We start from the raw sequence: 254,551 nt of genomic DNA on the forward strand, positions 1-254,551 counted from the left end.
ATGTTTTTGGGGGATTCAGCTCATTTGCATGGCAAAGAGGGACTTTCCAATTAATTGAAATTCATCTGATCTCTCTTCATAACATTCTGGAGTATATGCAAATTGACATCATACAAACTGAGGCAGCAGACTTTGTGAAAATTAATATTTGTGTCATTCTCAAAACTTTTGGCCACGACTGTACACATGGCATTTCACGTGTCACCCCATATCACCCAACTATATTTCGGCCTACTGTTGAGTTTGGCTGTGCAGTCAATTCCCTGGAGGTAGCCTACCTAAGCATGCCAAAGAAATGCCAATAGCTGCTCTATCCACTTGAAATGAGACACTGAACAGTACGGCAGCTTCTGCATTTGGACTGATGAGTTCACATCTCCCTGTCAGTGGCCCAAATGGCACCCTGTTCCCTGTATGGTGCACTACTCTTGACCAGGGCGCATAAGTAGTGCACTATGTAGGGAATAGGGTGCCATTTGGAATGCAAACCTATCTAACTTGTCCTCTCTCCACTCTGCAGGCAGATTGTGCAGACACAACATTCAAATCACAATGACCTAATTTGACATCATTATGTCATCCACTGTAATTGATTTGATCATTTGATCAGTATTAACTGTCTGTGGACTAATACCTGCTCAGAGTACAGCCATGTGTAATCCAGCTATACAGTTTATCTTACCTGCACATATTGTCCCTCCCTGCTTGTATCTTGCTAGACTCTTCACATCAGTGTCCGTTTGAGTCTAATACCATTTTCACACTACTGAGTCGACTGAGGAGAAGACATTTGAGCCAAAACAGTATTGTATGGTTAGGTTCGGCACGATAGTGTGAACATGATTTTGTGGGCCATGGTATAACCTCTCTCCTAATTGATGCTGCGACTGTGAGGCACGGTGAATCACGGTGATGTCGGTGAGAGAGAGTGCATGTGACGGCATCTTACCGGAACACAGCTGTGACTCACCCAGATGATGGCTGACAGAAACATGGCACCCTGGAGGATTACACAGCCAGCCATCTCCACAACCCTGTCTGTCTGTCTGTCTGTCTGTCTGTCTGTCTGTCTGTCTGTCTGTCTGTCTGTCTGTCTGTCTGTCTGTCTGTCTGTCTGTCTGTCTGTCTGTCTGTCTGTCTGTCTGTCTGTCTGTCTGTCTGTCTGTCTCTGTCTCTGTCTCTGTCTCTGCCTGCCTGCTTGCTCTGTCTTCCTGCCTGCTCGCTCTGTCTTCCTGCCTGTCTGCATGTCTGTGTGCCATCCACCCTGCAATATACTACAGCAGCCCGCCTGTCTGCCTTTCTGTCTACCGGCTGTAACAAGTATTTCCATCCTAGACCTGCTCTGCTCCTTCCAATTTTCTTAGGTACTTTCTCACCTTCCTTTCTCTCTGCCATATGAATATGTTGGATGTTGTAGATGTAATGTAAGTGTTTCAAGCCAATACAGGTACAAGTATCTTTAAAATGCAAATACCTTCTTCCTCTCTGTTACTTTCTGTCCAACACTCTTTATCTAGTTCCTCAACTCACTTCCCTGCATGCAGTTTTATCATTTGCTGCAGATTGCGTTCCATCTGGCCTTGTATCTCTTTATCCTTTCCTTTCCAACATCTCTTTACACTCTTTATTATAAGAGTCTGAGTCTATAAGGCAGCTGCATTTTAATGTCCACAGTGGATGGCAGAAGTATCTCAACGTCACTACAGCTGTATGCTACTGGTGAAAGGGAGAAAGAACACTGCAACTATATACAGTAACTTCTCTCTCTCTCTCTCTCTCTCCTCCCACTCTCGTTCTCCCATTTCTCTCTTTTTATCTCACAGCCCCTCTCTCTCTCAGCCCCTTTTCGCTAGTCGTGATTGATCCCCTTGTGTTTATCAACTCTAATTAAACATTTAGAGCCATGGGCTCCCTGTTGTTCAATGTAATTTCCTCTAAATTCAAAAGTGGAGCAGCCCGAGAAATCTTTATTATTGGCAATGAAGGCTTAGCGATAATGAGCGAATGGGATGAAACGCCCAGTTTACCGAGACTCCAGCCGGCACTGTCTGAGAGAGCACTGATGAGAGAGGGAGGAGAAGGAGGAGGGAGGTGGGGAAGGGAGGAGATGGGATGGGGAGGTGTGGAGGGGTAGTGAAGGAAGACGGAGAGACGAGACACAGATATGACTCCCTTATCACTCAGAGAGAAGATCAGAGAGAGGTAGAAGCCAGGCAAAGGCACCCTAAAGACCAGGGGACATTTACATTCATGCAAAAATTACTACTCCATATGCCTATATCAAGCCATTCACATATAGAATAGCATTGTTTCAGGCTAATAGTGTTACCCTTGTATGATGTGGCTATCAAGCAAACAACTAAAAACCTATGTCCAGATTAGGGTTAGAATATCCTGTAATCTGATTAAAGGGAGATGTTGTATGTAATATAAAACCTCAGAGTATCGCTCAGCTTTTGGGACCTTGTTGCAATAACCTCCTGGGCCAGACAACACAGACACAGACCTATAAACTACAAAAAAAAATGGAAATTTGGAAATGTGATAAATAACAATCAAAGTGTTATTCAATTCGTTGTAGATAATCTAGACAGCCACTTTCAACGTCTGGTGGGTCTCCCCAGTCTCCAGACATAGCCGGCTGAAACTAACCTTACAAACTAGAGTAACAGAATGGAACAGAATACATTTTAAAGAGATATCCAATTTGTTAAGCAAACTTTAACAAACAATGTTATGGCCATTTTACTGGAACAGATCTGATTAATCTTTCTAGGAAAAGACAGACTGTGACCCATCTCTAAGGCATGTTGGTCTGAGCTATTAACCGTATTAGACTGAAAACAATGGACACAATAATGAATCAAATATGTATCACAATAATAGACACACACACACACACATATATATGCTATATATACACAAAAGTATGTGGATACTCAAATCAAATTAATGGATTCGGCTATTTCAGTAAGTGCTGTTAATGTGAATTGGAAACGTCTAGGGGGAACAACGGCTCAGACTGCGACGTGGTAGGCCACACAAGCTCACAGAACTGGACCGCTGAGGGCTGAAGTGGGTAGTGCGTAAAAATCGTCTTTCCTTGGTCGCAACCTGGCTCTGGAAGCAAAGTCCGCACAATAATTGTTTGTCGTGAGCTTCATGAAATGGGTTGCCATTGCCGAGCAGCCTGCACAATGCCAGCATACACATCAGCATGCACAATGCCAAGCGTCGGCTGGAGTGGTGTAAAGCTTGCCGCCATAGGACTCTGGAGCAGAGGAAACACGTTCTCTGGAGTGATGAATCATGCTTTACCATCTGGCAGTACGAAGGATGAATCTGGGTTTGGCGGGTGCCCGGAGGACTCTACCTGCCCGAATGCATAGTGCCAACTGTAAAGTGGTGGAGGAAAATACGGTATGAGGCTGTTTTTCATGGTTTTCATTAGTTCCAGTGAAAGGAAGTCTTAACGCTACAGGATACAATTACATTTTAGACCATTCTGTACTTCAACTTTGTAGCAACAGTTTGGGGAAGGCCCTTTCCTGTTTCAGCATGACATTCCCCCCGTACACAAAGTGAGGTCCACACAGAAATGGTTTGTCGAGATGGGTGTGGAAGAACTTGACTGGCCTGCACAGAGCCCTGACCTCAACCCCATCGAACACCTTTAGGATGAATTGGAACGCAGACTTCGAGCCAGGCCTAATCGCCCAACATCAGTGCGCAACCTCACTAATGCTCATCGCTGAATAGAAGTCCCTGCAGCAATGTTGCAACATCTAGTGGAAAGCCTTCCCAGAAGAGTAGAGGCTGTTATAGCAGCAAAGGGGGAACCAACCTCATATTAATTTACATGACTTTGGAATGAGATGTTCGGTGGGCAGGCGTCGACATACTTTTGATCATGTAGTGTATATACAATATATAGTGTACCAGTCAAGTTTGGACACACCTACTCATTCAAGGATTTTTCTTTATTTTACTATTTTCTACATTGTATAATAATAATGGTGAAGACATCAAAACCATGAAATAACACATATGGAATCATGTAGTAACCAAAAAGTGTTAAACAAATCAAAATATATTTTATATTTCAGATTCCTCAAAGTAGCCACCCTTTGCCTTGATGACAGCTTTGCAAACTCTTGGCATTCTCTCAACCAGCTTCATGAGGTAGTCAACTGGAATGCATGTAAATTAACAGATGTGCCTTGATACAAGTTAATTTGTGTAATTTCTTTCCTTCTTAATGCATTTGAGCCAATCAGTTGTGTTGTGACAAGATATGGGTAGTATGCAGAAGATAGCCCAATTTGGAAAAACACCAAGTCCATATTATGGCAAGAACAGCTCAAATAAGCAAAGAGAAAGGACAGTCCATCATTACATTAGGTCAGTCAATCCGGAAAATGTCAAGAACTTTTAAAGTTTAGTTTCAAAAACCATCAAGCGCTATGATGAAACTGGCTCTCATGAGGACAGGAAAGGAAGACCCAGAGTTAACTTTGCTGCAGAGGATCCTGTCACACCCTGACCTTAGAGAGCTGTTTTATTTCTCTATTTGGTTAGGTCAGGGTGTGATGTGGGGTGGGCATTCAATGTTTTGTTTTCTATGTTTCTTTATTTCTATGTTTTGGGTATGGTTCTCAATCAGGGACAGCTGTCTATCATCGTTGTATCTGATTGGGAATCATACTTAGGTAGCCCTTTTTTTCCTCCTTTCAGTGTGGGTAGTAATCTTTGTTCGTGGCACTTAGCCCTGTATGCTTCACGGTTGTTTTGCATTTCTTGTTTTGTTGGCGACATTTTAAATAAGAAGAGAAATGTACGCTCACCACGCTGCACTTTGGTCCACTTCTTACGACGTCCGTGACGGATAAGTTCATTAGAGTTACTAGCCTCAGATTGCAGAGTAAGTAAATGCTTCACAGAGTTCAAGTGACAAACATATCTCAACATCAACTGTTCAGAGGAGACTGCGTGAATCAGGGTTTGATAGTCAAATTGCTGCAAAGAAACCATTACTTGTGTCATGGTGAGGTTGGACCCAGGTGCAGAGAAGAGACCAGATGAGGAATCAGCAGTTAAGGATAACCATAATACTTTACTGAGAAACGGTAGCAGAAGGATCACAGTAACACTAGGAAAACAACAAACACTAAGTCTCAAACTCACTCATGAGACAAAGGCACTTGGCACATAAGGCACACGACAACATAAAACACACCTCTCTTAAAGGGGAAATCATAATGAGTACATAGGACACACCTGAATGTTGTTATTGTTTCTATGACTGTCTCTGGTAACAAGTGGAAACGTGACCGTACCCCCGCTTCTAGGAGCGGCTCCAGCCGTGGAGCCAGGGCAACCACCACATAGTTGGTTGAAGTCCCGAACAAGTTCTGGATCCAGGATGTCCTGGGCAGGTACGCACGCCCGCTCCTCGGGGCCATAGCCGTCCCAGTCCACCAGGTACCCGATGAGCCTCCAACAGATGCCGGAAAGTGTAGGACGATCGACCATCGACAAGTCAAGGGGGCGGAGGGGCAGGTGTGGGGGGAGAGAAGGGACTGGTCCCTACCAGCTTGAGACGGGAGACATGGAAGGCTGGACAGACCCTCATAGACCTGGGAAGCTGGAGACAATAGGTGACAGGGTTGATGCGACTCAGGATCTTGAATGGTCATAGGTAGCGTGGAGCAAGCTTACGCAGGTGGGAAGATCACGGGTGGACATCCACACTCATTGACCCAGTCGGAGGAGCCGAAGAGGCCTTCAGTGTCGGTTTGCCTGGTGTTGGTGACAGGCAGATGAGCAGAGCAAGGAGGTTTGCGCTCTGATCCTGGTGCAGCGCCATTGTCGAATGAACGCCTTAGCTGATGGCACCCCTGCTTCATTCTCTTGCTCAGGAAACAGGGGGGGAGGGTGAAGCCAAATTGACACTCGAACTGCGAGTGTAGCAGTGTGTTATGAGCATACTCCGCCCAGACGAGACAATGTCCTGGGGAAGTCCATGTAGTCGAAAGACATGGGTAATCATGAGATCAGCGGTCTCCTTCGCTGGGGGCAACTTGGGTAAGATAATGAAATGGACTGCCTAAGAGAACAGAACAAAAACCACCAGGATAATGGTAAGCCCTAGGATGGAGGTAACTCTGTGATAAAGTCTACGAACAGTTGGGATCCAGTGCCAGCTGGAGATGTGCAGAGGTTGGAGAAACCCAGACGGTCACTGTTGTGAGGACTTGTTTTGGGCACAGGTGGAACAGGCCACAACAAAGGACATTACATCCTCAATCATGTTGGGCCACCAGAAATTCAGCCTCAGGAACTCCAGATGTCCGATTAACCCCTGTCCGATTATGACAATTTAATTTAGAGGAGTGTCCCCATTGTAGCACTCGGGAATGGGCTGATCACGGAACATAAAGCCAGTTAGTGGGACCCCCGCCGGGGTCAGGTTCTCTGGTCTCTATACTCAATAACATGGGAGCCACAATGCGGGAGCTGGGGATTATGAGACATCATGTTGGTGGGACAGGGCATCTGCTTTCTGATTCTTGGATCCCGGGCGATAGGCTAGAGTGAAGTTGAACCTGTTAAAAAACAGACCCCACCCAGCATTCCAAGCGTTCATCTTCCTGGCTTCTTGAATGGAGACCAAGTTCTTATGGACCATCCAGATCACGAAAGGATGAGGTTCCCCGTCTAACCAGTGTCTCCACCCCTCAAGGGCCCACTTGACTGCCAAGAGCATCCGGTTGACTACATTGTAGTTATGTTCTGCTGGCGAGAACTGCTTGGAAAGAAAGGCACATAGGTGCATTCTGTTGTCCCCCTTGTTCCGCTGTGAAAGGACCGGCCCTGCTGCAGTGTCCGAGGCATCCACCTCTACTGCTGGATGTGTTTGAGGGAGGCGGAATGGGGCCAGTCAGTGACCGTGCTAACCTTAACAGGGTCCATTTGGATATCGGCGGTAGAGATAATGTGGCCTAGGAAAGAGACTTGGGATACGTAGAATTTACACTTCTCAATCTTGATGTATAGCTGACTCTTCAGGAGGCGGCTCAGGACTTGGTGGACATGCAGGATGTGTTCTGGAAGGGTCTTGGAGAAGATCAGGATGTTGTCGAGGTAAACAAAGATGAACCGATTCAACATATCCCTAAGAGTGTCATTGACCAATGCTTGGAAGACTGCCAGTGAGTTCGATAATCCGAATGGCATGACTAAATACTCAGTGGCCACTAGGAGTGTTAAAGGCAGTTTTCCATTCATCTCCCTCCCTAATTCCTCCCAGATTACCAGCATTGTTGAAGTCCAGTTTGGTAAAGAATTGGGCCCCCTGGGCCAGCTCCAAGGTGGCAGACATCAGCGGTAGGGGTTAACGATTCTTAATCGTGATCCTGTTCAGCCCTCGGTAGTCACTGCAGGGACGCAGACCTCCATCCTTCTTTCCCACAAAAAAGAAACTTGCACCAGCTGGGGATGTTGAGGGAGTAAAGATGGCCCGGGGAGGGGTGGAGCCTGGTAAGAGTTCTATGGTGCAGTCGTATGGACGATGAGGAGGGATGGTGGCTGCTTGCCTCGTACTGAAGGTCTCCCAGAGGTCGAAGTATTCGGGGGGGGGGGCAGAAAATTCTTGGCCTTCAATGGATGCTGGGGGACGTGGTGAGGCTCTATGTGGTGGTCTTAGACATTTGGTCTGGCAGTTCTTACCCCAGTCCAGTAGGTGTCCCGTGGACCAGGGGAACATTGGGTTATGTAGCACTAGCCAGAGGTACCATAGGATAGGAGGGTTCTCGTGAGCCATGATCAAAAGAAAACTAAGAGTCTGAGTGATTCACCCCAACATGCAGTAGAATGGGCTTGGTCTGATATTCCACCTGGCCAGAACCAATGAGGCATCCATCGTGGGCTTGAATCTGCAGAGGGATTTCACGCAGCGGATGTGTAATTCTCTGGTGAAGTGTTGATCAATGAAATTATCTGTGGCCCCTGGAGTCCAAAAAGGCTTGAATCTGGTGCTGACGGTTGTCCCAGTGGAGGGTTGCAGGTAGTGACAGACGGTGACTGGGTTGCCGGGAGGTAACTTCACAGCACGTCAGGGTCTTCCCTTGTCCTGGCTAGCCCTGGCATTTCCCATTAGCTCTGGGCATGTAGCACGGAGATGGCCGAGACCTCTGCCTCCCCAGGAGCTTGCACCGGTCACGCTCCTGGGGCTCATACGTGTGCGTCCCAGCTGTATGGGCTCCTCAATGCTGGGTTCGGGGGGCTTGGGCTGCTCAGGATACCGGGAACTTGGGGTGGTGTCAAAAAAGCTCTGTCTCAAGCTCTCTGAGGCGGTAGTCATCAAATCAAATCAAATCAAATTTATTTATATAGCCCTTCGTACATCAGCTGATATCTCAAAGTGCTGTACAGAAACCCAGCCTAAAACCCCAAACAGCAAGCAATGCAGGTGTAGAAGCACGGTGGCTAGGAAAAACTCCCTAGAAAGGCCAAAACCTAGGAAGAAACCTAGAGAGGAACCAGGCTATGTGGGGTGGCCAGTCCTCTTCTGGCTGTGCCGGGTGGAGATTATAACAGAACATGGCCAAGATGTTCAAATGTTCATAAATGACCAGCATGGTCGAATATTAATAAGGCAGAACAGTTGAAACTGGAGCAGCAGCACGGCCAGGTGGACTGGGGACAGCAAGGAGTCATCATGTCAGGTATTCCTGGGGCATGGTCCTAGGGCTCAGGTCCTCCGAGAGAGAGAAAGAAAGAGAGAATTAGAGAGAGCATATGTGGGATGGCCAGTTCTCTTCTGGCTGTGCCGGGTGGAGATTATAACAGAACATGGCCAAGATGTTCAAATGTTCATAAATGACCAGCATGGTCGAATATTAATAAGGCAGAACAGTTGAAACTGGAGCAGCAGCACGGCCAGGTGGACTGGGGACAGCAAGGAGTCATCATGTCAGGTAGTCCTGGGGCATGGTCCTAGGGCTCAGGTCCTCCGAGAGAGAGAAAGAGAGAAGGAGAGAATTAGAGAACGCACACTTAGATTCACACAGGACACCGAATAGGACAGGAGAAGTACTCCAGATATAACAAACTGACCCTAGCCCCCCGACACATAAACTACTGCAGCATAAATACTGTAGGCTGAGACAGGATGGGTCAGGAGACACTGTGGCCCCATCCGAGGACACCCCCGGACAGGGCCAAACAGGAAGGATATAACCCCACCCACTTTGCCAAAGCACAGCCCCCACACCACTAGAGGGATATCTTCAACCACCAACTTACCATCCTGAGACAAGGCTGAGTATAGCTCACAAAGACCTCCGCCACGGCACAACCCAAGGGAGGGGGGGGGGGGGGCGCCAACCCAGACAGGATGACCACATCAGTGAATCAACCCACTCAGGTGATGCACCCCCTCCAGGGACGGCATGAGAGAACCCCAGTAAGCCAGTGACTCAGCCCCTGTAATAGGGTTAGAGGCAGAGAATCCCAGTGGAAAGAGGGGAACCGGCCAGGCAGAGACAGCAAGGGTGGTTCGTTGCTCCAGAGCCTTTCCGTTCACCTTCCCACTCCTGGGCCAGACTACACTCAATCATATGACCCACTGAAGAGATGAGTCTTCAGTAGAGACTTGAAGGTTGAGACCGAGTTTGCGTCTCTGACATGGGTAGGCAGACCGTTCCATAAAAATGGAGCTCTATAGGAGAAAGCCCTGCCTCCAGCTGTTTGCTTAGAAATTCTAGGGACAATTAGGAGGCCTGCGTCTTGTGACCGTAGCGTACGTGTAGGTATGTACGGCAGGACCAAATCAGAGAGATAGGTAGGAGCAAGCCCATGTAATGCTTTGTAGGTTAGCAGTAAAACCTTGAAATCAGCCCTTGCTTTGACAGGAAGCCAGTGTAGAGAGGCTAGCACTGGAGTAATATGATCAAATGTTTTGGTTCTAGTCAGGATTCTAGCAGCCGTATTTAGCACTAACTGAAGCTTATTTAGTGCTTTATAGCCGGAAAGTAGAGCATTGCAGTAGTCTAACCTAGAAGTGACAAAAGCATGGATTAATTTTTCTGCATCATTTTTGGATAGAAAGTTTCTGATTTTTGCAATGTTACGTAGATGGAAAAAAGCTGTCCTTGAAATGGTCTTGATATGTTCTTCAAAAGAGAGATCAGGGTCCAGAGTAACGACGAGGTCCTTCACAGTTTTATTTGAGACGACTGTACAACCATTAAGATTAATTGTCAGATTCAACAGAAGATCTCTTTGTTTCTTGGGACCTAGAACAAGCATCTCTGTTTTGTCTGAGTTTAAAAGTAGAAATCCCTGATTTCCAGCGTTATCAGGGACTCAAGGTCCTCTCCCAGTTCCCGAGAGGTCAATTCATCCTTGATGAGGCCAGTTCATCCTCCACTCTCCGCAGCGAGGGTTCAGAACTCAATGGCGAAGTCAGCCACTGGTCTGGCCCCTTGGCTGGCCGCTTCTCATCCGCAGACTGTGTGGTCGAAGACTCGTCGCAGCTCGGCAGTGAAGGCTAATATGGAGCTGCAGGATGGTGGCTGCTCTTCCCACACCACCGTTGCCCACACCAGGGCCTTGCCCGAGAGTAGAGAGATTATGTAGATGTTCATGGCCCGGTCGGTGTGAACGAGGAGCACTGTACCTCCAACACCAGGGAGCACTGGGTGAGAAACACATTGCATCCTCCTGGGTGGCCATCATACCGCTCGGGGGCTGGAATCTTAGGTTCCCGGTGCAGGGTCCCTGGAGGAACTACGGTGACGCCTGTAGCACTGGATGATGAGACGTGGGCATTGGCTCCTCCTGGGTTGGGGTTGGACTGTGATTGGGGGGAGTTGGGAAGTGCCCGGAGGGACTCTGATATATGGAAGAGTTCTTGCTGCTGCCTGAGCAGTGCTCCTTGGTGTGTTTCAACATTCTTGATCTGGGTGATCTCTGCTGGGTCCATGTTGTTGGCTGAAGCTTGCTGTGACATGGTGAGGTTGGACCCAAGTGCAGAGAAGAGACCAGACAAGGAATCAGCGGTTAAGGATAAACATGATACTATACTGAGAAACGGTAGCAGAAGGATCACAGTAACACTGGCAAAACAACAAACACTAAGTCTCGAAAACTCACTCAGGAGACAAACGCACATGGCACATAATTCAAGCTTCAGAAAAGGACAACAGAAAACACACATCTTTTAACAGGGAAATCATAATGAGTAAATAGGACACACCTGAGTGTCGTTAATGTCTCTAGGACAGTCTCTGCCGCTCTCTGGTGACAGGTGTAACCATGACACTACTAAAGGACACCAATAATAATAGTATACTTGCTTGGGCCAAGAAACACGAGCAATGGACATTACACCAGTTAAAATCTGTCCTTTGGTCTGACGAGTCCAAATTTGAGATTTTTGGTTCCTACCGTCGTGTCTTTGTGAGATGCAGAGTAGGTGAACGGATGATCGCCGCATGTGTGGTCCTCACCATGAAACACGGAGGAGGAGGTGTGATGATGTGGGGGTGCTTGCTGGTGACACTGTCTGTAATTTATTTAGAATTCAAGGCACACTTAATCAGCATGGCTACCACAGCATTCTGCAGCGATACACCATCCCATCTGGTTTATGCTTAGTGGAACTATCATTTGTGACCCGATTCAGGAAACTTGGCGTATGTCGCAAGTCACGACTTCACAGAAGAGCCGTTTGAATGTGAAAAATATTTTGGGGAAGAAATGCCTTCTCGAACACATGAACTTTCATATGCCTTAATAACAAACTTGTATGCCATCTGTAAATACGAATAAAATTTTAAATTACGAGCCTTGTTGTTTATTAAGCCACAGAAAAAGTTAGCAACCTTCCCACTAGCCATGATTGGCTGAGATAATGAGTGAGCGGGACATGCCGAGAGAGGAGTTCGGATTTGTCTGCCATAATGAAGGCGTCTGTCTATTTGAGCTCGTCAGTCTGTGTTGGTAATCCTGTCAAACGTGGCTTTTAAATATTTTTTTGTGTAGTGGAGCTGCATAAGTGTTGCTCTCCATTTTCTGGAGGATCAAGTTTTGAAATCAGTGGAATTAGAGTATGATAGCTGAAGAGATGGAGAAAACACCTGTCTCCGGATTACATCTTCAAACTAACGGCAACTGTGGTATGGCATTCCTGACAGAGAGACATGTCCATGATGCAAATTGATGTATACAGGCAAGAGTGTCTAGCGTTAGCTAGCTACAATTTCAGATATTACACAATTCTAATTTTGACAGAAAGTCTTATCATTTCAAAATAAAGTGTACTGTTAGCTAGTTAGCTAACATTAGCTGGCTGGCTCCCTAGTTATTATTTGTTTCCCAGAGCCATTTGCTTTTCTAGTTAGAGCCTAATGTTAGCTAGCTAACATTGGACCTGGTTGGTTAGCTACCAGCACTGTGGCATTGTTGCCACTTTATTCATTGTTGTTTAACTAGCTAAAGTTAGCTGGCTGGCTCGTTAGCTAACGTTACGTGACGTCTGTGATCTTAAACATTGTTTACCTAGCAAGGTTCATTGTTTACCTAACTAGCTAGCTTTATGTCTTAAGCTAAAATGTACTGTTAGCTAGCTAACATTAGCTGGCTCCCTTGTGGACGTTATTAGTCGTTTTTCCCAGAGCTGTTGGCTTTTCTAGTTAGAGTCTAACGTTGGGCAGTGTTGGCACTTTGTTAATTGTTTTTTAACTAGCTAGAATTAGCTGGCTGGCTCGTTAGCTAACGTTACGTGACGTGTGTACAACACCCACTGAATATGGCCGGTGTCAGTAAACGTCTGCAAAAAAGCAATGAAATTGTTGCCAGCAGAGCTGGTTAGGCTGTTTTCATGCTATCCAGAGGTAAACAAATCATCGGCCAGAGCATCAAGTGTACACTCCGAGAGCGAAACGAGATGGGTGTGAATGATGTTGAATCTGTGTAGACAAAGAAGAGCTCTTCACTAGATACCAAAACATTCAAAGGCGATTTTCTCAAAAGTGAATTTTCAACTTTCAAAGCAGAATTACTTATCCAATGTTTCCTCAAATGCAGTGTATGATATACAATTTTGTAGCTCTGAGTCTCTACTTTTATCCAATGTAAAAATAAAAAAAAATCACATTTTTTACATAAGACCGAATCCAGGTGGTGCGTCACATTTGTTTTTCAACAAGACAATGACCCAAAACACACCTCTTTTGAAAGGGCTATTTTACCAAGAAGGAGAGTGATGGATTGCTGCATCAGATGACCTGGCCTCTACAATCACTGACCTCAACCCAATTGAGATTGTTTGGGATGAGTTGGACCCAAAGGAAAAGCTGCCAACAAGTGCTCAGCATATGTGGAAACTCCTTCAAGACTGTTGGAAAAGCATTCCAGGTGACTACCTCATGAAGCTGGTTGAGACAATGCCAAGAGTTTACAAATCTGTCGTCAAGGCAAAGGGTGGCTACTTTGAAGAATCTGAAATATAAAATATATTTGGATTTGTTTGACACTTTTTTGGTTATTACATGATTCCGTATGATTTATTTCATAGTTTTGATGTCTTCACTATTATTCTACAATGTGTACAGTAGTAAAAATAAAGAAAAACTCTTGAATGAGTAGGTGTGTCCAAACTTCTGACTGGTACTGTATATATTGTCAAACAATTTGCAAAACACTATAAGACTTGCCACTTCTATTCCTTCTGAGTAACGTTGAGATAGAAACACCATCACCCCTACTGTATTCTGCTGTTATTACCATGGGGGCATTTTATCAAATGTATATGTGTATCTGCAGCCAATTTAACAAATCCAAAACCCGAGTAGCCTCCTCCAGCCATCTTCCCCTAGTATTCCCATTAATATTATTAAAGTCAATCTGTTGGTTGGAGGGGTTAGCAGAAGGATGAGCACGGGACTATCTGTCTTTATCTCTCCCAGTGTGGGGCCTAATGGCTCTGATTGGCCTCCAAATTTAATTTAGACAGGATATTACTGTTACATGAGCTCTTTTCAACAATGCCATTTCCTTTTGCTTACACAGTACATTACCCAGCTCTCTCGACGCTTCTCCCTGCTCTTCGGTGTCCTCTCACTCGCTCTCTCTCTCTCTCTCTCTCTCTCTCTCACTCCTTCTCTCTCTGCTAAAACAAAAACAGGTCCAGAGCAATCTTACAGCCTCATGAACAATGGTGCAATGATTGGTGATATGAAACCGTATGTCGCAAAGCATGCTGAATTGATTTGAGTTTGACGCATTTTCATCGTTCAAACATGAAAATAATTAAATCAGGAGGGGTGGAAATATGAGAGGAGAAAGAGGATGTCCTAGAATATACCAAATTTATTAAAATACACACTTGTTAATGAACGTGAGAGAGAATGAGAGAATGACAGTGATGATGAATGAAACACACTTCATAGCTGCCAGGGTCCATTGTGATTGGTCCTGGTGCTGCACAGACAGAACACGAGTTGCCTAGGCGAACCAGCCATTCGCCAGGCACCAGGTACTGACTGCATTAACAAATAGCATTCCTATTCAAGTCAACAGAAAGTTTTTCAATGACAGCACGTGGGACAAAAGGTCATGGGAAGGCTTTGCGCCGTTAATTAAGTAAAATTGGTGAATGTCAGATCCACAAAGGTCACCACTAATCTCCTCATATTGTCATTCCTTCCTAGCTCATACGATGTGGGTTGCCAGATAATGTAATTCCTTCCTAGAGCATACCATGTGGGTTGCCAGATATTTCTCAATCCTTACTGCATCATACGATGTAGTTGCCATGCAGGCTGGTCGATATCTACGTCCATGACTATTTAAAGATGAATGAAGCTAGAACAACTAAACCACCTGCAAGGCAAGGAAAGAAAGTCCTCTGCCGAGGCACCATCGTCTGTTAACAGTAATACATTCAGACATCATGGATACAGATTAGCACAGTACATTTGTTAAAGGGTATATCCTTTCTCATTATATCAAACCAACAAATGAAGTTCCTCCGTGAATTATACAGTCGTACGGTATCTATCTTTATCCAGAACTGAAGATAGATCATCTCTATATTATTATTGATAACAAAAATAATACTGTCCAATTTAGGAGTCATATTTGTGAGAGTGAGAGACAGTCCTGGGACTACAGGGATAGGTGGTGATTGGTTAGTGATGGTGATGGTGATGTACGTTGGCATCCTGTTTGATTATTGAGCCCCTCAGGGGACGAGGTGACATCGTGAGCCACATGTAGTTTATAATGAGACACAGAGTAGCTCTCTACTGGGATCTGTTATTGATCATTATCCTTCTGGGCAACACTGGTTGCGTCCCAAATTGCACACTATTCAATAAATAGAGCATTACTTTTGATTACTGCACTACATAGGGATTAAGTTGCCATTTGGGACACAGCCACTGTAATTTCTTATAGGATAAGATTGCTTGCTTTCTCTCTCTTCAGAATGGTAACTATCTCCATGTCGGTCAAGTTAGCATCACGATTGGGTACAGTGGGTTACTTTTTAAATGTAATCTGTTACAGTTGATAGTTGCCTGTCCAAACTTGTAATCAGCAACGTAACTTTTGGATTACCCAAACTCAGTAACGTAATCTGATTACATTAAACTACTTTTAGAATACTTTCCCCCTTAACAAGTATTAGAAGGCAAAAATGGATGTTACCAACTGACCAACGTCTATTGCAGGATAATTCAATGTTAAAGTTTACATAGCTGGTCATATATGGATGTTCAACTTTACTTCATGGGTCGGTTATGTAGGCTTCTTCTAACCCATCGCTTTCTACTACTGTAAACATAATAATATGATAAAAATGTTATCTTTACATTAAAAGCCTAAGTTTATCAGAATTCCAGTCATTCAAATAATTGATATTCTTGATTTTCAAGAGTAGGACTTGGAAATATGAAAGTACAGATTAGCCAAATTGTTTTACCTGAGCATAACCCCCAAAATTAAGGACTCATTAGCCAGCCCTACTCTGTGGTTTATGATTTTTTTGTCATTATTTTTGCTCATTGATTTGAGTTGAAAAATAAATATTGACCTTATGGAATGGCATGCTTTGAGTACTACTGAAAATGTATATTTACATGTGAAAAATGAATGCCATCTTCTATAAGCCTATTGTTTACCTTTATTTAACTAGGCAAGTCAGTTAAGAACAAATTCTTATTTTCATTTGCTCATTGATTTGAGTTGAAAAATATATATTGACCTTATGGAATGGCAAGTACTACTGAAAATGTATATTTACATGTGAAATGAATGCCATCTGCCTATTGTTTACCTTTATTTAACTAGAACAAATTCTTATTTTCAATGATGGCCTAGGAACAGTGGGTTAACTTCCTGTTCAGGGGCAGAACACGCTTGTACCTTGTCAGCTCGAGGATTTGAACTTGCAACCTTCCGGTTACTAGTCCAACGCTCTAACCACTAGGCTACCCTGCCACCTCACTAGTTTGATAGTAATAGTTTGATATCTTGACAAAAGCCAGTTGAAAATCGTGCAGCGCCGTGTGTCCCGATCGCAGATTTTAGAGAAACAACAAATATCGGTACATATAAGTGTCTCTTATCGGCTGAAAGATTCAATTATTGTTAATATAACTGTACTGTCCAATTTGCAGTAGCTATTACTCCGAAAATGCCACGCTATTGTTTGAGGAGAGCTCCTAACAACAAAACACTTTTTTCACCGCGATAGGTTTGATAAATTCACCTCTTATGGTGAAATGTGTACTTACATTCTGAAATCTTGCTCTGATTTATCATCCAAAGGATCCCAGAAATAACACAAAGTGTTGTTTTGTTAGATAAAATCCTTTTTCATATCCTAAAAAGGTCCATATAACATGCAAGATCGATTTTTGTATTTCCACTCGTTCAATTTGCAACGAAAGGAATCTGTGAAAATCTAACCTTAAACGTTGTTTCAACCAGTCAAATCATGTTCATATTTGTTCCTCAGAGATCCTGAATGTAACCAGACTTCACTATATCATTAGAAGTGTAGTATATCCTATAGGACACCAAATTTGGTCAGAGAGCGACACCTTCATGGCGTGCCTATGACACAGGCAGTCTTCACTTGATTGACTGTAACTTTGCCAAATAAGCACCAATTGGGGTTAAACAAAGCTAGATAGATAGCCAATGAGCTGGGCTGTATGGAAGTATGAACACCCTGTATCTGTCGCTAACCTTGTGTGACAACAAGCCTTTTCCTTTTGGACAAAAATTACAAGAATATGGAGAGTTATGAAGCTATGATAACTGGGTGTTTTGCAAATGTTGAACTTATGGCTACTAATACTGGAAAAGCTACATCAAAGTCCAAGTATACAGATTTGACGATATTCTTGCAGAAAAATTTAATGTAAATGTCTCCTTCACGTTTTGCCAAAATGTACCTGGGTGACTTCACATTAAATGTCATGTAGTTTGCTCATACTTCAAGTTATCTCTCTGAAACTTTGCACATACACTGCTGCCATCTTGTGAACACCATCATAATTACAACCAGAGTGATTTGGTACCTTTCTGTTGTATTTCAAAGATGGTGGTAGAAAAAAAAAACTGTTGTTTTTTTCTTTGTATTTTCTTCTACCAGATCTATTGTGTCATATTCTCCTACATTCAATTCAAATTTCCACAAACTTCAAAGTGTTTCCTTTCAAATGGTACCAAGAATATGTATATCCTTGCTTCAGGGCCTGAGCTACAGGCAGTTAGATTTGGGTATGGCCTTTTAGGCGAAAATTTGAAAAAAAGGGGGCAATCCCTAAGAAGTTATAAAGGGCACATCCACAGATGAAACAATAACAAACCGTTCGCCTCACCTCTGTTTTGGTAAAAAAGCTGAGGGATGGGCCTGGAGAAATGTAACAACTCTCAGATTCATAGAAAGACCTACGGGTGCAAGGGCTGACCATCCATGATATCAACATTATGGTTTTAAACATGTTATGAGAATATACAGTGTGTGTTTACATTCACAATGTTTACAAACATTAGAGAAAAACAAGCTTATATGTTGGGTTCTCATGGAGTGTGACAGTTGAACTAAGCTCGTGAGGCATTTATAAATTATATTCATCAAGAATTAGGGAATATACAGTACCAGTCAAAAGTTGGACACACCTACTCATTCAAGTTTTTTTTTTTACAATTTTCTATATTGTAGAATAATAGTGAAGACATCAAAACTATGAAATAACACATATGGACTCTGTTATAATAATATGTTATATTTTAGAGCCTTCATAGTAGCCAACCTTTGCCTTGATGACAGCTTTGCAAACTCTTGGCATTCTCTCAAACAGCTTCACCTGGAACAGTCTTGAAGGAGTTCCCACATATGCTAAGCACATGTAGGCTGCTTTTCCTTCAATCTGCAGCCCAACTCATCCCAAACAATCTCAACTGGGTTGAGGTCGGGTGATTGTGGAGGCCAGGTCATCTGATGCAGCACTCCATCACTCTCCTTCTTGGTCAAATAGCCCTTACACAACCTAGATGTGTTTTGGGTCATTGTCCTGTTGAAAATCAAATTATAGTCCCACTAAGCGCAAACCAGATGGGATTTTGTATCGTTGCAGAATGATGTGGTAGCCATGCTGGTTAAGTGTGCCTTGAATTAAAAATAAATCACAGACAGAGACAGCAGCAAAGCACCCTGACACCATCACACCTCCTCCTCTATGTTTCACGGTGGAAACCACACATGCGGAGATCATCCGTTCACCTACTCTGCTACTCACAAAGACACAGCGGTTGGAACCAAACATCTCAAATTTTGACTCATCAGACCAAAGGACAGATTTCCACCAGTCTAATGTCCATTGTTCGTGTTTCTTGGTCTAATCAAGTATTTTCTTCTTATTGGTATCCTTTGGTTTCTTTGCAGCAATTCGACCATAAATAATTGATTCACGCAGTTCCCTTCTGAATAGTTGATGTTGAGATGTGTCTGTCACTTGAACTCTGTGAAGCATTTATTTGGGCTCCAATTTCTGAGGCTGGTAACTCTAATGAACTTATCCTCTGCAACAGAGAGGTAACTCTGGGTCTTCCTTTCCTGTGGCGGTCGTCATGAGAGTAAGTTTCATCATAGCGCTTGATGGTTTTTGCGACTGCACTTGAAAGAAACTTTCAAAATTTACCAGATTGGCTGACCTTCATGTCTTAAAGTAATGAACAACTGTCTTTGCTTATTTGAGCTGTTCTTGCCATAATATGGACTTGGTTTTTACCAAATAGGGCTATCTTCTCTATACCACCCCTACCTTGTCACAGCACAACTGATTGGCTCAAACGCATTAAGAAGTTAAGAAATTCCACAAATTAACTTTTAACAAGGCACATCTGTGAATTTAAATGCATTCCAGGTGACTACCTCATGAAGCTGGTTGAGAGAATGCCAAGAGTGTGCAAAGCTGTCATCAAGGCAAAGGGTGGCTGCTTTGAAGAATCTCAAATCTCAAATCTATTTTAGTTTTGATGTCTTCACTATTATTATACAATGTAGAAAATAGTAAAAAATAATAATAATAATTTTAAAAGAAAATTGAATGAGTAGGTGCGTCCAAACTTTTGAAAGGTACTGTATATATAGAGAATGTATACAGTGCATTCGGAAAGTATTCAGACCCCTTGACTTTTTCCACATTTTGTTACGTTATAGCCTTATTCTAAAATGGATTACATTTAAAAATATATATATATCTACAGACAATACCTCATAATGTCAAAGTGAAAACAGGTTTGTAGATATGTTTGCACATTTATTAAATAAAAAACAAACAGAAATAGATGCGTTAAATGCGTTTTCAGCCCTTTCGCGATGAGACTTTGAAATTGAGCTCAGGTGCATCCTGTTTCCATTGATAATCCTTGAGATGTTTCTACAACTTGATTGGAGTCCACCTGTGGCAAATTTAATTGGATGGACATGATTTGGAATGGCAAATAAGGTCCCAGAGTTGACAGTGCATGTCAGAGCAAAAACCAAGCAATGAGGTCGAAGGATTTGTTCGTAGAGCTCCGAGACAGGATTGTGTCAAGGCACAGATCTGGGGAAGGGTACCAAAACATTTCTGCGGCATTGAAGGTCCCCAAGAACACGGTGGCCTCCATCATTCTTAAATGGAAGAAGTTTGGAACCACCAAGACTCTTCCTAGAGCTGGGTGCCCAGCCACACTGAGCAATCGGGGGAGAAGGGCTTTGGTCAGGGAGGTGGTCAGGGAGAACTTTGGTCAGGGAGAACCCAATGGTCACTCTGGCAGAGCTCCAGAGTTCCTCTGTGGAGATGGGAGACCCTTCCACCAATCAGACCTTTATGGTAGAGTGGCCAGACGGAAGCCACTTCTCAGTAAAAGGCACATGACAGCCCGTTTGAAGTTTGCCAAAAGGCACCTAAAGGACTCAGACCATGAGAAACAAGATTCTCTGGTCTGATGAAACCAAGATTGAAATCCTCTTTTGCAGCCTACAAAAGCCTATTCCTGCTCTTTTCCTGTGATCCATCAAACACATAGTGGTCTCTGACTTGTGGTCAGACTCGCTCAAGTGGAACAAACTTAAACTTGCACCTTTTTTCAATGCCTGAGAAAACAGAGAAGTGTCAAATATTTTTTTTCCACAAACATCCTTTTTGAATTTAAAAGTAATCCTCGAAGTAATCATCTACTTTTTCAAAAGTATCTGTAATATGATTACAATAGTTTTGCTGGTAACGTAACGGATTACAGTTACCGTTTTTTTGTAATCCCTTACATGTAATGGATTGCATGTAATCTGTTACTCCCCAGCCCTGGTTAGCAGAAACCAGTGTTTGAGCAATTCATCTAGGTGTAAATTCACGAGTAACAGGAAGGAGCAGGTGACCTTTCAACTTCTCATTTGTTGTCTGGTGGCGGTATTATGATTCGAAAGTTCAAATCCAAATCGAGGAATTGCTTTTTGTTTGTAGGTGTTATAATTTGAGGATTCATACTGCCTTTCTCTTCTTCCTTGTTACAGTTTTAATGAGGGTCAGACAGACAGACAGACAAACAGACAGATATAGAGAGAATCTGTCCAAGGTATAGAATTTTGTCAAAGACTTTCAATGTGTTCTCAGTCATATATTACCCCTGTATTAGTTGTGAGTGGAGTTGCATTGTATTGGTGGTGAGTGGGCTTGTATCGTATTGGTGGTGAGTGGGGATGTATTAGGTCTGAGAAGGTATTGTTGTGCTCGACAGCTGGGGGGCTGTGTAGCACTGTGCTGCCTAGGTTTCCTCTGTGCAGAGCGGAGTGTGCATTAACTCATCAGGAGATCTGACAATCACACAATGGCTGACTACCAGCCGCTGGCCACAACCTAACTGCTAGCTCGACACTTGAACAAACATACTTTACATTACAATCAAAACAAATGGGTTCAGGAGTGTGTTTGCACTGCAGGGGTCTAATGTTGCATCCCTCCTGGTCTCATATTGTGGTTATCTAGGTGGCCACGTCCTTGTCCACCACCCACACATCCTCCTCCACATGTATCTGTCATCCCTGAGATTGTAGGTTTTCAGCATTGTCTGAATTCATTGAAATGCTCTTGCAGCATTGGAGCGCGAAGCTACGCTATGCATTCATATAGATGAACATGTTACTAGGTGTGGGCTCTCGTTAACAGCGCTTTTTGGTCGCCGAACAGCAAGGACAACGTAAGCTTTACAACACTTCGATTTCTCTCAAAGCCACACTACCAATGTCCACTGATCAGTCAAACACAGCTGGAGAACACCAGCCAGCCTCCAACCAGTCTGTTCTCAACCCAAACCATTCTGGCGCAGAATAGCAACACACAGAGCAGACCTCATATAGTTGGATGGGCTGATGCTCAACAACAGCTTGGCCCTTCACTGTGTGTGGACGCCTTCCCAGATCTGCATTCTCTTAAGCTACAGTACAGTGAGAGAGAGAACGAGAGAGAGAGAGGTTATTTACATTTATGCCCGTCTACAACCCCGGGGACAAGTCAATGTGAACGAACTAACATCAAATCAAATCAAATTTATTTATATAGCCCTTCGTACATCAGCTGATATCTCAAAGTGCTGTACAGAAACCCAGCCTAAAACCCCAAACAGCAAGCAATGCAGGTGTTGAAGCACGTTGGCTAGGAAAAACTCCCTAGAAAGGCCAAAACCTAGGAAGAAACCTAGAGAGGAACCAGGCTATGAGGGGTGGCCAGTCCTCTTCTCGCTGTGCCGGGTGGAGATTATAACAGAACATGGCCAAGATGTTCAAATGTTCATAAATGACCAGCATGGTCAAATAATAGGTCTGGGACAGGTAGCACGTCCGGTGAACAGGTCAGGCAGGCAGAACAGTTGAAACTGGAGCAGCAGCACAGCCAGGTGGACTGGGGACAGCAAGGAGTCATCATGCCAGGTAGTCCTGAGGCATGGTCCTACGGCTCAGGTCCTCCGAGAGAGAGAAAGAAAGAGATAAAGAGAGAATTAGAGAGAGCATACTTAAATTCACACAGGACACCGGATAAGACAGGAGAAGTACTCCAGACATAACAAACTGACCCTAGCCCCCCGACACATAAACTACTGCAGCCTAAATACTGGAGGCTGAGAGGAGGGGTCAGGAGACACTGTGGCCCCATCCGATGATACCCCCGGACAGGGCCAAATAGGAAGGATATAACCCCACCCACTTTGGCAAAGCACAGCCCCCACACCACTAGAGGGATATCTTCAACCACCAACATACCATCCTGAGACAAGGCCGAGTATAGCCCACAAAGATCTCCGCCATGGCACAACCCAAGGGGGTGGCGCCAACCCAGACAGGAAGATCACATCAGTGACTCAACCCACTCAAGTGACACACCCCTCCTAGGGACGGCATGAAAGAGCACCAGTAAGACATTGGGTTAGAGGCAGAGAATCCCAGTGGAGAGTGGGGAACCGGCCTGGCAGAGACAGCAAGGGCGGTTCGTTGCTCCAGAGCCTTTCCATTCACCTTCACACTCCTGGGCCAGACTACACTCAATCATATGACCCACTGAAGAGATGAGTCTTCAGTAAAGACTTAAAGGTTGAGACCGAGTTTGCGTCTCTCACATGGGTAGGCAGACCATTCCATAAAAATGGAGCTCTATAGGAGAAAGTCCTGCCTCCAGCTGTTTGCTTAGAAATTCTAGGGACAATTAGGAGGCCTGCGTCTTGTGACCGTAGCGTACGTGTAGGTATGTACGGCAGGACCAAATCAGAGAGATAGGTAGGAGCAAGCCCCTGTAATGCTGTAATGCATTGCAGAAGTATTTTTCTGCATCATTTTTGGACAGAAAGTTTCTGATTTTTGCAATGTTACGTAGATGGATAAAAGCTGTCCTTGAAACAGTCTTGATATGTTCGTCAAAAGAGAGATCAGAGTCCAGAGTAACGCCGAAGTTCTTCACAGTTTTATTTGAGACGACTGTACAACCATTAAGAGTAATTGTCAGATTCAACAGAAGATCTCTTTGTTTCTTGGGACCTAGAACAAGCATCTCTGTTTTGTCCGAGTTTAAAAGTAGAAAGTTTGCAGCCATCCACTTCCTTATGTCTGAAACACAGGCTTCTAGCGAGGGCAATTTTGGGGCTTCACCATATTTCATTGAAATGTACAGCTGTGTGTCATCCACATAGCAGTGAAAGTTAACATTATGTTTTCGAATGACATCCCCAAGAGGTAAAATATACAGTGAAAACAATAGTGGTGCTAAAACGGAACCTTGAGGAACACCGAAATTGACAGTTGATTTGTCAGAGGACAAACCATTCACAGAGATAAACTGATATCTTTCCGACAGATAATATCTAAACCAGCCCAGAACTTGTCCGTGTAGACCAATTTGGGTTTCCAATCTCTCCAAAAGAATGTGGTGAATGTGGTGACCGATGGTCTCAACAGCAGCACTAAGGTCTAGGAGCATCCTTTATGATCCTGGCCCACGTGTGTTGGTTGCAGTCATTTCAAAAAACCTGTTTTTCTCTCACTCAGCATTTAAACATGCATTATTTAAGCAGGTGCCCCAATGTATTTTTAATCATTAGACACATTTAACATTGAACAGGGCTCATTTCATTAATAACTGTCAGCAGGGAGAATAGTTCCTTTACTCCTGTGTACATTTGAGTCCAAGCTGTAATTGCTCATTATTGCAGCCAATGATTAGAGGCCCTTGCTCCCAGTACACTACAGAAACAGGAGGAATGTGGAGAAAAGAAAATTATTCGTACTGCATTGCAAATCTAATTTGGGGAGCAACACAGAGAGAGTTCTCAAAACCAGGGAAGGAACAGAACACTGCAGATGTTTCTGTTTCTGTTGATTAAGTCAGGTTTTTCAGGTCTTTAACATTCCATGAACTGACTCTGGTTTGCAGCGTACCAAGAGCTCATACATGGCAAGAGAAGCTGACCACATCACCTCAGCCCTTAAATTGGAAACAGACAGAACCCTAATGGTAAAACTAGATAAATGTGATATTGTTCTATGCCTTTAAATCAGAGGAAAATAGGGAGAAAATCCTGTCAGTTTTTTTACGATAACAACATGTACACAAAGGCAAGCATTATTCTACTGGGAGTTAGAAACAGCTGTGATGTGTCTGTTGATGGAAATGCTAGTTTTGGACAGTGTGTTTGGACGGTGTGTGTGTGTGTTAGTTTTGGATGAGGTGTGTGTGAGCAAGATATTTATTCTCAGATGGGCTGCCAAACACTTTTCTGCCCTCCCTCTCCCACCTCCCACCTTCCTCTCCCTCTATCCGTTCATAAATAATGCACCGGGTGCTCTGCTCATCTCCATCCAAGACAGCACCAATGTTATGAAGTGCAAGTTAATGGATGAACTCATTTCAATAAACAGGAGTGGTGTTTAATGCGCACGGGCACTCTAATAGTGAAAACAACACTAATTAGGCAGTATTAGTGGTGTGACAGGGGGTGAGGGTGAGAGGGGGATGAGGGGTACTCCAATCATCAGAGGAAGGGGGTGTCAGTGGAGAGAGGGGAGACATGGTACCCTCTCTGATAATCTTCTTCACCAACAGACAGAACTGGGTACATCTCTCAAAGGGCTCTCATTTTCTCTTTCCCATTGATCGGCTCGTAGCGTACCCAACACCCGACAGGGACAAGACAGATAGGTACAGCCCGCCATTGTCATAAAAGTGCTTTGACCTCTCCGTCACTCCCGCAACACACACAGAAGCACTCATACGATACACACACACACACACACACACACACACACACACACACACACACACACACACACACACACACACACACACACGCCAGTGCAAGTACTAATGATATTGACCTCTCCATAAACTCTCATTGCTTTTTGATGAGGGGTTTGTTCAGAAAGCTAGCTTCTGTGATGTGGTCTCACTACGATGGTCCTTATTTGCATTAGGGCCATCCAGGTACTGTAGCCTGAGTAATGGCTTTGTGGTTCAGGAGCAACACACGTCTTTGATGTAGGAGATTCAATGAGCCTCTTCACAACATCATACCCTCACAGAGAAGACTTCAGGGCCCATTTAGGCCAGGGCCATGAAACACACATAAAAGTAAGAGAGAACCAAATAAGGCAGGGAAGAATACAGCCTTGGGTCTTGTATTTTCTTCTAGCCCGAGGTCGACTACAACACAGTCTCTTTCTCATTGGGATTCAATATTGTGCATGTGGGATGCAATAACAGTTGTCATCAGTGTGTTTTAGGTCGATTTTAGAGAGGAACTATAATGGTAAATAAGACCTTAACAACTGATCCATAAACGACACAATCTCAATTGCACTCCACACTGCCCTCACCAACCTAGATAAAAGGAATACCTATGTGAGAATGCTGTTAATTGACTACAGCTCATCGTTCAACACTACTGTCCCCTCCAAGCTCGTTACCAAGCTTAGGACCCTGAGACTGAACACCTCCCTCTGCAAATGGATCCTGAACTTGCTGACGGGCCGACCCCAGTTGGTGAGGGTAGGCACGTTGACCCTCAACATGTGGGCTCCACAGGGATGTGAACTTAGACCCCTCCTGTACTCCCGGTGTGGCCATGCATGACTCCAACAACATCATCAAGTATGCTGACGACGGTGGTAGTCCTGATCACCAGCGACGATGAGACAGCTAATAGGGAGGAGGTCAGTGACACAGCAGTGTGATGCCAGGAAAACAACCTCTCCCTCAACGTTAGTTATACCAAGCTTTTCAGAGGTTGTTCATGTTCAACTGTGGCTAAAGGGACAATTTGTATAAAAGCACTGAGCCCCCCAGCACATCCCCAGCCGCCCAGGACTAGCCCTAACCTCATCACCCCGTGCTTCTACACCTGCATTGCTTGCTGTTTGGGGTTTTAGGCTGGGTTTCTGTACAGCACTTTGTGACATCAGCTGATGTAAGAAGGGCTTTATAAATACATTTGATTTATGGATTGATCACTAGGTCCAGCCCAGACTCAGACGAAGAGCCAGTCTTGTCTGTATCCTAATGCTATAGTGTCTTGACGTTGTGATCAGTTCATTGCAAGCCCCGAATGAATGTCTTTAGATTAAGAGGTTAGGTTTTGTAGCATTTCAAAGCTGGGAGAGAGTTAAGGCAGGTTATGTAGCATTTCAAAGCTGGGAGAGAGTTAAGGCAGGCCCCAGTGGATGTGTTGGTGTCAGAGCACCCTGCACTAGATTAACATAACTGGGATGACACGCCGACACCAAGCCAACCTCAGGCCCTGTTCCTAGGGAGGCTAATTACACATCCACACACACTCACGCACACACACAGTTTAGATCAATACCTCTGAGAGAACTCTGCTGCGCCACTACAAAAATCCACCCAAATTACACAAGGCTCTTTTCTCTTCCAAAAGCCTCATTAGGGAGAGTGAGGAATTGTTATCATTGTTGCCGTCGGTGCCTCTCTCACTCTCTCTATCTCTCCTTATTCTCTCTTTCCGCTGTTTCTAATCCCACCCAATTCACCCGTTGTCTTAGCCGTGGCCCTCCTCTCCTTCCTAATACGCTGCTTTAAATTTTAATGCTTTGGAGTTGACACTGGAGGGTTGGGGAGTTGGGACGGGCCCCATAAAGGCAGAGAGCAGGAGCCAGATGCCCATCATCAGTGCCCCCAGAAGGATGTGGAAGTATTACATTAGATGGTAAATCAACACCGGCCTTGTTAATTATTTAGGGAAACAAAGTGCTGCAGTCCTAGACACTCTGCTGTGAGCCTGGCAATGTTTAATCCACATAATGTATCTGGAGGAAGAAGAAAAAGAAGGTACTGTAGGGAAGGAGGGATAGCAGGAAAGAGGGAGAGAGAAGAGGGAGGGAAGAGCCAGAGGGATATAGGGGCAAAAGAGTGGTAAGAGAGAGGAGTAAACATGGGGTAAAAGGATGAAGTGAAAGAGGGAGATGATCAATGAAATGGTAAAGAGGGAGAATAGAATAGCGTGAGCGAGATGACAGGGAGGTACATGTAGGAGCTAAAGACAGGGAAAGGAGAGAGTTGAGAGATGGGCAAAAGATGGTAGAAAAACAGTGGCAAGAGAAAGGATGGAAGGGATAGATACATGGAGGAGATGCATAAGAGAGCTTTGAAGGAGGGAAGAGAGAGACAAGATACGGTTGTTTTATGAGGGAGAGGGCGCATGCAAAGTGCAGTTAAACCTCTTCATAAAGCCACAAACCACAGAAGCCTTTCTTGTCTTTAATCCTACTATTGTGTTAAAAGCCCTCTATGTCTTGCTTCACTGAACACAGAAATGTAATTGGTAATATGTTTAACAGTCACTTTCATAACAGAGAAAACAAAGAAAACTATCATAATCAGACATTTTTGGATTTGCCATTCTTTACTGCTTTCTGTAGCGAAGCTACTTTATGTCTTAAAACAAGTTGGTTCGAGTTAGGTCAATTCTCTCAATCAGTTCTATGTCTCTGTGTGCTGTAAGAGGAATGCATAACTTACAAATACAGATAATGCTTCTCATTTCTGCAATATATTGAAGGAATCATATTTTGTGAAACCACACTACCGCATAGACATTACACCCAGAATGAAAATACTGGTACTGTGGAATAGATGACCACCATCATGACTATCCCAATATGCAGAATCTCGTGTGTGTTAAATTAGAGCGAGAGAGAGAGAGAGGTGGAAAGACAATTTGGCTCATGGTCTAGAACATGACTAAATATAGGAAAGGACAAAGAGAGGTGTGTGGCGTAGAAGCCATATGCCTAATTATTGAAATCATTGCTCTCACTTTCTCTTTCTCATTCACTCCCTTTCTCTCTCACTCTCTGTCTTTCTCTCTCCCTATCACTCTCTCTCTCCCTCTATCTCTCTAGCCCTGTGTGTCTGGTTACATGTAGCTACTATCAGCCTTCTGTTGCCTGCATTCGTCTCGTCAACTCACTGTGACCCCTCCGTCTGTCTGCCACATCAAATACGCCACACGCTAAAGTTTGGAGAAGAAGAATAAAACCATAGGGAAAAATGGTCTGTTGGGATAACTATTTACCATGTTGCATATCTATTGTGCCAGTCTATGGTTTTTCTTTGTCTTTCAGAACTAGTTCACTGGTTTTGTTGTGATTTTGAATGGTGAGCTGCAATTTCAGTTATGGTTCATTTCTTTTTCTGTTATTTTCTTTTCGACATGCTTTTTCCAACCTGAACAATTCATTCTATAACCAATTTGACTGTCTACCTGATGCACTTCACGTGTAGGATAATTCTAAATAATTCCACATGGTGAGTGCTGCACTCTGGTGCATGTTATGCTTTCTGTTATCTATCCAGTTCAGCCCTCAATCATTGCATTTGCTATTTTAATTTATCTTATTTCTGCCTGACTGATTAGTAATGCTGTTTTTGTTTGTTTCTTCGGGAGCCTTAATTAGATTTCACAGGTTAAAGGTCTAAGTACTGAAAGTTCAAGATAATTATTTTTATTTTAATTGGGGGGGCTGTCGTTGTTTTTATTTCATTTTCAAAACTGAACAGATCAGAGCCTTTCATTGGTGTGTGTCCCTGCTATCTGTGTGTGTGATGGAGGGAGCCGAGGTGGTAGGTGTATGTGCGTGTGTGTTTTAGTCCCGCACTATGAATGGCCAAAACAATGTTTGAAAAGTTCCATGAAAGGCAGACACCATTTTATTCACCTTTGACACAGGTCACGAGGGAAAGAACAGAAGAATAGGAAGCCTTAATTAGACTATTGGAATGCAGCCACAGTCAGAATCCTAGTGAAACTAGTGGAATGAGAGTAGTGCACTGTGACTGATAATTTACATGACATAAGTATAAGCTAGACATGTTCATAATGACAATGATAATCGTGACACACTTACTGCATTGGACATCTGGCAGGAATATAGGAATTTAGATGTCTTCCCATTTAAAACAGATTTAGATCCTCAATCGCCTTAATGGTCCTCACCTGAATTCTGTGCACCATACAATAATGTAACCAGGTAAACAAATGGGTGGAAAATGTGATAATCAGAATAAACAGAAACACAGATATAAAACAATGCTTTGAACAACAGTGTGCCCTCAGAAACAGAGCAGTCCCAATGGCTCCAATGAGGCTTCAATTGGAAAGCAAAGCTTTTTTAGCCGGAAATAGATTTGTTATTGTTCACTTCCCGCATTCGTCCATTTCTTATATATCTCTCTTCTTCTCCCCCTCTCTCTCTCTCTCTCTGTATTGTTTTCTCTTTATCTTCCCCCTCTATTTAATGCAACATGTTTGTAGCTGAGACAGAAGCAGAGTAATATATTTAACATTGGCAGGAGGTTAGGGGAAAAGAAAGAAGAGGAAGCAGAAAAATAAGAGTTTGGGCCTAATTGTCTGTAATGCTTTTTGCGTTACCCATTTTAGGACAACACAGAGAAAACAGCCGAGCAGATTTTTTTCTAAAGACACTGGTCGGACACACTAATGGCCCTGACAGGGCGTAAATGCAATTTAAAAAAGCTGATCTATGTAAACCATTGTTGAGGAGGAGGAGGAGGAGTTGTGCGTGCGTGTTTGTGCCAGTGTGTGTGTGTGTGCCAAGGTTATTATAGTAAATGAAAACTGAAACGAAAATGGAAACTAAAACTAAAAAAAACTATTTAGAAAACTGAAATAAAAATTAAAAACAAAAAAAAAACATTTAAAAAACAAAAAAAACATTTAAGAAACTACTATCGTTGACTGCAATTTTTTTTTTGTTAAAATAAAATAAAAAACATCATAATTATTTTAAGTTTTAGTTATTTTTCAAGATATTTTTAAATGGGGTTTTTGAGCTTATAAATCTGGCTGATTAAATGCTGCCAGTAGATGCCGATGTTTCAAATAGGCCTATGGAGCCGTTTGCAATTCACACACCGACCAACTTGCTGACCAGTGACTGGGCCAAGCTTTAGCAGCTTGTGAAGTTGCCACACCGACGAACTTCAAACTGACAGCTAGTCGCTGTCTGATGTTGTGCTGTGCCTTCTCAACCTTGATTCACACTTGAAGCCAACTACTGTTGCAAAACAATTGCATGCATATTGAATCCTCTGGCAGCAAACTTCAATCCAACCCCTGCAGCAGCTTGCCTGACGGAACCAAGTTACATGCACACAATAATGCTATTATTGTGGATACTCATATTCATATAATAGTTTGATTAAAACATTTACATGCTTTACAAGAACAACGATTTCCTTAATAATCCTGTTTACATGTACACATCTGAAATCGGGCTACCTGATGGCCCTTTGATAAATGAAAATAATCAGCAATCAAAATAAACATGCAACCACAGCGACCATATTCTTTTGGGAAGTTTGTATGTGAAAACTAAATTTTAAATAGAATACATATATATATATATATATATATATATATATATATATATATATATATAGTCAATATATGTATATATTTATATACAGTGTATTTCCGAAAGTATTGAGAGCCCTTCACTTTTTCCACATTTTGTTATGTTACAGCCTTCTTCTATAAAGAAATCCTCGTCAATCTACACACAATACCCCATAAACACAAAGTAAAAACAGTTTTTTTGAAAATAGAAATACTTTATTTACAGTGCCTTGCGAAAGTATTCGGCCCCCTTGAACTTTGCGACCTTTTGCCACATTTCAGGCTTCAAACATAAAGATATAAAACTGTATTTTTTTGTGAAGAATCAACAACAAGTGGGACACAATCATGAAGTGGAACGACATTTATTGGATATTTCAAACTTTTTTAACAAATCAAAAACTGAAAAATTGGGCGTGCAAAATTATTCAGCCCCCTTAAGTTAATACTTTGTAGCGCCACCTTTTGCTGCGATTACAGCTGTAAGTCGCTTGGGGGTATGTCTCTATCAGTTTTGCACATCGAGAGACTGATTTTTTTTCCCATTCCTCCTTGCAAAACAGCTCAAGCTCAGTGAGGTTGGATGGAGAGCATTTGTGATTCTAACACCTGGATATGCCATTCTAACACCTGGATATGTTTATTTTTGAACCATTCCATTGTACCATTCCATTGATTTTGCTTTATGTTTTGGATCATTGTCTTGTTGGAAGACAAATCTCCGTCCCAGTCTCAGGTCTTTTGCAGACTCCATCAGGTTTTCTTCCAGAATGGTCCTGTATTTGGCTCCATCCATCTTCCCATCAATTTGAACCATCTTCCCTGTCCCTGCTGAAGAAAAGCAGGCCCAAACCATGATGCTGCCACCACCATGTTTGACAGTGGGGATGGTGTGTTCAGCTGTGTTGCTTTTACGCCAAACATAACGTTTTGCATTGTTGCCAAAAAGTTCAATTTTGGTTTCATCTGACCAGAGCACCTTCTTCCACATGTTTGGTGTGTCTCCCAGGTGGCTTGTGGCAAACTTTAAACAATACTTTTTATGGATATCTTTACGAAATGGCTTTCTTCTTGCCACTCCACCTGGAAGGCCAGATTTGTGCAATATACGACTGATTGTTGTCCTATGGACAGAGTCTCCCACCTCAGCTGTAGATCTCTGCAGTTCATCCAGAGTGATCATGGGCCTCTTGGCTGCATCTCTGATCAGTCTTCTCCTTGTATGAGCTGAAAGTTTAGAGGGACGGCCAGGTCTTGGTAGATTTGCAGTGGTCTGATACTCCTTCCATTTCAATATTATCGCTTGCACAGTGCTCCTTGGGATGTTTAAAGCTTGGGAAATCTTTTTGTATCCAAATCCGGCTTTAAACTTCTTCACAACAGTATCTCGGACCTGCCTGGTGTGTTCCTTGTTCTTCATGATGCTCTCTGCGCTTTTAACGGACCTCTGAGACTATCACAGTGCAGGTGCATTTATACGGAGACTTGATTACACACAGGTGGATTGTATTTATCATCATTAGTCATTTAGGTCAACATTGGATCATTCAGAGATCCTCACTGAACTTCTGGAGAGAGTTTGCTGCACTGAAAGTAAAGGGGCTGAATAATTTTGCACGCCCAATTTTTCAGTTTTTGATTTGTTAAAAAAGTTTGAAATATCCAATAAATGTCGTTCCACTTCATGATTGTGTCCCACTTGTTGTTGATTCTTCACAAAAAAATACAGTTTTATATCTTTATGTTTAAAGCCTGAAATGTGGCAAAATGTCGCAAAGTTCAAGGGGGCCGAATACTTTCGCAAGGCACTGTACCTACTGTGAAGCATGGGGGTGGAAACATCATGCTTTGGGGCTGTTTTTCTGCAAAGGGACCAGGACGACTGATCAGTGTAAAGGAAAGAATGAATGGGGCCAAGTATCGTGAGATTTTGAGTGAAAACCTCCTTCCATCAGCAAGGGCATTGAAGATGAAACGTGGCTGGGTCTTTCAGCATGACAATGATCCCAAACACACCGCCCGGGCAACGAAGGAGTGGCTTCGTAAGAAGCAAATAAATTCATAAAAAATTCTACAATGCGATTTTCTGGATTTTTTTTCTCATTTTATCTGTCATAGTTGAAGTGTACCTATGATGAAAATTACAGGCCTCTCTCATCTTTTTAAGTGGGAGAACTTGCACAATTGGTGGCTGACTAAATACTTTTTTGCCCTTCACTCTGTGGCCCAACTCATCTCAATTGGGTTGAGGTCGGGTGATTGTGGAGGCCAGGTCATCTGATGCAGCACTCCATCAAATCAAATCAAATTGTATTTGTCACAAGTGCCAAATACAACAGGTGTAGGAGACCTTACAGTGAAATGCTTACTTACAAACCCAACTTCTTATGGCTGCAGGGGCAGTATTGAGTAGCTTGAATGAATAAGGTGCCCAGAGTAAACGGGATGCTCCTCAGTCCCAGTTGCTAATATGTGCATATTATTAGTACATTTGGATAGAAAACACTCTGAAGTTTCTAAAACTGTTTGAATGATGTCTGTGAGTATAACAGAACTCATATGGCAGGCAAAAACCTGAGAGAAAATCCAAACAGGAAGTGGGAAATCTGAGGTTTGTAGTTTTTGAACTCAGCCCTATCGAATACACAGTGGGATATTGGTTATGTTGCACTTCCGAGGGCTTCCACTATATGTCAACCGTCTTTAGAAACTTGAATGAGGCTTCTACTGTGATGTGGGGCCGGATGAGAGCTCTTTGAGTCAGTGGTCTGGCAGAGAGCCAGGTCCTGGTCACGCGCATTTCACATGAGAGCGAACTGCATTCCATGGCTTTTCTACAGACATTGAATTCTCCTAAAGATTGATTCTATTGATTCTATACTTAGTTTGAAATGTTTCTACGACCTGTAATATAACTTTTTGAACTTTTCGTCCGACGTTCGGCTGGACCAGCACGAGCGTTTGGATTTGTGTACTAAACGCCCTAACCAAATTAGCTACTTGGACATAAATAATGGATATTATCGAACAAATCAAACACTTATTGTGGAACTAGGATTCATGGGAGTGCATTCTGATGAAGATCATCAAAGGTAAGGGAATATTTATAATGTTATTTCTGATTTCTGTTGACTCCAACATGGCAGATAATGTTTTTTTTCTTTGTGAGCGCCGTTCTCAGATTATTGCATGGTTTGCTATTTCCGTAAAGTTTTTTTGAAATCTGACCCAGCGGTTCCATTAAGAAGAGGTATATCTATAATTCCATGTGTAACACTTGTATTTTCATCAACATTTATGATGAGTATTTCTGTAAAATTGATATGGCTATGCAAAATCACTGGATGTTTTTGGAACTAGTGAAAGTAACGCGCCAATGTAAACTCAGATGTTTTGATATAAATATGAACTTTATCAAACAAAACAAACATGTATTGTGTAACATGAAGTCCTATGAGTGTCATCTGATGAAGATCATCAAAGGTTAGTGATTAATTCTATCTCTATTTGTGCTTTTTGTGACTCCTATCTTTGGCTGGAAAAATGGCTGTTTTTCTGTGGCCTGGTGGTGAACTAACATAATCATGTGTGGTGCTTTCACTGTAAAGCCTATTTGAAATCGGACACTGTGGTGGGATTAACAACAAGATTACCTTTAAAACGGTATAAGATACATGTATGTTTGAGGAATTTTAATTATGAGATTTCTGTTGTTTTGATTTTGGCACCCTGCACTTTCACTGAGCTGTTGTCATATCGATCCCGTTAACAGGATTGCAGCACTAATAAGTTTTAACCAACAATGCCTAAAGAAGTTAAGAAAAACAAGTGTTAAGTAAAAGTATGAATAAATATTTTTAAAAATAAGTATCCTTGGTCAAATAGCCCTTACACACCCTGGAGGTGTATTTTGGGTCATTGTCCTGTTGAAAAACAAATGATAGTCCCACTAAGCGCAAACCAGATGGAATGTGTATCGTCACAGAATGTTATGGTAGCCAGGCTGGTTAAGTGTGCCTTGAATTCTAAATAAATCACCAAGTGTCACCATTGAAGCACCCCCACACCATCACACACACCTCCTCCTCCATGTTTCACAGTGGGAACCACATATGCGGAGATCATCTGTTCGTCAATACTGTGTCTAGCAAAGACATGGCAGTTGTAAGCAAAAATCTCAAATTTGGACTCATCAGACCAGGCTAGCTTTTTCAATCAGAAATGTGCATCCTGTAGCACAAACTCAAAAAAGTTCTGGGACACTGTAAAGTCCATGGAGAATAAGAGCACCTCTTCCCAGCTGCCCACTGCACTGAGGATAGGAAACATTGTTACCACCGATAAATCCACCATAATTGATAATTTCAATAAACATTTTTCTACGGCTGGCCATGCTTTCCACCTGGCTACCCCTACCCCGGTCAACAGCCCTGCGCTCCCCACAGCAACTCGCCCAAACCTCCCCCACTTCTCCTTCACCCAAATCAAGATAGCTGAGGTTCTGAAAGAGCTGCAAAATCTGGACCAAATCAGCCGGGCTAGACAATCTGGACCCTCTCTTTCTAAAATGATCTGCCGAAATGGTTGCAACCCCTATTACTAGCCTGTTCAACCTCTCTTTAGTATTGTCTGAGATCCCCAAAGATTGGAAAGCTGCCGCGGCCATCCCCCTCTTCAAAAGGGGAGACACTCTAGACCCAAACTGCTACAGACCTATATCTATCCTACCCTGCCCTTCTAAGGTCTTCGACGACCAAGTTAACAAACAGATTACCGACCATTTCGAATCCTACCGTACCTTCTCCGCTTTGCTATCTAGTTTCAGAGCTGGTCATGGGTGCACCTCAGCCACGCTCAAGGTCCTAAACGATATCATAACCACCATCGATAAGAGACATTACTGTGCAGCCATATTCTTTGACCTGGCTAAGGCTTTCGACTCTGTCAATCACAACATTCTTATTTGCATACTCAACAGCCTTGGTTTCTCAAATGATTGCCTCGTCTGGTTCACCAACTACTTCTCTGATAGAATTCAGTGTGTCAAATCGGAGGGACTGTTGTCCGGACCTCTGGCAGTCTCTATGGGGGTGACACAGGGTTTAATTCTCGGGCCGACTCTCTTCTCTGTATACATCAATGATGTCGCTCTTGCTGCAGGTGATTCTTTGATACACCTCTATGCAGACGACACCATTCTGTATACTTCTGGCCCTTCTTTGGACACTGTGTTAACTAACCTCCAGATGAGCTTCAATGCCATACAACTCTCTTTACGTGGCCTCCAACTGCTCTTAAATGCAAATAAAACTAAATGCATGCTCTTCAATCGATCGCTGCCCGCACTTGCCCACCCATCCTGCATCACTACTCTGGACGGTTCTGACTTAGAATATGTGGACAACTACAAATACCTAGGTGTCTGGTTAGACTGTAAACTCTCCTTCCAGACTCACATTAAACATCTCCAATCCAAAATTAAATCTAGAATCGGCTTCCTATTCTGCAACAAATCATCCTTCACTCATGCTGCCAAACATACCCTCGTAAAACGGACTATCCTACCGATCCTTGACTTTGGCGATGTCATTAACAAAATAGCCTTCAACACTCTACTCAACAAATTGGATGCAGTCTATCACAGTGCCATCCGTTATGTCACCAAAGCCCCATACACTACCCACCACTGCGACTTGTACGCTCTCGTTGGCTGGCCCTCGCTTCATACTCGTCGCCAAACCCACTGGCTCCAGGTCATCTACAAGTCTCTGCTAGGCCTTATCTCAGCTCACTGGTCACCATAGCAGCACCCACCCTTTGCACGCACTCCAGCAGGTATATCTCACTGGTCATCCCCAAAGCCAATTCTTCCTGTTATCTGCTGCCAATGACTGGAACAAACTGCAAAAATCACTAAAGCTGGAGACTCTTACCTCCCTCACTAGCTTTAAGCACCAGCTGTCAGAGCAGCTCACAGATCACTGCACCTGTACATAGCTCATCTGTAAATAGCCAATCCAATCTACCTCATCCCCATACTGTATTTATTTATTTATCTTGCTCCTTTGCATTCCAGTATCTCTACTTGCATAATCATCTTCTGCACATTCTACCATTCCAGTGTTTAATTGCTATATTGTAATTACTTTGCCACCACGGCCTATTTATTGCCTTACCTCTCTTATCCTACCTCACTTGTACATGCTGTATATAGATTTTTCTACTGTATTATTGATTGTATGTTTGTTTATTCCATGTGTAACTCTGCGTTGTCTGTTTCGAACTGCTTTGCTTTATCTTTTCCAGTGTCACTCCCTGACCTTAGAGATCCTTTAATTTCTCTATTTGGTTAGGTCATGGTGTGATTAGGGTGGGCATTCTAGTTTTTCGTTTTCTATGTTGGCCTGGTATGGTTCCCAATCAGAGGCAGCTGTCTATCGTTGTCTTTGATTGGGGATCATATTTAGGCAGCCTTTTCCCACCTGTTGTTTGTGGGATCTTGTTTTTGTGTAGTGCCTGTGAGCACTCCATTACGTTTCATTTGTGGCTGTATTGAGTTTAATTTATTAAAACATGTGAAACTCTACACACACTGCGCCTTGGTCCATTTATTCCAATGATCGTGACAGCCAGGTGGCAGTTGCAAATGAGAATTTGTTCTCAACTAACCTACCTGGTTAAATAAAGGTCACATAAAAAAAAGACCAAAGGACAGATTTCCACTGGTCTAATGTGCATTGCTTGTGTATCTTGGCCTAAGCAAGTCTCTTCTTATTATTGGTGTCTTTTAGCAGTGGTTTCTTTGCAGCAATTCGACCATGAAGGCCTATTTACGCAGTCTCTGAACAATTGACGTTGAGATGTGTCTGTTACTTGAACTCTGTAAAGCATTTATTTGGGCTGCAAATTATGAGGCTGGTAACTCTAATGAACTTATCCTTTGCATCAGAGGTAACTCTGGGTCTTCCCTTCCTTTGGCAGTCCTCATGAGAGCCAGTTTCATCATAGTGCTTGATGGTTTTTGTGACTGCACTTGAAGAAACTTTAAAAGTTGTTGACATTTTCCAGATTGGCTGACCTTCATGTCTTAAATGAATTATGAAATGTATTTTCTTTTTACTTATTTGAGTTGTTCTTGTATGGACTTATAGGGCTATCTTCTGTAGACCACCTCTACCTTGTCACAACACAACTGATTGGCTCAAACGCATTAAGAAGGAACGAAATTCCACAAATTAACATTTAACAAGGCACACCTGTTAATTGAAATGCATTCCAGTTGACTACCTCATGAAGCTGGTTGAGAGAATGCAAAGACTGTGCAAAACTGTCATCAAGGAAAAGGGTGGCTACTTTGAAGAATCTCAAATATAACATATATTTTAATTTGTTTAACACTGGTTTGGTTACTACAAAATTCTGCGTGTGTTATTTCATCGTTTTGATGTCTTCACTATTATTCTACATTATTATATAGTAAAAATAAAGATAAACCCTTGAGTGTCCAAACTTTTGACTGGTACTGTTTATATACAGTGGGGCAAAAACGTATTTAGTCAGCCACCAATTGTGCAAGTTCTCCCACTTAAAAAGATGAGAGAGGCCTGTCATTTTCATCATAGGTACACTTCAACTATGACAGACAAAATTAGAAAAAAAATCCAGAAAATCACATTTTAGGATTTTTAATGAATTTATTTGCAAATTATGGTGACTATTGTAGCTGGAAACAACAGATTTTTTAATGGAATATCTACAGAGGCCAATTATCAGCAAACTATCTCTAACCAGAATAGAAAGAGGAGTGGGAGGCCCCGGTGCACAACTGAGCAAGAGGACAAATACATTAGAGTCTAGTGTCTATATATATATATATATATATATAGTTGAAGTCGGAAGTTGACATACACCGTAGCCAAATACATTAAAACTCAGTTTTTCACAATTCCTGACATTTAAATATTCCATTTAAAAACATTTAAAAATTCCCTGTTTTAGGTCAGTTAGGATCACAACTTTATTTTAAGAATGTGAAATGTCAGAATAATAGTAGAGAGTGATTTATTTCAGCTTGTATTTCTTTCATCACATTCCCAGTGGGTCAGAAGTTTACATACACTCAATTAGTATTTGGTAGCATTGCCTTTAAATTGTTTAACTTGGGTCAAACGTTCCGGGTAGCCTTCCACAAGCTTCCCACAATCAGTTGGGTGAATTTTGGCCCATTCCTCATGACAGAGCTAGTGTAACTGAGTCAGGTTTGTAGGCCTCCTTGCTCGCACACACTTTTTCAGTTCTGCCCACAAATTTTCTATAGGATTGAGGTCAGGGCTTTGTGATGGCCACTCCAATACATTGACTTTGTTGTCCTTAAGCCATTTTTCCACAAATTTGGAAGTATGCTTGGGGTCATCGTCCATTTAGAAAACGCATTTGCGACCAAGCTTTAACTTCCTGACTGATGTCTTGAGATGTTGCTTCAATATATCCACATAATTTTCCTGCCTCATGATGCCATCTATTTTGTGAAGTGCACCAATCTCTCCTGTAGCAAAGCACCCCCACAACATGATGCTGCCACCCCCTTGCTTCACGGTTGGGATGGTGTTCTTCAGCTTGCAAGCCTCCCCCTTTTTCCTCAAACATAACGATGGTCATTATGGCTAAACAGTTCTATTTTTGTTTCGCCAGACCAGAGGACATTTGTGGTGCAGCCAGAATGTATTTGTTTGACCGTCTCGTACTGTACAGTCACAGTGCCATGGAATGCTACTGGCATGATGGCATCTCTAGTCTTAAGCACTCTGTTAAATGTTGATGGATGAAAATGGTGCACTTTCACCGTGTAATTTTATTAAGGTGCTTTTTATTCTGTATCTGCATTAGATAAGAGCCCAAGCATTCAATGTTATATTTTACTAAAATGTCACCATATTTTGCAAAGATATTGAATCAACACAGCATTATATTCATCCATTTCGGGAAACTTTACTCTGGAAAAATAGTAACATACTATAACGCAGCCTATTTCAAAAGCTCCTACACTTTTTGTCATCACGCCTCAAAAATACACATTCTTCACATGCATCTGGAAATCAATCAGCGATAAACAGACAAATGATATGAAATATAAAATGGCAGCCGCCAGTCAGATAATATGAATGTGCTGCCTGTATGTGCTCTAGATTCCACCCAACAAAACCCTGACCTTTGTAGAATCATTATAATACTTTCTAATCTGAATAGTTGCTGTGGATATGGCCTTCCTTTTCCTGCTTGGTGGAAAGGGTATGCAGGATGATAATGGAACCATTTCAAGGGCTTCCTGCCTCTCTCTCTGCCTGCATGTGGGAATTTATGCCCGTCGGGAATGAAATTGACACAATATTTGAGTGTCACCCAGCATCATTATCATGTACATTTCAAAATGTACAGATAAGAGAGAGCATTTGAACATGCCTTTTTTTCTCACTAGACCAATAGTAGTGTGTTGGTGTCATCATGCGTTCAGCATGCAAACATTATGTTTTAAAGCTAAAGAGGCTGAAGTGATTACAGTCATGGCTATAGTCCAGGCAGTCGTTGTAAATAAGAATTTGTTCTTAATTAACCTGCCTAGTAAAATAAAGGTAAAATAAATAAAATAAAATAAATAGTGTGTTGTTAAGCAAAAGGTGGAGAAGCTGTGATATCTTTTGCTGCATAAACCTACTATGAATTATTAACTTTCAAATTATCCATTAATTTGTATTGATCGACCCAAGTATTTGGGGATAGGAACATAGCCTACACCTTGTGGCCATTGAAAACGATCACTGACACATTCCTTAAACTGTTTTATCCCTGTGAAACAGACAACATTTCAGGAGCCAGATCCAATTTCGTAATTATAATAACGTCCTGACACCTTGGAATCAGATAGCCAATGCCCCTCTCTCTCTGTGTTGCTTTCAGTTTTGACACATAGCCTACCCCAGAGAAAAATAAAGAATATCCTTTGTGCAACAGTGACATCTTTTGGTAAAAAATATCCCTGCTTGGAGTTATAGAGGATGTGTGAGGTCCAGGTCAACAAATCATCAATAACAATCTGTATTAGGCTACTACTGTATGCTTTTATTTAAAAACAAATCTCTGATTTAAAGATAAATAACTTACCTTAAAGAAACAATAAACACCAACGCATCCAGTAGCCTAAGACGTTAAAATAAATTGCTGCCTGTGTAATAATTGCAATGTACTTTCTATAGTAGCAATATTGTAATATATATTCCAGCCTCATCTCGGGTAACGCAGGACTCAAATGTCGCGTGATTGTTCAACTGCTTTTCATGTTTAAGTATTCGGCCCACGGTTTCCACTAGCTACCACAGCCACAAAGTCAAATATATCGTAAAAATGTATGAAAACAAAAATGAGTTTTATGGTTATAATTTTAAGTTAGGGTTAGGTATAAGGTATAAGGTTAGGGTTTAAGTCACATTTTAAGAAAATATATTATAGAAATAGGCGGGGTTCATTACTTTGTGGCTGTGGTAACTAGTCTCTGCCCACGAAAAAATCTGCCATAAAAGACTATAGAAGTACATCCATGGCTATTCAAATGAAGGCTAGTCCTTCATCCTTCACACGGGTCACAGTCATCACATGTAGTCCTACTCTCCTACCATGGATATCAAAGGCTACATTTTGTTGCTTCTTCTATTCATAACAGTGACACGTAGCTATGTCCTTTCGCATATAACATTGATGTCACACACTTTTACAGATATAATCTGACATGTCAGATATCGATATCCTGACCTGTCCAATTCAACTCATCCGTGGCCAACCCTCTCCTTTTCCAGTGGTACTTCCGTTTCTGCGCAGTAAATTGAATTCACTCAAATTCTGAAATTATACTGAGTTTCAGCAGCAGCGACTGCTGATGATGTCCCCGTAGCCTACATTGTCGGTGTAAATCTGGGCAGCTATGAGTAGAACTATCGACGCTGTTGTGTCCCCCACCCAAACAAATACAATACCTGCCGACATCTCCGGACAGATGTTAGATCTAGACGAGGACGACGATTTAGAAGTTTTCAGCAAGGTAAAAATAACACTAGCCTACTAATGTGGAATGTGCAGGGAAGTTTAGAAACGGAGTTGGCGCAGGGGGTTGAATGCGATATTTTTGTGCTACGTGGATAGCCTGCATTTGACACTCAGTGGTGAGTTAATCGTTCAGGGAAGTTTGCATTGCTTTTGTAAATCCAATGAAGTTCAGGCAGGAAAGTGCATTGTTATGGTGCTTTCCTCTTGGATAGTCTAAAATGTAAATCTTACCAGTTTAAATCACTGTATTTTACGTAGTCTACATCAATGTACCCCGACTGCATCTTAAAAGTATATTTTATATCAGACATTGGTTCGAAACAGTCTGTGTATTACCCTTTTGAATTATCTGCTGATGTTATGTTTTTGTCAGTTTCAAAGGTCACTCGATCAGACGATGTCATGCAAATATCATTAGGACTAATGCCGCGTTCAAAAAACTAAGAACTCGGAATAATAAGAGGTCAAATCATGACGTGTGATCTTTAACTCCGAAAGTCGGAGCTGTGGAAAGAGGCCCGAGTTCCCGAGTTGGATCACCGTTAAAAAAAAATCCCAAGCGGAACTTTTTTTCCCAGTTCCCAGTTGTTTTCAACGCAATGAAGTCGGAAGTCAGAGATTTCCGAGTTCCAAGCTCCCAGTTGTTGTGAACACTGCATACTTTATCTTGTTGCCATCCACAGAGGCGTCATGCACATAGGGGGAACGTGCCCCCATAGAGTAGTCTGCATGTTTTTATTTGGTTGTTTCTCTGATACTACTGGCCACTTAGCAATTTTATAAAGTTTATAAAGTTAGCTAGCCCAGTTAGGTTCACAATCTCCCAAAGTTGTAACTAGCTACCATTTCAGGCAATCATTGAAGTTAAAGTAGCTAGCTTTTCTTTCTTAGATGGCATGCCAATTACTAAATGTTAGTGCTGAACCATTAACTGAAATGTTGGTTATTTTATTTATTTTCAAACAACTAATTGACCAAAGTTAAATTATTTGGAATTTCATTAACTTTCGTTAACTTGCCTAGTTAAATAAAGGTAAAAAAAATAAAATAATTGCTGAGCACTACTAAGATTACCCAGATTTTAGCCAAAATGCAGAGAAGCATATTTTGTTTCTTAAAAAAAGAACCACCAGTCAGGAGGATACAGAGAGCTCAAGAGATATGCAGAAAAGTTTATTTTATTTTTAATCGAATTAAGCATAATAATTATGACTCTATATTGCAGGAAAAGGGTGTTTGAAAAAAGCCAAATTCTCCAATTTACAGATGAGGTCAGAGGTCGACCGATATGATTTTTTGATACCGATTGTTGGAGGACCAAAAAAAGCTGATACCGATTAATCGGCCAAATATTTGTTTATACATATGAGTAGTGTAACGACCCTGGGTTTATAAGGGCGACGCACAATTGGCCTAGCGTCGTCCGGGTTAGGGAGGGTTTGGCCGGTAGGAAAATCCTTGTCTCATCGCGCACCAGCGACTCCTGTGGTGGGGCGGGCACAGTGCGCGCTAACCAAGCTTGCCAGGTGCACAGTGTTTCCTCCAACACATTGTTGTGGCTGGCTTCCGGGTTGGATGGCGCTGTGTTAAGAAGCAGTGCGGCTTGATTGGGTTGTGTATCGGAGGACGCATGACTTTCAACCTTCGTCTCTCCCGAGCCCGTACGGGAGTTGTAGCGATGAGACAAGATAGTAGCTACTAAAATGATTGGATACCACGAAATTGGGGAGAAAAAGGGGTAAAATTCAAACAAACAAAAAAATAAATTCATGTTAGCAGGCAATATTAACTAAATATGCAGGTGTAAAAATGTATACTTGTGTATTGATTTTATGAAAGGCGTTGATGTTTATGGTTAGGTACACATTGGTGCAACGACAGTGCTTTTTTTCGCGAATGTGTTTGTTAAATCACCCGTTTGGCGACGTAGGCTGTGATTCAATGACAAATTAACAGGCACCGCATTGATTATATTTAACGCAGGACAAGCTAGATAAACTAGTAATATCATCAACCATGTGCAGTTAACTAGTGATTATGTTAAGATTGATTGTTTTTTTATAAGATAAGTTTAATGCTAGCTAGCACCTTACTGTGGCTCCTTGCTGCACTCGCAAAGCAGGTAGTCAGCCTGCCACGCAGTCTCCTCGTGGAGCGCAATGTAATCGGACATAATCAGTGTCCAAAAATGCTGATTACAGATTGTTATGAAAACTTGAAATCGGCCCTAATTAATTGGCCATTCCGATTGATCGGTCGACCTCTATCCTAGACCCCCTGTGGCTCACCCCCCTAGCTATCCTCACTTTTGTGCCCCCTCAGATTGTTGGGGTGCATGATGCCCCTGTTGCCTAATGTAGCAATATTTTTGATACTCTTGTCACATTTTGTTGCCAAATCTGATTGTTGCATGATCATTGCTGGATGAAAGTTGTGGCCGCCAAGATCACACAACTAAGTTAACAGGGTTTTTGAAGTTCATCTGTCAGACTAGCAGAAGAATCAGACAGCAAGAAAGCCACTCATGGTACCAACTAAGAAATTCCATGAGGCGACAGGGAATCAAATCAAGTGCATATTTGATCTAAATCTAATGTTTATTTGTAGCTTATTCTTTTTGCAACATCACAGAGAAATCAGTTAAGAATTACATCGTTGTTATTTCAGCTTGTGCTGTCCCCATTGTTTTGCAGTGCGCATCGCAGCCAGGGGAGTAGCCTAGGCAGCAGGCTATGCATTCTGCTGACTACATTAGCCTCTCAGTTCAGTGTTATTACAGGAAGCTTCATGAAAGGACAATGACAAAAGCGTGTCGTGCTGCTGCCTGTGAACAATGGCACATCAGTTCAAGTCCGCTGAAACGTTTGCATGTTGTACATGGCCTGGCCATGATTTGAATATGACAGTGACATTACCACTGGTTGTTGACCTCGGATTGTGGAACGTCAAATCATTTGCAAATGGTGCCATATTTCTTGACAAAGTTTAGGGACCATTAAATAAAACTGACAGTTGAAAGTTCCTTATCAGACATCACAAACAAACTCGGTAGGATAGTCTACAGGTAGGTAGGACTGTTAGCCATTTTATAGGATCTGAGGACATCAGATGATAAATGCATTAAACTTACCTGACCCATGAAATGTGATGAATGCACAAATTCTCACAAATTATGTGCTACTTTGTCCTGGACCTGCTATTGTGACCCTCCCTCTCTCTCTTCCGCTCTCTGACCTGCTGTCTCGACCTGTGAATTGTCGGCTATGAAAAGCCAACTAACGTTTACTCCTGAGGTGCTGACCTGTTGCACCCTGTATAAACACCATGACTATTATTTGACCCTGCTGGTCATCTATGAACGTTTGAACATCTTGAGGAACGATCTGGCCTAAATGGCCATGTACTCTAATCTCTACCCGCCAATGCCAGAAGAGGACTGGCCACCCCTCAGAGACTAGCTCCTGTCTAGGTTTCTCGTTAGGTTCCTGCCTTTCTAGGAAGTTTTTCCCAGCCACTGTGCTTCTACATCTGCATTGCTTACTCTTTGGTGTTTTAGGCTGGGTATCTGAATAAGAACTTTGTGACAACTGTTGACGTGAAAAGGGCTTTTATAAAATACTTTGAGAATGGTTGACCAAGCAGGCGATGAGAGAACTGAGTAGGGTGATATGGGTTTTATTTTCTACTGAGTAAGGGAAAAAAAAAAAAAGGGTATTTAAAGGTCTATAAATGAATTAAACTAAAACTGTTCGAACACCTCAAATCAAAGTTTATTTGTCACGTGCGCCGAATACAACAGGTGTAGGTAGACCTTACAGTGAAATGCTTACTTACAGGCTCTAACCAATAGTGCAAAAAAGGTATTAGGTGAACAATAAGTAAAGAAGTAAAAATAGTGAAAAATAACAGTATCGAGGCTATATACAGTATCGAGGCTATATACAGTATCGAGGCTATATACAGTATCGAGGCTATATACAGTATCGAGGCTATATACAGTGTCGAGGCTATATACAGTGTCGAGGCTATATACAGTGTCGAGGCTATATACAGTGTCGAGGCTATATACAGTGTCGAGGCTATATACAGTGTCGAGGCTATATGCAGTGTCGAGGCTATATGCAGTGTCGAGGCTATATACAGTGTCGAGGCTATATACAGTAGCGAGGCTATATACAGACACCGGTTAGTCAGGCTGATTGAGGTAGTATGTACATGTAGATATGGTTAAAGTGACTATGCATATATGATGAACAGAGAGTAGCAGTAGCATAAAAGAGGGGTTGGTGGGTGGTGGGACACAATGCAGATAGCCCGGTTAGCCAATGTGTGGGAGCACTGGTTGGTCGGGCCAATGGAGGTAGTCTGTACATATGTACATGTTTGTATAGTTAGTGACTATGCATATATGATATACAGAGTAGCAGCTGCATAAAAGAGGGGTTGGGAGGGGGACACACACACAATGCAAATAGTCCGGGTAGCCATTTGATTACCTGTTTAGGAGTCTTATGGCTTGGGGGTAAAAACTGTTGAGAAGCCTTTGTCCTAGACTTGGCACTCCGGTACTGCTTGCCGTGCGGTAGCAGAGAGAACAGTCTGACTGGGCTGGCTGGGGTCTTTGACACATTTTACGGCCTTCCTCTGACACTGCCTGGTGTAGAGGTCCTGGATGGCAGGCAGCTTAGCCCCAGTGATGTACTGGGCCGTGCGCACTACCCTCTGTAGTGCCTTGCGGTCGGAGGCCGAGCAATTTTCGTACCAGGCAGTGATGCAAACAGTCAGGATGCTCTCAATGTTGCATCTGTAGAACCTTTTGAGGATCTCAGGACCCATGCCAAATCTTTTTAGTTTCATGAGAGGGAATAGGCTTTGTCGTTCCCTCTTTGGACCATTCTAGTTTGGTGATGTGGACACCAAGGAACTTGACGCTCTCAACCTGCTCCACTACAGCCCCGTCGACGAGAATGGGGGCGTGCTCGGTCCTCCTTTTCCTGTAGTCCACAATCATCTCCTTAGTCTTGGTTACGTTGAGGGATAGTTTGTTATTCTGGCACCACCCGGCCAGATCTCTGACCTCCTCCCTATAGGCTGTCTCTTCGTTGTCGGTGATTAGGCCTACCACTGTTGTCGTCTGCAAACTAAATTATGGTGTTGGAGTCGTGCCTGGTCATGCATTTGTGGGTGAACAGGGAGTACAGGAGGGGACTGAGCACGCACCAGGCTCCAGTGTTGAGGATCAACGCAGCGGATGTGTTGCTCACCACCTGGGGGCGGCCTGTCAGGGAGTCCAGGATCCAGTTGCAGAGAGAGGTGTTTTAGTCCCAGGATCTTTAGCTTAGTGATGAGCTTTGAGGGTACTATGGTGTTGAACGCTGAGCTGTAGTCAATGAACAGCATTCTCACATAAGTGTTCCTTTTGTCCAGGTGGGAAAGGGCAGTGTGGAGTGCAATAGAGATTGCATCATCTGTGGATCTGTTTGGGCGTTATGCAAATTGGAATGGTTCTAGGGTTTCTGGGATTATGGTGTTGATGTGAGCCATTACCAGCCTTTCAAAGCACTTCATGGCTACTGACGTGAGTGCTACGGGTCTGTAGTCATTTAGGCAGGTTGCCTTGTTGGTATTACAGTTGGCATTACAGACTCAATCAGGGACATGTTGAAAATGTCAGTGAAGACACCTGCCAGTTGGTCAGCACATGCCCGGAGCACACGTCCTGGTAATCCGTCTGGCCCCGCAGCCTTGTGTATGTTGACCTGTTAAAAGGTCTTACTTACGTCGGCTATGGAGAGCGTGATCACACAGTCGTCTGAACAACTGATGCTGTCATGCATGCCTCAGTGGTGCTTTCCTCGACGCGAGCATAGAAGTGATTTAGCTCGTCTGGTAGGCTCGTGTCACTGGGCAGCTCACGGCTGTGCGCCCCCTTGGAGTCTGTAATAGTTTGCAAGCCCTGCCACAAGATGAGCGTCGGAGCCGTTGTAGTATGATTCAATCTTAGCCCTGTATTGATGCTTTGCCTGTTTGATGGTTCGTCACAGGGTATAGCAGGATTTCTTGTTAACTTCCGGGTTAGAGTCCCGCACCTTGAATGCGGCAGCTCTAACCTTCAGCTCTAACCTTTGCCTGTAATCCATGGCTTCTGGCTGGGGTATGTACGCACAGTCACTGTGGGGATGATGTCCTTGATGCTCTTATTGATAAAGCCAGTGACTGATGTCACTGGGGCGGCAGGGTAGCCTAGTGGTTAGAGCGTTGGACTGGTAACGAGGTACAAATCTGTCGTTCTGCCCCTGAACAGGCAGTTAACCCACTGTTCCTAGGCCGTCATTGAAAATAATAATTTGTTCTTAACTGACTTGCCTAGTTAAAAAGGTAAATATATATATATATATATTTATTCATTTATTTATTTTTTAAACGTGGTGTACTCCTCAATTCCATTGGAAAAATCCCGGGACATGTTCCAGTCTGTGATAGCAAAATATCCTATAGTTTAGCATCTGCTTCAACTGACCACTTTTTTTATAGACCGAGTCACTGGTGCTTCCTGCTTTAATTGTTGCTTGTAAGCAGGAATCAGGAGGATAGAGTTGTGGTCGGATTAACCAAATGGAGGGCGAGGTTAGAGCTCTGTACGCATCTCTGTGTGTGGAGTATAGGTGATCTAGAAGTCTTTTCCCTCTAGTTGCACATTTAACATGTTGATAGAAATTTGGTAGAACAGATTTAAGTTTCCCTGCATTAAAGTCCCCGGCCACTAGGAGCGCTGCCTCTGGGTGAGTGGTTTCCTGTTTGCTTATTTCCTTATACAGCTGACTGAGTGCGGTCTTAGTGCCAGCATCTGTCTGTGGTGGTAAATAAACAGCCACGAAAAGTATAGCTGAAAACTCTCTAGGCAAGTAGTGTGGCCTGCAATTTATCACAATATACTCTACTACAGGCGAGCAGAATCTAGAGACTTCCTTAGATTTCGTGCACCAGCTGTTGTTTACAAATATGCACAGACCGCCCCCCTCGTCTTACCGGAGTGTGCTGTTCTATCTTGCTGGTGCAGCGTATATCCCGCTAGCTGAATATCCATGTCGTCATTCAGCCATGATTCCGTGAAACATAGGACATTACAGTTGATGTCCCCGTTGGTAGGATATTTGTGATCGTACCTCGTCTAATTTATTGTCCAATGATTGCATGCTGGCGAGTAATATTGACGTAACAGCAGCTTTCCCACTCGCCTTCTGCGGGTCCTCACGAGGCATGTCCTCTGTACCTGTTTCTTCCTCTTGCAAATAACGGGGATGTTGGCCCTGTCGGGTGTTTGGAGAATGTCCTGTGCATCTTGCTTGTTGAAGAAAGAAATCTTTGTCTAATCCAAGGTGAGTGATCTCTGTTCTGATACCCAGAAGCTCTTTTTTTGCGTAAGATACGGTTGCAGAAACATTATGTGCAAAATAAGTTACAAAGAACACACACAAAAAAAACACATAATGGCACAATTGGTTGGGCGCCCGTAAAACTGCTGCCATTTCTTCCGGCGCCACTTTATCTGAAACATAGATACATGTGTAAGGGAGGTCTGCGTGGCAGAATAGGCGCAACTCACAGGGTTAACTCGAGCCATAACGTTAGAGCACAGAATATAAAGAGATGGCCAGTTCCAAATATCTGAGGCAGGTCGGCTACAAAGATGCAAATAAATGATCACGGATCTGTTCTTAAATGTTTTAGCATAAACATGATTTTAAGCATACTTATTATTATTTATTATTATGATGTGTTTTAAATGTATTAATTTTGAATAGAAAATTCTAGCATAATGTTTTAAACTGGGGAACTCCATTTCCCCTATGCTGGACGGAGGTGGTATCACCGAACACACCCCTCCATTTCAGGATAATAGGACGTGCCAATTAGCTGCATGCTCTCTAACAAGTGCACCTGGCCTCTGTGCTGCAGACAAGGCACCAGAGAAGAGCTGCAAAAACTGAAACGGTAAAACTTAGAAATAATTGTTAGAATTAATATTTGCAGCAGTTCAATAAAGGTGTGTCTTTGATATTTGAAATGGAAACCACATGTTGGGTCATTATTTGATTGGACACTAAATGTTTGGTGCAAATTAATGTTAAAGTGCAAAGGAAAGGGCTGTTTAGCTGAGAAGCTACATGTGGTCGTCGCATCACAAGATGGTGTTGTGTAACACTCTTACACGATGTACTGTATGGTATTTACTGTTGTGACAAAGTAACTGGCCAGCGCACGTGCATTTTGGTTCTGGGTTTCTCTTCCAGATGATTTAAATCAGTTCTGCCTTTCATGATTTGTTTTTCTAGGATTCGACTCTTGCAGACGGGAATATGTTCAACGCCTCAATGCCGACATCCCCAGGCTCCATGGTCAACCAGTGTAAGTTTGAGGAGGACGAGGAGAGTGACTCTAAAGACATCTTCATTACAGTGGACAACCCAGAGAGTCATGTGACTGCCATTGAGACCTTCATCACCTACAGAGTTCTGACCAAGGTGAGGAGGGGGGGGGGGGGGGTGTAATGTACTGTATGTCCTCTAGAAATGGAATTGCATCGATTGTACAGTATATACTAGACTGTGTATTTGCCAATAGAATTGAGGTAATCTGGTCTTTACTGTGTTTCTCTCTCTGCCTGCCTCAGACCACACGGAGTGAGTTTGACAACTCTGAGTACGAAGTCCGCAGGCGCTACCAAGACTTCCTCTGGCTCAAAGGGAAACTGGAGGATACCCACTCAACTCTCATTGTTCATGTATGTGGTGTCTGACCTGTAAAGGAATTGAGAATTTGGCTCCATACTATCGATCCACTACATATTTCTGAGCTCCGTTTTAATCCTCCTTCCTGTCCTCAGCCTCTGCCAGAGAAGTTTGTGGTGAAGGGGATGGTGGAGAGGTTCAATGGTGATTTCATCGAGACACGGAGGAAAGCTCTCCACAAGTTCCTTAATCGCGTTGCTGATCACCCCATTCTGTCCTGCAGCGAAGACTTCAAAGTCTTCCTTAGTGCTCAGGCCTGGGTAAGCAAGCATATACCGAATGCATACATAAACGCGCACCAAACACATAATCCATAAAAGCTTTGAGAGCACACAAAAGACTGATGTTACGCAGTCAGACTACACACACACGCCTGCTACGTCAAGCTAGTCTAATTGCACATGGTATAGTCCCGCTGTCCTACCACTAAACCTGATTAGCCTAGTAGTTTAATGCCTAGACTTTAACTCTGTGAATGAATGCCTCCCTTGTGCCTCCCTTGTGTCTTTAGCATGTTATCAGTTTACGGTTTAGTTGATCCATTTTGTTGTACCATTTAAAAAAACAACAAGCACACAACTTGAAAAAGACACGCGCACATGAGTAAAATCATGAAGGATAACAGACAATAAAGTCTGGGACTTATTCCCATTGTTAAATCATGGTGGAGAACACATAATAAAGTCTGGGACTTATTCCCATTGTTAAATCATGGTGGAGAACACATAATAAAGTCTGGGACTTATTCCCATTGTTAAATCATGGTGGAGAACACATAATAAAGTCTGGGACTTATTCCCATTGTTAAATCATGGTGGATAACACATAATAAAGTCTGGGACTTATTCCCATTGTTAAATCATGGTGGAGAACACATAATAAAGTCTGGGACTTATTCCCATTGTTAAATCATGGTGGAGAACACATAATAAAGTCTGGGACTTATTCCCATTGTTAAATCATGGTGGAGAACGCATAATAAAGTCTGGGACTTATTCCCATTGTTAAATCATGGTGGATAACACATAATAAAGTCTGGGACTTATTCCCATTGTTACATCATGGTGGATAACACATAATAAAGTCTGGGACTTATTCCCATTGTTACATCATGGTGGAGAACACATAATAAAGTCTGGGACTTATTCCCATTGTTACATCATGGTGGATAACACATAATAAAGTCTGGGACTTATTCCCATTGTTACATCATGGTGGAGAACACATAATAAAGTCTGGGACTTATTCCCATTGTTACATCATGGTGGAGAACACATAATAAAGTCTGGGACTTATTCCCATTGTTACATCATGGTGGATAACACATAATAAAGTCTGGGACTTATTCCCATTGTTACATCATGGTGGAGAACACATAATAAAGTCTGGGACTTATTCCCATTGTTACATCATGGTGGATAACACATAATAAAGTCTGGACCTTATTCCCATTGTTACATCATGGTGGATAACACATAATAAAGTCTGGGACTTATTCCCATTGTTACATCATGGTGGAGAACACATAATAAAGTCTGGACCTTATTCCCATTGTTACATCATGGTGGAGAACACATAATAAAGTCTGGGACTCCCATTGTTACATCATGGTGGATAACACATAATAAAAGTCTGGACCTTATTCCCATTGTTACATCATGGTGGAGAACACATAATAAAGTCTGGGACTCCCATTGTTACATCATGGTGGATAACACATAATAAAAGTCTGGACCTTATTCCCATTGTTACATCATGGTGGATAACACATAATAAAGTCTGGGACTTATTCCCATTGTTACATCATGGTGGATAACACATAATAAAGTCTGGGACTTATTCCCATTGTTACATCATGGTGGAGAACACATAATAAAGTCTGGGACTCCCATTGTGGTCTTGTAACAAGACTGCTAGGCAAGATCCAACACGGTTGAACACATTGACCACGAGATAATAAAACAAATATCTATCTCATTGCAGTAACATCATAGGGGTCATTCATATGGGCACAGAAGACATCAAACAGTTTTTTAACAACTTAATTTTCAAAGATGCCCAGAGAGGATGTTTTTTTTTTTTTTTATGGGCAGAGGCAACTCATTCCACTCTTAAGGCTCCAGTATACAAGAAAGTAGCTTTCTAAGCACACCTGATCTGATGCTGTGATTGTGTGTATCCCTGACACGGGGAAAGTAATCAGTTAGAAGTCTGGGCGCTGTTCTTAAGACGATCAAGTTTAGCCAACGCATCTTATACTCTTGTGTCAGGACATAACGTTAGGCCTTGGCCTCAATGAGAACAGGGAGACCACCACTGGATTGTGTTTTAGGTTGAAGGGGATTTTTCTCATCTGATCAGGCGCTTGGTGTGCTCTTTGAGTTTGTGGAACAACATTTAATTCAAGGTCAATGTGACATGAAAGCCATTTCTGTAACTTGGTGACAGTGGAATGTTCTAGTCTAGAGCACATGTTATTGTTACAATGGAAAGGATAGGATACAGTATCTGTCTCTGACATAATCTATCTCTGTCAATATTATGTCAATCTCACTCCTTCCAATGTAAAGTAAAAGTAAGCTCAGAGAATATAATTAGCTGCAATCTGCCATACTACAGGATGGGGCTTTGTCATTGAACATGGTTTGTTCTAAAGCATTTAATTTGACCCCAGTTTGTGTTGGTGTGTGTATGCGTGCGCGTCTCTCCATCCCGTCTGTCCCTGTAGGAGCTGACAACCTATAAGAAGCAAGGCCCGGGGTTCCTGAGCAGGATGGGGGAAACGGTGCGAGCGGTGGCTAACTCAGTCAGAGGGGTGAAGAACCGGCCAGAGGAGTTCACCGCCATCCAGGAGTACGTGGAGGATTTCAGCAACAAGATCGGCTCTCTGGACAAAGTCACCCAGAGGATCGTCAAAGAACAGAAAGGTAAGACCACAGAGTTAAATATTACTCTCTAAACATACCAACTAACTAGTTAATACTATTATGGGTACGCACACAGAGTTACATGAATGTAGTGTTTTCAATCAGACTTGTAAATCGCTCCGTTTCAAAAATAGAGAATGATAGAGGGTTCTTGTTCTTTGTATCCGTCCCATTATGGTGTCTGTGACTGCACGTGCAGTGATATTGAGGCAATCTCTATTTTGAAGTTGTACATTTTCTTCTACTTCTGTGAGTTGGTAAAAAACTGAAATGGTGCATACTGCCACCTGGAGTGTGTATGAACAGGTATAAAGTCAAGCTTGGCTATTTACAGCCACCTCCAGTTATGAAATATTTGCTCATACTGATGACCCCGATCAAACCCATAGGAAGTTCCACCCAGTTGACTACTTCAAAATGGTGAAAGTCCTCAATGCCACTACCTATGCTAAAACAGAGTCCTCTATCTCTATGGTCTCAAAGGACCTGGAGGAGCTGAAGGGTAGTGCATTGTGGGTAGGGTAGTTGACAGTACATATCCCTGTTTGTGTCTCAGAGTACCTGGAGGAGCTAAAGGAGTACGGGCCCACCTACACCCTGTGGTCTGGCTCGGAGGAGGAGCTGGCAGAGCAGTTGAAAGGTGTAGCCGGCTGCATAGAGAGGTGCTGTAAAGAGACAGAGGAACAGGTCGGCCATCTCTCAGACACCCTGGTGCCTGTTTTACACGAGTATGTCCTGTGTGCTGAGACACTCAAGGTAAGTCAACTCCTCTGGCGTAAGACAGTAATGGAAGTCGTTTAACCGGCTGTTAAGTGGCGTTTAGGTGTCGTTAGTAGACCAAATGACAGCCCAGCACTGTGCAGTACTTGCTAAACCTGTAATGTTGATGAAACATGAAAGGCTTTGACTTAACTTGCCCCCAACACCCACACATATTTACATAGTCTACGTACACAAACATACCTACTGTGTACATAATATCAAGCCTAATGCATCTTTTTGTTGGATTTTCAGGACTAAGCAATGATCACCCCTAGATCATTTTATGTTCCTTTTTTCTAGGCAGTATTGAGACGGAGGGATAACATTCAGGCGGAATTTGAGGCCAAGAATGAAGCTCTGGCCACCAAGAAAGTTGACCGCGATGCAGTAAGTGCAAAATTGGCTTTTTATAAATGTAAGTAGTTTAGCAGACGCTCTTATCCAGAGCAACTTTGTTAGTTCATCTTAAGATGTATACACTAAGTGGGACAACCACATCTCAGTCATAGTAAGTCTGTTTTTTTTCCTCACAGTAGCTATTAGCAAAATCAGTGCTGGGGGGGGGGGGGGATTCGAGTGTTAGTTTAGGAAAGGTATGTTTTTATTCTATAATATCTTATATGTACCTTCTATAAGCCATCAGTCGGCCTACCTGATGCTTCAGTGCAATTTCCCAGAGATTAGGAGCAATAAAGCTGTGCTGCATGAACTGCCTCCTCGTCACCTCTCATTTTAAATCAAGCTGTCTTAAGCCAGAGGAGGCGCTTTGGCGATATTGGAAAAGGCCTCCTCTGAGGATTATCTAAATATCTCCGGATAGTTCAGGATGTCCCTCTTGAGCTCCTGGCACACTTCAGGAAACTGGGTGGTAAATATTGTCTAATAAGGCCTTGATAATCGTTGCGTAATGAAAACGCCCACATCTATCGATGTCTTACATCGAAATGCCACTGACTGGTGGTAAGATCTGAGATGGCTGGAGAATAAAGAAGAGAAAGGGGTAGAGTGGACAGAACTGTTAAGGATTATTGCTGTTCCAATCCTGTGGGTGTCCCTGGTTCCCTCCTAGCTTAGCAGTGACCTTTTTACCCTGAGATTTTAATTAGAGAGCTGGCTAAGAAAGTCACCTATGGATTTCCAACAAAGCACTGTAATAGTGTGTGTGAAACAATGGGATCTAGAGTTCTAGAACAATGTGAGGATAAGGTTTACAGTACTTTGTGAATGAGTCAGAATGTCAAACTTACTGTATGCTTTTGTTGCAGGTCCCAGTGTTTCACCTAATAAACACAATAACTGAGTAAGCGCTCTATCATGTAGTTTCAACCGGAAAAGGCTATATGCAAAAATAAGATTAGGCTACATTCATGAGTCTGACGTAGTATGCCACCCATAGTATGTCATAAACAACTAGGCATATACAACATATGTTGACAACTTGAACATTTTCTGTCATTGTGTAAAAGATAGTCTTAAGTTCTCTGTCAAAATGAGACGGGGTCTATTTGTGCGGTCATCACCTTGTACTTTACTGTTCTTATGCCACTGCTTACTAGCTGGTCTGGGATCAGCTTCCCCAATCCTAACCTTAACATTTTAGCTGAGAAAATGACAAAACTGATCCAAGATCAGCATCTAAGGGCAACTTCTCCATGCGGACATGAGCGTTCATTCCTGTTCCTGTTGTTGTGGCTTTTGCCCTCTGACCTCTGACATCCTGACCTTCCTGTGATGGGACTGGAGGAGTCTAGTGATCTAGGTTTTGTGTGGGGGAGCCTGCTGGGTAAAAACCCTGAAGAAGCCAGACATCAGAGGCAGGAGAGACTTGATGGGGAGATTGAAGAGGTACAGCGGACTGTAGGGCATGCCAACATGCCCTACAGGCTTAACTTGGCTTTATGTGGAGCTTTAAGCTTTCCCTTTGCTGAATGGATATGGTTGAGATGTTCGCTATTTCAAAATGAGCAAAAATATGACACTAGAAAGTCAAATAAGCTAATTATTAACACAATTTAATGATTAACACACCTTAAAATGCTATCAACTATCGACTTGTCCATTCAAGCAAGCAGTGGTTGAGCAAGTCACCTTTTTCTAACAGCTTGTTTGTGCTGTACATAGTTCCCTGGACAGTAGTTCTAGGTTATCCTGACCCTAACCTCTAACACTTTGGCTGGGTTTGTTGGATGCTGTTTTTGGCCTAACTCATAGATAGTGCATTTAACACTGACTGGCTGTGGTTTGAAGCAGGATGCCATATTTCCATTTCCCAGCACAACAGGTCTGGAGAGAGGATGTATCGTGCTCTTCTCAAAGCCTTGCCAAGGTGCATGAAACGGGGAAACGGCTGGACATAGATTACAATTTTATTTGACCCAGTAGATGGCAGTGATGCTTCAGTCAATTGTTCACTTTCCACCCAACTTTTAATGATTTGAGAAGGGGAATCTGTTGGGTTGTAAATATGGAAAAGGTTAACGTGACCGTGTGTGTGACCGTGTGTGTGTGTGTGACCGTGTGTGTGTGTGTGTGACCGTGTGTGTGTGTGACCGTGTGTGTGTGCGACCGACCATGTGCGCGCGAGCGACCCTTTTTTGTGTGTCCCTGTTCCTAATGATGTGTCCACATTGCCACCTGGGAGATGAATGCTGGTCCAGACAGACTGAGACCGGGGTTAAAGGCTTAGCCGCTATCTCCCCAACCTCTCTCGTTACACCTGACAAGCTCTCCTAATCAACACACACACACCCTGTCAAGTCTTGCATCGATCCCCTCTTAACAGGACCAGAGCAGGAGTGCCAACGCCGCACAACCCTTATCAGCTCCACCTGTCAATATCCACCTAGTCTCAAATGGAGCCATGCATATCTGAGCACTGCTAATTTGACACTGAGGTCTCCCTCAGGACCCTGTGTCTTCTCCCTGTGTATCTGATTGAATAATTAATCATTTCCTCTGTGTGTGTTTTCTGATAGACAGTCGTATGTTTCAGGGCTACGGACTGAGACTGTTGTACTCTAGAGGAAGTGCTTGTTTAGAGGAGAGACTGAGGCATTGGGCTTGTTAGGTAGGGCCATGAGATGGCTGATGAATCAATAACACTGCAGTAAACAGGACCATTGAGAGAAATGGCTCTCCAGAGGGGTGTATGTATCACCATGTAGCAGGAGCAGCAAAGTTGGCCATCTAACTTTGATAAACACAGCATTATCAGCTAACGTGGATAAACATTGATGTATAGTCTACCTTTTGATATGTTTTAATTGTCAACTGTCCAAACTGGATTAGCTAACTTTGATAAACATTCACAAGTTTTGATCATTAGGCTATATCACACGTGTGTGCACACAACCATAGGATATGCCAAATAATAAACCACTAGCTTAAAGGTTTTTGTTTTTTATGTCAATGAAATGACAAATGTATAATTGGAAAGCCTGATTTGGGAGCTATCCAAGGAGGAAATAATCTCAATTAGCCTTGCCTATGAATCAGATTATAACGATGTTACATTTACTACTGCTGCCTCTGCGTGGTGAGACTATTTAATGCTTCCATCAGACCAGAAGCTATTCATCAGCAGTATTCAGGGGCAAGGTGGCTGTGTCTGAATACCCATGCTAGCGTACTACGTACTTAAACTGCATACTACACTGAAAAATATAAACGCAACATGGATCAATTTCAAAGACTTTACTGAGTAACAGTTCATGTAAGGAAATCAGTTAATTGAAGTAAATTCATTAGGCCCTAATCTATGGATTTCACATGACTGGGAATACAGATATGAATCCCTTGGTCACAGATACCTTAAAGGTAGGGCCGTGGATCAGAAAACCAGTCAGTATCTGGTGTGACCCACCATTTGCCTCATGCAGCGCGACACATCTCCTTCGCATAGAGTTGATCAGGTGTTTTAGTTTTTTTCCTCTGGCCTGTGGCGTGTTGTCCCACTCCTCTTCAGTGGCTGTGCAAAGTTGCTGGATATTGGTGGGAACTGGAACATGCTGTAATACACGTCGATCCAGAGCATCCCAAACGTGCACCTGTGTAATGATCAAGCTGTTTATTCAGCTCCTTGATATTCCACACCTATCACACCTATCAGGATTATCTGGCAAAGGAGAAAGGTTCATTAACGGGGATGTAAAGAAATTTGTGCACAACATTTGAGAACAATAACCTTTTTGTTATTTTAAACTATACTGTTCAAAAATATAAACATAACATTTAAAGTGATGGTCCCATGTTTCATGAGCTGAAATAAAAACTCATACATTTTCCATACGCACAAAAGGCTTATTTCTCTCATTTGTTGCACAAATTTGTAGTGATCATTTCTCCTTTGCCAAGATAATCCATCCACCTGACAGGTGTGGCATATCAAGAAGTGGGATTGTCTCAATGGGGGTGTTGAGTACTTCTGTCGGTAATAAAGCCATTTTGTGGGGGGAAACTTATTCTGATTGGCCTGGCTTCCTCGAGGGTGGGCCTATACCCTCCAAGGCCCACCCATGGCTGCACCCCTGCCCATTCATGTGAAATCCAAAGTTTGGTGCCTAATGAATTTATTTCAATTGACTGATGTCCTTATGAACTGTTACTCAGTAAAAATCTTTGACATTGTTGCGTTTTTTATTTTTGTTCAGTATATTTTGGACGCAAGTATGGGTATATGGACATGGCCACTGTCTTAAATAAAACTGTCCCTGTCACGTGAGGTCTTTGGGTGAAGGTCTTGCTTTAAGTGTTCTGTATGTCCAGGTTGTTGATGTGAAGGGATATTGCACTGTAATATGTAATGTTGGGAGGAGGAGGATGATGATGATGATGATGATGATTTTGTGTGTGTGTGTTAGCTGAAGGAGGAGATTGATAAACTGGAGGACCGTGTGGAATGGGCCAACAATGCTCTGAAGGGGGACTGGGGCCGATGGCAGAGGAGCATGAGAGGAGACCTTAAATCAGCCTTCCTCTCCACCGCAGAGAAGAACGTAGACTACTACGAGAAGGTGAGATACAAGATACTCTGACTGGTTAGCTGGAGGGAGGGAAAGTTGGATTGAGACACTTGATATGGGAGAAAGAGTTGGATAGATGAGTCGAATAAGAAAGAGAGGCAGGGTTGGCGGTGTGACTGGTATAAGCAGAGTGGGAGGTGGAGGCGATGGAAGAGAATAAGAAAAAGGTAAATTAGAGAAATAGAAAAGCACTTGGAGAGAATGTGAGAAAGACTAAATCAATTGTGTGTCAGGGAGAGAACTCCGCTGACTGATTCATTTTGGGGAAGTGAGAGACAAATCTACACAACTAAAGTTGTTAGTGGTAATTTACAATGTATCTTTTATAGATATTTTTGGGATGGATTTTAACTGTAAATCATTCAATGCAATTTCAGCAGAAATATGGTTCTCTGTGCTGTGCAGTCACTGTCTGGACAACTGCCAGTAGAGGGCGGTAGTACTTCATTTTTATTCACACACAAATTACTGTCAGTTTATAGAGGTTGTCAATGCAGATAATTCCAGAATAAATTGATGCTTCATTTTATGGATATTGTAAATAGTACGTGGACATCAGTTGCGGTCAGTGACGTTTAAAATGAGGGAGGACGATCATTTTATTTAATGAGCATGGCCTTATTTCTATTAAAGCATATTGGATGACTGATATTCATATTTCATTCATCCAGCTCTGTAACATTGATAGGTTTAAGCTACTACGTGATACTCAGATTTTTCTTATACCCATCATGAGGTTGCTCCAACCTACCCTATGAGTGAAAGTTTACGATGTAGGTGCACAGGTCGAGAGAAATTTGAGTAATCAAGGTGACGTATTCAATACCACCTTGCACAATCTTGCCTACATCTGGCTGATCTAAGGTGTAATCATACAGTTGCAAACAAGGACAAATTCAGTTATGTTTATCCCTGTTTCGTTCCATTTGCTTCCGTTTAAAAAAAAAAATGTTTTTCAACAGAATCGACAGAATGGATACACCCCTGATCACACACCAAAAAAACAGGTCACTTTCATAGCAGCCACATACAAACAGCATGATCCCTTTGATCGTTGGATAATTCCTTCTCGCATCTATGCGCTCTCCTCTCACCGTTTCCCTTCTGTTGTGGACTTCAGTGCACATTACAACCGCTGTCTGTGACAAGGCGAAAAAACCTTTCCAAACATATCATCACCGCTAACCACTACACACAGCATACATCGTTTTCACCATATTAGCTAACATCAAGTCAACAGTTGTAGTAGCTAACGCGTTAGTAAACCCGCTACAATCATGCAGTACAGTTGACAAGCAGTTTAACAGTTACGCAATGGCAGGCCCCGGTGGCAATACATTTATAAAACCAGAAGCTTACCTTGGCATGGAAGAGCTCTAGTGTTGGATAGCCATTACCAGCTGGCTAACATAACATCCCTCTCTGTTTGAGCCAGGTGTTTGAGTAGGGTAAACTAGCTAGCTCTCTTGCATCTCCTTAATTTTTCGGGAATGAACTTATTCAACTATTGTCTTTCTCTTTGAGTCAACTACTCACCACATGTTATACACTGCAGTGCTAACTAGCTGTAGCGTATCCTTTCAGTACTAGATTAATTCACTGATCCTTTGATTGGGTGGACAACATGTCAGTTCATGCTGCAAGAGCTTCCTCCGGAAGTTGTCATAATTACTGTGTAAGTCTATGGAAACGGGTGAGAACCACGAGCCCACTAGGTTTTGTATTGAAGTCTATGTACCCAGAGGAGGATGGAAATTAGCTGTCATCCAGCTACACCATGGTGCTACCGTACAGAGTGCTGTTGTCATTGCAACAGTGTGGTTTAATCAATTGTTTGTTGATGTGAATATATTTAGTGTCGTTTTATTTGAAAAGTATCACTTTTCTTTTAATGTTCCACTATAAAAAATGTTTTATGAAATTCACTGGGGAGGATGGTCCTCCTCTGAGGAGCCTCCACTGGTGGACTTCGGGTAGTTCAAATCTTGGGTTGCCGACTATCTGAAACAAAGCTGAATGTCAATGATGGTAAGGTTTAGGAATGTTTATTTGATCTAGCTAAAATCTGAATTGCTGTAAAAAGTCCAAATAAAATATTTATTTTGAGGAAAATAAAGAGTGATTGATGAAGAGTTGATTGAAGCAGTTCGGGAGTGGAGGGAGGGACGTCAATATTATCAGTGGAGGGAGCGTCACGGTAGCAGGCAGGGGATTCAGATCAGTCAGACACGGACAAGTCCAGGAGCCTCAGCTACTAATCTCGCAGTCACCGACGTAATGCCTTTCCATGCATAGCCACTTGGCTCAGCTGATATGTAGCTTATCCTCCAATACCGCCGATGGGTATTCAGTACGGAGTAGCTGCCGTTTCACCACGACGAGACATCCTCTCATCTCCTCAACCTGGAGCCGTTTTCATGGCAATGTCCCAAACAGTACCATTAACAAACTGGTTTCACTATCAAGATGATCGGATTGTAATCTAAATGTGGCGTTAAACGGTGGATGAGGGGGGGGGGGGGGGAAGTACAATCCTAAAAAAAACTAAATGTTCAACATTTACACGAATGATCAGCTTCTGGCTGTCGTTACGGCACCATTGTGATTTTTTTTAAAAGAGGCGTGACGCAAGTAAAATGTAACTATCCTTTTTTTAAATCCCATTTTATATATGCATTTAATAAAGCAGAATGTACACATGGTACATATGCAACAGAATGGAAGCAAAAAATAATGTTCTGTCATTTGAAGGGTAATTTTAAATATATCATTGTTACATGCATACAATGTGACATAGCTAGTTAGACCACAGTTGGAGCCTATTCAACCACCACTCCACTCCCCTGGTCCTGATGACCAGTGGACAAACTCCACATAGCCCTGGCCTCTTTAAAGAAATCAAATGGAAACAAAAACAGCTTAAACCTCTCATGGATAACCAATTCAACTCCATAAGATAGGAGCTTACAGTAGCTATTATAATTACTGTGTGAATACTTTCTCACAGAGTTATTTTGACTACATTGACTAACTATCTCTTTCATGGGTCTGATGCTGCCTGTGAGATCTCAACACACTTGTCATTCATGTTATTTTTGTTCCCCTTCCATCCAATTTGCAGTTCTAAATGGTGTGTTGTCAACCCACCCAGGTTCCCTTGTTTTAATGATACAAATCCAGACCTTCTTAATTCCGTCGTGGATGAATATCCGTCTTCTCCGCTGTTTATGATTACGAAGTTAGCACCCATTGCTATGTATTCCGCTTGACCAACCCCACCTGTGTTCTTCTTGGAGGACACATAACAGCTGGTGCTAATCTTCCACCATCTGTCCAGACAGGGATTCTCGCAGAACCTAAGCCTGATCTGTAGCTGGTCCCTCTCCGTAGTCGTGGCATTTAGACTATTCCTGGACTGATCTTTCTCGGTGGTTGTCATTTTAAAACTATTCTGTAGCTGGTCTTTGTCTTTAGTCAGGTTGTTGTAACTGGTCTGTAGCTGGTCTCTCTGTAGAGTAATGACCAATGATGCCATAGTAGACACAGGCCTGTGATCCCAACCAGCAGAAGAACACACAGCAGCATCTCCAAAGGGTCTCTTCCACCACTGAAATTGTTCTGAATGTTGAGCAATAACTCATTTTCTTGGAATGGGCATGAAGGCTCATACATTGTCATACATTTGTCCATCAATGTCTGTATTCTTTATTGCAGTAGGTTCATAGTCTTTTCAATGATTCCCTCTGACATCTTTACAAACTTGTGCTCAACTACAGAAACTTGTACTGTTACTTCAGCTCTACTGTAGGTCTGTACATGCATGTCATCGCCCTGCCATGCTTCTGTGACTTTTTGAAAGTGACACTGTTTTAACTGTCAACCACAGGACTGCAAATGGGCTGCAAATGAACCTTTTTTTATTGAATAAATAAATACAGTATATATTTTGAATCACAACAAAGATGATGAAACAACTCATTTCTTCAATACCATCTCAGCATAATGCCCGATAAATCCCAAAAGAATGGTATATTTCTTTATTTACTCATCAGCAGAGCAGGGAAAAATACTCGTCACCACCCCTAGCGCTCTGAATTTGAGTGGTTACATTTCTCCAGACCATCCCTCCAGCTTTTTACTGAAAAAGCAGCAGGGAAAACACTTGTGTTTGTTTAAACTTCTGATTGCAGCTTTAAGCATTGATGTGATATTTTAGCAGATAGAACCAAATGGAACCCTGTGAATTTGTACATGCTTCATATTGAAGTTTAGAAGCTAAGGTTACTGGGAGTTGTGTGGTGGCTAGAGTCCTAATGGTTCGACACCCTCAGTCTTCAAACAGGAGTCGCATTTCAACCTCCCCTTTCTGACATGCTGCTGATGGCCATATAGGGGTATAACTCTTCGAAAAGTTATGTACAAGTGTGTGGTAATGTACAATACCAGTCAAAAGTTTGGACAACCTACACATTTAAGGGTTTTTATTTTATTTTTTACATTGTAGAATAATAGTGAAGACATCAACACTATGAAATAACTAATGGATTCATGTAGTAATCGAAAAATATTTTAGATTTTTCAAAGTAGCCTTGCCTTGATGACAGCTTGGCACACTCTTGAATTAGGTGTCCAAATGTTTGACTGGTACTGTATGTCTGCATTTTTCTCAGGGGTTCTTCACACCATGTGAAACCATCTGACAACTTTGATTAAAGGGGAACTTAAGGGGATTTTTTTGTTGTAAATGCTGGCAGGACATGCTTTAGATGGATACAGACACTTTTTAGGTGAAATGGTTTGGTATCGAAAGAAGTACCGCAGCAGCCCATGTTACAATGTTTGATGCTCATATTATGTTAACTATGTAGCACTATGTAGCCTACAATTTAACCTTAAATACATTACAATTATGCACTGTTGTCTGACACCAGCTATAAACGGAGAACTTTACTCCAATTGAACAAGCCGACAACTCCCCTTAGTGTATTGGAGATGACATTCTTAGGCCGGTTCCTCTACGATCATCTAAAGGCCGTGTTTTTTTTTTATTTTGGGGTAAAATGGCTATACATAACAGGCAAAAAAACAAACATTTTGCTGCACGTTTTGTACCATGACTGAGCTATCCATTTTAATAAAAGAAAAGGAAGGTTTTGTGGAAGACCTTGTGTTTAAGTATGTCTGGTTATTTTCAATGTTTTTTTTGGGGGGTGGGGTTCTTCACCTCCCTGGGGGCTTCTGAAAATCAGAACGTGACACACTCCTCATACTGTTTGAGTCGCCCCAAGGCTGGCCTCAACAAACACAACCCACTTAAACAGAGAGAGAGGGAAGCAGGGGAGAGGGCAGAGCGATTCGGAGAAAGTGAGCAAGGGACAGGTGGAGGACATAATTGTGTTCTGTCTTAATCAGGCCTGTGAGGTCAGCCCTCAGTGTACAGTCAGACGATCCGTTCCAGGTAATTCTGATCGGTAGAGAACACATGTTCTAATACACCTCAATCCCATGAAAGAGGAAATTATGGGGGAGGAGTGTACTGTATCATGTGATTCACAATGTAGCATCATTTATGAAGGACAATTCTACAAGTGTTTTTTTTGTTGTTGACACCACAATTTGGTGAAACGAATACAGCCATTACCTTGCTCTCTAACCAAGGTGCATATATTGAGGCGAAACTGAATTGAAGAGGAGACGACCGTCATATAAATTATCTACAGATGACATGTATTTACCGTCTACTGAACATCTACACACCATCTACTTGGGACTATTCCGATGGTCTTTGAGATGACGATTTGAAAGTAGTTTTTTATTGGCGGCGCATCAGTTTGCTGGAGGCTGGTGTTGTATTTCGTTTTGTGTACTTATAGGAATATAAGGCAGCATGCTAATTGATCTAGATCCTCTAGACTGAATATGAACATGGCTTCAAGTAACTCCTCCATTAACACCAGGGGCTAAACTTTTGTTTTAGGAGTGGGGTTATTAAAAAAAAATATCTAATAATTATCCAGTTGGATAAACACTCCAAACAGCCTACCCGGCCGCTCGGAGATGTCCGTTGCCTTGTTTTGTATCACATTCCAATTATAAAACTGGGGGGGGGGGGACAAAAATGCAATTTCAAAATGTGTAGGGTACATGTCCCCAGTGAAAGTTGCACCCCTGATTATTACCCTGCAAAATAGGAGTCTTGTCTAGGCAAGATCCATATCCGATAAGCCCATCGCTCATGTTTTCTTGTATGGCCTGAGGGTAGCAGCATTTGTTTAATGCAATATAGTGTGGGAAAAACCTCTTCCGTTGTGGAATACTTTGAGATAGTCCTCAGCTGCAGTGGGTTTGTTGTGTAGCAGAAACAGAGGTAATTTGTCTTGATTGGTTCTTGCTGGCGAATTGGTGCACTAAGTAAAGAGACTCTGCATCCCAAATTGCCCTCTATTATACTTATCGTACACTACTTTTGACGAGGATCAATAGGACTCTGATTAAAAGTAATGCCAGTTGGGACACGTCCTTTGTCAGGGATTGAAGTGGTGGGACTTTGAATAAATTGGAAACGGCATATCCCGAGGCTGCATTCGTTGTAGCTGGGGATTTTAACAAAGGAAATGTAAGGAGAATTCTCCCGAAATTCCACCAACACATCTCTTGCCCAACTCATGGGAGAAATACCTTGGGCCGTTGTTATTCTCCATTCTGAGACCGATACAAAGTGGACTGGTTGATTGAAGTAGGGTAATGAGTTCCAAAAACGAGTTGCAGTTTTTGAATGGTGGTGTCCATCTATTTGTTTTTCTGAATGTATGAATTACATGTTATTTCCGTGTCAAAGTGCCAATTAACAAACATTACAGTAATTCTGTGATAATTTAGTGATTTATTATTCCGGTGTTCTGTGCATTGCACACTGCATAAATCAATGCATAATAGTAAATGAGGTTATCCAAGCAATAATTATAACCCTAGAGCAGTAAAAATACATAGATAAATACAACAACAAGTCTGACACAAAGAGATGGTTCAGGTGTGAGACAAGCCTACACACAATCTATAAACTGCATATGTGCTATTTGCATATTTTTATAATTTAATTAGCCTCCCATTTTCTTTTATTCTAGGCTTTATCGTAAAATTCCGCAAATGGAAATACACAATGGATAAATGATTTCAGTTTCTCCTCATGGCTCAGCCACATAATGCCAGGGTATATCTGTTGAGCTTTCTGGAATAAGAGCTAGCGTATATCGTGGTAGAAAAGGCAATGGAGGATAACATTTATTTCATTTTCTATTTCTTCGAGGTCACAATAGTTACATAGTCTTTACCATTATACCAACCTGTTTTGGAGTCGGGCCTAAACTCCCAACATCCGTGCCTGACCTCAGGAATGCTCTTGTAGCTGAATGGAAACAAGTCCCCGCAGCAATGTTCCAACTAGAGGTCGACCGATTTAATCGGCATGGCCGATTTTAATTAGGGCCGATTTTTGAAGTTTTCATAGCAATTAGTAATCAGCCTTTTTGGACTATGATTATGGCGGATTACATTGCAATCCATGAGGAAACTGCATGGCAGGCTGTGACCACCTGTTACGTGAGTGCAGTGTCAAAAGGACCTTGTGGCTGCAATGAGTCATGGTAAGTTGCTAGCTAGCATTAAACTTATCTTGTAAAAAACGCAATCAATCTTCACATAATCACTAGTTAACTACACACATGGTTGATGATATTACTACGTTAACTAGCTTGTCCTGCGTAGCATATAATCAATGCAGTGCCTGTTGATCTATCGAATCACAGCCTACTTCAACCATGCCAAACGGGTGACGAGTTAACAAAAGCGCTTTCGCGAAAAAAGCGCATTCGTTGCACAAATGTACCTAACCATAAACGTCAATGTCTTTCTTAAAATCAATACACAAGTATATATTTTTTAAACCTGCATATTTTGTTAAATAAAGGCATGTTAGCAGGCAATGTTAACTAGGGAAATTGTCACTTCCTTTGCGTTCAGTGCAAGTAGAGTCAGGGTATATGCAGCAGTTTGGGCCGCCTGGCTCGTTGCAAACTGTTTCTTCCTAACAAAGACCGTAATTCATTTGCCAGAATTTTACACAATTAGGACTTGACATTGAAGGTTGTGCAATGTAACACAGCAATATTTAGACTTGGGTTGCCACCCGTTCGACAGAATACGGAATGGTTCCGTATTTAACTGAAAGAATGAACGTTTTGTTTTTCAGAAATTATAGTTTCCGGATTTGACCATATTAATGACCGAAGGCTTGTTTTTCTGTGTGTTTATCATAATTAAGTCTGATTTGACAGAGCAGTCTGACTGAGCGGTGGTAGGCAGCTGCAGGCTCGTAAGCATTCATTCAAACAGCACTTTACTGCGTTTGCAAACAGCTCTTAGCAAAGCTTGAAGCAGAGCACTGTTTAAGCCTATCAACTCCCGAGATTAGGCTGGCAATACTAAAGTGCCTATAAGAACATCCAATAGTCAAAGGTATATGAAATACAAATGGTATAGAGAGAAATAGTCTACATGGCATAATTCCTATAATAACTAGAATCTAAAACTTAACTGGGAATATTGAAGAACTGGGAATATTGAAGAACTGGGAATATTGAACCACCAGCTTTCATATGTTCTCATGTTCTGAGCATGGCACTCCAACACTGTTTTTGGCATTATGTTTCATTATTTGAGGCTAAATGTATTTTATTGATGTATTATATTGTTAAAATAAGTGTTCATTCAGTATTGTTGTAATTTACATTATTACAAATATATATAAAAATTGGACTTTATTTTTTAAATATTTTTATCAGATTTTTTTTGGACCACCAATAATCAGTATCGGTGTTGGAAAATCCTAATCGGTCGACCTCTAGTTCTAACATCTAGTGGAACACCTTCCCAGGTGAGCATTTGCCCACTGAAGTCTGTTACGATTCCGAACTTCAGTCAGGTCAAGACCCTGGTGAGGATAACAAGCACGCATCCCGCAGATGAAGAAGCAGGATGTGTGAGGCCAGTGGCTGTACTGCCAAAAACTCTAAAATGACATTGGACGCGGTTTATGGTAGAGAAGTTAACTGTCAATTATCTGGCAACAGCTCTGGTGGACATTCCTGCAGTCGGCATACCAATTTAGAGTGGCCTTTTATTGTTCCAAGCACAAGGTGCACCTGTTTAATGATCAAGCTGTTTAATGAGCTTCTTGATATGCCACACCTTTCAGGTGGCTAGATTATCTTGGGAAAGAAGAACTGCTCTCTAATGGGTATAAACAAATGAGAGAAATAAGCTTTTTGTGTATGGATTTTATATTTGGGGTCTCTGTGTGTGTGCAGTTGAAGTCGGAAGTTTACATACACCTTAGCCAAATGCATTTAAACTTTTTTTCTCTCTATGGTCTTGGCTGATTTGTTGATTATAATTTTTTTCCCCATGATGTCAAACAAAAAGGCACTGGGTTTGAAGGTAGGCCTTGAAATACATCCACAAGTAAACCTCCAATTGACTCAAATGATGTCAATTAGCCTATCAGAAGCTTCTAAAGCCATGCCATAATTTTCTGGATTTTTTTCCAATCTGTTTAAAGGCACCTTCAATTTAGTGTATGTAAACTTCTGACCCACTGGAATTGTGATACAGTGAAACAATCTGTCTGTAAACAATTGTTGGAAAAATGACTGGTGTCATGCACAAAGTAGATGTCCTAACAGATTTTCAAAAACTATAGTAAGAAATTTGTGGAGTGGTTGAAAAACACATTTTAATAACTCTGACCTTTTTAGTGTAAACTTCCGAGTTCAACTGTGTGTGTGTATATGTGTGTAATATATATATATATATATGCGCACACACACTACATGGCCAAAAGAATGTGGAGACATGCTCGTCGACCATCTCATTCCAAAATCATGGGCATTAATATCGAGTTGGTCCCCCCTTTCCTGCTATGACAGCCTCCACTCCCCTGGGAAGGCTTTCCACTAGATGTTGGAGAGTTGCTTCGGGGACTTGCTTCCATTCAGCCACACAAGCATTAACTTGTCACTAAGCTCAGGGTCTTGGGTCAGAACCCCAGGTGGTGAGGGTAGGCAACAACACCTCTGCCAAGCTGATCCTCAAAACGGTGTTCCCCCTCCTGTACTCCCTGTTCATTCATGACTGCGCGGCTGCTAATTGTGCCTCTTCAACCTCAGGCAGCTGAAGAAATTCGGTAAGACCCTCAAACTTCTACACATACACCAGAACATTGTCAGACTGCATCACTGGCTGGTATGGAAACTGCACCTCCCTCAACCGCATGGCTCTCCAGAGAGTGGTGCGGTCAGCCCAACGTATCATCTGGGGCCCGCTGCTTGCCCTCCAGGACATTTACAGTGCTCTGTGTCAAAAGAAGGCCAAAAAGACCATTAAGGACCCCTCAGTCAGCCGAGCTATGGACTGTTTACTTAGCTACCGTCTAGCAGACTGAGTCCGTACAGGTGCATCAGTGCCAAGACCGAGACTAAGAAACCGCTTCTATTACCAGGCCATCAGACTGTTGAACAGCAATCACTAGCAGTCTACCAGGTGACGCACACTCACACAAAACACACGTACACACCCACATCGTTGCTATGGCACCGATAGACAGTAACATCAGCTAAATATATGTATGTGACCAATGCAATTAAATGTAATTTAACAGTCACATACACACACTCACAAATACTGTATTCCTGATGTGGCTCATTGTAATATTTCTACTACTGTACTTTGTATTTAGTTACACTGTTTCTACACACCACATTTATCTACTTGATTCTTGACATAGCTCACTAATATATCTACTGCTGTACGGATCATTCTTAGTATGTCTTGTGGAAATAATTTAACTTTCAGAAAGTATTCCCACCCCTTGACTTTTTCTTACTGCCTGAATTGCAAATGGATTAAGTTGAGTTTTTTGTCAATGGCTTGCATTCAATAGCCCATAATGTCAAAATGTCCAAATGTGCTTAATGAGTCGCATCAGTTGCATGGACTCACTCTGTGTGCAATAACTGTGTTTAACAGGGATTTTCAAAGCAGTATCCGCATCCCATCGGATGTAGTGATCACAATATAGTAGCCATATCTAGGAAAACCAAAGTTCCAAAGGCTGGGCATAAGAGGTCATACAATAAGTTTTGTAGTGATTCCTATGTTATTGATGTAAAAAATATCTGTTGGTCCGTGGTGTGCAAATGAGGAGCAAACAGACACTGCACTTGACACTTTTTATGAAATTGCTTTTTCCAGTTGCTAATAAGCATGCAGCCATTAAGAAAATTATTATAACTGTTAAATCCCAGTGATGATGATTGATGAGGAATTGAAAAAGTGTGTGGTTGAGAGGGATGAGACAAAAAGAATGGCAAATAAGTCTGGCTGCACAGCTGATTGGCAAACTTATTGCAAATTGAGAAATCATGTGACTAAACTGAATAAAAATAAGCAGAAACTACACTATGAAACTAAGATAAATATAGAATGATAGTAAAAAGCTTTGGAGCACCTTAAATTAAATTCTGGGAAATAAGGTAAACTCGGCTACATCATTCATTGAAACAGATGGCTCATTCATCACAAAACCAACTGATATTGCCACCTACTTTAATTATTTTTTTCATTGGCAAGATTAGCAAATTTAGGCATAACATGCCAGCAACAAATGCTGACACTACACATCCAAGTATATCTGACCAAATGATGAAAGACGAGCGTTGTCATTTTAAATTCCGAAAACTTAGTGTGGAAGAGGTGAACAAAAATATTGTCTATCAACAATGACAAGCCACCAGGGTCTGACAACTTGGATGGAAAATTACTGAGGATAATAGCGGAAGATATTGCCACTCCTATTTGCCACCTCTTCAATTTAAGCCTACTAGAAAGTGTGTGCACTCAGGCTTGGAGGGAAGCAAGTCATTCCACTACCTAAGAATAGTAAAGCCCCCTATACTGGCTCAAATAGCTGACCAATCAGCCTGTTACCAACCCTTAGTAAACTTTTGGAAAAAATTGTTTGACCAGATACAATGCTTTTTACAGTAAACAAATTGACGACAAACTTTCAGCATGCTTGTAGAGAAGGACATTCAACAAGCACAGCACTTACACAAATGACTGATTGGCTGAGAAATTGATGATATAAAGATTGGGGGGGGGGGCTGTTTTGTTAGACTTCAGTGCGGCCTTTGACTTTATTGATCATTGTCTGCTGCTGGCAAAACCTATGTGTTATGGCTTTACAGCCCCTGCCATATTGTGCATAAAGAGTTACCTGTCTAACAGAACACAGAGGGTGTTCTTTAATGGAAGCCTCTCCAACGTAATCCAGGTAGAAATAGGAATTCCACAAGACAGCTGTCTAGGCCCATTACCTTTTCCATCTTTACTGACGCCATGGGCTTTGAGGAAAACCAGAGTGTCTATGTGTGCGGATGACTCCACACATGTCAACTACTACAGTGACTGAAATGACTGCAAAAGTTAACAGTTGCAGTTTTAGATTGGGTGGCAAGGAATAAGGTAGTCCTAAATATTTCTAAAAGTACTGTATTTGGGACAAATCATTCACTAAACCCGAAATCTGAACTAAATCTTATAATAAATAATGTGGAAATTGTGCAAGTTCAGGTGACTAAACTGCTTGAGGTTATGCTGTATTGTAAACTGTCATGGTCAAAACTTATTCATACAACAGTAGCTAAGATGGGGAGAAGTATGTCCATGATAAGGTGCTGCTCTACCTTCTTCACAGCACTGTCAACAAGGCAGGTCCTACAGGCCCTAGTTTGGTTTCACCAAGACTATTGTTCAGTCATGTGGTCAAATGCCACAAAAAAGGCTTTAGGAAAATGTTTAATTGGGGAGCACAGGTATCCCTTGGATGTACACAGAGAGCTAATAATATGCATGTCAATCTCTCCTGGCTCAAAGTGGAGGAGAGATTGACTTCATCTTTGCTTGTATTTGTGAGAGGTATTGACATGTTGAATGCACCGAGCTGTCTGAACTACTGGCACACAGCTTGGACACCCATGCATACCCCACAAGAGGTCTCTTCACAGTCCAGAACAGATTATGGAAGGCACACAATACTAAATAGAGCCATGACTTAATGGAACTCTATTCCACAGCAAGTAACTCATGCAAACAGTAAAATTAGATATTAAAAAACAGAAAAAAAACAAAATGGAACAGTGGGGACTGTGAAGCAACACAAACATAGGCACAGACAAATGCATACACACATATGATAGCATACACACGTATACATGGATTTTGTACTGTGAATATGTGGTAGTTTTGGAGTAGGGGCCTGAAGGCACACAGTCTGAATGTATTGTAATGTTTTTAAAATTGTAGAAACTGCCTTAATTTTGCTGGACCCAGGAAGAGTATGGGGATCCATAAGAAATACAAACAAGGCACTAAAGTAAAACTGCAAAACATGTAACAAAGAAATGAACTTGGATGTCCTGAATACAAAGTGATATGTTTGAGGGCAAATCTAACACAACACATTACTGTGTACCACTCTTCATATTTTCAAGCATGGTGGTGGCTGCCTTATGTTATGGGTATGCTTGTCATCGGCTAGGACTAGGGAGTTGTTTGGGGATAAAAAGAAACAGAATAGAGCTAAGTACAGGCAATATCCGAGAGGAAAACCTGGTTGTTTGCTTTCTAACAGACACTGGGAGATATACACCTTTTCAGCAGGTCAATAACCTAAAACACAAGGCCAAATATACATGATGCTTACCAAGAGGACATTGAATGTTCCTGAGTGGCCTAGTTAGTTGACTTAAATCTGCTTGAGAATCTATGGCAAGACTTGAAATTGTCCGTCCAGTAATAACCAACAACCAAATTGACAGAGCTTGAATAGTTTTTAGAAGAATAATGTGCATATATTGTACAATCTAGGTGTGCAAAGCTCTTAAAGACTTACCCAGAAAGATTCACAGTTGTAATCACTGCCGAAGGTGATTCTAAAATATATTGACTCAAGGGTGTGAATACTTATGTAAATTAGGCTTCTGTATTTAATTTTCAATACATTTGTAGACACATTTTCTCTGTCATTATGGGGTGTTGTGTGTAGATCAATTACATTTTGAGTTTAGGCAAAAACATAAAATGTGGAAATTCAAGGGGTATGAATACTTTCCAAAGGCACTATGTATAAGTTGCATTTTGATTACTGTTAGTGCCATTTGGGATGAGTCCAATTTAACTACCCAACTTTCTTCATTTCAAATGTTTTTTGTACTTGTTTTTACTTGTTAATTATTTGTGTACTTGTTTGACTTTTTACTGCATACTTAGGAGCTAGGAACATAAGCATTTTGCTGCACCCGCTGTAACATCTGCTAAACTGTGTGCGCGACCAATAAACTTTTGAGTTGATTTTATTCAGGTGTTGAAGGAGGCTGGATGATGAGTGTGCCGTGGGCTTTGTGAATGATTCATGTAAGACCTTTAATAAGAGAAGAGTCTAGGAGGTCCGCACTCGACACTGAGAATCCAGGATGAGAGGTATGGGGGGTGGCTGCAGTAAGCCTGGGAGGGAATGCTCTGTGCCCCTCATCTACCTCGCACCACCACCCTACTGCATTCTTCACCCTGTGGTACCGCCAATGCAATAACCGGGCCTTAAAGGAGAAGAGGAGAGCAGGGATGGATGTGTGACACAGAGAGGGGTAGATAATGGGAGGAGTTAGATGAAGGAGGGGATGTAAGGTGAATGGAAGTTGTGGAGGGGGGGAGAGACTGGGGAAAGGGCTGTACTCGGAGGACTCAGTGAGGTGTTTGCTCTTCCTGAGATGGAATATTAACATCAATTATGGGCTTGGATAAATCTCAGGGTGCATGCTTGTCTGAATCATCAGTTTGCCTGGGGGTTATAGACCCATTTTCCATACTTTATTCCATACCTGTCACATTCAATCTTCTCATGACTGTAACCATACTGAGATACCCAGGGCTAGGTCACACAGAGGTCATAGTTCAGTTCTCTAACAATTACTGTACTGTAATATAGACCTATTATTACTAGAATGTGAAAAGCCCCTCAGACCAGAGATTATATTTCTGTGACTGTAACCACTGTGTACCTTTTTTAAATTTCCAAACCAATGCCCTCTCAAATTGTTTGTAAACAGGATTTATTATTTCCTGCAGATATCGTGTCTGCATAAACGCTGACGGAGAGGAATATAGGGATATTTTAGATATCTATCTATTCTAATCTTAATGGTCCTTTGTTGGTGTACTATGAATTCTATTTGCATTAGATTTAGAATCTGCCTGTTCATCACTGTACCCACTCTGCATACAGCACAGCAACTGTGCGTCGTTCTGTCAGGTTGCAACATCAAAGGAACGCCATGGTTACCCCATAGCAACTACGGTTTCTTCAATGATATTGTTTCTTCAACTGGACATGGTTTTACTTACAAGGTGTTCTAGATTTGGAACAATTATCTACCTTGTTCTTATCACCTCTACCATGGCATTGACAGTCAGTTCAACTCTTCTGAGTATCTGAATATTGATGTGAAGGAAGTCTGTGCTGAGCTCAAGTCCATAACTTTCTTCTGGACTAGTGCAGCCGCTCTTGTGCATAAAGATGTGTGTGTGTGACTACGATGTGTGTGTGTGTGTGCATGTTTGCTTGTGCATGCATTCTTGCATCCACTGGTGTTCATATGTAATGCTGCCTGATTTTATTTCCGTTTACCTGTCTTCCGGCTAAACCACTGGAGCCTAGAGGGAGAAAAGGAGGATAGCTAATGATGTTAACGAGGCTAGCGGTCTCTTCCCCCCCCTTAACAATCTCCTTAATTAGCGCGCTAGTCACACTGCTACACAGGACCCATTACCTCAGCTGGAGCTGTCACAGGCTGTGTCAGGACCAGCACTCATGGAGCTCCTCTACCAGATAAACACACACACACAGGCACTCCCCTCTCGGCGGCAGAGTGTGTATTGACATTTGCCTCCTTGGTAATGCACAGATAGCCACCCCTGATTGGATGGCGACTTATCACCCCTGTGGAGCTCTGCGTCAGTGCACACGTCAGTCCAGACATGCTGAGACCAAGGACAGATTATACCCTTCAATTTTGGGTCCAATTATTCACTTGGTTATAGTTTGGGTACCTGTACATGTTGGTCATGTCATACTGACGATGCACCGGGCATTATGTGTGAAGGCAGAAGTTATTGAACGAGACACCATAATGAACATCAGTCGTGCACCGGAGGATCACCTGGCGATTCAACATGATGGCCGATGTTCTGTGGTCAGAGGCGATGGGATGACCAACCGCTCATTATGGTGTCTTGTCCTTTACAGTGCTCAGGAGTGAGGTTCCTCTCTCTGCCTCCCATTGTGCTGCCATAGGCTTTTTAGTGTTGCTTCAATCAGACCGTCATCCTCACAGCTCCACTGCAAGGTATGAACTTAAAGGGCTTTGGATCTCCGGGAAGAATGCTGCGTTGGCGGCAGGGTTGTACTTCTCTCCCAGTCGGGTCTTTAAATGGATTTAGCTGTCGCCTGATTTCCCCTGAATGTTTTATTCAACAGTCTGTTGTCTTATCTGTATTTGAGGGCTTAAACACTCCGTCTGGAAGAAAGGATAAGTTGCACTAACTATGTATCGCTTTCCTCAACCACAATAATCCTTAAACACAGTCCTATCTTGATAAGTACTAGTCAAACCTGTTTATTTATCCCACAACATATGGTATCATTAAGTATAAACGTTCAAGTTTGAATAAACTTAACTCCAAGGAGTTAGCTGTGGAAGTAAACATTTTTTTTACTTTTCTGTCAGCCAATGTTTCACCTCTTTCCTCTGTGTCTTGGGCTTTCCTGTGATCAGCTCTGTGCATCTGCTCCCATTTAGTATTCTAGCCAGCTGCTGAGTCACAGAGAAATCTGCTATTCACCATTTTTCCCCCTCTGCTCGTGTGCTCTGTGTAGCTCACAGCAGCTCTGTCCCTGTGCTCTGTGAAGCTTGTGGCCCTTGGTCTAGTCTATGGTAACTCTTTCCGCCCCCTCGCTATTCGCCCCTCTGTACTTAACACAGCTCTGCTCTCTGTCCCTATCCTTGTATAACCCATGGTCCCTAGGGTACAGCAACTCTGTCCCGGTTCTCTAGTTAGCGCTGTCCCTGTATAACCTATTGTGTAAACCAGTTTTGTCCATACTCTGTTTAGCCCTATGCTCTGTCCCTGTTGTGTAAAGCAGCTATGTCCAAACTCTGGTTAGCTCTGCCTTCTCTGGGCCCCGTCAGTGAGGCTGATGGGTAAAGGTCAGACTGAGTCTGTGTCCCGTGGTGAAGGTGTCATCATGATTAAGCAGTAGTGACATGGCAGTCAGCTGGCTACCCACGAGAGCCTCCTGCCACTGTCATGTTGGTTAAGTTTGGAAGAGGAGAGAAGGATGTGGAGTGGAGTGAAGGGTTGGGTGGGTGTGGAAGATTGGGGTGAGAGGAGGCAGGGTGAGAGGAGAACGGGATGTTTAAATGGGGGGAGGATGGAGACGGAGGAAATAGGGCTGTTTGGGTGGGTGCTTGGCTCTGTTTGGGTCAGAACATTAATCACAAGCTTGTCAAGTGACAAATAGATGAGACAGAAGTCCAGGGAGCAGCCGGAGCCTGTGAACGAAATTGGCTGCTGAATTGAGGCATGCCATGTGTGTCTGACTTACGGTGGCCATTAAACAGACAGCTATTACTTTGGAAGTTTAGATGACAGAGTGGAAGGTTTTATTGATGTGTGGAAACATACTGACTGGCTCGAAAGTTCACAGACCTGCCGTTTCAACTGAGTGATTGTGTGTGTGTGAGACTTACCGGTCTGTCATAACCTGATGATGTGGGTGTTCTCTCCTCCAGTGTCTGGCAGTGTGGGAGACCTTCCTTCTCTCCCAGAGAACAGAACCCAGCGAGGAGACTGACAGAGACAACACCCCCTAACCTCCACGATACACTTCTTCTCTATTACGCAACCCTCTGCCTACTACCCCCTACCCAGGGGGCACAGCCAAAGACATCTTCCAGCACAACCCGGAGGATTCCTGGAATTTAACCCTGATCATTCCAATGAAGCTTCACTTTAAAGTCACTTTAGCACAGACTGTGATAAATCTGAGAGATCTTTAAATATGCATGATCAGCCAGCCGCTGCCTTAGGGCTTCTGTATGTACAGCCCTGGATCTGAGGGTAGATATACTGAGTACACTGATGGATCCCCCATGATTTTCACAGCAATACAATGACGTACTTTACTTGTTTACCTGTTTTACAATGACTCACTATGGTATTTTGATAACAGAAAATAAACTAAAGAGTGCCACTTTTTTTTATTTTATACTATACACATTTTTCTATTTGTAAAGCTTTAAATTGGGTTTTTAAGATGTTGGCATAATAAATGGATTGCTAAATTGCATTTTCTCAGTACATGGTGTTTTATGGAGCCTAAGCTATTGACTTGTAGTTAGTCTTAGCAGCGAGCAGCAGCAGCCTCTAGAACTTCTCTTTGGATGGCAATGTTCTTTTCATGTAGGTGCTTTTCAAGATATTACGATCTGCGAAGCTTATGACGAACACTACCGTCTGAAAAGGAAACCATCCTAAACTCTTCAGAAAAATGCAATCTTTTCCATTGATCATGAAATATAATCCATTTTCACACCAGTGTCTCGTTACATCAAACCAGAATCACTCTACTATAAATGGCATGGTGCAACTTGTAATTGAAAATAGTTATATTTGTGGCATACATTTTGTTTTGCTTTGTCAGCTGATGGGGATTTTCACGTGTGTGAGAGAACGGACAGTTGAGTAGAGATGCATGTTCCCTGCTTAACTAGGTTACCCACTCTAAAGGCCTAATCACATTCAACATTAAAGAACCCTCAAAATAACAGTCCCCGGAAATTAGGCCCTTTATCTGCACTTTATTGAATATAGAACGAGCAACGAGAGGAAAGGAAAGCACATGCTTGTTAAACCAAGAGCTAAAACCAGAGGTACTTCCCAAATGGCACCCTATTCCCTATATCGTGCACTACTTCTGACAGTGCTCTGGTCAAAAGTCATGAACTATAAAGGGAATATGGTGCCGTTTGGGACACATCAGAACTGGCATCAATACAGTGTTCCAAAGCATCCCATTAGAATCTAATATTAGATTGTGTGTGTTAATCAAGTTTAAACTATGGACCATGTTTGGTGGTTTCTCATGGACTCCTTTACCTCCACAGTTCCAACTGATTCCTTTTGATCCAGCTGTTCTGAATAACTAATAGTATACCCCTGAGGTGAGGACACATCATTTACCACCTCAACGGACAACCTGCACCTGAACTGGCTATTCTGTATTTCATGCAAAACTTTTCACCAGGACCCATAGGGCTCTGATCAAAAGCATTGTGCTCCATAGGGGATCGGGTGCTATTTAGGACACACATAACCAGATTTCTTTCTCTGGCTATGCTGTAGTGAACGCTGGCCCTGCCATGTGGGTATGAATACTGCATGGCAGAATGGCAGGGCTTTCCAAGATGCCCGCCTGCCTGCCCCACTCACTGCCGGGTCAAAGAGGAGGGGTGCAGGGGGAGTCTTCCTCCATTCGCTATCTGATTCAACATGAATCAAGATGGAGACACAGGAAGCTGATGAATGAATGGAGAGGTTTAGCTCTTTTAGTATGCATCTGTAATGGTAACCTATTCCTTTCATAGTGCCCTACTTTTTACCAGGGCCTGTAGGGATCTGGTTTAATGTAGGGAACTAGAAAGAGAATCCGCTGCCATTTGGGACACAAATGTAGACTGCTAATGACTATCTGAGGGATGGATGTGTTCAAGTTTCTTTGCCAAGTTTAATGGACGCATTGAAAATCTTATTCAATGCTCACATAACAACCGTATGAAATATAGGCTATAAATATACCAGTGCAACAACCAGCAATGAAATCCGTAATAAAACCAACTAGCAAAAGAATACATCTGATATAAATCAAACAATGCATTGACTGGAGGGCTTTCTCACAGAGACGGTGTTCAATAAACAATACTTTATCTTTTTGACATATACGCCTCTCAGAAGACATCTTCTGTGTTTACGCAATACAAACATTGACATTTTTGCTTTGGGGAGAGCAGAGATGGGCACACGAACACACTGTTTTAGACAGTTGGTGCCCAAAACAGTCACGTAGTTACTCCTAGTGAAAACATTTGCATTTGATTTATACAAGAGGGCTCTAATGGCAACGGGAGTGCCTATCATCACCAGTATCAGGTGTGCTACCGTGTAGGCTGCTGAGGGGAGGATGGCTCATACAGTAATAATGCCTGCAATGGAGAGAATGGAATCGCATCAAATCATGTGTTTGATGCATTTGATACCATTCCACCTATTCCGCTCCAGCCATTACCACAAGCCCGTCCTCCCAAATGAAGGTGCCACCTACCTGTGGTGTGCACAGTTCCAGAGATGGATAGTTAACACATATAGAGTGATACAGCCCAGTTGGCGCAGTGTCACTCACACAGTCATTAGAATGTGCAGGAGGGATGCTCTACATCTAGCACTTCAAACAGCTTAGAGCGTTCACTGGTGGTAAGGTGAAAAGAGAGAGGGAGGTATAGCTTTACCATACACTACTGAATGGATTTTGAAGCTCTCTATTGCGGTGTTCGTGAAAAAAGAGTCTTAGGGGAGTGGGGAAGGCGGTGGGAGGAAAAGAGTGTTTTCTCTCTCTCTCTCTCAGAGGGAAAAAATAGACAGAAGGAACTTGTATTGGTCCATTTCATTTTGTTGTCTTATTAAAATACCTGCACCAGTTCCTCTCCTCTCTCTCTCTCTCTGATCCCTCTGGCTCGGAGCGTCGAGCCAACTGTAACTGTGGCTTACTTCCTGGTTTCTGTTGTGTGTTGCGGTAATTAGAGTGGTGGGTGTGAAATTGATGCGTGGCGGTGGCAGGCGCTGGCAGGCATCGTGGTCATGTCAAATCCCTGGAACGCTCCAATGTGCAGACAGCAGGAGAATGTTATGACAGAGAGACAGAGATGGGCTCTGGCAAAGGACAGCCTAAAGGGGGGGAAAGGTAGAAGCTTCTATTTTCTTATTTATTTGTCTATTTTGGTCTCTGGGTGTGATTTTTTCAATATGTCAAAATATGCCTGTATACAACATGATGAAGCAATGGAACATTTCCCTTCGAGGAACTAAACAGTCAGTAATTTATCTAATCTAGTCATGCTATCGAAATAAATCATAAAATACATTTTGTGTGCTTTTCATTCAGTGCTGACGTGGAAAAGTATAGCAGAAGTTCCAATGTGATCCAAATATGAAATCTTGGTCAGTGTACAGAGTTTGTCCTAAAGGCAGAAGACCAGACTCCGACTGACGTAATGGGACATAATCAACTGGACCCGCTAGGCACATGATGAAGTCCTGCTGTATTTCCACTGTGATTGGTGTCGCTCTGATCTTCTTCAATGAGCTTCTATTAGACAGCGCTGCGTCCCAAATGGAGCCCTATTCTCTATAGTGCCATTTGGGACAAGCCCACTGAGTCTGGGTAACCCTGCCTTCTAGAATCTGATATCATCGCAGATTGCCGGTCTTCTCTAACCATTTAGTACAAATAACAACCCCAGGAGAAAATATTGGTAGGCTGTTTAGCTTTATAAACAGCTTTTTGCTGTTTGTAACTAACTTCCTTAGAATGGCAGTCAGCCAGTTAGACAAGGTTTAGACCAGAGAAGCTGTTACCAACACAACAATACAACCCTACACCTGTGGCCATTGTGAGGACAATGGAGAAAGTTTGACATACCTGCTATACATGTACTGTTCACATGCAAGTTTAAATTCATACAGCCTGTTGAGGAACTGTATACAATGAATGAGCAAGGACTTACAAGGGATAAAGAGAGTATTTTCTCACATTCTGAAAATAAGCGTCTGAGTGTTCTATTCTGGAGGTGTTTCCTGATAGGCATTAGAATGTTTTCATAGCACTATTTACAACAGCATCATCTTGTGTAAAACCCTATATTGTTCACATGACATACTTAAAGACTTAACTGCTGGGATGTTTTGAAGCCTAATTGACAGGGATTTTCAGAATGCATTTTGATTGTGGCTCCTGCTTATCTTTCTCCATATCCCTCTTCTCAGAAAAGATGAAAAGAGAGAAGGAGAATCCTCTGTGCAGCGCTTGGGAGGGTTCCGAACCAGATAATGGACCCAGCGGCAAGTAATCAGACCTTTTCACTCAGTCACCATCAATCAGTCTCAGATCATAACAAACCTCAAAATCCTGATTCCAGCCTTTGCCTTTCCTGGAAGCGAAGCTGAACATTGGGTAATGGCAAAGCTCCATAAAACCAGAATAAAAGGAGAACACATCATCGTGTTCAGTAAATGTAACATGAATGGCTCATAAAGGTAGTCAACAGATGCTGACAGATGTCCCCATGTTTTTTTTTGTATCTTGTTTGTGTGTGTGCCCGCGGATGTATGCGCATGCTCGTGCGTGTTTGCGTGCATGTTTTTTGACTGACTGACGTCCCTATGGCACTCTTATTTAATGGCTCTGTAGTGGCTCTGTGTATGAACAGCGGGAGAGAGTGCAATAGCCAGTACTGTGTGTGTGTGTGTGTGTGTGTGTGTGTGTGCGAGCGTGTGTGTGTATGTGCGCGCGTGCGGGTGGGGGTGGGGGGGGCGCTAGGCCCATCTACAGAGTGACACTGTAACTACAATGTGGGTTGGTTCACCTGCTGGGATAAATGATACTGTGGAACCAGGAAGCAGCTATTATGAACAGAAACACCCATGTTGCTGTGCCTGTACATGTAGCAACATTCAGAAATACCAATATTAGAGATGCTGCTTCAGCCACCCTACAAAACTCATCTTGACCTTCCAGAATACAACAAACAAGTTTTCTACTGCCAAGGAGGTTCAAGACTTGTTCTATAAGCACATCAAGCCCAACAGACAAAGGGATGAGCCGACAGATCTAGGCTAACCCCAATTTGGCTGGCTCAATATGTAGGTATGCCATTCAAGCACAATCACGCAGCCTAGCTTGTGTCTGTGATGCAGCCCTCAGCATCAGACAATGATGAGGACACCCCCTCAATGCGGTTAAAGGAACACTATTATTATTGTTGTTGCTGAAGATTGGACTTAGTTATTATTATATTGCCTATGTTCCAGGGCATTTAGACAATGATGACTCCACGCTAAATTAATGAACAATGGTCAACATATTGAAATGCCATACAGGCTGGGGTTGCTTCCTTGTGGGGCTACAGCACATTGCATCCTTATGGGCTAAACTGTTTAGGATAGATCGTTAGTCCCCTATGGGCTTCCGCACAATTCCTTTATTACATTTTTATGTTTAACTTAATTTAGACCACATTGCTAATAACAATGAGGATATTTGTGACCCACCACATGGATTCAGTCCTATGAAGCAACATTTGAAATTGTGTTTTTTACATTGGATAAAAGTAGAGACACAGAGCTAGAAAATGGTATATCATACACTGTAGTTGAGGAACAACGGGAAAGTTATTCTGCTTTGAAAGTTGATAAAACTTGTAACCCCACTTTTGAGAAAATGGCCCATGAATGTTCTGGTACACCTACTGGAGAGCTCTTTGCCTACACGCATTCAGCATCGATCACACCTTCTTAATAACATGTTGGGTCAAGGCGTTCCCCTCAGGGAACTCCACCCCCCCCCCCCCCCCCCCCCCCGTTCAGCTGAAAAGGTGGCGCAAGTAATTCAAAAATATTCTTTAGAAATATTTAACTTTCACACATTAACAAGTCCAATACCTCAAATGATAGATAAACACCTTGTTCATCTACCCTTCATGTCAGATTTTTTAAATGTTTTACAGCGAAAACACAACATATATTTATGTTAGACCACCACCAAACCAAAGAAAAAACGCAGCCATTTTTTCCAGACAAAGATAAAATCACAAAAGCAGGATTAGAAATAAAATGAATCACTAACCTCTTGAAAATATTCATCAGATGACAGTCATATGATATGTTACACAGTACATTTATGTTTTGTTCGATAATATGCATTTTTATATCCACAAATCTCGGTTTACATTGACGCCATGTTCAGAAATTCCTCCAAAATATCCGGAGGAATTATAGAAAGCTACGCCAGATAACAGAAATACTCATCATAAACTTTGACTAAAGATACAGTTTCTACATATAATTAAAGATACACTGGTTCTTAATGCAACCGCTGTGTCAGATGTTTTTTAAACGTTACGGAAAAAGCCTAACATTGCAATAATCTGAGACGGCGCTCAGACGTAACCGCCATGTTGGAGTCAACAAAAACACGAAATTACAACATAAATATTCCCTTACCTTTGATGATCTTTCATCAGAATGTAGTGCAAGGAGTCCTAGTTCCACAATAAATCATTGTTTTGTTCCATAATGTCCAATACTAGTGTCCAAGTAGCTGCATTTGCTATCACTTTCAGCTCACGTGCCCAAAAACTGACTGCTGGTCCAAGATAACTCGCACGAAAACTTCCAAAATATATATTCCAGATCGAATAAACTGACAAACTAACTGTCAAACTAAGTAGAGAATCAATCTTCAGGATGTTATTATCATATATATCCAATAACGTTCCAACCGGATCATACGTTTTCATCTGGGGCCGATTGGAACAGCCGTAGCACCCACAGAGAAATGCGCCACAGCAAAATGGCATTCTGTTGCGACACTGACTATTTTCCCTCCCATTAGGTCAAAGTTCACAGTAAATGCTCCATTACACTTTCTACTGAATGAGGACATCTGGAAGTGCTTCCAGATCCATATCTTGTTGGGAAAGGAGGGGGCGATGACTTCAAAGTTTCCCCAACTTTCAGAATTTCAAAACTTGTTTGGAAGATTGCCTGCCCTAATAGTTATGTTATACTCACAGACATAATTCAAACAGTTTTAGAAACTTCAGAGTGTTTTCTATCCAATAGTAATAATAATATGCATATATTAGCAATCTAGGACAGAGTTTGATGCAGTTCACTATGGGCACGCAATTCATCCAAAGTGAAAATACTGCCCCCTATCCCTATCCCTTACCTTTGATGATCTTCATATGGTGGCACTCAGAAGACTCAGAAGCACTCAAAATGTATTCAATAAATGTTCCTTTTGTTCGATAAAGTCTCTCCTTATATCCGCGCATTTATATATGTTCGCGCATTTTCTTCAGTAATCCACAGGCTCAAACGCAGTCACAGCAGGCAGACAAAAAATCTAAATTGTATCCGTAAAGTTCATAGAAACATGTCAAACGATGTTTATATTCAATCCTCAGGTTGTTTTTTGCCTAAATAATCTATAATATTTCAATATAAAAGGTAAACAAGAAAGGCACTCTCTCTGGTCGCGCGCATGAAAAAGCTCTGTGGCATGGCAGGGTCCACTCATTCAGACTGCTCTTACTTCCTAATTTTTCAGAATACAAGCCTGAAACAATTTCTAAAGACTGATGACATCTAGTGAGAGGCATAGGAACTGCAAATTGAGTCCTAAGTCAATGGATACTGTAATGGCATTGAATAGAAAACTACAAACAAACAAAAAAAATCCTACTTCCTGAATGGTTATGTTATACTCACAGACATTATTTTTAACAGTTTTGGAAACTTTAGAGTGTTTTCTATCCACATCTATTAATTATATGCATGTCCTATCTTCTGGGCCTGAGTAGAACGCTGTTTAATTTGGGCATGCTTTTCATCCAAAATTCCAAATGCTGCCCCCTACCCTAGAGAAGTTAAAGGAATTATGTACAGATCCTTGCATGCAGAAACATGAGGTGATGGCGATGATGAATGGCACGACAATGTGCCTCAGGATCTCGTCATGGTATCGCTGTGCATTAAAATTGCAATCGATAAAATGCAATTTTGTTTGTTGTCGGTAGCTTATGCCTGCCCATACCAAAACCCCAGTTCCACCATGGGGCACTATGTTAACAAAATGACATCAGCATCATTCTGCCATCTGCCCGCTACAGTTGAATCCGGGATTAATCCGTGAAGAGCACACTTCTCCAGTGTGCCAGTGCCCACTGAAATCAGTTACGATGCCAAACTGCAGTCAGGTCAAGACCATGGTGAGGATGACAAGCACACAGATGAGCTTCCCTGAGACGGTTTCTGACAGTTTTGCAGAAATTCTTTGCTTGTGCAAACCCACAGTTTCATCAGCTGTCTGAGTGGTTGGTGTCAGACGATTCCACAGGTGAAGAAGCCGGATGTGGAGGTCCTGGGTTGGCGTGGTTATACATTGTCTGCGGTTGTGAGGACAGTTGGACGTAAACCAATTTATGATGGAGCGAAATGCTAGTGCCTGGGAATACAATTTAAAGTTTGGTACAGATAGTCCTCCTACATCTTTCCCAGAAGGGGGAAACATTGGACTATATGAAATTCAGCCATGGCAATATATTAATTTTGACAATAGATATTCTGCCGGTAAAAGCAACTGGGATATTATTCCATCTACTGAGGAAGGATTGAATTGATTTGAGTGTTCTGTTAAAGTTGCTGGCAATGGTTTTATCTCAAAAGGGAATTATATCTACTTACAAATATTTAAAATGGGAAACAATTGGGATTCCATAAGTAGAGATGGAGTCCTCCATCGAGGTATTGAGAGGCAGTAGGGCTGATTTGATTAGATTCATTTTATAACTTGAGATGAAGCTAAATATATCTCTGAGCTTCAATGTGTTTGGGAGCGATTGAGATACATTGTCTAGATATATAAAAAATATCGCTCTGCTTATAATGAGATGAAGTCATCAGTATATTTTTGAGAAATTGGTGTTATTTTCATCAATTGACGAATTGCATGAGCCAGGGGTTCCATGGATAATAAGAATAGCAGAGGCAAAATTGGATCGCCTTGTCTACTGCTAATGATTCTGAACGGAGCAGAGCAGATATTGACTGTTGGCTTATTATATTAATATAAAAATGATATATTACATATATTATATTAATATTAAAATTATATTAATGAAATTGGAGCAATTACCATATGTTCCAAGAAAGACCAGACATATGACCAATTTAGGTTTATCAAAAGCTTCTTCTGCATCGAGAGAGCTGATGTTTCTAATTAACCATCTAATGGAGGTTATCCGAGGATAAATGCTTTTTAACAAATCTACTTTGGCCAGTGTGAATCAATTTGGGTAATTATGTCTCGAGACAGGACTACAACATTTTGGAAAACAGTTGAATATCGGTGTTTATCAAAGATAGGGGGCGATTGTGAGAACACTAGGTGGCATACTTACCTATTTTTAATAAAAGCATAATTTGTGCTGTAATCACATCTCTCCCAAATGAACCTTTGTGGACGGCTGTATTATTCATTTCGAGCAATAGTGGACCTAATTGATTCAAACATTTTAAATAGATAGGAGGAATACCGTCCAATCGAGGTGATTTGCCTTTATTCATTCATTCATTCACTGTAACTCAGTAAAATTTTTAAAAATTATTGCATGTTGCATTCATATTTTTGTTCAGTATATGTAACTGATGATCAAAAGGACATGCCCATACTCCAATATGTCACAATCATGCCTTGTTATCTGAAGGCTGTCCATTTGCATCCCCCCCAATAGTCCAAATGTGGAGTCTGTACCTTTGCCGATATCATATACAGTAATGGTTTTAGAACATTCCAAGATGTGATAGATACATACACATTAGCAGGCAACAATTTTTTTTCTCTATATTTACCATTTAGGCCAGCTATGCTGGGAGTCCCTTGGGAAACCCAACTACCGAAACATCCAATGATGGGATTTATCAATAAATTATCTGGGCTCCCGAAAGGAGCTCTATAATATATAAACAACTTTTGGAAAGTTCATATTCAGAGCTAGCCATGCAAAAAGTATGGTCCACAGATCTAATTGATTCTGAACCACCCTTTAACTGGAACAGAATATGAACCACAAATGTATACATTTTACGTTTGTTCACAGACTGTATTTAACACCAAGGCCCCAACTCCCAACTGTTCACTGTGTCCCCTAATTAGGTAGGCACATTCCTTCATATGATGTGGATAAATGCATGTCATATGCAGTTAAACGCTTCAGAGGCAAAGTTACAAAATTTATTTAGAATTGGAACAGACAGTGTTTTAACTACTTTGCAGATTTGAAACAAACAGACAATCATAATATCAGTCAAAAAAAATATGCAACAAAAAACAACTTTATAAGAGGTTTTATAAATAGGTTCTATTCTGCACAAAATTCCATGAAGTCAGATTTGTTGGCAGAATATATGTACGCAGTTAAATGCATGATTAATATAATTCACTAATAGATTTATTGGTACATTAGTTCAAAAAATATTCCTATCAGAACGTAAATCACAGTTGGCCTGGTACATTGTTTGCTGCCTCCACCCATTTGGAATGCACTGTTTCAGTGTCAATGACTCAATATTTTGGACATACAGTGCCTTGCGAAAGTATTCGGCCCCCTTGAACTTTGCGACCTTTTGCCACATTTCAGGCTTCAAACATAAAGATATAAAACTTTATTTTTTTGTGAAGAATCAACAACAAGTGGGACACAATCATGAAGTGGAACGACATTTATTGGATATTTCAAACTTTTTTAACAAATCAAAAACTGAAAAATTGGGCGTGCAAAATTATTCAGCCCCTTTACTTTCAGTGCAACAAACTCTCTCCAGAAGTTCAGTGAGGATCTCTGAATGATCCAATGTTGACCTAAATGACTAATGATGATAAATACAATCCAAAAATACAAACCTGTGTGTAATCAAGTCTCCGTATAAATGCACCTGCACTGTGATAGTCTCAGAGGCCGTTAAAAGCGCAGAGAGCATCATGAAGAACAAGGAACACACCAGGCAGGTCCGAGATACTGTTGTGAAGAAGTTTAAAGCCGGATTTGGATACAAAAAGATTTCCCAAACTTTAAACATCCCAAGGAGCACTGTGCAAGCGATAATATTGAAATGGAAGGAGTATCAGACCACTGCAAATCTACCAAGACCTGGCCGTCCCTCTAAACTTTCAGCTCATACAAGGAGAAGACTGATCAGAGATGCAGCCAAGAGGCCCATGATCACTCTGGATGAACTGCAGAGATCTACAGCTGAGGTGGGAGACTCTGTCCATAGGACAACAATCAGTCGTATATTGCACAAATCTGGCCTTTATGGAAGAGTGGCAAGAAGAAAGCCATTTCTTAAAGATATCCATAAAAATTGTCGGTTAAAGTTTGCCACAAGCCACCTGGGAGACACACCAAACATGTGGAAGAAGGTGCTCTGGTCAGATGAAACCAAAATTGAACTTTTTGGCAACAATGCAAAACGTTATGTTTGGCGTAAAAGCAACACAGCTGAACACACCATCCCCACTGTCAAACATGGTGGTGGCAGCATCATGGTTTGGGCCTGCTTTTCTTCAGCAGGGACAGGGAAGATGGTTAAAATTGATGGGAAGATGGATGGAGCCAAATACAGGACCATTCTGGAAGAAAACCTGATGGAGTCTGCAAAAGACCTGAGACTGGGACGGAGATTTGTCTTCCAACAAGACAATGATCCAAAACATAAAGCAAAATCTACAATGGAATGGTTCAAAAATAAACATATCCAGGTGTTAGAATGGCCAAGTCAAAGTCCAGACCTGAATCCAATCGAGAATCTGTGGAAAGAACTGAAAACTGCTGTTCACAAATGCTCTCCATCCAACCTCACTGAGCTCGAGCTGTTTTGCAAGGAGGAATGGGAAAAAATGTCAGTCTCTCGATGTGCAAAACTGATAGAGACATACCCCAAGCGACTTACAGCTGTAATCGCAGCAAAAGGTGGCGCTACAAAGTATTAACTTAAGGGGGCTGAATAATTTTGCACTCCCAATTTTTCAGTTTTTGATTTGTTAAAAAAGTTTGAAATATCCAATAAATGTCGTTCCACTTCATGATTGTGTCCAACTTGTTGTTGATTCTTCACAAAAAAAATACAGTTTTATATCTTTATGTTTGAAGGCTGAAATGTGGCAAAAGGTCGCAAAGTTCAAGGGGGCCGAATACTTTCGCAAGGCACTGTGAATGGACAAATGTAACTAATGCTGGGAATGACAATAAAATCACACTAACAAGGGCAATGATCCTAAGTCAATCATAATGTGGCTAATAGGCTAGCGTATATATTTATGTAGCTATTTAGTTAGCAAGCTAACATCACGGAGCCTGACGTTAGCTAGCTAGCCAGCTAGACATCTAGTTAGCCAGCCAGACATCTGACAATTCTCTGAATTAGTAATGACCTACTGCGCACTCTGACACACTTGAACAACTTAGTTGTCAAACAAATGTATTTGGCATCGATCAAATGAGTCGGCAGGCAGGCAGGCAAGTTCTCATTCAGTTGTCAAAATGTGGTTGTAAAGTTTTCCAAATCTAAGAGGACTGTAGTATTTACATATTTGCAGAAATACATTCCGGTGTATTTTGTGGCTTTTGGTGAATGTGTTCTGATGATCTAAAGTTATGCTGTTGTTGCTGCCTGTAAACACACAGTCCAGTTCAAAGTGAACGATGGCTGGTCCTACTGCCTGTAAACACCTAGTCCAGTTCAAAGTGAATGATGGCAGGTCCTACTGCCTGTAAACACCTAGTCCAGTTCAAAGTGAACGATGGCTGGTCCTACTGCCTGTAAACACACAGTCCAGTTCAAAGTGAATGATGGCAGGTCCTACTGCCTGTAAACACACAGTCCAGTTCAAAGTGAATGATGGCAGGTCCTACTGCCTGTAAACACACAATCCAGTTCAAAGTGAACGATGGCTGGTCCTATTGCCTGTAAACACACAGTCCAGTTCAAAGTGAATGATGGCAGGTCCTACTGCCTGTAAACACACAGTCCAGTTCAAAGTGAATGATGGAAGGCCCGTGTGGCAAATGGTTTATTTGCATAAAGACCTACTGTAGCTCTGATTGGCTATGGCGAACCGGTCTGCATAAACTCTGGTCCTGGACAAGACAGATGTTTTTATTAGGTTTTATTTAGTACAGTGTCTATCAATTTTCTGATCGCACGGCCGCTTAACCACTCTATATTGCTATAGAATTTTCACAAATGCCTTACTCTACGTGATTCCCAAACATTCTATGAATTTATGAGTGCCAGAAAATGGCCATATCTAAGTGCTCACTCGTATAAAAAAAAGATGTCATATTCTTCCTGGGGATGTATATGAACAGATTTTAATAAGATTTCACGTTGCTGACACACTGTCAGTTCCACTTTAAATATTCAATGCTTTCCATCTATTTTGTTACTTAATGATGATAGCCCCATGAATCTCTTAATCAATCAGAGAAGATTACTGCTGGCAGGCAGCACTGCTGCGATAAAAAGCATGGTTTCCGGGTGGGGAGGGAGGATGCTGGGTGGGTGGATGGGGACTGAGGGGGGGAATGGGTTTGGATTAACTTTGAATGTATTTATTTGATTGGTTCTGTACATGTAACCCCCCTCTAAAAACGAAAAATGACAAAACTGAATAAAAAGTTGGCCACAACAAAAAAAATATACACCAATATCACTGGGGCTGGGCCTCCCGGGTGGCACAGTGGTCTAAGGCCTTAGATTTGCGCCGGGTGGCACAGTGGTCTTAGACCACTGCATCGTAGTGCTAGCTGTGACACCAGAGATTCCGGGTTCGAGCCCAGGCTCTGTCGCAGCCGGCCGCGAAAATATTACTGTACATGTTCAGAAACACTGTACCTTAAATTACTGCCCCAATATTACACCTTTGTACCTAAAGGTACTGTCCCAATATTACACCTTTGTACCTAAAAGTACTGTCCCATATTACACCTTTGTACCTAAAAGTACTGTCCCCATATTACACTGTTGTACCAAAAAGTACTGTCCCTATAGTATCCTAACAGTAACAGTGCACTGCAGCAGGTGAGGGGTTAAATAGAGTGTGCCCTTGTCTATAAAACACTCCTAATTTATTATCCTGTGGTGGGATGGGAGCTTTAAGAGATGTCTTGTCCAGAGCCTTCTGTGGTGGACCAACCAGGGTACTGTTCCGGAAGACAGCCTTTGGCTTGAGTAAGTCATCGATCAGTGTTTGGGCCTGTGTGGACAGAGCACTGCAATTATAGTCAGGCTCAGTGATTCATCATGACTGAAACAGGACCAGGTTGTGTCAGCCATTCAAATATGGCTCTCTCAATCTGTAACTGGATCCAGTCGGGGGGGGGGGGGGGGGGGGGTATGGTAATGGGAAAAGACCCACTGCTCTCTACTGATGAGGATTATAATGGAATATAATAATAAAAAAATGAAGAGAGCAATAATTAGGGGAAATTATTTAGATCAAAGTTGCAAGCCCTTATGGAAAATGTTATGAGATTTTCTTGTGATCAAATAACCTTTAACATGTGAAATCATGTGAAACCATGTGGTTTTGGAACACTTCACATGCGATGATATTTCACATGAAGTTTCACATGTGGATTCTTTCACATGAGATTTCACAGGTGATGCCCGGCAAACAGACATTTGTCGTTAAGATGTCCCCAGAGCATCAAGCATACACTATACAGTGCCGTTGGAAAGTATTCAAACCCCTTGACTTTTTCCACATTTTGTTACGTTACAGCCTTCTTCTAAAATGGATTAAATAAAAACAATCCTCAGCAATCTAAACACAATACCCCATAATGACAAAGTGAAAAATGTTTTTTAGAAATTTTAGCAAATGTATGAAATGTTTCCATTGATCTTCCTTGAGATGTTTCTACAACTTGATTGGAGTCCACCTGTGGTCAATTCAATTGATTGGACATGATTTGGAAAGGCACACACCTATCTATATAAAGTCCCACAGTTGACAGTGCATGTCAGAGCAAAAACAAAGCCCTGAGGTCAAAGGAATTGTCCGTAGAGCTCTGAGACAGGATTGTGCCAAGGCACAGATCTGGGGAAGGTACCAAAACATTTCTGAAGTTCCCTCAAGAACACAGTGGCCTCCATCATTCTTAAATGGAAGAAGTTTGGGACCACCAAGCCTCTTCCTAGAGCTGGCTGCCCGGCCAACCTGAGCAATCGGGGGAGAAGGGCCTTTGGTCAGGGAAGTGACCAAGAACCCGATGGTCACTCTGACAGAGCTCTAGAGTTCCTCTGTGGAGACGGGAGAAACTTCCAGAAGGAAAACCATCTCTACAGCACTCCACCAATCAGGCCTTTATAGTAGAGTGGCCAGACGGAAGCCACTCCTCAGTAAAAGGCACATGACAGCCCACTTGGAGTTTGCCAAAAGGCACTTAAAGACTCTCAGACCGTGAGAAACAAGATTATCTTTGGCCTGAATGCCAAGCATCACGTCTGGAGGAAACCTGGCACCATCCCTACGGTGAAGCATGGTGGTGGCAGCATCATGCTGTGGGGATGTATTTCAGTGGCAGGGACTGGGAGACTAGTCAGGATGAAGGCAAATACTGTATGAATGGAGCAAAGTACAGAGATCCTTGATGAAAACCTGCTTAGGACCTCAGACTGTGGCGAAGGTTTACCTTCCAACAGGACAACGACACTGAGCACACAGCCAAGACAAACCACGAGAGGCTTCGGGATAAGTCTCTGAATGTCCTTGAGTGGCCCAGCCAGAGCCCAGACTTGAACCCGATCGAACATCTCAGGAGAGACCTGAAAATAGCTGTGCAGCAACGCTCCCCATCCAAACTGACAGAGCTTGAGAGGATCTGCAGAGAAGAATGGGAGAAACTCCCCAAATACAGGTGTGCCAAGCTTGTAGCGTCATACCCAAGAAGACTCAATGCTGTTTTTTATTATAGTGATAGACAACTATACAGAAAACGCTCAAATTGCTGAAATAAGTACATGGAATCAATGATGAGAGAATAGTGAGATTAACTGATTAGTAAAATAGCAGTGGAGATGGCACTCTTTTGCTTAGAGATGTAGTATAGGTAATGAATCTGTAGATGACTCCTGAGAATGCTACGTAGTTTGTGGTGCAGGAAAAAGATCAGCATACTCAGAATCCAGAGATTGTGAGTCCCAGGTCGGGTCATATTGAAAAGTTAGCACTAAGTGATCATGTCAAGTGTAATCATATTGATTAAAGATGTTTACGCTATTTTAGCTGAACAGCGTACCACTTACCTTGAAACACCCATACCATTTTATTATATTTTCATGTTTTCACCTCACCTGTAAATCTCACATGTGAATTGCAGATTTACATGTGACATTGCAGTTTCACATTTGAAAATCTTTCATCTGCGAAAATGTTCAAATGTTGGGGAAATTTTGCATCCATCCCCATGTCACATTTATTTCACGAGATCTTGTTTTCTCATGTAGCTTAATGTTATCACATTAACTTCACATGAGATCACGTGAAATTTATGTGGTTTTTCCGTAAGGGTGGTAACACTCTTGGCTTTTGGGTCTGTTTGCTTGAGGGAATTTTTTTCCTATGCTATTTTTATGTTATTTCTTTTCTAAAGAATGTGTGTGATGAAAAAGCTGAGGGTAAACATCACTGACATTAGTGTCAAGGCTTTGTAGTATGGCTGAGAACAAACATACCTATCCTGTTTCATCATTAAATCTGTAACGATGGCATTTTCTCCATGTAAATGATTCACTTTGTCTTCTATCACTTTTGCATTTGTAATGAGCTGATTTCAATGCGTTGGTTCGAGGGCTCGTGCTGTAGCCTAACACACTCCCACAGCTGAGTAGTGTGACAAGATTAGAGCTGTAAACATGAACATTCTCCCGTAATGTTTTTCTCCCCCAGATGAGAATGAATTTCACGGACGCCAGAGGGTTAGAAGAGAGTTAAACCTGAACTGCAGATGTTTGGATGTGAGGAATATCGTAGTGTCGTCCCATTTGATAACTGGGCCACGGTCCTATGCAGTAGAAGAAGTGGGGGATGGGATGGAGATAGAGGAGAAGCTCACTTCCAATCGCGTTCCTCTCCCAGTGAAATCTCCTAGACAGCTCCAGAATAACCCCTGCTGGGAGAGATTTAACACGTCCAATTCCAACTGTGCTCAGACGCATTCCCAAACGGGCGTCGACGATCCTCCACCTCAGAAGAATAGAAAAGTTGCTCAAAGCAAAAAATATTTCTCACCACAATCTGAACAAACAAACATCAAACAACAGAGACTGAAGCAGCGACTTCTGCCACTGACCAGGTCCCATTGGGGCCCAGCCTCTTCATGTGTTTTGTGTGTAGAGCAGTCTGCAGAGGAACTAGCAGTGCCATGGCGGTGTAGGGCGATGGTGGCACAGAACCCTGAACCATCTCGGCTCCCTTCCAGAATCCTGCCAAACCTCCAAAACACAATTAGAGCATCTGGCTGTGAGATACTGGAGCTGTGCCGACGTATGTCCTCTAGGATGAACTATGTGAACCATGTGAGCCCGACCACATCTGGAACTGGAACTAGACCGGTGGGTTGGAGGTTGCTTGGGAAGCCCGTAGGGGACAGTGGAGCACAGGTGCGGGTCAGTCAACCAGAACACCCCTCCTGGAATGTGAGAAAGTTCTCTGGGGCATCAGTTGACAGCCACAGTCTCACCAGCCTTCTGCATAATAGTGATTGTGGTTCTGGTGTATCCAGGGGCAGCCAGACCCAGACACATCTTCCAGATACTGGGCTCTCTGGCTGTGCTAAAGACAGCAAAGGAGACAGCCAACAGCATGGATGGAAGGTCAGCAGATCCAGGAGGGACCAGAGAGGTGGAGGTGGGGTTGGAAAAGGGAGACAGATGCCCAGAGAAGAATCCTTGCGGTGGGGTGAAGGATCAACATGGCCTTGGGTGAGTATTTCCACAGCTCCATGGTGACCCTCTGTCACTCCACTCAGAGTGTACACATCCTGACAGACTGGCAGGTCAGCTCAGTACTGCCAGTTAAGTGCTGCCACCATCATTTACTAGTTGCATGTGCATAACAGAAGCTGCCCATCTGTCAACCACTCCTGTATTCTTCACCTCCAAATAAAATTGGAACGTAATTATCGTTGGAAAATCTAAATTCTAAATTAAGACCACATTGGTACCTTTTTAATTTCTCTCGTCTATGTAAATGACTGTGAATGGAAACATAATGACATCCTGCTTTACTGTAATAATACTACTATTCTTCCGGCTTTCTCGTCAAACATTAAGTATTATCAGCAGCACCCTTTACAAAACGTTTCAGTCTCTATTGAAACAGGTGCTTTCAGCTCGCAACAAAGACCACAAGGACATTGTTATATTTAGAATTGCTTCAAGTGAACACGATTCAAGACCAGAATATGAATGTCTTTCTTTATGTAGTACATTCTAATAGGTTTGTAATAACTCTATAGATTCTTTAGAAACCCCAGGATCCATTTGGTCCAATACATAATTAATTTCCATGGCAACACAAAGTGGATCAAGTGGATCAAACTTGGAAAGTCTTTGAAGATGTTAAGTTCACATATGGATGAATGTTCGCATAGAGATTGAATGGGTGCGATTTTGTCAATTGAAGACATTGTATTCAGGACGACAGAGACACTTCAAAGTCATGCAGATAAGTCCTTCAAACTCATCATTCCTCATTCAGAGTGGATATTGTATGGTGACAGTAATAGTAAGTCTGAGAGACTGTTTTCTCTTCTCTATGAAATGGACTGTATTTGTCACATCATCCATCACATATCATTTTTTTTTCTGGTATGTTCCTTCGAATAAGCGCTACTATAGCACTTTAAGTATTTCCGACAGAACTAAGTTAACAAACCAATTCCTTTCCCATGTGTTTTTTTTAACCAGAGGTGGGAATGCTGTTGTAAATCACAGAGAGAAACCCCCTCAGAAGTGGCCTCTGTGCACCTGTAGATGTCTGTATGTATCAAATGTCTCAGAGTAGGACTGCTGATCTAGGATCAGATCTCTACGTCTATGTAGTGTTATTAAAAGATGATTTAACAGGCTAAACTGATCATAAATCATCACTCCTCCGAGACACTTGATACATCCCACATGGGACAGATAAGACAGATCAGTGTGCCAGGAGATTCTATAGAATGAAGGAAAGCTATGTCACAAATGGCACCCTATATCCTATATAGTGCACTACTTTTGACCAGATCCCCTAAGGGTTTTGGTGTCGTTTGGGAGGCAGACAACAGCTTCAGAAATGCTCTGTTCTACAGCATGTATCTCTACTCTGGTGACTGACTGTAATAAATGGCTCTCTGCCGCTTGTTCCCACTTGTGATGGATGGTTATTTGTTTGTTTTCTTGTCTGTCTTCCGTAGGACTCCGAGAGTCAGTCAAGGAACCAGCGGCAGAACGAGTCCCCAACAGACTGTGATGTCACCCTACTGCACATTGTGCATCTTTTACAGTGTAGGTCAGTCAATCTGTCTCATGTCAGGGAAGAAGGACAATTTGGAGATGATTTTCAACATATCCTTCACAACAGACAAACTTGACTCAAGCAAATAGCAAGATATTTAGTATTCAGAGTAGGTTAGTGAATGGACAGGAGGAGCGAGCAATCTTGATATAATTATTTTTTATTCCAAGACTGTAAATTGAATTTTGTCTACAGTGTAAAAGGTCATGATAAAAAGACAAAGGAATGAAATAGAAGTTTGGTAAAACAACTGGGTGACCAGAATATCAACAACATCCATACAAACTGATTCACTATGCTAAATAATGACAATGTAACAGTCTGACTTCAAACCAGGGAAGAACAAGAAGAAAAACCTGTCATTTAAAAAAAAGATCAGTAGCTAGGTTGCATGAAACTCTTGTCTATGGACCAAAAGTTTAACAAAAAGGTATGAATGTGTAGTTTAACAAAAAGGTATGAATGTGTAGTTTAACAAAAAGGTATGAATGTGTAGTTTAACAAAAAGGTATGAATGTGTAGTTTAACCAAATGTATGAGTATGTAGTTTAATCAAATGTATGATTATGTAGTGTAACCAAATGTATGAGTATCTAGTGTAACCAAATGTATGAGTATCTAGTGTAACCAAATGTATGAGTATCTAGTGTAACCAAGCGTATGAGTCTAGTGTAACCAAATGTATGAGTATCTAGTGTAACCAAATGTATGAGTATCTAGTGTAACCAAATGTATGAGTATCTAGTGTAACCAAGCGTATGAGTCTAGTTTAACCAAATTTATGAGTATGTAGTGTAACCAAATGTATGAGTATGTAGTGTAACCAAATGTATGAGTATGTAGTGTAACCAAGTGTATGAGTATGTAGTTTAACTAAATGTATGAGTATGTAGTGTGACAAAAAGTTCTGAGTATGCAGTAGAGGTTGTAATACAACATAAATAGAGAAAATATTAAAGTCAGAGTATAAAAAAATCAAAACATAGTCATGTGCACTTGTATAACATGGTATAGCTATGTTAAAGTAATACTAGTCCATTAACACATGTACTGTACTTTTTGTGAACAAACACACACATACATACAGTGCACAACCATAAGAAAATAGACAGCCATAATGTCTGACAGAAGGATACAGTATGTATACATTTTATACAATTCACTTTTTCCATCATTTGAATATAATAACACTAACCGTTAGGTCTTGCAATGCACATGTTAGCAGATTTTACAAATCCTGAATGTTCTAGACATAATTACGTATATTTTCCAAGCAGCAGCGGTATGGGCGGCCATCTTGCCTGCGTTTCTGAGTCAAGCTTGATTTTAAAGTGCTGCTGTTATCATGTTCCTGTGTTGTTGTGTCCTTTATGATAGTTCAGTGCTTTAGTGATCATTACAAAAATATAGATTTCAGGGGCAACATAATGGGGACATCAATATTATGCTCTGCTCTTCTCTACTCATGGGCAAAACAGTCAGAAAATGAATGTTATTGCTCCTCTTAAAACTATTTTCGCATTGACTGGGGTTGGTCGATCGAATCGCAGCTTGCATCCCAAAGTACAGTTTTATTTCTGCACACTCTGAGGTGTCTTAGGACGAAAGACCCGTTTTAAATTTCACCAGTGACAGATGTGGTATTGTTGAACCTCAGTTACATACATTAATATCTGAGAGAATCATAGTAAGACAATGACGTTTCACCATAACACAACAAATCTCAATATTGGCCTGTGAGACAGTGACACAGTTCCCTGTCACATGCGTTCATATGTATCAACAATAGACTTAAAGTAATTACTAAACGATTAGCGACATTGTGCTCCATTCACTATATCCCTTCCACACCAGAGAGAGCTGAATAAAGAGAGAGTGAGAGAGAGAGCGAGAGAGAGAGAGGGAGAGAGAGAGAGAGAGAGAGAGAGAGAGAGAGAGAGAGAGGAGACACGCACGCTGACACACAGATGACAACCAACCCCTCTTCGAGCTCCAAGTGATGGCGTATCAGCTTTAGGAACTGCCACATGAAGCAACATGAATAAAAGTGAAGCAACATGAATAAAAATGAAGCAACATGAATCAAAGTCTAACCAACATCATTGGTTTGCATTTCTCATAATCTGGGGTTGAAATATATGTCCCTGTATGTGGCAACAGGGACATTTTTGAATCTACAAATTCAACACAACATACAGTAGGCTACATTTGAGAAAAATAATGCTCCCTAGCTTCCCATTATTTAGGATACTGATAATGTAACAATGCTTATTGTACACAAAATAGAGTCCAATGATGAAATATAATTTACATGAAGCGATGGCAGAATGAATAAGAACATATCTGACCAACATTGTGGAAAAAATGGATCAGTCACTTCCATGATGAAGTCCTCTCTTCTACAGTATAAAGTGGCATCTGGATCACAGCGTGTCAGCATTTCTGCTTATAATGACAAGTCGAGTTAATTCAAGTTGAATCAGGTCAATTTTCCTCATTTAGGGATTAAGTCCAAAAATAGATTCAATAAATGCAGTAAACACATGGAGAAACACAGCAAAGAGCTTCCCATCAAGCTATTGAGGAGTTTTTTTACATGACTGCGGCATAGGATATGATACAGGGACTGACAAGACAACAACACAGACAGACCTTATACAGTAGCCGTACATAATGAGTTAGCGTTGCACCCCGACTATTACATTTTTGATTGGACGGTGAAGAGCGTTGATGTCCAATGGGTTTGCAAAACGGACGATTCAACGTCATGTGACTTCAGCGAAGGTGATGTGATTCTAAAAGGAGGAAAGAAAGAAAACAATTACATGAGACAAGTTACACAAAAAGTATTTGTTTTTTTATCTCAAGAAATGAAAGCTTTTGAAATGAGGCAGGGTTAAGTAAGTCGTTGAGAAGCTGAACGCTCTAAATTCTAGTTGCTATATTCTAGTTGCTCTAGATTCTAGTTGCTCTATTCTATTTGCTCTATTCTAGTTGCTCTAGATTCTAGTTGCTCTAGATTCTAGTTTCTCTATTCTAGTTGCTCTTTTCTAGTTGCTCTAGATTCTAGTTGCTCTATTCTAGTTGCTCTATTCTAGTTGCTCTAGATTCTAGTTGCTCTATTCTAGTTGCTCTAGATTCTAGTTGCTCTAGATTCTAGTTTCTCTATTCTAGTTGCTCTTTTCTAGTTGCTCTAGATTCTAGTTGCTCTATTCTAGTTGCTCTATTCTAGTTGCTCTAGATTCTAGTTGCTCTATTCTAGTTGCTCTAGATTCTAGTTGCTCAAGATTCTAGTTGATCTATCCTAGTTGCTCTAGATTCTAGTTTCTCTATTCTATTTGCTCGATTCTAGTTGCTCTTTCCTAGTTGCTCTAGATTCTAGTTGCTCTATTCTAGTTGCTCTAGATTCTAGTTCCTCTATTCTAGTTGCTCTTTTCTAGTTGCTCTAGATTCTAGTTGCTCTAGATTCTAGTTGCTCTATTCTAGTTGCTCTATTCTAGTTGCTCTAGATTCTAGTTGCTCTAGATTCTAGTTTCTCTATTCTAGTTGCTCTAGATTCTAGTTTCTCTATTCTAGTTGCCCTAGATTCTAGTTCCTCTATTCTAGTTCCTCTATTCTAGTTGCTCTAGATTCTAGTTGCTCTAGATTCTAGTTGCTCTAGATTCTAGTTTCTCTATTCTAGTTGCTCTAGATTCTAGTTTCTCTATTCTAGTTGCTCTAGATTCTAGTTGCTCTAGATTATAGTACTATCAAGCCCATGTTTTCCCCATGCGGATATGGGAAACAACATGTCAGTTTATTTCCTGGTTCTTTCATAAAACTTTAATGCATTATGCTAGATACTGCGTCTGCTGCCTTCATCAATGAAGACTAGGGATGCTGTACTGTATGCCTATGAGCAGGGAGGGAGTCATCTTCAGGCAGCCTTTCTCAAAAAAGCTCTGTCAGTAAAGCAAGGGAGAGGGGGAATCAGAGTGTATTTTAGTGGTCATAGAGTATGCTTTCAAAAGTAGCCAAAAGTGGCACTTCAAGATTAATGTGAAAGCGTTAGAACGACCCATACTAACGCAAGAGGGTGGGATGGCGGGGAGTGGGCATGCAGAAACAGGGGGGACAGCTGTGGGTGAATAGGGGGGTGCAGGGATGTACTGTAGCTATGTGCTACCTTGATAATGTGGTTCAACTGCCATATAACCCCTGTCCGCTCCTGCCCAGATCTGAAACCAACCAAACGAGCCCGTGTCAGATGCAGTGGTCTCATTTTAAGCAAACTACAACTGGTAAAGGCTTCATATGGCATTCATAAAGTCTTCATAAGCACCTTATAGAGGTTTTATGAAGGCTTCATTGAGCCGTAAAAGTTGTGGTTTGTTTAAAATGGGACTGATGCAGTTATTTGTCAGTGTTGCTGGGTAAAGAGATGGTGGAATAGTTACCCCACCAGTCTGACTGCTGTAGTTGAACAGGCTGCTAATACGTCACATCACATTATCCATAGCGCTACTCACTAGCTAGTCACTAGAATTTGCAGATGTTATTTTCTTTAGCATACATTTGTGCATGCTGAGCTTAATGTCAGATGTCTTGGGGCTATGTTTAGAACAGGTTATTTTCCTGCTGAGGGTGTCATTGGCAATGATGAAACATTGCTAGCCTTTTTTTTATGGCATTGAATATGTGGATTCAATCAACACCCATAAACAGTGTTAATGTTGACTTCTGTGTGTTAATTCTTCAAGTGCAATAACCTGTCATAGCAGCTGATTGAATATACACTACATGGCCAAAGGTATGTAGACAAAACTTCAAATGAGTGGATTCAACTATTTCAGCCACACCCGTTACTAACAGGTGTTTAAAATTCAGCACACAGCCATGCAATCTCCATAGACAAACATTGGCAGTAGAATGGCCCATACATAAGATGCCACCTTTCCAACAAGTCAGTTTGTCAAATTTCTGCCCTGCTAGAGCTGCATTGGTCAACTGTAAGTGCTGTTATTATGAAGTGGAAACATCTATGAGAACAACGGCTCCGATGGACGAATTTGGGTTTGGCGGAAGCCAAGAGAACGCAACTTGGCCGAATGAATAGTGCCAACTGTAAAGTTTCGTGGAGGAGAAATCTGGGTCTGTGTTTCATGGTTCCGCCTAGGATCCTTAGTTCCAGTGCAGGGAAATCGTAACAGCATACAATAACAAAGCTACAGCAATGACATTCTAGACTATTCTGTGCTTCCAACTTTGTGGCAACAGATTGGGGAAGGCACAAAGCAAGGTCCATACAGAAATTATTTGTCGAGATCGGTGTAGGAGAACTTGACTGGCCTATACAGAGCCCTGACCTCAACCCCATCGAACAACTTTGAGATGAATTGGAAAGCCGACTGCGAGCCAGGCCTGATCACCCATCAATAGTGCCCGACCTCACTAATGCTCTTGTGGCTGAATGGAAGCAAGTCCCCGCAGCAATGTTCCAACATCTAGTGGAAAGCCTTCCCAGAAGAATGGAAGATGATGTAGCAGCATTATTTTGGAATGAGATATTAAATGAGCAGGTGTCCACATACTTTTGGCCATGTAGTTTATATCAACAGAAACTCATCAGAAAGGAAAAGAGAAAGAAGGAAAAGAAAGCACTTCAACCAGGAGTTGCCAAATACTATGGACACTGAATAGTCAAATTCATCTTGGCCTGATTGGAATCTCCTTTGGCCCATTGGCTGCCTGTCTAACAGGCCCAGTTGGTCAGATGGTCAGCCAGTCTGTCTGTGTAGTGTCTACGTCCCAAATGACCCCTATTTTCTACATAGAGCACTACTTTTGAACAGACCAAGTAGTGCACTAGAAAGAGAATAGGGTGCCGTTTGGGATGCAGCCAGTGTGTTCCAGAGAGTTGGCAGGCAGGCTCGGAGCCCTCACACAAACGGGTGCATACGTTTATTGCCTTGTGTTCTGCAGGTGCTCGAAGTGCCCAAAGCGGCCTCTGATCCAGCGAAAGAACCCCAGAATGCGCTCTTTGAACGATTGAGGAGGCTCATCCTCATCGTCTGTCTCCTACAGGAGTTTAGTGGTATGGATATGCATAGAATGTTTAAGTTACACTGAGTGCACAAAACATTAAGAACACCGCTTTTTTCCATGACAGATTGATCACGTGAAAGCTATGATTCCTTATTAAATCCACTTCAATCAGTGTAGATGAAGGGGAGGAGACAGGTTAAAGAAGGATTTGTAAGCCTTGAGACAATTGAGACATGGATTGTGCATGTGTGCCATGGACAAGACAAAATATTGAAGTGCCTTTGAACGGGGTATGGTCGTAGGGTATTCTTAAAATCCACTCCACACAGCTTAGTTGTCAGTAGCCTAATCAATGACATGTTCACATAAACCAGTCCGTTAATAATTCAAATGGACAGCTAGTATGACCCATATCACTGATTTCAAAATGGTATCTAGTAATAACCTTGTTAAGAGTTTAATAATGTAGCAATCCTAGAATATATTCATAGAGTACATAGGATGAAGGGTAGGGGTACTCAACTCTTACCCTACAAGCCTGCTGGTTGTCTGTTCTACCTGATAACGCCCACCTATTGCCCCAGGTCTAAATCAGTCCCTGATTAGAGAGTGAACAAACGTAGTGGAACTGGCTTCAAGGTCCAAAGTTGAGTTTGAGGGGTGTAGGGGATAGGGTATGCCCACAGAGTGTAGGACAGGGATGGGCAACTCCAGTCCTTGGTGGCCTGATTGGTGTCACACTTTTTGCCCCAGCCCCAGCTAACAAACCTTACTCCAATAATCAACACATTTTCAGTTTAGAATACAATTAGTTTAATCAGCTGTGTTTGCTAAGGATAGGGAGAAGTGTGACACCAATCAGCCCCCCCCGAGGACTGGAGTTGCCCACCCCTGGTGTAGGGTGTAGTGTATAGGCCATGGGGTTGAGTACCTGCGAGGCGATGTACTTCTCCAGTGGGCTCTCCACTCTGGACATGTTCATCATGGGAGCACTAGGCATGTTGTCCTGCGGGGGGTCTTCACTGAGCAACAGCTTGCCTTTGAAGTTATGCACCACACACACCACCTAGAACACACACAGCAGGGGGAGACAGGAGGCACACACACACACACACACACACACACACACACACACACACACACACACACACACACACACACACACACACACACACACACACACAGAGGGTGGAAGGGAGACACAATAGTCTCTATCAACATAACCATTCTCACACAGACAGGGGAGGAGACCTACATATAGAATCATATAGGATTCTGCCCTCCATGATTCCTTAATGAGACGTTTCAATCTGCAATGGCTTGAAGCCAGAAGAAATTGCTGTAAAAATGTGTGTGCGAACATGCACGTGCACTCATGCCCAATATGTGTGTATGTGTGTCTGATGTGTGAGAGTTGGCCTCTTTAAGCTTGATATGCATGCCTATCCTGAAGCGAGTTAGCTCTCACAATGGATGGTGTATGACACACTCCAGTAAAGGCCAAAACCAGGCTTTAAGCTTCAAAATGAGGTGATCAATCTTACAGTTGGCGTTAACAAAACTCTCTCTGTGTGTGTGTGTGTGTGTGTGTGTGTGTGTGTGTGTGTGTGTGTGTGTGTGTGTGTGTGTGTGTGTGTGTGTGTGTGTGTGTGTGTGTGTGTGTGTGTGTGTGTGTGTGTGTGTGTGTGTGTGTGTGTGTGTGTGTGTGTGTGTGTGTGTGTGTGTGCCATTCCCTCCCGTTCTCATTCTTCTATACTGGATGCGTTTCGCCCTGCGGTGATAGGGGGAGAATAGAATACATATCTGAGCCCTTTGTTGCTCTAAATTAGTTGCTTTCAATCCTTTCTCCTTTTTCGTTTCCCCAAGCCAATCCATTCCTTTATGCAACACAGCATTCCAAAGCCTTTCAAAAGCCTAAAGCTTATTGCTCCCAATAAATGATCTAGCTCCTACTGAGCAGGAAGGTGTTGATAATTGGTACAATAAAAAGCACAAAGCAAAGAGTCGGGTAATGTATACCATTTTTTTTTTTTTGGACCATTTACTCATCAACAACAATAACAATTGTTTTTCAGCATTTTTTTTGTTGGATGGTGTTGACTAGTGGTATTAGAGTGAGAGGAGAGGAAGACGGAGAGGTTAGTTCTTCCCAACGGTGGGTGTAGCTATGAGCACTGGTCGTATTGGAACCCCAGTCACCTTACCATCGAGCAAGGAGAAGGATATCTACAGTCCCAAATGAGCTAACTCAAGCACTCCCTAATGCTAGGGGTTGTTACAGTATGGTCCTCAGCTATTACAACATAAGGGACCGGGGGCTATGACACAGCGATGCCATAGTGTTGTAGTGGAAAAAATGTATCTGTATTACTATATTCGTATATTCATATCTCTTCTTGCACTTCTTGTTTAAGGAAGACTTTAATGATTCGTTAATGAGGTGACTAACATTATTTAACCTGCAAGTCAGTTAAGAACAAATTCTTATTTACAATGACGGCCTACACCTGCCAAACCCGGGCGATGCTGGGCCAATTGTGCGCCACCCTATGGGACTCCCAATCACAGCTGGTTGTGATATAGCCTGGATTCGAACCAGGGTGTCTGTAGTGATGCCACTAGCACAGAGATGCTGCACCACTCGGGAGCCCCCTAAGTAAAACACTTCTAATATAAGCCTGTCTGCCCTCGATTCTCAATTTGATCCGTCGTGATATGAACCGACTTCCCACAGATTAATGACTTTACTCAATCAGATCATCAATCAATGTGAATTTGAGACACCTCATTAAAGTAGCATCTGATGATCAATCATATGCTTGAGCACCAACCTTGGAATGGTAAACAATAGCATCATGCCACAATAAGAGTTAAATCGATTTACACTTCATTTCAATGCAATCCTGAGAGGCAGCAAGGATGCTCTGTCTATATGGATGATTTTAAGAATAGAAAACATTCAATATTATTCAAATCACATGAGGTTAACTCTCCTTAGACGATAACCAATGGAAACCTTAGAAGTAGATGGATAAGATATAAATGGAGGGATCTAATGTGTTTGGCTCGCACCAAGTTTGATCGATTAGAATAATTTAGGAAAGGTGGTACTTTATAGCATTGAACAGTGAGCACTAATATCGCTCAACAGTCTGGTAGGTTCAGCTTTAATGAAGAGGTCTTTCTTCAGAGTAAACAGCATATTCTCCTAGCCTAGCCCAGCCCACTTCCCTATTCATCTCGCTTCCTAGTGCTAGAGAGAGAGAGATAGAAAGAGAGGGAGCGAGAGAGGCGGAGAGAAGAGGAGGAGAGGCGGTTTGATCTTATTTCTCTGGGTCCCCTATCTCTTTCATCCGCTGACATGCCTTATCTGAGCGGAGCGCTGATTACTGGAACTCTCAAACGCGTGTCTCACAGTCTAACATGCATGCAGCACAGACCGTGCACAGAGAGTGTTAGAAACAACACACCTGCACATAGTGCCTTCGGAAAGTATTACGACCCCTGGACTTTTTCCTCATTTTCTTACGTTACAGCCTTATTCTAAACATATAATACCCCGCAATGACAAAGCGAAAATAGAAATAGCTTTTTTATATAAGTATTCAGACCATTTGCTATGAGATTCGAAATTGAGCTCAGGTGCATTCTGTTTCCATTAATCATCCTTGAGATGTTTCTACAACAGTCCACCTGTGGTAAATTAAACTGATTGGACATGATTTGGAAAGGCACATACTTGTCTATATAAGGTCCCACAGTTGACAGTGCATGTCAGAGCAAAAACCAAGCTATGAGGTCGAAGGAATTGTCTGTAGAGCTCTGAGACAGCATTGTGTTGAGGCACAGATCTGGGAAAGGGTACCAAAAAAAGTCTGCAGCATTGAAGGTCTCCAAAAACACAGTGGCCTCGATCATTCTTAAATGGAAGAAGTTTGGAACCACCAAGACTCTTCCTAGAGCTGGCCGCCCGGCCAAACTGAGCAATTAGGGGAGAAGGACCTTGGTCTGGGAGGTGACCAAGAACCCGATGGTCACTCTGAAAGAGCTCAGAGTTCCTCTGTGGAGATAGGATAACCTTCCAGAAGGACAACCATCTCTGAAGCACTCCACCAAATCAGGCTTTTATTGTAGAGTGGCCATACGGAAGCCACTCCTCAGTAAAAGGCACATGACAGCCCGCTTGGAGTTTGCCAAAATGCATCTAAAGACTCTCAGACCATGAGGAACAAGATTCTCTGGTGTGATGAAACCAAGATTGAATTCTTTGGCCTGAATTCCATGCATCACGTCTGGAGGAAACCTGGCACCATCCCTACGGTGAAGCATGGTGGTGGCAGCATCATGCTGTGGCAATGTTTTTCAGTGGCAGGGACTGGGAGGCTAGTCAGGGTCGAGGCAAAGATGAACAGAGCAAAGCACAGAGAGATCCTTGAATAAAACCTGTTCCATAGCACTATTTTATTTTAATTTCACCTTTATTTAACCAGGTAGGCTAATTGAGAACAAGTTCTCATTTGCAACTGCGACCTGGCCAAGATAAAGCTTAGCAATTCGACACAACAACACAGAGTTACACGTGGAATAAACAAAACATACAGTCAATAATACAGTAGAACAAAAGAAAACAAAACGTCTATATACAGTGAGTGCAAATGAGGTAAGTTAAGGCAATAAATAGGTCATGGTGGCAAAGTAATTACAATATAGCAATTAAACACTGGAATGGTAGATCGGCAGAAGATGAATGTGCAGGTAGAGATACTGGGGTGCAAAGGAGCAAAATAAATAAATAAATAAATACCAGTATGGGGATGAGGTTGGTAGATACATGTAGATGGGCTGTTTACAGATGGGCTATGTACAGGTGCAGTGATCTGTAAGCTGCTCTGACAGCTGGTGCTTAAAGCTAGTGAGGGAGATGTGAGTCTCCAGCTTCAGAGATTTTTGCAATTCGTTCCAGTCATGGGCAGCAGAGAACTGGAAGAAAGACGACCAAAGGAGGAATTGGCTTTGGGGGTGACCAGTGAGATATATCTGCTGGAGCGTGTGCTACGAGTGGGTGCTGCTATGGTGACCAGTGAGCTGAGATAAGGCGGGGCTTTACCTAGCAGAGACTTGTAGATAACCTGTTGCCAGTGGATTTGGCGACGAGTATGAAACGAGGGCCAACCAACGAGAGCGTACAGGTCGCAATGGTGGGTAGTGTATGGGGCTTTGGTGAAAAAACAGATGGCACTGTGATAGACTGCATCCAGTTTGTTGAGTAGAGTGTTGGAGGATATTTTATAGACGACATCACCGAAGTCGAGGATCGGTAGGATGGTCAGTTTTACGAGGGTATGTTTGGCAGCATGAGTGAAGGATGCTTTGTTGCGATATAGGAAGCCGATTCTAGATTTAATTTTGGATTGGAGATGCTTAATGTGAGTCTGGAAGGAGAGTTTACAGTCTAACCAGGCACCCAGGTATTTGTAGTTGTCCACGTATTCTAAGTCAGAGCCGTCCAGAGTAGTGATGCTGGATGGGCGGGCAGGTGCGGGCAGTGATCGATTGAATAGCATGCATTTAGTTTTATTTGCGTTTAAGAGCAGTTGGAGGCCACGGAAGGAGAGTTGTATGGCATTGAAGCTTGTCTGGAAGTTAGTTAACACAGTGTCCAAGGAGGGGCCAGAAGTATACAGAATGGTGTCGTCTGCGTAGAGGTGGATCAGAGAATCACCAGCAGCAAGAGCAACATCATTGATGTATACAGAAAAGAGAGTCGGCCCGAGAATTGAACCCTGTGGCACACCCATAGAGACTGTCAGAGGACCGGACAACAGTCCCTCCGATTTGACACACTGAACTCTATCAGAGAAGTAGTTGGTAAACCAGGTGAGGCAATCATTTGAGAAACCAAGGCTGTCGAGTCTGCCAATAAGAATGTTGTGATTGACGGAGTCGAAAGCCTTGGCCAGGTCGATGAATACGGCTGCACAGTAATGTCTCTTATCGACTGCGGTTATGATGCCGTTTAGAACCTTGAGCGTGGCTGAGGTGCACCCATGACCAGCTCTGAAACCAGATTGCATTGCGGAGAAGGTATGGTGGGATTCGAAATGGTCAGTAATCTGTTTGTTAACTTGGCTTTCGAAGACCTTAGAAAGACAGGGTAGGATAGATATAGGTCTGTAGCAGTTTGGGTCTAGAGGGGGATGACCGCGGCAGCTTTCCAATCTTTTGGAATCTCAGACGATACGAAAGAGAGGTTGAACAGGCTAGTAATAGGGGTTGCAACAATTTCGGCAGATATTTTTAGAAAGAGAGGGTCCAGATTGTCTAGCCCGGCTGATTTGTAAGGGTCCAGATTTTGCAGCTCTTTCAGAACATCAGCTATCTGGATTTGGGTAAAGGAGAAATGGTGGGGTCTTTGGCGGGTTGCTGTGGAGGGTGCCGGGCAGTGGGTTAGCCAAGTGGAAAGCATGGCCAGCCGTAGAGAAATGCTTATTGAAATTCTCAATTATAGTGGATTTATCGGTGGTGACAGTGTTTCCTAGCCTCAGAGCAGTGGGCAGCTGCTCTTATTCTCCATGGACTTTACAGTGTCCCAGAACTTTTTTGAGTTAGTACTACAGGATGCAAATTTCTGTTTGAAAATGCTTGCCTTAGCTTTTCTAACTGCCTGTGTATATTTGTTCCTAACTTCCCTGAAAAGTTGCATATCACGGGGGCTATTCGATGCTAAACACAGGATGCTTTTGTGCTGGTCAAGGGCAGACAGGTCTGGAGTGAACTATTCCTAGTTCTACATTTTTTGAGAGGGGCATGCTTATTTAAGATGGTGAGGAAGGCACTTTAAAAAAATAGCTAGGCATCATCTACTGACGGGATGAGGTCAATGTCATTCCAGGATACCCCGACCAGGTCGATTAGAAAGGCCTGCTCATAGAAATGTTTCAGGGAGCGTTTGACAGTGATGAGGGGTGGTCGTTTGGTTGCAGACCCATTACGGATGCAGGCAATGAGGCAGTGATCGCTGAGATCTTGATTGAAAACAGCAGAGGTGTATTTGGAGGGCGAGTTAGTTAGGATGACATCTATGAGGGTGCCCGTGTTTACTGATCTGGGGTTGAACCTGGTAGGTTCATTGATAATTTGTGTTGAGATTGAGGGCATCAAGCTTAGTTTGTAGGATGGCCGGGGTGTTAAGCATGTCCCAGTTTAGGTCACCTAGTAGCACGAGCTCAGAAGATAGATGGGGGGCAATCAATTCACATATGGTATCGAGGGCACAGCTGGGGGCAGAGGGAGGTCTATAGGTTAATTTTTAGAAGTAGAAGCTCAAATTGTTTGGGCACAGACTTGGATAGTAATACAGAACTCTGCAGGCTATCTCTGCAGTAGATTGCAACACCGCCCCCTTTGGCAGTTCTATCTTGGCGGAAAACGTTATAGTTAGGAATGGAAATTTCAAGGTTTTTGGTGGTTTTCCTAAGCCAGGATTCAGACACGGCTAAGACGTCTGGGTTGGCAGAGTGTGCTAAAGCAGTGAGTAAAACAAACTTAGGGAGTAGGCTTCTAATGTTAACATGCATGAAACCTTTGTAAACATGCATGAAAGGCTTTTACGTTTACAGAAGTCAACAAATGAGAGCACCTGGGGGGTGGGAGTGGAGCTAGGCACTGCAGGACCTGGATTAACCTCCACATCACCAGAGGAACAGAGGAGAAGTAGGATAAGGGTACGGCTAAAGACTATACGAACTGGCCGTCTAGCACGTTCAGAACAGAGCGTAAAAGGAACAGGTTTCAGGGCACGATAGCATAGATTCAAGGCATAGTGTACAGACAAAGGTAAGGTAGGATGTGAGTACATTGGAGGTAAACCTAGGCATTGAGTAATGAAGAGAGAGATATAGTCTCTAGAAATGTTTAAACCAGGTGATGTCATCGCATATGTAGGAGGTGGAACAACATGGTTGGTTAAGGTATATTGAGCAGGGCTAGAGGCTCTACAGTGAAATAAGACAGTAATCACTAACCAGGACAGTAATGGACAAGGCATATTGATATTAGAGAGAGGCATGCGTAACCAAGTGAACATATGGGTCCAGTGAGTGGTTGGGCTGGCTGGGGACACAGCGATTCAGACAGTTAGCAGGCCGATGCTAACAAGCTAACAGTTAGTAGGCCGGGGCTAAACAAGCTAGCAGCTAGTAGACCGGGGCAAGCTAGCAGTTAGCAGGCCGGGTTAGCAAGCAGTTAGCAGGGGCTAGCAGTTAGCAGACCGGGTTAGCAAGCAAGCAGTTAGCAAGGGCTAGCAGTTAGCAGACCGGGCAGGCAAGCTAGCAGTTAGCAGACCGGGTTAGCAAGCAAGCAGATAGCAGGGGCTAGAAAGTTAGCCTTTGGGGGACGTCGCAATGGGGGTAAGTCTGTTTTTGCCTCTTTGTGCGGTGACGTCGATAGACCAGTCGTGGAATTAGTAGGGTTCCAAGTAGCTCTAGGTAGCTAGCAGGCCTAGCTGGTTAGCATAATGGGCCTTCAGCGGGCGTCGCGCCTGAGGGGCCTGTTGGGAGTCCTCGGGCAGATTATTTCGGTATTCCAGTCGTAGGGGATCTGCGGGGTTCCATGCCCCGTACCGGCTGTAGAAGGGGTCCGGATATTGTAGCCAGGAGTATACTTCGGTAGTAGCCCAGGAGTATACTTCGGTGGTAGCACAGGAGCTCTGGCCGGGCTAGCTTCAAGCTAATTTGTGCTTGGTCTGGGATGGAAACGCTAGCCAGGAGTAGTCATCCGGGATTGTGGTTAGCTAGTGCTGAAGATCCAGATGAAAATGTTCAGTTTGCGGTAGGAATCCGGGGATAAAAATAACAGGTCCGTTATGCTCTGGTTAGAGTCACGTTGTTCGAACTGACGAGAGCTTTCCGAGCTGAAGGTTAGCTGATGACCGCTGTCAATGGTTTGCTGACTGATAGCTGGTAGTTAGCTGGCTAGCTTCAGTTGAGGGATTCCAGATCCGAAGTAAATATAAATACTTTAGGAAAAAAAGAAAAATCCACGCCACATTGGGTGAGGCGGGTTGCAGGAGAGTATTTAGATGTTGAGGTTTAGCAAAATGTTTTAAAGGATATGCGACGAAAAAGATGTAAAACGATATATACAAGGGACACGACAGGACAAAGACGTCTGACTGCTACGCCATCTTGGATTACCACGACTAAGGTCTTCAGACTGGGGCAAAGGTTCACTTCCCAACAGGACAAGCATAAAAGCAAATATAAAACATCATGTACATATAAAAGCATCCAACGAAGATCTGAACTGAAGCAGAATAACAGAGGAAAGTTATGAACATGGCAGGATCTTATAGAGTTTAACTTAAAGGAATGGGAGCGATATGGGAATGGTGTGGCTGCTAATATCCACATTATGTTTCTCCTGTTCTGGGTAAGGTACAGATATAGATAGTAAGGCCAATGACTGGTCCAGACATCTGGGACCCCTAGGGAGATGTGTTCACACTCCAACCCCAGCCTCATGGGCCTCCACTGGACTACCGAGCCAGAAACAGACCCATGGCCCAGTCACCTCCAGAGTCGACCAGAAGAACTAGGTGAAGGGAAGATTGCGACAAATGTTCAGCGACAGTAGAAGTACAAAGACACAACCACTGTCATTACTGTTCACTGTAAAATCCTTTGTGAGTGTTTGTGCATAAGCTTTCACATGCATGCACGCATGTCTATATCTCAATTGTGCCTCTGCAATCCATTATCATCCTCGCCACATTTCAATCTGCGTTAAGCCAACTCCTATCATTGCTCCACTTCACTCCATGCTTGGCTTCCCTCTCTGGCCATGATGGATCGCCAGTGCCCAATGGGAGAACGTTACTGTGTGAAAGGGAAAGTCCATTTCTATGTGGAGCAGCAGTACAGAGGAACTGCAGAGCAGCACAATGGGCTTTGCAGGCGTTCCGGCTCCAGTGGATCAGGGGAAAGGCTCTTAGACTCCATAGGAGGGCCCTTGGCGAGGAGGGACAGGTGGGAGAGGACCAGAGGAATTAAGTGGGGCAACTGCCAGTTTGCAGGGTTGTGTAACAATACACAACAATACACACATATCTAAAAGTTTAAAAAATTATGAAATATAGAAGTATTAGGATGAGCAATGTTGGAGTATGGAGTATATATATATATATATATATATATATATATATATATATATATATATATACATACAGTACCAGTGGGAAGCACACATGCGGAGATCATCCGTTCACCTACTCTGTGTCTCACAAAAATCTCAAATTTTGACTCATCAGACCAAAGGACAGATTTCCACCAGTCTAATGTCCATTGCTCATGTTTCTTGGCCCAAGCAAGTATTTTCTTCTTATTGGTGTCTTTTAATATCTTCTCTATACCACCCCTCCCTTGTCACAAGACAACTGATTGGCTCAAACGCATCAAGAAGGAAAGAAATTCCACAAATGAACTTTTAACTGTTTAACTGTTAATTGAAATTGATTCCAGGTGACTACCTCATGAAGCTGGTTGAGAGAATGCCAATAGTGGGCAAAGCTGTCATCAAGGCAAAGGGTGGATACTTTGAAGAATCTCAAAAATGAAATATATTTTAATTTATTTCACACTTTTTTGGTTACTACATGATTCCATATGTGGTATTGCATAGTGTTGATGTCTTCACTATTATTCTACAATGTAGAAAATAGTAAAAATAAAGAAAAACCCTTGAATGAGTAGGTGTGTCCAAACTTTTGACTGGTAGTGTAAGTGAGTGCTGTGACAGGTAGGGTATGGGTTAACAACCCTATTCCCGTTATAGTGCACTACTTCTGATCAGAGCCCACCATGGTATAAAGTAGTGCACTAGATATGGAATAGGGTACCATGTGGGACACAACCATACTGATGCTGATCCAGGTTCTACAACCCAGTAGTATGGTGTCGAATTTAGGACAGCCTCACAGTCCCAAGAAGTTGGTGTTGATGCTGTCCTAATACGCACACCAGACATTGTGACAATTTTGATGCTACTGCAGGACAGGTTCTTACCAGGAAGGTAGCGATGGCCACTCCTATGATGAAGCCAGCGATGACATCAGACCAGTGGTTCCGATACTCAGCCACTCTGTTGAGTCCTGTGAGGAAGGCCAGACACATCAGACCCAGGGACAGCACAGGCTTGGCTAGCCGCGTCCCTTTGGCTTTCACCGTGCACGTGATGTAACTCTGGTGAGAGGGAAGAAGAAGATGGGAATGGTTCAATGAATTTCACTGTTATTCCCTCACATTTTATAGACAACTAGATGCTTTCTACTAGGGAATGTACATATATTTATAGTTATTTACAAAGAAGTAGACATCCTCCCACCCTTACCTTCATACCGATAGACTGCACATTGCCAAATCAGTGCTTAATCTTCCTTATACGGCATTGGTGTCATCTCTCAAACAGAGCAAATGGGACCGCATACAACATTTAGGAACCATAGACATCTTGAGAATGCCAATACTATATTAATTCAGCAACAACAGAGTGCATCAATGCCTGTTACAGTATATATGTGTCCCCCGTGTGACTAGGGCTGTATAGAGCTGGGTCTCTATTCAAGTAAATGGTTTCTCATCTAAAGTACAGTATAACCGAGGTGGGTACAGGGCTGTCGGTGGATGTGTTGTTTCTAACTAACTGTCGCCTCTTTGCCCCCCTGCTCTACCTGAGAGGGAAAGACAGATAGACACAGATTAAGAGAGCGTTGGGTACCGGTGGAAAAGAGAGACAGACAGAAAGAAAGAAAAAGAGGGTGGTGGGGTGTGGGAGTGAGAGACAGACAGACAGAGAGACAGACAGAGAGAGAGACAGACAGAGTGAAACACACAGAGTACACAGCTGCCCCTGTCTCAGTGCTAAATTAGGAAGCCTGTGAGTCAAGCAGAGAGAAAGTGCCCGGAGCGGTGCCTCCCCTAACCCAGCTGGGACACAGATGATAGAGGTGGACTAAACAGGGCCTGTCACTCTTCTTAATTGTTTTAATCATTCTGATATGACATGGCATGGTGACAGTGGGACTCAAAATTCTCAAAAGTAACTTAAAAGTGACTGTAACATTCATTTAAACATGTTGCACATGAGCTTAAAAGGCAATTGAATGGCCGCATGAACGTAATGAACGTAACTAAACAAACGGAGAGAAAACAAATGCCCATTGTCCCATTGTCGTTACATGGCTGGAGAAGTAGAGGAGAGGAAACATGATTAAGAGTTTTGTTTTCCCTTGTTGTAGTCCTCTGAAGTGAAGCCACACGCTTTATAACGAATCCCTCATGTCAGAGCGGCAGATGAGTAATTGTGTTTTTCATTAGTGCAAACTCTACGCTCCGAGGGCACATTACCCACTGTTATCTCTCTCTCTCTATGGACTCAAAGGTTGCATGCACCCTGACCCATTTTCATTCCTTCTCTTCTCTGGGGGTTAGAAGGAGATACACAACAATAGATATATTTTTTAATCTTTCCCTATCTCGCTCTGCGTTAGTTTATGACATCTCTACATGACATGAGTTGACGTCAAGTTAAAAAAAATGATGCACTGTTCCAAAGGCAGAAAATGCACTATAAAAGTTTGCCATTTTAAATCAGAGATTTTGTATTGATTTCCGCTGGGTTAATGATAGCAGTGATATAGCATGATGATCATCGTCACGGTTGATGAACCACTGCTTTACGAGACAGTCGTTCCTTCCTGCAGGATAACAAACTACGATGAATACCATCACCACCTCCTTCACCATATCTCCCCATGCAGAAAGAACCTGATTAAAAACAGTTAAACCCAATGATAAGCTCTTCTGTGTGTAAAATGAAATCCCAGTAAATCCCCAAAAGGCGATAGTGGTTCAGTCTTACTGCTGATTGACCTTAACATTTGGAATGGTCTGGCCCATTATGTGGTGATTCACTGTATCCCCAGAGCTTTCATTAAAACAGTGACTATACTGTGGTCAGGGTAGTCATGGTGTGTGTGTGAAGGGAAACTTTCTCCCACTCAGGTCAAGGGCATTGCTCACAGTCCTTCCCAGGGGCCATGGGTGGTAAGTTGTTAAAAACGTATACATTTCACACATGACGACACTCTTACTATGTCCCTCCAAAAATGTCCTCCGAGGCAGTAATCCAATCTACCCAATGGGTGAGGTCAACTTGATTTCAACCATCTAATAGCCTTACAGAATGCTTTACACAGGAGTTGAAGCTCCGACCTACATTTTCAATTTAATGTCACATATTAAGTGACATTTGTACTGTCACTAATCAAGGATTGTCAGTTAAATGGGAGTGGGACACTATAAATATATTCTGAAGAGATGAAGAAGAGTGACAATGTCCTTTACTGACAACCTTTTAAAGATCAATCTCTCCCACAGAGTTAGCATGCTGTCATACTCTACTGACTGACTGGATATACTGTCAAACCCATCCTGTATAGAGGTCTTAAGGTTTTAAAACCACAATCTGTACATGTTTCACATAAAGATAAAGTCAACTGACTTCATTCATTATATTTGGTTGTGCATACCATCAAAGAGTGGACTGCCATTGAATGTCTTTGGACTGCCTTTCAATGGGAACATACCCTTCTCAGCCATAATGAACTAGGTAAGCCTATAATACAGTACAGTATACAACAATCACATTGTCTCATTCAGATTATCCCATACAACAGATTCTAGATGATGTCCACAAGCCAATCATTTGATCCTGCTATGGGCTCATTACCAGCAGCCTGTAATAATGCTCCAGACAATGAGGGAATAACAGGAGTAATCACCAATCTCCATAGTGCTGCTTTACAGTAGCATGCAGAAAGCTAACTTCTGTCAGGGGTTCACCTTGGGGTCATGATAGGGGCTGTACCAAATGTTTGATGTATTATAATAATTGATTTAGCTTATGTTGTATTATAGGGTCCTAGACTACCGATTAACAATATATATTAATTATATTGTTATATTATTGTTATTTTATTATTATATTGTTCCACAGTCTTTTCTAATCTCTGCCTCTTATAAAAAAAAATGTCTGAGAAATGTGTGACTGTGAAGACAGAACTCTGCGTAAGAGATACAAGACTAGTCAGACATTCCACTATAAATCCACTTGGACATTTACTGCTAAGCTTTTAGATAACACTAAAAGTATTGTTTATATTGCTGTGTAGGAATGGTTTTGGTCTCATGAGTAGAAGGTAATGACGTAGGCAGTTACATCACAAGGGGTTGACTACAAACATGATAAAAGCAACTTGGAACCTTTTCTATTTTGCAGAACTTACTCGGAAACATGCGTGCTATGTTCCTGTTGTCAACTTCTGTCTGCAATTGCATTAATAAAGGTTTTTGAATGATTCAATTAAAGATATTGTCAGAATGCTAATTTCACCAATGAGCCAATGATTGATAAGGAACAAGGAATGAACCCCAACACTTCTAACTTGTGCTTTACAGTAGCATGCTAACCATTAAATACAATGGGTTTTATGTAGCTAGCTTAAAGGCGCTAACTGCTAATAAACAATGTGCTTTACAGTATCATGCTAAACAATGCTAACAGCTACAAAACAATAGCACTGCTAACTGACCTACATCATAAATGGATCAAGGGGGGAAAAACAGTCCATTCAAACATACAGTTGAAGTCGGAAGTTTACATTTTTTCAACCACTTCGCACATTTCTTGTTTACAAACTATAACTTTGGCAAGTCGGTTAGGACATCTACTTTGTGCATGACACAAGTAATTTTTCCAACAATTGTTACAGACAGATTATTTCACTTATAATTCACTGTATCACAATTCCAGTGGGTCAGAGGTTTACATACATGAAGTTGACAGTGCCTTTAAACAGCTTGGAAAATTCCAGAAAATTATGTCAGGGCTTTAGAAGCTTCAGATAAGCTAACTGACATAATTTGAGTCAATTGGAGGTCTGCCTTCAAACTCAGTGCCTCTTTGCTTGACATCATGGGAAAATCAAAAGTAATCAGCCAAGACCTCCACAAGTCTGGTTCATCCTTGGGAGCAATTTCCAAACACCTGAAGGTATCACGTTCCTCTGTACAAACAATAGTACGCAAGTATAAACACCATGGGACCACACAGCCGTCATACCGCTCATGAAGGAGACGCGTTCTGTCTCTTAAAGATGAACGTACTTTGGCGCAAAAAGTAGAAATCAATCCCAGAACAACAGCAAAGGACCTTGTGAAGATGCTGGAGGAAACAGGTACAAAAGTATCTATATCCACAGTAAAACGAGTCCTATATCAACATAACTTGAAAGGCCTCTCAGCAAAGAAGAAGCCACTGCTCCAAAACCGCCATAAAAAAGCCAGACACGGTTTGCAACTGCACATGGGGACAAAGATCGTACTTTTTGGAGAAATGTTCTCTGGTCTGATGAAACGAAAATAGAACTGTTTGGCTATAATGACCATCATTATGTTTGGAGGAAAAAGGGGGAGACTTGCAAGCCAAAGAACACCACCCAACCGTGAAGCACAGGGGTGGCAGCATCATGTTGAGGGGGTGCTTTGCTGCAGGAGGAACTGGTGCACTTCACAAAATAGATAGCATCATGAGGCAGGAAAATTATGTGAATATATTGAAGCAGCATCTCAAGACATCAGTCAGGAAGTCAAAGCTTGGTCGCAAATGGGTCTTCCAAATGGACAGTGACCCCAAGCATACTTCCAAAGTTGTGGCAAAATGGCTTAAGGACAACAAAGTCAAGGCATTGGAGTGGCCATCACAAAGTCCTTACCTCAATCCTATAGAAAATTTGTGGGCAGAACTGAAAAAGGGTGTGCGAGCAAGGAGACCGACAAACTTGACTCAGTTACACCAGCTCTGTCAGGAGGAATGAGCCAAAATTCACCCAACTTATTGTGGGAAGCTTGTGGAAGGCTACCCGAAACGTTTGACCCAAGTTAAACAATTTAAAGGAAATGCTACCAAATACTAATTGAGTGTATGAAAACTTCTGACCCAATGGGAATGTGATGAAAGAAATAAAAGCTGAAATAAATCATTCTCTCTACTATTATTCTGACATTTCACATTCTTAAAATAAAGTGGTGATCCTAACTGACCTTAAACAGGGCATTTTTACTGGGATTAAATGTCAGGAATTGTGAAAAACTGAGTTTAAATATAGTTGGCTAAGGTGTATGTAAACTTCAGACGTCAACTGTACCTTTAGGCAACTAGTCAAACACTGGAACTAGTAAAAGGGATATTTGCTACGTGGGATATACAGTGCCTTCAGAAAGTATTCACACCGCTTGACAGTTTCCACATTTGTGAACGACCGGCTCGATTCGGTCTTATGTAGCAAATTTTGAAATTGTGTTTTTTACATTGGATAAAAGTAGAGACTTATAGCTAGAAAATGGTATATCATACACTACATTTGAGGAAAAATGGTAAAGTAATTCTGCTTTGAAAGTTGATATTCCCGCTTTTGAGAAAATGGCCCTTGAATGTTTTGGTACACCTACCGGAGAGCTTCTCTCTGTCTACCTCCATTCAGCATTGTTCACACACTCTTAAGCCTTAGCCCCACCATTCTTCAAAGATTCACATGTGAGGCCATGTGCTACACAGAGTGAGTACGGTAGTGTACAAAACAACCGAAGATTTCAAGAATAAGGCTGGTTTATACTATGTACAGTGCCTTGCGAAAGTATTCGGCCCCCTTGAACTTTGCGACCTTTTGCCACATTTCAGGCTTCAAACATAAAGATATAAAACTGTATTTTTTTGTGAAGAATCAACAACAAGTGGGACACAATCATGAAGTGGAACGACATTTATTGGATATTTCAAACTTTTTTAACAAATCAAAAACTGAAAAATTGGGCGTGCAAAATTATTCAGCCCCTTTACTTTACAGTGCAGCAAACTCTCTCCAGAAGTTCAGTGAGGATCTCTGAATGATCCAATGTTGACCTAAATGACTAATGATGATAAATACAATCCACCTGTGTGTAATCAAGTCTCCGTATAAATGCACCTGCACTGTGATAGTCTCAGAGGTCCGTTAAAAGCGCAGAGATCATCATGAAGAACAAGGAACACACCAGGCAGGTCCGAGATACTGTTGTGAAGAAGTTTAAAGCCGGATTTGGATACAAAAAGATTTCCCAAGCTTTAAACATCCCAAGGAGCACTGTGCAAGCGATAATATTGAAATGGAAGGAGTATCAGACCACTGCAAATCTACCAAGACCTGGCCGTCCCTCTAAACTTTCAGCTCATACAAGGAGAAGACTGATCAGAGATGCAGCCAAGAGGCCCATGATCACTCTGGATGAACTGCAGAGATCTACAGCTGAGGTGGGAGACTCTGTCCATAGGACAACAATCAGTCGTATAATGCACAAATCTGGCCTTTATGGAAGAGTGGCAAGAAGAAAGCCATTTCTTAAAGATATCCATAAAAAGTGTTGTTTAAAGTTTGCCACAAGCCACCTGGGAGACACACCAAACATGTGGAAGAAGGTGCTCTGGTCAGATGAAACCAAAATTGAACTTTTTGGCAACAATGCAAAACGTTATGTTTGGCGTAAAAGCAACACAGCTGAACACACCATCCCCACTGTCAAACATGGTGGTGGCAGCATCATGGTTTGGGCCTGCTTTTCTTCAGCAGGGACAGGGAAGATGGTTAAAATTGATGGGAAGATGGATGGAGCCAAATACAGGACCATTCTGGAAGAAAACCTGATGGAGTCTGCAAAAGACCTGAGACTGGGACGGAGATTTGTCTTCCAACAAGACAATGATCCAAAACATAAAGCAAAATCTACAATGGAATGGTTCAAAAATAAACATATCCAGGGGTTAGAATGGCCAAGTCAAAGTCCAGACCTGAATCCAATCGAGAATCTGTGGAAAGAACTGAAAACTCTTGTTCACAAATGCTCTCCATCCAACCTCACTGAGCTCGAGCTGTTTTGCAAGGAGGAATGGGAAAAAATGTCAGTCTCTCGATGTGCAAAACTGATAGAGACATACCCCAAGCGACTTACAGCTGTAATCGCAGCAAAAGGTGGCGCTACAAAGTATTAACTTAAGGGGGCTGAATAATTTTGCACGCCCAATTTTTCAGTTTTTGATTTGTTAAAAAAGTTTGAAATATCCAATAAATGTCGTTCCACTTCATGATTGTGTCCCACTTGTTGTTGATTCTTCACAAAAAAATACAGTTTTATATCTTTATGTTTGAAGCCTGAAATGTGGCAAAAGGTCGCAAAGTTCAAGGGGGCCGAATACTTTCGCAAGGCACTGTATACGCATATCAGCAGCCAGAAAAAAAGACAGAACTGTTCAGAGACTTGGAGATGTCCATTTTTATGCAAATCTACCAGCCAGATAAAAAGCAAAGCTTCAGACCAAAACAATATAGAGAAAGTTGATTTACATACTGTGTGGGTGATGGAACAAATTTGATTGAAAAAGGTGAAATATCAAATGTGAAATCTTCAAACAATTGCATCTTACCAGCAGACACTCTTCGACCAATGAAAGGCTGCGACTCGAAACCAGAGTCCAAAACAAAAACAACATTTTGAGACATGACAGCCTAGGCCAATCTGGCAAGAATTGATGAACAGATTATACAGGTTTAGAGACTACCAGGGTATATTTTGCAGTGTTCTTCGCATCTAGTCTGACTCATAGCCATCAAAGAACACCAGCCCACCCTAGACCGGCATCTATTGGGCCTACTCACTAAATCCACTTCAATCATTAAGATGTTCAAAAGCCTGTCCCTCACACAATCTTGGAATTACCCTTTTACGCTTAGATGTCCCAGCGATGTCTATACAGTTCTGAAAGCCTACTTTGTATTCCTATTACTACTATATAATCCTAATATGTATTCCATAGTTATTACATGTAATTAGTGAGGAGTTGTAACAGGGACTCACTCACTCTCTCAACATGTATCTTTGGTACATAGGTTCCTACTCACCGCAAGATAGAGAGCTGCGTAGACGCTGAGAGCAGCCTCTTTGGAGGGGAAGGTTTTACGTGCACGCAGGATATCCTCCTGGTTCCCGGTGCAGGCCTCTTGGTGGCTGATGTAGCGGAGGGCGTGCTGGCAGCCCAGGGCCGTGAAGTTGGGCTTACACACCGTCAGGAAGTGGGGGGACAGGTTGCCCGTCACCACCTGGCCCGCGTTTACAAAGATGTCCACAGTGAACAGCCCGAACGTGTACACTCCTGGAGAGAGAGCGAGATATACCTGTTAGGAGCTGAACATGTACACCCCTGGAGAGAGAGAGAGATACCTGTTAGAGGCTGAAAATGTACACTCCTGGAGAGAGAGAGACACCTGTTAGATGCTTAACGTGTACACTCCTAGAGAGAGGGGGCCTAGATTCTGGTTATCAGTTATCATACTGTGGATAGATTGATGAAGTCTGCACAGGAAAGGAGGTCTAAAAGGACACTCATCACACATTATTGAAGGCACACTGAAAGGCAGAAAGATATACACTACCGTTCAAAAGTTTGGGGTCACTTAGAAATGTCCTTGTTTTTGAAAGAAAAGCATTTTTTTTCCCCTGAGTTTTAATGTTGACATTGAGACTGGTGTTTTGCGGGTACTATTTAATGAAGCTGCCAGTTGAGGCCTTGTGATGAAGCTGTTTCTCAAACTAGACACTCTAATGTACTTGTCCTCTTGCTCAGTTGTGCACCGGGGCCTCCCACTCCTCTTTCTATTCTGGTTAGAGCCAGTTTGCGCTGTTCTGTGAAGGGAGTAGTACACAGCGTTGTACGAGATCTTCAGTTTCTTGACAATTTCTCACATGGAATATCCTTCATTTCTTAGAACAAGAATAGACTGACGAGTTTCAGAAAAAGTCCTTTGTTTCTGGCCATTTTGAGCCTTTAATCGAACCCACAAATGCTGATGCTCTAGATACTCAACTCGTTTAAAGGCCAGTTTTATTGCTTCTTTAATCAGGACAACAGTTTTCAGCTGTGCTACCATAATTTAATTTTTTTTCTTCTAATGATCAATTAGCCTTTTAAAAGTATAAACTTGGATTAGCTAACACAACGTGCCATTGGAACACAGGAGTAATGGTTGCTGATAATGGGCATCTGTACGCCTATGTAGATATTCCATAAAGATCTGCCGTTTCCAGCTACAAAAGTAATTTATAACATTAACAATGTCTACACTGTATTTCAGATACGTGTTATGTTATTTTAATGGACAAAAATTGTGCTTTTCTTTCAAAAACAAGGACATTTCTAAGTGACCCCAAACTTTTGAACGGTGGTGTATATAAATATATACATAAATATATATATATATATATATATATAGAGAGAGAGAGAGAGAGAGAGAGAGAGAGAGCGATAACCATGGGTAATGTGCCCTCAGAGCATAGAGTTTGCACTAATGAAACGTACAAGTACTCATCTGAGAGAAAGAGACAACGAGAGAGAGGCACAGAGACACAGAGACAGATAGGGCAAGATGTATCTTCAAACAGAGGGGGGGTAACAAGTGAGGAAGAGTGAGAAATAGCTTTCCCCACACTCAATCAGTAATGAAACACTGTTTTACCTGTGGAGAGAGATATTTAAATAAAAGGAGACACAGATGGTTAAATAACATGCTGTAATGAAAGTGACCTTTCTTATATTTTCAGACACCCCTGCGTGATTCCAAATGTTGTAAATATTACATTATATCTGAAAGTAGGAGTAGAAATTACTAGTCTCTTCTCACAGATGCAAATTCCTAGCACGCTAGCAACAACCCTGTGTGCCAAACATAAGCAAACCGACATTCTCCTCACGACAGAGCTTTGTTCCTAGAATTGTGTGAGGACGCATAAAGCAGTGTGATGCTCAAACACACAGGAGTAACATCAGATCCCTTAATAAAACGATATCCTCAAAGCACATCTCCCAGCTGAACCTACCAACACACACACACACACACACACACACACACACACACACACACACACACACACACACACACACACACACACACACACACACACACACACACACACACACAAACGGAAATGTGTCACAGAGCCAAAAGACATGTGGAGACTCCACTGCCCATGACTATTGCTCTTAACCTGTTAGAGCTCTAGGGGCGCTATTTCATTTTTGGATAAAAAACGTTCCCGTTTTAAGCGCGATATTTTGTCACGAAAAGATGCTTGACTATGCATATTCTTGACAGTTTTGGAAAGAAAACACTCTGAAGTTTCAGAATCTGCAAAGATTTTGTCTGTAAGTGCCCCAGAACTCATTCTACAGGCGAAACCAAGATGATGCATCACCCAGGAATTAGCAGAATTTCTGAAGCTCTGTTTTCCATTCTCTCCTTATATGGCTGTGATTGCGCAACGAATGAGCCTACACTTTCTGTCGTTCGCCCAAGGTCTTAGCAGCATTGTGACGTATTTGTAGGCATATCATTGGAAGATTGACCATAAGAGACTACATTTTCCAAGTGTCCGCCTGGTGTCCTGCGTCGAATTTGGTGCGCAATTGCCAGCTGCTTCTACTTTACCATTTGATTCAGGGGAGAAAGCATGTGTCCAAGAACGATGTATCAATGAAGAGATATGTGAAAAACACCTTGATGATTGATTCTAAACAACGTTTGCCATGTTTTCAGTCGATATTATGGAGTTAATTTGGAAAAAAGTTTGCGTTTTGAGGACTGAATTTTCGGATTTTTTTTGGTAGCCAAATGTGATGTATAAAACGGAGCTATTTCTAATACACAAGGAATCTTTTTGGAAAAACTGAGCATCTGCTATCTAACTGAGAGTATCCTCATTGAAAACATCAGAAGTTCTTCAAAGGTAAATGATTTTATTTGAAGGCTTTTATGTTTTTGTTAATGTTGCGTGCTGGATGCTAACGCTAATGCTAACGCTAAATGCTAACGCGAAATGCTAACGCTAGCTAGCTACTTTTACACAAATTATTGTTTTCCTATGGTTGAGAAGCATATTTTGAAAATCTGAGATGACAGTGTTGTTTACAAAAGGCTAAGCTTGAGAGATGGCATATTTATTTCATTTCATTTGCGATTTTCATAAATAGTTAACGTTGTGTTATGCTAATGAGCTTGCTGATAGATTTACACAATCCTGGATACAGGGGTTTTTTCATAGCTAAACGTGACGCAGAAAACGGAGCGATTTGTCCTAAACAAATAATCTTTCAGGAAAAACTGAACATTTGCTATCTGAGAGTCTCCTCATTGAAAACATCTGAAGTTCTTCAAAGGTAAATGATTTTATTTGAATGCTTTTCTGTTTTTTTGTGTAAATGATGCCAGCTGAATGCTAATGCTAAATGCTACGTTAGCCATCAATACTGTTACACAAATGCTTGTTTTGCAATGGTTGAGAAGCATATTTTGAAAATCTGAGATGACAGTGTTGTTAACAAAAGGCTAAGCTTGAGAGCTAGCATATTTATTTCATTTCATTTGCGATTTTCATGAATAGTTAACGTTGCGTTATGGTAATGAGCTTGAGTCTGTATTCACGATCCCGGATCCGGGATGGGGAGATCAGAAAGGTTAAACCAACATAGGCAGAGTCAGTGTGTCATAGGGCTCTCCAAAGGAGAGGAGAGCCTTATAGCTCTGTCTTTCACTCAAAATCTCCACAAACAAGCCCTCGCTAGACACACAGCCAGAGACAAAGCCGGCAGGAGGACGCACTATTTGCTGCAGCAACAATGGGGAGCTTTTGCAATCACTGTCAAGACTCTGTGTTTCTGCCTCTTAATGTGTCTTTCAGTTTTGAAACCCACTTAGCTGGAAGAGCAGAGAGGCAGGTCTTCGTTATTGTTGAGAGTGTCATTCTGTTTTTTCTCTGTCATATTCCAGTCACCTCAGTCTCTTCTTCTTTACTCTTTCTTAAAGGGAATGAGGGAGCTGAGATGAGAGGAGGGGGTGACAGAAGATGCTGACAGACACATTTATACTTCAATCAGATGTATTGTTTCAACAGTGACTCACTAGATGAGCATTTGGCAGAGGATTTTAGAAGACATTAGCCTGACATTGTCCCACTTAGCAGCAAAAAATAAGCAGGGTTGACTGTCCATGGAAATGGCTACGTTTGGCGTTTGGTTTAATGACAGAAATACGTAGCTAGCGAAACTAATTCCTTAGCTGGCACTGTAGACGGGGCGGAAATCGTACTCTTATTAAGCAGATAAATGAAATTCAATTTGCACAGTTCAATAAAAAAGCAAAAACGTCAAAGGCTTTATCTTTTCAGTGTCATTGATCCCATTTCTTGTCATCAGTGTGTGTGTGGTCGATGGGAGGTGAATAGGAAGGCTGGGTGGGTAAAGGCTGTGTAGCCTTGAAAACTTTCATGCTGACTGAGGTTTCACTGCATCAGACTGCAGCAATAGGACAGGCTCTGGAATTAGATCAAAGGTGCAGGTGCAATGGCTCACTGACTGTCTCACACGGCATAAGCACGCACACGCACACTCACGCACGCACGCACGCACGCACATACACACACACACACACACACGTACACTATTGTTCAAAAGTTTGGGATCACTTAGAAATATCCTTGTTTTTGAAAAAAAAGCAAATTTTTTGTCCATCCAAATAACATCAAATTGATCAGAAATACAGTGTAGACATGGTTAACCAGTTGCATCTCTAGGGGCGCTATTTCATTTTTGGATAAAAAACGTTCCCGTTTTAAGCGCGATATTTTGTCACGAAAAGATGCTCGACTATGCATATTCTTGACAGCTTTGGAAAGAAAACACTCTGAAGTTTCAGAATCTGCAAAGATTTTGTCTGTAAGTGCCCCAGAACTCATTCTACAGGCGAAACCAAGATGATAAGTCAAACAGGAAATGAGCAGAATTTCTGAAGCTCTGTTTTCTAATGTCTCCTTATATGGCTGTGAATGCGACAGGAATAAGCTTAGACCTTCTGCCGTTTCCCCAAGATGTCGGCAGCATTGTGACGTATTTGTAGGCATATCATTGGAAGATTGGCCATAAGAGACTACATTTTCCAGGGGTCCCCCCGGTGTCCTTTGTCTAAATTTGTGCGTAATCTTCAGGTGCGGGCATTTTCTCCTGGGATTTAGGAGAGAAAGCACACTTCCACGAACGATATATCATCGAAGAGATATGTGAAAAACACCTTGAGGATTGATTCTAAACAACGTTTGCCATGTTTTCAGTCGATATTATGGAGTTAATTTGGAAAAAAGTTCGCGTTTTGAGGACTGAATTTTCGGGTTTTTTTGGTAGCCAAATGTGATGTACAAAACGGAGCTATTTCTAATACACAAAGAATCTTTTTGGAAAAACTGAGCATCTGCTATCTAACTGAGAGTCTCCTCATTGAAAACATCTGAAGTTCTTCAAAGGTAAATTATTTTATTTGAAGGCTTTTATGTTTTTGTTGAAATGTTGCGTGCTGGATGCTAACGCTAATGCTAACGCTAAATGCTAACGCTAAATGCTACGCTAGCTAGCTACTTTTACACAAATGATTGTTTTCCTATGGTTGAGAAGCATATTTTGAAATTCTGAGATGACAGTGTTGTTTACAAAAGGCTAAGCTTGAGAGATGGCATATTTATTTCATTTCATTTGCGATTTTCATGAATAGTTAACGTTGTGTTATGCTAATGAGCTTGCTGATAGATTTACACAATCCTGGATACAGGGGTTTTTTCATAGCTAAACGTGACGCAGAAAACGGAGCGATTTGTCCTAAACAAATAGTCTTTCAGGAAAAACTGAACATTTGCTATCTGAGAGTCTTCTCATTGAAAACATCTGAAGTTCTTCAAAGGTAAATGATTTTATTTTAATGCTTTTCTGTTTTTTTGTGTAAATGTTGCCAGCTGAATGCTAAATGCTACGCTAAATGCTACGTTAGCCATCAATACTGTTACACAAATGCTTGTTTTGCAATGGTTGAGAAGCATATTTTGAAAATCTGAGATGACAGTGTTGTTAACAAAAGGCTAAGCTTGAGAGCTAGCATATTTATTTCATTTCATTTGCGATTTTCATGAATAGTTAACGTTGCGTTATGGTAATGAGCTTGAGTCTGTATTCACGATCCCGGATCCGGAGATCAGAAAGGTTAATGTTGTAAATGACTATTGTAGCTGGAAACAGTATATTTTTTTATGGTATAACTATATAGGCGTACAGAGGCCCATTATCAGCAACCATCACTGCTGTGTTCCAACGGCATGTTGTGTTAGATAATCCAAGTTTATCATTTTAAAAGGCTAATTGATCATTAGAAAACACTTTTGCAATTATGTTAGCACAGCTGAAAACTGTTGCCCTGATTAAAGAAGCAATAAAACTGGCCAACTTTAGATGAGTTGAGTATCTGGAGCATCAGCATGTGTGGGTTCTATTACACGCTCAAAATGGCCCGAAACAAAGGACTTTCTTCTGAAACTCGTCAGTCTATTCTTGTTCTGAGAAATTAAGGCTATTCCATGCGAGAAATTGCCAAGAAACTGAAGATCTCGTACAACGCTGTGTACTACTCTCTTCACAGAACAGCACAAACTGGCTCTAACCAGAATAGAACGAGTGGGAGGCCCCGGTGCATAACTGAGCAAGAGGACAAGTACATTAGGTACGGCAGGTAGCCTAGTGGTTAGAGCGTTGGACTAGTAACCGCAAGGTTGCAAGATTGAATCCCTGAGCCGACAAGGTAAAAATCTGTCGTTCTGCCCCTGAACAGGCAGTTAACCCACGGTTCCTAGGCCGTCATTGAAAATAAGAATTTGTTCTTAACTGACTTGCCTAGTTAAATAAAGGTAAAAAAATAGGAAATAAAACACATAATATACTGTTTTTTTTATCACTTTGGTACTATTTCCACAAGTATGTGGTAAAATGTCACAACTCTTAATACAAAACTCAAAACAGATCATCAAAAATGCTGTTTTTCAACATTTTTTGCACATTTTCAATTGACACGGTACAACACACAAAATCACACTTTTTCACTAAACCTAATCAGCATTTCATCTAGAAATAACTTTCATATAAAGTAGTTGCCTTTCACTGATTCTCTTCTCATTAAATACATTTGACCATCACTTAATCCAATTGTACTTAATGGTTAATCACTTAACCGTTTGGTAAACCTATAGATTTTAAACTGGCTTGTCTACTATATACAGATGATTTTGAGAACTAAAGAAATAAAAGGTGTGTTTTTAAAGTATAAACATCTCAATTAAATGTATGATTAATGATAACCATACATAATGAATACTCATTTTTGCTAACTGATTTCACATTGTGGTAACCACAATTGGTCACCATATAAAAGGGGTGTGTGAACACCTGCCATTTCTTTCAACACAGAGAAGGATAGACAGCAAGGGAGAGGAAGAAATCAAAGAACTCGTGGACAAGGGGCCTGTCACAGAGGTGGGCATGGGTCCCGTCAAAGAGGTCAAAGAGGAGGCCATGAGCCTCGTCAAACAGGTCAAAGAGGTGGGCATGGGCTCGTCAAAGAGGTCAAAGAGGAGGCCATGGGCCTCGTCAAAGAGGTCAAAGAGGTGGGTATGGGCCCGTCGAAGAGGTCAAAGAGGTGGGCATGGTCCCCGTCAAAGAGGTGGGCATGGGCCCTGTCAGAGGTCAAAGAGGTGGGCATGGGCCCCGTCAAAGAGGTGGGCATGGGCCCCGTCAAAGAGGTGGGCATGGGCCCCGTCAAAGAGGTGGGCATGGGCCCCGTCAAAGAGTTCAAAGAGGTGGGCATGGGCCCCGTCAAAGAGGTGGCAGATGGCAGGGAACTGTTGTGTCTAATGAAGTCCGGGCCATCGTCATTGACCATGTGGTAAACAGAGGCCTTAGCATGGGAGAGGCTGCCAGATCACCCCAATCTGAAAAGATCAACTGTCAATTCGATCATAATAATATTGACAGTATACTGTTCTACCCTCAGAATTGACAGAAGACCACATGGTGATGGCCGTGGCATGTGCTGACCGACCAGCAGGAGTGGGCAGTGGTGCAATGGTGAGGGCCAGGAATGACATATGGCTGTCCAAAACAAAGCAGGCTATTGAGGAGAACGATGACATCTTTACCAATGTGGCTTCCATCAGCCTACCAACAATCGCCTGCCTTTTGAAGAGACACCTGGTGCCTTTTGAGAGAAACAGCGACCAGGTGAAACAACTGCGGGCCGAGTATGTTCAGGTACAGCACTTTATACTGTATTACTGTTACTATTTGATGCATATGCTACTTTTGTACTATCACAAGTATGTGATAGTGGGAGAACTTGCACAATTGGTGGCTGACTAAATACTTTTTTGCCCCACTGTATATATAAATACATATTGTTTTATAATATATTTTCCTGTATTATTTCCCGCACACCCTACCACCCCACACCTAATTGGAGTAAACTAATAAACAAAAACACACACAAAGGCTTCTACTTCCAGCTTATACATACTATATACATTTTACGGACACAACCTATTTTACAATAGTTATATTTTGTTTGTTTTCAGACCTGGCCTTCCTCTATTTCTGATGTCCATCCAGTTTGATTTATATTTTCCATATATTTTTAACTGTGCTATTTCACAAAAGTTGTGAACCTATATACATTTTAAAGACACAGTATATTTTAAATTTGTTATCTTGTTGTTATTAGTCCCACCCTTCAGCTCCATTCAACCCCTCCCGTTTATCTCTTAACACCATCCATAATAGATTTCTATTTGCCATATATTTTTCAACCATGCTGTGTTGCTTCACAAAAGTTCTGAACCTTTCTATTCTCATAGTTTATACAGATTGTAAATTAAAGAAAACATTTTTCGATAAAAGTATTATTATATTATTGATCGATTGACTATGACTTTTCAAATCACCCAGTATTGCTATCTGTAGCGTTAGCTCCAGGTAAATGTTTTATTTCTTCAGCCATTCCTGGACCTGTGACCAAAAACAAGCTACATATGGACAGCACCAAAAAAAATTGGTTGCAAGAATTTAGTATAACAATTTAAATAGAAAAATTCGAAGTTTTGAATCTGGCATCATTTTGTGTGTCAATTCACAAACCATGTGCCATGGAATTGGTACATCGAAAATCTATTCTCAACTATTTTGCAATCTATATGGCACTGCTGTCAATTATTTGGTCCTTAAATGAAACTGGTATATATTTTTATGTAGCACAATTTCCTTTAATGCAATTTAGGTTTTTAAGACAGACAAGTTCCTTATTTTTTCCCCCTTCCACTTGCCTCTCATTTTTGCGGTAATGCTGCAATTAGTTGGTTGCAATTTTGGGTAGAGCAGACATTTTCATATTTGAATTAGGTGCAAGTGTGACATAACTCCACCAGTCCTATTTCTGATATATTTTACAAAGATTAAACTTTATTTATTTTTTATTATGTTTGAGTTTAACCACAATATTTGTTATATTATTTATTCTGTATTTTCTGGTGGATTAAACTGAAATTGCAACCAACTTTCTATGGCCTCTTTAAAAATAACGATATTTTGGAGATAATTTAATTTTCAAATAACCGAAAGTGAGCGATTGTAATCTGAAAAGGGCCATTCTTGAACATGACATTCTCACTAATTTGCTAGAGAACCAGTTCGGATTTAAGTATAACATTTGTATGACTGACGCCTTTAATGAGAGGTCTAATGCTTAAATATTTAATCATTTCTGCCATCCGAATTCATATTCATTATATAAATAGGCCCTTTTAATTTTGTCTGACTTGCCATTCCAAATAAAATATAATATTTTTGCTCATGTAATTTAAGGTCGCTAGGTATAGGCAAAACTATAAGCAAATAGGTCAACTGTGATATAACTAAAGAGTTAATCAGTGTTTTTTTCTACAAAAAGTATACATTTTTGCTAACTTTCTATTAAAATGTATTGGAGTAAAATCATTTCTTTCTTTTGGGACATGTATACCGAATATGTCCACATGCCCGTCAGATCATTTTATTGGTAAACTACACGGTAATGTAAAAGCTGTATTTTTAGAGAATCCAATACGTAATATAGTACACATCAATCATCAGCGCACAATGACACCTTTGTTTTTAAGCCATGGATTTCTAATCTCTTAATGTTATTATTGGATCTGATTTTAACAGCTAACATTTTGATGGCTATAATAAATATATATGCCGACAGTGGACAACCTTGTTTTACTCCTCTAGATAGTTTAAAACTTTCTGAGATGTAGCCATTATTTATTATGTTACACCTAGGGTTATTATACATAACTTTAACCAGTTTTATAAGAGATTCCCCAAAATTGAAATATTCCAGGCATTTATATGTATAAACTCGTCGTACTTTATCAAAGGCCTTTTCAAAGTCAGATTTGAATACCAGGCCTGGTTTCCCAGAACTTTCAGTGTTTTATTGTTTACACTTGTCTTATATTATGTCTAATGTACATTATGTCCATGTAAAAAACCTGCCTGATTAGGATGAATAATATCCAACAATAACTTTTTAATTCTATGCGCTAAGCATTTAAGCTAGACTTTTTGCATCACAACACTGAAGTGTAAGAAGCCTCCAATTTTTTTTATGGATTGGATCTTTATATTTACCACTTGGATCCTGTTTCAGTAATAATGAAATCAGATCTTCTTGTTGAGTGTCCGATAATATACCATTTATATAGGAGTGGTTAAAACATGCTAATAACAGTCCTCTGAGTATATCAAAAAAAAGTTTGGTATACCTCCACTGGTATGCAATCCAGCCCTTGAGTTTTCCCTGACTTAGAGGCTTTAATTGCATCAAGAATTTCCTCCTGTGTAATTTGGCCTTCACATGAGTCTTTCTGTACCAATGTTAATTTTATATTATGATTGTATGAAAAAATGCATACAATAAGCTATGGTTAGTGGAGATAGAGGAGACTGAAACAAAAACATATGCTTAAAGTACTTTACTTCCTCTTTCAACATATCGTTTGGTGAATCATGGGTGACTTCATCATTTGTAACAAGTTTCAGTAAATTATTTTTGGTAGCATTTCTATGTTGAAGATGAAATAAGAATGTGGTGCATTTTTCCCCATATTCCATCCAGTTCGCTTTCTTTTTTAAATAATATATTACACTGGATCTTTCTTAAATAAGTTCCTCCATTTCTTTTTGTTTTTTTCTCTAACTTACTCTGAGCCTCTGTGGTACAGTTTTTATTGATATCTATCTGTACTGTTAGTCCTTGCATTTCCTTTGTTAATATGGACTCTTTTGACCCCAAATTGCTTTTGTTTTATAGATGAGTACTGATTGCATGGCCTCTAAAGGCACATTTAAAAGTGTGCCATACAATAATGGGATCTGCTATACCTATGTCATGTTGGAAAAAGTAAGTTATAATTTCTTCTGTCCTAGTTAAAAACAACTTATCATCCAGTAGGCTTAGATTACATTTCCAATATCCTTGCCCACGTGGAAATTCTGTAAGAGAAATATGTATGCCAATTATGTGATGGTCTGACCGCATTCAACCAACACTATTTTTTTACTTTTGGTGCCAGAGAGAATGACATAAGAAAGTAATCAAGCTTGATTGAGCCTCCACCATGTACAGTGGGGCAAAAAGGTATTTAGTCAGCCACCAATTGTGCAAGTTCTCCCACTTAAAAAGATGAGAGAGGCCTGTAATTTTCATCATAGGTACACTTCAACTATGACAGACAAAATGAGAAAAAAAAATCCAGAAAATCACATTGTCGGATTTTTAATGAATTTATTTGCAAATGATGGTGGAAAATAAGTATTTGGTCAATAACAAAAGTTTATTTCAATACTTTGTTATATACCCTTTGTTGGTAATGACAGAGGTCAAACGTTTTCTGTAAGTCTTCACAAGGTTTTCACATACTGTTGCTGGTATTTTTGCCCATTCCTCCATGCAGATCTCCTCTAGAGCAGTGATGTTTTGGGGCTGTTGCTGGGCAACACAGACTTTCAACTCCCTACAAAGATTTTCTATGGGGTTGAGATCTGGAGACTGGCTAGGCCACTCCAGGACCTTGAAATGCTTCTTACGAAGCCAATCCTTCGTTGCCCGGGTTGTGTGTTTGGGATCATTGTCATGCTGAAAGACCCAGCCACATTTCATGTTCAATGCCCTTGCTGATGGAAGGAGGTTTTCACTCAAAATCTCACGATACATGGCCCCATTCATTCTTTCCTTTTTTCTTTCCTTTACACGGATCAGTCGTCCTGGTGACATTCTCCCAATCTTCTTCTGGATCATCCAAATGCTCTCTAGCAAACTTCAGACGGGCCTGGACATGTACTGGCTTAAGCAGGGGGACACTTCTGGCACTGCAGGATTTGAGTCCCTGGCGGCGTAGTGTGTTACTGATGGTAGGCTTTGTTACTTTGGTCCCAGCTCTCTGCAGGTCATTCACTAGGTCCCCCCGTGTGGTTCTGGGATTTTTGCTCACCGTTCTTGTGATCATTTTGACCCCACGGGGTGAGATCTTGCGTGGAGCCCTAGATCGAGGGAGATTATCAGTGGTCTTGTATGTCTTCCATTTCCTAAAAATTGCTCCCACAATTGATTTCTTCAAACCAAGCTGCTTACTTATTGCAGATTCAGTCTTCCCAGCCTGCTGCAGGTCTACAATTTTGTTTCTGGTGTCCTTTGACAGCTCTTTGGTCTTGGCCATAGTGGAGTTTGGAGTGTGACTGTTTGAGGTTGTGGACAGGTGTCTTTTATACTGATAACAAGTTCAAACAGGTGCCAGTAATATAGGTAACGAGTGGAGGACAGAGAAGCCTCTTAAAGAAGAAGTTACAGGTCTGTGAGAGCCAGAATTCTTGCTTGTTTGTAGGTGACCAAATACTTATTTTCCACCATAATTTGCAAATAAATTCATAAAAAATCCTACAATGTGATTTTTTTCCTCTCTCATCTTTTTAAGTGGGAGAACTTGCACAATTGGTGGCTGACTAAATAGTTTTTATAACGTGATATTTGCATTGCTACTATGTAAACCTCCAATTTTCCCCATTATTCTACCTGCTAAAACCCCTCCCCATCCCGCGTTGTGCTGTCATCCCAGTGACCGGCAGACCACCCCCGACCCCCTGGATCCCATGGCCCTCGAGAGACCAGGACCCATATACAAACTGCTTATCTTAACTTCCATAAATAACAACAAATATTTGTAATAGTGTAGGTAGTTTCAATCCCTTTCCCCCACAAACAGCCATAAACTCAGATGCTCAACAGTATCCCAGAGCCCAAATCAAGAAAGGCCTTGATTTATGAATGCATATACAGTTGCAGCTGTATGAGAAGTATTGAGCAAAATGGGGAGATTTTATTAAAATTGAAACACACGTGGTCCCCCATTGTGACCATATTCCCAAGCATCTCTGAGCAGTCAGACCTTTGGTGATTTTGTGCCACGAGGGCCACAATAACATGCCCCCTCTCAGAATGTCAGAGTGTGACCCCCTCCCCATGGGTTACTGCAGCTAGTGTTGCCAGCACTGCCTAGGTGGGGGCACCCCACCAGAATCCCCACTGGCTAGATACAAGGTCATCAAGGTTCTCATTGGCAGTTTTGAGAATTTCCTTGTATATTATGCTCTCCCATCAGGGGGCTTTGGCTTCACAGGACCAACCCTGCCAGGCAGGCTCAGAATCTTGATGGGGCAGTGCTGCTTTAGTTGGTCTCTGACCACATTCATCTTTCTCATTTGGCTGTGTATACTTACAGTAGGCCCATAAGACAGATAAGGACTTCTCCTTAGTGTAGGGGTCTCTCAGGTGGGTGTCCAGGGTAATGTATAGGGTTGCGGACCATTCCATCATGATAGGACAGTAAATAAATAGATATTAACATTTTATTTTAAAATGTATATTCCATATCTGCACAAAACTGAAAGCTCTCTCTCATAACCCCTGCTCACAAACACACATGGGCTCTGGGATTTGCAACCCCTATCATTTTTCACTCACTTAACTCCACACTTTTCCAAACACAAAAAAACACACCCCGCCTTCCATCACAATAAATGCGCACATACCCACTTACTCTGCCTTCTACGTCCTCTGTGTTTTATCTCTTCCATGTTGATTGAGTACTTTTGTGTCCCAGTTCCTTATATTTGAAGATGTATTATTTAGTTAATTATCTTTTCTTCTAATGCTGTCTTATCAATTTATAAAATACTATAAATGGAAAGTCTAAAACAAATTCTTTTCCAACATTACTTATCTGGAATGGTATAGTGCAGTTGTAGTTTATTTTCCTTAACAATTGTTTTATTTTATTGCTTTTCTATATATATTTTTTATTTCAATCCCTACCATGGATAGTATTGGGTGTTCCATTATTTGACTCCTCTATGGGAACTGTGTAATATTTAGAATAGCCACGTCTTTGTGTCTCGGAACATTTGGTTATCAATATACAGTTTATCGACTACGAGAGCTACACGTTTCCCTTTGAATCTATTTTCCTTGAAGATTGGATACAGAACTTTGCGCAGTTCTGCAATTTCCTTCGGGAACTGATCATTCAAGCCTATTTTCGTGCAAGTCTTTTACCCAGGTTTTTAACCATTATTTTATCTTTAAAGAAAGCAAATTTGCCAATGATTGGGCATTCATATCTCTGCCCTCTCTAACCTGAAACGGTGTACACGTTCGAGTTTGATTTTGTCGACAGCTTCGCGTGGGATCTGAAAGCGTTGTAAGGAGGAACTCCCTAACTACACCCTCAGAAACTTCTCCTTCTTTCTCTTGGATACCAGTAAGTACCACTTTTTCTCTCATGGATCTAGTATTTATGTCAAGTAAGGCTTCTCTCAGAAAGAAGTTCTCCTTTTTAAGTTCATTAATATCGGTTTCAATCTTATTGACTGTCCCTTTTACTGTAGCTTGTTTGTATCTTTCTCCAATGTCGCAGCTTTTTCATCACTCATCTTGAGGCTTGGCTTCAACTCCTTTATATCCTTACTGACTAATTCAAGTATGCCCAGTTTGTCATTTATCGATTTTAACAGATCGGTTTCCACCCTTACCATTCCCGGTGGTGAAAAGATTAAAACGTCTGTGTCTGTCGAAGAGTTGCGTTTTCTTTTCGGGATTGGTCCTCTTTTTTTAGTCTCCGTCATGTTTGGGTGTTGCTTGTTTTCGTCATATTTGTCGATACACTTCTCTAGCCTTATGATTTGTTTTGTTATCCAGATTGAAGGTTATAACCCATCAGTTTGTGAAGTGCTAATATTTAGTCTAACTTACCGATATTGAATATTTTGTTTTTATCTTGAGGTGATCTACACTGCTGTGTTCAGTCCGCCATCTTTTTCCCCCCAAACATAATTTGCTTCTTCTTGCATTGTTTGCTATTGGATTAACTGGTAGTTAAAATGACTCATTTGAAAATATATAATTATTTTGTTTGGTGATTAAACCAATGTTCTCATTACATTTCACAATAAACATATACTTTGAATCAACGGTTGTGTGGTGAGAGATGTTTACGATCCAAATGAATGCACAATGACAGGTTTTGAAGGAAAGTGTGACCAGTTTGGAGTTCTGTACTAAGAGTTGTGAAAATGTATCACATGTTCCTGCTCGCACAAGCCAAGGCTCGTGCAAGGCCACCCACCTACATGTTACAACACATAATAGAGTGTAAATTACAAAATATATCAAAATGGCTGTCTCTTCACAGTCCCTTTGTGTTGTTAGGTGTTTTTTGAATCAGGTTTTTAGCTGGGGTTACCTGGGGTGGCAAAGAGTTCCATATATTCATGGCTCTATTTAAAACTGTGCGACTCCCAGCCTGTGTTCTGGTCCTGGGGCCTGTGAAGAGATCATTTCCTCCATGTCTTGTGTGGTACAGATGAGTGTCTGAACTGTGTGCCAACTGCTTGAACATCAACACCTCGCACAAAGACCAATAGTGATGCAGTGAGAAATAATACGTTGGATTTCTCCAAACAGAAGTGGCTTATTTGTGAAGTTATTATATGCACTACAAAGTCTTCCTTTGTGTAACAGTATGTCTTAAGGAGTTTGCTAACAAGTGCACATCAACGCTCCGCTTTGAGCCTTCAAAACCTGGTGAGACAACAACAGCAGTTTCTCTCCAGGCTGCCTTTCATCTCGCTGGGCATTTATACTCCTAACACCCCTCCATCTAGCTTCCAATAGAAGGGTGCACTCTAAATAGCTTATCCTTTCACAATCAAGGTTCATGAGAGGGTGGAGAAATGCAAAGACTTCACATCAGGTGAAAAAGTAAGATTAAGAGTTAAGAACGAGCTTGTTGTCATGACCTTCGGGGATGTTCAAAATGGATTTTCCCACAGAACATTGCAAAGTGAGTCATTATCATTGGAACTCTAAATAAAACAGAGAGATGGGATGGAAGACGGCAGGTCGTGAGATGACTAGTGAGATGACTCGCACACACACATACACACACGCACCCACACACACACCTGTGTTTCTCATATCTCTATAATATGAACTGACTAAACAAATCATGGACAGGGTAGAGATGAGAAAAGAGACAGAATCTAAGAGCAGTCAATCAGAAAGTCATCTTCCACAGCACGATAGCTACAGTACATGAGATAAAACAATGTTCTATTTCTTACAAATCTTACATTTGTAAGTACATGTAATCTCTTTGTAAAACATGCACTGGGCTGGAGAAGTGCACCATCATGCTCTGCAGACAGGTGTCTTTGACCGGTGTTGACATTATCACCTTCCCACTGCAGTCTGCCAGGGAGGCTTAGATGAAAGTCGTATCCCTATCTGATCCAAAATGATAATGTCTTTAAAACATCTGACACGAATCCCTTGCTCTAGGTACCTCAGTCATCCATACCTCTACAGCAGGTGGCTGTGGTAGCTACTGCTGGCTACTGGGGCAGACATAATCTGCAGAACTAATTGTTACACCAACATAACACTAAAGGGCTATTGTCGGACAGTCTAACAAAAGCAAAGTTGGCCGGTTAGACTGAGTTATCCATTTAACATCCTATGATATATATGATATTTACAGTTGACATCGGAAGTTTACATACACCTTAGCCAAATACATTCAAACTCAGTTTTTCACAATTCCTGACATTTTATCCTAGTAAATACCCTGTTTTAGGTCAGTTAGGATCACCACTTCATTTTAAGAATGTGAAATGTCCGAATAATAGTAGAGAGAGTGATTTATTTCAGCTTATATTTCTTTCATCACATTCCCAGTGGGTCAGAAGTTGACCTACACTCAATTAGTATTTGGTAGCGTTTCCTTTAAATTGTTTAACTCAAGACTGATGTCTTGAGATGTTGCTTCAATATATCCACATAATTTTCCTTCCACGTGATGCCATCTATTTTGTGAAGTGCACCAGTCCCTCCTGCAGCAAAGCACCTCCACAACATGATGCTTCCACCCCCGTGCCTCACGGTTGGGATGGTTTTCTTTGGCTTGCAAGCCTCCCCCTTTTTCCGCCAAACATAACGATGGTCATTATGGCCAAACAGTTCTGTTTTTGTTTCATCAGAACAGAGGATTTCTTCAAAATGTACGATCTTTGTCCCCATGTGCAGTTGCAAACCGTAGTCTGGCTTTTTTATGGCGGTTTTGGAGCAGTGGCTTCTTCCTTGCTGAGCGGCCTTTCAGGTTAGGTCGGTATAGGACTCGTTTTACTGTGGATATAGATTATTTTGTACCCTTTTCCTCCAGCATCTTCACAAGGTCCTTTGCTGTTGTTCTGGGATTGATTTGCACTTTTCGCACCAAAGTACGTTCATCTCTAGGAGACAGAACTCGTCTCCTTCCTGAGCGGTTTGATGGCTGCGTGGTCCCATGGTGTTTATACTTGCATACTATTGCTTGTACAGATGAACATGGTACCTTCAGGCGTTTGGAAATTGCTCCCAAGGATGAATCAGACTTGTGGAGGTCTACCATTTTTTTTTCTGAGGTCTTGGCTGATTTATTTTGACTTTCCCATGATGTCAAACAAAGAGGCACTGAGTTTGACGGTGGGCCTTGAAATACATCCACAGGTACACCTCCAATTAACTCAAATGATGTCAATTAGCCTATCAGAAGCTTCTAAAGCCATGACATAATTTTCTGGACTTTTCCACGCTGTTTAAAGGCACAGTTGGCTTAGTGTATGTAAACTTCTGAGCTACTGGAATTGTGATACAGTGAATGATAAGTTAAATAATCTGTCTGTAAACAATTGTTGGAAAAATGACTTGTGTCATGCACAAAGTAGATGTCCTAACTGATTTGTCAAAACTAGTTTGTTAATAGTTTGTTGGAAGTTCTTCACCCATGCTCTAACCGAGACATAGCATTAACTCTGCCAATTATGATGAGTTAAGTTCACCAGTACCAATTGAAATACATTCTTCTTGCTTACTTGTACATCTGCATAGCAGATGCTCTTTTTCTCCAAGATCGCATAGCAGTTCAGACGTCTTTTGTCCTCGTCTTGTCGTGTCCTGTATATATATATATTTACAACTTTTTTCACATACATTTTATTTTTATTTTCCATCAACTCATCTTCTAAACACTCTCCTGCAACCAGCCTCACCAATTTATATTCATAAAAAATTATTATTTACCTCAGATCTGTAATCCTCCAAGAAGCTAGCCAGAAACTCCATGAAGCTAGCCAGAAACTAGCCAGAAGCTAGCCAGGAGCTAGCCCTGAAGCTAATCCAGAAGCTAATCAGAAGCTAGTTAGCTTCTTTACTGGCAAATCGTTAGTATTCAGCTAACCACGGTTTGTGGTCATCAGCTATCCTTTAGCTCGAAAATCTATCGCCAGTTTTGTACGGCGCAGCGCGGCTCGGAACGGAACATACCGGACCAATTTTTCTCTCCATGTCCCTGGATTTCAACTGCTCTCTGGACATTCATACCCGGATCTCACAGCTAGCTAGCTGCTATCCGTGTGACAGTCGGCTTTCGTCGATTCCGGAGCAAACATCGATTGTTCCGGTGCTAGCCAGCTCCGTCAATCACTCCTGAGTTCCATCATTCACTCCTGGGCTGCAGTCACCTATCCGGACCCGTTTCACTGCCTACGCGGAGCCCCACCGGGCCTTCACAACTGGACTGCCGACGTTATCTACCTGAAGGAGATCCGGCTGGCTCCTCTGTCGCGACGTTACCTGAACGCCCATCTGCGGCCCGCTAACCGTTAGCTGTCTTACCGGCTGCTATCTGAATAGACAATCGGACAATTTATTTATTTTTATTATTATTATGTTTTCTTCTCGGGCCTCTATAACTATATCTATTGTTCTTATTTTTGTTGTTGTTGTGTGATTTGGATTAATCCCCTCTACCTCACGGAACCCCACTAATCTACTGACCGAACGCAAGAGGTGGCTAACAACAGACTCCATCCTATGCTAGCTTGCTACCGGTTGGCTTGGCTAGCTGTCTAAATCGCCGTGACCCTCAACCAACCTCTCCACTCACTGGACCCTTTTGATCACTCGACTAAGCATGCCTCTCCTTAATGTCAATATGTCTTGTCCATTGCTGTTCTGGTTAGTGTTTATTGGCTTATTTCACTGTAGAGCCTCTAGTCCTGCTCACTATACCTTATCCAACCTATTAGTTCCACCACCCACACATGCAATGACATCTCCTGGTTTCAATGATGTTTCTAGAGACAATATCTCTCTCTTCATCACTCAATACCTAGGTTTACCTCCACTGTATTCACATCCTACCTTACCTTTGTCTGTACATTATACCTTGATGCTATTTTATCGCCCCCAGAAACCTCCTTTTACTCTCTGTTCCAGACGTTCTAGACAACCAATTCTTATTGCTTTTAGTCGCACCCTTATTCTACTCCTCCTATGTTCCTCTGGCGATGTAGAGGTGAATCCAGGCCCTGCAGTGCCTAGCTCCACTCCTACTCCCCAGGCGCTCTCTTTTGACGACTTCTGTAACCGTAATAGCCTTGGTTTCATGCATGTTAACATTAGAAGCCTCCTCCCTAAGTTTGTTCTATTCACTGCTTTAGCACACTCTGCCAACCCGGATGTTCTAGCTGTGTCTGAATCCTGGCTTAGAAAGACCACCAAAAATTCAGACATTTTAATTCCAAACTACAACATTTTCAGACAAGATAGAACTGCCAAAGGGGGCGGTGTTGCAATCTACTGCAAAGATAGCCTGCAGAGTTCTGTCCTACTATCCAGGTCTGTACCCAAACAATTTGAACTTCTACTTTTAAAAATCCACCTCTCTAAAAACAAGTCTCTCACCGTTGCCGCCTGCTATAGACCACCCTCTGCCCCCAGCTGTGCTCTGGACACCATATGTGAACTGATTGCCCCCCATCTATCTTCAGAGCTCGTGCTGCTAGGCGACCTAAACTGGAACATGCTTAACACCCCAGCCATCCTACAATCTAAACTTGATGCCCTCAATCTCACACAAATTATCAATGAACCTACCAGGTACCTCCCCAAAGCCTTAAACATGGGCACCCTCATAGATATCATCCTAACCAACTTCCCCTCTAAATACACCTCTGCTGTCTTCAACCAAGATCTCAGCGATCACTGCCTCATTGCCTGCATCCGTAATGGGTCAGCGGTCAAACGACCTCCTCTCATCACTGTAAAACGCTCCCTGAAACACTTCAGCGAGCAGGCCTTTCTAATCGACCTGGCCGGGGTATCCTGGAAGGATATTGACCTCATCCCGTCAGTAGAGGATGCCTGGATATTTTTTAAAAATGCCTTCCTAACCATCTTAAATAAACATGCCCCATTCAAGAAATTTAGAACCAGGAACAGATATAGACCTTGGTTCTCCCCAGACCTGACTGCCCTTAACCAACACAAAAACATCCTATGGCGTTCTGCATTAGCATCGAACAGCCCCCGTGATATGCAGCTGTTCAGGGAAGCTAGAAACCATTATACACAGGCAGTTAGAAAAGCCAAGGCTAGCTTTTTCAAGCAGAAATTTGCTTCTTGCAACACTAACTCAAAAAAGTTCTGGGACACTGTAAAGTCCATGGAGAATAAGAACACCTCCTCCCAGCTGCCCACTGCACTGAAGATAGGAAACACTGTCACCACTGATAAATCCACCATAATTGAAAATTTCAATAAGCATTTTTCTACTGCTGGCCATGCTTTCCACCTGGCTACTCCTACCCCTGTCAACAGCACTGCACCCCCAACAGCAACTCGCCCAAGCCTTCCCCATTTCTCCTTCTCCCAAATCCATTCAGCTGATGTTCTGAAAGAGCTGCAAAATCTGGACCCCTACAAATCAGCCGGACTAGACAATCTGGACCCTTTCTTTCTAAAAGTATCTGCCAAAATTGTTGCCACCCCTATTACTAGCCTGTTCAACCTCTCTTTCGTGTCGTCTGAGATTCCCAAAGATTGGAAAGCAGCTGCGGTCATCCCCCTCTTCAAAGGGGGGGACACTCTTGACCCAAACTGCTACAGACCTATATCTATCCTACCATGCCTTTCTAAGGTCTTCGAATGCCAAGTCAACAAACAGATTACCGACCATTTTGAATCTCACCATACCTTCTCTGCTATGCAATCTGGTTTCAGAGCTGGTCATGGGTGCACCTCAGCCACGCTCAAGGTCCTAAACGATATCTTAGCCGCCATCGATAAGAAACATTACTGTGCAGCCGTATTCATTGATCTGGCCAAGGCTTTCGACTCTGTCAATCACCACATCCTCATCGGCAGACTCAACAGCCTTGGTTTCTCAAATGATTGCCTCGCCTGGTTCACCAACTACTTCTCTGATAGAGTTCAGTGTGTCAAATCGGAGGGTCTGTTGTCCGGACCTCTGGCAGTCTCTATGGGGGTGCCACAGGGTTCAATTCTTGGACCAACTCTCTTCTCTGTATACATCAATGAGGTCGCTCTTGCTGCTGGTGAGTCTCTGATCCACCTCTACGCAGACGACACCATTCTGTATACTTCCGGCCCTTCTTTGGACACTGTGTTAACAACCCTCCAGGCAAGCTTCAATGCCATACAACTCTCCTTCCGTGGCCTCCAATTGCTCTTAAATACAAGTAAAACTAAATGCATGCTCTTCAACCGATCGCTACCTGTACCTACCCGCCTGTCCAACATCACTACTCTGGACGGATCTGACTTAGAATACGTGGACAACTACAAATACTTAGGTGTCTGGTTAGACTGTAAACTCTCCTTCCAGACCCATATCAAACATCTCCAATCCAAAGTTAAATCTAGAATTGGCTTCCTATTTCGCAACAAAGCATCCTTCACTCATGCTGCCAAACATACCCTTGTAAAACTGACCATCCTACCAATCCTCGACTTTGGCGATGTAATTTACAAAATAGCCTCCAATACCCTACTCAACAAATTGGATGCAGTCTATCACAGTGCAATCCGTTTTGTCACCAAAGCCCCATATACTACCCACCATTGCGACCTGTACGCTCTCGTTGGCTGGCCCTCGCTTCATACTCGTCGCCAAACCCACTGGCTCCATGTCATCTACAAGACCCTGCTAGGTAAAGTCCCCCCTTATCTCAGCTCGCTGGTCACCATAGCATCTCCCACCTGTAGCACACGCTCCAGCAGGTATATCTCTCTAGTCACCCCCAAAACCAATTCTTTCTTTGGCCGCCTCTCTTTCCAGTTCTCTGCTGCCAATGACTGGAACGAACTACAAAAATCTCTGAAACTGGAAACACTTATCTCCCTCACTAGCTTTAAGCACCAACTGTCAGAGCAGCTCACAGATTACTGCACCTGTACATAGCCCACCTATAATTTAGCCCTATCAACTACCTCTTTCCCAACTGTATTTAATTTATTTATTTATTTTGCTCCTTTGCACCCCATTATTTTTATTTCTACTTTGCACATTCTTCCATTGCAAAACTACCATTCCAGTGTTTTACTTGCTATATTGTATTTACCTTGCCACCAAGGCCTTTTTTGCCTTTACCTCCCTTCTCACCTCATTTGCTCACATTGTATATAGACTTGTTTATACTTTATTATTGACTGTATGTTTGTTTTACTCCATGTGTAACTCTGTGTTGTTGTATCTGTCGAACTGCTTTGCTTTATCTTGGCCAGGTCGCAATTGTAAATGAGAACTTGTTCTCAACTTGCCTACTTGGTTAAATAAAGGTAAAATAAAAAAAATAAAGTAAAAATAAGAAATGTGTGGAGTGGTTGAAAAACAAGATTTAATGACACCAACCTAAGAGTATGTAAACTTCAGACTTCAACTGTAGATGTAATTTAGAGCAACATTAATTCATACATATTGTGTATAGTGAGTAAAGGGAGGTTTAGCTGCGACTGAAAGCTCCTAACATTAAGGAATTGTTAAAGTGAGAGGAATTGTGGTGTAAATTGAAAATTTAACAGGAAAGAGTGAGAGAGGGAGGGAGGAGTATTCCCTTGGGGATCAGGGTGATAATCCTCTTGGTTTCTGTAGCCTTATCTAAAATAGGAACGTTTGCGTGAGAGCATAGGCGAGGAGACTACATACAGTACTGTACCATTCCTTTCCAAAGGATCCCATTCTTTCCCCTCAGGGCAAGTGACAGTGTGCGTTTCTGTGCGAGGAGACACTGGACATAAGGAGCTAGTTTTCAAGGACAAGACAGAGAGAATTTCATATATGCAATATGTGTCATTAAGCAGAGGCTTTTATCCGAAGTACAACCTTGTCATTGCACAATTGTCAACTGAACCACAAAGTTGGCTAATGTTTCGATAATATTTACTCTGTATGACGTACCCAGAAAGCGAAAGGTCCTGCGCACCAGAGGGTTGAGGTAGCAGCAGTCTCCTGTCAGCATGGTCTTCTCCTGACTGTCCAGCTCTTTGGACGAGTATTGTATCAAGAACAGGACGGTCTCTGAGATCATGATCTAGAAAAGAAAGGGGAACAGATAAGACAAACGGATGATAAATAAATGAGTATATTCTTCTAAGTGTTGAATCATGAATCAAATATGGTTTAGTCGGTAAATCCATCCATACTGTAACTCCCAACACACACACGCACACACGCACAGACGCACATACAAACACACAAACACAACAAAACAGCATCATAATCTCTCTGAGAGACTATGTACACTTCTAAATGGCTGACATCTGCAAGGCACCAGTGGTATTGACAGAAAACATATTGAAAGAGAGGAGGGCTCTACTGCGTCTGTGTATGTGCTTGGGCGTGCGTGCATGCACGTGTCTTGGTGTGTCTGTGTGTTCATGTGTGCGTGAGTGCATGTGAGTGTGCTTGTGTGTGTGGTCATTGGGGTTAAAAGGTGAGCAGAAGGTGAATTCCTATTTAAAGCCAGAGCTTGACACAGTACACTTGATTATCAACAGAATTACAACCCAGTGGGTGTTGTAAGTTATACAAAATACCCCTAATTCAACACTGATGATCTAGAGTGGGTGTAATAATATGATTCCAACACTGTTAAAAACAAAAACAAATGATAGCATGTATGTTTCATTGGTGGAATTTACAGTATAGCTTAAAGGCATAAAGATAATTCCTGTCGATGCCTGGTTCTTCAATCCATGGGTTGGGATGAGAGGTTATTCTAAAAAAGTGATATCCTTGAGCTGTTAACATTTACAGAGGAGTAAAACTGTATAATTATAATCACATTTGCAGTTGCCATTGGTGACAGACGGTGAGGAGGGCGAGAGCAGAGAGAGAGAGAGAGAGAGAGGGAGAGAAGAGGAAGCCAGAGAGAGGGAGAGAAGAGGAAGCCAGAGAGAGAAGAGGAAGCTAGAGAGAGAAAGAGAGAGAGAGAGAGAGAGAGAGAGAGCGAGAGAAAGCTAGAGAGAGAGAGGGAAGAGGAAGCTAGAGAGAGAGAGAGAGAGAGAGAGAGGGAAGAGGAAGCTAGAGAGAGAGAGAGGGAAGAGGAAGCTAGATAGAGAGAGAGAGAGAGAGAGAGAGAGAGAGGGAAGAGGAAGCTAGAGAGAGTAAGAAAGAGAGAAGAGGAAGAGAGAGAGCGAAGAGGAGGAAGAGAAAGAGAGATATAGAGATCTAAACTCATTAAATACTGTAGATGGTAGGGATATGCATATTTCCCTTTCAAGATGATTTGATACGTATCTAGGTGCATGGGCTCCAATAGGATACAGGAAAGATACGTTTTAGTTTGAAACGATTTGGTGCAATTCCATTTGATTAGAGAGCAAATCGATGCGATTTGGTTCAATGCGATACGATACTATTTCAGGCATTAACATTTGTTGCATAAACACATACATTTTTCATTCTAAATTCAAATCTACTACTGATGGAGCTCATGAGCTTGGCCTCTCTGAGCTGGATCTGATGTATGATGTATGTCTATGGTATAATTAGGCACCTGAGCTGAGCCATAAGAGAAAATGGGCATCTACCACCCCATTTGTTTTTTTGGGGGGGGGCAATGTTTGCTTTTTGTCCACCCACTTTTGATCTGAAATCAACCACTAATACATTTCACATTTTTGCAGATTTTTGCAAATTAAAACTGTTTGAGCTAGTACTCTACCAATATTTGTCAGTGACATTACTAATTAATATCTAGCACAACTAGATCTCAAAATTTAGAGTACAGTCGTGGCCAAAAGTTTTGAGAATGACACAAATGTTCATTTTCACCAAGTCTGCCGCCTCAGTTTGTATGATGGCAATTTGCATATACTCCAGAATGTTATGAAGAGTGATCAGATGAATTGCAATTAATTGCAAAGTCCCTCTTTGCCATGCAAATTAACTGAATCCCCAAAAATGCATGTCCACTGCATTTCAGCCCTGCCACAAAAAGACCAGCTGACATCATGTCAGTGATTCTCCTGTTAACACAGGTGTGAGTGTTGACGAGGACAAGGCTGGAGATCACTCTGTCATGATGATTGAGTTCGAATAACAGACTGGAAGCTTCAAAAGGAGGGTGGTTCTTGGAATCATTGTTCTTCTTCTGTCAACCATGGTTACCTGGAAGGAAACGTGCCGTCATCATTGCTTTGCACAAAAAGGGCTTCATGGGCAAGGATATTGCTGTCAGTATGATTGCACCTAAATCAACCATTTATCGGATCATCAAGCACTTCAGCGAGAGCGGTTCAATTGTTGTGAGGACCGGCTCCTAAAATTGATTCAGCTGCGGGGTCGGGACACCACCAGTACAGAGCTTGCTCAGGAATGGCAGCAGGCAGGTGTGAGTGCATCTGGCCTGGTGGCCTGGTGTCAAGAATGGCAGCAAAGAAGCTACTTCTCTCCAGGAAAAACATCAGGGACAGACTGATATTGTTCAAAAGGTACAGGGATTGGACTGCTGAGGACTGGGGTAAAGTCATTTTCTCTGATGAATCCCCTTTCCGATTGTTTGGGGCATCCGTAAAAAAGCTTGTCCGGAGAAGACAAGGTGAGCGCTACCATCAGTCCTGTGTCATGCCAACAGTAAAGCATCCTGAGAACATTCATGTGTGGGGTTGCTTCTCAGCCAAGGGAGTGCGCTCACTCACAATTTTGCCTAAGAATCAGCAGGTATAGCCAGATTATATTTGTGTCTTGCAGGTTTCGTTGGCTAATAAAAGTCTGATATTGATAACCTAGCAAATTACATTGTTTGTCAATCAACAAATAACTAACTAACTATTTTAACCTTACTGTTACGAACCAGCTCGTAACAAAGAGGGAGACAAAGAGATAATGAAATTACAAACATTTTTATTAAATAAAGTCAACTATATTTCTTTCCCAAGATGGAATAGCAGTCAGACGTCCTTTGTCCTCATCTTGTCGTGTCCTGTGTATATATATATATATTTACATATTTTCTTCGCATATCTTTTATATTATTTTTTTTCTAAAAATCTCAACTTTAAAACACTCTCCTGCAACCAGCCTCACCAATAAAAAATAAACAGTATTACTCACCTCAAATCTGAAATGCACAATAGAAGCTAGCCAGAAGTTGGCCAGAAGCTAGCCAGAAGTTAGCCAGAAGCTAGCCAGAAGCTAGCCAGTTTACTGGCTAATGTTAGTATTCAGCTAACCACGATTGGTGGTCATCAGCTATCCTTTAGCTCAAAAATATATCACCAGTTTTGTACAACGCGACTCAGATCAGAGAATACCGGACCTATTTCTCTCCATATCCCCGGATTTCTACCGCAAGCTCTGGACATTTATACCTGGATCTTGCAGCTAGCTGCTATCCGAGTGAATATTGGCTTACGTCGGTCCCGGAGCAAACATGAATTATTCCGGAGCTAGCCAGCTGAAGAGTTCCATCAGCCACTCCTGGGCTACAATCACCTATCCGGACTCGTTTTACTGCTGACGCGGAGCCCCAAGGGGACTATCACGACTGGACTACCGACGTTATCTGCCCGTGGGAGTTATCCAACTGGCCCCTCCGTCGCGACGTTACCTGAACGCCCATCTGCGGCCCGCTAATCGTTAGCTGTCTTATCGGCTGCTGTCTGAATAGGTCTATGGGACAATTTTCTTGGGTCACTATAACTATATCTATTTTGCCAATTGGATTGGTCCCCTCTACCACGCGGAACCCCACAGATCTACCGACGGAAATGCACAAGGTGGCTAAAAACAGACCTCCTCCGTCTTCTGCTAGCTTGCTACCCATGGTCCGGCTATCTTTCTGAATCGCCATGACCCCAACCAACCTCACTACTCACTGGACCCTTATGATCACTCGGCTAAGCATGCCTCTCCTTAATGTCAATATGCCTTGTCCATTGCTGTTCTGGTTAGTGTTTATTTGTTTATTTCACTGTAGAGCCTCTAGCCCTGCTCATTATACATTATCCAACCTTTCAGTTCCACCACCCACACATGCGATGACATCACCTGGTTTCAATGATGTTTCTAGAGACAATATCTCTCTCATCATCACTCAATGCCTAGGTTTACCTCCACTGTATTCACATCCTACCATAACTTTGTCTGTACATTATACCTTGATGCTATTTTATCGCCCCCAGAAACCTCCTTTTACTCTCTGTTCCGGACGTCCTAGAAGACCAATTCTCATATTTTAGCCGTACCCTTATCCTACTCCTCCTCTGTTCCTCTGGTGATGTAGAGGTGAATCCAGGCCCTGCAGTGCCTAGCTCCACTCCTATACCCCAGGCGCTCTTTTGATGACTTCTGTAACCGTAATAGCCTTGGTTTCATGCATATTAACATTAGAAGCCTCCTCCCTAAGTTTGTTTTATTCACTGCTTTAGCACACTGCCAACCCGGATGTCCTAGCCGTGTCTGAACCCTGGCTTAGGAAGACCACCAAAAACTCTGAAATCTCCATCCCTAACGACAACATTTTCAGACAAGATAGAATGGCCAAAGGGGGTGGTGTTGCAATCTACTGTAGAGAGAGCCTGCAGAGTTCTGTCCTACTATCCAGGTCTGTATCCAAACAATTTGAACTTCTACTTTGAAAAATCCACCTCTCTAAAAACAAGTCTCTCACCGTTGCCGCCTGCTATAGACCACCCTCTGCCCCCAGCTGTGCTCTGGACACCATTTGTGAACTGATTGCCCCCCATCTATCTTCAAAGCTCGTGCCGCTAGGTGACCTAAACTGGAACATGCTTAACACCCCAGCCATCCTACAATCTAAGCTTGATAACCTCAATCTCACACAAATTATCAATGAACCTACCAGGTACCACCCCAAAGCCGTAAACACGGGCACCCTCATAGATATCATCCTAACCAACTTGCCCTCTAAATACACCGCTGCTGTTTTCAACCAAGATCTCAGCGATCACTGCCTCATTGCCTGCATCCGTAATGGGTCAGCGGTCAAGCGACCTCCACTCATCACTGTCAAACGCTCCCTGAAACACTTCAGCGAGCAGGCCTTTCTAATCTACCTGGCCCGGGTATCCTGGAAGGATATTGACCTCATCCCGTCAGTAGAGGATGCCTGGTTATTTTTTTTAAATGCCTTCCTCACCATCTTAAATAAGCATGCCCCATTCAAGAAATGTAGAACCAGGAAAAGATATAGCCCTTGGTTCTGCATTAGCATCGGACAGCCCCCGTGATATGCAATAACAATATACACAGGCAGTTAGAAAAGCCAAGGCTAGCTTTATCAAGCATTAAATCTGCTTCCTGCAACACAAACTCAAAAAAGTTCTGGTACACCGTAAAGTCCATGGAGAATAAGAACACCTCCCAGCTGCCCACTGCACTGAGGATAGGAAACTCTGTCACCACCGATAAATCCACTATAATTGAGAATTTCAATAAACATTTCTCTACGGCAGGCCATGCTTTCCATCTGGCTACCCCTACCCCGGTCAACAGCACTGTACCCCCCACAGCAATTCGCCCAAACCTTCCCCATTTCTCCTTCTCCCAAATCCAGTCAGCTGATGTTCTGAAAGAGCTGCAAAATCTGGACCCCTACAAATCAGCCGGGCTAGACAATCTGGACCCTTTCTTTCTAAAAATTATCTTCCGAAAATGTTGCAACCCCTTTTACTAGCCTGTTCAACCTCTCATTTGTGTCATCTGAGATTCCCAATGATTGGAAAGCAGCTGCGGTCATCCCCCTCTTCAAAGGGGGGGACACTCTTGACCCAAACTGCTACAGACCTATATCTATCCTACCCTGCCTTTCAAAGGTCTTTGAAAGCCAAGTCAACAAACAGATTACCTAACATTTCGAATCCCACCGCACCTTCTGCACTATGCAATCTGGTTTCCCATATACATATACTACCCACCAGCCAACGAGACCTGTACGCTCTCGTTGGCTGGCCCTCGCTTCATACTCGTCGCCAAACCCACAGGCTCCAGGTCATCTACAAGACCCTGCTAGGTCCCCCCTTATCTCAGCTCGCTGGGCACCATAGCAGCACCCACATGTAGCACGCGCTCCAGCAGGTATATCTCTCTGGTCACCCCCAAAACCAATTCTTCCTTTGGCCGCCTCTCCTTCCAGTTCTCTGCTGCCAATGATTGGAACAAACTACAAAAATCTCTGAAACTGGAAACACTTATCTCCCTCACTAGCTTTAAGCACCAGCTGTCAGAGCAGCTCACAGATCACTGTACCTGTAGATAGCCCATCTATAATATAGCCTACCTCTTCCCCTATTGTATTTATTTATTTATATATTTTGCTCCTTTGCACCCCATTATTTATATTTCTACTTCGCACATTCTTCCACTGCAAATCTACCATTCCAGTGTTTTACTTGCTATATTGTATTTACTTCGCCACCATGGCCTTTTTTTGCCTTTACCTCCCTTATCTCACCTCATTTGCTCACATTGTATATAGACTTATTTTTCTACTGTATTATTGACTGTATGTTTGTTTTACTCCATGTGTAACTCTGTGTTGTTGTATGTGTCTACCTGCTTTGCTTTATCTTGGCCAAGTCACAATTGTAAATGATAACTTCTTCTCAACTTGCCTGCCTGGTTAAATAAAGGTGAATTAAAAAATAAATAAATAAAATAAAGCCTTATATTGCGCAAGCCATTTAACAAAGATCTGAATCCTGTAGGTGACTCGCAGATGTGCAAGATCAGATATAGGCCTACCTCTCGTTGGTCAGCGCACAAAGTTGCGCACAGCGTGCAGTTTGAATTAGCTCAGCATGCAAAATGATGAGTAGATCAAAGATTGTCAACACAGTTACATGCTCAGCTTGACACTGAAGGAGAGGAAGCATCAGTTGTCATAAAAGATGAGAAGCATTTTCAGAAACTAAGTAAGAAAGTAATATGAGCAAAACATTTTAGTGAACTGGCGATTCGTAACATTTGAATCAATTTTCTGACATATGCATGCTACATTTGGATATATTTTGGGTTCCGCAGACACACATATCTTAAACATTTGAACAGGGGATAATGCATATCAGTATTTTGTTAGATCCCTAGTAGATGGGTTTGCAGTGTTTGGTTTGCTATCATTGTAGTCCTATTTAAATTGGGAACATCACTTTTTAAATAGATATAAATACATTTCCAATCTTTTTCGGTAGATTCCAGCCATTGTGCTACTGCTAATTAGCAATGGACCGCAAAACTACACTACCTTCAAACTGCACACAGAGACATAAAAATGAAATCCATGAATTTATCTGACTCTAGGTAAGTAGAAAAAGTGCTTGATTTCAAAAAATCTCACACTGTCCTTTTAAATCTGCAACCTTGTGGCTCCAAAGACCACACACGCACGTTCACACGTAGACACGCACACACACAGGTTCCCAGGTTGCTGTTTCTGCTTCACTGGCCACACAGATGCAGCAGGACCTGTCAGGGAGTCCAGGACTGAATGGGCCGCCGGGCCGCCAGGGAGTGAAAGGGTTCAACACCGGAGCTTAGGGTTGTACTGTTGCCCCCCTAGCACAGGTGCTGCTGCCATGAGTGATTTATTTAACACTACTCTGGTGCAGGGAGAGAGTGAGGGAGAGAGGGACAGAGAAAAAGAAAGAAAGAAAGAAAGAAAGAAAGAAATAAAGAAAGAAAGAAAGAAAGAAAGGAGGAGGAAAAAGCTAAGGCCTGCTGTATCAGGTCCCAGTTGAGAATACAGTGATAAAGAGCCTTCATCCTCCTCCTCCTGCTCCTCCTCCTCCTCTCAGGGGAACAAAACAGCCCGGGGTATTACTTAGGCCTAGCACTACCAGAATCGGTTACATCTAGGTTACACACATTGTACTGCTCTCAAGGCCAACTACGCCACCTAATCAACATTCTTTATGTGCTTCACTGTCTCATGTTTATTTTGTTTGCTTCAAAATATCTCTTTAAGGGGGTATAGTAAAGAATCTGATTAATGAGGATAGAAAATACTGACCTGAACTGGTATCAACGAGACCTGGGTTGAAATACATGCATTTGTTATTTAAATACATTTTTCTGTGTATTTGAGTCTTTTCAAATTCAAGGCCCCAAACAAGTACTTTAACTTGAGTATTTGAATGTTCGTTTTGTAAAAAAAAAAAAATAGTCGACCAAAATTGTATTTGAAAGTATTTTAAAATACTTATTTCAAATACTATTTTCAAATACATGGGTTAAATGCATTGGAGTGTATTTGAGTCAGTGTATTTGAGTATTTTCAAATACGTTCCAATTTTATTTCCAAATGCATTTTACTATTTAACTACTTGTTTTTTTATAAAGGTTGTCTGAATACTTGTTTTGAAATGTATTGAAAAGTAATTGAAATACCTGAAATAGTATTTGAACCCTGGTCTGATATTAACCACCTTTGGACAGTGGGATAGTTTTATCCAATGGTATTGAATCATTGCTGTCTGTTATCTACTTAACAATCTGTCATCATCAAGGCAATAACACCCACTGCCTACAACAGGCATTAAAAAGCACACATGAAGTAAAAATTGTCACATCTTTGAAATAATGTAGAGTTTGGTTTGATCCTAGCATTTATTCTATTTATTCAGTCATTGCAAAAAAATATTGGCACCCTTGCACTTTGTTCAAATAATGCAACATTTCTTCCAGAAAACTGTTGAAATTAAAACATATTTTGGTATCCATGTATGTATGTCTTTGGTTTGCAGTTGAACAAGACAAACAAATCCGAATAATTTACTAAATGTTAGCTTAATCCTTGTTCGAATGGTGTAGAAAGCACTTTCATCAACTGCCACATAGATTCAAGTTGACCTTCGGACACAAAGTACGACAGTTTCAACTAGCACCATCCGTCGTCGACTCAATGAAAGGGGGTTATACGGTAGAGAGACATAATAAAAGCAGACTGCAATTTGCAAAAACACACCGGAGCATGAGAAAATCCTTCTGGGAGAATGTCCTGTGGACAGATGAGAACAAATTAGAGCTTTTTAGTAAAGCACACCATCTCTATGTTTACAGAAAACAAAATGAAGCTTTCAAAGAAAATTACACCTTCCCTACAGTCAAACATGGAGGAGGTTCCGTGATGTTTTGGGGTTACTTTGCTGCCTCTGACACTGGGTGCCTTGAACGTGTGCATGGCATCATGAAATCAGGAGAATACCAAAGCATTTTGGAGCGCAATGTCAGAGCCAGTGTCAGAAATCTGGGTCTCCGTTGAAGGTCATGGGTCTTCCAGCAGGACAATGACCGCAAACAAACTTCAAAAAGCACCCAGGAATGATTCAAGATAAAACGCTGGACTGTTCTGAAGTGGCCAGCAATGAGACTAGATTTAAATCCCATTGAAAACTTGTGGAGAGATCTGAAAACAGCAGTTGGGAGAAGGCACCCTTTAAATCTGGGAGAACTGGAGCAGTTCGCACAAGAAGTGAACTGCCAGTACAGAGGTTCAGGAAGCTCATCGATGGCTATAGGAAGCGCTTGATCACAGTTATTTTGACAAAAGGCTGTGCTACCAAATATTAAGTCTAGCATGTCAATAATTTTGTGAATGCCATTTCGATTTATTTTCTAATTAAATGGATATAGTAAGTTCTGAATTAAAAACAAAGGTTCTGTAATATTAACAGTAAAATAAAGAATTGTGGAGATTAAGTACTTTGGTCAATTTCAACTTATTTTGGGGGAAAATTGTGAGTTACTTGAAAAAATATTTTTGGTCATGACTGTACTTACTGTCCTGTTTATGGCTGTTACGGTGACCGTATTACCGCCACGCGGGTGGTCACGAGTCATGACGGCAGGCGATTCCACGTGATGGTTTAGTCACGGTAATTAGGCCTTTCCAAGCTCTGATGCTGCTGATGGTCATTGGTAGTCTACCAAACTTGCTAACTGCCTGGTACTCCGGTCTCTATTGTTCCTCTAATCACTCTGACATCACTGCAAATGTAACCAAAAATCAAATCAAACACTTCATGAGAGCCTATGAGCTCATGTTGCGCAACATTTATATAGGATAGGCAATTGTGTGAGATGTGATAAGTAGAGTGATGGCCTCTATTAAAAAGAGCAGGATCCTATAAGCTTTCTATGGGCTAGACCTACTATATTTATTTTTCAACTTTACTAATATTAAGCACATTGCTTCTCTTTACAACAGGAGTATAACCAACCAATCTGGTTGGCATTAAAATGAACCACGTGAAAAGCGTCCTCTGTTCGCTATTTAAGGGCATAGAAGACATGTATTTTTTTCCGCGGCCTCTTGTTTCGAGACAGGTGCATGATAACGGTCAATTCTAAATCAAAACAAATCTCACACATATATTATTTAATATATGTAAATACAAGATTAAATCAAGAATAGTGACAATATTAGCCTATTACTTGTGAATGATATATTATCACTTGTGAATGATAACCAAATCATAGTCGCACATGTAGCCTAGCCCATAGACCTATAAGCTTTGATAAGGTTTGTGAAGAGGCCAAATAACTTCTTAACTCTTAGGATGCACCCCCTTTTTTTTAAATTTGCCTAAAATGACATACCCAAATCTAAATGCCTGTAGCTCAGGAACTGAAGCAAGGATATGCATATTATTGATACCAATTGAAAGGAAACACTTAAGTTTGTGGAATTTTTTTATTAATGTAAGAGAATATAACACATTCAATCTGGGAAAAGATAATACAAAGACAAAAAACACAATTGTACCATCATCTTTGAAATGCAAGAGAAAGGCCATAATGTATTATTCCAGACCAGGCACAATTTAGATTTTGGCCACTAGATGGAAGCAGTGTATGTGCAAAGTTTTAGACTGATCCAATGAACCATTGTATTTCTGTAAAAATGTTTGTATCAAGACTGCCCAAATGTGCCTAATTGGTTTATTAATCCATTTTCAAGTTCATAACTGTGCACCCACCGACACTGTAGAGGTTAAAATCAAGCACATTAATCTGCTTTACAACGGGTGTAGAGCCTAAGTGAAATACATACACAGCTCGTGAGTGTCAAGTTTGGGGAAGATAATTTTCACCATAAAAATGCACCTTTATAATAAAAGCAATACATAATCGCATTCGTGGTCACTTTTGAGAATGGTGTTTTCCTGCTAATGGAATATTGTTGCTTATAGCCTACTACCGTGTGCGCATTGCTGCGCTTATGATGGGAAGAAATAGTTTATCAACATTTTAAGCTAAACCTTCTAATCTGTTGTGTCGGGCTCATTGCTTAAAACAGTTTTTTGATGCTAGTGGTTGAATTAATTTGGTATCTATGGCATCCCACAACTGTCTGAGACAATCTCACACAAAATAGAATAGGTCAACTTTTGTACTATGGGGGATAGTAGATTGACAAAGGCTAGTGCTTTTGCTGTTCGGTAGGCCTACTCATCTTGTTGGCTCACGAAAAGTAAATATGGACAGTTCTTCAATATGCACCTCGGAATTGGATAAGGACACATGCAGTTTCGTCCCTGATGTGTCCGTCTTCACTTGTAGCCTGTAAAAAAGACCCGCTCACGTGACAGTTAGCCTTGTGAGTGAGAGGTGTTTCGGCACGCAAGCGGGAGAAGGGAATTATAATTATTATATTCAGGCAAGGGCACAACGGCCACTGTCCACAAAATACAGTTTTTTAGGAGGCATTACGGCCACACGAAGGGGATGCAGCCGGGAAATTTGAGTTATTATCAAGTCCTTGTCAAATTGTGAATGAGAGACTGATGAAGTGTGTACAGCCTGTGCAAAAAAACAAAGCAGAGCTCATGCCTTTAATGCGACTTTTTCAACTCATTAGTCACATCATGCAGCCTTAGAATGTATAAAAAATCGAAACATAGAGCCCAACATTTGTATCACAACTAAAGTTACATAAATAACTCTAAATTAAGCATACATGAGTATCTATTTGTTTGTTAACCGTTTAACAAAGAATAGCCTCATGTGCGAACTCACTCAAATCATTTGGAGAGAATATCTGTCGTAGAAATTCTTACACCGGGACACTCAAAGTCAATCTTGAAATCAATCATTGTTTATTTGTCAGCGAGCTGGAGAGGTTCCAAACAACTCAATGCACCATAGTACACATGTCAATCAGAAGCTCTGCTTGGGCAGTCCAAGCAGTTGTCTTATATATGGCTATACACAGAAACGTTATATTTGCATGACTTAGCATAATTAAGTCATCATTAACGTTTTGTTTCATTCATGTGACCAACCAATAATGGTTCATAACATGTGTCAGACCAATACCTCACGAGGCTTCTTCTCTCTAAGCTGAGACCTTGAAACTGAGATATCTTTCGTTCTCGTTCTCAAAACAAGGTCTGGGCGTACTGCCACATTTCAGCTACTGATAGTGAGGATTCTTTCAGTCAGCCACTTGCATGAACACAGAATTTGGTTTTTAGAACAGCACCTGAATAGAACACAGAAATGAGTTAGAAGAAAAGCACAAACATAAAAATTCTCATTACATATCCTTTCTATTTTATTAATATATATGTTCAATTGCATTCTTCATACTATAAAATAATGCTGTAGCTGTTTACTTACCCCCACAAACCGATGCTGGCACTAAGACCACACTCAACGAGCTGTATAGGGCCATAAGCAAACAAGACAATGCTCATCCAGAGGCGGTGCTCCTAGTGGCCAGGGATTTTAATACAGGAAAACTGAAATATGTCTTAACTCATTTCTACCAGCATGTCACCTGTGCAACTATAGGCGAAAAAAACTCTAGATCACCTTTATTCCACACACAAAGACGCATACAAAACTCAAACAGGAAGTACCAGTGACGTGCTCAATACAGAAGTGGTTCGATGAAGCGAAGCTACAGGACTGTTTTGCTGGCACAGACTGGAATATGTTCCAGAATTAATCCGATGGCACTGAGGAGTTTACAACATTAGTCACCGGCATCATTAATAAGTGCATTGATGACGTCATCCCCACAATGACCGTACGTACATATCCCAACCAGAAGCCATGGATTACAGGCAACATCTGCACTGAGCTAAAGGTTAGATCTGCCGCTTTCACGGAGTGGGACACTAATCCAGAAGCTTATAAGAAACCCCGCTACGCCCTCTGATGTAACATAAAACAGGCAAAGCGTCAATACAGGACTAAGATCGAATCCTACTACACTAGCTCTGACGCTCACCTGATGTGGCAGGGCTTGCAAACTATCATGGATTACGAAGGATTACGAAGTCAAGCTAAATGCCTTCTATGCATGCTTCAATGCTAGCAACACCGAACCATGCATAAGAGCACAAGCTGTTCTTGCCAACTGTGTGATCACGCTCTCCGTAGCCGATGTGAGTAAGACCTTTAAACAGGTTAACATTCACAAGGCCGCAGGGCCAAACAGATATCCAGGACGCATACTCAGTGCATGAGCTGACCAGCTGGCAAGTGTCTTTACTGATATTTTCAACCTCTCCCTCACCCAGTCTGTAATACCTACATGTTTCAAGTAGACCACCATAGTCCCTTTCCCCAAGAACGCCAAGGTAACATGTCTAAAAACATGTCTAAATCTCCCCATAGCATTCACATATGTATGCTTTGAAAGGCTGGTTATGGCTCACATCAACTCCATTATCCCAGACATCCTGGAAAACTCCAATTCACATCAGCAGGACTGTAGTAGAGTGAGTCGAGAACTTCCCGGTGTCCACATCAGTTCCCCGTGGACCTATCATGGTCCAAACACACCACACAGTCATGAAGGGGGCACGACAACACCTCTTCCTCCTCAGGAATCTGAAAGATTTGGCATGGGCCCTCAGATCCTCCAAAAGTTTTACAACTGCACCATTGAGAACATCTTGACTGGCTGAATCACCGCTTGGTATGGCAACTGTTTGGCACTTGAGCGTAAGGCACTGCAGAGGGTAATGCGTACGGCCTAGCACATCACTATGGATGAGCCCCCTGCCATCCAGAACCTCTATACCAGGCGGGGTCAGAGGAAGGCCTATTGTCAAAGACTCCAGCCACCCAAGTCACAGACTGTTCTCCCTGCTACTGAAATGGAAAGTGGTACCAGAGGGCCAAGTCTGGGACCAAAAGACATTGACTCGGAACTGGTACTCCTTGCATATAATCTCGGTATTGTTATTTTATTGTGTTACTATTTCCTTTAAAAAAATTGCAAATGTTTCTTAATTTTTAACTCTGCATTGTTGTGAAAGGGCTTGTAAAAGTAAGCATTTCACAATAAAGTTTACACCTGTTGTATTCGGCGCATGTTATTTTATTTGATTTCTTTGCTAAGCATTGGAAGCCTGGCCTGGCCTGAAAACATCCCTGGTCTTTGTGGGTGAATCTGTGCTTGAAATTCACTGCTCGACGGAGGGACCTTACAGATAATTGCATGTGTGGGGTACAGAGATCAGGAAGTCATTATAAAATGAATGTGGAAAAAGTCAAGGGGTATGAATACTTTCTGAAGGCACTGCACATAACACTTATAACTTATAGGGGACTTAGTATGTAGTACATATACCTGGCTGATAGAACTGAAACCAGACATTATGTTGTAGAGCAGCTTATCTTCATTTAATGATAATTCTCTGAGTTAAATTGGCTTCATGCTAAGATATGACACAAACTGCATTGCTCACCCTGTCACAATCACAATACCACTTCTTATTCCATAACCACAGTTCCTATAGCTTAAATTACAGTCAAAAGCAATTCCAGTATGTTACAGTCTCTAAGTAATATGAGGACAGCAGTTAAACTAGTTAGTGTGGCTGTCTGTGTCTGCTTAGACTGACATTACTAAGCTGTTTTATGGCGTTTTGCTCAGCTGGCGTTCTACGTTTTGCTGATGTGATGGGAATGTATTTATTTCCTGGTTGGTGTTCGGCCTGGCCCTGAATCGATACTGTCTTTAACACTATCAAACTGACCCTTGTGCTGTGCTGTGCTGTGTGTGTGTGTGTGTGTGTGTGTGTGTGTGTGTGTGTGTGTGTGTGTGTGTGTGTGTGTGTGTGTGTGTGTGTGTGTGTGTGTGTGTGTGTGTGTGTGCTACCATTGATGTGGAATCCAATACTAACATTGCCCCATGCTGACGCAGAGGTGTATGTAGTTTAACACACTCACACAAACACACACACAGCTGTGAGCTGAGATGCAGATGGGTAACGGTCACTTTGCTACCCCGTCCCAGTAACATCACTTAGCATCGCATCACCTTGACGTGGGTGCGTGACCGCCACGGCCTAACAGGCCACCCACGTCTCCATCTAGACTTCCTTCTCAGCGCTAACACACACACACACACACACACACATAAACAAACACACACACACACTACTGTTCCCTTAGCGACATAGGCCATTTGTCCCAGTTTCCCTGTGACTTCTAAAGCCTGTCAGGTCCAGGGTGAAAGGAGAGCAAAATGGTGTTTGTTTAACCAGCCTTCTCTCTGATGGCTTAAGAGGCCAGTATGACTCAATATGTCTTCATGTAGACCTGAAGTAGTACACCCAGTGTGACCAATTTGTCCATTGTATCCTAATACGTTTGGCACTGAGAGGCTAAGTCACTGGCTGGACAAAGGGTATTTGAAGTTGTCCATGCAGTCAGTCAGGCAGTCAGACAGTCAGGCAGGCAGGCTTCGAGGCAGCCATCAGTCCAACTGTATTCCATATTGATGAGCCAGATCCATCACATTGGAGGTTATTAGTGAGGGTTATTGAAGTGTTTCATATGAGGAATTTATATGTACTCTGAATATTAATCCTTTGAAAGTTAGCTAGCTAGCTGTGGGTGTTGTTGCTCCTTGCTCTTGGGTTAAGTCCCCTCCCCCCATCCCTCTCTTTCTCTCTCTCATTACTTTTTAAGCACATCACCACCACACATCACCACCACACAATGATATCTCATAGCCCTAAGCTAAACCATTGTGTGCCCTGAAATGCTAATCACATGTTCTTCAACGAAGATGGAGATTTGCATATTGGTCATAAATAAAAGATTGGGTTTGAGATTGAGCGTAAGTTTTTTTAAAACTACAACCAAACCCCAGGGGTTGATAGGACTTGCAGCAGAACAGAATCACTGATCGGCTTTGGAAGAAAAATGATAATTATTTATTTATTTTCAGTGGCGAACAGCCAACCTACATACCATGATACTCATCAATCCACTCATCAATCCACCATCAAACTGAAATTATGAGCTATGAAGAAGGAGATACCATTGCCCTACATACCAAATACGCGGAATTCAAAACATTCAATGTGGGCTAAATCAACAACTAGAACAGTAGTACTCTCTTTGAATGAGAAAACTTTTGAGCAGATTTTGAGCAGAAATTGCAGAATGTGTCAATCAGACGGTAGGAATAAGCACAAGGCAGACTGCACTGTATCTCTCTACCTTACATTACTCATGCTGTCTCGTTAAGTTGTGTGTCAAGAAGCGAGCACTGTTTTAAAGACATTCACCCCCCACTCAGCTATGCTCTGCTAACAAACCTCACTACAAATTTCACCACTTCTATTCAAGTGGTGAGAAGTTCTGCGTAAACTGTGTCTGAGATCAAACTTTTGCAGTGTAGGGAGAATGCAGTATTTATTAGTGGCTGTGCTATCCCTTATCCCTACCTAATCCCTTTGTAGTGTACTGCTTTTTATCCCAAATGGTCCCTGGTCAAAACTAGTGCACTGCATAGGGAATAAGGTGGCAAGAAAGTCTGCAGCATATACAGTTTCAGTGTCTACCTGCTGTACATACCAATTACAATATATAGGCAACCCCACGTCTATTAAACTTCAGTACACCTTCTGCCGACCAATCAGAATCCTCTGGTTTTACTTCCACTGTAAATCCAATAAGACATTTCTGAGCAGCACATTTTAAGGAGGCAGTATCTTCTCTGCCAACACTACTTTGTAATAGATCCCCCACACACACGCACGCACGCACGCACGCACGCACGCACACACACACACACACACACACACACACACACACACACACACACACACACACACACACACACACACACACACACACACACACACACACACACACACACACACACACACACACACACACACACACACACACTCTATGTGGCAGCAAGAGAGTTTTTCATCCAGCCTGGGATGGAACTGAATGTGTGAATCTGCTTAGGTCATCATCCGTCTTACAGACACTTTCAGTCAGTTGGCTTAGTGTGTGTGTGTGCATCATGAGTACGTGTGTGTACCTGTTACCACAAAATCCCATATTCGGTCAGTGCTATCTCAAATAACGACTAGATTTTCAACATAGAATATATCAAAAAACGTTTTTAGTATAATACAATTGTATATTTTAGATAAGCTCAACATAAGTGAGTTACACTACAACACAGTTACACTACAACACTGACATAATCATATGTCTCAACACCATCCTCCACATAACAAAGAGCAAAAAATGTCAGACAAATGGAAAATATGGCGGATGGGATCTGAAATATTTAAATGCAAGCACAATGCATCTGAATGCATTGGACTGGAGACGCCCCAAATCAAAACATAACATGAAAGAAGAGTCACTTACAACCACACTCTATCCAACGGGGAATCCTGACAAGCAGCAACCTCTAAAATATGCCAGTGAGTCTCCAAAGTGATAACCTCTTTCAGGAATAGGGAACAACCACAGCATTGTAGGCTAGAGGGAATGTCCCCTATGAGCATCCTGTCAATCAAATACTTGTCATCTGCAGAGGCATGAATGTCATCATGCATGGAGAACAGTGGCCAGAAACCATATTGGGTTTGGCTTGCAGAAAGAACCATCCTTCTTCATTTTCAACACTTTTCAAATAGAGAAACTTGACACCCAACACCTTATAATCAAGACTTGAGGTGATGCTCTAAAGCATTATTAAACCTAGTTATTAAATAGATTACAAATTGTGATCATTAGCCTGAGACATAATCCTTCATCAAATATCTGGGGTGGTGAGAGTCAAGCATAGGGTGCCATAGTTGGGGTGGCAGGTAGCCTAGTGGTTAGAGTGTTGGGTCAGTAACCGAAAGGTTGCTATATCGAATCCCCGAGCTGACAAGGCAAGAATCTGTCGTTCCGCCTGTGAACAAGGCAGTTAACCCACTGTTCCTAGGCCGTAATTGTAAATAAGAATTTGTTCTTAACTCACTTGCCTAGTTAAATAAAGGTTACTTTTTTAAAATGAGGTATAGTCTACAGAATTATCATGGTTATACCTGATGTATTAGCCTGCATTCTGCAGTGCTTTGAAGGAGAGGGTTTCTGTCATAGAGCCTGCAATATTATCTATGGTTTCTATATTAGGTTCCTGTCTGTTCTGGAAGTGTGTGGGATGCAGCATGTGGGTGTTGTTATTTGTCTATGCAAGAAAAGTCAGGTATAGGTGTCAAAAAAAGGAAGAACTCTGTGTACAGTCAGTACTAAGCATGCATATACTGTATAAAAATAACTGGACTTTAACCATAGCCTGACCTATTACTGGAAAATCTACAGTCAGTGGTGTTTTTTAAGAAGAAAGTATGACTAGAACTATATCACCTATTGATTCAAACACTCAAACTCAACTCTGGACCTAGAAGCCAGTTCCACTGTGTTTTTTCATTGTTCCCCTCTAACCAGGGACTGATTTAGACCTGGGACACCAGATGGTGGCAATTAATTATCAGGTAGAACAGAAAACCAACAGGCTCCGGCCTTCGTAAGAGTTGAATACTCCTGGACTAGAACACCCTTGCCATAGACCACAGACCTATGCAGGGTCTAAAATGGCACCCTATTCCCGTGCACCACTTTACACTTGAGACCTCTGATCAAAACAAAAGCAGTGCACTATATAGGGAATAGGGTGACATCTTGGGGCGCAGAAATACTGTCTGCAAAAGTGCAGAAGCTCCATGTTGACAGCTTGAATGGAATGAGGACATAATCTCCTTAATGAAACCATAAAATAGAGCAGGACATTGTAATAAAGCCTGTCTGGCATCAAAGAGGCCATGGCCCCCAAGGTGGTATAATTGAGCCTAGGGAAACGTTAATCATATGAAGGCACCTAAATCTGTTTGAGTATTATTGCCCCCTATACATGTGTGTTGTGCCACCACTGATGTAAGACTTCTAGCCTTGTGCTGACGTTATAACTCATTTGCATGTTTCATCCAGGCCTTTATGTATCTATGAATTAATCGATCCTGATTTAAAGATACAGAGTACAGTTTCTTGAGGGCCAGTAACATGAAACACCAGTCTGAAGCAACTTGTATAAGCTACAGTAATTGCTTGCTATGGCAAGTCGAGACAGGAATCAATTGCTGTCTGCAAGTGTTGTGATTTATATTCTAAGCACAGTCTATTTTCATCGATTGCATTATGCAAGTTCATTTCCAATAGACAAGCAAATTAAACAAATTAGCCGATGAACGTTAACCTCTGGTAGATTTTTTTTCCGAAAAATGTTAACAGTATAAATCTGGAGCCTATTCAAATATACCCACATCATAGAAATAGTGAATATAGACAAACTCACCACAAGTGTTGGGACCCCTGCCACGAGCGCATACAGTAGAGCGGGAGGGATCGCGCTGGACTCCTCCGGTCCGAGGTAAGGCTTCGCGTAGGCATTGTCATAGCAGAAGAACCCTTGGACGTGCACGTTAAACGTGTCCGTGTACTCGAAGTAGTATGCCAGCATGACCGTCCCCGCCATGATCACCAGCTGAAAATAAAGCATGTTTGTCAAAGGAAGAGAAAGGAACATTTAACAATCCACTTGACTGAGGAGAGAAAGCCCCGCCACCTCTGTTTTCATTCCGCCTTCTTCGCCCCTAGCCTAGCGCAGCAGCTTGACCATAGCACCTGTCAGCCACACATTTCTCCTACTGCCACTAATGCTCGTTATAAGGCATTGCTGAATGGTGATGTTCACAGAGCCGTGTTCTGTCACCCCCGGTTGGTCACTGGAACCGGAATGAACGAGATAGAGATGAAAACGTGTGGATTGGAGGGAGCGCACGCGTGGGTCTGTGTGTTTGTGCGCAGCAGCAGCCGCGCCGCTATTCACCGTGGGCAGCAAATGATGGAAAGAGGAGTGACAACGCACGCCCGTTGCTGCTTTTCATCTCTCCTTTCAGCACCCGCAGTGAATGACTCTGAGCAACTTGTTGGAGCTTTAGATTCGCCTCCAAGTCATCTTCACCGCAGTCAGAGTCGTGCGTCAGCTTTAGTGCCCTTTGGAGAGATACGCACCATTCCTATTCATTTTCATTATGCGAACGCCCGCATGTGTCCTAAAGACTCCAACAACAGAACACAGTAATCAAAGCTGACGTCAACCACATCAGTCTACTCTACACTCTTGTCCATGCAGTCCAGATATCTATATTATTGTAATTTTGTTGGAAGTATTTGAAGAGATATATATGCAAACAACATTCATATTCAATTCGATTTTATGCACGTGTTTTCCAAAGACTCCATCAAATTATTAATCAAAGCTGATGTCAACGACTGTTCTGTTGTTGGAGTCTTTAGGTTCGCATAATGAAAATGAATAGGAATTGGCCAGTGTTGATTTTTTTTTTCAGGAGTTAAATTCACTCTGTAAGATTGAAATTAAGACTCAGTGTTGTAAAAGAACACCCAGTGTTGGTGTTAATAACCAGAGTTATTCCTTTACATTGTGGTTCATAAAACAGTCCCATCAAATCCAAGCCTGTCATTATCATATTTCCCAGCATGCTCTACTGCGGGTTTATTTTTTAGGATTTATTTTCATATCTGTTTTTGCATGTACATTAGTCAATCAATCAATCTTATGCTACACAAAGATAAAGAGCAAAAATGTTTGTAAACTAATCCAATCAGTTAGTTCGATTTATTACATCCATTACTGAAATGGTTGTTCCAGTTTAAATGGGTTTAGGTAGTCTATATTACCAATCTTGAAAGTCATTCTGAATGTGGGTTGCTGGATAATAGAAATTCCAAAGATTGGATGCCCTAACACTATCTGGATTCCAATAGGAATTACACATCACATCACTTTGCAATCCAGCATTAAGTGATATGCAGACCTGAAGTGGCCTTTAAAACAAGAGTTTCCTAACACTGCTGAGTTAGGATAAACTAGGCTAACAAAGTCCTTATGATCAGTATGTAATGTATAGTGTATTGTCATAGTTTAATTTTAATTATAAGATTTACCTAGGACCTTTTAAATGAAAGTTTTTAACAACCATGTCTGTGCCACTAACAAATACAGCCATGGGCGGAAACTCCACAATTCACAAAAAAAGTCATCCTGGGAAATATGCAAATTTGGCTTTACTCCATAAGCCATTCCATTATATTTCACTCCAGAGTAGAGTGAAATACTAATTAGTTCACTCCAGTGTATTGTGAATTTCACACAGCCTGTGTACAGTTTCTATTCTGTATAGGGTTACAGAAACACTATCTAAATGTTAACATTTTTGAAAGTGTGAAATTCACTCTGATTTTCCTGTGTAGTCAAGACAACATTTTGACCAGTATCATAATGCCGTGGGATGCCGAGAAATGTTTCTCTTCTGTCTATTCTATTCTACAGTCATGGCATATGAGTCAATAAGGACAAACACATCAAACACTTAGACACTCCATCCATGGTTCAAATGGTACCATTCAGTTTGGGTGTAATTACGGAAAGATCTAACTATCAAAGGTACACAGAGATGGAGAGATGTTAAAAGATCCATTTTAAAGCAGGACTACGACAGATCTGTTCTCTAGCTGTCTGTATTGTCTGGATCAGGGGAGGGAAAGGCTGTGTGCCATGGTGATTATAGTGCCATCAAGGCAAATGTATATCCTTTACCATTAATGCCAGCCTAACGCAGATTTTACAGTCTCAAAGAAACAGACATTTCTGAATGTGCTCAAACTTTGAGGCTATTTTATGGCTAAGCCTCATGGGCAAAAAATGTGGAGCCAATCTTTCATTTTTATTTTAAAGGGTTTAGCCTTTCCAATATTCACCCATTATTCCAGATGTACCAATGTGCATTACAGATCAGGGGTATTTTTGTCCGAATCAAACTCTCCACGGGAGGCCAGACAATATGTGCCAGGCGATTCACAGTGGCCTATTACTTGAGCCGCATCATCGCACCGCTGCCACGGATCCAATCATGCGGAAGGATCTACAAATCTGTCCAATTACTGATCGGGACAGCACATGTCAGCTCTGAGGCACTGAGGTGTCGTGTTTACGAAAAGCACCATCTGAGGGCCACAGTCCATCTGTCACTCCAGAGATGTGAGTGAAGTGTTTTTGTTCCAATGTTGATTTCCTGCTAAGTTGGGAGGTCTAAGGTCACAATAAATCCTGTATAAAATGGGGTAAAGATAGAGTAGGACGTTTAGTTGTTAAAAATCCTTAAGAGTCTATTGATGCACCCGTGCGTCAATCTAAGTGACAAAATAAATAAAAATCCCCATTAAAAATCCATCAATGTAAGCTAGATATCATGCTTTTTGCATGACCTGCGTCTCAATCCACCGCATCCGCCCGTGGCGGCCTTCCGCATCTGCGTTGGAAAGTGACCGAGCTACAGCGATGTTTATCAGACCATGAGACATCCCGAAAATGGGTCTTCTCACGAAAACATCTGTTAAATACCTAACTATTAGGAACCACTCTATTGAAAGGGGAGACTCTCACGAACACAATGGTGTTCTCCGTTTTGCTCTATGACCCTCACAAGTGTCACTGGACTCATCTGAAGGTAACCCGTACAATCGAATAGAAGTATGGAGGTAGTTTTGTACGGAAGAGTATTAGGTTCAAGTAGAGAGCGACGGGTGGTGGTACTTGGCTTATTATTTTTTGCACGATAGTACTTTAAAAAAGTGACAATATTTTGAAAATAAAGTCTAAATTACATTTTGAGAATTAAGTGGCAATGTTGCTAGAAAAAACTGAATATTTAGAGAAAAAAGTCAACATTTTATTTATAGAATAAAGTCTTAGTTATATTTCAAGATAAACATAAGGGAAGTGCATGTCTCCCTGGCTACCTTCTGCTGTGCACGCCCGCCACCGTTGAAATGCCTGCAGTTAGATGACCTGGTGAAACTATGCTTCAGAATTGGCTTTAGTAACAAGGAAATTATTTCTCTTTTAGCACATAATAATATTTTCAGAAGGAGGAACCGTGGTTACATACTGTACATAGGTAGAGACGGCCGGGTTGTGTGTGTATGTGTATGCAGGTGTGTGTGTGTGGGCAGTAAAAAGTAGGGACAAAACAAACAAATGGCCATCAATCTAATGATCTAAATCACTCATTCAAACAAGCTTCACTATTCACTCACGCTTATCAATCTAATTATCTAATAACTTGCACGCACACACAACAACACACACCAAGTTTCCCCTTGGTGTGTGTTTTCCCCCTGGCAATTTCAAACTATAGGCATACACTATTTTAACAACCATGGTGTGTTATGAGCACAAACAAAGGCCACGTACTGTAGGTTACATGACCACACTCAATAAAAGCAGAGGAGAGGCAACTCAGGGGCCACTCCTGCATGCACACATTAGCTAATCTGAGTCCCTGTTTGAAAATACACTTTACTTGACACCCAGCGCCATAACACGTTATTACAAAGTCATTACACATGTCATAATATAATAACAATATGTCATAACAGCTGACATAATGTGTCATAACCTGTCATAATATGCTCATAACACTGTCATGACACATATATTTAGACCTGTTGTAACATATACTGCGTTATTTTATGGCTTGTTATGACGTCTACATAAGAGTGTCGAAACCCACAAAACCTACCACACAAGGCAAAAAATTCCATTACACCATAGCGTACTTGTCAACAGTATGTTAATGTTTTAAAACATTTTCTGTAATTGACCATGTTAAATTATCATTGTAATTGCGTACACATTGACGTCAGTAATGCACCTACCTCAATGCTCTATTTCTGATGACTGGGATGAATGGAACAGATTTCAGGAGCAGGACAAGACACACTCTTTTTGACTGATAGGCCTATCTGGCTTATATGATTATGATGGTCATAATGCTTCTTCACAGTGTCATTAAGTGTATTTTCTTAGTCGAAGTAAAGTGACACAGGAGGGTCATAATGCTTCTTGACAGTGTCATAAAGTGTATTTTCTACAAGTTGTTTCAAATATAATGAAAAACAAACAGGACTTTTAAAGAGTGAATTACAACAGCGACAAAGGACTTAAGAAACAAACTTTCAAACGAAAGGAAACTTCTTGGCAGTAAAAAAGACATTTAAATACATGTGGGTATTGACACTCTTATGTCCATGTCATAACCAGCCATAAAATAACGCAATATATGTCACAAGAGGTGTAAATATATAGGCCTTGACAGTGTGATGACCATATTATGACAGTTTATGTCAGCTGTAATGACATACTACGACATGGTTATGAACGTGTCATAATGTGTTATGGCGCTGGGTGTCAAGTAAAGTGTTACCGAAAATATTAATGGATGGATTCTCTCTTTCTTTATAGAAATATAGGTGAGATATTATTAGATGACTATTCGATAAATGATGATAGTCTATATACAGTTGAAGATGGAAGTTTACATACACTTAGGTTGGAGTCATTAAAACTTGTTTTTCAACCACTACACATATTTCTTGTTATAACAAACTATAGTTTTGGCAAGTCAGTTAGGACATCTACTTTGTGCGTAATTTTTCCAACAATTGTTACAGACAGATTATTTCACTTATAATTCACTGTATCACAATTCCAGTGGGTTTACATACACTAAGTTGACTGTGCCTTTAAACAGCTTGGAAAACTCCAGAAAATGATGTCATGGCTTTAGAAGCTTCTGATAGGCTAACTGACATCATTTGAGTCAATTGGAGGTGTACCTGTGGATGTATTTCAATGCCTACTTTCAAACTCAGTGCCTCTTTAATTGACACCATGAAAATAAAAATAAATCTGCCAAGAAGTCTGGTTCATCCTTGGAAGCAATTTCCAAATACCTGAAGGTACCACGTTCATCTGTACAAACAATAGTTTGCAAGTATAAACACCATGGGCCCACGCAGCCGTCATACTGCTCAGGAAGGAGACGCGTTCTGTCTCCTAGAGACTTTGGTGCGAAAAGTGCAAATCAATCCCAGAACAACAGCAGAGGACCTTGTGAAGATGCTGGAGGAAACAGGTATAAAAGTATCTATATCCACAGTAAAACGCGTCCTATATAGACATAACCTGAAAGGCCGCTCAGCAAGGAAGAAGCCACTGCTCCAAAACCGCCATTAAAAAGCCAGACTACGGTTTACAACTGCACATTGGGACAAAGATCGTACTTTCTGGAGAAATGTCCTCTAGTCTGATGAAACAAAAATATAACTGTTTGGTCATAATGACCATCGCTATGTTTGGAGGAAAAAGGGGGAGGCTTGCAAGTCGAAGAACACCATCCCAACCGTGAAGCACAGGGGTGGCAGCATCATGTTGTGGGGGTGCTTTGCTGCAGGAGGAACTGGTGCACTTCACAAAATAGATGGCATCATGAGGCAGGAAAATTATGTGGATATCTTGAAGCAACATCTCAAGACATCAGTCAGGAAGTTAAAGCTTGGTCGCAAATGGATCTTCCAAATGGACAATGACCCCAAGCATACTTCCAAAGTTGTGGCAAAATGGCTTATGGACAACAGTCAAAGTATTGGAGTGGCCATCACAAAGCCCTGACCTCAATCCCATAGAAAATTTGTGTGCAGAACTAAAAAAGGGTGTGCGAGCAAGGAGGCCTACAAACTTGACTCAGTTACACCAGCTCTGTCAGGAGGAATGGGCCAAAATTCACCCAACTTATTGTGGGAAGCTTGTGCAAGGCTACCCGAAACATTTAACCCAAGTTAAACAATTTAAAGGCAATGCTACCAAATACTAATTGAGTGTATGTAAACTTCTGACCCACTGGGAATGTGATGAAAGAAATAAAAGCTGAAATAAATCCTTCTCTTGTCACGTTCTGACCTTAGTTCCTTTGTTATGTCTTTGTTTTAGTATGGTCAGGGCGTGAGTTGGGTGGGTTTGTCTATGTTCCGTTTTCTATGTTGTGTTTTGCGTTTGGCCTAGTATGGTTCTCAATCAGAGGCAGGTGTCGTTAGTTGTCTCTGATTGAGAATCATACTTAGGTAGCGTTTTCCCACTTGTGTTTCGTTGGTGTTTATTTTCTGTGTCTGTGTGTTCCACACGGAACTGTTTCGGTTGGTTATTTCACTTGTCGTTTATTCTTTTGTTTCAGTGTTCGCTTGTTTTAATAAAGAGCATGAACACGTACCACGCTGCGCATTGGTCCTCCGATCCTTACTAGTCCTCCTCATCGGAGGAGGACAGCCGTTACAGAAACACCCACCACCAAAGGACCAAGCAGCGTGGTAACGGGCAGCAGCAGCGATCTCAGGACTCCTGGACATGGGAGGAGATTCTGGTCGGCAAGGGACCCTGGGCACAGGCTGGAGAATATCGCCGCCCCAAGGCTGAGCTGGAGGCAGCAAAAGCCGAGAGGCGGTGGTATGAGGAGGCAGCATGGCAGCATGGCAGACCTGCGCCAGCTCCCCGTGCTTAACGTGGAGAGAGGTGGACCGGGCAGGCACCGTGTTATGCAGTGAGGTGCACGGTGTCCCCAGTGCGCAGGCATAGCCCGGTGCGGTACATCGCAGCGCCTCATATCGGCCGAGCTAGGTTGGGCATCGAGCCAGGTGCCATGAAACCGGCTCAGCGCATCTGGTCTCCAGTGTGTCTCTTCTGGCCGGGGTACATGGCACCAGCCCTACGCATGGTGTCCCCGGTTCGCGAGCACAACCCAGTGCGGGCTATTCCACCTCGCCGCACTGGCCTGGCTACGGGGAGCAATCAGCCAGGTAGGGTTGGGCAGGCTCGGTGCTCGAGAAGTCCAGTGCGCCTTCGCGGTCCGGTCTATCCGGAGCCATCTCCACGCACCAGCCCTCCGGTGGCAGCCCCCCACACCAGGCTGCCAGAGCCATCCGTCAGCCAGGAGCTGCCGGAATCGCCTGTCACTCCAGTGCTGCCGGAGTCTCCCACCTGTCCGGTGCTGCCGGAATCTCCTGTCCATTCGGGATCCATTGCTAGGGTCCCCAGTCAGAGGTTGGCGGCGAGGGTCACCGCTCGAAAGAGGCCACAGAGGCGGTTGAGGAGGCGGACAAAGACTATGGTGAAGTGGGGTCCAGGTCCCGCGCCAGAGCCGCCACAGCGGACAGACACCCACCCAGACCCCCCCTATAGATTCAGGTTTTGCGGCCGGAGTCCACACCTTTTTTTTTGGGGGGGGGGGGTCTGTCCGCTGTGGCGGCTCTGGCGCGGGACGTGGACTGTCACATTCTGACCCTAGTTCCTTTGTTATGTCTTTGTTTTAGTATGGTCGGGTGTGAGTTGGGTGGGTTTGTCTATGCTCCGTTTTCTATGTTGTGTTTTGCATTTGGCCTGGTATGGTTTGTTTTAATAAAGAGCATGAACATGTACCACGCTGCGCATTGGTCCTCCGATCCTTACTACTCCTCCATCGGAGGAGGACAGCCGTTACATCTCTCTACTGTTATTCTGACATTTCACATTCTTAAAATAAAGTGGTGATCCTAACTGACCTAACACAGGGAATTTTGACTAGAATTACATGTCAGGAATTATGAAAAACGGAGTTTAGAAGTATTTGGCTAAGGTGTATGTAAACTTACGACTTCAATTGTAGGCTATAAATAAATAATCACTGATCTGGCATGACTTGGTTGATAGCCTAGAGTAATACTGTATCTCCTTTCACAATCCATCTATCGGTGATGTCTTCAAGGATAGGTGGAATGAAGGATGCATAGGTTATCCCACAACAGGGGCATCGTCTTCATCATAGGCAATTTGTCTCAGCTACACCGCTAACATAGGCTACCACTTACGCACCTTATAGAGGCTAGAGGCTAGACCGGTTGGCTGTTAGATTATAGTAATGGCTCAGCAGTCTAAGGCACTAAGGCGCCAATGCAACCTTGGGTTCGATCCCGTGACCGGGAGACCCATAGGGCGGCGCGCAATTGGCTCAGCGTTGTCCGGGTTAGGGAAGGGTTTGGCCAGGGGGATTTCCTTGGCTCATCTCGCTCTAGCGACTCCTTGTGCCGGTCAGGTTATTATTATGTGCCAAAAGAGAAAGGATTGTTTCTAAAGACAATTCTAAAGTATAATTTCACGAGGTCATCTAACTGCAGGCATTTCAACTGTGGCGCACACAGTGACAGTTAACCAAATACCCTACTTTAATCTAGAAATATAACTGCCACTTTATTATCAAAATATTTCTACTTTATTCTCCAAATATTGCCACTTTTTAAAAGTGCTATCCTGCAAAAAATAATATTCCAAGTACCACAACCCATCGCTGTTACATTTTCTTCCTTTCACTTCTCATCATAGTTGTGTGCCAAGAAAAATAAGGGGTTAAAATACAGTGGGGCAAAAAAGTATTTAGTCAGCCACCAATTGTGCAAGTTTTCCCACTTAAAAAGATGAGAGAGGCCTGTAATTTTCATAATAGGTACACTTCATCTATGACAGACAAAATGAGAAGAAAAAAAATCCAGAAAATCACATTGTAGGATATTTAATGAATTTATTTGCAAATTATGGTGCAAAATAATTATTTTGTCAATAACAAAAGTTTATCTCAATACTTTGTTATATACCCTTTGTTGGCAATGACAGAGGTCAAACGTTTTCTGTAAGTTTTCACAAGGTTTTCACACACTGTTGCTGGTATTTTTGCCCATTCCTCCATGCAGATCTCCTCTAGAGCAGTGATGTTTTGGGGCTGTTGCTGGGCAACACGGACTTTCGACTCCCTCCAAAGATTTTCTATGGGGTTGAGATCTGGAGACTGGCTAGGCCACTCCAGGACCTTGAAATGCTTCTTATGAAGCCACTCCTTCGTTGCCCGGGGGGGGTTGTTTCCAAACACAACGAGTTGAGTTTTTACCAAAAAGTTATATTTTGGTTTCATCTGACCATATGACATTCTCCTAATCTTCTTCTGGATCATCCAAATGCTCTCTAGCAAACTTCAGATGTGCCTGGACATGTACTGGCTTAAGCAGGGGGACACGTCTGGCACTGCAGGATTTGAGTCCCTGGCGGCGTAGTGTGTTACTGATGGTAGGCTTTGTTACTTTGGTCCCAGCTCTCTACAGGTCATTCACTAGCTCCCCCCGTGTGGATTTTTGCTCACCGTTCTTGTGATCATTTTGATCCCACGGGGTGAGATCTTGCGTGGAGCCCCAGATCGAGGGAGATTATCAGTGGTCTTGTATGTCTTCCATTTCCTAATAATTGCTCCCACAGTTGATTCTTCAAACCAAGCTGCTTACCTATTGCAGATTCAGTCTTCCCAGCCTGGTGCAGGTCTACAATTTTGTTTCGGGTATCCTTTGACAGCTCTTTGGTCTTGGTATTAGTGGAGTTTGGAGTGTGACTGTTTGAGGTTGTGGACAGGTGTCTTTTATACTGATAACAAGTTCCAACAGGTGCCATTAATACAGGTAACGAGTGGAGGACAGAGGAGCCTCTTAAAGAAGAAGTTACAGGTCTGTGAGAGCCAGAAATCTTGCTTGTTTGTAGGTGACCAAATACTTATTTTCCACCATAATTTGCAAATAAATTCATAAAAAATCCTACAATGTGATTTTCTGGATTTTTTTTCTCATTTTGTCTGTCATAGTTGAAGTGTACCTATAATGAAAATTACAGGCCTCTCATCTTTTTAAGTGGGAGAACTTGCACAATTGGTGGCTGACTAAATACTTTTTTACCCCACTGTATATGTCCGAAAAAACGACAATATTTTCTGAGCTTTCTTATATCTCCTAGATATAGGACAGACACTTCAAAACCTTATTCCTTATGATTTTTTTTGCCATTTATGAATGTGTTATTCAATGCGTTTCTCTGGGCTATAGCAGTAAAAGGCAAATTCAATACAAATTCAATGGCTGAGACTTTTTGAGGTTTTAAGCCTCATGATTTTAACACTATTTTCAGATGACATATTACTGTATTAGTTGTTTGTTAGTTTGTTTGTTTATTTGTTGTGATGTATTCTAATATATTCCACTAAGCAGGAACAAAATTGATAGTGTTCATCTCTCACAGACATCCAGCTGTTGGAATTACATTAACCCTGTAAAACAGCAATTCATTACAGTGTGTGTGTGTGTGTGCGGTTGTGTGTTTGTGTCTGTGTGTGTGTTGATCTGACTAATTTGGCTTCCACAGCCATGGCACCTGTCAGCATCCGTTAAGGATGTGGCAGAACTAATGATAAGTACCACGCAGCTGTCTGTCTGTCGTTTGCATTATTGGGCCTGTCATGCTATAGAGTAAGTTTGGGTCTCTGTCTGTTACTCACACTGTGATTCCAAGCAGACACCTGGAGAGAAAGGCATCTGATTCCATAACCTGGGGATAGTCAATTGATATTACTGACTGCTCTCCACAGGGCTCTGGTCAAACGTAGTGCACTATATAGGGAATAGGGTACTATTTGGGACTCTGTGCACTTATTGAAAGAAACCCTACGACTCAGAGACCATCCAGATAAGTTCCTTATCACAATGATTTATAAACCTCTGAATGCTGTGTAGCTGTAACTGTGTAACGACTGCCTTTGCGAAAAATAGTTACTATTATTTTTGTCTGAAGAATCTGATGGACTGTCACTGAATACAACATGATGCAGAATTGAATATCAAAGGAAATGGCTCTCTGTTGTGGGTTCCATTCTGTCCCATCTCCCCTACGTGGGGGCTAACTGGGTATCAACTCGCATATGCCAGGGCCAGTTAATGAGCTGTGTGTGTGTGTGTGTGTGTGTGTGTGTGTGTGTGTGTGTGTGTGTGTGTGTGTGTGTGTGTGTGTGTGTGTGTGTTTGCGCGTGCGTACGTGGGTGGGTGTGTGCTACAGAAACTTCCCCAATGTTCCAATAGAAACGGGGCTAAATTACAACATGAAAGGGTTGAGATCGTGATTGACAAAATCTGTCTGTATTCAGGATGAGACTCCCCTCTGAGTCTCTCTGGTTCCTCTCGAGGTTTCTTCTCCACAAAAAAGAGAAGAAGAAAAGAAAGCTCATCAAAACACATTCAACTTTCAATCTTACTACACGACACCATCATTCTATCTGCAAATCCTTGACCATAAAGAAGAACTACTGAAAATGCCTCTGAGATTCTGGTACCGAAACATATTTCATAAATATGGATCATGTTTTGTCCATGACACATGCAAAATACTTACATTATGTTTCTCAGAAGAGGGATGGGCATCAATTACAAATTAGTATTACAAAAATACAAAATACACTAAAGACCAATGTATCTAAGTAAAATAAAACCTAATTTTGCAAAGTATTGTATTTAATTAAAATACATGTATTTTGTATTTTAAAATACAAAAATACATTTGCAAGTAGCCGGCCGAACAGCAGCATCATTCTCACTAACGGTTACAGAAACGTCTTACTTGCTATGACTGTAATATGTTGTTGATTATCTACCTTAGTTGAATGCACTGTCACTCTGGAGTGTCTGCTAAATGACCAAAATGTTCATGCAAACACTGAGCGTACAACAGTATAAACACCTGAAATCCACTTCAATCAGTGTAGATTAGACAGGTTAGATTTTTAAACCTTGAGACAATTGAGACATGGATTGTGTATGTGTGCCATTGAGAGGGTCAGTAAAGACAAAAGACAAAGGGGCAAGACAAAGGATTTAGGTGCTTTTGATCAGGGTATGGTAGTACTGTAGTTGCCAGGCGCACCGGTTTGAGTGTGTCAAGAACTGCAACGCTGCTGGATTTTTCACACTCAACAGTTTCCCGTGTATATCAAGAATGGTCCACCACCCAAAGGACATCCAGCCAACTTGACACAACTGTGGAAAGCATTGGAGTCAACATGGGCCAGTATCCCTGTGGAACGCTTTAGACATCTTGTAGTCCATGTCCCAACAAATTGAGGCTGTTTTGAGGGCAAAGGGGGTACATCTCAATATTAGGAACGTGTTCCTAATGTTTTGTACACTCAGTATATGTGAAAGTGAACAACTGCAAAGCACACTGGGTACTGTCATTGGCCTTGTTTTGGGGTGGAGCTCATTTAAGTAAAACTCAGCATGCTTTGCAATTGTTTAGTTTGTTTTGTTCATTTAGTAGACGGTCTTATCGAATCAAATCATCAAATACATTTGATTTGATCTTTTAAAAAGAATACAACAAATACAAATAACAACATCATACAAACATCAGAGCTGCCCAGACCCACACAACCCCATCTCTAGCGCCCGCTTCACATTCTGCCACATGGCCTAAAACTGAACAATTTAGTTTCTCTTTGTAGCCCATGCACTTTCAATATTTCAATATTTAATCATTCGATTTTTCCATTGTGTTAATGATGGCGGCTTGATTGATTTCCATGTTTTTAGTATATGTTTTTTCAAGATGAGTGATGAGAAGAGAATCGTCCAGCCCGTTGGATATCTCGCTACACCCCCATATACCATGTCTTTAAATATGCAAATAAAATATTTGTCACATGCTTCGTAAACAAGAGGTGTAGTCGTGGCCAAAAGTTTAGAGAATGACACAAATATACATTTTCACAAAGTTTGCTGCTTCAGTGTCTTTAGATATTTTTGTCCTATGTTACTGTGGAATACTGAAGTATAATTTTAAGCATTTCATAAGTGTCAAAGGCTTTTATTGACAATTACATGAAGTTGATGCAAAGAGTCAATATTTGCAGTGTTGACCCTTCTTTTCAAGACCTCTGCAATCCACCCTGGCATGCTGTCAATTAACTTCTGGGCCACATCCTGACTGATGGCAGCCCATTCTTGCATAATCAATGTTTGGAGTTTGTCAGAATTTGTGGGTTTTGTTTGTCCACCCACTCTTGAGGATTGACCACGTTCTCAATGGTCTGGGGAGTTTCCTGGCCATGGACCCAAAATATCGATGTTTTAGTTATCACTTTTACCTTATGGCAAGGTGCTCCATCATGCAGGAAAAGGCATTGTTCGTCACCAAACTGTTCCTGGACGGTTGGGAGAAGTTGCTCTCGGAGAATGCGTTGGTACCATTCTTTATTCATCACTGTGTTCTTAGGCAAAATTGTGAGTGAGCCCTCTCCCTTGGATGAGAAGCAACCCCACACATGAAAGGTCTCAGGATGCTTTACTGTTGGCATGACACAGGACTGATGGTAGTGCTCACCTTGTCTTCTCCGGACAAGCTTTTTTCCAGATGCCCCAAACAATCGGAAAGGGGATTCATCAGAGAAAATGACCCAGTCCTCAGCAGTCCAATCCCCGTACCTTTTGCAGAATTTCATTCTGTCCCTGATGTTTTTCCTGGAGAGAAGTGTCTTCTTTGCTGCCCTTCTTGACACCAGGCTATCCTTCAAAAGTCTTCACCTCACTGTTCGTGCAGATGCACTCACACCTGCCTGCTGCCATTGTTGAGCAAGCTTTGTACTGGGGGTGCCCCGATCCCGCAGCTGAATCAACTTTAGGAGATGGCCCTGGCACTCGCCGGACTTTCTTGGGCACCCTGAAGCCTTCTTCGCAACAATTGAACCGCTCTCCTTGAAGTTCTTGATGATCCGATAAATGGTTGATTTAGGTGAAATCTTACTGGCAGCAATATCCTTGCCTGTGAAGCCCTTTTTGTGCAAAGCAATGATGACGGCACGTTTCCTTCCAGGTAACCATGGTTGACAGAAGAAGAACAATGATTCCAAGAACCACCCTCGTTTTGAAGCTTCCAGTCTGGTATTCGAACTCAATCAGCATGACAGAGTGATCTCCAGCCTTGTCCTCGTCAACACTCACACCTGTGTTAACAAGAGAATCACTGACATGATGTCAGCTGGTCCTTTTGTGGCAGGGCTGAAATGCAGTGGAAATGTTTTTGGGAGTATTCAGTTCATTTGCATGGCAAAGAGGGAATTTTCAATTAATTACAATTCATCTGATCACTCTTCATAACATTCTGGAGTATATGCAAATTGCCATTATACAAACTGAGGCAGCAGACTTTGTGAAAATTAATATTTGTGTCATTCTCAAAACTTTTGGCCACGACTGTAGACTAACAGTGAAATGCTTACTGCATTCCCAACAATGCAGAGACAAAAATATATATAAATAATAACACAAGGAATAAATACACAATGGTTAACAATAACTTGGTTATATACACAGGGTACCAGTACCTAGTTGATGTGCTGGGGTATGAGTTAATGGAGGTAGATACTGTATGTACATACAGTATAGTTAGGGATAAAGTGACTGGGAAACAGGATAGATAATAAAAAGTAGCAGAAAAAGAGCTAGTGTAAAAAGGGTCAATGCAGATGGTCCTGGTAGCTATTGGTTAACTATTGAATTAACTATTTAGCAGTCTTACGGCTTGGGGGTATAAGCTGTTCAGGGTCCTGTTGGTTCACACCATAGTGCCACCAGACTTTTGTTAGCAATACAGTGTGAACGGGGCCGCTATAAAGAAATGGTATAGAAAATACTCTGAAGTAATTAAAATACGTATTTTAAATACATGTAACAGAGATACTTCCCATCTCTGCTCTGAAGTACAATGCCCAAGGCTGTACAATTACCATGACATTATTACTGTATTATACAGAACTTAGAATTCAAGAACGTCTAAACTACAGGGTGCATTGTATTCTTTAAAATGCATGTTGACTTCTTCAACAACATAGCCAATGATATACTTCATGTAAGTAAATCAGGAAGGTTCAAAATAGACTGTAGCTAAACACATCTATAACTTCAGATATCCCGAGGCAGACAGTCTATCCACCATGCCGTTTACTGTTCAGCATATATTTGATTTCATCACCGCATCTGAATAAACACCACTTATAAGAAGGCGAAGCAACGGAGGACAACTTCAAAGTTGCACGCTTCAAGCAGTTGAGGCTTATCTGCCGTGCCACACTTCAAAAGAAATGCATAACACTGTCTTTAACACAACTTAGAAGATATGAAGGGATCCTGTTAGCTATTTGATTGAATGTAAATATTAGTGGCAGCCAGGCTGAGGAATAGTGAAACCAAGAAGCATTGGGAGATATGGAAAAGGTCCATGCTCTCCTGTTGTCACTGTAATGGGAGTCAGAGGCAGTTTGACACCTGAATCTGTAATGTGACTGCTGTGAATTAATAAACATGTGGTGGTGCCTCTTTCTGTGATGACTGTTATCATTAGCGTTGCCTGTGAATCTTAATGAGCTAAACTAGGGTAAATATACTGTGAAATTTGGCACTCATATATTATTAGAAGTAGTCTGTCACTAGTTTATAACAACTGCTTCCTTTATGGCAAATAACCAACATGTTTGTCTGTTTGTTTGTTGCATTTAGTTTTCACAGTCTATTTTGTGTGATCATGCAACATAGAACTGTATATGTACAGTATAGTGGTTTATACCAATCTGGTTGTGTTAGCAAAACTACCACCTATACAGCACATACTGTGTTATTTAATTGAATAAACGGCCATTCATTCTTTACACAATATATTACTTCTGTGACATGGTAAAGGAGAAGAAGGTCAAGTGTCTTGGTTTAGATTGTAAACATACTGTATTAGCTATCTCTCCCCTGGTCTCTATTGCTATTTCTATCTCTATCTCTGTCTTGGTGTAGACACTGTATCTCTCTTCTGTAGTCTACTGTATTTATATTACTATCTCTATCTTGGTGTAGACATCGCTGGTGTAGCAGGGATTCTTTCTAGGGACTGATAGATACTGTAAGAAGATAATTACTAAGTAGATCAAGCTCATCGAGACTCATCCCTGGGGTCATTAACTGTGTAATTAATAATACATGCAAATATGTTGAACGCTCCAAGCTAACTTATTTTCTCTCTGCCTGTTTACGTACACTTTGGCATCTCCTTCCCTTGTGCAAAGCTTAATTCTGTGAAAACTTAGAACATGGGAGAACTCACATGGAACATCTGCAGTTCTAAGAATGTAGAAATTATACCAGACATTCTACTTGTTGTCTCAACAGGAAAGGGTTTGAGATTGTTACAGATTCCAATCATGAGTACAATCGCTACCACTGCGGATCTTGATTCTGTCTACCTTAAGCCATTATTACCAAGATCAAACAACCTTCCTTCGACAATCACATCCATAATAGGTATTGCAATAGACATGTCCTTTATTGGACGCAATTGTGTTTCGGCAGCAGTTCAAATTTGTTCTGCAGAATCTCCAAGAATAAACAATTATTGTACATGATAAGATTATGTATTGCCTTTATCTTGGAGGTGCAATATCTTACCCAAAATGGTGGGATTTTCTGCCGTTTTCCACCAACCACTCCGTGCAGGAAATGTCACCTACAGAGAACTTTTATTACCACAAAGGTACAACGTACAATTGGAGAAAGACTGATGCAGTCTTTGTTGGGTGATTCTATAGTTATGTGAATGGGATGGTAAAGTTACATCAAGTTAAACATGATGAAGTTACATAAGAAAAGCAGTTGTTGCTATTTATTTTCCTATTCAGAAACAAATTGCCTACAGTGAATTCGGAAAGTATTCAGACCCCTTTACTTTTCCAACATTTTGTTATGTTACAGTCTTTTACAGTCTTTACATCAATCTAGACACAATACCCCATAATGACAAAGCAAAACAGGTTTTTAGATTTTTTTTTCTCCAAATGTATAAAAAATAAAATACTGAAATATCACATTTACATAAATATTCAGACCAGGCTGCTGCACAGCTATTTTCAGGTCTCTCCAGGGATGTTAGATTGGGTTCAAGTCTGGGCTCTGGCTGGGCCACTCAAGGACGTTCAGAGACTTATCCCGAAGCCACTCCAGCATTGTCTTGACTGTGTGCATAGGGTCATTGTCCTATTAGGAGGTGAACCTTTGCCCCATTCTGAGGTCCTGAGCGCTCCAGAGCAGGACATCCCCACAGCATGATGCTGCCACCACCACGCTTCACCGTAGGGATGGTGCCAGTTTTCCTCCAGATGTGAAGCTTGGCATTCAGGCCAAATAGTTCAATCTTAGTTTCATCAGACCAGAGAATCATGTTTCTCATGGTTTGATAGTCTTTAGGTGCTGTTTGGCAAACTCCAAGCGAGCTGTCATGTGCCATTTATTGAGGAGTTGCTTTCGTCTGCCCCCTCTACCATAAAGGCCTAATTGGTGGAGTGCTGCAGAGATGGTTGTCCTTCTGGAAGTTTCTCCCATCTCCACAGAGGAACTCATGTTCTTCGTCACCTCCCTGAGTAAGGCCCTTCTCCCCCGATTGCTGAGTTTGGCCGGGTGGCCAGCTCTAGGAAGATTCTTGGTGGTTCCAAACTTTTTCCATTTAAGAATGATGGAGGTCACTGTGTTCTTGGGGACATTTATTGCTACATAAAATGTTTTGGTACCCTTCTCCAGATCTGTGCCTGTCACATTCTGACCTTAGTTCCTTTTTTATGTCTTTGTGTTAGTTTGGTCAGGGCGTGAGTTGGGGTGGGTAGTCTATGTTCTTTTTTCTATGTTGTATTTCTGTGTTTGGCCTGGTATGGTTCTCAATCAGAAGCAGCTGTCGATCGTTGTCTCTGATTGAGAATCATACTTAGGTAGCCTGTTTTCCCCATTTTGGTTGTGGGTGATTGTTTTCTGTTTTGTGCGTATTCCTTACAGAACTGTTTCGTTTTCGCTCTTTATTATTTTTGTCATTTTAGTGTTCAGTTTATTTTGTTTATTAAAATGAACACTTACCACGCTGCACCTTGGTCCTCTTCTCCTTCACCAGATGAAAACCTTGGAGCTCTATGGACAATTCATTCGACCTCATGTCTTGGTTTTTGCTCTGACATGCACTGTCAACTGTGGGATGTTATATTGTTATATGGACAAGTGTGTGCTTTTCCAAATAATGTCCAATCAATTGTTTTCCACAGGGGGACTCAAACAAGTTGTAGAAACATCTCAAGGGTGATCAATGGAAACAGGATGCACCTGAGCTAAATTTCAAGTCTGATACCAAAGGGTCTGAATTCTTATGTAAATAAGATATTTATATTTTTTTAAATCCATTTTACAATAAGGCCATAACGTAACAAAATGTGGAAAAGGTCAAGGTGTCTGAATACTTTCCGAAGGCCCTGTATGTACTTTAGAATTACATTAGTGAAATTTCACTCTTACATAACACAAAATTAAACAAGATATGGAATAACCATTTTGAGAAGATAATGGTAGACCGCTGCTTTCAATATCAAGCCTATATATTATAGACACGGCGACTGGTTGAGGCTCAGTGTTAAATTCTAATCTCCCTGCCATCATAGCTAAGCCAATATGACACCAATCTCGATGAAAATGTGCAAATCAACTTGCTTGGAGGTCCACAACACACTTCCTGCCTCTCGTCATGAGCCATCGGTCTGTTAACGAGAACCACATATCGGATTTTTAACAGGGTCGTTAGCAGTAGGGTCACCAGACAATTCCCCCCCCCAGAACTAGCTGAATATTTAGCCGTGGTTTTCGAGCTGAGGTTAATCAATAGATTCAAGCACATATTTTAATTAGCTAGGTTACCTAGCTAACATTAACTTGCTTGTACAATGTCCAGCAGTTATCCTCTGTAGCTAGCTAGCACCAGTCAGCTGAAAGCTAGCTAGCTAACGAACAGGCAAATACAGTAAAGGTATCTAGCCAATAAATGTACTTTTGTTTTGATTAGCTAGCTGGCGAAGTAGCTAACTAGTTAGCTCTCATCTGGCTGGTAGAACATTAGCTAATGATGGCAAGGAAAGCTAGGCATATCAAACAAGGAAAGCTAGGCATATCGTCTAGCTAGGCATGTCATCCAAAAAGTTATACTTTTGACTCATCTGTCCATAGAACATTCTAACAAGAGTCTTGATGAGCATCCAGGTGCTTCCAGGTGCTTTTTTGGCAAACTTGAGTTATCTTTTTGTATGAGATGGGTCCCATTATGTCTGGCAAAAACCAAACACTACATTCCAAAGTAAGAACCTCATACCAACGGTCAAGCATGGTGGTAGTAGCGTGATGGTTTGGGGATACTTTGCTGCCTCAGGACCTGGACGACTTGCCTTAATAAAAGGAATAATGAATTCTGCTCTGTATTAGACAATTCTACAGGAACATTTCAAGCCATCCGTCTGTGAGCTGAAGCTGAAGCACAGCTGGGTCATGCAGGAAGACAGTGATCCAAACCACATAGTCAAGTCTACATGAAAATGGTTAAAAAGCAACACATTTGAAGTTTTGGAACGGCCTAGTCAAAGTTCAGACATAATCCCAATTGATATGTTGTGGCAGGACTTGACGCAAGCAGTTCATGCTTGAAAACCCACAAATGTTGCTGAGTTAAAATAGTTCTGCATGGAAGTGGGCCAAAATTCTTCCACATGATGTGAGAGACTGATCAACAACTACAGGAAGCACTTAGTTGCATTCATTTTTTTTGTTTGTCACGCCCCGACCTTAGTCTTTGTATTGTCTAGGGTTTTTTGTATGTCAAAAAACTAGTCTAGGTGTTTATATGTCTATGGTTGCCTAGATTGGTTCTCAATCAGAGGCAGCTGTTTATCGTTGTCTCTGATTGGGGACCATATTTAGGTAGCCATATTCCTTGGGTATTGTGTGGGTTGTTATTCTATGTTTAGTTGCCTGTTTGCACTAGTCATATAGCTTCACATTACCACGCTGTGCCTTGGTCTCGTCAATACGACGAACGTGACTGAACAACCCATAAAAGGACTAAGCAGCGTTAAAAGGAGGAGCAGCGTTTGATGAAACAGACAGCATGGACATGGGATGAAATACTGGACGGTAAAGGATCCTGGACGTGAGAGGAAATACTGGCAGGAGAGGATCGCCTACCATGGAGGCAGGTGGAGATAGCACAGGAGGAACGGCGAAGATATGAGGGTACACAGCTTTTTTTGGGGGGGGGGATTGCATGAGTCAGGTCGGAGACCTGAGCCAACTCCTCGTGCTTACTGTGGGGAGCGTGTTACTGGTCAGGCACCGTGTTATGCGGTGGAATGCATGGTGTCTCCAGTACGCTATTCAAGCCCGGTGCGCTCTATTCCAGCTCCTCGCATTGGCCGGGCTAGAATGGGCATCCAGCCAGGAAGGAGGGTGCCGGCTCAGCGCTCCTGGTCTCCAATGCACCTCCTTGGACCAGGATATCCTGCGCCGGCTCTGCGTACTGTGTCTCCGGTGAGTCTGCACAGCCCAGTGCGTCCTGTGCCAGCGCCAGCAGGGCAAGTATAAACATCCTGCCAGGACGAGTTATGTCAGCTCTACACTCCAGACCTCCAGTGCGCCTCCACAGTCCAGTACGTCCCGTGCCTGCTCCCCGCACTCGCCCTGAGGTGCGTGTCCCCAGCCCGGTATCACCAGTGCCGGCACCACACACCAGGCCTACAGTGCGCCTCGGCAGTCCAGTACGCCCTGTTCCTGCTCCTCGCAACTCGCCCTGAGGTGCGTGTCCCCAGCCCAGTACCACCAGTGCCGGCACCACGCACAAGGCCTACAGTGCGCCTCGGCAGTCCAGAGCGTCCGGCGACAGTACCCAGTCCAGAGCGTCCAGCGACAGTTCACAGTCCGGAGCCTCCAGCGACGTTCCCCATTCCGGAGCCTCCAGCGACGTTCCCCAGTCCGGGGTCTCCAGCGAGGGTCCCCAGTCCAGAACATCCGGCGATGATCCACGCAGCGAGGGTCCCCAGCCCGGGGCCTACGGCGAGGATCCGCAGTCCAGAGCCTACGGCAATGATCCACGAGTCAGTGCTACAAGAGCGGACTCAGTGTAAAGAAGGGGGGCGGCGTCCAGAACCAGAGCCGCCACCGAGGTTAGATGCCCACCCAGACCCTCCCGTTTAGGTTTGCGGCCGGGAGTCCGCACCTTTGGGGGGGGGGTACTGTCACGCCCTGACCTTAGTTATCTTTGTTTTCTTTATTATTTTGGTTAGGTAAGGGTGTGCCAAGGGTGGTTTGTTTAGTTTTTGTATTGTCTAGGGTTTTTTGTATGTCTAGGGGTTTTTCTAGTCTAGGTGTTTGTCAGAGGCAGCTGTTTATCGTTGTCTCTGTTTGGGGACCATATTTAGGTAGCCATATTCCTTGGGTATTTTGTGGGTTGTTATTCTATGTTGCCTGTTTGCACTAGTCATATAGCTTCACGGTTCATTTTGTTGTTTTGTTCAGTGTTCTCTCTTTCATTAAAGAGTTATGTACGCTTACAATGCTGCGCCTTGGTCTCCTCATTATGGCGACCGTGACATTGTTGCTATTTGTAAACTCAGGTTCCCTTTATCTAATATTCGGTTTTGGTTGAAGATCTGATAACATTCAGTATCAAAAATATGCAAAAATAGAGAATCAGAAAGGGGGGGGCAAATAGTTTTTCACCATATTTCTCTTCAGAGTTTTGTACTCATCTAATGACTTCGTGTTTTGTAGGTTTTTCTCAGCAGTTTGTAATTTGTTACAGTGTTTGTATTAGGCGTTATAAAATTGCTCTTGATGATCCACAGGGTTCTGCAGACTTTTTTTTGTATAAGCCCAGTGCTACTGTAACAGGAGTTAGTACTGCAATGAATATTCACTAAATCACACATTTTTCATAATTTGTTTTAGGTTGAATCTCCTACTGGTATTTTTTGGGGCTCTGTGTGACATCAGCACTGCGCGCGCTAGCTCGTTCAGAGCTGTTTCAATCTGAATGAGCTAGGCTGTGTTCTCTCCCGCCTCCCATTTTTAAGTACGATACTCACTAAATGGAAATTGTAACCCCTGAAAACGTTGTACTTTACACATAATAGTATTGGTCACATATTGTACTGTGTAAACAGTCTTTGTGTGGTGTCATGATTTCATGTTATAGGTTTGTCTTCCTGAGGTAATAAGACAAAGCTAGCTTGCCAGCTTGCTAGCAGGCTAATGTTAGCAGCTCGATAGTGTTAGTTCAGTGTCAGTGGTCAAGCTACCATTGGTTCAGCTTCGTTTTCATCTTCTGACAGGTGAGGCACAGCAAATATATAGCCTGTATGACATCCAGCCCTGATGTCCCCTTTCCTTTTCCCCTGTGATCCAGGTATGGCAATTATGTTTGAAATATGTGTGGGCGGGTTTTTGTCTATTCATGAATAAGTTCTGTGTCCGATTCAATTTGGCTAATTGGCTCATTCATTGAGCCTAGTTTATAAGGTTTTTTCATTGAACCTCCTTTTTAGCATAGGATTTTGATATTCTATTGATGGTATTGAGAACATGGTTCATATTTGTTATGCTGTATTATAAACTGGGTGGTTCGAGCCCTGAATGCTGATCAGCACATTGAGGATTTGTGGTATGGTCAATATACCACGGCTAAGGGCTGTATCCAGGCACTCTGCGTTGTGTCGTGATGAGAACAGCCCTTAGCAGTGGTATATTGGCAATATACCACACCCACTTGTGCCTTATTGCTTAATTATAATGTTTATAAAAATGCTGCATAATCACCCCTCGGTGTAAAAAACATAAATTAAAAACAAACTATGTTGAGCATAAAAATAAATTAGGAACACCTTCCTAATACTGAGTCCCTTTGCCCTCAGAAAAGCCTCAGGATTCTTCAGGATATGGACTCTACAAAGTGTTGAAAGCATTCCACAGGGATGCCGGCCCATGTTGACTCCAATGCTTCCCACAGTTGTGTTAAGTTGGCTGAATGTCCTTTGGGTTGTGGACCATTCTTGATACACACGGGAAACTGTGGAGCATGAAAAACCCCAGCAGCGTTGTAGTTCTTGACACAAAACGGTGTGCCTGGCACCTACTACCATACCCCGTTCAAAGGCACTTAAATATTTTGTCTTGCTAATTCCCCCTCTGAATGGCACACATACAGTGCACACTCCATGTCTCAAGACTTAAATACTTTAACCTGTCTCCCCACCTTCATCTACGCTGATTGGAGTGGATTTCGCAAAGGACATCAATAAGGGATCATTGCTTTCACCTGGATTCGCCTGGTCAGTCTGTCATGGAAAGAGCAGGTGTCCTTAATGTTTTGTACACTCAGTGTATATAATTTGGCTGTATGTAGTTTTAGACATAGGAACATTGTAAATATGTATAATTGTTGCCTCGCTATCGTTATTGCAAAAAATGTATTCAAGTACAAACAGTGACATTATCTTGACAGGGGTTATGAACTGTCCATTGATCAGTATTTTATTATGATTTTTTGTTGTTGTGACATGTATTACTAAAATAAAGGTTTAAGGAAATACATGCATGCACCACATTATTACAAAACAAAACTGCTCAATCAAGCCTGATGGTCTTGTATGTACAAAAACAAAGTTGTTTTCATTTCATACAAAAAGCATGAAAAGGTAACGTAATGGGATAATATCTTACTGTGATGAGTGAAGAATCCAATACTTTCCCTTGTATGTGGTACAAGTCACATTATTGTGGGGGCACCTCCTCTAAGAATATGAATTAGGCTGTTTGAGAAGGTTTGAATCCTAAGCAACCTGCCAAAACACAGTTTGAAGTACAATACCAACATAGCTGCTGTAGTAGGTCAACGCTGTGTGCTGGAAAACCTTGGTAGAGCATGGGTGGAATAGGCATTGTGGTGCTCGTGAATTTTCTTTCTTTTTCGGCTTCAGACCAATGCCTCTTCTCACTTCAAACTGTGTTTTTCGTTTTGAATTGTCTAATATAGCGATTACAGTTCATTTGGGACCTTTGCCTAACAAGCTTGAAATCACTTAGTGAGAAGCATTCAGATGAATGAGGTGAATGAGAAAGTACGAAAGTCTTGCAAAGTCGGGTGGATAATCAGTTTTCAAATGCGTGAGACAAGTGTGAAATTCCACAACCTCATAAATCGAGTCTATGAAAGCGCAAGACCAAAGCCACAGTATTTGACTTTTATTCACAACTAGACTATGTTTGATAGATTAAATAAAGAGTTCATTGCGCTGGCCATGTGATACAGTCACAGTGAGATGTATGAGGGAAGGTCTTGGTGACTATGCACATAGCTTAAAGGAGAGTAACAAATGCATTTGTTATATCTTATTCTCTTTAAAGAGGTCGCCACGGTGCAATGCTGGATTCTATTGGAGGAAAATTCATTCCGGTCTATAATGTTACATACTGTATTTTATGCATATATACAATATAACTATATGAATATCAATTAAACACACCCTGGTTCATTATTGCTGTAATATTTCAGAGGCAAATGAGAGAAATACAGAACAGCAGTGCAACCTCTAGTGGATTAAGACTGAAATGCAGATACAGTGCCTTCAGAAAGTATTCACACTCCTTTACTTTTTCCACATTTTGTTGTACAGCCTCAATTTAAAAAGGATTAAATAGAGATTTTCTGTCACCGGCCTACACACAATATCCCATAATGTCAAAGTGGAATTGTGTTTGTGGAAATGTTTACAAAATAATAAAAAATGAAATGCTGAAATGTCTTGAGTTAACCCCTTTGTTATGGCAAGCCTAAATGCATTAAGGAGTCATGTCACATAATAAGTTGCATGGACTCACTCAGTGTGCAATAATAGTGTTTAACATGATTTGTGAATGACTACTGTACCCCACACCTACTGTACAATTAAATGTAAGGTTCCTCAGTCGAGCAGTGAATTTCAAACACAGATTCAACCACCTATTGGTAGATGGGTAAAAAAAAAGCAGACATTGAATATCCCTTTCAGTATGGTGAAGTTATTAATTACACTTTGGATGGTGTATCAATACACATAATCACTACAAAGATACAGGCGTCCTTTCACCATGAGGCCAATGGTAATTTTAAAACAGTTACAGAGTTGAATGGTTGTGATAGGACAAAACTGAGGATGGATCAACAACATTGTATTTACTCCACAATACTAACCCAACTGACAGAGTGAAAAGAAGGAAGCCTGTACAGAATAAACATATTGTTTGCAACAAGGCACTAAAGTCCCTGTGTCCAAGAACACTAAGGTAACCTGCCTGTTTGACTACTGACCCGTAGCACTCACCTCTGTAGCCATGAAGTGCTTTGAAAGGCTGGTCATGGCTCACAACACCATTATCCCAGAAACCCTAGAACCACTCACATTTGCATACCGCCCCAACAGATCCACAGATGATGCAATCTCTATTGCACTCCACACTGCCCTTTCACACCTGGACAAAATGAACACCTATGTGAGAATGCTATTTATTGACTACAGCTCAACGTTCAACACCATAGTGCTCACAAAGCTCATCACTAAGTTAAAGACCCTGGAACTAAACATCTCCCTCTGCAACTGGATCCTGGACTTCCTGACGGGCCGCCCCCGGGTGGTAAGGGTAGGCAACAACACATATGCCACACTGATCCTCAACACGGGGGCCCCTCAGGCGTGCGTGCTCAGTCCCCTCCTGTACTCCCTGTTCACCCACGACTGTGTGGCCAAGCATGATTCCTCCTCCACAATTAAGTTTGCTGACGACACAACAATGATAGGCCTGATCACCGACAACGATGAGACAGCCTATAGGGAGGAGGTCAGAGACCTAGCAGTGTGGTGCCAGGACTGCAACCTCTCCATCAACATGAGCAAGACAAAGAGGCTGATTGTGGACTACAGGAAAAGGAGGGTCGATCATGCCTCCATTCACATCGATGGGGCTGTAGCGAGCAGGTCGAGAGTTTCAAGTTTCTTGGTGTCCACATCACCAACAAACTATCATGGTCCAAACCCACCAAGACAGTCGTGAAGAAGGCACAAAAACGCCCTTTCCCCCCTCGGGAGACTGAAAAGATGTGGCATGGGCCCGCAGATCCGTAAAAAGACCTACAGCTGCACCATCGAGAGCATCCAACCGTAACGCGCTACAGGCGCTAGTGAGTACAACCCAGTACATCACTGGGGCCAAGGTTCCTGCCATCCAGGACCTATATACTAGACAGTGTCAGAGGAAGGCCCAAAAAATTGTCAAAGACTCCAGTCTAGGTCCAAAAGGCTCCTCAACAGCTTCTACCCCCAAAAGCTTCTACCCCCAAGCCATACAACTGCTGAACAATTAATCCCCCCCCCCCCCCCTTTGTTTTTAAACTGCTGCTACTCGCTGTTTATTCTCTATGCATAGCCACTTTACCCCTACCTACATGTACAAATTACCTCGACTAACCTGTACCCCCGCACATTGACTCAGTACCGGTACCCCCTGTATATAGCCTCGTTATTGTTATTTTACTGTGTTACTTTTTTTAAAATTTTACTTTAGTTTATTTAGTAAATATTTTCTTAATTCTATTTTGTTAAAACTGCATTGATTGTTAAGACCTTGTAAGTAAGTATTTCACCTTTAGTATTCGGCATATGTGACAAATAAAATTTGAGAGAGAGAGAGATAGAAAGATAGAAAGACTGTCACTGGCGTGGACCTCCTGGGCCATCTCTTGTATCCTTCTTCTCTTTTGAAGTGCTTTCTGCCCGAGTGGAGTTAGGCTGCTGACGGAGTGAGTTGGGAGCTAGCGGGAGAGGATTGGCCTCTGTGGTGTCTTTTACAAAGGAAGCGAGGAGGAGAGCTGTGTGGAGCTTTCAGGGAGCCCTTAAGTTGATGGAGGACTGTGATGATCTAGTGTATTAAATAGGCCAAGCTGTGATACTGAGAGCCCAGAGAGACTTGGTACTACATTGTCTGGGAGAGGGCCCCTGTGTTCTTCTGTACTGGCAGATTCAACACTTCAAATGTAGGCTGCTAAAGTACATTGGGTGTGAATGCCCTGAATGTACTGCATGCAAGCTCGTCAGAGGCCAGCATTTCTGAATATATACAAATAGTTAATGGAATGTTTCTGAGATAATATCCAGGCATGGTGTCCACAATTTAGGTGATAACAATAACCTACAATAAACGCAAGGAAAAGCAGAGAAAGCAATATGCTCATCTCCAACATCCAAGCAGTTTTGGCACATGGGTTTTTCTGTTGCTCATTAGAAAAACGACATTCAGGCTTGGAGGTGTGTATTCTAACCGATTCCACGTTTGGATTAATGATGTTTGTCCCCCATGAGACACTGTAGAGGCAGTAGCCTATTTCAATGCATCAAAATCCCCAGAATGAATCTTAGATAACTCAAGAAATCTGTAAATTATTTTTGACGTTTTTGCCGAAGATGTTTTAGTTGCACAATTTTACATCTTACTAAGGTGTTTGGTGCAGTATTTCTCAAGAAAAAAAAAGTGCAATGTGTTGTCTTATGTAAACTACGTCGGGCTGCTGTCTCATTATGCTGTTGGATAGAGAGCAGTCACTGCAGCTGTTCACCACATGTTAGTGGGCAAATGGACATCATCAAATCAAAGCTCAACCATAATTTACCCGTTGTGACACACAGATGTTCCCAACTCCGTTTTAGACAAGACTTTATGACCAAAATGATTGTATTTACACTTGTTAGTCCATTTTGACACGAGAGTAACTGTTTCTGACTCATATCGATGTCACATAGGCCATTTTCAAAGGGATTCGTTTATTTTAAAGGCAGTCGCTCTAAAGAAAATAGAAAATATGTGACTGTCAGATTTCTGTGTTGAGGGGGCAGACTGCTCCCCACTCTCTTTCTCTCTCTCCAGAGCCAGGACTGTTGTGTGTTGTTTCTGTTCTTCCGTCTGGGCTGAGGGAGAGAGGAGAGGAGCGGTGGGACCAGTCAGCCTCTGCTTCAACCTCTTAGGCTCTATTTTGCTCTCACTCCCACATCCCTAGCCCCTCTAACCCCTCAGAGGACCACAGGAGTGAAGCCTCAGGGGTAGAATGATGTGCAGCATTTACTGCACCAACAAGGCTTGTGCTACTGGAAGAGTGGGTCTATCTATGAGTTAACAATGACCTTCAGTTCACTTCGCTCCCACACATCCCCAGCCTAACCCATCAGAGGAACACAGGAACAACTCAATGCCTTCAACAGCCCCTAAACCCACTCCCTCCTAGCACCAGCCTGGTTGGCCCAGTAGGTATTGCAGCACGTCAGTCTCCTACTCCCAGGATATGTAAGTGGGCAGGCAGTCTTTACCCACCGGTCTAAAGTACACTCACATCTCCTCACATGGCGGAGACTTTTCTCATTAATGCTTTCTTTGTCTCCTTATTTCATTAAAATGACATTATACATGTGTGCCTCTACATAGTATAGGCAAATTACGGTCAGGAACCTTGCATGACATGCACATAATTCATATGTATTGGGATGTTATATTTTCTGAGTGGGGAGTAACTGAAACACGTACACAGATATACAGTATGTATAGATGCCAAGCACAGTTGATGCATGGCAAAGATGCACAGATGAAGTAAGATCCACTGGATTGATAGATGCTGATGAATAACTATGATATCTTTGATTTCAATTTACGGAGAAACTGGGGTGGTTAGTCATCAATGTACACAATAGGACTTTCCTCTCAGTAAACATGATGATATTTAAGTGGGTTTTGTTAGTAAATAACTGTTTGTGTTAGATCTCAATCATTTGTGAGGATGCCAAAGTGGGCTATAATTGTTCACACTTCTGGCAAATTGAGAGGAGGAGATGAGAGAAGGAGCAGGCTCATTTCACACCTAATGTGAAACGATTAGGCCGATGATTTTGGTGGAGTTCAATTATGATGATGATGGTGATGATGTTCTTTCAGAGAACATGTGATGCTAATAAAGTCGTGATTAAACAGCCTTGCGTATTCTGCAGGTGAAAATCACAGCGTTAATAACCCGCAGAGCCAGCTCAGTTAATTTGCTGTGACATTTTCACATATCCCGTCTCCTCGTTCTCCCTCATAAATATGTGTAGAGATGAGTTACATCTCTGAGTAAAACTGAGAAGTTCAAGGCTACATCATTGTGTTCATTGGGTTCAGTGTTTCCTAAGGGTACAGGAAAGGAAATGAAGAGGAAATATTTTCAAGATGGAGCTGAAGTTGTTAGAAATTAATTTAGATTTACAATCACTCCAATTAACAGAAGACAAACTGCATAAACAGAACAGTATAACACTGACGGAAAATCAACATGAATTCATGCGAAAATATTTGTTTTCGGGGACACTTCACGTGACATTTTACATATGAAAACATGTATTTTTGGAACACTTCACATGTGAATACATGTGTTTTTGGAACACTTCACAAGTGGCAGAAATGAGTCATTATGATACACAGCGCTTTTAAAATACAGTGTTTCTTCTTACATATTTGACATACATGACATGTTTATTCATACAGTAATTATTATTCAACACGTCCTCACCTGGGCTTTGAACTCACAACCTCTTGGTTCACGGCATTCTGATGTTTCTGCTACCATGTCTGTGTCAATGGCTGGTGTCACCTGTATTCCTACACTTTTAACTTCTAAGTAAATATCAGCTTGGTTAAAAATACACTCTAGTATATTTGTCAATGCGATTCAGGAGTAACACTGAAACAGAATAATATGCCTGCCAACATTAAACTATACAGAGAACGGTGAAATATCTGAAATAGGTAAAGGAAATCAATGATGAGAGAGTAGTCAGATTAAGAGCTAACTAAAATAGCAGTGCAGATGCCACTCTTTCGCTATGTGCAGAGATGTATTACGGGTAATGAATGTGTAGAGGAATGCTAGACTTTGCAGAACAGCAGAAAGATCAGCACACCTTGAATCCAGAGGTTGTGTGTTCAAATTTAGATGAACAGCATACTACTTACTTTAAAACTCAATACCATTTCATTACTTATAATGTTTTGGGACCATCTGAGGCCATCCTGACGACTGGTAAAACAAATGTCTTGAGAACATCTTACAAAAATGCTAACATGGTCCTTGCCCTTATGGAAAAACAACATGAATGAACACGTGAAGTGTGAACAAATGTGATCTGATTTGTGATCTGATGTGAAGTTAATGTGACAACACGTGGCAACATGTAAAGCAACATGAAACTAAATATGTGAGGGAGGTACACCCTTCTCATATCGAACAGCAATCTGCGCTGCTCCGTCATGTTGTGAACAAGGCAGCATGGTGCATCATTCAGAAACATACGACGTCTCTTTTCTATACAAAATATATGTTCGAAATTTCAAACTAGTTTTCATTGAGAAGGAAGATAAAAAGCATATTTATCAAAAGCAATCACATGTAAAAACACAGAATTACGACTCGATACTCCATGTGCTTAACCTAGGTCACTTTTGTTTTGAGCCGACTTCGGCGTTGGCTTTGAACGGGGAACCTGGCTCTCACTGTGATTTTAGTTGTGCTTTTGAATGTGTGCTAATGGATATGCTGTGTATATGCATCTGTGTATGGTGTGTTTTTAGAGTCAACTTGTATGTAATGTGTATGTTTTTAATGATTTTATGGAACCCAAGACTCCCTGGAAAACAACGCAATTGTTTCTGAGTGGAATATCCTGGCTAAAATAAATACAAATTGAGAAAAACATTTCCAGGGAGGCCGCCTGGTTCCAAAATCAATCACTTTTCACCCGGTGCCAACTCCTCCCTCCTCCCACCGGGGAAACCTGTGCCAGATAATCGAATCACCTCAATATCTCATGTGAAGTGTTCCAAAAACACGTTTGCGGATAATTTCACATGTGAAATGTGAAGTATTCTAAACACACATGGTTTCACATGATTCCCAAAATACATTTTAACATGTAAAATGTCACGTGAAATGTTCCAAAAACATGTTTTCACATGATTTTTCATGTGAAATGTCGTTTCATGGTATAACATGTTGACATTTTACATCCCCATGTTGTCACATTTATTTAACATGAGATCATGTTCTCACATGTGCTCACACAAGATCACATGTGTTGACATGTGGAATTCATGTGATTTTTATCTGTAAGGGAACAATTCTCCATAATAATACAATCTTACCTCCACAAGCAGGTAAGTGAAGAATTTCCTCTTATCTCTTGGCTCCCATCTTTCTGCGACTGCAGGCATGTTTCCGTACACCAAAATGTGGCATTAACTGTAAAATTGTATACAAAGGGACACTAATTAGAGTTCCATTCGAAAACTGTATGTATGGTGCCTAAACCTTTATTTACAACTACTACAGTCAACCACTAGATGGAGCCTGTAAACAATCTTTGACACAATCACTACTGTCGTAGAGGTTTTCCTCCTTTAGAAACCTGGGGACGTATTCATAAAACAATTAAGAATAGAAGTCCCATATGAATTATGTCTAAATGTTTGGCATGAGTTGATATGATGTTATGTTGATTCTCTATATGAGCTTTTGACAGGATTACACATTATTCTGGTCCTTAGCAGGCTATACATTGCTATCATATTCATTACCACAAGGGGGCATTGGGGAGATAGCTGAAAAGTACCTGTCATATACAGGGACATGTTTATGATGTACAACATATTTCAGTGAATAACCTTGTGTTCAACGTCTCATGAGAGAAAGAGAAAGAGAGAGAGAGGTATTTGTTTGGTTTAGTAGCTCAAAGAAACACTGTCTGGAAGAAACTGTCTAGAAACACTGTCTACACAATCAGGTTCCAATTGCTACAGGTATAAAGCACCTTCATATGAGTGGTGTGAATTGAATGAGCAAATGTTAAATTAATCTTAACAACATAACACTGACCATTTTCACTCAATTAAGGATGGATTTAAATCCAACAAACTTAGAGTGAATCACTGTGCTTTGCCTCTGGGGCATTATATTTTTAACCTTGGCCCTGTGCTTGTGTGTGCAGCATGCATCTCGATACCCTCTATGATGTTATGCATATTAACGGAGCAGACAAGCACGGACATCTAAAAGCAGAGACCTGATTCTAATTCCACAGCAGATGAGAAGGAATAAATACTCCAGTAACTACCAGCTCAAAATGAGATGGGGAATCATTGTGATTCAGTCTATTCCAGGACCCTTCCACAACTATGCTTTTCTTAACAACTGTCTCCTCATTGTTTAAACATTTTCTGCTTCTACTGCATGTGGTGGGCCAAACCTTGCTCTTTAAAGAGGAGGTATTGTTTACTTGTCTTTTATGTCAGAAGGCAAAAGCTAAGTACATCAGACCAGACCAGAAGAGATCAGACCAGACCAGGGCCTGGTTTCCCAAAATAAATCGGGCCCTGACCAGCCCAGAAACAATGTGTGAGCAGATAGTTTTGTTTTGCAGTGCACTGCTAATGCAGACAGAGTGGGTGTGTGGTGTACCCCGGTTTCAAATGCTATGTAATATAGGAACAGTCAAGGTGGGAAAGAGTGTTCTCCTCAGACACAACTTTTGTCTGGTTCTGAAAGGCCACTTATGCTGAAGGAAGAATTCCATCTTGAGCTAGATTAGAATTGTATTGTATTGTATTCAATCATTGGAGTTTTTGTCATGAGAAGCCTGGGAAAGGGGTTCAATTTGGGACATAAAACAGTCTCTCTCACCTCACCAGGGAGAGCTGTACGTATTAGCCTTGAGAAAATATGGTGTTTCCATCTACCTCAAGCTTCTTTAATCCATTTCCACGGCACCCTGATCATTGATCTTCTCGTGTTTTATCACCTAGCTTTAGGTAGAGCGTTATCTCAATCTCTAGAGATTCAACAACTCCTAGATCTAGTGTAGTTTTTTCCCCATCGTGTTTGAGATACAGTATAAGGGTCTTATTCCATTGTGTCATAAAAGCACATTATTAGTAGATATCGCTAAACACGCAGTGCCTTCTAGGCAGAACTGATTATTCTTAGACATATTTGTTATGTTCACCTTGCTGTCAGGAAAAAGTATTGTGTGTCAAATATGGAGACATATTAACAGTCTAAACCGTAAAATAGCAATCAGCAGTAGAAAGAATAACAAAGTCTTTTCCCTGCCCCTGTTTTGGTAAAAACAATATATAAGGGATTAGGCATGAAGAATTCAGGAGTTTATTTCACATTTTTCACATTTGTGTTTTTTCATCTGAAATTATTGGTTATGGGGAGGGGCACAACTTTCACTGGGGACAGGGGGACATGTCCCTCCCATATTCTGAAATTGCATTTTTGCCCCCAGTTTTATCATTGGAATGTGATACAAAACGAGGCAACGGTGTGCTTTAGGACCATGCGGACGCCTCCGTGTGGTCAGGTAGACTATTTGGAGAGTTAATCCAACTGGATAAACAAAAAAATATAATATATTATATATATATTATTTCTAAAACCAAATTTGCATATGTGCAATATATCACTGTTCTCAGATTTTAAATTAATAGATTTTAGGTGTGTTTAAAATGTGTTTTCTTTTGCAAAATGCTATATCCATTGTTAAACTGGAATGGAATGTTTGTATTATGTATATTTGATTGTGATATGTGATTGTCTCACCTAGCTATCTTATGATGAATGTAAGTCGCTCTGGATATGAGCATCTGCTAAATGACAAAAATGTAACATTTAAATTTTTACATACAGATCTCACAGTACTGTACTTAATTATTGCATTTAAAATATACAATACCAGTCAAAAGTTTGGACAAACATGCTCAGGATTTTTCTATATTTTTACTATCTTCTAAGTTGTAGAACAGTAGTGAACATCACAACTATGAAATAACACATGGAATCATGTAGTAACCAAAAACGTATTAAACAAATTAAAATAGATTTTAGATTCTTCAAAGTAGCCACCCTTTGTCTTGATGACAGCTTTGCACACTATTGGCATTCTCTCAACCAGCTTCATGAGGTAGTAACCTGGAATGCATTTCAATTAATAAGAGTGCCTTGTTAAAAGATAATATGTGGAATTTCTTTCCTTCTTAATGTGTTTGAGCCAATCAGTTGTGTTGTGACAAGGTAGGGGTGTTATTCAGAAGATAGCCCTATTTGGGAAAATACCAAGTCCATATTATGGCAAGCAAAGCTCAAATAAGCAAAGAGAAATGAGCAAAGAGAAATGACAGTCCATCATTACCTAATCAACAGGACAATGGCCAAACACACCTCTGAGCTGTGTAAGGGCTATTTGACCAAGAAGGAGCGTGATGGAGTGCTGCACCTGATCTCCACAATCACCTGACCTCAACCCAACTGAGATGGTTTGGGATGAGTTGGACCGCAGAGGGAAGGAAAAGCAGCCAATAAGTGCTCAGCATATGTGGGAACGCCTTCAAGACTGTTGGAAAAGCATTCCAGGTGAAGCTGGTTGAGAGAATGCCAAGAGTGTGCAAAGCTATCATTAAGGCAAAGGGTAGCTACTTTGAAGAATCTAAAATCTAAAATATATTTTGATATATTTTACTATTTTTTGGTTACTACATGATTCCATATTTGTTATTGCAGAGTTTTGATGTCTTCACTATACTATTCTACAATGTAGAACATTTTAAAAATAAAGGAAAACCCTTCAATGAGTAGGTGTGTCCAAACTTTTGACTGGTACTGTATATAGTATTCACACCTCTTAACTTTTTTTTGTGTTACAACCTGAATATAAAATGGTTTAGATTTTTTGGTCACTGGCCTACACATAAGACCCCGTAATGTTCAAGTGGAATTATGTTTTTCTTATTTCCTTTTTTAAAATTAATTATAGATGAAAAACTGAAATGTCTTGAGTCAATAAGTATTCAACCCCTTTGTTATGGCAATCCTAAATAAGTTGAGGAGTAAACATGTGCTTAACAAGTCGCATAACAAGTTGCATGGACTCACTCTGTGTGCAATAATGGTGTTTAACATTATTTTTTAATGACTACCTAATTTCTGTACCTCACACATACAATTATATGTAAGGCCCCTCAGTCGAGCAGTGAATTTCAAACACAGTTTCAACCACAAAGACCCAGGAAGTTTTCCAATTCCTCGCAAAGAAGGGCACCTAATGGTAGATGGGTAAAAAAAAAAGCTGACATTTGAACATGGTCACAACAAAGATATAGGCGTCCTTCCTAACTCAGTTGCCGGAGAAGCAGGAAACCGCTCTGGGATTTCGCCATGAGTTCAATGGTGACTTTAAAACAGTTACAGTGTTTATTTGCTGTTATAGGAGAAAATGGAGGATGGATCAACAACATTGTAGTTACTCCATAATACTAACCTAATTCAGAGGGGTTGGGTTAAATGCGGAAGACACATTTCAGTTGAATACATTCGGTTGGACAACTGACTAGGTATCCCCCTTTCCCTTCCCCTAATTGACAGAGTGAAAAGAAGGAAACCTGTACAGAATAAAAATATTCCAAAACTTGCATCCTGTTTACACGGCACTAAAGTAATCCAATACAACACATTACTAAGTACCACTCTCCATATTTTTAAGAATGGTGGTGGCTGCATCATGTTTTATGGGTATGCTTGTAGTTGTTAAGGATTGGGAGTTTTTCAGGATAAAAAAAGAAACGGAATAGAGACAAAACTGAGGCAAAATCCTAGAGGAAAACGTGGTTCAGTCTGCTTTCTACCAGACACTGGGATATGAATTCACCTTTCAGCAGGTTAATAACCTAAAACACAAGGCCAAATCTACACTGGAGTTGCTTACCAAGAAGACAGTGAATGTTCCTGAGTGGCTGAGTCACAGTTTTGACTTAAATCTACTTGAAAATCTAGGGCAAGACCATTTTCAGGTCTTGAAGATTTTTTAAAAGAATAATGGCAAATGTTGCACAATCCAGGTGTGGAAAGCTCTTACGAGACTTACCAGAAAGACTCACTGCTGTAATCACTGCCAAAGGTGCTTCTGCAAAGTACTGACTCAGGGGTGTGAATACTTAAATATTTCATTTTCGATAAATGTACAAATATTTCAAAAAATATGTTTTCACTTTGTCATTATTGGTTATTGTGTGTAGATGGGTGAGAAAAAAATATATTTAATCAATGTTGAATTTAGGCAGTAACACAACAACATGTGGAATAAGTCAAGGGGTATGAATACTGTTTTGATGTCACAAATGTATCATTTGTACATTTATTTCTTTAAAATGTAGTTATTTGTTACATTTGACTGTGTAAAACCTAGCAGTACTACTTATTTATCTGGGAGTTTGGCGATTATATAGCATTTAGCAAAAACATGATTATTTGACTCTGTATTGAAACCCTAAACTGATACATTTTAAACAACTACATGTCTGTCGTTGAACAACCCTATGCCATGATTAGATTGTGAAAAAACACACCAAACTCGTTAATAATTTATTTTTTTAAATAAAAGCTAATTTTCTAACATTTTTCAAAATGGATATACAGTGATTTGGAACAAAACTCTTCAAATGTAACCACTCTCAAATTCATAGACAGAGCTATGGATGCAAGGACTGACCATCCAATATATCAAAATGATAGTTTTAATCATGTTTTAAGGTTTTATATTGGTTTGCAAACATTGGAGTAAAACAAGCTTATATGCTGGGTTCTGATGGGGTATGACAGTTGAACTAAGCTCATGTCATATGTAAGTTATATTCTTCAATAATCAGTCGGTACATATTTAATATAAGTCAATAAATGGATGTAGCAACAGCTGATTACCCCTTTAAGGGTATATTCAAGTACGTCTATAAACTGCTACAGATGAATTGCATCATCAATGTTTTACTGTGTACTGTATGTACAGTGTAGGTTGAAGATTGTATCAGGGATCCATGGGTACAGTAGCCTATACAACACAATAATGATCAGAGCACCTGAAACTGTAACAAGGCAGATCGTAATAACACTATAACAACGAATGTAGTACATTGAGCCTAATTTCAAAATGGCAATACTCTGAAACTCTACCGATATGAATGTTTTGACGTTTTCTTAGCTTTCCTCCTCGATGCACACCACCACACGTCCATAGAAAGCATAGAGCCATAGGCTATCATATGTGGTGCATTGCTGTATTTTCTCATTCTCTGCACGAACCGTAGCCTACCTAACAAAATGCAGAGCAGTTACGACTGAACATCTACCCTGCGACAATTACCACAGTCTCTGCAGTGCTGACGGGATAACGGGAAAAAGTCCTACCTTGGACTGCTCAAGGAGTTTTAGCGACTCAACAGCTTCAGAAGTCTGAACGTGATAAATAAACAACCAGACGTGACTCATATGTTTGTATCTCTACGGACGTTTGCTTCTTGGATGTACATTTAGTGTTCTACGAATTTCCAAGGTCCCTTCTCGTGAAAATAACTCATTAATTTCAATACTTTCAGTGTCTCCGGTATGTTGTCAATTACCTTGGTGGATGCAGCAAATGCGCTACTGCGCATGCGCAACCATGGACAGTCTTTTTGCTGTAATGTCATGGAAGTGAAGGCTAGTTTACACCACTGTTGCTATCGTCCCATCCCCCATCAACTCTAACTCTTTCTCCTAGTAAAAGGTGTCCTACAGTGGCAAGAAAAAGTATGTGAACCCTTTGCAATTACCTGGTTTTCTGCATAAATTGGTCATACAATTTGATCTGATCTTCATCTAAGACACAACCATAGACAAACACACTGTGCTTAAACTAATAACACACAAGTTATTGTATTTTTCTTGTCTCTGTTGGATACATCATTCAAACTTTCACAGTATAGGTTGGACAAAGTATGTGAACCCCTAGGCTAATGACTTCTCCAAAAGCTAATTGTAGTCAGGAGTCAGCTAACCCTGAGTCCAATCAATGAGACAGTTAGAGCTGCCCTGCACTATAAAAAAACTATTCACAAGAAGCATTGCCTGATGTGACCCATGCCTTGAACAAAATAGATCTCAAAAGACCTAAGATTAAGAATAGTTGACTTGCCTAAAGCTGAAAATGATTTATTAACTATCTCTAAAAGCTTTAATATTCATCAGGGCGTGGTAAGACAAATTGTCTATAAATGGAGAAAGTTCAACACTGTTGCTACTCTCCCTAGGTGTGGCCGTCCTGCAAAGATGACTGCAAGAGCACAGAGCAGAATGCTCAACGAGGTTAAGAAGACTCCTAGAGTGTCAGCTAAAGACTTGCAGAAATCTCTGGAACATGCTAACATCTCTGTTGACGAGTCTACGATACGTAAAAAAATAAACGAGAATGGTGTTCATGGGAGGACTCTACGGAAGAAGCCACTGCTGTCCATAAAAAACATTACTGCACGTCTGAGGTTCGCAAAATAGCACCCAGAGGTTCCACAGCACTACTGGCAAAATATTCTGTGGACAGATGAAACTTAAGTTGAGTTACTTGGAAGGAACACACAACACTATGTGTGGAGAAAAAAAGACAAGCACACCAACATCAAAACCTCATCCCAACTGTAAAGTATGGTGGAGGGAGCATCATGGTTTGGGGCTGCTTTGCCTTGACAGCTTGTTATCATTGACAGAAAAATGAATTCCCAAGTTTATCAAGACATTTTGCAGGAGAATGTTAGACTAGAATCCTTTAGAATCTGTCCGCCAATTGAAGCTCAACAGAAGTTGGGTGATGCAACAGGACAACGACCCAAAACACAGAAGTAAATCAACAACAGAATGGCTTCAACAGAATAAAATACGCCTTCTGGAATGGCCCAGTCAGAGTCCTGACCTCAACCCAATTGAGATGCTGTGGTCTGACCTCAACCCAATTGAGATGCTGTGGTATGACCTCAAGAGAGCAGTTCACACCAGACATCCCAAGAATATTGCTGAACTGATATAGTTTTGCATAGAAGAATGTTTCAAAATCCCTCTTGACTGTTGTGCAGGTCTGATCAACAACTACAGAAAATGTTTGGTTGAGGTTATTACTGCAAAAAGGAGGGTTAACTAGTTATTAAATCCACAGGTTCACATACTTTTACCGCTCTGCACTGTGAATGTTTACACAGTGTGTTCAGTATAGACCTGAAAACGTATAATTGTTTGTGTGTTGTTAATATAAGCAGACTGTGTTTGTCTATTGTTGTGACAAATTTATGCAGAAATTGATCATTTATGCAGAAATCGGTAATTTGAAAGGGTTCACATACTTTTTCTTGCCAGTGTATTCAGGAATGTAGGTTACTCACTAGGCATGGTGTCCGTTTGCTAGTCAGATACCAGAGTGACATAAACTTCCAGGTAGCCTACATTTAGAGTGGCTAATAGTGGCTAACTGCCATGTGATTCTGAATTAACATTAATGGTGCTGAATTACCGCAAGTGTCTTGTTTTCTAAATGTAGGCATATTTAACAGATTTGGATCATTCTTATCTTCTGACCGTGGGCCCAATTAATAGATATTTGAAAAATGAAAAAAGTAATCAGAGGATGTGAAATGGGTCTGAAGATAGTTGAAAAGAGGAATATTTCGTTAATTAATTATGATTGTCCTCTCCTCCCTGAGGAGAGAACAATCATTAATGGGAGTCCATTAATTACACCCACTCTGTATCAATGCCAGTAATAGATAGTCTCATTAAAGATATAGGCTATCAAGTTTTTACACCATTAGTGCTGCACAATACTGCTACACTTGAACCACAGTCACATTAAGCAGCCATCTATCCAGCCAAGATCAATAGGCAGGGCCAGCTCCAGGCATAAGCAACATAAGTTATTGCTTAGGGCCCCAGGCCGTTAGGGGGCCCTAAACCCCATTTTTATCTTTTGGAACTCAGTCTCAACTTACTGTTGAGAGTTAGAATAGTGGAATTCAGTAGGTACAAGTTTGAAATTTGGTTGTGCTTCAGCTATTATTTGTTTCTTGTTATGTTAGTCACTAACCATGTTTCCATCCACAGTTTTTATGTGAGTAAAGTCATTCCGTATGAAAAAAACAAAGACGACTGCTGTGATGGAATCATGAAGTTTCAGTACAATTGTATAATGCCGACAAAAAAATTGTCCGTTGGACATGGTGGGATTTTTTTCTGTCCGTAAAATTAATTATGTGAGAAATAGCGGTGTAAACGACTTTATGCGCAAATATTGATATAATAACCATCATATCGAAGTAAACTTGGAGTCACACGATAATATGGTGTGTGGTCCTACCACCACGACTCGAGAAACCATTCAGTTTATTAGGCTACAGATGAAAAAACGTATGGTAAACTTCACAGGGTGGTGAAAGTGCACAGTGATCTTGAAATGTGTATCTGCCCCATTGCAAAAACTATTTGAACTACATGGAATTTGCCATAAAATTGCTAAATGTCTCTCCTCCCCATGGCATAATGTATAGAATTGCAGAAAAGTAACTTTAAAACGAATTTATTCTCTCTGAATTTAAAATTAGGGGGCAACCAAATCTCGCTTAGGGCCCCCAAAAGGCTAGCAATGGTCCTGTTGATAGGTATTGCTAGAAGACATTTACAGTAGAAACGGATTGATTCCTGTTGTCATCTGGAAGCTACTGCACACATAAGCCTGATTAACAGACAAGTCGAAATCTACTGTATACTGTGACTGTTTTACTGCTGAGCTAATTAAAATGCTGTCAGTTCATGTTTATGAATGCATGCGTTCCGGAGTGCGCCTGCGCCTTTCCCTAAAGCGCCAGAGTGTAAAACAGGAGAGCACTGCTGATGTCATAGCAGCTTTCCAAGGACTTTACTCGGTGACTGCTCGTGCGGCCCAAGTGTATGCCAAGTCTTTATCAAGAGATGCAAATGATGCTATATTAGCAACAAGGATACTTTCTCAAAATCAGGTTAGGAGATGCTGTGTCTTTTTAAGAGAGTCTTGTGAGGTGCATGCCGACTGTGGTTGCAACCCGCACTCTTCATCCACGGTATACTTCGGAATGAAGCGAGGGGCAGTCGTGCGCGTATGATATTGGCACCCAGTTGTGACAGCAGTATTGGACATTTGACCATCTTACAGCAGGTTACCGCTATTATTTTATCGAGTATCGGGGGACCAATCATGTCTTCAAGAGAAAGACAAAAAGGAAATATGACGAAAGACAGCGTCAGCTTGCTGCCCTGCTTCTATTTCGTTGAGGTAGGTTGATTCTCTCTTTTTGGAGACTGGGCTGACTCGGAGAATAACAGGATAGTTACATTAATCATGACTATGAAAACATGATTTTAAAAAATGACACATAATTTCATCCGAAAAACAAAACAAAACAATAATGTTGCATGAATAGGAGGGCTGCAACGAATTATCAAAAAACAAGAAACAAATAAATAGGTAAATCAGATGACTAATGATAATAGGCTATTGCAGTCATGGAACAATACATGCCAGCAGTTCAATTTCAAATTATGTACATGATGTGTATGAATTACATATATTGATTGGTATTGATGTTTGGTTTCAATACACATGATCGAACACATGTTGTTGATGTTCTCTGGATGCAAGCACCAAACGATTCACTATGCATCAAATGATTCACTATGCACAAGATGATAAAACAGAAATATCACTCACAAGCATGCACATTTACTGTGTGTGTGTGTGTGTGTGTGTGTGTGTGTGAGAGAGTGTGTGTGCACGCGCGTGCGCGTGCGCGAGTGTGTGTGTGGAAATCTGGACATCTGTGGTAGGCAGTAAGTAGCATATATGACTCTATCAGACACTGAACATTCAGGACTCAGAAGTCAGCTCAGCTCTATTTAACCGATTCATGTTTCCTATGAAGCGTGGCTGCCAAATACCATATATTACTGTAGATCTAGGATTTTTTAACACAGTCTTTCATCGCAGTTCAAGCAGTTCAGCATCCCTTCTCCACACCAATGGGACATGCACATTTCCTGTGATGTCTCTGGATATTTAAACTACACAACCTACATCACCATGTCAGGGGCAGCAAGTAACCCATGTCCGAGCCAGAACGGCCCATAGTCCGTTTTAAGGGAGTAGTTATTTTGAGGAGTGTCCTGTATCTTAACCATGGCTTCACTTTTAAAGAACCTTGCTTATTGATTCTATTAAGATTCTGAGTTATAGTGGCCTTGTAGAGTTTGTCTTGCCTGAGGCTTGTGTCTCTAGTGGAACCAATTTGAGCACACAGTGTAGTGAAAACCCGTTTTAGATTAAACAGGGGAAAACTTTATGTTCAAAGGATGGATCAAAGACATGGAGTGTACTGTACTGCACTGTTATGCACTGTACTGTACTGTTCTGCACTGTACTGCACTCTACTGCACTGTTCTGCATTGCACTGTTCTCTTTTGTACTGTACTGCACTGTACTGCACTGTTCTGCACTCTACTGTATTGCAATGTTCTGTTTTGTACTGTATGTACTGTAGTACAAATCTGTCATATTTTGGAACCTGTTCTCTGACTAGAAAGCCAGTCTAGTTCTCCCCTTTGGTCTAGCAAAGGTCCAGCATCACCCCATACAGTGCCGATGGAGCCAGTGGGGCTTATGCTGGGGAATACATAGCTCTTGAAATATAGAGCATAAGCAGAGTATTAGGCATACCTAGGCTACATGTAGATGTTGCAATGCATACACAGAGGGAGTTGCAAATAAGTGTCATATTTGTTCATTCTCTTATTAATTTGTTCATCCGTTTGTTAATTCATCAATTCATAAGATCTTATTTTTTGTAAATGCCCCTCTCACCTTAAAACACATGTGGAAAACCATCCCACTGCTCCTGGACAGCTACCTTTACAGCACTGCTGGAGAAGGAGAAACCACATGGCTGCACCACAACACACATCTCAACTGCAGGCAATATTGACCACATCATGTCTTTGATCCACTGGCTGTTTCCAATGTCCACATGAACATACACACCATACCACTCAGTATGAAGTCAGCGATTGGATATACATTATGAGTGCTATGCTTATTAGTTTTTTTGGAACAGAACACGTGTTTCCTATCAATTGGTTCCTATGGTTTGATTATTATTATTATAATGACAGTCTTATAGGGCTGTAATGACATGCGTGTAGGGCTGTAAGACTTAAATGTGTGTGTGCAAGACACCCATGCTTGGTTTAATTACAGTCTTATAGGTCTGTACGTACTGTATGTGTACAGTAAAACACTCGTCAAACCTCCATCATCCTCAGAAGGACACCTTCGCTGCCTTGTGAGATGATACCTTTAGTCAGTGCTGCAACACAGGGTTTGGAACAGTTCAGGGAACATAACCAAAAACCGTAAAATAGCGAAATTCTTGAAGGAACAGAATCAGAACCAGGAATGAGCGTGATCTATACTGTTCCGGGAACAGAACCGTTATTTTAAAAGTATGGGAACCAGTTAATAATGTTATTTTATTTTCCAGGATTTTTTTTCAGTCCTCAAAAAATGCAACAAAGCGCCTATGAAAATCCCTCACTCAGTCACTCAGAAAATGATTCCTGTGTCAGTCTGCCAACTGAAAATATTTTTTCCAGTGTGTGTGTGCGTGTGTGTGCTGCGTCTCTCCAAAGCATAGGCTACTGTAGCCTACTGTAATTCTGTAATTCAGAAATTAGGGAGAGATTTTTCATTAGAGAAGAATGGGTACACTTTTTCAATGCTAGTTAAGGATACTATAGTTATCACATTGCACATTGGATTTATGAATTACAAAAAGCTAAAACGTGTTTTTAATTCTGGTGCAGTTCTGCACGTACAAGCTTTTTAGCTAGCTAGCTGTGGTCCGACGTTAAGCCAACTCTCTGAAGTTCAAAGACATTCAAAATTCCTCCATAGAAGCAACTCCTCCATAGGTATAATTCTGTGGGCCAAATTCAGTATAATGCATGTCATAACAATATACCCAGCACTTTAAGCCAAGCCTCCTCCTCCACCCTCTCTCGCTCTTTCCCCACCCACAAAATTTCAGTCGCATCTCGCTCCCTACACTTGTCTGTCCATCACGCATGTAAACAACTATAGCTTGCCCAGTCTAGAGCTGCTCTAGCCACACTGATTGGTGAAGTAATTTAATGTCAAGCTAAATGTACAAAAAATGAATTGATTTCAGAGGTTTAAAAGGAACAGAAAGGAACGATATAAATCAGTACTCTTTTTGGTTCGAACCGGTTCAGAACTATATTTTTCAGGTCGGAACAGTGGAACAATAAAATAAATGGTTCTGTTCAGAACGAAACAATTTTGGTTCCAACCCCTGCTGTTACATGCTATAAATAGCCTACACCGACCAACCAGTCCACTTTCCATTTCTAGCCATCCATTATTTAACTTCATCTGTCACTTCCCTGCCTTTCATTTCTGTAATCACTGGATCTGAGTTAAAGCAAAGTGAGATTAGAGGTACAGTCTTGTCTGGCAGTGGCAAGATAGGGGACAGAAATAGGACTGTTTTTGTTACCAGCATATTCATGTTCATTAGACTGCATGTACCTGGGGTTTATAAATTGTAAATGTTGCAGTCTATTATGTATGTTTTTAGAAAGACTAATGTACATGAATACATCCCATGTGAGAGTTTTCGAGGGTTCTCCTTTAGGCCTTACTATTAAAGGTGTACTACGTTGCTGGTTTAGATTAGGGAGAGGCTCCTAATCCAGGACCAGATCTTTTAGTGCTGAGGATCTGAGTCTGCAAATTCTCGCAGTATCTCACAGGAATTTGGGACTTCGGTCATTTTTCTCATGCTAAAACCAGATTAGCCACATAGTGAAATGCAAACAGGTGATATTTGCAAGGTCATTAAGCAAAAAACAAACAACCAAAACATCAATAGCCCCTACAATGTAAAAACATGATTTTGTCATGAGTTCAGTAGCATTAGCTTGATTTTGAGCATCCACGACTAACTGGTATCGTCATTAAAGCTTGCTAGCATGCTAGTCATGCTAGCGACGCTAGTCAGCAACGCTAGATAGCATATGCTTCTACACCAGGGACCCCCTTCCAGGCAAACCGGCAAACCGGCAACCCAAAGTATGTTAGCAAAATAATTATGATTCACATCTTGTCTCATCATCAGGTGAATGATAATGGCAAGGTGAAGTAATCAACATTTTAAAATGAAAATATTTGTTAGATCGTTTTTCATTATTTTGACCTCCCCAGATTATAATTGGAAGAGGAAGTGTAGGCCTAAACTCTACATGATAGTCAGCTAGATCTAGTAAAATGGGAACTGATGCAAACCTGGGAACCAATGCAAAGATTCTGGCTAATGTAGCTAGCTAGATGATTAGCTAGATGATAACGCTTGTGAAATTGTAAATTGGTAAATTTATATTACACACTTTTCTTACAACTTACTTACAGTTGATGTCGGAAGTGTACATACACCTTAGACAAATACATTTAAACTCAATTCCTGACATTTAATCCTAGTAAAAATTCCCTGTTTTAGGTCAGTTAGGATCACCACTTGATTTTAAAAATGTAAAATGTCAGAATAATAGTAGAGAGAATGATTTATTTAAGCTTTTATTTCTTTCATCACATTCCCAGTAGGTCAGAAGTTTACATACACTCAATTAGTATTTGGTAGCATTGCCTTTAAATTGTTTAACTTGGGTCAAATGTTTTGGGTACCCTTCCACAAGCTTCCCACAATAAGTTGGGTGAATTTTGGCCCATTCCTCCTGACAGAGCTGGTGTAACTGAGTCAGGTTTGTAGGCCTCCTTGCTTTCACACGCTTTTTCAGTTCTGCCTAAAAATGTACTATAAGATTGAGGTCAGGGCTTTGTGATGGCCACTCCAATACCTTGACTTTGTTGTCCTTAAGCCATTTTGCCACAACTTTGTAAGTATGCTTGGGGTCATTGTCCATTTGGATGACCCATTTGCAACCAAGCTTTATCTTCCTGACTGATGTCTTGAGATGTTGCTTCAATATATCCACATAATTTTCCTGCCTCATGATGCCATCTATTTTGTGAAGTGCACCAGTCCCTCCTGCAGCAAAGCACCCCCACAACATGATGCTGCCACCCCCGTGCTTCACGGTTGGGATTGTGTTCTTCGGCTTGCAAGCCTCCAGACCGTAGTCTGGCTTTTTTATGCCGGTTTTGGAGCAGTGGCTTCTTCTTTGCTGAGCTGCCTTTCAAGTTATGTCGATATAGGACTCGTTTTACTGTGGATATAGATACTTTTGTAGCTGTTTCCTCCAGCATCTTCACACGGTCCTTTGCTGTTGTTCTGGGATTGATTTGCACTTTTCGCACCAAAGTACGTTCATCTCTAGGAGACAGAACGCGTCTCCTTCCTGAGCGGTATGACGGCTGTGTGGTCCCATGGTGTTTGTACTTGCGTACTATTGTTTGTACAGATGAACGTGGCACCTTCAGGCGTTTGGAAATTGCTCTCAAGGATGAACCAGACTTGTGGAGGTTTACAATTTTTTTTCTCAGGTCATGGCTGATTTATTTTTATTTTCCCATGATGTCAAGCAAAGAGGCACTGAGTTTGAAGGTAGGCCTTGAAATACATCCACAGGTACATCTCTAATTGACTAAAATTATATCAATTAGCCTATCAGAAGCTTCTAAAGCCATGACATCATTTTCTGGAATTTTCCAAGCTGTTTAAAGGCATAGTCAACTTAGTGTATGTAAACTTCTGACCTATGGGAATTGTGATACAATGAATGATAAGTGCAATAACCTGTCTGTAAACAATTGTTAGAAAAAATACTTGTGTCATGCACGAAGTAAATGTCCTAACCGACTTGCCAAAAATATAGTTTGTTAACAAGACATTTGTGGAGTGATGAAAAACTAATTTTAATTACTCCAACCTAAGTGTATGTAAACTTGTGACTTCAACTGCATGTCCTCTGTGTAAATTGCCCTATGTGCCCTGGTCAAAAGTAGTGCACATTATAGGGAATACAGTGTCTTCCCGGATGCACCTTAGTACAGTAATATCAACCTGGCAATGGATAGAGATGAATTGAAGTGAGCTTCCACCTCCTGACAGATTCTGCGCAGTTTATCTTCTAGAGAGAAAGGTGGCACAGTACCACTGACCTATATTTATCCTAGCTGAACATGGCAGTGTGTGTGTCTGTGTGTGTGTGTGTGCATGTGTGCGTGTGTGTGCATATGTGCATGAATGTGTGTTTGGCCAGGGTTGAGTATGCTGAGGTCATCATACCTCCAGTTCCCTTAGTCAAACTCATGTTTTCAAATTAAAATGGTTGAAATATTTCCTTCCCTATCAATGTTTTGTAATGGGCTAACAAGCTCAGTCATTACATATCCCTAACATAAATATTTAAAGATGGCTGGTTGAGTGAAAAATGCTGGCTGGACAGATTTTGAGGTATGGAGGGCACTGCAGATGTGATATACACTGCCTTCGGAAAGTATTCAGACCCCTTGACTTTTTTCCACATTTTGTTACGATACAGCCTTATTCTAAACTGGATTAAATAAAACCATTTCCTCAGCAATCTACACACAATACCCCATAATGACAAAGTGAAAACAGGTTTTTAGAAATTTTGGCAAATGTATTAAAAACTATAAACATAAATACCTTATTTACATAAGTATTCAGACCCTTTGCTATGAGACTCAAAATAGAGCTCAGGTGCATCCTGTTTCCATTGATCATCCTTGAGATGGTCTGCAACTTGTTTGGAGTCCACCTGTGGTAAATTCAATTGATTGGACATGATTTGGAAAGGCACACACCGGTTTGTATAAGGTCCCACAGTTGACCAATAAACCAAGCCATGGGGTCGAAGGAATTGTCCGTAGCGCTCTGAGACATTTATGCAGCATTGAATGTCCCCAAGAACACAGTGGCCTCCATCATTCCTAAATGGAAGAAGTTTGGAACCTCCAAGACTCTTCCTAGAGCTGGTTGCCCGGCCAAACTGAGCAATTGGGGGAGAAGGGCCTTGCTCAGGGAGGTGACCAAGAACCCGATGGTCTCGCTGATAGAGCTCTAGAGTTCCTCTGTGGAGATGGGAGAACCTTTCAAAATGACAACCATCTCTGTAGCACTCCAACAATTAGGCGTTTATGGTAGAGTTGCCAGACAGAAGCCACTTCTCAGTAAAAGTCACATGACAGCCCCCTTGGAGTTTGCTAAAAGGCACCTAAAGACTCTCCGATCATGAGAAACAAGATTATCTGATCTGATGAAACCAAGATTGAACTTTTTTGCCTGAATGCCAAACGCTATATCTAGAGGAGACCTGGCATCATCCCTACGGTAAAGCATGGTGGTGGCAGAATCATGCTGAGGGGACGTTTTTCAGCGACATGGACTGGGAGACTAGTCAGGATCGAGGGAAACAGAGAGATCCTTGATTAAAAAGTACAGAGAGATCCTTGATGAAAACTTGCTCAAGAGCACTCAGGACCTCAGACTGGGGTGAAGGTTCACCTTCCAACAGGGCAACGACCCTAATCACACAGCCAAGACAACGCAGGAGTGGCTTCAGGACAAGTCTCTGAATGTCCTTGAGTGGCGTAGCCAAAGCCCGATCGAGCATCTCTGGAGAGACCTGAAAATAGCTGTGCCACAACGTTCCCATCCAACCTGACAGAGCTTGAGAGGATCTACAGAGAAGAATGGGAGAAACTCCCCAAATACAGGTGTGCCAAGCTTGTAGCGTCATACACAAGAAGAGTCGAGCCTGTAATCGCTGCCAACGGTGCTTCAGCAAAGTACCGAGTAATGAGTCTGAATATTTACGTAAAAGTGTATTTCAGTCTTTTATTTGTATAATAAATTAGCAAAAATCATTATTATAGTGTACTGTGTGTAGATTGATGAGGGGGAAAAAACACAATAAAAAAAAGTCAAGGGGTCTGAATACCTTCCAAAGGAATTGTATAAGAGGGCACCAATAGATAGATAGATAGATAGATAGATAGATAGATAGATAGATAGATAGATAGATAGATAGATAGATAGATAGATAGATAGATAGATAGATAGATAGATAGATAGAAAGAGTGGAGTCACTTTAACACTCTGGCATCAATAAGATGTCCTTCTGTTCCTCTAGCAGTGGAGTACTCTGTCACAGCCTCCTAGCTGGCTGTTTCAGAGCTGAATGTGGAATTACTGCATCAGGATGGATGCCCGAGGCCAAACACAGACCACATGCTGTACAGCACTGCATCCCAGAGAGCTACCAATTTTACATTTAATTACACATGTATCTGGCTTCACGTGTAACTTATTTACTGGACTGTAAGTCGTACAGACTTTCAATGGTACACATTGACATGTTCAGTAAGCTACAAAACATTGGCATTTGCATGCTAAAATTACATCTGTTTTTTCAGTCATTCATGTCTCACTCTGTATATTAATTGTGTTGGATCCCCAGTGTTTACCCAACATTACACTGTAGTACTACCAACTAGGTATATCAACCTAGCCTGTTCCAATACCATCCTGACTGCTGCGTTCTCGTTAGCAAAGAATGTAAGCTTGCGAGATCAGGATGGTTTGTACGAGGCTAATATCAATATCAAAATCTCTGTGGGTACACTATTAAATCCCAATTGGATTTATCATCATAATTTATTTGGCTTTATCAGGTGACCCCCTTTTCCTAATGACATTTTCTCCTAGTGTGTGGTAAACCTCTTTACTTTCTGCTTTAGGAGATGGTGTGGAAGGTAAAAAAAAAAAAAAAACGTGACTTTCCTCTTTGGGAACCCATGCTCCCTGAGCACTTAAGACATAATTACTTGGATGAAGACAAGGGACAGAACTGAACTGTGACAGGTCGATGTTAAATCAGTTCAGTGATGACTCCTATCTTAGCCTGCAAGACTACATCACATAGAAGAGCTCTTTTAATGCATGTTCTACTGGTGCCAATTTTGCTCCAGTAGTTCCTAGAACCAACTAGTCTCTGAAATCCCAGACGATTGGAACATTGTGGGAGGTAACCCATCTGTCTAATACTAGAGACTAAGAACCAACCACTAAGAGTTCATTAGAGTAACCTGTTTAATTCCCTGCTTTTGTATGTCTTTGACTCGTGGCAACAATCAATGAGTTGTATTTCCAAATGATGTATTAGCTTTCTAACTAGGATTCGTTAACATGAATGTACTGTTTTTTTGCACTTTCATTGTGTTGAAAGGTGGTGGACAGACCATAGTTATGATTTGACAACTTCCCCTTCATCAGGTCACTGAAACTGAGATATTGACTCAGAATACATCGTCTCCACTGGAATCAGAGTAATGAGTGAATCGAACCACGCAATGATTCTGACATATCATGTTTTGTTGTTTTGTCTCTCTGTTTATCTGTTTTTTTGTTTGTTTGTTTACCCGTGGGCAGCTCCCCATCCTGGTGTCGTCGGTGGTGAGTCTGTACTTTCTGGAGCTGACAGACGTGTTCAAGCCGGTCCGCTCGGGGTACAGCTGCCACGACCGCAGCCTCAGCCTGCCCTACATAGAGTCCACTCATGAGATTATCCCCCTGCTCATGCTGCTCAGCCTGGCCTTTGCTGGACCCGCCATCACGGTCAGTAACACACACACACAAACGCAGGCAGGCAGGCACGCATGCATGTGCACAAACACACACACAGGCATGCTCGCCCGCCAACACGCGCACACACACATGCACACATTCGCTCATGTGCACACACAGGCACACATGCCAGTGACAATATCTATGTCATCCTGACTTGTCACACTCTGCATTTTATTTGAGGGCTGCCTGTAGGCCTACTTGGTTATTCTTCCAACAGAAATAGGCAGGCCATGTTTTTAGATATGGTGTTATGTCTGAAGATCCTAGCGTAAGATTGGCCGCTCAGGAGGAAGAGAGTTTAGGTCAGTATGATAACACTAAGTTGACCCAAAGCTGGAGGTCTTTACATGCTAAGATGAAGGGTACAGTGATCTGACATTCAAATTCATCTGGTGTCACTGTTGATGCCTCTTCCCCACTAACTAAAAGACTGAGATTACCGTCTGGTAAGGGTTTTGAAGATGTTGTCCGAAGTATGACTAATGATGTGTTTGAGAAGTTTGACTTGTCGAAACAAAACTCTAACTCTCATCAAAATATTTTCTCTATCCACCAGAAAACCTTGTTTACTACCAGAATCCTCCTGTATTGATCTGAGGCACTTATAAAAAGAAAAGGCACTTATCACAAATAGCATCTTCAACCACACTATACAGTGCAATCGGATAGTATTCAGACCCCTCGACTTTTGTTACATTTCAGCCTTATTCTAAAATGGGTTAAATCATTTGTTCCCTCATCAATCTACACACAATATCCCATAATGACAAAGCAAAAACAGGTTTTTGAAAATTTGGCAGCGATTACAGCCTCGATTATTTTTGGGTATGGCGCTACAAGCTTGACACACCTGTATTTGGGGAGTTTCTCCCATTCCTCTCTATAGATCCTCTCAAGCTCTGTCAGGTTGGATGGGGAGTGTTGCTGCACAGCTATTTTCAGGTCTCTCCAGAGATGTTCGATCGGGTTCAAGTCCGGGCTCTGGCTGGGCCACTCAAGGACATTCAGAGACTTGTCCCAAAGACACTCCTGCGTTATCTTGCCTGTGTGCTTAAGGTTGTTGTCCTGTTGGAAGGTGAACCTTCTCCCCAGTCTGAGGTCCTGAGTGCTCTAGGGCAGGTTTTCATCAAGGATCGCTCTATACTTTGCTCCGTTCATCTTTCCTTCGATCCTGACTAGTCTCCCAGTCCCTGCCGCTGAAAAATATCCCCACAGCATGATGCTGCAACCACCATGCTTTGAGGTAGGGATGATGCCAAGTTTCCTCCAGATGTGACGCTTGGCATTCAGGCCAAATAGTTCAATCTTGGTTTCATCAGACCAGAGAATCTTGTTTCTCATGATCTGAGAGTCTTTAGGTGCCTTTTGGTGAACTCCAATCAGGCTGTCATGTGCCTTTTACTGAGGAGTGGCTTCCGTCTGGCAACTCTACCATAAAGGCCTAATTGGTAGAGTGCTGCAGAGTTGGTTGTCCATCTGGAAGGTTCTCCCATCTCCACAGAGGAACTCTAGAGCTCTATTAGAGAGACCATCGGGTTCTTGGTCACCTCCCTGAGCAAGGCCCTTCTCCCCCAATTGCTCAGTTTGGCCGGGCGGACACCTCTAGGAAGATGGAGGCAACTGTGAATTGTGGACCGTCATTGCTGCAGACATTTTTGGTACCCTTTCACCAATCTGTGCCTCGACACAATCCTGTCTCGGAGCTCAACGGACAATTCCTTCAACCTCATGGCTTTTACTCTGACGTGCACTGTGGGTCTTTCCAACTAATGTCCAATCAATTGAACTTACCACAGGTGGACTCCAATCAATTTGTATATACATCACAAGGATGATCAATGGAAACAGGATGCACCTGAGCTGATTATCAAGTCTTATAGCAATTGGTCTGATTTCTTATGTAAATAAGGTATTTCTGTTTTTTATCAATTCTAAAAACCTCTTTTTGGTTTGTCATTATGAGGTATTGTGTGTAGATTGCTGAGATGTTTTATTTCTTTAATCCATTTTAGAATAAGGCTGTAACAACAAATTGAGGAAAAAGTCAAGGGGTCTGAATACTTTACGAAGGCACTGTAATTACAAAACTACCTTAAAATTTGTGGATTCGGCTATTTCAGCCACACCCGTTGCTGACAGGTGTATAAAACCGAGCACACTGCCATGCAATCTCCATAGACAAAAACATTGGCAGTAGAATGGCCCATACTTACTGAAGAGCTCAGTGACTTGCAACGTGGCACCGTCATAGGATGCCACCTTTCCAAAAAGTCGGTTCGTCAAATTTCTTCCCTGCTAGAGCTGTCCCCTATTATTGTGAAGTGGTAACTTCTAGAAACAACAACAGCTTAGCCCCGAAGTGGTAGGCCACACAATCTCACAGAACGGGACAACCGAGTGCTGAAGCGCGTAGCTCGTAAAAATCATCTGTCCTCAGTTGCAACACTCACTACTGAGTTCCAAACTACTTCTAGAAGCAATGTCAGCACAAGAACTGTGTGCTTGTCCCGTCGGGAGCTTAATGAAATTCGTTTCCATGGCCAAGCAGCCACACACAAGTCTAAGATCACCATGCACAATGCCAAGCATCGGCTGGAATGATGTAAAGCTCACCCCCATTGGACTCTGGAGCACTGGAAACGTGTTCTCTGGAGTGATGAATCACGCTTCACCATCTGACAGTCCGACGGACGAATCTGGGTTTGGCAGATGCCAGGAGAACGCTACCTGCCCGAATGCATAGTGCCAACTGTACATTTTGGTGGAGGAGGAATAATGGTCTCGGGCTGTTTTTCATGGTTCAGGCTAGGCCTCTTCTTTTTAATTAATAAAACATTTTTTACCCATTTTTCTCCCCAATTTCGTGATATTCAATTGGTAGTTACAGTCTTGTCCCATCGCAGCAACTCCCGTACGGACTCGGGAGAGGCAAAGGTCAAGTGCCGTGCGTCCTCCGAAACACGACCAGCCAAGCCGCACTGCTTCTTGACACAATGCTCGCTTAACCCGGAAGCCAGCGGCACCACTGTGTCAGAGGAAACACCGTACACCTGGCGACCGTGTCAGCGAGCATTTTGACAAGGACAACAGGAGCCGCTAGAGCGCGATGGGACAAGGACAACCCGGCCGGCCAAAACCTCCCCTAACTCGGACGATGCTTAGCCAGTTGTGCACCGCCTCATGGGTCTCCCGATCGCGGCCGGCTGCCACACAGCCTGGGATCGAACCAGCAGTGAAGGGAATTCTTAACGCTACAGCATACAATGACATTCTATATGATTCTGTGGTTCCAACTTTGTGGCAACAGTTTGGGGAAGGCCCTTTCCTATATCAGCATACAGTGCCTTGCGAAAGTATTCGGCCCCCTTGAACTTTGCGACCTTTTGCCACATTTCAGGCTTCAAACATAAAGATATAAAACTGTATTTTGTTGTGAAGAATCAACAACAAGTGGGACACAATCATGAAGTGGAACAACATTTATTGGATATTTCAAACTTTTTTAACAAATCAAAAACTGAAAAATTGGGCGTGCAAAATTATTCAGCCCCCTTAAGTTAATACTTTGTAGCGCCACCTTTTGCTGCGATTACAGCTGTAAGTCGCTTGGGGTATGTCTCTATCAGTTTTGCACATCGAGAGACTGACATTTTTTCCCATTCCTCCTTGCAAAACAGCTCGAGCTCAGTGAGGTTGGATGGAGAGCATTTGTGAACAGCAGTTTTCAGTTCTTTCCACAGATTCTCGATTGGATTCAGGTCTGGACTTTGACTTGGCCATTCTAACACCTGGATATGTTTATTTTTGAACCATTCCATTGTAGATCTTGCTTTATGTTTTGGATCATTGTCTTGTTGGAAGACAAATCTCTGTCCCAGTCTCAGGTCTTTTGCAGACTCCATCAGGCTTTCTTCCAGAATGGTCCTGTATTTGGCTCCATCCATCTTCCCATCAATTTTAACCATCTTCCCTGTCCCTGCTGAAGAAAAGCAGGCCCAAACCATGCTGCCACCACCATGTTTGACAGTGGAGATGGTGTGTTCAGGGTGATGAGCTGTGTTGCTTTTACGCCAAACATAACGTTTTGCATTGTTGCCAAAAAGTTCAATTTTGGTTTCATCTGACCAGAGCACCTTCTTCCACATGTTTGGTGTGTCTCCCAGGTGGCTTGTGGCAAACTTTAAACAACACTTTTTATGGATATCTTTAAGAATTGGCTTTCTTCTTGCCACTCTTCCATAAAGGCCAGATTTGTGCTATATATGACTGATTGTTGTCCTATGGACAGAGTCTCCCACCTCAGCTGTAGATCTCTGCAGTTCATCCAGAGTGATCATGGGCCTCTTGGCTGCATCTCTGATCAGTCTTCTCCTTGTATGAGCTGAAAGTTTAGAGGGACGGCCAGGTCTTGGTAATTTTGCAGTGGTCTGATACTCCTTCCATTTCAATATTATCGCTTGCACAGTGCTCCTTGGGATGTTTAAAGCTTGGGAAATCTTTTTGTATCCAAATCCGGCTTTAAACTTCTTCACAACAGTATCTCGGACCTGCCTGGTGTGTTTCTTGTTCTTCATGATGCTCTCTGCGCTTTTAACGGACCTCTGAGACTATCACAGTGCAGGTGCATTTATACGGAGACTTGATTACACACAGGTGGATTGTATTTATCATCATTAGTCATTTAGATCAACATTGGATCATTCAGAGATCCTCACTGAACTTCTGGAGAGAGTTTGCTGCACTGAAAGTAAAGGGGCTGAATAATTTTGCACGCCCAATTTTTCAGTTTTTGATTTGTTAAAAAAGTTTGAAATATCCAATAAATGTCGTTCCACTTCATGATTGTGTCCCACTTGTTGTTGATTCTCCACAAAAAAATAAAGTTTTATATCTTTGTTTGAAGCCTGAAATGTGACAAAAAGTCGCAAAGTTCAAGGGGGCCGAATACTTTCGCAAGGCACTGTAGCTATGCCCACGTGCACAAAGCAAGGTCCGTATATAAATGGTTTGTTGAGATCAGTGTGGAAGATCTTGACTGGCCTGCACAGTCCCGACCTCAAACCCCTCGAACACCTTTGGGATGTATTAGAGCACTGACTGCGAGCCAGGCCTAATCGCCCAACATCAGTGCTAGACCTCACTCATACTCACTAATACTCTTGTGGCTGAATGAAAGTAAGTCCTTGCAGCAATGTTCCAACATCTAGTGGAAAGCCATCCCAGAAGAGCGGAGGCTGTTACAGCAGCAAAGGAGGACCAACTCCATATTAATGCCCAAGATTTTGGACTGAGATTTTTGATGAGCAGGTGTCCACATACATTTGGTAATGTATTGTATCTGGCATCAGTGGAATTCTACTGACTTTAGTTGTCTGATGACGCATTACTTTCACAGAGATCTCCTAGCAACGCTCGGTACTGTAGCAAGCAGATCTTGGGTTTCCAGTCCTCTGTCAGACTCTATCTCAGGTGAATACACTGTGGCTGACTGTTCTCACAGGTGCGTATACTGTGGCTGCTACTGTCAGCCAGCATTTGACTGTCAGCCACCCCAGAGTAGTCTCTGTAGCTAGCAATCTCTTCAAGACTTATTCTGACTCAGTCAATGTGTTTTTGTCACTGGCTATGGAGTTATCGCTATCTAAAGGTCCCCAGGTGAACTGTCAGTTTGAAACTACAGTTTGGGGTCCTCTTTTTTTTGTTCTGTGGTTTAAGTGGGTGTTATGAATGAGTGGGTCTTGCAGTGTTTCGTTGTGTTTTCAAGCAGGTTGCTCATGCAGAAACGCGTTGATTAGTTCACACCCGACTTCCTGGGAGTCCTGGAGGCATGTTGCTGTGTTTGAAAAATGACAAGAAGACTAAACTGTTCTGAAGTGTGAACCATTCTCTCTTCTTCTTTAAAACCTCCCCTCACAATGGTGTTGACTAAGGTGTTTTTTGAAGGATCTTCTCAGACTGACTGTAAGGTGTCTACCCACTCTGCCCAGAGTAGGTGAAAAGGCACTTTGGTGATGACATTTCACTTCCTTATGTTATACTTTTTTTTTTTTTTTTTTACCAAGACAAAAAATAATTGTTCATGTTCTGAATCGTTCAGTGGGGTCTTTCTTTTACACATCATTAACACATTAACATTATATCCAAAAAGTCGGATTTCTTAACCTAATACATCCAGTAATAAGCACCGATGTATGTTGACAGAGCGGGGCAGCTTTCTCACCAAAAATGTTGAGTTTTTTTTACATTTTGTGGTTGTCGTCTTCCAAGTTGTGGGTCGCAAATAGCAAAATCAGCATGACACAAGTTGAATGAAATGTAAAAGGCTTTGAAAAAAAACAAAATTGCGGTATGCTCAGTGCTCCCTTGACATTTCACAGAGATACGCTTGTTTTTGTGAGATGTGTTTTAAAAAAGAACAGGAACTTCACATTAATATGAATAGCGTATACTAAAATATGAAAATACTATATGTCATGTCTCAAAATCAATATCTATCTTACCTCCATATTGTTTGATGTCCTCCGGATTTGAGAAGAAAGATGACGAGTTCAATGGTAAGCCGGTCAGGTAACCTTAATTATTTCCCAGGTTTTTTTCTCTGGCCTCCAATGATTTAGTCACCCTAAATATGACCATCCTACAATGGTAAAAACTCCAATAAGTTCGGAACGGATTATGATAAAGACATGAGGTTTGGACCATTGGTTCTATTAGAAGAGTATCTCCACAATTAACATTGTTTTAATATTTTACCCATTGGTCAAAATATGCGTGTTTGACAGTGACTGCATGTCAGATCACATACTTAACTACGGTACCCCTCACCCTTTTCTGAAAGGAAAAGATTACTCAATTTCTGCTGTCCATGTTTACTACTGGTCTGGTGCTTTCGGACATGTACATACAGCACCAAATACAATTCCAGTTCTTTAGCAGCACTGATAAAATCAGTTACATTTAGTGAGATGTACTAGCTGATAATAAATACTGATTGGGATTAATAAAAAACAAGCATCACGGCACTGAGACAGAAATATATCTCAGAGCATATGTGAGTGTACAGTATGTTTCATGTTCTGAATGCTAACACTGTAAATCCTTCTATATTCCGTCTGCAATCCACTCAGATGCAGTTCCCAAACATCAGCTAACGCTGTGAAATATGTGTACATATAGGTATAGTCCTAGCCTAGCGTGCCACAATAACAACATGTGAAAACAACAATTAACCTGTCTACTGTAAGTACGATAATGCTACAACATTCTATTAGTTCAGATCACCAAGCCATTTTCACCATCTCTATCGGAGCGCTGTGTATTGGTTTGTTATAGAGCACATGTATCATTAGAAAGGAAGTACCTGCAGGTATTGCAGGGTCCTGTGGTTCGGCCAGTTGTCATAGCACAGTGTAGCACAGAGAGCTCTCTCTCTCGCACTCACACACGCGCGGATGCACACGCCCGCCTGCCCACACACGCACACACACACACACACACACACACACACACACACACACACACACACACACACACACACACACACACACACACACACACACACACACACACACACACACAGAGACACACTCACACTCTCAACCTGTCAGATGGGCAGAGTGTGCTGCCATGGTGATAGCTGCATGATACCTGGACCCTCATTCACGTCACAGTGTGACAACAGACCCGACGCCAAAGGCTTAGTTAGACCATACTCCAGTACCCACAACACCCTGGGGTTTAGCCCTTACTTCTCACAACACCCTGCCTGTGCCAGGCCAGGACAGGGTGTGGATCACTGCTGACATCAAACACACAGCCCCACTGAGATTTAAACTCCTCATGCATTCACACTGACAAACAGAAGAGGGGTTATTATAGACTAGTAATGACTGTATCAGAGCTGTGGGAGAGGATGTATCATTGGGATTCATGCTTTATTCAAGTTGTCATGGTGTGGGTAGTCTCTTGTGGTAGCTGGCTGGCCCACAATATTTGGTTCTGAGTTCTGAGATTATGGATCGGGTAACAGAGAAAGATTCTGATTGATTGACAGGTGTGGTGATATGTGTGTGTGTTTATTGTTTCAGCTCCTCTGAACAGAGCAGAGGGGATTGGATTGTGTTTGAAGGTCAGTGTGGAGGGGTTTATTCAGACACAGACGACAGCCTGTTGTCCTGTGGTCCTGTTTGTCAAAGTTCCAGACACAAGGGAGAGATTTACTGTACACCTAGGGGGCTGAAGTTATTCATGTTCTATATTGGAAGTAGGGTTGGGGGTCATACCGTTTCTGTACCATGTCAGGGTATATGGTATTACCGAATGTGCACACAAGGGGCGCTGTTTTTTTTTTTTTTTAAAGGAATGTCTCTGCTGTAAACGAGAAGCTTGATCTTGACATCTACCCACTTAGCTAGCAAGTTAGGAAACCAAATGTATAGCTAGAGCTCCGAGCTGGATATAATTTATTTGACACATCTTAGATTTCTTATAGTTATACTTAAATTATAGTTAGTTATAAGCAGTGGTGTAGCGCTCACCTCCTCAGCCTACGCGAGGGCTAATTATTATTATTATATATTTTTTTACGGTATTGAAAATCATACCGTTGGTATTTCAAAATACCCCGGTAAACGGTATGTCGCTCCAAGCTTAGTTGGAAGGTATTGTGATATTGGTCAGTCAGCTGTTTGTGAGTTATAAAATCATGGTTACCACAGCTGGTTAGTGCTGAGAGTTGTACATTGGAATGGTAGGCCATAGTACTCCATACTGCAGGGAAAGTGTGCCTTGGCCCTTCCCTAACCTTTCATCTGGGGCTATGCCAAAGACAGAGAGCTTTACTTTATCCCGAAAACAGAGCGCTGAGAGGAAAGGCAGTCATTTGAAACAGAGGTAGACAGAGTTCATGGGAAAGGTGATCTCTTAATCCTACTGTGTGTGTGTGTGTGTGTGTGTGTGTGTGTGTGTGTGTGTGCTGTAAGTGTATGTGTCCACAGTGATGACCGTGTCTCTGTCCACAGATAATGATTGGAGAGGGGATCCTGTTCTGCTGTCTGTCCAGAAAGAGGAAGGGTGTCGGGGCAGAGGCAGACATCAATGCAGCAGGCTGTAGCTTTAACTCCTTCATCCGCAGAGCTGTCAGATTTATTGGTAAGTTTCATTTGGTTTACCTGATGAGACTGTCTCACCCCTTTTAGTATGTCTTTTTATGAATAATGAAAAAAAGACATGACAAGGCCCAAGTATGAAAATAAATCTATGCTAACTGGGTGTGTGTGCATGTGTGTGTGCATGTGTGTGTGTGTGTGTGTGCATGTGTCGTGCGTGCATGTGTGTGTCTCTGCCAACCAGGCGTCCATGTGTTTGGCCTGTGTGCCACAGCTCTCATCACGGACATCCTCCAGCTAGCGACGGGCTACCATGCGCCTTACTTTCTGACTGTGTGTAAACCCAACTACACCACGCTCAACACAACCTGCGACGAGAACACCTACATCCTGCAGGATATCTGCTCCGGGTCCGAAATCGCAGCCATCAACCAGGGCAGGTTTGTCACATTCACCTTTCACCGTTGACCTCTAAAGAGCTCTCAATGTGTTTCTGCTCCATCAACCTGATGCTAAGGGTCAGGATTATGACTAGGGTTAGGGTTGATCCAGGATGAGGACATGAAGCTAGGGTTAGGGTTGAGGGTTAGGGTTGAGCCGGAGTGTGGACATGAAGTTTGTGTTATGGCTAAGGTTAGTGTTGACCCAGGGTGTGGACATTATGCTTAGGTTAGAGATAGGGTTGAGGCTAGAGTTAGCGTTGAACCGGGCTATAGACATTAAGCATGAGTGGGTTACTTGGTAGAGTGGCTCACTTGGTAGAGTATGGTGCTTGTAATGCCATGGTTGTGGGTTTGATGAAAATGTATGTACTAACTACTTTAAGCTGCTCTCGATAAGAGCGTTGACAGATATGTTCGGGTTAGTTAGAAGTTTTTGCATTTTTCTGACAATATTATGATCCTAGAGTTAAAGTATTCAAATATCCACACTGTCAATCAAAGCACATTTTGTCTGCAAGTTGGATTGATGTGTGAGTTAATCTAATACCTCCAATTACTCAGTAGCAGCAGACTTGAGTCATTAGCACAGTTCAATGGGTTATTTTTCCGGGGATTACGCAGAGTTTGAGTTGTTCAGTTCTGTTTGGATGTATAAACACAAGGACCCAGACAAGACAAGCAGCAGCAAAGCTATTTTGGTTTCTAATTGTGGTTATCATGGCTGTAGAGTAAAGAGAACCTTTTGATGTTCTCGCTAATGAGGTTGGGAAAGGGACTCTTTTGCACATCAGCAAATAGCTTGTGTGGATTCAGGGAAAATAGATGTATGGAGTTTTCATCTGGAGTGAGTGGTTAAGGCAAAGCACATGGTGAGATTTTAATTAAAAGTATTATTAGGATCCCCATTAGCTGACGCCGTAATGTCAGCTAATCTTCCTGGGGTCCAACACAGAACTAAAAAGACATTACAAACAATTACAATTTACATTAAGACGTTACAAACTTTTAACAAGTAGACATTACAGACAATTAAAATACCTGACCGGTAATACATTTAACATTCAGGAGATGCTGTCTGGCATTAGTATCTGTGCAGTCATATGGTTGATCGCATTGGATGTTCTTTTATTGCTTTCTTGGAGGTGGATTTACTTTTTGCCTGAGAAATTGGTAAATAATTATATTCAGTGATGGCTCTGTATGTGAGCAGCTAACCGATCGCTGCAGCTGTACATAGTCCATCTGTAAATAGCCCACCCAATCTACCTACATCGTCCCCATATTGTTTTAATTTACTTTCTGCACACCAGTATCTCTACTTGCACATCATCATCTGCTCATTTATCACTCCAGTGTTCATCTGCTAAATCTGCTAAATTGTAATTACTTCGCTACAATGGCCTATTTATTGCCTACCTCCTCACGCCATTTGCACACACTGTATATAGACTTTCTTTTTTTCTATTCTGCTGGTACGCTTGTTTATTCCATGTGTAACTCTGTGTTGTTGTTTGTGTCGCACTGCTTTGCTTTATCTTGGCCGGGTTGCAGTTGTATATGAGAACTTGTTCTCAACTAGCTTACCTGGTTAAATAAAGGTGAAATAAATACATTTTAAAAAATGTAACTGTTTGTCCTCGGGGGTATCAGATCACCTGAAATTCCTGTCTGGTTTGGTGGTTATGTTTGTTGCTAGTATTTATTTATTTATTTTATTTTTATTTCACCTTTATTTAACCAGGTAGGCTAGTTGAGAACAAGTTCTCATTTACAACTGCGAACTGACCAAGATAAAGCATAGCAATTCGACACATACAACAACACAGAGTTACACATGGAATTAACTAATTGGTCTGAAAAAGACTGTGGTTTGTTGAAAATGTTACATTCCTAATGAAAATCAGAAGACTGCATAGTAATTTGCTTTCAATTTGACTGCATGAAAGATTCTGATGCATTCAGTTGACATTCATACAGTTAAAACAATGGCAGCCCTGTTTTGAGTTGGAGTTGGAGCTTTTTTGTTTCTTTTTTGCTGCAGATGACCATATGACAGGGCAGTAATCTAGGTGTGATAGAATCAAAGATTGAATCACCTGATTCAGAGTGCTGGATGTTACATACTGAGAACATTTTCTTGTTATAGCAATGCTCTCATCCGTTATAATTACAATATGATCTATATATCTATATGCCTCTATTTGGTCTCATGTAGCAAAATGTGAAATGGTGTTTTTTATATTGGATACAAGTAGAGACTCGGAGCTACAAAATCGTATATCACTGCAGGAACAATAGGGAAAGTAATTCTGCTTTGAAAGTTGATAGACTTGTAACCCCACTTTTGAGAAAATGGCCCTTGAATGTTTTGGTACACCTACTGGAGAGCACTTCTTTGTCTAAACCTATTCAGCATCATTCACACCCTCTTAAGCCCCACCCATCTCTTTAAGGATTCACATGAAAGGCCATGTCCTTAACAGAGTGAAAAAGTAGTGTTGTAAGCAACCAAAGATTTCAATACTAAAAGTGGTGAAATTATTAAGAGGATCCTTACCCAGAGACACTTGTCTAAATTGATGGGCCATGTGAAATAAATTCTATAACCACCCTCAAGCCACATCTAGCTAAAGTAAGGGGATGTGTCACACTTGTGTACTAGACATGTACACATGTTCATGAAATACAATAGATGGCCGTAATCACCCCCAGACACACCTGGCTAACTTGTTGGATCATGTAATCATCTGGCAAAGTGGAGTCTTTTGTTTAGACATGTAGCTAGCTAGTTTAACAATTTACCATATTCCCAACCCATAGCTACAATACAAACGTATTGTCATAGCTAGCAAACATGCATGAAATGCTGGAGTGTAAATCTGCAGGTAGCTAAAGCTAACCAACTAGGTTCGGTGTTAGCTAGCTAGCTAACAGTAGGCTATAACTAGCAATACAAATTACTTTCTGAGATATAAATTATATTACTACACAGATCATACACATAACATTAACGAGCGAGCCATCAAGGTAATGCTCGCTAGCTAGCTAACAGTACACTTTAACTTGCAATGAAAATGACAACTTTTTCTCACTGATCTTTGTCAGTAGTGTCTGCTAAATTATGGGCAGCAATGTTTTTGAGAGTAGTAGCAACACTTTTGCAGTTCTCCAGGGTTAAAGTTATGTTTTTCAAAAAAGCTGCAGTAGTTAGGATTATCTACACATACTGAGCAGCTCATGTTATAGACAGAAGCGCGCTACATGGCAGACCAATCCGAACTCATCTCTCGGCAAGTCCAGCCCATCCATTATCTCAGCCAGGTTCCTGTCTTTTTCTGTGGCTAAACCAACTAGGCTTGTAATGTAAATGTTTTATTTATATTTACAGATGTAATACAAGTTTTTTATTATGGCACGTGAAAGTTCACATGTTCCATTTCTGCCCAAAACCCCATTTTGATTAAAAAAAAAAATAGAAAATAATGTTCAAATGCCTCTCCTGTAAAGTAGTGACGTGTGACATAAGCCTAACTTCTTGAAAGGGGTCACATATGTTCAGACCAGGATAGAGCTGTGTCCAATGTGACACCAAGTAATTTGGTATTTTTTACTTCTTCTACAGGGAACACATCCATTTACCAGTGTAATTGAAGGTCATGAGGCAAGCATATATCTTCAACCAAATACAATGCATTTTCTTTAAGAAATGTATTCATGTTAACCCACTCAAACACACTTCTTAGTTCTTTGCTCAGTACTGTTAGCTCATTATACAGTGTGTTCATGCAGCACTATACATTATAGAGTCATCAGCATACATAACCACTTGCTTTATTCATTACTGAGGGTAAATCATTAGTCAAGATAGAGTAGAGGAGTGGGCCTAGGCAGGTGTCTTGAGGAACACCACAGGGTCAATCATTACTGTCCAAAAATAAATTCAAGAAAAGTTTTTGCATTTTCCTGGATAGATAGCTTTCCATCCAAAGTGGCAGACGTAGAACCATAACATTTGAGATACTATCATTCAAAAGGGATGTGTTGTGTTTAATTGTTTCTCGCTACGGTCTCCCCTGAATTGAATTATCGATGTTTATCTAAAAAGTCATCCCATTCTCCTGTAGAGCTGTAGACAGACAGTGCCATTACCCATGGAAGATTAATCTGTGTATCTGTGTCTAATATTGTCTTGCCCCTCTTAGTCATTCTAAGACTAATGTATAGCCTTTATGGTCTTATTCATCCTGTGAACAGACAGATGAAACGGACCATTAAATTCAGCCTGCACCATTAAAAGCTCAAAACTGACAGTAGCTCAGGGCATAAACAGTCTCTGTTCCTCTCTGTGACATCCTAGACCACTGTCTAACAGTCTAACTCTAATGAACTATATAAAGGCCCCTAGAAGAGATTGGTACAACAGTTCAATGTTTTTCTCCTCTTTAGTATTCATCTGAAGATCTGAAGATGGCGCCGATAGACATGGCAGCTCTGCTTCTAGCTCCTAAGCAATTTTGCAGTATTGAAATTTTTAAAAAATTGTTATTTCTTATATTATTAGCCTAGAACGTTTTACGTGTTATTACATACAGCCGGAAATAACTTTTGGATATCAAAGCAGCGGAAGCTCCGACCAGAAATAAGACTTTCCTGAATTGGATCCTTTGTTCGTACCCCCCAAGGCAATTGAACTTATCGAATACAAACAGTGTAGTTATGCCCTCCGTAAGGCAATCAAACAGGAAAAACGTCAGTACAGAGACAAAGTGGAGTCGCAACTCAACAGCTCAGACACAAGACGTATGTGGCAGGGACTCCAAACAATCCCGAATTACAAAGTGGAAAACAGCCACTTCGCGGACATCGACGTCTTGTTCCCAAACAAGCTAAACACCTTCTTCACCCGTTTTGAGGATAACACAGTGCCAACAACGCAGGCCGTTCCCGAGGACTGTGGGCTTTCTTTCTCTATGGCCGATGTGAGTAAGACATTTAATTAATCATGTTAACCCTCGAAAGGCTGCTGGCCCAGACAGCATCCCTAGCCGCGTCCTCACAGCATGTGCAGACCAGCTGTTTACGGACATAATCAATCTCTCCCTATTCCAGTCTGCTGTCCCCACTTGCTTCAAGATATCCACCATTGATGCTGTACCCAAGAAAGTAAAGGCAACTCAACTAAATGACTATCGGTCCGTAGCACTCACTTCTGTCATCATGAAGTGCTTTGAGAGGCTAGTTAAGGATCATATCACCTCCACCTTACCTGACCCTCGACCCACTTCAATTTGCATACTGCCCCAATAGATCCACAGACGATGCAATCGCCATCGCACTGCACACTACCCAATCCCATCTGGACAAGAGAAATAGCTATGTAAGAATGCTGTTTATTGACTACACATCCTCATTCAACAGCATAGTACCCTCCAAGCTCATCAATAAACTCGGGGCCCTGGGTCTGAACACCTCCCTGCGCAACTGGTTCCTGGACATCCTGATGGGCTGCCCCCCATGTCGTGAATGTAGGAAACAACACAAGGGTCCCCACAAGAGTGCCAGCTCAGCCCCCTCCTGTAGTCTCTGTTCGCCTATGACTGTGTGGCCATGCACGCCTCCAACTCAATCATCAAGTTTGCAGACAACACAACAGTAGTTGGCCTGATTACCAACAATGATGGGACAGCCTACAGAGAGGAGGTGCGGGCCCCAAAAATAACCTCTCCCTCAATGTCAACAAAAATAAGGAACTTATCATGGACTTCAGGAGACAGCAAAGGCCCCCATTGATGGGGCCTCAGTGGAGAAGGTAAAAAGCTTAAAGTTCCTTGGCGAAAGCATCACTGACAATTTTAAATTATCCACCAACACAGACAGGGTGGTGAAGAAGGTGCAAAAGCTGAAGCTGAATACATTTTTCTCGGCCTGTAAAACCCTCACAAACTTATACAGATGCACAATTGAGAGCATCCTGTCGGGCTGTATCACCGTATGGCAACTGCACTGCCCGCAACCACAGGGCTTTCTAGATGGTGGTGCGGTCTGCCCAATGCATCACTGGGGGCATACTGCCTGCCCTCCAGGACATCTACAGCACCCGATGTCACAGGCAGGCCAAGAAGATCATTAAGGACCTCAGCTACCCGAGCCACAGCCTGTTCACCCCGCTATCATTCAGAAGATGAGGTCAGTACAGGTGCATCAAAGCTTGGACCAAGCGACTGAAGAACAGCTTCTATCTCAAGGCCATCAGACTGTTAAATAGCCATCATTAACCAACCTCCACCCACTACCCTGCCCTGAACTTAGTCACTATCAATAGCTGGCTACCACCCGATCACTCAAACTTGCACCTTAAAGGATGCTACCCTATGTACATAGACATATACCGTATATACTGTATTCTAGTTAATGCCATCCTATTCAGCTATTGCTGTACATATACTATTCTATCCTAAGTATTCTACAGATCAGTGGAGGTTGCTGATTGGAGGAAGGCTCATAATAATGTCTGGAATGAAGTAAATGGAATGGCATTAAACACATGGAAACACACACACACACACACACACACACACACACACTGTATATATGTATATATATTCTCCGGACTCCGAATATTTATGTATTTCTTAATTTAATTATTTCTAATTTAGATTTGTGTGTATTGTTGTGAATGGATAGATATTACTGCACTGTTGGAGCTAGGAATACAAGCATTTCGCTTCACCCGCAATATCATCTGTTAAATATGTGTAGGCGACCAATAAAATGTTATTTTATTTGATACCCCTTGAGTTATTCCACATTTTGTTCTGTTACAGTCTGAATTAAAAATGGATTAAAAATATTTCTTTTTCTCACCCATCTACACAAAATACCTCATAATGAGGTTCAGAGATAAGGTAGTCATTGTTAAAATAAACGGACCTTATTTAGGCTTGCCATAACAAAAGGGTTGACTCAAGACATCTCATATTTTGATTTGTAATTCATTTGTAAAAATGTCTTAAGAAAAAATGTCATAATTCCACTTTGACATGATGAGTTATTGTGTGTAGGTGAGTGACAATGAATCTCAATTGAATACATTTTCAATTTAGTCTGTAACACAACAACATGTGGAAAGAGTCCAGGGGTGTGAATACTTTCTGAAGGTACTGTATACAATGGATTAACCTGTGCTTTTCAATGAGTTACACCAGTCAAAAAGTGTTTTTTTTTATGTTGAAAGAAGCTCATGTGCACCTATGAAAGTATATGATTTGTAGTTATGTTACTAGACTGTGTTTTCCAAATGGTTAACGGAGTGTGCAAGGCTGTCATCAAGGCAAACTCTTTTGGTTACTACATGATTCCATATGTGTTATTTCATAGTTTTGATTTGTTCACTATTATTCTACAATGTAGAAAATAGTAAAAAATAAAGGAAAACCCTTGAATGAGTAGGTTTGTCCAAACCTTTGACTGATACTGTAATTGATGTACTGCAGCATTTAGGAATGTTTCAGCTCAATATCATATCAATATCATATCAATATCATAAAATATAATATTTTTTTGAGATTGTAAATAAAGAAAGTACAATCGCGCTCTCCCAGATGTTCGGTTGGTGTGTAAAAAACGGGAATTCAGATAACTAATGAAGTCTGATGGGTCCGCGCTCAAAGTTATGTCACATAAATCGTCATTCATTTTCCATTCATTTTTTATTTTTTATTACTGCATCAGGATAGCATACACAGATTTTTCGATGTAACAGCCTTCTTCAGCGTGTAGGTTTAAAAAAAATCATTAACATTTGTAGAGAACACACAGATTGTGCCTACCTATTTTGTGAGTTTGTTTTGATGGTTGTGGCATACAACTGTGTCCTCCACTGATTTGTACAGTCCATGTTGGCTCAAACACTAAACCATCTGTTTCTGTCCATCCTCTCCTCTTCCCCTCTTTCCTTGTTCCTTTCCAGAAAATCTTTTCCGTCTCAACATGCCACACTGGCTTCCTTTGCCGCCGTCTACATCTCTGTGAGTAACCATCTTCACTCACACAAACACGTTACAGCAGTGGTTCTCAACTGGTATTGCCTCAGGACCACCAAATTGAACCAGGTTGTCTCAGTCCTTGATCCAATATTCATATCGCATTTTTTAAGTTGTTGTCCAAATACAATCTGGAAAACTATGTTTAATGCTATATTGATAGTCAATGTACCAATTATATGACAAGGGAACAACAGTCCCACTTTTTCATTGTCAATAATGACATTTTCCATAAATATGGTATTTCTGTTTTTTATTTATTTTGAATACATTTACAAAAATGTCTAAAAATCTGTTTTTGCTCTGCCATTATGAGGTATTGTGTGTAGATTGATGAGGGAAAAACACTTTTTAATCAATTTTAGAATAAGGCTGTAACTTAACAAAATGTAGAAAAAGTCAAGGGGTCTGAATACTTTCCGAATGGACTGTTATATATATTTGAGAGGGGTGGGTTGGGGTCGTCAGTCACGTTCTGACCTTAGTTCTTCTGTTATGTCTTTGTTTTAGGTTGGTCAGGGCGTGAGTTGGGGTGGGTTGTCTATGTTTGTTTTTCTATGTTGTGTTTTGCGTTTGGCCTGGTATGGTTCTCAATCAGAGGCAGGTGTCGTTAGTTGTCTCTGATTGAGAATCATACTTAAGTAGCCTTTTCCCACCTGTGTTTCGTGGGTGATTATTTTCTGTCTGTGTATGTCACCAGGCAGGACTGTTTCGTTTCGTGTCATTCTCTTTGTTATTTTTGTTTTAATGTTATGTGTTTAATAAATTCCTCATGAACACGTACCACGCTGCGCATTGGTCCTCCGATCCTTCATACTCCTCAGACGAGGACGACGAACGTTACATCGTCGTGAAGAACCTACATATGATTTAGGCTTCCAGACATTTTCCATACATTCACAAAGCATATTTCTCTCAAATTGTATGCACAAATTTGCTTACATCCCTGTTAGTGAGCATTTCTCCTTTGCCAAGATAATAAATCCATCTGACAGGTGCCGCATATCAAGGACCTGAATAAACAGCATGATGATCACACAGATGCACCTTCTACTGGGGACAATAAAAGGCCACTCTAAAATATGCAGTTTTGTCACACAACACAATGCCACAGATGTCTCAAGTTTTTAGGGATTATGCAATTAGCATGCTGACTGCAGGAATGTCCACCAAAATTGTTGCCAGAGAATTTAATGTTAATTTCTCTACCATAAACCACATCCAACATCGTTTTTGAGAATTTTGCAGTACGTCCAACCTGCCTCACAACCGCAGACCACATGTAGCCACGCCAGCCCAGGACCTCCACATTCTTCACTTGCAGGATTGTCTAAGTTCAGCCACCCGGACAGCTGATGGGTTTGCACAACCAAAGAATTTCTGCACAAACTGTCAGAAACCGTCTCAGGGAAGCTCATCTGCGTGCTCATTGTCCTCACCAGGGTCTTGACCTGACTGCAGTTCAGTGTCGTAACCGACTTCAGTGTGCAAATGCTCACCTTCGATGGCCACTGGCACACTGGAGAAGTATGCTCTTCACGGATGAATCCCGGTTTCAACTGTACCGAGCCGATGGCAGACGGCTGTATATGGTATTGTGTGGGCGAGCAATTGTCTTATGTCAACGTTGTGAACAGAGTGCCCCATGTTGGGCGTGAGGATATGGTATGGTCAGGCATAAGCTACGGACACCAAACACAATGCCATTTTACCGATGGCCATTTGAATGCGCAGAGATACCGTGACCAGATCCTGAAGCCCAATGTCATGCCATTTATCCTCTGCCATCACCTCATGTTTCAACATGATAATGCAATTCTTGGATGCTGAAAATGTCCCAGTTCTTCCATGGCCTGCATACTCACCAGATATGTCACCCATTGAGCATGTTTGAGACCAACAAATACATATCTGTATTTCCGGTCATGTTAAATCCATATATTGGGGCCTAATTTATTTATTTCAATTGACTGATTTCCTTAAATTAACTCTTAACTCAGTAAAATCTTTCAAATTGTTGCATGCTGCGTTTATATTTTTGTTTGGTGTATCTTGATTAGATAAGTATTCAACTCCGTGAGTCAATACATGTTAGAATCACCTTTGGCAGCAATTACAGCTTTGTCTTTCTGGGTAAGTCTCTAAAAGCTTTGCTCACCTGGATTGTTCATTATTTCCCCATTATCCTTTTAAAAATTCTTCAATCTCTGTCAAGTTTGTTGTTGATCATTGCAAGATAGCCATTTTAAAGTCATGCCATACATTTTCAAGCTCGATTTAACTTGACTGTATTTAGGCCACTCCAAAAAAATCATAGTCAACAAAATCTTGGTAACCAGTGAATATTTGGTAATTGTCCTGCTGAAAGGTGAATTTATCTCCCAGTGTCTGCTGGAGAGCAGACTGAACCAAGATTTCCTCTAGGAGTTTACCTGTGCTTAGCTCTATTCTGTTTATTTTTATCTTAAAAAACTCCCTAGTCCTTACAGATGACAAGCATACGCATACAATGATGCAGCCACCCCCATGCTTGAAAATATGAAGAGTGGTACTCAGTGATGTGTTTGATTTGTCCCAAACATAACACTTTGTTTTCAGGACAAAATATAAAATGTTTTGCCACATTTTTTGTAGTATTACTTTATTCTGTGCAAGCTTCCTCAATTTCTGTTAGTATTGTGGAGTTACTACAATGTTGTTAATCCATCCTCAGTTATCTCCTATGACAGCCATTAAACTCTGTAACTGTTTTAAAATCACCATTGGCCTCATGGTGAAATCCCTGAGTGGTTTCCTTCCTCTCCGGCAACTGAGTTAGGAAGGGCGCCTGTATCTTTTTAGTGACAGGTTGTATTGATACACCATCCAAAGTGTAATTAATAACTGCACAATGCGCAAAGGGATTATTTTTTTAATCCATCTACCAATAGGTGCCCTTCTTTGCGAACTTCACTGGTCTTTGCTGTTGAATCTGTGCCTGAAATTCACTACTCGACTGAGGGACCTTACATATAATCATACCTGTGGTGTAGAGATGGGGTAGTCATTGTTTTAAAAAATCATGTTAAACACTATTATTACACACAGAGTGAGTCCATGCAACTTATTATGTGACATGTTAAGCACATTCTTACTCCTGAACTTATTTAGCCTTGCCATAACAAAAGGGTTGAATACTTATTGACTCAAGACATTTCATTTGGATTAAAGTAGAGACTCAGAGCTAGAAAATAGTATATCATACACTACAGTTGAGGAACAATGGGAAAGTAATTCTGCTTTGAAAGTTGATTAACTTGTAAAATCACTTTTGAGAAAATGGCCCTTAAATGTTTCAGTACACATGCTGGAGAGCTCTTCCTTGTGTACACCCATTCAGCATCGTTCACACCCTCTTAAGCTTTAGCCCCACCCACCTCTTTAAGGATTCCCATGTGGGACCATGTACAAAACAACCAAAGATTTCAAGACTAAAGGCTGGTTTATACTACGGGTGTGTTTGTAAATTTAATCTGGAGTGCAAGAGTGTTTTCTGGGTGTTTGTAAACTCAGAGCGTTGTCAGATTGTCCATTCATAAATTCAGAGCGTTTCACTCTCAGAGCGTTCAGAGCGCACACTGGACGCTCTGGCTGAGGAGTTTGAGCGTGATTTGAGCGTTCTGACCTAACAACAGCTGTCAGGCACCCAAGCTAACTGGCTAATGTTGGCTAACTTGCTAGCTACTTCCAGACACAAATGAAAGAACAGGTCACTGAACATTTTACTCGCTCTAGCAGAGCTGGCTAGGCAGTTTTATGTTATCCAGAGCGTTGGTGACTACAACTGTGCTGCTGGCAACAATTTAATTATGATTTTTTTGCCAACGTTTACTGACTCTGGCTATATTCAACGGGTGTTGAGCATCTGTAAATTTGTCAGTTATTCTTCACTCTGGCACACTCAGACGAGAGTGCTCTGAAATTGGAGTAGATAGCCAGAGCGAATTTACCAGCTATGTCTATCAACGGTTGTCCCAGTGACATCATTAAGATTCTATTGAAATGGTTACATCCATAGTGGAGTCTTTTGTTTAGAAATGTAGTTAGCTAGTTAAACAATGAACCATAATCCCAACTCATAACGTTACTTCTCTGCATTAATCTGCGGGTAGCTAACAAACCAGATTCAACGTTAGCTAGCTAATATTAGACTGTAACTAGCAATACAAATGGTTCTGAGAGATGAATAATATTACTACACTGAAAAACTAGCTAGCTAGACTCTCTTACCCATATACATGGAGGGACGCTAAACCCTCTCTGTCACGGATGAATTGGAAATGGCTCTTAGTTTGGAGATGTAATCCGGTCCTCCAGAGTGTGGAGAGCAACACTTATGCAGTTCTACTACATGATATCTTTCAAAAAGCCGCATTAGAAAGGATTACCTACACATTCTGACCAGCTCATGTTATAGACAGAAGCATGCTACATGGCAGACCAATCCAAACTCATCTCTTGGCATGTCCAGCCCCCTCATTATCTCAGCCAATCATGGCTAACGGGAAGGTTCCCTCTTTTTCCGTTAGTTTAACAATTGTTTTCATATTTACAGATGGCATAATTTGATATTAAGGCACATGAAAGTTCACATGTTCCAGAAGGCATTTCTGAAGAAAAAAAAACGCTTTATGGTAAATAAATAAAAGTTTACATTAAAATGGCCTGTGAAGTATTGACGTGCGACATATGCCTAGTTTCCTGAAACGAGTCACAATGAATTTGTAAACATTTCTAAAAACATAATTCCACTTTGACGTTATTGGAAATTGTGTAAAAATAAATGACACAAAATCTCAATTTAATATGTTTTAAATTCAGGCTGTAACACAACAAAATGTGGAAAAAGTTGTGGTGTGAATACTTTCTAAAGGCACTCTAGGTCCGCTATGTAGTCTATATAGTATTTTCGTTTTCACATACAGCACATCCAATACATCACACTGTCAGACCAAATAACTATAAAAGTCTCCAGTAATCCTCAAGGTTAGACTAACATTTTTTTTTCCTTGCACCACTATAGTAGATGAGTCTGTAAACGCTGACAGACACTAAAGAACTCAAAGCCTCAGGTGCCTGAGGGTAGATGATGCATGCCGTTAGGCTGCATTAGCCACGACTCACAGGAGAGACAGTAGCATACCTGGGTTCAAATAGTATTTGTTGTATTTCAACAACTTTAGCTACACTTGATCAAGCTTACCTGGTGCATCAAACGCTGAAAATATTTGGAAAAAAATACTATTTGAACCCAGGTCTGAACAGTATCGAGCGCTGGCTGTGTCCACAGTAGGGCCTGGCAGTAATAAATCTGCTGTAATAAAGTCGCTCTGAGGGGGAGGATGCTGGATGCTGACTCACAGCTCTGGAACACGACCATACTATACAAATCTACACTGTGTGTCCCAAATGGCACCATATTCCCTACATAGTGCACTACTTTTGATCAGAGCTCTATGGGCCATGGTCAAACGTAGTGCACAATTATAGGGAATAGGATCCCATTTGGGACACACACAGTTCCTTCTCATAGGGGGAGAGGACATTGCAGCAACATCTAGAGCTAAATGAATGTATTTGTACGGAGCTGTGTTGTTTAATGTGCTTAGTTGAAATGTTTGAATGGAAAGACATGGCAATGTTATTCATTCATGTAGGCCTAGTTGTGGTTTGGAATCTTGCAGACAATGTGAATTGTTTCCATAAGGATTTCTGCCACAAGCTAATGTTGATTGTTAATTGTTGATGATGATGAGGATGATGATGATGATGATGATGACGACTTCAACGACGACAACGATGATGCTGATGATGATGATAATGACATGAACGACGATAATGATAATGATGCTATTGATGATGACAATGCCTTTGTGTCCTTGGTCTGTCTGTAGATGTACTTCAACAGCACGCTTACTGAGTCTTCTAAACTACTGAAGCCTCTGCTGGTCTTCTCCTTCGTCATCTGTGCCATCATTTGTGGGCTGACCCGGATCATCCAGTACAAGAACCATGCTATTGATGTCTACCTGGGCTTTCTGCTGGGCGGGGGAATAGCTGTATACTTAGTATGTTCTGCTGATACTTTCTTAGAGATACTACTTATTATTTGTGTTTTTTGGTAGAAAGACTGTTACAGATAACACTTTTCCTGCTGAATAATCATCATTTGATGTACAGTTGCTACAGTACTTGTTTGTTTAAAAGGATTTGCACTAAAGAGATTGTGTGTTATGAGAGATAATATTGTAAAGCTCCGTCTCTCCACTACCTCCAGGGTCTTTACGCAGTGGGGAACTTCCAGCCCAGTGAGGATAGCTGCAGCTGCCCTCCTCCCCAGCCCCGCGGTCCCTGTCCTTTACCCCACATCAGCCAGGAGGCCATGCGCCATTTACAGGTGAAGAGCTGCAGCGCCAATATGGACGGGCTCTCTACCTCCCACTCCGAGGGCATCCTCCACCATAACCCCCACCACCGAGATCCCTCCTCTGGCTCCCTCACCAACCTGAAGAGGTCCAGCGCTGACGTGGAGGTCATCACCTCACCCCGCAGCCCCATGGGAAAGGAGAGCATGGTGACTTTGTTTTTGTTATTTAATTAGTATGCAGATATTCAACATACTTCACTTTACTCTACAGGTTCCTAAAAATAGTTATTAAAAACATTTTGCCGTGACTTCATTTAAAAAATGATTTTGAATAAATAAGGTTAGAAATTGCTGTCCTCAGGTGACGTTCAGCCACACCCTCCCCCGTGTCCACACGCCAGCGATGGATGATGGCACACGCCGCAACGCCACCATCCACCACAGTCACCATGCCTCCATGGACTCCTCCCGCTCCAAACAGCTCCTCTCTCAGTGGAAGAGCAAGAATCAAGAGAGCCGAAAGCACTCCCTGCAGGTTAAACAATTTATACAATTTACAATTGTTGTAGCCTACTAATGATATGCTTTTATAATGCTTGTTTCTTCTCATGTTTAAATACATTGAAATGCATATTTCTGAAATTAAAAAAGCTATAAAAGTTAAATAAATATGTTTTTGTCTTCTTCTTCTTTTTCTTCTTCTTATTAGGTGATGGAGGGTGAGGCGGCGGCCCAGTCACCCCACCACCGGGGGAGCATGGACTCCATGAGGTACAGCTCTGAGCCCTCAGCCGTGGGGATCAACGGGGTCGATCTGCCAACGCAGTATGTGAAGCTAGCTACCGGGGCCAGCACCACACTACCCAGAGACTGCAGCGGCATAACAGGAGGGGCCAGAGTCTCTATGCAGTCCCGACCTGGTTCCTCACAGCTGGTCCATATCCCAGAGGAGACCCATGAGAACTTCAACAACCCCTCGCCCAAGATGGGTGCGGGAGATGTAGGCGGTGGTGATATATGCAATAGTGGAGCTCATGTAAACTGGGTGAAGGCTGCTGAGAAGGCAACTGCCCCATGTAGGACTATGAATGGCAGCCAGCAGCCGCGGATAATGCAGGTGATTGCCATGTCCAAACAGCAGGGTCTGCTCCAGACTCACTCCAAGAGCATGGACGAGGGCTGCATGGACGGATACACCGGAGGGTCCCTCCGCTACAGAACCCTGAATGAACCAAATCCCATGGGCACGACTTGCAGCACGTTGGGCAGCTCCGTGGGCAGCATCTCAGGCAGCACTGGAGCCATCGTGAGGGTGGACGCCCATCCCGAGAACAACAACAACCGCCCCATGGTTCACGCCCCTTCAACGGATATTAGCAGTGGGGGTTCCTGGAAGACCTGGAGGTCCCAGGACCAGTGTGGGGCTGGTGGTATCGGTGGATGCAGCCAGGGCCAGTCATTCGAGCTGAATGACCTGAATAGAGATTCAGAGAGCTGCGAGTCCCTGTCCATGAGGGACGGCTCCATTGGCTCCATAGACAGGAGGAGACATGCAAATCCCACTGCTGCCACCAATACACAGAACGCAGGGGGCGGGGAGCACTCCCTCCAACAGCAGCAGGGGATCACCACCATCAGAGTGACCCCAGTAGAGGGGGGTGAGGTCCCCTCAGAGCCCCACTCTGTGGCCTCCAGCCGGGACTCCACACTCCGGAGGAAAGGGAAAGGGAACATCATCCTGATCCCAGAGCGAGGGAACAGCCCGGATAACACCAGGAACGTTTTCTACAAGGGGACTTCATCAACACCCGGTTTGTAGAGGAAGAGCATTGTCACTTGGCTGTGTCCCAAATGGAACTGTATTCCCTATATAGTACCTGCTTTTGACCAGGACTCATAGGGCTCTGGTCAAAAGTTGTACACTATATAGGAAAGAGGATGCCATTTGGGAAACTGCCCTTGTTCACTTGGATGTTCACAGAATTTTCAAGAAAAGAACAGTCAGTGGGAGGGATTGTTGCACTCTTGGGGATGTTTGACCCCTTCCACTGCATCTGTGATAAGAGGCAATCCATCGCCAAACGTTGTATCCAGATACATTTTATTAGTCACAAAGCAGGCTTTATTCAGCATGATATTTGTAATTCTTCCCACAAAAGCACAACCTTTTTGGTCTTGTAGAGCGGTTTACTATGTTCTTATGTACTCTAATAGAAACATAATAGCACTGGAATTGTGTCCAATTTGAAATATTTTCAAAAGTGGGTTATTTTCCTTTTTTTCCACAAAGTTCAATACTACCCCCTGTGTAATGCTTTAGTGGGATATTGCAAAGTTGTGTACCATAACGGTGGAAACGATAATCCTTTAATTATCTGCATCGTAAATCATTTTGAACTGTGTGCTAAACCACCCACACTATTTAGATCAGGGGTGTCAGGGGTGATTTTGCCCCGGGGGCCGCATTCGGTCTTCAAAAATGTGTTTTATTTAAAATTTGCAAGACATACTGTAGTCCTCTATCAATTTTGGAATTTTCCATGCTCCCTGACTGTCTGGCTTTCATTTTGGGGATTATTAGCAGGCAAGACAGGCAAGAAGCTGTATGTCCTTTATCATTTCTACACAGTTTTGATTTAGTTTTAGTAATTTAGTAAAGTACATTGAGTTCTTACTCAAACCACCCGCAGGCCGGATTGGACCCCCTCGTGGGGCCGTATGTTTAACACCCCGGATGTAGATTAAATACTGTGCATAGAGTACAAATAAATAGAGAGAACATTTGGAACTTGATATAGTTAGAGAACTACCTTTTGTATTATTTGCTGTATAGATGCCACATTCCCTAGAGAAAACTGTGTTAATGACCATAAGTGCTTAGCATTCCTACTGTAGCTAAATTAAATATGCTGTGAACTGCACAAAACTGTGTTTCCTACACATTTATATTCAATGACCAGGTTGTGTTTGTTCTATCACAATAATACTGTTTGGATTTATTCTACCAACATACTGTACATGATTTTCCATGGTGTCTACATCCCAAATGGCCAACTCAGACTCAGGGGTAGACATAGTAAATTCAAATCTTACTCCCTCCATTTGGTATGATACTCTACATTTTGTATGGTATGTATTCATTTGTGAATGTCCATCATCCATTTCGTACAATATGTTACAAATTTGCAATACGTATGACATGTTACGAATTCCAATTTGTTGTGGCTAACATTAGCTAGTTAGCTGGCTAGGTGGCTAACGTTAGCTAGGCTAGGAGTTAGGGGTTAATGTTAGGTTTAAGGTTAAGGTTAGGAGTTAGTGTTAGGTGGAAGGGTTAGCTAACATGCCAAATAGTTGCAAAGTAGCTAAAAAATGTAAGTATTTGCAAAGTTGCTAATTAGCGAAAATGCTAAAATTGTCAATATGTGACTCAAACATGCAAACTTTCAGTTGCTAGGCGTTTGCCCTACATGCTGAGCCATCCACCCCAACCAACCTCTGTCCATTGATTTTTGGCTTAAGGAACCTTATATCTTATGTAACCATACCAAACATAACATGTGTACTAATTTGATTGTCACAGGTTTAGGTTTACTACAGTATGTTACGTCTAGTCTTTGAGGCTAGGCTGAAATGGCACCCTATTCCTGATATAGTGCACTACTTTTGACCAGGACCCATAGGGGTCTGGTCAAAAGTAGTGCACTGTGTAGGGAATAGGGTGCTATTTGGGACTCAAAAATATGTGTGTGTGTGTGTGTGTGTGTAAACTGTCATGCAGTTTTTTGGCCGGTTTCAAATGCTCTTTCTACTTTCTTTCTACATCTTTCTTAGTAGCATTTGACTCGTAGGCTTTGGGTATCATGACTGAAACTGTCTCTGTAAAGCACTGTGCTTCTCTGTGATATAAGTTACACTGTAGCAGAGGACAGAGGTATTCTGTTCACTCCTTGTATATTTTACAGTTGAGTAGACACAGTAAAGGTAAAGTGGTGATACTTGTACATGTTATCTATTGATGACAAGAGTGTACTTTTACTCCAGGCTTTTTTTTTTCTGCTTTTGACTTCAGCTTTATCTTGGGTTACAATTCCATTTTATACTTCAGAGAATTTTCCATTGCAATGACCTTAATACTGTATGAATTATTAAACGGTGCATATCAGTAATATCTAATTGGGGTTTTATTCATAGTTACAATGAGAAGGATTTGACCTAATGTTATGAGACTGTGATCTATGAGGTATTTCTAGACTGCTTTTCTTTCCTTTTGTTACTTTGGAATAATGAACTATTTGTACCAAAGGCTATCTTTAACGGAACGTATTTATACATCAAGCCTATTCTACACCACTCATTTAAGCTCTGTATCCCTCTGCATGGTCATTTTGAGATGCTGTAGAACATAGAGTATTATTGTAAATAATGCCTTGATTCAATTGTTCGTGTAAAAAAAAAAAAGAAAAAGAAGAAGTTGATTGACAATCTTTTTAACGAAATATTCAGTATATTATCATATCAGGTCCCTATTTTTCAGGTTGTTTTTTAATTTGATAGGTTGTAACTGAAAATGAGAACTGGTTCTCAATCAATATATGATATTGTAGGCAATGTTTGGTATATAAAAAGTGTGCTGTTATTATTACACTGTGGTGAAAGAGAAGATATTGAATGAATGACTTCTGCATGCTTTCTGGGATGTCCTTGGCTGGTTTATCTCCACAAATCCTTCTGAACATTCAGTGCACATGTATCGGGGTAGATGGCAATAGTGTGTTGTCTCAATGTTGGAATAAATGTTTGCTATAGAGAACCCAGCATTCCTGCTCCTCTGTTTTGAAGTGCAATATTGGTGCAAGTTACAACCCAAAGTACATCTTGTGAGTTGCATATCACTGATCTAGTGCTTCCCTGCAGTTATGTTGTCTCATTGTAGAGCATGGAGCTTCTACTGCTAAACATGTCAGATTCTTTAGGTGGCAGCTCTTGATGACAAAACTCTGGCTTCTTCACTGCCTGGAGGAGTTAGTGGTGGTGATGTTTTATCCGAGCATTCAGTGTTATCAGAGACCTGCTTTGTGCCTCCTGAAAGACTCAGGATTACCTAGGTCAGATAACAGACAGATCTCGCTTGTGTGCCAAGTGGCACACTATTCCCTAGATAGTGTGCCACTTTTGACCAGAGCCGTATGGGCCCCGGCCAAAAGTAGTGTAGGGAATAGAGTGTCATTTGAGACATAGATCTCCTTTCCTTTCTGCTCCTGTATTGGATAGCGGGGGAGACAAACACCAAAGCCATTCATACCCACAAAACGTTTTATTAAACTTCAGTAAACTAGCATTCATTTCCCATTTATTTGAAGGCAGATCGGCAAAGAAGAAAAATATTATCTTAGCTACTCTTACTCGCACTCACGGCACACTATCTCTCTGTCACATGCTCTTTATTTCTCTCTGTCCATCTCTTTCTCTCCCTCTCTCCTTATCCCTCTCTTTGTCTCTCATACACACGGGAATCTCACAGAGTGTATAGGAGAAGCAGGCCTGGTTAGCATTGCCATGTGTAATTATCATTGTTGAGTCCAATGTAGGTCACTGAATTGACCTACATTAAAGGAGAACGCTCTCAGGGAAATCTTATCTTGGAGAAGGAAATGGAATGATCTCAAGAAGAAGAGAGGCTCAGTAGAAAAAACCTGTATGGCTGCAATACAACCACGCACATGTGAACTGGGTTTGGACACACACACACACAACCCTTACATGATCTTATGTGATCGCATGTGTGTTCATGTGAAGTTAAAGTGATTGCGTGTGTCAAAATGTAAAGCCACATGTGATAACATAAAACTACACATGCGAAAACATGACCTCATGTTCAACAGATGTGACAACATGGGGATGCAACATGTCAACATGTGATACAATGAAGCTCCAGATGTGACAACATGGGGATGCAACATTTCAACATGTGATACAATGAAGCTCCAGATGTGACAACATGGGGATGCAACATGTCAACATGTGATACAATGAAGCTCCAGATGTGACAACATGGGGATGCAACATTTCAACATGTGATACAATGAAGCTCCAGATGTGACAGTATTTGAACCCTTTTCACATCTGAAAGTGAACGTTTTCCACGTGAAAAACTGCAAACTCCAAGTGAATCTTCAATTCACATATGAGGTGAAAACATGTTATTCTCCTCACATGTGAAAAGGTGGTGTTATCATGTTAACATCTGAACTCTATGTTAAATACATGTGAACATACTGTATGGGTTTTAAGGTGATTGGTACGCTGCTCAGCTAAAATAGTGTCAAATGTAATCAACTTGGACTTGGTAATGGGGTATGTAGCCAAGGTTGAATGGTAATGGGGTATGTAGCCATTACTCATTGTATATTTGTTATTATTTTTTCTATGATTTTTCTATTTTTCTCTCTGCATTGTGGGGAAGAGCCAGTAAATAAGCGTTTCACTGTTAGTCTACACCTGTTGTTTACGAAGCATGTGACAAATACAATTTGATTTAATTTAATTTACCTAGTTAAGCAATTTGGGGGATTTCAGTATAGTTGTCTGATGTTGGAGGGACATATTATTTAGTTTTAATGTTACTCATTAATCATTATGATAAAAATAATATATTTTCGTGAGTGTATTTTTTAACAATGCTGCTATTTACTTTACTTCAATCCAAAGTGTAGGAATACAGGTGAAATCAGTCATTGCTGCAAACATGGTGGCATAGCTGGAAAATCTGAATGCCATGAACCAAGAGGTTGTTAGTTCAAATCCCAGGTGAAGCCATGTTGAATAATAGTTACTGTATAAATGGACATACACAATGTAATCAAATATGTAAGTTGAAAACACAGAGGCTGTTCTGGGGACTGAATGACAGATTTTTGTTTGCCAGGCATTATGTGTTAAATTAGAAAATTCACATGTGAAACTAAATGTGAAATATCAATATCATGAAAATCATGTTGTTTTTATGTAAGGGACACACACACCATATTATTTATGTAACCTTAATTTCTAACAATTCAAAATACTATTTTCCCTATCCCCCAACCCTAATCCTTACCCTAACCCCAAAACCTAACCTTAACCCTAAACCTAACTCCTAACCCTAAAACTAACCCTAACCTTCAACCTAATTCTAACCCTAACACTATTCTACCGTAACCCTGAACTGCCGAGAAGAACCACTTAACCTTGTTGCGACTGACAAAAATATTTTGGTTTGTTTACTGTTCTTGTGGGGATTTCTGGTCCCCACAAGTAGTATAGTTAAACACATCCACATACATACACACACACACACACACACACACACACACACACACACACACACACACACACACACACACACACACACACACACACACACACACACACACACACACACACACACAGACTCACACACACACACACACACACACACACACACACACACACACACACACACACACACACACACACACACACGGTCGTGAATGTGTTATCCAATGAGGATTGTGTCACTAGTTGATTATGTAAAAACAGCCTGCCATGCAATGCCCTTTATACCGTGGGCATGCTGTCATGGTCATTCATGGTAAGTGGAAAGAGGATCCCTGTGTGTTGGGTTAGAATGAAACAGGAGCAGGGTTTCCTCTGAAAGACAACCCTAACCCTTGACCATGCTAGTGTTGCGTAGATGTGTTTGTGGTAGTTCTTTGGTCAGTAATCTAATGTACTGTATTTGTGTCGTTTCACAGTCCGTTTTACAAAGACACAAAGCCTTGGAAATAAGCTATTATTTTTCCTGGCTGTATAACTTTTAGATGTGTATTTGGTTCCTTCCATGCTCTGGTTAATGATGTGATAGTACCCAGTATGGCAGCTTCTTACAAAGCGCCACACAGCCAAGTTCACCCCCCCACTCTCTGGACGCAATATAGGCCAGGAAGTAATGCACTCTTAAATAATTTGGCAAACCCTGCATCTTTATGAATGAGATAGCTGATATTTAGAATGTGTACTTTTAAATTATGAATCGTAGCTCTTTGAATAATTTACTGTTCACTTGCCATCAAGATAAGTCTCGTTTGGGAAGTTGTTTGATGTCTTATTCAAATATGTATATTTCTGAGGAACTATTCAATCAAATATATTTGAACTACTTTGATAGAATTAAGTAGTAGGACATTGCTTTTATCAGACTCAACTTGGACGGCAGGTTTTTGGCTCTGCTAAACCATCTTACAGACTTATGCAGACGTGCAGAATGTGCTTCACGCAAACCTCTTCTGAAGGTACTAGGAATGATAGAATGTCTTTGGAGCCGAATGATTTAACAGACCTCCTGGTTTACTTCCATGGCAATGCAATGCAAGTGCAACATTTGCCCAAGGGATTTACATCAACCTTTATCAAATGACCTTATTGAGCCATTAAATGGATGCATCTGATTACACTGTCGCCATCTCTGTATAATGTCGTACTACTTTACAACTCATCTTATTTTGGACTTCATATTTTACCACACAACTGCCTATGGCTGCTGTCAGCGGTTAAAGGTTAAAGCACAATTTGCATCCCAAGAACATCTCGAGTCTCTGCGCTAAATGGACCGGTCAACAGTGGAGGAGTCAAGGAAAATGATGTGCCAATGATGGCGGAATGTAATTGGTTGTCCTATGCTCCACCAGTGAAGCCAATTTGTCATGCTCCAAGGGTACCAGGTCAGTCCCACAGTGCTGCAGTCACATATGGCTTTTTCACAGTGTGTTGGACTGAAGGTCTCTCTCTGGAGTCCTAGGCACTGACTGTAGCCTAGCTTGCTTTACGTACACATCAGTGCAGGCTAATTTCACAAAAGCGCAAATGTTTTCAGAGAGGATATGCTCTACACGTAATTTATATCATCACACTTCTGGCCATTGTACTGAGAGGCTTTGTGGCAGAGAAGCAGCAGTACTGAGGCATTTGAAGAGTCTTTGAGTGTGTCCAGTGAACTGTATGTTTGTTGCAATGATACTCTGTGGATTTAGCCTATTTAACAATTTCCCCCATCGTTGGAATTGTCTGCTTACATGCTCTGAATCTAAAACAGATTTCTCCAAGGCTAAACAGATGCAAAGGATGACGTAAAAGAGAAGCACAAGCACAGACATGCCACAATGTTTGGCCTTGAGGGACAGTGATTATATAATAGACATAGATAATCATGGAGGGTTCCTGCAGGCCCACTGGGGTGGCTAGGATCAGCCTGATTAGAATGGACAGAGAGCAAAGCACGGGGGCCCAGGTAGATTACCTACTGTTTTATTATAGTAGCTTTGTGTTTTCTGGTCAACATATATGCTTATGGGTGTTTGTTCTACAGATTCAAGTTTTCAGGCAAATTGTCAATGTTGTTTTTATAAGACACTGAAAAGCTTTAGAAGCCAGAGCCTCTCTTTGATTCAAATAGGATAGTGGAAACACAAGTGTTCTAATCTAGAACACAATGAAAATCATTGTCTTCTTTTTTAATCATCACCATTATCTTCTCACAAAAACGTTTTAAAAGTCCAGTGATGCACTGTAACTATAGAAACCGGGGTGCTGCCACAACTGTGTGAAGAAACTGTCTACAGAAGCTTTGAGGATTTCTGGGCTGGATCGCAGATTATATTCAGCTCCCTGACCAACTTTATGGATCGCTGGGCTGGATCGCAGATTATATTCAGCTCCCTGACCAACTTTATGGATCGCTGGGCTGGATCGCAGATTATATTCAGCTCCCTGACCAACTTTATGGATCGCTGGGCTGGATCGCAGATTATATTCATCTCCCTGACCAACTTTATGGATCGCTGGGCTGGATCGCAGATTATATTCAGCTCCCTGACCAACTTTATGGATCGCTGGGCTGGATCGCAGATTATATTCAGCTCCCTGACCAACTTTATGGATCGCTGGGCTGGATCGCAGATTATATTCAGCTCCCTGACCAACTTTATGGATCGCTGGGCTGGATCGCAGATTATATTCAGCTCCCTGACCAACTTTATGGATCGCTGGGCTGGATCGCAGATTATATTCATCTCCCTGACCAACTTTATGGATCGCTGGGCTGGATCGCAGATTATATTCAGCTCCCTGACCAACTTTATGGATCGCTGGGCTGGATCGCAGATTATATTCAGCTCCCTGACCAACTTTATGGATCGCTGGGCTGGATCGCAGATTATATTCAGCTCCCTGAACAACCTTGAGGATCGCTAGGCTGGATCGCAGATTATATTCAGCTCCCTGAACAACCTTGAGGATCGCTAGGCTGGATCGCAGATTATATTCAGCTCCCTGAACAACCTTGAGGATCGCTAGGCTGGATCGCAGATTATATTCAGCTCCCTGAACAACCTTGAGGATCGCTGGGCTGGATCGCAGATTATATTCAGCTCCCTGAACAACCTCGAGGATTGCTAGGCTGGACTGCAGATTATTCTCAGCTCCCTGACCAACTTTATGGATCGTTGGACTGGATCGCAGATTATTTTCAGCTCCCTGACTGAATATACATTTTTTGGGGCTGGATTACAGATTATATTCAGCTCCCTGACCTTGGGAAATGTGACAATGACATGGAATATTTGAAGAAATTATCTTCAGAGTTTTAATATAAAGCTGACCTCAATATTACAATTACTACAGCGTAGAAACTATTTTTAATTAAGGCTTTTATTGTATCCCAATTCATATACAGTGCTTTCGGAACGTATTCAGGGCGCTTTCCTTTTTCCACATTTTGTTACATTACAACCTTATTTTAAAATTTATTAAATACATTTTTCCTCATCAATTTACACACAATACCACATAATGAGAAAGCAAGCAGGTTTTTTGAAAATGTTGCACCTTCATTTAAAAAAACAACCCAGAAATTCAGACCATTTTCTATGGGGGCGGCAGGTTAGCCTAGCGGTGAGAGCGTAACCAAAAGGTTGCAAGATCGATCCCCCGAGCTGACAAAGTAAAAAATCTGTCATTCTGCCCCTGAACAAGGCAGTTAACTCACTGTTCCTTGGCCGTCATTGTAAATAATATTTTTTTCTTATTAACTGATTTGCCTAGTTAAATAAATTGATTTGGAAAGATACACACCTGTCTATATAAGGCCCCACAGTTGACATTACATGTCAGTGCAAAAAATAAGCCATCAGGTCAAAGGAATTGTCCGTAGAGCTCTGAGACAGGACTGTGTCAAGGCATAGGGGAAGGGTACCAAAAAATGTCTGCAGCATTGAAGGTCCCCAAGAACACAGTGGCCTCCACCATTCTGAAATAGAAGAAGTTTGGAACCACCGAGACTCTTCCTAGAGCTGGCCACCTGGCCAAACTGAGCAGTCGGGGGAGAAGGGCCTTGGTCAGGGAGGTGACCAAGAAACCGATGGTCTATCTGACAGAGCTCCAGTGTCCCTCTGTGGAATGAAAAAACCTTCCAGAAGGACAAGCATCTCTGCAGCACTCCATCAATCAGGCCTTTTATGGTAGAGTGGCCAGACAGAAGCCACTCCTCAGTAAAAGGCATATGACAGCCCCCTTGGAGTTTGCCAACAGACACCGAAAGGACTCTCAGACCACAAAGATTCTCTGGTCTGATGAAACCAAGATTGAACTCTTTGGCCTGAATGCCAAGCGTCAAGTCTGGAGGAAACCTGTCACCATCCCTATGGGGAAGCATGGAGGTGGCAGCATCATGATGTGGGGATGTTTTTCAGTGACAGGGACTGGGAGACAAGTCAGGATCGAGGCAAAGATGAACGGAGCAAAGTACAGAGTGATCCTTGATGAAAATCTGCTCCAGAGCACTCAGGACCTCAGACTGGGCCATAGGTTCACATTCCAACAGGATAAAGACCATAAGCACAGAGCCAAGACAATGCAGGAGTGGCTTTGGGACAAGTCTCTGAGTGGCCCAGCCAGAGCCAGGACTTGAACCCCATCAAGTATTTCTGGAGAGACCTGAAAATAGCTGTGCAGCAAAGCTCCCCATCCAACCTGACAGAGCTTGAGAGGATCTGCAGAGAAGAATGGGAGAAACTCCCAAATACAGGTGTGCCAAGCTTGTAGCGTCATACCCAAGAAGACTCAAGGCTGTAATCGCTGCCGAAGGTGCCGAAGGCTGTAATCGCTGCCGAAGATAAATGGTCTGAATACTTATGTCAATGTAATATTTCAGTTTAGTATTTTTCTAAATAAGCAAACATTTATAAAAAACAGTTTTTGCTTTGTCATTATGGGGTATTGTGTGTAGATTGGTGAGGGGGGGGGGGGGGGGGGGGGGGAGATTTAATCAATTTTAGAATAAGGCTGTAAAGTAAAAAAAAAAATGGAAAAAGTCAATGGGTCTGAATACTTTCCGAATGCACTGTAGCTTATACTGAATAGGCATCTAGCCTTGAGGATAGGCCTATTTAGAGCTGTCCTTATAATAGACATGACCCCAAAAATGTAATTTAGTTTTTATCCGTTATTCTACCAGATAAGTTGACTGAGAACACATTCTCATTTGCAGCAACGACCTGAGGAATAGTTACAGGGGGGAGGGGGGGATGAATGAGCCAATTGTAAACTGGGGATTATTAGGTGATCGTGATGGTTTGATGGCCAGTTTGGGAATTTAGCCAGGACATCGGGGTTAACACCCCTACTCTTACGATAAGTGCCATGGGATCTTTAATGACCGCAGAGAGTCAGGACACCCGTTTAACGTCCCATCTGAAAGACGGCACCCTACACAGGGCAGTGTCCCCAATCACTGCCCTCGGGCATTGGGATATTTTTTAGACCAGAGGAAAGAGTGCCTCCTACTGGCCCCCCAACACCACTTCCAGCAGCATCTGGTCTCCCATCCAGGGACTGACCAGGACCAACCCTGCTTAGCTTCAGAAGCAAGCCAGCAGTGGTATGCAGGGTAGTTTAATGAACCAAAGCAACTGCAGAATGTCTTTCTTCCTCACTCCTCTGGGCGAAACAGGAGCTAAATGTGTCTTACTTTTGTGACCAACACCTTCAAAGGCAAATAAACGCTGCTAGAGGATAAGCCCACTTAGAAGAGAAGAGAGGGAGCGATTGTGCTAATTGCAAACCGTCAGCCGTGCTGGAGGATATCTCTTTCAGTTAACTACCCCCCAACACCCACTCAGCTACTGTACTGAAGGCTGTACTGCATGTGTACATGCTGACAATCCACCATTTTTAAAATTTAACTAGGCAAGTCAGTTAAGAACAAATTATTATTTACAATGACGGCCAAGGAACAGTGAGTTAACTGCCTTGTTCAGGGGTAGAACGACAGATTTTTGCCTTGTCAAATCTAGCAACCTTTCATTCACTGGTCCAACACTCTAACCACTAGGCTACCTGGCACCATACAAACACATTCTCCCATGCTCTTCTGGGGAACAACAGGACAATACACTAAAATCATCTAAACAGAATTAAAACTATAGAAGAATCATGCAATCGCCTATTTAAATTATTTCTGTGGCTGAGAGAAAACTCTGTGATAAACCTGAAAACTATGGTAAATCATGAGCAATTAATTTTAAAAAATCAAGGTCAACCCTGTTATGTGAACTGAACTCTCGATTTAATATGGTGAAACTATTCCTTTCAAAACATTTGTCAAATTCTGGTGTTTTGGGGTGGGAA

At 41.7% G+C, this 254,551-nt stretch overlaps 4 protein-coding genes and 1 long non-coding RNA gene across 11 annotated transcripts; 4 read left to right on the forward strand and 1 right to left on the reverse strand.

The window, feature by feature from the left end:
- The first annotated feature begins 41,847 nt into the window (after positions 1-41,847).
- On the forward strand, positions 41,848-78,097 carry snx7 (sorting nexin 7). Of its 3 annotated transcripts, none has more exons than XM_036935203.1 (10): positions 41,848-42,070; positions 50,412-50,600; positions 50,750-50,860; positions 50,963-51,127; positions 53,596-53,794; positions 54,351-54,550; positions 54,857-54,943; positions 56,300-56,401; positions 59,416-59,568; positions 77,541-78,097. In XM_036935203.1, the coding sequence occupies exons 1-10, from the start codon at positions 41,954-41,956 to the stop codon at positions 77,619-77,621; spliced, it is 1,404 nt and encodes a 467-aa protein (XP_036791098.1). In that variant the 5' UTR covers positions 41,848-41,953; the 3' UTR covers positions 77,622-78,097. The 3 variants fall into 3 exon arrangements, with proteins under 3 accessions (XP_036791098.1, XP_036791099.1, XP_036791100.1); XM_036935205.1 differs by lacking the exon at positions 41,848-42,070 and adding an exon at positions 49,944-50,070; XM_036935204.1 differs by lacking the exon at positions 56,300-56,401 and having other exon boundaries at positions 41,851-42,070.
- A 15,529-nt stretch (positions 78,098-93,626) lies between these two features.
- LOC110535498 lies at positions 93,627-99,391 on the forward strand. The gene is made up of 2 exons (XM_021620525.2): positions 93,627-95,631; positions 97,107-99,391. Exons 1-2 carry the CDS (start codon positions 94,741-94,743, stop codon positions 97,281-97,283), a joined length of 1,068 nt encoding a protein of 355 aa, XP_021476200.2. The 5' UTR covers positions 93,627-94,740; the 3' UTR covers positions 97,284-99,391.
- LOC110535499 (phospholipid phosphatase-related protein type 5) lies at positions 99,385-203,746 on the reverse strand. Of its 5 annotated transcripts, XM_021620526.2 has the most exons (9): positions 203,531-203,746; positions 197,440-197,536; positions 165,857-166,045; positions 146,173-146,305; positions 122,277-122,527; positions 114,292-114,468; positions 104,163-104,297; positions 101,373-101,424; positions 99,385-100,002 (listed from the first exon to the last, which is right to left on the reverse strand). In XM_021620526.2, the coding sequence occupies exons 2-9, from the start codon at positions 197,506-197,508 to the stop codon at positions 99,983-99,985; spliced, it is 1,026 nt and encodes a 341-aa protein (XP_021476201.1). In that variant the 5' UTR covers positions 197,509-197,536; positions 203,531-203,746; the 3' UTR covers positions 99,385-99,982. The 5 variants fall into 5 exon arrangements, with proteins under 5 accessions (XP_021476201.1, XP_021476204.1, XP_021476205.1 ...); XM_021620529.2 differs by lacking the exon at positions 101,373-101,424; XM_021620530.2 differs by lacking the exons at positions 197,440-197,536; positions 203,531-203,746 and adding an exon at positions 166,127-166,383.
- Positions 187,233-189,248, forward strand: LOC118937334. The gene is made up of 3 exons (XR_005034600.1): positions 187,233-187,389; positions 188,526-188,599; positions 189,105-189,248. It is a non-coding gene; the product is annotated as an uncharacterized LOC118937334 (long non-coding RNA).
- A 3,260-nt stretch (positions 203,747-207,006) lies between the features above and the next one.
- Positions 207,007-243,452, forward strand: LOC110535500 (phospholipid phosphatase-related protein type 4). The gene is made up of 9 exons (XM_021620531.2): positions 207,007-207,446; positions 216,655-216,840; positions 225,873-226,002; positions 226,204-226,399; positions 234,372-234,429; positions 240,378-240,551; positions 240,761-241,057; positions 241,212-241,385; positions 241,560-243,452. The coding sequence occupies exons 1-9, from the start codon at positions 207,273-207,275 to the stop codon at positions 242,667-242,669; spliced, it is 2,499 nt and encodes an 832-aa protein (XP_021476206.1). The 5' UTR covers positions 207,007-207,272; the 3' UTR covers positions 242,670-243,452.
- Positions 243,453-254,551: the final 11,099 nt, after the last annotated feature.

This window comes from Oncorhynchus mykiss, chromosome 11, assembly GCF_013265735.2.
Source record: "Oncorhynchus mykiss isolate Arlee chromosome 11, USDA_OmykA_1.1, whole genome shotgun sequence".
NCBI classification, from domain to species: domain Eukaryota; kingdom Metazoa; phylum Chordata; class Actinopteri; order Salmoniformes; family Salmonidae; genus Oncorhynchus; species Oncorhynchus mykiss.

Excerpts from the sequence above, each read along its gene's own strand:
- snx7 (XM_036935203.1), top strand. The coding sequence starts at position 41,954 with ATGAGTAGAACTATCGACGCTGTTGTGTCCCCCACCCAAACAAATACA. Across the intron at positions 42,071-50,411 it reads ATTTAGAAGTTTTCAGCAAG|GATTCGACTCTTGCAGACGG; the intron begins GTAAAAATAACA and ends TTGTTTTTCTAG. Across the intron at positions 51,128-53,595 it reads TCCTTAGTGCTCAGGCCTGG|GAGCTGACAACCTATAAGAA; the intron begins GTAAGCAAGCAT and ends CTGTCCCTGTAG.
- LOC110535498 (XM_021620525.2), top strand. The coding sequence starts at position 94,741 with ATGGAGATAGAGGAGAAGCTCACTTCCAATCGCGTTCCTCTCCCAGTG. Across the intron at positions 95,632-97,106 it reads AAGGATCAACATGGCCTTGG|GACTCCGAGAGTCAGTCAAG; the intron begins GTGAGTATTTCC and ends TGTCTTCCGTAG.
- LOC110535499 (XM_021620526.2), bottom strand. The coding sequence starts at position 197,508 with ATGCCTGCAGTCGCAGAAAGATGGGAGCCAAGAGATAAGAGGAAATTC. Across the intron at positions 166,046-197,439 it reads TCACTTACCTGCTTGTGGAG|CTGGTGATCATGGCGGGGAC; the intron begins GTAAGATTGTAT and ends CTTTATTTTCAG. Across the intron at positions 122,528-146,172 it reads CAGGACCTTTCGCTTTCTGG|GAGTGTACACGTTCGGGCTG; the intron begins GTACGTCATACA and ends CTCTCTCTCCAG.
- LOC110535500 (XM_021620531.2), top strand. The coding sequence starts at position 207,273 with ATGATATTGGCACCCAGTTGTGACAGCAGTATTGGACATTTGACCATC. Across the intron at positions 240,552-240,760 it reads GGGGAATAGCTGTATACTTA|GGTCTTTACGCAGTGGGGAA; the intron begins GTATGTTCTGCT and ends CACTACCTCCAG. Across the intron at positions 241,386-241,559 it reads GCCGAAAGCACTCCCTGCAG|GTGATGGAGGGTGAGGCGGC; the intron begins GTTAAACAATTT and ends TCTTCTTATTAG.